This window comes from Abramis brama, assembly GCF_963993115.1.
Source record: "Abramis brama genome assembly, chromosome: 9".
In the NCBI taxonomy this organism is placed as follows: domain Eukaryota; kingdom Metazoa; phylum Chordata; class Actinopteri; order Cypriniformes; family Leuciscidae; genus Abramis; species Abramis brama.
The window spans coordinates 24,153,747-24,442,104 of record NC_139971.1 but is presented as its reverse complement, the minus strand read 5'-3'; the positions used below and the strand labels follow the sequence as shown (position 1 = coordinate 24,442,104).

The 288,358-nt window shown below is 38.2% G+C and overlaps 4 protein-coding genes and 2 long non-coding RNA genes across 9 annotated transcripts in view; 4 read left to right on the top strand and 2 right to left on the bottom strand.

The window, feature by feature from the left end:
* Positions 1-91,290: 91,290 nt before the first annotated feature.
* On the bottom strand, positions 91,291-92,637 carry LOC311089554. The gene is made up of 4 exons (XR_014607709.1): positions 92,527-92,637; positions 91,890-91,964; positions 91,665-91,760; positions 91,291-91,576 (listed from the first exon to the last, which is right to left on the bottom strand). It is a non-coding gene; the product is annotated as an uncharacterized lncRNA (long non-coding RNA).
* Positions 92,638-95,358: 2,721 nt separating this feature from the next.
* fam168a (family with sequence similarity 168 member A) lies at positions 95,359-150,668 on the top strand. Of its 3 annotated transcripts, XM_084123561.1 has the most exons (9): positions 95,359-95,673; positions 118,519-118,641; positions 129,137-129,228; positions 134,755-134,835; positions 139,459-139,584; positions 142,859-143,001; positions 145,894-146,068; positions 147,101-147,231; positions 147,329-150,668. In XM_084123561.1, exons 2-8 carry the CDS (start codon positions 118,571-118,573, stop codon positions 147,211-147,213), a joined length of 801 nt encoding a protein of 266 aa, XP_083979687.1. In that variant the 5' UTR covers positions 95,359-95,673; positions 118,519-118,570; the 3' UTR covers positions 147,214-147,231; positions 147,329-150,668. The 3 variants fall into 3 exon arrangements, with proteins under 3 accessions (XP_083979687.1, XP_083979688.1, XP_083979689.1); XM_084123562.1 differs by lacking the exon at positions 118,519-118,641; XM_084123563.1 differs by lacking the exon at positions 139,459-139,584 and having other exon boundaries at positions 95,536-95,673; positions 147,329-148,113.
* A 6,026-nt stretch (positions 150,669-156,694) lies between these two features.
* LOC311090028 lies at positions 156,695-158,140 on the bottom strand. The gene is made up of 3 exons (XR_014607820.1): positions 158,004-158,140; positions 157,775-157,877; positions 156,695-157,212 (listed from the first exon to the last, which is right to left on the bottom strand). It is a non-coding gene; the product is annotated as an uncharacterized lncRNA (long non-coding RNA).
* A 6,056-nt stretch (positions 158,141-164,196) lies between these two features.
* p2ry6 (pyrimidinergic receptor P2Y6) lies at positions 164,197-187,085 on the top strand. The gene is made up of 2 exons (XM_084123933.1): positions 164,197-164,319; positions 183,179-187,085. Exon 2 carries the CDS (start codon positions 183,202-183,204, stop codon positions 184,177-184,179), a length of 978 nt encoding a protein of 325 aa, XP_083980059.1. The 5' UTR covers positions 164,197-164,319; positions 183,179-183,201; the 3' UTR covers positions 184,180-187,085.
* A 1,956-nt stretch (positions 187,086-189,041) lies between these two features.
* Positions 189,042-276,458, top strand: arhgef17 (Rho guanine nucleotide exchange factor (GEF) 17). 2 transcript variants are annotated; one of them, XM_084124281.1, is made up of 21 exons: positions 189,042-190,034; positions 190,315-193,808; positions 252,218-252,295; positions 254,974-255,156; positions 258,447-258,563; positions 259,484-259,576; positions 260,527-260,703; positions 262,210-262,260; positions 262,353-262,462; positions 263,297-263,382; positions 263,589-263,707; positions 263,905-264,112; positions 265,569-265,830; positions 267,097-267,332; positions 267,690-267,930; positions 270,407-270,493; positions 270,582-270,649; positions 270,741-270,889; positions 271,937-272,111; positions 272,496-272,768; positions 273,879-276,458. In XM_084124281.1, exons 1-21 carry the CDS (start codon positions 189,500-189,502, stop codon positions 274,073-274,075), a joined length of 6,939 nt encoding a protein of 2,312 aa, XP_083980407.1. In that variant the 5' UTR covers positions 189,042-189,499; the 3' UTR covers positions 274,076-276,458. The 2 variants fall into 2 exon arrangements, with proteins under 2 accessions (XP_083980407.1, XP_083980406.1); XM_084124280.1 differs by having other exon boundaries at positions 260,527-260,712.
* Positions 276,459-279,885: 3,427 nt separating this feature from the next.
* relt (RELT TNF receptor) overlaps positions 279,886-288,358 on the top strand; it is a 34,779-nt gene continuing 26,306 nt past the window's right edge. The window contains exon 1 of the mRNA XM_084123559.1: positions 279,886-280,023. The gene's annotated coding sequence lies outside the window, so the exon portion shown is untranslated. The remainder of the gene's footprint in view (positions 280,024-288,358) is intronic.

Genomic DNA, 288,358 nt, shown 5'->3' with positions numbered 1-288,358 from the left:
TCAACTCAGGGCGGCATCCTGCCGACTACGCCACTTGTCACAGGTCGGGGTGGAGCGCCAGCGGGCCGCCCACCCCTCCGCCCGCGTGCCGCCCCTGAGGAGCTGACCGTGGACACAAAGGAGGCAGACACAGAATTAAAAATAAATATTCTTTATTAAATAATAAAAACAATATAAAGTCCCTTCCACATCCTCTTTTCTTCGGGAGCAGGTTCTTCCAGCATCAGCAGGCTCTTCCAGCATCAGCCGGCTCTTCACTAGCCTCAGGCTCTTCCAGCATTAGCAGGCCCTTCCGGCATTAGCCGGTTCTTCACTAGCCTCCGGCAGAGAGTGGAAGATACATGTAACTCACAGCGTTAGCAGATTCTTCAAGCGTTAGCAGGGTCTTCACTGGACTCAGGCAGAGAGAGGAATGAATACATGTAACTCACAGCGTTAGCAGGGTCTTCAAGCGTTAGCAGGTTCTTCACTGGACTCAGGCAGAGAACGGATACATGTAACTCACAGCATTAGCAGGTTCTTCAAGCGTTAGCAGGGTCTTCACTGGACTCAGGCAGAGAGAGAAATGGATACGTGTAACTCACAGCATTAGCAAGTTCTTCACTGGACTCAGGCAGAGAGAGGAATGAATACATGTAACTCACAGCATTAGCAGGTTCTTCACTGGACTCAGACAGAGAGAGGAATAGACACGTGTAACTCACAGCATTAGCAGGCTCTTCACTGGACTCAGACAGAGGGAGGAATGGACACGTGTAACTCACAGCATTAGCAGGCTCTTCAAGCATTAGCAGGCTCTTCACTGGACTCAGACAGAGGGAGGAATGGACAGCTGTGATTGCGAGTGAACAGCAGAAATAATTCCCACACTCACATTTCCACCACACACTGTAAGGTTTCACTCGTGCTCATTTCCACAATAAAACTGCAATTCAACAGACTCAGTGTACCAAGGCTTCCGCCCGCAATCCAGCCGAAGTTTTCTCTGGCTCTCTCATCTGTCTCTCTCATCTGTCTCTCTCGTCCTCTCTCTCCCGCGGCCTCCCGCCGCGACCGCGGCCACGGCCGCTCACGTGCTGCGCGTCTCACCTCTCATTCTCGTCGTGTCCCCCTCTGCTCGTGCCTCTCTCTCCCGCGGCCTCCCGCCGCGACCGCGGCCACGGCCGCTCACGTGCTGCCCCCTCTCTCTCACAACCCCCGCGGGGAAGAACCACCCTCACTTTCTCTTCCTCTGACTTTTTATACTCTCATGAGCTAGTGTGGCCCCATTCAAACGCTCAGCGCAAATTACCCACACCTGCTGTCAATCCGCCACTAGGTTACCATAGCGACAGGCACTCACCCAGGCTTTGGGACGGTGTTTCGCTTCCCAAATCTCAGCGGGGACATTTCTCTAACAGGGATAGTCCCGGGCTTATTTGTCACCCCGTGACATACCCCCCCACCAATCCGCTCCAGTCCCTGGAGCGGGACGCCGAAGAAAAGGGAAGAGAAAAACAAAAAAGAAACAAAACAAAAATAAACAACAAAAAAAAAAAAAGGAAAAAAAAACTGGTCGCCATACCTTCGGCCCACGGTTGCTCAACTCAGGGCGGCATCCTGCCGACTACGCCACTTGTCACAGGTCGGGGTGGAGCGCCAGCGGGCCGCCCACCCCTCCGCCCGCGTGCCGCCCCTGAGGAGCTGACCGTGGACACAAAGGAGGCAGACACAGAATTAAAAATAAATATTCTTTATTAAATAATAAAAACAATATAAAGTCCCTTCCACATCCTCTTTTCTTCGGGAGCAGGTTCTTCCAGCATCAGCAGGCTCTTCCAGCATCAGCCGGCTCTTCACTAGCCTCAGGCTCTTCCAGCATTAGCAGGCCCTTCCGGCATTAGCCGGTTCTTCACTAGCCTCCGGCAGAGAGTGGAAGATACATGTAACTCACAGCGTTAGCAGATTCTTCAAGCGTTAGCAGGGTCTTCACTGGACTCAGGCAGAGAGAGGAATGAATACATGTAACTCACAGCGTTAGCAGGGTCTTCAAGCGTTAGCAGGTTCTTCACTGGACTCAGGCAGAGAACGGATACATGTAACTCACAGCATTAGCAGGTTCTTCAAGCGTTAGCAGGGTCTTCACTGGACTCAGGCAGAGAGAGAAATGGATACGTGTAACTCACAGCATTAGCAAGTTCTTCACTGGACTCAGGCAGAGAGAGGAATGAATACATGTAACTCACAGCATTAGCAGGTTCTTCACTGGACTCAGACAGAGAGAGGAATAGACACGTGTAACTCACAGCATTAGCAGGCTCTTCACTGGACTCAGACAGAGGGAGGAATGGACACGTGTAACTCACAGCATTAGCAGGCTCTTCAAGCATTAGCAGGCTCTTCACTGGACTCAGACAGAGGGAGGAATGGACAGCTGTGATTGCGAGTGAACAGCAGAAATAATTCCCACACTCACATTTCCACCACACACTGTAAGGTTTCACTCGTGCTCATTTCCACAATAAAACTGCAATTCAACAGACTCAGTGTACCAAGGCTTCCGCCCGCAATCCAGCCGAAGTTTTCTCTGGCTCTCTCATCTGTCTCTCTCATCTGTCTCTCTCGTCCTCTCTCTCCCGCGGCCTCCCGCCGCGACCGCGGCCACGGCCGCTCACGTGCTGCGCGTCTCACCTCTCATTCTCGTCGTGTCCCCCTCTGCTCGTGCCTCTCTCTCCCGCGGCCTCCCGCCGCGACCGCGGCCACGGCCGCTCACGTGCTGCCCCCTCTCTCTCACAACCCCCGCGGGGAAGAACCACCCTCACTTTCTCTTCCTCTGACTTTTTATACTCTCATGAGCTAGTGTGGCCCCATTCAAACGCTCAGCGCAAATTACCCACACCTGCTGTCAATCCGCCACTAGGTTACCATAGCGACAGGCACTCACCCAGGCTTTGGGACGGTGTTTCGCTTCCCAAATCTCAGCGGGGACATTTCTCTAACAGGGATAGTCCCGGGCTTATTTGTCACCCCGTGACAGTAGGAAGCCATTCCCTATTTTGGAACTTCCATCCCCTTTTGGAGTTCCCACCCTGCAGCTACACCCTTCTCAACAAAGTGACCGACGGTTGCAAATCCATTTGTTCTTCGTGTCAGAAGTAGCGCAGGCACATCAGTTTACTATTGGGGATTTTGCGTCCTGTGTAGACAGGGTATTAGCTAAACTGAAACATTAGAAATATAAAGAACTTACCGAATTTAGTACTTAGTACGAATTTAGTTCCATCACTGGTATTCTTGATTTTTACAAACGACCCATCCATTTTTTATTTTTTTTATGTCTTTGTTCGAATTGCAGCAAATCTGCCGTAACCGTTAGCCAATGATTAGCTGGGAGAATAGTCAAATTGCCCCCTCTAGTGGATGACTAATGATTTGCTAGCAAGATCTCACATTCAAAGCTGTTTCGCTCAAGTGTATACTTCTGAATTAACAGGTGCTCACGCCCCCCTTAACGGGTGCTGGTTGAAAACCTCTGCAGTAAGACACCAGAGATACCGGTTGTCTTCAGGCCCTGTTAAACCATGTAAATAATTGTTATAGTAAAGTATTATTTTATAGTAGTAGGCTATTTCATTTATTTCCTTATGCAATGTTAGCGAAGGATGCTTTAAGACTCTAGAAAGACAGAGCTACATTACTTTATTTGTCATTGCATGGCATTATCATTCTTATTTCAAATGAGCAATAAAAATCCTGTTTTTCATTTTGTTTTTCATTTTCAGTTGTTAAACTAAAACTATTAAAAGAGTTATCAGTAACTGAAATAAAGCTGAAATACAATAAAATAAAATATTAGATTAGTTAGTTGCTTGTCTGATCTGTCTCAGCTGCTGCCTGAACCCAAACAAACAGATGAACTAGAAGAACTAACAAGCACTATGAGCACCATTCTCTCTAGAACATTGGATGTTGTGTTTCGCTTCCCAAATCTCAGCGGGGACATTTCTCTAACAGGGATAGTCCCGGGCTTATTTGTCACCCCGTGACATACCCCCCCACCAATCCGCTCCAGTCCCTGGAGCGGGACGCCGAAGAAAAGGGAAGAGAAAAACAAAAAAGAAACAAAACAAAAATAAACAACAAAAAAAAAAAAAGGAAAAAAAAACTGGTCGCCATACCTTCGGCCCACGGTTGCTCAACTCAGGGCGGCATCCTGCCGACTACGCCACTTGTCACAGGTCGGGGTGGAGCGCCAGCGGGCCGCCCACCCCTCCGCCCGCGTGCCGCCCCTGAGGAGCTGACCGTGGACACAAAGGAGGCAGACACAGAATTAAAAATAAATATTCTTTATTAAATAATAAAAACAATATAAAGTCCCTTCCACATCCTCTTTTCTTCGGGAGCAGGTTCTTCCAGCATCAGCAGGCTCTTCCAGCATCAGCCGGCTCTTCACTAGCCTCAGGCTCTTCCAGCATTAGCAGGCCCTTCCGGCATTAGCCGGTTCTTCACTAGCCTCCGGCAGAGAGTGGAAGATACATGTAACTCACAGCGTTAGCAGATTCTTCAAGCGTTAGCAGGGTCTTCACTGGACTCAGGCAGAGAGAGGAATGAATACATGTAACTCACAGCGTTAGCAGGGTCTTCAAGCGTTAGCAGGTTCTTCACTGGACTCAGGCAGAGAACGGATACATGTAACTCACAGCATTAGCAGGTTCTTCAAGCGTTAGCAGGGTCTTCACTGGACTCAGGCAGAGAGAGAAATGGATACGTGTAACTCACAGCATTAGCAAGTTCTTCACTGGACTCAGGCAGAGAGAGGAATGAATACATGTAACTCACAGCATTAGCAGGTTCTTCACTGGACTCAGACAGAGAGAGGAATAGACACGTGTAACTCACAGCATTAGCAGGCTCTTCACTGGACTCAGACAGAGGGAGGAATGGACACGTGTAACTCACAGCATTAGCAGGCTCTTCAAGCATTAGCAGGCTCTTCACTGGACTCAGACAGAGGGAGGAATGGACAGCTGTGATTGCGAGTGAACAGCAGAAATAATTCCCACACTCACATTTCCACCACACACTGTAAGGTTTCACTCGTGCTCATTTCCACAATAAAACTGCAATTCAACAGACTCAGTGTACCAAGGCTTCCGCCCGCAATCCAGCCGAAGTTTTCTCTGGCTCTCTCATCTGTCTCTCTCATCTGTCTCTCTCGTCCTCTCTCTCCCGCGGCCTCCCGCCGCGACCGCGGCCACGGCCGCTCACGTGCTGCGCGTCTCACCTCTCATTCTCGTCGTGTCCCCCTCTGCTCGTGCCTCTCTCTCCCGCGGCCTCCCGCCGCGACCGCGGCCACGGCCGCTCACGTGCTGCCCCCTCTCTCTCACAACCCCCGCGGGGAAGAACCACCCTCACTTTCTCTTCCTCTGACTTTTTATACTCTCATGAGCTAGTGTGGCCCCATTCAAACGCTCAGCGCAAATTACCCACACCTGCTGTCAATCCGCCACTAGGTTACCATAGCGACAGGCACTCACCCAGGCTTTGGGACGGTGTTTCGCTTCCCAAATCTCAGCGGGGACATTTCTCTAACAGGGATAGTCCCGGGCTTATTTGTCACCCCGTGACATACCCCCCCACCAATCCGCTCCAGTCCCTGGAGCGGGACGCCGAAGAAAAGGGAAGAGAAAAACAAAAAAGAAACAAAACAAAAATAAACAACAAAAAAAAAAAAAGGAAAAAAAAACTGGTCGCCATACCTTCGGCCCACGGTTGCTCAACTCAGGGCGGCATCCTGCCGACTACGCCACTTGTCACAGGTCGGGGTGGAGCGCCAGCGGGCCGCCCACCCCTCCGCCCGCGTGCCGCCCCTGAGGAGCTGACCGTGGACACAAAGGAGGCAGACACAGAATTAAAAATAAATATTCTTTATTAAATAATAAAAACAATATAAAGTCCCTTCCACATCCTCTTTTCTTCGGGAGCAGGTTCTTCCAGCATCAGCAGGCTCTTCCAGCATCAGCCGGCTCTTCACTAGCCTCAGGCTCTTCCAGCATTAGCAGGCCCTTCCGGCATTAGCCGGTTCTTCACTAGCCTCCGGCAGAGAGTGGAAGATACATGTAACTCACAGCGTTAGCAGATTCTTCAAGCGTTAGCAGGGTCTTCACTGGACTCAGGCAGAGAGAGGAATGAATACATGTAACTCACAGCGTTAGCAGGGTCTTCAAGCGTTAGCAGGTTCTTCACTGGACTCAGGCAGAGAACGGATACATGTAACTCACAGCATTAGCAGGTTCTTCAAGCGTTAGCAGGGTCTTCACTGGACTCAGGCAGAGAGAGAAATGGATACGTGTAACTCACAGCATTAGCAAGTTCTTCACTGGACTCAGGCAGAGAGAGGAATGAATACATGTAACTCACAGCATTAGCAGGTTCTTCACTGGACTCAGACAGAGAGAGGAATAGACACGTGTAACTCACAGCATTAGCAGGCTCTTCACTGGACTCAGACAGAGGGAGGAATGGACACGTGTAACTCACAGCATTAGCAGGCTCTTCAAGCATTAGCAGGCTCTTCACTGGACTCAGACAGAGGGAGGAATGGACAGCTGTGATTGCGAGTGAACAGCAGAAATAATTCCCACACTCACATTTCCACCACACACTGTAAGGTTTCACTCGTGCTCATTTCCACAATAAAACTGCAATTCAACAGACTCAGTGTACCAAGGCTTCCGCCCGCAATCCAGCCGAAGTTTTCTCTGGCTCTCTCATCTGTCTCTCTCATCTGTCTCTCTCGTCCTCTCTCTCCCGCGGCCTCCCGCCGCGACCGCGGCCACGGCCGCTCACGTGCTGCGCGTCTCACCTCTCATTCTCGTCGTGTCCCCCTCTGCTCGTGCCTCTCTCTCCCGCGGCCTCCCGCCGCGACCGCGGCCACGGCCGCTCACGTGCTGCCCCCTCTCTCTCACAACCCCCGCGGGGAAGAACCACCCTCACTTTCTCTTCCTCTGACTTTTTATACTCTCATGAGCTAGTGTGGCCCCATTCAAACGCTCAGCGCAAATTACCCACACCTGCTGTCAATCCGCCACTAGGTTACCATAGCGACAGGCACTCACCCAGGCTTTGGGACGGTGTTTCGCTTCCCAAATCTCAGCGGGGACATTTCTCTAACAGGGATAGTCCCGGGCTTATTTGTCACCCCGTGACAGTAGGAAGCCATTCCCTATTTTGGAACTTCCATCCCCTTTTGGAGTTCCCACCCTGCAGCTACACCCTTCTCAACAAAGTGACCGACGGTTGCAAATCCATTTGTTCTTCGTGTCAGAAGTAGCGCAGGCACATCAGTTTACTATTGGGGATTTTGCGTCCTGTGTAGACAGGGTATTAGCTAAACTGAAACATTAGAAATATAAAGAACTTACCGAATTTAGTACTTAGTACGAATTTAGTTCCATCACTGGTATTCTTGATTTTTACAAACGACCCATCCATTTTTTATTTTTTTTATGTCTTTGTTCGAATTGCAGCAAATCTGCCGTAACCGTTAGCCAATGATTAGCTGGGAGAATAGTCAAATTGCCCCCTCTAGTGGATGACTAATGATTTGCTAGCAAGATCTCACATTCAAAGCTGTTTCGCTCAAGTGTATACTTCTGAATTAACAGGTGCTCACGCCCCCCTTAACGGGTGCTGGTTGAAAACCTCTGCAGTAAGACACCAGAGATACCGGTTGTCTTCAGGCCCTGTTAAACCATGTAAATAATTGTTATAGTAAAGTATTATTTTATAGTAGTAGGCTATTTCATTTATTTCCTTATGCAATGTTAGCGAAGGATGCTTTAAGACTCTAGAAAGACAGAGCTACATTACTTTATTTGTCATTGCATGGCATTATCATTCTTATTTCAAATGAGCAATAAAAATCCTGTTTTTCATTTTGTTTTTCATTTTCAGTTGTTAAACTAAAACTATTAAAAGAGTTATCAGTAACTGAAATAAAGCTGAAATACAATAAAATAAAATATTAGATTAGTTAGTTGCTTGTCTGATCTGTCTCAGCTGCTGCCTGAACCCAAACAAACAGATGAACTAGAAGAACTAACAAGCACTATGAGCACCATTCTCTCTAGAACATTGGATGTTGTTGCACCCGTTAGATTAAAAAAGGTCACAGAGAAAATTAAAGCACCATGGTACAATAATACTACGCATGTTCTAAAGAGAGAAACCCGTAATTTAGAGCGTAAATGGAAACAAACTAATTTAGAGGTCTTTAGAATCGCGTGGAAAGACAGTATGTCACGTTATAAAAAGGCCCTAAAAGCGGCCAGGGCTGAGCATCTCCGCAAACTAATAGAAAACAACCAAAACAATCCTAGGTTTTTATTTAACACCGTGGCTAGACTAACAAATAAACAGACGTCACCCGAACAAAATATCCTGTTACAGTTTAGTAGTAATGATTTCATGAACTTCTTCACTGAGAAAATAGAAAACATCAGAACCACAATTGTAAACGTTCAATCCTCAATCGCACCTTATAATTCAGCCTCAATTTTCCCCCCGCAAGAACAATTACAGTGCTTAACAACTATAGAACAAAAAGAGTTAAATAAACTTATCACTTCATCTAAAACAACAACATGTTTATTAGATCCTATACCAACTAAAATACTTAAGGAAGTGTTACCTGTAGTGGAAGAGCCTCTCCTCAATATTATTAACTCGTCTTTATCTTTAGGTCATGTTCCAAGAACATTTAAACTGGCAGTTATAAAACCTCTCATTAAGAAACCACAATTAGACCCGCATAATCTAGCAAATTATAGACCCATTTCAAATCTACCTTTTATGTCTAAAATACTAGAAAAAGTTGTGTCCACTCAACTGGGCTCTTTCTTGCAAGAAAATGATATCTATGAAAAGTTTCAGTCAGGATTCAGGCCGCATCATAGCACTGAAACTGCGCTCGTTAAAATCACAAATGATTTACTCTTAGCTTCTGACCAAGGCTGCATCTCAATACTAGTTTTACTCGATCTAAGTGCTGCGTTTGATATAGATCATACAATACTCTTAGATCGACTACAAAATTATACTGGTGTTCAAGGACAAGCATTAAGCTGGTTTAGATCATACTTATCAGACCGCTACCATTTTGTCTATTTAAATGGAGAAAAATCGATCATAATTCCAGTAAACTATGGAGTGCCGCAGGGATCTGTGTTGGGCCCTCTGTTATTCTCAATATATATGCTGCCACTTGGAAATATTATAAGGAAACATGGAATTAGTTTCCATTGTTATGCTGATGACACTCAAATATATATTTCATCACGGCCGGATGAAAACGCTAAATTATCCAAATTGACAGAGTGTGTTAAAGATATAAAAGATTGGATGACGCGTAATTTTCTATTATTAAATCCAGACAAGACAGAGGTAATACTTATCGGTTCAAAAAACCGCCCACAAAACCTCTCACAATACAACTTTGACATCATAGGATGTCCTGTTACTTTATCCTCTACAGTAAAAGACCTGGGTGTTATACTCGATTGTAACCTGTCTTTTGAAAATCATATTTCGTATGTTACAAAAACAGCCTTTTTCCACCTTAGAAACATTGCTAAGCTACGTAATATGCTATCAGTTTCTGATGCAGAAAAGTTAGTTCATGCATTCATGACCTCGAGACTAGATTACTGTAATGCTTTATTAGCCGGTTGTCCTGCATCCTCAATAAACAAGCTACAGTTAGTCCAAAATGCAGCCGCTAGAGTTCTTACTAGATCAAGAAAATATGATCATATAACACCGATTTTATCATCACTACATTGGCTACCTATAAAGTTCCGTATTAATTATAAGGTATTGCTACTGACTTATAAAGCCCTAAACGGCTTAGCTCCAGTCTATTTAGCGGATCGTCTATCACCCTATAATCCATCGCGCTCTTTAAGATCAATAAATTCAAGGCTTTTGGTCATACCTAGGATATCCAGATCAACCAAAGGAGGGAGAGCATTTTCACATTTGGCTCCAAAACTCTGGAATAGTCTTCCTGATACTGTTCGTTGCTCGGACTCACTCTCCCAGTTTAAAACTAGATTAAAGACGCATCTTTTCAGCCAGGCATTCATATAATATTGTTAATCTCACAGTTTCAAACTACAATCCGGCCTCTAGTTCATAAATGCCAGAGGAGAACTGGCCCCCGACTGAGCCTGGGTTCTCCCAAGGTTTTTTTTTTTTCTCCATTAGGTCACTTGATGGAGTTTTTCGGTTCCTTGCCACTGTTGCCTTTGGCTTGCTCAGTTGGGGATATTTTGGGGATATTTAATTTTATTCTATCAATCAATAAATTCCACTAGAAACAAACTTTGTTGTATTATTTTATTTTAATACTGTGAAGCTGCTTTGATACAATCTGTATTGTGAAAAGCGCTATACAAATATACTTGATTAACAAAATATTATTAATTAATTAAAGGAACTGTATGTAAGATTGTGGCCAAAACTGGTACTGCAATCACTTTCAAATTACTGTAGAGCAGTGTATCCCCTCCCCCTCCCCCTGACTAGAGGTTGCCAGATAGGCTGCAGGATCCAGCAGGAACGTAGGCTGACACGTTTGTAGCTGCAGCTGTGGTAACTAGAGCAGAGCTGGCAACCCGGATGCTGAAACACAACTGACTTTGTGATTGGTAGATAGGTGGAGGGTGGGGCATCAGGCCAAAACACAACATGACAACATCAACATCAGTTGAGGGCTGCAACTATCACTTTTAAATAACAATATCCTGGCCGGACTACTGTTGTCAGTGATATAAGTATTTGAAATTAACATGATTTCTTAATGTCTAGTGACATATCAGAGCCATTTTATGATTAACTGAAATACATTTCTTACATACAGCTCCTTTAATTAATTAATTAATTAATTATGTCTATGTATTTAGTATTTTTATTTAAGTTTAAGTTCCCTTTAAAATGTACTCAAGTCAAAAGCAAAGTCAAAGTAAAAAGATTCAAATGCACAATACATGAAATTACAACAACCAACTACTTTACATTTACTAGTACTAACCTGGGATGGTTGAAAAGAGTCAACCTCAAGTCTCTGTGATATTCTCGGGCCCTTCCTATGTAAGTCTGTGGAATTGTGCACCTATTTTATTATCTACCAGGTGAAAACTGCAAGTTTAATCAGAAATAACAGCACACCATACCTCAACAAGACACATGATTAGAGGAATCACTCATGTCTGTAGTGCTACATGTAAAATGTACACGTCAAACGCGAAGTCAAAGTAAACAGGTTCAATGTATAAACAAACACAATTACAACACAGAAACCACCACCCAAAGGACAAGCAACTATTTTAGACACGCATTAACCCAAAAGGTGAGCTGTGTCCTTGTAATTGTTTCAAGTATTTATTAAAAAATAATAATCATTTATAACTTGCAACCATGTTGTATGTGGACTAAATAAGTGAGCAAGATCCTCAATTTTGTATTTTCAAAAGAGTAGTATATTAATGCAAGCCATATTCTGCCATGCTGTACCGTTCACAAACACACTGGTTTCCTTCAATTTATGAGTGAACAGCTCTCTATTCTACTGACTCATTGCTGCTGAATACCAAACTACCCCAGGGTTTTCAACCTCTGGTTAATATCACATGGGCTCGTGTTGGTATTTCTAGATACATGCTTCTTTCAGCTCCATGATTCTTATGAATTTTGATATTTTGTATTATTGACAAATGAGGAGGTTGAGAACAGAAGGAATGAGGGAAAGATACCTTGCAGTGCAGCACTGTAATATTCAAAGTTGCTCCTACAGAGTCAAAGCGAGAGCAGAAATCAAAAGGTCTCGAATCCTCGTAGAGCAACATCACCCCCCTCAGGCGTTCAGTGCTATTGCAGGAAGACGCGCCCCTCTTTCAGATGATGTAACCCACTGTGATGAATAATGAAATGTGTCACACTCTATCAAACTTTCTTCTCTCTCCTTCAACTCTTTTATCTGTATTTCAGGACTGTGGGTGGGTCATTCATGTTATGTAGTACATTTTACACTGAAAATTAACAAAGTTGTGTTGAAATTTCAGGAATAATGTCTTCTGAATTATAACTTCATCATTTACACCATGTCAAGATAATTAACAGAATACCAAACAGAATTTAAAATAAAGAGCTAAAGTTAGTGAGAGACTGACAGTTCAATAACATGAGAATGTCAAATTAAGTTAATGAAGCATATTAATTGGAGGAGGGGGGGGATTAAGAGACACCTGGAAAATGTATTAATAAATTGCCAGTTTTTAACATTAGAGACAGCACCTAGAGACCTAACAAAAATGGCAACATCTGCTCAAATAAAAGTAATTAACTAATATGATTAATATTTTATATTTTATCTAAATGGATTTAGATGCATGTGATAGGGATGCGAAAATGTACTGCATAATGGGAATGACATTTCTTGAGATTAACATCAAGGAAAAAGTCCATGGAGGACCAAATGCTTAGAACTAAACATTCATATTTAACAACTAAAGGGAGATAAATATGATTTATAATATTTATAATTTATAAAGATAAAGTAGACTAAAATGTGCTAACTAAAACATCATGTTTGGGATGGAGAATGTAGAAAAACAGAGAAATGCTTATAGTATATTATAGTAAAATTATTGCTTAGTATATTATAGTACAAATAATAAGATTGCCTTATAATTCTGACAATATAAATGTTAAACTAAAATGTTATGAGGTATATGTTTGAGGTCATATTTAGAATGCTAAGCAAATTACAGTTGTGACTTTAATTCTTGTTAGATGTTTGCTCATGATCTTACTAAAGGAATCCTGTTTCTTATAGTCATCTGTTCTGTATGGACTGCTTTTTTTAGGACATTAATGTGAAAGTATGCAAAAATGTTCCCTTTGAGAAGTGGGCTTCACATCTTTAATGGTTATTTGAGCTTAACGCAAAAGCAATGGATAATCAACAGCAGCATGCACTATTCGGCTAAAGGAGTCGATTTAGAAAGATGAAATTGCACTTGGGAGGTTATTGTGAAGATGTCTAATTTAGTCTATAGTTTCTGCTCTGCGTTGTGTTGTGTTGATGACCTCAGCAGATGCTTTGGTCTTTAGTCAGCCAAATACTTTATAAACAATCCTTTCCTGGTGCTTACACTGGAATTTGAAACCTTTAAAAGTTAAAATAGGGGGTTAAAATAGTTATGCTCAAAGTCAAGATTCAAAACACATCACATTGTGATTTTGAAAAGAGTTTATAAGAAAGTATAAATTGTATGAGGAAAGGATAAATTGACAATCTAGGAAAAGACCACCAAGGACAAGGCTGCCAGTGCTCAACTTGGAGCAAAGATTACCGAATGTAATTTCATTAACTCCTGTTTGTTCCAGTGAAAGCAAAAGCAGTAAAATAACCTTGAAAAGTCCTGGAGGGGATTTACTCAAGAGGAGCGAGTGTGTTTTAAAGATGCAGTAAGTGGTGAGATTCATTCCACATTATAAATGTTAATTAGCACATCGTTAAATAAGAACCATTCACTCATATGTGGAAAGAGCAGGAACACAATGGCACTTCCTGAAATATGACGCTACTTTGAGCAGCCTGTCTGCGGTTAACATTCAAATTAAACATTTTACAGCACTGGAGAAAGGTAACAAAAAACGTATAGATCACTACATAAACCAGGTTTGGTGATGATAACATTACACGCTGCTCTAGAGATGCCGCTACATTACATTATGAAACTGAGATCTTGCATTTAAATCTGATTGGATGAGCCATGTTCAGACATGACAGAACATCAATTGAAGTCTATATTATTGCATATATTAAGTTGATCTCAAGTTGCTTGGCATCCATTAAAAGCTCACCATTACTTTAAATGCTTGCTACATTACAATATAACACAATATAATATTTTTATTTATAAAGCACTGTAAAAACAGCCAAGGCTGACCAAAGTGCTGAACAGAAATGAATAAAAATAAGAAAATAGAAAAATCAAAACTACCAAAATTAAAAAGCACACAACAATAGTAATACAAAAATCAAACCTATGGTCAAGGAGTATTGAAAGCCAGAGAGAATAAATGTCTTTAGAATAGACAGATGACGACAGAGATGTGACGTCGAAGTCATTAGTAAACATTGCAAGATGCCTATGGATGAATACCAGTTGTTTGAAACGGCTTTGGCCGCTACAATGAACGAGTTAGACTTGGCTTTTTCTCTAAAAGAGGAACAGAAGACGCCGCTTGAATCATTCCTTTGCAAGAAGGACGTTTTTGCTGTTTTGCCGACCGGATACGGTAAGAGTCTAATCTACCAGATAGCTCCGCTGGTAGCGTATGGGGTTTATTGTTGTGATTGGTCGTAGTGTTATCCAATTGTGTGCAGTGAGATTTTCAAATGCATGCTTGGTGTCGCCCCTCGAGCTGGGCGATTTTCATTAGTCGACGCCAGACTAGGCATGTGCCGGTATCAAATTTTCATGCTGCGATTAATTGATTGAGCTTTTATCACGGTATACGGTATTATCACAATATTTTAATTGCTCAAGAGAAACAGATGGATTGGGGGGGGGGATGTAGAAAAAACAACAACTTGCATCACAATAGGTGTAATTGTGATTGTCAAAACATTTGGTAATAAACAGAATTTTACACAATTTTCACGATTTCAATTCAATTCTTGGGATTTGATTTCAATCTTGATTCAATATTGACTCGGTAGGCTACAGTATATAGCCTACATGTTAATTTTTCTCAAGAAAAAATACATCTCACATAATGCTGTAAACATACAGAGAGCCCTGTCAGCTGGTATTATTAAAGGTAAAAAATTAACAAATTAAATTAAATAGAATTTGGTTTTCATTATAATAAAAATTGACACAAGTAAAAATATAATACAAATGTAATATAGTGCACATATTTAGCAAAATACTCTCTATAGCTTTTTTTTCTAGTCAACTAACATGTTGGTCATTAAATGGCTTTCCTGAGGTAAATGTAACATTCTGTGGCATAATTGTTCACCTGCAGTTTTATTGACCTCTTTCCGTGGTTGAAAAACACTGATTGATCGATATTATGTATGAGGCTTAAATACCTTTCGGTAAGTTGTACTGTATCTTTAAATAAAAAGTAACAGATGATCGGTTTACTTGAACTGAGGCGCTACAGCGATCGGTCACGTCACATTTACAAGCACCAAAACGGTATTTAATTGTCTGAATTTCGTAATAAAATGGACAGAACATGAGAACTGAGAATTGTTTTCATATCAAAAGTAACCTGCTCTGTCTAGTCTGTCGGTCTCGGTGTCCTCTTTGCTCCGTGATTTTTCTGTGCATGAGAAAATGGATGTGTGGCGCGAGAGCGTGTGAAAAGTGTAAATTGCGCGAGTCTCACGCTGAATGCGTAGAGTTGACAGCACTGCTTTTAGAAGGGGGATAAATCGTCGGCAGCGTTCCTCCTTCCGCCGTGCTTCTTCTCCATGTGAGGATTGTTTACATTAGACTAGAGTGCGCGCTGCGCCGCATGCACACGTGCTTCTACATGTGGGGATTGTTTACATCAGAGTGCGCACGTGTTTCGCGCAGCATATACGCAGTGTTTGTTTAAGCGGTTGATGGAAAATAAGTTAATGCGCCTTCTATAAATATAAATTCTGATCTATTATTTTTCACGGTATTTTGAAGTGCCCGCGATAACAATATCGTGCATATTCATTACCGCGATTTATCGCATTACCGAATACCGGCACATGTCTACGCCAGACCATTAATCTTTTAGATTTAGGTCTGGATTTCCAGGCTAATAGGATAGCGCTACAACCAACCAGAGCAACGAAGAAGGTGACGTAGTCACGGAAATGAGTCCATGGGGGAGTGTTCCGCGTATGGTGTATGTTCTTTGTTCTTTTCTCAAAGAAAAGCTTAACTCCAAGTCTTCCAGAATCGCGGCCAAAGCCGATTCAAAAGACCGCTGTTCGCCAGCAGCAGCCATCTTCTTTGTTTTTAAGTAGCAGGGAATTGACGCGGAACCGTCGCAACCATAGACAGTATATAAACTGGACACAGCGACCCCATAGGTTTCAACGGAGAGAAGTTGAAGCACATTAGAAGCAGTCACTTCCTGATTGCCGAGCGTACTGCGCAGACTCAAACTGAGCTTGACGACGTGGATGTGACGTGAGCAGCCTGCCTGACAGTTGTAAGTTTTCTAGTAGCCGTGCCAAGCGAAATCGGAACCATTCCCTTCCGAATCTCGCAGAGACGGAGAGTGTGAGTAGGAGCTGTCCATGAGCTAGGAGCAGGAGCAACGTCATGACTCTCTATGGGCTTCTCCCTTTACTTTATCGGACTTTATGCCTCCACGTCCCCCCGATTGATTGCGAGCTTCTCTTCCTGTCTCTACGGTAATTTCCAGAGAGTCGCGTGGTTATGACGCAATCGTTAGCCTACTTTTACAAAAACTGCTTCTACGGGGCCATAACGTAAGATACAAGGTAATGGAGCCTTTTATACATTGTCGTGTTTCTTTAGAAATAAACAATGGACAAATGGAGTCTTTAAACGCCTCAGATGTAAAGTTATTCGCTGTCAAAGTGACGCGAAAATGAATGGGAGTCAATGGGATGCTAACAGCAGGTGAAGGCTTGTTAGCCAATGGCGGCTCCCGGGGGTACCTTCAAAATAATATGAAACCCTGACCGCCTGGTCTCAACTCTGCCGCCATTATGTTAAGCCCGCCCACCGACTCTATACACGATGTGATTGGCCTGACTAGAGTTTGATTTTTCCAGCTTGCAAGCCAACGGAGTTGCTAGATGACCCTGGCTGCAAATTACATTTGCTGCCGCTAGGGTGCGTCTATATTTCTAGGCTACTATTTATCAAATTTTAGGTTGTGATCAAACAGAACGCCCAGATTTCTAGTGCAACGAGTTTCAAATTGGGCAAGAGAACCACGGTCAGCATCAACTACACAGTTTTACACACTTTGTATTTCTAACACCACCTATTAATTGTGGTTAAAATCTTATTGTTGTTATGAGATATTAGTAAAGAAGCAAGTAATAATATTAGTGCAAGATAATTAAATCATTTAAGTCGTTTTTTTTTTTTTTTATAATAATTAAAAGAAAAAAATGCAACCCAAAAATGATTTTCTTGCATCACATACCAAACCTCCATCTAAATCGGGGATGAGCTGATTCCAATTACCCTCTTCTGGATGAATAATGTATAGAGATCTTACCATCTCAGCAAACTCTACAGAGGAGAAGAAGGGGCAGCCCTCCATTATCCTCCTCATAAATCCATCACTTCATGCCTTTCTGTCTCAGTCTATTTCGCTGTCAGTCTCTCCTCCATTTCCCTTTTTAGCTTTTTAGAAGAATAATGATTATTATTGTCTGCTTTGGAACTTTTCATGTCTGTCTGCCTGCCTCCCCCCAGCTCTTTATATCATATGTGCTCTGCCTGAAAGTATATTATCAATTACTTTGGTCTCCCTCTCCATTCTCACGACAAAGGGATATTCTTTTTATGTATTTTGCGAGCTTGTTTGCCTTTTGTGTGACTATGAAACTCTTGCATGCACCAGACAGGTCATTGGCGGGGCTTCTGATGATAAGTCTCATGAAAAGTGTAATATTTGCCGAACGGTTTTGAGATTATTTGAGATCAAAAAAACTTTCCCTTTCATACATAACCAAATAATGAACTATACATGCATAATGGAAATTCACAGAAGTTGAGTTCCCATGAATGTTTCAGGAGAACCATCGGAGAGCTCTCTGGTGGAAACTTCACACTGTCACAAAGGAGAAGAATCGTGATCAATCATTCATTCATCTCTCAGACATGCCAACCAAAGAAAAGCACTGCAATTCCACAGTCACCAAGGACTACAACTCACATCTCTCTCTGGAAATTACTTGTTGTCTTAGAGACAATAATACAACTCATTTTAATTCAATATTTACCAAGCCAAATATAAGTGAACATGCTTCAGCCAAACATAGATATAATCTTAAAGTCTCATCCGTTTCTGACTGTGTGTGTGTGTGTGTGTGTGTGTGTGTGTCCTTTAAGGCTTGTTAGTAAATGGCCACTGTTATGATTAGTTCCTTTTCCTTTTTAAAACCTTTTCCATATAAAATAATTTACAGAAAAAGCATTATGAAATCGTTTACTTTACTTGAGATGTAGCTGCTGTCAGATCCAATACGCTACAGCTACAGATTTAAGTGCGTGGTCAGAAACTGAACGTGCATCAGTATAATGTAACCGGTGTAGACAGCGTCAGTGATTATAAGGGTTCTATTAGCTTTTAGGGTGACACGATGCTTGCATCCAGTGTAGGCAAGTGTCAGCCGATAAGCGTCTCAATGTCAGTGGGCGGGGCCTATGTTGTTATGATGTAGGCCTAAAACTGTTTGTCGATATTTGCCTGTGTGACATCACAAATCCCTCAGGATCCAAGCATGACATTTTTGGAGCTTAAAAAATTTATGAGGAGGATGTTTAACTTTTAAGCAATGAAACTTGCAGGATGTTTTAATGCTACAAAGACCTCTTAAATGTCTGAAGATGAAGGTAAATTTGATTTCTCACTTCACACGTCTGACCCGAGTAGATAAAACCAGAGAAAATTAACGGAAACAAAGTGAACAAACATACTTAAAACCCTCAGCCAATTAGTTCCTTTTTTTCCCCTTTTTTTTTTTTTTTAAAGAAGAAGAATTTAGTCTAATTAAAAATATTATATTTAACCCAGTATTTGCACATTCTATATGCTTTATTGCTTATATAAGACCACATGGTTATCTTAGCAACATAATAAAGTCAAACTCTTCTGAAATCAATTGCAAGTCAAGGCTCTGTGTGCCACAACAGAAGGTTGTTTTCTACCCACCTGAGATATTGATATTGCCATGATCACTCTACTTTTGCACAAACATACCTATTCACAGATGCATTAACAGGAATAATTCTCTGGGTTTATCAGGCAGGTTGATCTATGCCTGTCAAAAAGCGGTGGAACTGATTGGCTGAGGGATTTAAGGATGTTTGTGTGCTTCGTTTCTGTTTATTTTCTCTGGTTTTATCTACTCAGGGTCAGAGTAATTCCTTTAGCAAGGTCTCCAAACTCCATAATCTCCTCGAAGATATACTGCCAACACAAGGTCAAAGCTCACATACAAAACCCTGGGGACGGGATGCATATAAATGAGAAAATCCACAGACTGACAGAATACATCATGCTTTCATTGGTAAAAAGTTATTGGATGACAGATAAGACACCTGAAGTCCACTTATAACGTCAGTCAAAGTTTCAAAATCATAATGGTGTCATAATGTACTTAAGTTAAACAGCCTATACTGTGCCTTTAAGACTTCTGTAGTGCACAGTGCATTTCATTCATGAACAGGGTCAGTATTAAAGCCCCACTAGCTTGGAATTCCGTTTTGGCCAAACAACGACCCCTAGAGTCGCTGTGGACTACTTGTATTTAACGTCACTGTCGTAAATACCACTCACGCAGAGCAGTCTTCACTCACGACCTGATCCCCTCCCCCCTGTTCAGTCGGAAGGAAGCTGTAACGAGTGGAAATAAGGTGTGTCCCCTTTAAGAGCTGCGCGCGCCCTGTTTAACTGACTCGGCACAGTCTGTATTGTATGTGCGCCTCGAACGTAAGCGGGTTGTTTCTGTTTGATGCTCATTCTTGTCCTATTTTTGTCTATCAAGTAATGCTGTGGACGGTAGAACGTGTGACAGACAGTTGCACGAGTTCGATTGGGGAATAACAACGCGTTACAAATCGTCGGACATCGAACAAGCACAGCTAGCCTCCGAAGATGTCTAAGTTACTAATCCATCAACAAGAGCGCCAGGTGCTTTTTAGCTCACAGTCACACCAACGAGTGAAAGCTTGTCCGAGTGATATACAATATAAGCAATATACTTACAAGTCCAACAGCATGTGAGGACGTGTTGGGGGAAGTGAGGTAGCCTATGCCGTAAAGCAGTCGAATTTTGTAGTTCTTTTTGTGCTCTGGTTACTACCCGAACCCCGAAGTTTAAAAGTACGATTAAAAACGATACAGACCCCGTCAGGCTATGGCAGACGTGTCATTCAACCTATTGTAAGTCGATGTACCATCACAAGAGTCTTGGAAATATATTATGAAGGTTGAAAAGTTACTAGTGCTGCTTTAAATACTGAATAGGAGCTGATTGGTAAATGTAGTCAGTTAACGTTATGCTTCTGGTTCAAATGTCATAATCTTGATGATTTCTGAATAAGCTATTTTTTGTGCAGCTTAGCTATAGCTAAACGGTTTTGGATTGTGAACGAGTATAATCAAACTATTACAAAAGAGCAAGAAAAACAGTCAAAAACATTACAGGCAAAAACTGTTTTTTCATTCACTTGTCAATTTTGAGATTTTGCAGTTTTTGGGGGGTTTTTTTCAGATTGTTGGAAAGAAAACATCAAAAATATCTGTAGCTCTTTATCTAATTGCGTCTGTAGATTTCAATTACAGACTAGTACATATTTTTAAAGGCTGTTTTTTCCTGCACTGAACCAGAAATCTCTACTCACTTCAGCATCCACATACTCCAAACTTTAGTTTTATTCCTATCTAGGCTATATTCTGAAGGTTTTTCACAAGCGACAACAGTGTATAGGTAACGTTAGGGCCTAACCAGTTCTAACGCAATGGCAAAAGTTTGAGCAAAACATGCAAACTGTTCTGTCGTTGGCTGCACAGACGAGCACAAAACACTAATTGAACCAAAAATGTCACCGCTGTCTTTTAAAATGACCTCAGGGAACTCTGTCAACTTGTGTAAAAGTTAAACATGAGGTATGCAAGTTGATGATATCAATGAATCAACTCCACAATAACTACATAACTGTATCCACCAGGGACGTGCGGTCAGGGTAGGCAGTGCCTCACCAAAGGAAATGTTGATATTACATTTATTAATTCCAAGAACTTTATTAATTCACCACATTATGATTTATTTTATTCCAAATATTAATTTTTGTAACAAAAATTCTCAGGAATACACATAATATACTAATTTTGCCATTGTTTGCTCCTAAAACCATTGTTTCATGCAGGAAATTCAAGGCCATGGCCATTGAGGCAGAGGTTAGCAGTGCCTCTTTGGTCCATAGAACGTAGTTTACGTAGGTTTGCGCATGCGCAGTCAGTTCTCATGCTGTCTTGAATTATCAACATTGAGGCAGAGACCGAGCTTGCTTCATGTCACGTGATCCACTCACTCTCACTCAATCCGCGCTTCCCGATCTAGCGGCGCCTAGCGTTGGCTGTCAGTCAACAGGCCCGGGGTGGGTAATGGGGAGAATTCCCGGTGGGCCGCTTCACTTTTGGGCCGGTCGAAGATTTTTTTTCTTCACATTTCACGTTAGTTACATTAGGCTACACACGTTCCGCATTCTGACACCGCAGCGCGCAGCCTCTGCATAGGTTGTACCATGTGAGGGAGTTCTCCCCTCCCCTCCTATAGAGTTGGTTGGGTCCATAGCCCGTCTTTTCCAAAACGTTTTCTCAGGTAACTACCGCGGCACCGCCGGCGCCTACCGATAGCTGGGCCGGCCCGGTAGCTATGCGTCAGGGAGGATGGATGGGAGGAAGAGGCCAGGAGGTATGGAAGCTTGTTTCCGCCACAGAATAAAACATTTTAAAAGATAATTGCGACTTTTTATCTCACAATGAATTCTGTCATTATTTCTCAGAATTGCGTGAAATAAAGTCGCAATTGCGTGTTATAAAGTCAGAATTGCGAGATATAAAGTCAGAATTGCGTGAAATAAAGTCGCAATTGCATGTTATAAAGTCAGAATTGCAAGTTATAAAGTCAGAATTGTGTGAAATAAAGTCGCAATTGCTTCTTATAAAGTCTAAGTGAATTATTATTTAACCTTTACATTATTTGTTGAACCATGGCATTAATACAAACTACACAATAGTGACTAGGCTGCTTGTCGGTTCGCTGACACCGCGCCGCCTCCCTCTTACTGTGTCCCGCACAAAACATTTGTTTGTTGTATAAGTCATAAGATAGATGTGTCCATTAATTTGATTATTAGATTTGATTGTGCATTAGCCTCACATATGACTGACTTTGCTGTATGCAGGCAGCGATGTGATGATGCCTGATATGAACTTGGGTTGCTACATTAACTGAATGAATATATGCCACATTGATAGGTCACAGCCTACCCATGACAAGATTTCACCGCACGTTACTGGTATCCACTAACCATTCAGAAACGTCCAGGTGCATCTAAAAGTTGCAACCTCTTCCTGAGTCTCTCAGGTGCACTCACTCACTCAGCTACTGGTTATTTCTGAGATTTTGGTAAGATTCGCGTGTTTTGTTATTGCGGTTATCCGAAGCTGGTGTGAAGGATCGGCCGTCTTGCGTCTTCTGAACGGGGGCGGGGCGCAGCAGCTCATTTGCATTTAAAGACACACAAACCAAAACGGCGCATTTTTTGCTCATACCCAAAAAAAAAAGAGCAAATTTGACAAGCTATAATAAATTATCTGGGGAGTTTTGAGCTGAAATTTCACAGACACATTCTGGGGATACCTTAAATTTATATTACATCTTGTGAAAAGGGGCATAATTTGTCAACTTTAATGTAATCAATCAACTGGGGAAGTTGATATTAGTTCCGTTTTGAAGTCTAGAAACGGATGAGACTTTAAGAATATATCCATGTTTGGCTGAAGCATGTTCACTTATATTTGGCTTGGTAAATATCTATTAGTTATTTTTTTAACCTATCTACCTGGGGTGTCTTCCGTTTAACATTTAAAATAATGTTCTTATTTTACATTTTCATATTTCCTTATTTTAAGTTATCTATATATCATACTTATGTGCCCTCTAGAAGCTTACTGTCACATTCCTCAGTCACTAGACCAGTCACCTCAGCAAACTACATTTCCCATCATCCTCTCTGGCTACCACCTGTTATTCACACTCAACAATCACCACACCTGTCTGCTATCAGCCTCTTCAGTTCCTCCATAAAAGCAATCACCAAACACACATCTTGGTCTGGTCTCATCATTCTACACTGAATCTACCATGTGGGAAAGTCATTGCTGTCTCCAGCCACTTTTCTAAAGTGTTACCAAAAAAAAATAAAAATGTATTGGGCCGCTATGCCTTTAGGGCAAGAGCTTTCTCCATTCTTCATGATTATCAAAGTGCCGCCTGAAAGATAAGACATGATGACCTGCCATCTCTGTTACCATCACAGTAACATATAGTAAGTATATAAGACATTGTTCACAGCAGATATCTATTGATCTAACACCACAGCCTTTGAGGAACTGGGGATTACAAGTTGTGTTTGGTCTGCAACCAGTGATTGATTTTCATTCCCCTTCCCATAACACCTCAAGAGAGAAAATATCATATGTCCTTTTGCTGTCTTTTGCAGAATCACAGTGGTCACTGCTGAATTTCATCTGTCAGAGAGCAGCCAATTTTGCTTTCCACAGTCCAATTGTCCACTGGAGCGTGAGTTTCCCCTCAACAATATCTTCAAAGGTGCCGTTCTTAGAAATAATACTGTACCTGTGACCACATGTTAAGTCTGTATATGCAGTGAGTAAACAGCAGCTCATTAAATACAATTATACAATATTAATTTCTGATCATTCCTCTTTAGATAACTTTTTAATTGTGGGAAGCAAGCCATTCTGCAATATTCTCCTTTACTCCAAAGCATGACTTTCACAATCAAAGTAGCTCACTAATCCCAGCAGTTAAAAAGGCTTCCCACACAATGACAGTCTCTTTCTTCCTCCATGCTTTACTGTGGTAGAGATGCATTTTATTATGTTTCTTGCCAGATTTTTGTAGACACCAGTCTGGAGCATCACCATGTAACTCATATTTCATTGTGATTCATCACTCCACACACAACTTCCCATATTATGCCAAAAAAAAAACTCATTTTGTCTTTGTTCTTCTCAGACAGCAATGGCTTTTTAGCCACTACAAGTAGTGTATTTGTGTAAATCTTACTAATTTCTAGACCAATAATTTGTGGTTAAGACAATTAAAAGCTTAGTTGTAGCCAATTTTGGCTTGGCCCTTTTTTTTGTACCGTCACACACCATATTTAAACAAACTCTTGAATGTGAATGGATTTGATTTAAGAGCTGCTCTGAAGAAGAGCAAAAATAAAGAAACATTCTGCCTTTTGATAAAGCCATCATAAAACCATCCTCAACATTACTTTCTCATGTCAAAACAGATAGTGTACTTGAGTGTTCAGACTGTTCCCTTTTAGCCTGACGTTGTCATACTCAGATTCTAGTCTAGCAAGTTCTAGTAACATTCCTTGACAGTTTTCAGCATCCCTCCACTCACTCTTGGCTTGTTCTTCCACAGCCTGGAATACAGGGGGAGTACTTTGTCTCTCCTCGGAAAGCACGCCAAATATGCATTTATTCGGACTTATTTGTAAGTGTGAACTCGTGAAATCTCAATTCTCCAGCGGCAGTCATCTTTGTTGTAAACGAATTCAACCCAAGCGCTCTTTGGTGACGTGGATGATTACGTTACTGTTGATCATCTGTCCATCATCGTTTAAAGCCCGCCCTGACAATTTGATTGGTCCAAACAGCTTTTGTTCGGGCATAATAGCGCCACAACGGATCAAGTCCAGACCGAACTTCCCGACCTAAAAAATTTGTGGGCGGGGCTAAATTCGGCTGGCATCCAGGCTAGTTCCCTGTATGCACGTGTGCCAAAAAAAATTATGTATATGTGTTTGTGTGTGTGTTTTTATCTTTTATGGCTTTACATGCACTGTCATAAGAATCACTGTTGTATCACAAGCAGCTTTTGATTAACAGAATGTGTGAAATGGATGTTTTTGTTTTTTTTTGTTTTTTGTAGTTCTCTGTGAGAGGCACAGTTTAAGAACATATGACAGTAAAGAGTTTCAATCTCAAGACAGAGTCAAGATGGCAAAAAAGGAAAAAAAAAAGTAAATAGAGAGATTTAATCTAAACAAATTTCGGATTTACCAAAATCGGATGTCCTGAACTTTTAGATTGTGATCTTGGTTTGGTACACTGCCCAGACTGATGTATAACAGTGAAAATGTATGTTTAACTTTTGTAGAGCATAACAAATTGGCCATAATGAGATAATATTGTATTACTACACTCTATTAGGGATGTCAATTTCTGGTAATTTGGTATCAAAATGAAAGCATCTCCATAATGATGGGGGGGGGGAGCCTTCCAAGATGCATTCAATCTTCAGAAGGTGATTTGAGATATGTAATGTAATTTATTACAGACCTGAATAATTACTTGAGAACTTGAAGCAATTAAAGGTCCATTTACTGAAGAGTGCTTGAAGGCTACATTATTTTTTTCTGTTAAGAGATTTTAAAATGACTGTATTTAGTAGAATGTTACTTTTACAGTGCGTGCATAATTATTAGGCAAGTGGATATTCTGATCATATATCTTTTCCAAGCACATGTTTCCAGTTCCAAACCACATTAAACTTACTAATTAGTATAATAATTTTCAGGTGATGTGTAATTAGTAATGATCCCTCATTACTAATTACACATCACCTGAAAATTTATTATGATTAGGTGTGGCTTAAAGTTAGCCTGGAAATCCAGACCTAAATCTAAAATATTATCTAATATGTTTTATATTATCTATATAAAATATCTTAATTCCAATAAAGTGCAAAAACTATAATTTTCCTTGTTTGAATGAAGATATTTTACCTTAATTTTACGGTTTTTGTTTGGCAGCCGTAGCTGCCAGTCATTTGACCGTTTTTTTATGATTATTTTTTTACAGTGTAAAACTTTTATTTTATGGATTTTTCCAAGATTATAATGACCAAACACCTTTAATAAAGTTATGGCACTAAAAGTTCTACTGAGAAACACTGTTATTTTACAGGTATTTCCTAAATTATTACAATCAAACACCTTTAATAAAGTGATGGCACTAAAAGTTCTACTGAGAAACACTGTTATTTAACAGATCTTTCCTAAATTATAACGATCAAACACATTCAATAAATTGTCAAGACGTGCTCGAGAATGTAAGAAAACAGTTTTATTTTAGAAGACAAAAACTGTATAAAACTGATTAAAATCATCTCAAACTTTAATTTGCAGCACTTGTGTTTACATATAATTGAATAGTATTTAAACAATGTAAACTTGTAATCTAAATAAAATGGAATTATTCAGACCCCTGGGGGTCACATAGTTCTGCATAGTTCTGATATTAAATATGATATGCTCTTTACATTCAGAATCCTTATTCCTTACTATACAAGTTTATTAATAAGTTAAATCAAAACATACAACAAAAGTGTACCAGAAGTGACAGATACAGCAAATAAACAGCAATCCAGCAAACGGCCAGTAATCAGCTTGGTGCATCAGGGAAGAAAAAAAAAGGACACACTATGATTCTCTCAAAATGATTTCAATTATTTTTGTTTCCTTTAAACAAGCTTAATACATTTTTATTTAAATTGTCTGTTTGTCTTCTGATTTGTCTGGTATCTAAAACTTATGTCCGATTGAAAAATGTGCATCACCAAAAGAAGGAACATGTAGATTCACAACAATGGACATTCTTTTCCAGAGGTATCATTGCAAGGTAAACGCCTAAAATGCCAATTTGTATTATAAAATAAAACCAACAATATTTGTATTTACTGGAGGTGTTTTCAGACTGCTGTGATATGGGTAATGAGGGTCTTTCTCTCATCCTCCAGGGAATTAAATATATTATGTGTGTTTAAAAAAAAAAAAAAGGTATATTCTCATTGTGTGAGATTATTAAAGTACTTGAGATAGTTCACCCAAAAATGAAAATTCTGTCATCATTTACTCACCATCATGTCTTTTCAAACCATGCATTAAAATTAGATATTTTTGAAGAATGTTGGCAACCAAAAAATGCATAAAGGTTTAGAACAACATGAGGATAAATTAGTAAATTATTTGGGAGAATTTTCTTGTTTGCCTGACTGTGAACTATCCCTTCAGTTCATGTGTGCCAAACTCCTGGAGGGCCAGTGTCCTGCAGAGTGTAGCTCCAAACTGTTTCTGGTTATCCTGAGGATCTTGATTAGCTGGTTCAGGTCAGTTTAATTAGGGTTTGAGCTAAAATCTGCATGACAGTGGGCAAATTCCAATCAAAAGTGAGCATCCCTATGCCCTGGGTTTTTTTTAATATATGCTTAGTAAGGGGCCGTTTACACGACTCAGTTTCCAACTAAAATCGTCTCGGTCTAAACTACTGAAATGTGAATCTGTGAAAACGGTAAAGGCATGCATATGCGTATTATGTGTTTAGTCTATAGGCATGCGTGTGAATACGAATGTGCACAGGCGTGTAGTCTTTCTTTACATAGTGGCATCACCAGTTACTTTGTGGCATGGAGAAAACAGCGATTTAGACGTTTTCGCCGATCTGTGCGAACGGGAATCGTTTTAATAACATTGTCATCTGTACAAAGAAAAAACTTTTCTGTTTTTAGTACATCGTTGTTGTGTAAAGTACCTAAGTTTGTGTGTTCTTGACGTCTTTGAACCCTGCAGGTAGTTACATTTAACATATCTAAACGTATTAATAGTTTTACCTATGGAAATTATTTAAACCTTATATGAAATGTATGATGAAAATGTGTGTAATATAGCAAACCCAAACAAACAACTCAAATTATTCTGTTAAATTGAACTCTTCCACCATATCTAGTTTTAAAATGAATCACGGGGACTTGTCATCCTAGGTCACATTACCATAAATATAAAATAAAATTACTATAAGATAAAATTACTTCAGTTAATTTACCATCGCATGTACCCTTTGCTAACGCATTTGTGGAAGGGGATTCTCCCCTCATTTACTCTCCCTTATGCCGTCCGAAAGGTATATGATTTTCTTTCTTCAGATGAACACAAATTTTAGAAAAAATAAACTAGACTTTTAGAAAAATTATCCATCTCTTGTGTTCGTGTGTCGAATAATGCAAGTGAATAGACAACAAAATGCTGAAGTTCGAAATGGTCCAAACACACATCCTGACAATAATCCAAGAGCATTGTAAAGCTCACATAAGTGCAGAAAACTTCCTGTGTGAACAACACAGCAGCTGTTTGTAGGCTGTATGTAGTTTCTGGAGCATGCACTTGCATTATATTGGCTTACAATAATGGATAATTTTTCAAAAAATCTCTGTGGAAAGAAAGTCAGATATACATCTGGGATGGCACGAGGGAGAAAAAAAGAGATAACTTTTTTTGTTTTATATACTGCAGTGGATACTTACTACTGAATGATGGGCTTGTTTCTCTGTTGGTGCCTGTTCTGCTCCGTAAACATTGTTCCAATGCTTGATCTAAAAAATATATTTAAAAAAAAGTTAAAAAGTGTGTTAATTATTACCTGTGTGTTAACAGACTATTGATCTGGGTGACAAAGGACCATTTTTTAATGTGTTCCTTAAGTGTTATATAAATCTGGAGAACCCTTACTAACATCAACCATAGTTTTGCTACCAAATAGTAATAAAGTATTGTAATCAATCCACCATAAAAACATGGTTTCTAAACTTTTACTATAATAAAAACCATGGTTAATTTAGCAAAGGACCCTGGGAACATGTCCTAAAAAGAACAGCTCATCCAAAAAATAGAGTTCTCTCATTATTTACTCCATGTTGTTCCAAAACTGTATGAATTTATTTTGTAGAACCTTAATTAAGATATCTTGAGAAATGCCTTCACTGTTTGTTTTTTTTTCTCCATACAATGGGTTCCAATGTTGTTTTATTCCCAACATTCTTGTGTTTCACAGAAGTAAGTCATACAGGTTTGAAAATACTTTCATTTTGAAAGGACATTTATTTTTGGGTCAGCTAGGCCTGTAAACTCAAGAAGATAGGTAAAATATTGTCTGGAGGGTTTGAACCAGTGTGCCTTTGAGCAGACTTTACATGTTCTCTCTCTATTTCACGTGTATTTTAATATAACAATACTCACCGCATGTGAAGATCATGTGGCTGGATCATATTTATTCCCAATATTCCTGGATCATGAGGGAAACACACACTATACACAGCAATATTAGCTATTTGTATTTACTTACTAACAGAGGCATTTGCGAAAGCTTGCAAAATTTTACTCACAAACTCCAAAATTATTTATGTTTATAATATATACTTATTATGATGACTGATCGGTAACGTTAGGCCTATATCCCACGATCAACATGATTCAAAAGCCTAGTTTGCATATTCTTCTAGAGTCAAATAGTGTGGTTCGAGTTCCTCTGTCTAAAGAGACAATGTTCTCAGTCATTGTAAAGCTCCTATGCTGAGTTTTTTTCTTTTCAAAAACTATAACGTTAAGTTAACGTTAGCTGACAATATTTACACATGCTAGCAACACATAACATTAGCCTAATACATTGAAACGTACTAATATCGATATTGCTCTAATCGCGTTTAGATTCTCAATTTAACACACTATATTTTGATGTAGCAGAATTGTTTTTATAAAATAAAAAGTTATTTACCTTCCGCAGATTGCAATATGTCCGTTACACGTTGTTAATGCGTTGTCCATATTCCTTGTTCTTCATTAACATCCCGCAACTCGCTCAAAATAAAAATGTAGCAGTCCGATGTAAAAAATCCATGTTTTAAACAATATAAAAGCCACAGAACCGAATAGGCTAGTACTGAAGATCCAGAGCAGCAGCACACACACCCACTCGCTCCAACAGACGGATATTCAATTCAAACTTGACCTGTAAAAGGCGCGCATAGTTGTCATTGGCCAGATTCCTGGATGACAGTCAGAATAACCAATCATGTTCAAAACAACTCGGAGAGCCAGCCAATAGTGTGGTGTAACATTGCAATCACAAGAAAAGATGACATTTTTTAAAAGAAAAAATAGGAAAAAAATATACACGTGCTATTTATTTAGTTGTATTTGTAGGCTGGCTGTTATATTTATTCAATTGGTTAAATTGTGTTTTCATTGCAGTGCATGATTAAAAATTTAACTTACAATAACTTATATACCATATATAACAACATATATTTACCACTGCTCTGCTAAACAGCAGTTTAACAGAGCAAACAGATTATAGGCTATATTAAACAGAACAAACACTGCATATGTATTCATATAAAATTCTGTATGTAGACCTATATGAAAAACTAATGGATTGGTATACTCTGGCTGACATTGGAGTTACATCCATGTGACCCATAATGACCCTTTTGCACTTTAACAAATTATTGACCTTTCCTTTAGAAACACTCTTATGCCTAATAATGTCTTGCTTTTCACCCTGTGTGGCACTGTTACACAACCTGTTGGTTTAGGGTTAATCCTCTGTCCAACGCAACACTTTGCTAACATTGGCATAATTCTATACAAGTTACAACATATACCCCGGGTTTCACTGGCAAGGCTTAAGCCTGTAGTCCCAGACTAAAATGCACGTTTGAGCTGTTTTACCTGAAAGCAACTTGCACTAACTTATCTTAAAATATGTCAGTGTCATTGTTTTGTCTCAAGATGCACACCAGTAATGTGAAACCGGGGCTGGGTTAGAAATTAAGGGTTAAGGTTAACCCTAATTCTAACCCTAACCCTTGTCTACAGACTTTTATTTAACAGCATGGATACTCCGTTTAGCGTTGATACAGGACAAAGAACTTCTCACTGAGACAGTCTGTAATGTAATTTTGCAAAGAGTGTTTGTATGGACTGTCCCTAAGCTAGAGCTATTGGTGGATTCAAGTCATGTCATAAAGATCGTATTTACGAGTTGAACGCACATGAACGCCATGACAAAGATGAAAATATGAGTAGGAAGCTCAGAATTTTATTTAACCCTGATATTGAAGTGAGAAACATTGAGGAATACCACAATACTTAAAGCAGTGACATTGTCAGGCTTTTCTATTTACAATGAAGTAAGCTAATGCCTGCACAAAATATGAGCATTATAATATAACAATATAATATGTAATGGCTTCATAAATTAATTTTAAAAATATATATATAAAACCTCATGAATACAAACTTCCCAGGAGGACCTAAACACACCACATGTTCCATCATGAACCCTGTTGGCCTGCTGTCTGACCAGCAAGATCAATTTAACAATAATTGTGCAGTTTGCTTGCATTAAATTTGTATCCAGAATTACAGAGTTAAAATGTAAAAATACACTTGGATATAAACCTTTAATATAATGAGCTACATATTTAATTACATTAAATAACAGAAAAATACTCAAAAAAATTTAGAGTTATTCTCTGTAAAATTAGGGGTTTTTTTTACAGTGTACCAGATGCCAGGTTCTCAGAGAATTTGCTAAGGTAAAGAAAGCTGAAACACGACCCCCACTTAACAAAAATCACAAGCTGAAGCATCAAGATTGGGTCAAGAAATACATGAAGGGTGGTGGTGGTTGCATCAGCTATTGATCGAGAACAAATCAAGACTAATTGACTAATTCTATGGATGGGTGGCTCGTGAAAGTAATTGAAAAGTAGGGTGGCTATTGGCCACTGAATATTTTGAAAGGACAAATATATTATTTTATTTTTGTATTTTGTTTTCTATTTTTGTATTTGTTTAAATGTTCTTGTTTACTAATTGTTTTACACTGAGATAAATGAGGAAATACTTTTATAATCTAATTGCCTAATTGTGCGCACAAATATTTGAGAAAGTTGTTGTTCCCCTGAGAGAGAGAAATCTAACTTTTTGTTTTAAACATGACATTTTTAAAAAATAAAATAAAGTTTGGGACTTAACTTAACGTTGTATCTATTCAACAGTAAAATGAATCATTAAAAACATTACTTGCATAATGATTATGCACACAGTATAAATGTGATATCAGAAATGGCAACTCAACCATAATGACAAACAACCTGCAAGGGTACAAACATGACTTTTTGAAACGGATGAATCACTGTTGCACATTTTATGGTCTTTGCAGTGACATGACCAACCAGCAGCATAGCTTATTTCATTATTTATTAATTAGATAAGTATACTTTACAGTGAAGCCGGAAAACAAGATTCATTTTTTTAATCATTTGATCTGTGTGTTGGGGCCAACTTACAAACAACCACATTTTCATCATGAGAGAGAGGGAGGGAGAGAGAGAGGGGGCGATTATGTATTCCAGTGAGGGGTTTAATGAAGTTACTTTCAAGTATAGGAAAACAGGAGCTGTGTGCAAATTATGTTCCCACAAAACTACAGAAGAGCCAGTTAATGGAGTCAGGTATTATATAATTCTTGCACACAGGTCATATCTGGAGGAATCAAATTTTCCTTGATGTTTTCAGATAAAAGAGCTTGATTGACTCTGGCAACATACTGTAACTTTCAAAACTTAAAACGTCCTTCCCATTCCAAAAATATTATTTATTCAAACTAAACTTCGGCAATTATGCCTAACAGAAAGTTGGCCTGTCCAATCACAGAGAGACGGTCTGTTTTATTCTAAGCCCTGGGCTGCGTTCCAGTCCACTTTTAGACACGCACTTGCGAACTTCCCTAAGCACTTCCCCTCGGGGGAATCCCTGCCGCCATTTTGAAGTGCGTTCCACTTCGTGAAGTGGACGAGGGAAGTTTATATGGACAGACCCTCGTTCCCTCGATTTTGACCGAGGGAGCGAGTCTACTTCATATGTACACTTCAGGTACCTATATGTCCCACAATGCAGTACGATTGTGACGTCACCACATATCTCGTCTAATCACCACCACAACAAACAACTCTGATATATTAATTATATATTTTTAAATTTAAAACAGCCCAAACACGCCTATATACATTTGGATGCTGCATTGAACAAATTCTTAAAGGGAAAAAATTTAAATAATAAATAAACTCCATAGCTGATTCCAAGTGATCAAGGGCTTAGGACATTCCAATTCAGCCCGCCGCAGTTTCCGCCAGTAGTGGGCACTCGTGCAACGTAAGCAATGACGTACATCCGAGTGAACGAGACGGAGGGAAGTTAGCGAGTGAAGGGCATTACAATTTTGGACTGGAACGCAGCACAAGAGAGAGGGTGAAAATTGCCTTTAAAAAATGTATTTCATTTTTATTTTGTATAATTATATAATAATAATGATAATAATAATAATAAATACAATTAATAAAAATAACACATCAAATATTAAAATAATGAATAAAAACAATATTGTTTGCCAACCGTGTTATTCTTCTTCAGAAATTTTATATATTGAATACTTCCTGAAAATATTTATTTAAAAGCATGAAGCAAAGTTGCCTACAACAGAATACACACCTCGCTAAACTACTCAAGTTTATCATGACGTGGTCTTGGGCACACAGCTAAATACAACGTGATCTCCACTTGAGGGCACTCCTCCCTGGATCATTGTCATTCTAACATGGACTACATTTCCCAGAACTCACTACCCGGTCTCATTATCCCTGATTGTTCACAGCTGTTTCTCATTAGATTGTCAGGCCCTACATATATAAGACTGGTCCATTCAGTCACTCTTTGCGATGTCTTGTATGTGTCTACACTGCAGCTCTGAGCACATTTGCCCCAGCTGTCATGGCTGCCACGCCAGAGTCTCCAGACGTCAAGGATGCCACGCCAGAGTGTCCAGCCCATGAGTCCACTTCAGAGCCCACTCCTGCTCCAGAGCTCAGCCATGTGTTTCATCTTCCTGTCTGCCCTGATGTGACCACAGAGGTCGTCACAGAGTGTCCTGTCTGTCCTAATGTGACCACGGAGTCATCCCTGAGTTTCATGTCTGCCTTGATGCTATGCTACATCACAATCACCAGCCAGAGTGCCTCCCTGTTGTTGTCATTCTAACATGGACTACATTTCCCAGAACTCACTGCCCAGTCTCACAATCTCAGTTCTCAGCTGTTTTTCATTACATTGTCCCTCACTGCCTTTTATAAGCCTTGTTTATTCAGTCACTCTTTGCGAAGACTTGTATGTGTCTACACTGCATCTCTGAGTACACTTGCTCTGGTTTTCCGCATCTCATGGTCTGGATATTTGCCTGGTTTATTGGACTACCCTGTTTTGCCTGTGTTTCCTGCTCAGTTTATTTGTACTGCTTGCCTTAGTCTTGACCCTCTGCATGTTTTTATACTACGATTCTGGATAACCCCTTAATAAAGACTGTTTGGATCCTCAACCCTGTGTCAGAGCAGTTTCATGACACTATGGCTCCATCCGAAAACTGATAAATGCTGCCTTTGGATGACTCATTCCAAGGTCGTGAGGCAACAAGGCACGTCCGAATGCAATGTTAGTTTCGCTTCCTGTCTCCTGAGATGACTTCATCTGATCGATTTTTGAAGGCAGCATAGATGTCTCCTTTAATATCTCACAATCCTGTGCTCAACATTCTGTGATAGTTGAGCTAGAAAAATAAAGATAGCGTCTGAAAGTTGCGACCAGTCGTCATTTTGTGTAAATGTTCATTTTTGATCAACGTTTTCCACATATGTTGTCATTTCTAGCGAGAAATTACTATTGTAGTCATTAAAATATTCACTTAGTTTTCACCAAAGCTTGCTCTATTTTGCTGTAGATCATTAAACCGTTATGCAGCCTCAGAAGTATGTCCGAAATCAGTTTTGTGAGGTACCTTCGTGCGCAAACGCTGCCTGCAAAGCCATTGCCTGATAGGGCAGCGAGGCAACAAGTCAGCTGCCTAATTTTTTGGCTTTTTTGAGCTTTTTAGAGAAAAACATCTGCAGAATTTTCAATTATGTGAAGATGATGACCATAGGGGAGTTCGCTTTTAAAGGTGGTATCAGCGATTTCAGGCCCAAACATAAATGTTCACATTCATCTAATCTTACCTAACGATCCGCTAGCTGCCCGCCCCATAAGCATGCCGTCAAAAAAACGCATCTCTGTAGGCAGCCTAGGCTCTGAGATCTGCACACAAAAACAGTTGTTTTCACCCGGTTTAGCCAAACACTCAAAACCAAAATAAATAGTGTTCCAACCAATCACCAACAGGGGCGGGTGTTGTGAGGTTTTGCGCTCGTGCACGGCTGCCTATGACGGCTGCACACAAAAACCTTGCAACACCCGCCCCTGTCGGTGATTGGTTGGAACACTATTTATTTTGGTTTTGAGTGTTTGGCTAAACCGGGTGAAAACAACTGTTTTTGTGTGCAGATCTCAGAGCCTAGGCTGCCTACAGAGACGCGTTTTTTTTGACGGCATGCTTATGGGGCGGGCAGCTAGCGGATCGTTAGGTAAGATTAGATGAATGTGAACATTTATGTTTGGGCCTGAAATCGCTGATACCACCTTTAAAGAGCATGTCCTGAAGTCAATGGTAAGTTCTAGTAATTTCTATGACACGTTTACAGCCCTTATTATATATGTATATAAGATCAAACACTAGTGTTGATTACTATGCAGTGCCAGTTTTTGTACAGTTTTTGTAACTTAAAGTTGAGGTTATCTTTTTACTCTGAGTAAACTTACCCGGGTATGTCTCACAACCTGCATTCTGGAATACCAACCTGGATAGTCACTAATAGTGAAAGTTATGGGACTGTTCGTGTTTTTGTGCTGCCATGAGCTAATCATTGTTGTCAAGGGGCCTTTTTTTCATGTTTCCAGAGTGATCCGTCATATGACATTTACAGCTTAAGTGATTGGCTGAAAAAAAAAAAATGTGTTCCTAGAACTGAGTGCCCTGAGCAAAGATGGCTGCAAACCAGTGATGTTCTTCCAAGGAATCCTGTGCCAGCCAACTAATTGCCATAGAGATGAATGGTGGTGCTACTGGATGCCTCTCTCTCTAGGTATATTACACATTTTGGCTTATTTTTTTGGCTTGCAGTCAGCATGCAATCCAATTAGCCAGCTAAGCTAACATATATCAGGCAAATAACATATCACAATATTGAGCTGCACACTCATGTAGCAAGATGTTATAATCCTGAGACACCACATCTCTCCAATCTCCTTCCATCCCAATGAATGCCTTCATAGTCTTAAAGCACTGGTTTGGCTTAGTACAGCACATTTCTTCCACTTCTTTCTTGTTGTATTGTTTATTTGCATTCTTAATTTTATTTTGACTCTATTTTAGATTCCTATAGCAGGTTTTATTGCCAGAGCAAAATACATGCTGCCTCTCTTTTATCAGATCTATAATTTGTATGGCCTTTCAAGGCTTGTCATTGTTTGTAATAGAAACTTTCTAGATTGGAACAATTTTGTCCAAGATAGACCTGATAGTGGAAGTAAAAGCACTAAACTTTTAGCCTCAGGGTCAGTAACCTCATGAATGTAAGAAAAAAGTCATATTCATGAGAAGGCCCAATTGCCTATTTGTCTCAGGGGTTTAAGTTTGAGTTTAAGTTCCAGCAATGGAAAAACACGACAATTGGAGTAAAGAAGGGAACGTCATTCTTACCTTTTATAGTTACAAAAGTTAACTCAGAAAAAACATGATATCACAGTCAGCACTCAATGTGTAATGAGGACGCTCAATGCTAGAGCCTTCATGTAAACAGGTTACGTGCTGCGTTTGTCCATGCAGTCAGTAACACAGATAAGCAAATATGCAAATAAGGAATTTAACCCGGGGTTTAGAAATGTGCAGTGTGAAACTGCAATTTACGAATACCCAGGATTAATTGTTAACCCCGGGTATGGTATAAGAAGTGTGAAACGTGAATAAAGATAACCGAGGAAGGATTCCGTTTAACCCGGGGGTTTAGAATGACCCAGGGTTAACTATTGAAGCTATTAAGTGAGAAAAGCCCTTAAGTGAGTCAGTCGCTTTTGTGTGATGTTGTTACAGATATACAGTGCAACTCCTCCTCCCCCGCTGCCCCACGCCGATACAGTGTATATCCTGGAGTTGAATCTGGAATATCTATACTTGGCCAGATCTCTGACACTGCAATAACGGCTAAATGGACGATATTGACAATATTATATATTAATATTGGATGAATAAAGTTCTTCCCAGCTTTCTTACCCCTAGGGCAGGATCTGAGTCATAAAATTCCATTGAGCTGTAGTATGGACTTGACTTCCGAGGCCAAAGGTGACACAATTTTCTCAACCTTGAAAATAAAATTACTCATAAATCCAAGTTGTACCATTGTTTGCAAAAAGGTTCTTAAATGACTTAAAAGACGATGTTATTAAACAGCTAATAATGTGTTGCTAATGTTACACAAACCATGTTTCTGTCAGACAACTGCCTTCTAAAAATCAGTAGCCTATCCTTAGAAATGCTTTGAACAACTCAGAACATCAGTGGAGAAAGGCATATAGTTCATCATAACATAGTAATATACATCATATACATGTAATTCACCCGCTATTTTGCTAAATCTACCGATTTTTCATATCAGCAGAAAAAATAGCGGGATAATCTGTCTTCTCTTCAGACTCCCTTGCTTCACGGTATAGTAATGATATGCTAAAGCCCGCCTGCAAGTTGACGTGATTGGTTACAAGGTAGTTTGTGATGTAAGAAACACCAGCGATTTCAAACCGCATTTTTGAGACTATCTTTAGATCACTGCATGTTTTAAAGAGAAAATATACTCAGCAATGGTGTTGACATGAATTTGCACATGGTTTGACTTAAACAACATTAAAAACTTGACTTTCACCTCAGGGGAATTTTAAAATTAAGGTTGGAATCCAATATTAAGGAGTAATCCGCATTTTCTAGAATCCAGCCAAAATCACCTGGAAGTTGATTCCAGTCCACACATATTCACACATATCGAAGTCACCATCCACACATATACTTGCTCCCAAATTAAACATGTTGTCACTCAAATATGTAGCTTGAACATGCATTTCCATGCTATACTAAGTTAAAGGTGATTAAAAAGCAGAAAAAAGCAAGCTACCAAAACAGCTCAAGTTCATGCGGCTGCCCTTAGGAGTGCCACCTATCTAATATAGTGGATTAAGTGCAGGAAATTTTTAGGGGGAAAAGGATCAAAACACAACAGAGTTCAGATTCACACCACATGAGAGCCACGTTTATTAAGGAACCAGCTTTGGTTTGTATAAAATGGTTAACTTGTGTTATTTGTCATTTCTTTTCAAAGTTCCATTTAATATCCATGCACTAATATTATTGAGCTTAGTTTACTGTTTGAAGTAACCAAACAAACATTTCATCTGTAATAATTCAGAAATCACATCTCTAATGATCACATCTCTAATAATCTCTAATGATGCACAGGATCAGTGGGCAATTAAAATCTCACTCATTACAGCGGAGCAAACTCACCTCTGAAGCAGAAGTAATGAGGAATGAAAAGATACTATATTATGTTATTTTTGACCCCCCACATCACTTTGATGTTTTAAAATCAGCATGACAGGAGAGTTCATGTAGCTTCAAATGGAGCACTTTTCAACATCACAGATGTTCTGTTTGTTCTATTTTCTGACTATCCTCTATTAGCAATCATTTTGAGCGTGGACACCCAAACCGCATGCTAAAATCCTATCCAGACACTTTGAACCACGTTAATCGTGTGGGAGATTTGAATGCATGCCTTCATAACTTCATAACAAACAAACCAGAAGCACTGTAATATCAGCAGTGACTGACAAAAGTTTCACACAAATGTTTATACACAAAATTGGACTAAATTCTTTTTTTTATTTTAGGTTTAATTCACAACACATTGAGAGTAATGCAATTTTGAAAACACTACTTCAACTCAAAATCACAAGCTTGAGACTGATTGGCTGAATTTGTAATTTCTGAAAATTTAGAATATGCATTCAGAATGCACATTTGAGATGTTTCATGTCCTTTTTCCCTTTTAACCTACAAGTTTACAAACATAAATATGAATGATTCTACAATAACTCAAATGAGAAAACGTCTAGACTTCTACCACTTTGGCAACAGTATTTATTCTTCCTTAAATTTCAGAGTTTTAAATAATAAAAAAAATACATCCGTTATTTGGCAACATTTTAGCATTTATTCATTACATTTCAGAGTTTTAAATCATTAAAAATGCATCTTTATTTTGAATAACCAATAAATGATTAATGTGATGTGACTAGTAAACTCACTAACAGTAACACCAAAGACAACAACATGACCAAATGACAAAAAGGTCATTTCACTTAGGTAATTTGTTAGAGCATTCATATTCTAGAAATATTTACACAAATATTGTTTTATATTTGTGAAAATAATTCACAAACTGAATTATTCATTTTTTCAGTATTTTGAAAAGTCAAAATACTGACTTTACCAACTTTTCGTATGACAGGGAAATGCTATGTCTAGCAATATTTATGCTGAAATCCACTAAAACATAAATGCAACTTCAATGCAATAAAGTATCTACAACATTCCTCAAATGTAGAACAAGCAATCAGAGCAGACATAACGTGATATTGAAACTGTAATGAGAGATAATGCATCGAGAAAGCATATGCTTGTTTACCAGACGCATTCTAAAATCTGCAATTATTGTGCATTTATGTTTTTAAAAGACCTGCGAGGATCAACAGCATTGCTGGTAGACAGAAAATGGTAAAAATGTAATTGGAACTTCCCCATAATAAGCTACTCCAGCTGTCTCGCATCAGATAAAATGTTGGAGAAAATTACGAGGCAGATGGCAAAGCTGAATTTGAAGAATGCAGAATTTAATTTGCATAATGCTCTTTTTAGAGAAAATTACAAAAACAATTCTATGTAGTTGACCTTGATAGGGTTTTTTTCTCTCCCCATTTTCATCTTACATAGCTCTAAACATCAGGGAATACAAATCAGGACAGATTCAGTAACCTGTACCAGCACTTAAAAGTAAAAGTGACTACAAAGACTTTATATTGAAACTCTGAAGTCATTATAACTGTAAGTGCCATTGGCATTAGTAAAGCGAATTTCTGTCAACTTGAATTTCAAGCCATACTAAAGATGCCAGACTATAGAACCATGTGAAAAGTGAAAGCTAATTACATTATTAATAAATATGCTAAAGTGGTGTGACCCTAACTTGAACTGAATGTTAGAATAAGAGGCTGATACGAAACCCAGCATCACTGGGCAAATTTAACTTCCCAGACCTTGATATGTGCTATGGTTTCAGCAGCCTGCATACCTTTGTGTGCCTTGTACAATGCCTTTGGGCAACCAGCACACAGAACAGTCAGCTATCTGAGGGAAAACCTGAAAACCAAAGCAGATGTTCTGACAGTGGAAAGACATTACAGCTCTAAACTATGCAGTTGTGCATGTGTTTGTGAGTGTGTGGCCAAGTGGTGTAGATTTGCTTGCAGCTGTTTGGTGTCCTATATGACTTTTAAGCATTAGAGAGACATGTTTTGTTTTTTTGTTGTTGTTGTGATAACTATTAGATATGATTATAATTTTAAGTTAACCTACCATGGAAAGTAGATGGTTTCAATTTCATCAGATGAGTTTAAAACAATTAAAATTAATTGCATTGAAACCTCACTCAGTTTCCCCAGTTTTTACACAGATTAATTAAGCTCAAACCATTCAACACTTTTATTGAAGTTAATTTAAGAAATAAATCCTTAACACAAATGATACTGCAAAAAATGATTTTCTTCCTTAGTATTTCTGTCTTGTTTTCCAGTACAAATGGGGGGTGGGGTGGGGGGGTAATTTTGATGTGAACAAGGTTCCGATAAAGCTCTTCTTTTCATAAACAGTTTTTTTTTATTATTATGGATGCTTATTTTCAAGCATAACTTTTCTCCACACAAATCTGTGATTTGGAACAACAAATATATTACATTTAAAAATAAATCTTTATTTTACAGAAACTGGTACAATAACGGTATAATTTTGGTCAGACAGTTATTTAAGAATAATGGACATCTCTTTAATTACTGTGAATTCCTTAGTCATTATAAGATCCCTGTAACTACTAAAGAGTTTGTAGTAGTATTTGATGCCATTCCTCGTGGTCTTATTCAACTTTTATCAGGCAATATATATTCTGAGTCTATCCCATTATATAATCATTTAAGTATTAATGGTGTGAAAATTATAGATAGAAAATTTTATAACTTTTATATAAAAAAAATTATGTAAAACTACATTATTGTAACGTCAACGGGTGGATGAAGAAGAAGATACAAAATACTTTGGAAATAAATATAAAGGCAAAATCCAAACAAACACGAAACAGTGTGCAAGTGCACAAACAGAGTGCTAACTACACAAACAGCACAAATAATAACCAGCAATGAAAAGGAGTGAGAGGGGAACTTAAATACACAGATAATGACAAAGACAACAGGTGACGGTGATGATGATGATGGTGATGAGGAGCAGGTGCAGGTGATGATGACAGAGGATTCTGGGAAGTGTAGTGAAGACACAGACAATGAAGGCGGTGAATGTGACATAGCTCCCCCCTCCCGCTAGGCACGACCCGCGCCGGGGGTAGGCATCCTGGAGTCCGTGACGGGAAGGTGGACCGGATGCAGTTGGACGGACTCCAGGATGGTCCAGGCGGTGACCTCCCTTCGGTTGGTCGAGGAAGAGAAGACTGAGCAGGAGACCACCCCTCAGGCGGTCCAGGCGGAGCAGGCTGGTCAGGGGACCATGGCGGTGCAGGCTGAGGAGGTGGCCATGGTGAAGCAGGCTGAGGAGGTGGCCACGGCGGAGAGGACTTATTGCCCCCCCAAAAAATTTTCTTGGGGAGGTTAACGGGCTTACCCCTCATTTACACTGAATACGTCTGCGGCGCATTACGGCTGCGACACGGTTTTATTCCGTCCTCCACGCGGTGCCAACTCACACCGGGAGCATATCAGAAGCGGAGCGACTGGATGCGTGAGACCACGTGATTTGCCTGTCCGATGTGTTTTTCTGATTTTGTGGTTTCTAGTACCATGGGTAAGTTGGCTAAATGTTTGTTTTGTCCGGTGTAATTGTGTTTATTGTTATGTTTTTAGCTATGTCCTACTTTGTTGCGCTGTTGCCGGCATAGTTAATACACTTAAATGTCCACCATAGTGTAAAAAAAATAAAAATAAAAATAAATGTACATATTTATGTGCTTAATAAAAAATACCCTGCAATTTTACTTTTTTTATACTAAACTATATTTTACTAAAAGTCTAAATTGGGAAAACTAATTTTGTACTTAATTCACTTTAATTGTGGGGAAGTAGTGCTGAGGTCCAACTAAAGATATACTAAGTTATACGTATATTTGATTGTGCTATACTTTAGGTACATTTTAAATATTTTGCATTTAAAGATATACTATACAATCCTTATTAATAGAGAAATTAAATTAAATAATATATTTTTGAAATGAAATATTAAAATATTGATTTGGTTTAAGGCGTAATATTAAGAAATGTGCATTTTGCAATAAAGAAATGCTCCAAATAAAGGTTAATTATTATTTTAAGTGATATGTCAATAAATATGGATTTGAAGTATACAATGAAGTTAAAGGAGAACTTGGTAACTTTTTTAACTTAATAAAACTGTCTAGAAATCATTTGGATGGTTAAACAACCTGTTCTGGTGATACTGGTGACTTTCCCCGCTCCCCCCAGCGTTCCCAGGCGGAAAACCAACCTTGCAACTTGGGGACTACCGTCCCGGCAAAATAGAAATTGGAAGTCTCGTGAGAAGCGGGAACGAGAACGAGAACGAGCGCGAAACACGAATCGCTTTACGGCAATTCAACATAAACACACACGCATGTATGATGTATTACCAGATTACCCACCTCGGTAGACAAAGCTCCACACGATTCAGTTGGCTTGCTCCGATCAAAACAAACGCACATGAGCAGCGGTAGAGAGGGGGAGGAGGCCGCCGCAAGTGAGTTTTTTACGACCGTGTTGTGACATATACGCCCCCCCACAGCTGTAGGGGGAGCTCGTGGATAAAACATGCGACAACAAAAGGGAAAATCAGCGAAGAAGTGACTAGAGTTCCCTAGAGTTGCCGAGTTCTCCTTTAATGTATTTTAAATAGATTTTTTGGTATAGTTTTTTTTACTAGGGTAGCAAGGAACGACAAGGATAAAATATTTGTTGCCAGGGACGTCGTTATAGGCCTATTTTAGGGGGGCTGAAGCTACCCCAAAATGTTCCTAAGCCCCCCTAAATGATAATAAGAACAACAATAACAATTCGGTTTATCAATAACCGTATCCTCATTTATATTTAGACGCAACAAATTATATATATCCAGCTACAAAAAATAGCCGAAAAGTCGGAAGTTGGAGAGCTGGCAACTCTCACGCATTCACCGTGAGACTCGCGCAATTGACACTTTTCACACGCTCTCACGCCACCCATCCATTTTCTCACGCACAGAAAAATCGCGAAGCAAAGAGGACACGGAGACCAACAGACTAGACAGAGCAGGTTACTTTATGATATAAAAGAATCTCAACTCTCAGATTCTGTCAATTTTATTACGAAATTCAAACAATTAATACCGTTTTGGCGCTTGTAAATGTTACGTGACAGATCCCTAGCGCACGTGAACCGATCATCTCTAATAGTAAAAAAACACGAACACTGTTGAAAGATACAGTAGTAGGCTACAACTTACCGAAATGTATATTCCTCATAGGCCTACATAATATCGATCAATCAGTGTTTTTTATCAGCGTGAAGAGGTCAAGCTGGAGAACAATATGTTACATTTACCTCAGGAAAGCCATTAATGAACATAATATAGGAAATAGCACGTAGCCTAGCTGGCAAGAAAAAAAGTATTTTGCTAAATATGTGTTCTATATTACATAGGCCTATTTATTATATTTTTACTTATATCATTAAATAAAGTTGTTATTATAATAAAAAACATTATATTTAATTTGAGTTATTTTTAACCTTAAATAATACTACCATCTGATAGGGCTGTCTATGTTTACAACATTAGGTGAGTTGTTTTTTTCTTGAGAAAAATTAACGCCTAGTAGCCTACCTAATATTTATCCAAATGAGTCAATCAAATCACAATAATTTAATTGAATTGAAATAATAAAAAAGTGTAGCTTACCAGAAATTGTACCATGCACCATAACATTAACATATCATTTTACACTTGAACCTTAAACCTGAAATGGGCACTTTTTGTGACAGCAACATTTTTGATCAAAGATGTGGCTTAACTTCAGAATTTGAACTAAAATCAGTATTCTTACGATTGCTCTGAACATTTCTGACTAAGTTCAACAAACATTAAATTACTTATTCATAAACTTAAAAAAAATAATTAATAAAAATTGAGACTAGGGTAACAGGGTTGAAGATGGTAACGGGGTTGAAGAGACAAATACAGCGACATATATACATGGTTGTTTTTTTACTCAAATTCACTGTAAGATTTTCTATAAACGCAAGTTACAAATACCCTGGGGGCTAAGCCCCCCCTGTCCTCCAAACCTAGTGACGTCCCTGTTTGTTGCTGTGTTTTCGTCCTTTAAAATGCATCCTCAATTATCTCATATCTATATTTCACATACAGTGCCTGTGAGCAGGAGGAGGACACTGACATTTGTTCTCCTACTTGAAAGAATACAGAGGGGCAGAAGGAGAAGGAAACGGTGTTGGGTGCATCCTCTCAACCAGCGAAGGAGACAACAAGGTGATTTTTATCATCTTGTGGCTGAACTGAGGCTGGACAGCCAACGCCATCATCTGTACTTTAGGATGAGTGCAGAGCAGATGGATGAACTTCTGCCCATCATTGGCCCTGAACTGACCAGACAATCAACCAATTACAGAGCTGCCATAGAACCCAAGCAGAGACTGGCTGTTGGATTGAGGTAAGATCATAATGTCATAGACAACAAACTGCTGACCACAAACTCAAGAAAGTTTTTTTATATACCAAATTCTCAGACAAGTATTTTTTTATTATTAATAAACATCAAATAAACATTAAACTTTTTTAAAACAGGAAAAGTAACAATAAGCAATAAACAATAAAACAATTTTTTACAAACAACTGAAACTCAACAAAAACAAGTAGCTATTTACAATTGAGACTGTACTGGCTACATGTCTCTGTAGTAAGACCCCTCATTGCTCTCGTCTTCCCATTGTGTACCCTGTGGAGGGAAGGTAATAGTCTGAAATCCTGATGGCCTGGAGATGTGAGTGGAGTGCCCTCTAACATCCTGAGTGAGGGGATGCCAACCAGCTGCATGTTGTGGGGGACAGTTTGGTGGTGTTGGGCTTTTTCTAGGTTGTGTAGGGTAGTCAAGATCTCTATTTTGGCTTGTTGCCTCCTGTCCTTATCCAATCTGTGCAACATTGGCACAAGGCTTAGTGCAAAGTGGTACGCTTCATCTAGTTCAGCATCTGGCATGTGTGGTTTTGGAATAGGATCTTGAAGTAAGGACATCAGCCTCTCCCCAATGTCTGTGGTCTGTGTTCTGTGGCTCCTTCTTTTTTCTTGTGTAGCACGTACCACTACTGGTGAGGATGCCCGCTCCCTAGGGCTACGGGACCTAGAGGGCCTTTGCCTCTCCTCTGAGGTTGTTGGTGCAGCAAGTGATTGGGCCGGAGATGCAGATATGGACCTCTGTATGGCAATACCAGGGGTACCGGATCATTCATCTGTACCCAATGATGACAGTGGGGAAGCAGATCTTGCACTGTGGTCCACATAGACTGTTTGCAGGGTCAAGTTGCTTTTCGAACTGTATAAAAAGCAACAGCAAAAACAAAATAATTAAGTTGTTTTGAGAAAGCCAACATACTTTATCTATCTATCTATCTATCTATCTATCTATAACTTTAAGCTTTTAAAACTTTTTCAAACTTTCTGGCTAGGCTTTTTCAAGCCAACTTAAAGTTTGTCTACTAACTTTACCCATCTAATTAGTCATTGCAATTTCTTTATGCCATGCAAAAAAATTCCATAGGAACGTTATAAATTTAAGTTATACTTTCTTACCACCTTTTTAATAATAATTGAAAAATTACACTGTTGCTTTAGTCAACAATATTTTATCACTGTTAAATTTAATGTAAATTACATGTTTGAAATTTATACAGACCTTCTTGGCTGTAAGTGGGGCAAAAGGAAGGACATTATCTCTGAATATTTCCAGTCCTTTTGACTTCCACCTGCTGATCCACTAGGCAGATTCTTATTTTTTTCTGTTTTTCACAAAAGCATCTGCGTTTACATGCAGGATCCATTTTGGAAAACAGTCTCGACTAATCGAGCCACAAACGCCATGCTACGTTAGATTTCACAAACGTAATTCCTATTGACCAGAGCTCACTTAGCACGGCGTTCGTGGCTCGATTAGTCGAGACTGTTTTCCAAGATGGATCCTGCATGTAAACGCATAATGTACTGTCTTTATAAAGTATCTTCTTATTAAACTGTCTGTACACTTACACAGTTCTCAATGCTTCGGTTTGTATGTAAGGACCCTCATTATGTTACCGTGTTAGTGTGAGGCTATTTTGAGCCTTGTTAGTGGTATTAACTAGCGATTTATTTTTACTTACTCTATGCCCCATATACTAGTGTTATGAGCTAATATGTTTTTAAAGATTAAACTCTATACATTCGATTTTCATGAAAACGCATCGCAGGGAACGATCGACTCGGTAACCATGTGTTAATTACCCCTAGGTTCATTTTTCACTGGAGTTGTCCTTTAAGGTTCCGATTCATTCAAGTGGGGGACTTCGGAAGAACCTGCGATGGTGGTGTGTACGCCAGTTCGGATTTGGGGAGGGGAATGGAGACCAACACATTGCATGTGCCACCCAGTACCTCTCTACCTGGTGCTGCCCACCTGGGTGATGTGCCATTCATCATGGTTGGTGACGCAGCTTTCCAACTCAAACCATTCTTGATGAGACCATACCCTGGAGCAAACCTCAGTTACAAAAAGAGGATTTTCAACTACAGACTTTCAAGAGCAAGGATGGTGGTTGAAAATGCCTTTGGCATTCTGTCCTCCAGGTGGAGAATATTTCTTAACAGAATCAACCTGCAACCAAAAAATGTTGACACACTTGTGATGGCTGCATGCATCCTTCACAATTTCCTGCTTGTCCCCAGCGAAAACCAGAGTTTGCTGGATGAGGCAGAGCAGATGGGGAGACACATGGCACCAGTAAGAAACATGGGAGGAAACAGGGTGTCAACAGAGGCCTGTAATGTGAGGGAGGTCTTCTGCACCTACTTTACCTCTCCTGAAGGCAGTGTGTCATGGCAGAACAGGATGGTGTGATCAAAAAGCATGACTTCAAAGCTTATTGAAGTATCATGCTAGGATTGTAAAAAGCTGATAAGTGATTATGATCCCAAAAGACAAGTATGCTGTATTGGTAAAAATGTGTTTTGGCCAAAAAATAAAAAAATAAAGTTTTTGTTTGAGAACTTTGGTGTGTTAAACTATCAATTCCATTGAAAAGAGGTAATGTCACTCCCAGCAAATTCACATTAGCATTTGAAAAGCTCGAGAGTGCAAGTCCAAGCACCTTCCCAACAGTACTGTATCTGAACAGCATTTACACAGGTCAGTAGGCTACGTATATAGGCTCCTGTAATAACATTAGTGAAGTTCTTCTATAGTAACATAATTTTAAAACATATAGGTAAGTAACAAAATGTTAAAATCAGATTTGTTTTTACATTAAACTAGGCCTACCTGAAAAACCTCATAGCCTACATAGGTCTATGTACTTGTACTAATATCTCATAGGTCCTGTCCTGTGTAATGCAAAGTTACTTGACATTTTAATTGGTTTTCAAGATGCATAAATACTCAATGGTTATATAGGCTATTTTTCAAAATCATGTAGTAGGAAGATAATTAGGAGGTTATTGTATTCACCTTCCACTCCTAAAACTTGTGCAATCAAACTCCATGCCTTGTCCTTTTTGGAATTGTCCTTGTAAAAAGGATTTGTGGTGTCATATAACACTGTGTGTTTTTCAACTTCCAGAATGAATCTCTCGTCGTCCATTTCTTGTCTCCTACCAAGGATATATTGCCAATATAGGCTACATGCAATACGTTTGGGAGTCTGCACAGGGTGTTTATTTTGAAATTGACAGGGTTTTTTGACTTTTATTTTTTTTTTTCGGTGCGATTTGGACGCGCGTCCGTCAGAAATAGACTAGGCGCCTATATTTAGCAAAGCGGGGCGGAGAGCCGCTTCCGGGAAGCTTCTGAAATGCGCCGCGTCGCGGCCGGTGTAAACACAAGCATTGACTAGAATGGGCGCGATCAGCTCCGGTAGCCGTGTCGCAGCCGTAATGCGCCGCAGACGTGTTCAGTGTAAATGAGGGGTTAGGCTCCGGGTAGGAGAAGTCCAGCGGCAATGGCGTGTCAGGGCTGGACGAGACCAGCGGCGAGGGCAGGTCAGGACTGGACAGGACCAGCGGCGAAGACGGGTCAGGACTGGACTGGACCAGCGGCGAAGGCGGGTCCGTACTGGACTGGACCAGCGGCGAAGGCGGCTCTGGGCTGGACAGGACCAGCGGCGAAGAGGGCTTTGAGATGGGCAGGACCAGCGGCGAAGAGGACTTTGAGCTGGGCAGGACCAGCAACGAAGAGGGCTTTGAACTGGGCAGGACCAGCGATGAAGAGGGCGTTGAGCTGGACGGGACCAGCGGCGAAGAGGGCTCTGAGCTGGACGGGACCAGCAGCGAAGAGGGCTCTGAGCTGGACGGAACCAGCGGCGAAGAGGGTTCTGAGCTGGACGGGACCAGCGGCGAAGAGGGTTCTGAGCTGGACGGGACCAGCGGGGAAGAGGGCTCTGAGCTGGACGGGACCAGCGGTGAAGGCTCTGTGCTGGGCAGGACCAGCGGCGAAGAGGGCTTTGAGCTGGGCAGGATCAGCGGCGAAGAGGGCTTTGAGCTGGGCTGGACCAGCTGTGAAAAGGGCTTTGAACTGGATGGAACCAGCAGCGAAGGGAGCTTCAAGCTCGGCGGGATAAAAGAAAACAAAAGCTCTGCGGGCATGACGCTGTCAGTCTCTAGCTCGGCAGGCATGACGCTCACTGTCTCAGGGGCGGCGGGCATGACGCATACTGCCTTGGGCTCGGCAGGTCTGGCGTGAAGTGCGGGCTCGGCTGGACTGGCGTGAAGTGCAGGCTCGGCTGAACTATGGATGAGGATGGATGGCGTGGCGAAGATGGCTGGAGATGGTGGCGTTCCGGACCGGGACGCAACACTCACCAGACACCGGAACACAGTCTCTCTCCAAGATAGACCGGTGGTGTCTGGGAGGTCGAGGGGACGAATGTGATCCCGATCCGGAACAGGGTGCTGAGGGTTTCATCCTCCAGGGAACTGCTGAGGGCGAGATGAAAAAACTTTCTGGAGATGTCCAGGATATCGTGGTTCCCCTGAGCCAGGTTGATGAACTGGATGCGTTCCTCCATATTTGTGGCTGGTTATTCTGTAACGTCAACGGGTGGATGAAGAAGACAAAGGTCAAGCGAAGATACAAAATACTCAATATTTATTTCCAAAGGCAAAATCCAAACAAACACGAAACAGTGTGCAAGTGCACAAACAGAGTGCTAACTACACAAACAGCACAAATAATAACCAGCAATGAAAAGGAGTGAGAGGGGAACTTAAATATACAGATAATGACAAAAACAACAGGTGACGGTGATGATGATGATGATGAGGGTGATGAGGAGCAGGTGCAGGTGATGATGACAGAGGATTCTGGGAAATGTAGTGAAGACACAGACGATGAAGAAGGTGGTGAATGTGACAATTATTGCCAAAATGCAAACCTTTTTGGAACTCGATATATAACAAGATTGATTGGAAAGAGGTCACCCAGTAAATACTGTCTAACCAATAAAGTTAAAGAAGTTACATATAAAGTTATTCATTTGATTTAACAAAGTGAGACAAGTAGTCTCAAGATTAGAGACATGGAGACTAAATGCGGCTTTTGTAATTTAGAAGAAGAATCCATAAAACATTTTTTTTTTTAATGTGTATTTACCCAATTGTTTTGGATTGATATTGAACATGTAGGTAATATTTAAATTTATAAATATTGTATAAATTTATACAATTTATAATATTGAACATTTGAAATTTAATGAATTGAAATGTTTTTATGGCTGAATTTTATAGACATGTATTTTCAAACAGCTGTTTCTTTGTTCTGAATTCTTAGACTGCAAATATACAGTTTTAAAAAATACAAACAAATTCAAAACACGAAAAATTCAGATCGTACAGAAAGTAGGTCACAGGTCATCCACAGGGAAGTGTAGAGTGTCTCAGAAAAGTCAAACGGGAGCATTTTGGCCGATTACAGAGCTGCATTGCAGTTTTCTGGCGCAAACGTGGTGGTGGTTCAAGAGAATCCGTGTATCGTTCGTTCAGTTTTTTTTTGGTTTAATATTAGGAGTAGAAAAATGAGAAAACAGCTTGAATATTAGATTTCTAATATTCTAATAATAGTCCTCCGCTGCTGCAGTTGTACGGATTCTTAACGTGTTTAGGCCTATTGCAACTACATTTCATCTTTTTCTCATCAAACAACCAGACTAATGAATGGCTCGACACAACCCGTACCGAAGAGCCTAGACAGGACTTTCTTCTGTGTATCAGCAGTTCTCAAGTGCCAGGGGGTCCGTGAAAATAATTTGCTATACACATAAGCAAAATATCAGAGGAGGAAGAGTGCTTTCCTGAACAGCAGCACGATATTCATTTTATACAATTAGTTCCAAATAGCCTATCGTTGCACATCTTCAGTGTCCATGGCCTGAAAACTTTCCAGCAGTTTAGCAGCCTGAGATGCTCTCTGAAGCGCAGACAGGAGCCAAAACATTATATGTATCTTGTCCAAAAACCTGCTTGAGCTTTTTAAACTATTATTTATTTTATTATAATGTATTGATTGAAAAACTGACTTTAGATGTTGAATATTAAAATTCAGCTTTCCAACGAAAATCAGCGCTGATTAAGAAATAAACAGGGGGTGCAGGTTAAGATTTTATGAATTTGTATGGGCTGCTGGTGGGGCTTGAGACTATATATGTCATTTTGTGTTTCTGTGGGGGAAAAAAACTAACTAACTAATTTTGCGTCTGAAAGGGAAACTCCTACAAATGCATCCAATAAGGTCAGCTGCAAAATTAACCCCGTCCACGCCCTAATCTTTAGTAAAGACAGTAGTTTTTTCAACGCCAAAAGGCCCAGGGGGTGTGTCCCCTGCTATAGTGAAATATTATTTTTATATTAAATATTATTCACTATTTTTTTTATGTACTTAAAATAGTGAATCAGTTGTATTATATACCCATATATTGTGGAAAATAGGAATTATGTTGTTACAATGCTATCCTTTGGCTTAGTGTGTGAATTTAATCAGCCCAGTGACAGCAGATGAAAATTATCTGTTTATAGGCTATAACACCAATGCTCATTAATGTGTGTTGTCATTGACAAATAAATAAATACACACTTTATATATATATATAGATAGATAGATAGATAGATAGATAGATAGATAGATAGATAGATAGATAGATATGTCGTGTGGAAGGAACAGACATAATCATTTAATGCTGACCAGATTTAATGAGTGATTCTTAAAGAAAATCGAAAGCCAAACTTCTTTGACCATTTCAATATGAGGGGTCCAAATTGAAAATGATTATTGTCCCAGATTAAATGATTAAAGTGGTTAATAATTTCTAAATCTAAATAAAATTGAGAGATAAGAGGGTCTAACGCTCTTTTCCGGGTCAAACCTGGGCTGAAGGCTGCTCTGAGTTCTCTGGTTCAGTTGTGAAGTGGTTATCCAAAGGGCTTGATGGCTGTAGCTCCTCAGTTTAAGATTCTGCTGCATCTTGTTGTCAATTTCCACACATAGTTTTTGTGGAGGCGTCTGACATAAACCTACATTGTCCTGTTGAGGGAACAGATACATGTATAATCGTACAATGCAGGGCAGGTTTAATGAGTGCTTCTTAGACTAAATCTAAAGGTGTATTTTTTTATCATTTTGAAATATAAAACGATTTTAAAGGAACCGTATGTAAGAAATGTATTTCAATTAATCATAAAATGGCCCTGATATGTCACTAGACATTAGGAAATCATGTTCATTTCAAATACTTATATCACTGACAACAGTAGTCCGGCCAGGATATTGTCAATTAAAAGTGAAGTTGCAGCCCTCAACTGATGTTGATGTTGTCATGTTGTGTTTTGGCCTGATGCGCCACCCTCCACCTATCTACTAATCACGAAGTCAGTAGTGTTTCAGCATCCGGGTTGCCAGCTCTGCTCTAGTTACCACAGCTTCAGCTACAAACGTGCCGGATAAAAAATGTCTAACGTTAGCTAAATGAATAGCTGTATCTTTGATATCTGTTACATAGTGACTTAGGCTTGTGCTTGTACTTACGTTAATGACAGATACCTACCGTTACAAGTTAGACTAACAGCTACTGTTCTAACAATGTACTGTCACATACAAGCGTACATCTTTACGATTATTTTGCGATACATAATTACTTGCATAATAACATCTCTCATGAAGCATAAACATAATTAACAGAAAAAAAACTTACTGTGTAGGACTCGTCACTTGCCATAGCAGCCTACGTTCCTGCTGGATCCTGCAGCCTAGCTGGCAACCTCGAGTCAGGGGGGAGGGGGAGGGGATACATCGCTCTAGTCTACAGTAATTTGAAAGTGATTGCAGTACCAGTTTTGGCCACAATCTTACATACGGTTCCTTTAAATAAAGGACCTTGAAAACATAGTAGCATAGTTAAAGGCAATGTTTTCTTTTTTGAATAAATCTTAAAATTAGTAAAAACAAGAGATCGAAGGAACTTACAGAAGCTTCAGTGCTCCTTAGGCACACCCTCTCACTCCAACTGGGCATGGGTACTCCCTGGGGAGAACCGGGAGGTTGCTGTGGGGAACGCGGTGGAACAAGTGTTCTGGAGGGCACACGTGCATCCTGTGTGGATCTGGAGAACACATGTGCACCCTGTGTGGATCTGGAGGACACACGTGCACCCTGTGTGGATCTGGAGGACACATGTGCATCCTGTGTGGATCTGGAGGACACGTGCATCATTTGTGGATCTGGAGGTATTTTATTTACCGGTCTTTTACACTATTGCTGAATAGGCTAATAATAAAATGTGTATTTTACAACGATGTGACCAGCGCGTGTGTTTCTCTCTCACAGAGGTGGACAGTAACAAAGTACATTTACTTGAGTACTGTACTTGAGTACACTTTTAGGAGTATCTGTACTTTTCTTGAGTATTATTTTTTCTGGAAACTTTTTACTTTAAATTCACTACATTTGAAAGACAAATATCATACTTTTTTACTCCACTACATTTCTGTCAAGGTCCTTGAGTAGAAAGTAGTAACGTCAGTCAGGGGATGATTTTGGTTGCAGGGGTTGCACTTTGGTTGGAAATGAAAGTCGGATTGACATAAGAAGTCGGGTTCTGACGTCAAGCCAAGGTCAAACCGATTTTCATTTTCAACAACAATACGTCTGTCCGACATTGGAGATTAACCTCAATCTGACGTTGGATTATGACATCAACCTGATTTTTATTTTCAACGTTGGGTTTGGTCTTCTAAATGAGAATTTTGGCATTGTTTTTGAGCACACTAGCTTATAGATAACAGTAAGGCTAACATATTCATACTAAAAGCCAAAAAACTTTAAATGGGGCACTATTTGAGGGAACCATTGTGGACATTATTGAGTGCACTTATTCAATCTCACATTCAATCCCACTACTGGAACTGTGTTCTAGAAATAAATGTGATATTAATATGAGGGTAGACAGGCAGGCAGGCACACTGTAAAAAATTTGCTGTAGTTTTGCAGCTGTTTGCCAGTAACTTACTGTAGATTTAAATCGATGTTATTTACTGGCAACAGTTTGCTCAAAGTTAAATTAACATTAAACATTAACAAGTCTTTGTCTTTACAGAATAAAACTATAAAATAACAACCTAATGCAAAGCATTCTGAGAACCAGAAATCTTCGTCAACCTTTTTCTGTTTTTTCCTTCAGATTTTGGCTCCCAGAATGCTTTGCATGAGGCTGTTATTTTAGTTTTATTCTGTAAAGATAAAGACTACAGTTAATGTTTAATGTTCATTTAACTTTGAACAAACTGTTGCCAGTAAATAACATCAATTTAAATCTACAGTAAGTTACTGGCAAGTAGCTGCCAATAATACTGTAATTTCTACAGATTTTTTTAACAATGCAGGCATAGATTCAGAGGCATAAAGTACTGTAGTATTACATTACTAAGTATTACATACAACAACAATAAAACAATGTATTGACATTTACTTTTTACTTTAGATACTAAAGTACTTTTAAAAAATGAATACTTCTGTACTTTTACTTAAGTAAAAATCGGTTCTTACAACTTGTATATTAATATTTTACAAAAATACTTGACCAGTAGTATCTGTACTTTCACTCAAGTAAGGAAGTTGTGTACTTTGTCCACCTCTGCCTTACATGACCCGGTGTGACTTACACTCAGATGCATGCGATATTATACTCAATATTAATGAAATAAATACATTTAATGTCAGAGAATGCACAAGCGCAGTATTTTAATATCCCTGATAGTCAGTCTGATGACAGTTCATGCATGAACGTTAGGCCTATTATAGCCTATACCCAACCGAGTCAATGCATTATTCTTTCTTTTTTGTAGCCTATTGTTTAAAATATTTAATTTACTACTAATTATATTGATTTATATCTTATTTATTATTATTTTTTAACTTAATTATCATTTCATAATTCATAGTCATTTAGGCTACCCTTCAGACCCTACCCTGCTACCCCCACAAAGTGAATGTGAATGTATTTTAATCGATGAAACTACAAAGCTGGCATGGAGGTATAAATAATTACAAAAAAACAACAACAAGTAATTCTGATTGTTATTGTTGTTAATATTATTTTAAGTAAGTAACATGTAAGATAAAAGGAGTTTTATCACTACGTGTGACGAAGCCGTTTCTGCGACAGCTCCAGCTCTCCGACGCACAGTGTATACATCAGCGTCCGAATTCACTCACTTCATTTCGTTCACTCCTTGCAGATTTAGTGCACTCAAATGCAATAGCCTACACTATATAGGGATTAGTGAACGAGTGAACGGAACGAGTTTCGGACACAGCTTATAAGTCTTATTGTACAAGAGTTTTGACCCCTTCATTGAAAGTCTGAGACTTTGATTAGTTTTGATTGTATGTTTAACGAAAATCGTAAATCGGATCAGTTAGAAAAGCTATAGCACACCGCAGAGTCAGAACAGGTCTGAGGTCTGACTTGAGTTTGGTGATTGTAGATAGAAAGCCTAGGAGGAGATACTGTTTAAACTGTTTAAACTTTTTTGTTTTTTTTCTAATAATAATAATAATCAAGCCAACATAAGCAAACGGAAGAGTGAGGTGAACATCAGCATTTCAGTTTGAGCTGACATTGTTGTGACATTTCAGCTGGGCTGTGAATCACAAAATCATCCACTAAGCTTTATGAATTTATTGAATCGGTTCCATGTTTGACAGTACGAGATGCTAAAACTGACCCCTTAAATTTGACCTTGAAGGAATATTCTGGTTTTGACATTCTGACTTGATCATGCTGTTGATTTTTCCACAGAATATTTCAACATGTCCTTCGACTTGAAGTTTGTGGAACTCAACTCAATGTAAATAGTGCTTTAAGGACAGTTACATCATGCCTCTTACTGGTATTCTTGCACGGATACCAGTCAATGATACCCTGGCTAAGCATTTTGCTTCCGTGTGGGATCAAGTGATCCACACTTCTCTCTCTGAAGATGATGTTATTCACTAGCTGGCAAATAATAGAATACCTCCCCTGAGTATTGGGCAAGTTAATGCTAGACTTCAAACGGCCAAAACGCATAAAAAGTTTTCTGTTTTTAGTTGAAAACGGTGACGTGTATACAGCCCCTCAGAAGCGTTGTTGTTATGTATTCCCTGGTTTTGTGTTTCTTGTGTTTTTGTTATGTGGTCTCTTAGTTTGCATTTTACCCTGGTTCTGATCCTGTTTCTGGTCCTGTGTGCCAGTTTTGTAGTACTTTGTAGTTTTATTATTTGATTAGTTTCCTGGTCTTGTTAGTCTATTACCCTGTGTATATATAAGCCCTTGTGTTCCTGTGTTCATTGTCCGGTCTTTTCCTTTGGTGGATGTTATTATTATTTTATTTTTTTGCCCTTTATTTAACCAGATAAAACTTTCTGAGATTAAAAAATCTCTTTTACAGAAGTGGCATGGCCACGACGAGCAGCACAACATTATCAAAAAAAAGAAAAGAAAAAATAAATAAAAGAAAATCACCATGACATTAAAACATATCATCAAAACAATGAAAAACATTTACACATTTTTTCTTCCTTTAACAGCTCACTAAGCAATTTTTTTTAAAATATTCATTGACACCAGGCAGGGTCTGCAATTTCAGGTCATTTGGTAAAAAGTTCCAATCACTGGGCCCGCATACCGAAAAGCTTGTTTTCCAAATTCAGTTCGGACGAGTGGAACTAAGAGGTTATACAAATCCTGTGAGCACAAAGAATAAACTCCAACAGGGTTGTGTTGGGTAAGAGAGCAAAGATATGGAGGCAATAGATCCAAAATTGATTTATAAATAAACAGGTACCAACGTTTACATACGCGTATTGATAATGATGTCCAACGTTAAGACGTTATGTCGTTGGTCTCAGTCCTGCTCCCTGGTTTTCCTTTTTTTTTTCTTGTGTTTGGTTTATTTTGTTTGTTTGTTAATATCCTAATAAATTCCTCTGCACGTGGATCCTGCCTTCACTCGTCTCTGAGAGCTCATTGTAACAATCGTGCTGGAATTGCTTCTGCTAACAGCAAATCCCACCGCCTTTGATTTTATTGACCATTTCATTCACTTTGACATTGAGCACTGAAGCAGATAATCCAAAAAAAAAAAAAGACTTTTAAAACTTTTTGTCATCCTAACAACAAATAGTTGCATAATGGAGTATAGCGGAGCAGCATCATCGATAATATCAAATATTGGGGTAACAGTTTGGCCATCTTTTTCATATTTTTCAACCTTTTTCAATTTTTATCAATTTGGCCACCAACTTCGTAAAGCTGGGTCAGTCTCACTAACCGTCAATGGTTTAAATGTGGACTTTCAAACAAAATTAAAGAATTTGGGGGTGATTTTTGATGCAAATCTAACATTTGGGCCTCATGTCCAAAATACTTTTAAAACTTCTTTCTTCCATCTTATAAATATTGCCAGATTACGTCCAATGCTGCCTTTCCTTGTTGCTGAGAGGTTGATTAACTTTTTTGTATTTTCCCGTATTTATTATTGTAATGCCTTGTTAGCTAGAGTGTCAAAAGCTACCTTAAAGGGATACTTCACCGTTTTTTCATATTAAACTATGTTATTCCCTTAATTAAGACGAGCTGATACATACCTCTCTCGTCTCAGTGCATGCACTCAATCGCTCTAGCGCGCGGCGACACTTTGATAGCACTTAGCTTAGCCCAGTTCATTCATTAGGGTCCAAACAGAGATGAAGTTAGAAGCGACCAAACACCTCCACGTTTTTCAGGAGTGACTTCTTACTGCGCCGAGTCGAAGTGCTCCCAAGTGCTATTCCGCCATACATTATAGTTATCCTTTTTACCCGCTTAGAAAAGCGCCACGTTTTATTTTGTGTCACCATACTTGGTCGTGTAACTACTCGTGTAACTGTATTTAAATAGGGAAAACGTGGAGGTGTTCGGTCACTTCTAACTTCATCTCTGTTTGGTACCTAATGAATGAACTGGGCTAAGCTAAGTGCTATCAAAGTGTCGCCGCACACCAGAGCGATTGAGTGCACGCACTGAGACGAGAGAGGTATGTATCAACTCGTCTTAGTTAAGGGAATAACATAGTTTAATATGAAAAAACAGTGAAGTATCCCTTTAAACAAATTGCAGGTATAGTGCAAAACTCGGCTGCTAGAATCCTTACTAGAACTAGGATAAGAGATCACATTACTCCCATTTTAGAGTCTAACTAATTTTTAGGGTGGCTTTTAGTTGAAAATTTGTATAAATATTTCATCGTGTATTATTTTATAAGGTTATTTTGTTGCTTTAATTTTATATTGTGGATTATTTTATATGGTGTATTCTTGTTGTTTTATTTGTTTCTGTAAAGTGCTTTGAGAGGTGCTATAGAAAATAAAATAAAAAATAAAGGTTATTATCTTATTATTGGGCTCTGTGCAGTGAACAGTAGCTAGCCTCTGCTAGTGTTGTGTTCTAAATGCAGAAAACAGCTGACTGCTGAGTGTCAAAATCAGACAGATAGATTTACTCTTTGGATATGATAAAGACTACATACTAGTGCAATGAAGAAATGTGCTTGTGTAGCATCATTTTCCCAGGTGGTGAGTGCATGAAACCGCTGTTTTCTGAACTCTGTTGGTCTCTCACTCTCTCCCCCACCGGCTCCATTCATCCTCACTCCAGCAGAGAAGTGCAGACTTAGCAGGACACTCCATCTGAAAGTTCTCTCCTTAATAAACAGAAAGCTGAGACTCGGTTTACCCAATTCCCCATTTGTAACAGAAATGGCAGTGCACACTGAGAGGAACAATACTCTTTGATATCATGACTAGAACATCAACTGAAAGGTCCTTCTCATCAATCTCCAAAAAAAGAGCAACTAAAGTTGCAGTGTTTTCTTCCAGGTACTTATGAGATCACCACCTCCATGTTTTCTCTCTGTGTAATGACTTCTCTCAGGACAATGAAGATACTGTGGCTAAATTTGGCTTCTCTTATGAGAGCTTAATCTCATTCTATACACACAGCATTCAGTCATTTACGGGAGTGATGTTTATTGTACAACACAGTTCATTCCCCAAAAATGTTGGTAGTGTTTATTCACTGAAAATCCCTCTGCTGTAGCTCTCAAATCAAACATGGAAATTTAATTCGAAGTGTAAACATTGTTATTGAAAGAATGTAAATGCACACTGAAAGCAGAGGGTGAAGTCTGCATATTAAAAATGCAAAACATTAAGATACATTGAAAGTTGAGGAAAGTAAAATGAATCTACAGGAAGTTCTCTGTATTATAGCTGTGACTGTGGTTGCTGTCTGCTATGAATACAAATGGAAACAGTTGGAAAGCTCAGGGGAAGACATATCCACCGAGCTTTGCTTCAAAGTCACATCAAACTGTGTGTGTGTGTGTGTGTGTGTGAGTGTGTGTGAGTGTGTGAGTGTGGCCTGGTAAACCTTACATTATGGGGACAAGATGTTCCCACAACGATGGCAATATCCGAAATCCTTGTCCTTGTGGGGACATTTTTGGTTCCCATGAGAAAAACAGCTTATAATCATAAAATTCTGTCTATCTATCTATCTATCTATCTATCTATCTATCTATCTATCTGTATATCTATCTGTATATCTGTCTGTCTGTCTGTAAGGGTCCATTAACCTTCAAACTTCAAAGGCTTTTTGAGGTATTTTTTTTTAAATCTGACAAACATGTTTGTCAAGCCGTCATTCTAATGTGCCTTTAGCTAAAAATGAGTTACATATGAATGCATTAAATTTATTTTCAACTATTTCAAATCCAATTAGCAATTGGACATTCTGTTTGCTGCCTAAAATTAAACTCAGCTACGGTATTTTCAATTCAATTCTGAACTGTGCACAACCCATGCGTATTTTAGACACCCCAACCGTAAATCTCCCTGTGAGATAAACAGCAGGTTTCAGTGTTATTTTTTTGACTTTGTCAAGAACTTTTGCTCTGAAAAGATTTTTTTTTCCTCTTTGATTTCCTCCATTCTTCTCTTCTCTGTGGCCCTTTGATTAGAGGTCAGTGGCGAGGTGTTCATAGAGATGTGCTTAAGAGCTCTGGTGCTGAACATAATAGGCTGTTAATGGATAGACAGACGCAAGTCCAAGGCACGGCGGCTTCATGCAAAACCCCTTGTATCAATCAGCGGGTGTTTGTGTTTTCTGTTTCATCTTTAATGAAGCCAAACTGGAAGCCCTCATCGCTGCCGCCTCTTTAGCGCCGGTGCTTTTGTGAGACCCCAGAGGTCACCGTGGCGGTATAATGAGAGAGCGTCTGCATTTAGAAGTCAGAGTAAAAGTACCTTATTCACTTTAATTTAACTGATCTGTCTTCATCAGACAATACAGTTTGACTGACGTCTGGAGGTTCAGCGGCGGTACTGCAGGGGATTTTATTGTCACTCTCACATTAAAATGCATTAAGTAAAATTAAAATGTAATGCCCAGGTATATGAATCTACACATTATTAATGTTTGTAAGGGTATAACATCAGAAAAAATCACTATAGTCAACCATTTGTCAGGCAAAAACGCCCCAACAAACCAATTAAGTAAACAAAACAAAGATTAGTGGAGTACTTTTTACAAGAAAATACTATTTCAGTTTTCCATACCTATATCAGTTAATAGATATTGCTCTTGTTTAGAGTAAAACTTGCTTACAAGCCATAATGATGCTGAATTTGTAAGTTAATTGTTTTTTGTTTTTTTCAGTGAATTGTTCTCCTACACATGCATCTGCAATAAGGTCAACAAAAATAACAGTGCCTGCGCCTTTTCAGTGCTAATATTTCACTGCCTTTAATGCCAAAAGAGGGTTTGTGCCAGTGAAAGCTGTAAGTAAATCTGGCCCTTAGTTGGTAAGGATGGTTGAACAAAGACATCTTGCTGGTTTATGTCTTGCTCAACATTCGCTGGTCACCTTCTTTTTGGAGGGTAACAGCAGGTCTCATCGAGTTAAAACACTCACCACTACCAGTAATGATGCAGTAATAATACGACATTCACTTTTTCAGCTGTTTGAAATTTTTTGCCTCAAGGCATTCGGATACTTTATTTGATGCAAAACACTCAGATGGTAAATGTTTGCTTGTCCTTGGCAAAACAGTCGTTGACCGGAGTTACCTCTCCATGGTGCAATTTGGAACCACGAACACGGCTCTGACAACAAACAGACAACTCAACTATTTTCTGACAAGAGTCTCTCTGAAATATGTTCTTGTCTTCTTGATGGCTGTCATGTGTTGTCCTTGTTCCTGCCAAACGTACATCTCAAGACTGTTGCTCTCTCTCTCTGTCTGTCTCGCTCTCTGTCCCGTTTTAACTCGGCGGTGTTCGACTGCTACAGAATCAAGGCTCTCCGGGCTTGTTGTAGGACTTTTTAGAAGTCATACGAGATTGTAGCGTCTCTTGAGGCCTACCAACATCAACGCTAAGCCCTCAGGTTCTTCATTCAAAGTCACATCAGTATCTCTGTGGGACCTGGAAGGGAAAAAAAGAAGAAATACAAAGGAAAAAGTCAGTCCCTGATTTTCTTTTCTCACTCTATGCAGAATTACAAACAAAATAAGATCAAACACTTTGCAATATCTGAGGGTTTGAAACCAGACGTGTAGAGACGCAACAATGAGCTGGACTACACATATCAGGATGCCTTCATGATGTTTATGAGAATAGAAGTTGATCTATTCATGAAGTTTTACTCACTTTGTTGACTTCAGGTTACCTCAAAACACTAGTGTGTATGAATGAGTATGTGATGTCTAAGATAGAAATATGTAACTGCTCTAGAATAGAGTGCTGCTGGATTGAGTCCTAAAACTTGGAAACTGCACTTCCGGGTCTGTTGTCCTGAGGTCAATTGGCTTTTGGTTATACAAGGATCTATCACGGGAAAGAGAACAGCGGAGGCAAAAGCAAGTTAACTGGTTCTTTAATGTGCAAACAGAAACCAGACTCAAAACACGAACGAACTCAAAGCTCACATAAAGATCACAGGAAATGTCTCTATGGTAAATAGAAGATCACTGGAACAGTCTCAGAGAAAGGATGAAGATCACGGCACAGGCGGTTGGCAGCGCAGGCTTGCAGAAGGCTACTCGGTCAGTGCGTGAAGTCAGATGAGTGAAGTGCAGACCCCGAAGTGAAGATGCTGGAACGACGACTGGAACTGCTACAGATAACTCCCCACATGAAGACAGGAACTGAAGCACGGAAACACGAGGAGGAACTGAACGGCACAGGGAAACATCCACAAACAACGATCTGACAAACACAAGACGCAAGAGGTGAGTATAAATAGGCACTAGTAATTCGAATCAGCTGGCGCTGATTCTCCCGGAGTATTCAGCGACCACGCCCACACACACACTCATGCAAACACACACTCATGCAAACACACATAAACACAGCGCAAGGAAGAGTCAATGAATTCATCAACCGTGACAGTATCCCTCCCCCTAGGAGTGCCTCCTGGCGCTCCCAGGAGAACCTACCTGTTGATTGTAATCATCAATAAGGGACTGATCCAGGATGTCCCTAGCAGGAACCCAACTTCTCTCCTCCGGACCGTAACCTTCCCAGTCCACCAGATACTGAAATCCGCGTCCCCTCCATCTCGAGTCCAGAATACGATTTACCGAATACGTTGGTTCCCCATCTACGAGTCGCGACGGTGGAGGAACCGGGGCCGGCGGATTAATGGGAGAATAAAATACGGGTTTTAATTTGAACACGTGGAACACAGGATGAATTCTCCTGTACGCAGGATGAAGTTTGAGTCGGACTGTCACCGGACTAATGACTTTGGTGACAGGAAACGGGCCAATGAATTTAGGAGCTAACTTGTTAGAAACGGAGCGGAGCGGAATATTCTTGGAACCGTGTATTCACACTTTGGAACCGACGACGTATACGGGAGGTCTTGACCAGTGGCGATCGGCCTTAACCTTGGTGCGCGCCCCCACCTGGAGCAGAGTCTCACGGGCTCTGGTCCATGTGCGGTGGCACCTCTGGACGAAGGCGTGAGCAGAGGGGACCACGACTTCGGATTCCAGGCTAGGAAAAATTGGTGGCTGGTACCTTAAACTACACTCAAACAGAGATAGGCCCGTAGATGACACTGGTAACGAGTTGTGTGCGTACTCCACCATAGAAAGTTGCTGGCTCCAGGAGGAAGGATTCTTAGACACCACACATCGCAACATTCTCTCCAAATCTTGGTTGGCTCTCTCAGTTTGGCCATTGCTCTGGGGGTGGTAACCCGAGGACAGACTGACAGTGGCCCCCAGTAATTTTCAAAACTCCTGCCAAAATTTGGACACAAATTGGGGCCCCCTGTCAGAGACCACGTGCGTTGGGAGGCCATGTAAGCGAAAGACGTGATCAATGACAGTCACCGCTGTCTCCTTGGCAGAGGGTAATTTAGGCAAGGGAATAAAGTGAGCCGCCTTCGAGAACCAGTCCACTACGGTCAAAACAACCATCTTGCCTTGGGAGGGCGGGAGGGCGGGAGGGCGGTAATAAAATCTAGCGCTATGTGGGACCAGGGTCTCGAAGGGACAGACAGCGGTTGGAGTAACCCATCTGGGGGTCGATTGGAAGTCTTACCAGTGGCGCAAATCGAGCAAGCCAAAACAAAATCTCGAATGTTGCGAGCCATCAAAGGCCACCAGAATCGTTGCTTGACCAAAAAGTTGGTACGGTTTACTCCTGGGTGACACGCCACGTTAGAACAATGACCCCATCGAATAACGTCAGACCGTAATCCCTCCAGCACAAACAACCGATTCGGTGGGCAACCGGGCGGAGGCGTTACCCCTTCTAAGGCTGTCTTGACCTTCGATTCGACCTCCCATGTGAGTGTGGAGATGAATAGAGTCTCGGGTAAAATGCACTCGGGAGTAGACAGGCATTCGGATTGATCAAAAATAAGAGATAAAGAATCGGGTTTGATGTTTTTGGAACCCGGGCGGTACGAAAGAGAAAAATCAAAACGACCGAAAAAAAGTGCCCACCGAGCCTGCCTGGAGTTGAGTCTTTTAGCAGATTGAATGTATTCCAGGTTCTTGTGGTCAGTCCAGATGATAAAATGTACCCCCGACCCTTCTAACCAATTTCGCTATTCTTCCAACGCTAACTTGACCACCAACAACTCTCTGTTACCAATGTCATAGTTACGTTCGGTAGGTGATAAACGGTGAGAGAAAAACCTGCAAGGGTGCATGTTATCGTTTGTGGAAGAGCGTTGGGAGAGCACTGCACCTACCCCCACCTCTGACGCGTCGAACTCCACCACGAACTGACGTGATGGATCAGGGGCTATCAGAATGGGAGCTGAAACGAAGCGGCTCTTCAGGTTAGCGAATACAGCCTCGGCTGTATCGGACCACCTGAACGTCATTCTGGGGGAGGTCAAGGCCGTCAGAGGAGCGGCTAGTTGGCTGAAGTTACGAATGAAACATCTGTAAAAATTGGCAAACCCCAGAAACCTCTGTAGGGCCTTACGGGAATCTGGACTTGGCCAATCCACCACAGCCTTAACCTTGTCAGGATCCATACGCACTCCCTTAGACGAGATGATGTAACCTAGGAAAGGGACAGACTGTGCATGAAAAGCGCATTTCTCCGCCTTGACAAAAAGCCCATTCTCTAGCAACCTCTGAAGCACTCGTCTGACGTGCTGAATGTGTTCCTGGAGAGACGAAGAAAAAATCAATATGTCATCCAGGTAGACATATATGAACTGGTCTACCATGTCTCTCAGCACGTCATTGACGAGTGCCTGGAAAACCGCTGGGGAGTTGGAAAGACCGAATGGCATGACCAAATATTCAAAGTGCCCCCTGGGGGTGTTAAACGCGGTTTTCCATTCATCCCCCTTCCTGATGCGGACCAAATGATAAGCATTACATGAATCCAATTTTGTGAAGACCAAGGCTCCCTGCAACCGCTCGAATGCTGAAGACAATCAACGGCAAAGGATAGGTATTCTTTACCGTGATGTTGTTCAGCCCTCAGTAATCAATACACGGTCGCAGGGAACCGTCCTTCTTCCCCACAAAAAAGAACCCCGCCCCCGCAGGTGAAGAGGAAGGACGGATGAACTTGGATGCCAGAGAATCAGAAATTTATTTCTCCATGGCCTCCCTCTCAGGAACAGACAGAGAGTATAACTTGCCCTTAGGCGGAGACGTACCTGGCAGAAGATCTATAGCACAGTCATAGGGACGATGCAGAGGAAGAGAAGCAGCTCTGGACTTACTGAACACTTCCTTCAGGTCGAGGTACTCTGCAGGCACGTTTGACAAATTCACCAGCTCCTCCTGCAACACAGAACGGGACAAAGACGAACCAGCAGACATTAAACAAGATGCATAACACTGAGTGCTCCAGGCAGAAACGGAATTATGTCCCCAGTCAACCCTGGGATTATGCTGCACGAGCCAGGGATGACCGAGGACAATGGGAATGTGAGGGGAGTCCAGTAGAAGAAAAGAAAGTTCCTCAGAATGGTTGCCAGAAGTGATAAGTGTCAGTTGAGTGGTGGTGAATGATATGGTGGACAGCTCTTGACCATTGAGTGCGTTGACTGAAATCTTGTTGGTGAGTGGTATGGTGGGTATTTGAAGTTTGCGTGCCAGAGACCAGTCCATAAAATTACCTTCGGCCCCTGAGTCGAGCAGGGCTTGGCAGTGATGAGACAGAGTTGCCCATTGCAATCTCACCGGGAGGAGGGTGGAAGATGGTTTCTGGATGGAGACCTGCTCTATCAGTAACCAATGAGCTTGCTGCTCAACTTTCAAATAACTGGTCAGCATTTGCTGTAGCAGTTCCAGTGTGCTTTCAGAAATCCTCCACGTTCCCCAGCTCCACGTGTATAGATCTGCTACGGGTAATTCATGTATGCTATATTGTACAGAAGCAGTATGTCTTACTTGCTCACAGCAGTGTGTTGTGTATGTAATGGCAGTAGCAAGTCCCGTATTTGCTCTGCTGCAGCAGCAGCAATAAAAGCAGCAGCAGCAGTGTAGCAGATCTATTCCGCCAAGAACAAACACATCAACATTGTCATATCCATTACCGTGCCAAACACAGGTTTGTCATGACAGAAATATCTTAATTTATTTTCCTTCTGCAAGTAAATGCATGCTGATTTAAGAATTTGTAAATATTTGCAGTCGAAAACAGGGCAAAAATACCAAGTAAGAAAATATTTAAATTTTTTAAGCCAAATTAGTCTTGTGGATCCATGAGCCGACCTGAAACAAACTGATCTGATTGTCACTTGCTAAATGAAAGTGCAGACAGTCAGTTGTAAAGATTGTATCAAACTAATTTCTGGACACTTTTGTGAGGAGCATGTCATCTTAGTAGGAATGAAAATGATACTGTTCACCGGCTGCTTCAACTAGTTCTTTTGATCTTGCTGTTTCATTAATTACTTTTGTCAGACGCAGCAGCGGTGCGGAGTATGTTGCGCTTTACCTCCTCAGATGAGGGTTGGCACATTAACACTTTTGATTAGCATACTGCAGTGTCCTCTGCTCTCCACACCTGTTTTGCATTCATTCACCTGTTAAACACGGTTCTGCTCAGTGTTGTTTGTGTTAGGATGATGAGTGAAGGGTTTTGGCACCTTGTCATGTCTGACTTCACCAGACCTTGTTATGAATACATCAGAAAACTTCAGGGGTGCTCACTTCTGCAAGAGAATCGTGTTCTTTCTGTTTTCAGGGAGAGAAGAGGTGGAACTAACCACTCGAACATAATAACTTATATCTTTATTAGTGCTTATCTTAAAGGGATGGTTCACCCAAAAATGGAAATTGTCATCATTTATTCACCGTCAAGTTGTTCCAAACCTGTAGGAATTTCTTTCTTCTGCTGAACACAAAAGAATATATTTTAAAGAAAATGGGTAACCAAACTGCTGATGGGCCGCATTGATTTGTATGGAAAGAAATTACTATGGAAGTCAATGGGGCCCATCAACTGTTTGGTTACCGACATTCTACAAAAAATATTGTTTTGTCACATAATTTTCATTTTTGGCTGAACTATCCCTTTAATTACAGGTTGAACAGGTCATACCAGCTTACCATTTTCAGTACCATGGTTTTGGATATTTAGCAAAATACCACAGTGTTTTTGGAAATGCTTGGAGCTCCATGGTAGGCAGGCACATGTGAAATCCGTTTACCATGGTATTTGCATTAATTTATTCAATTTTTTTTTTTTTTTTTTTTTTTTGAGTGATACTGATTAATAAAGTTCCATAGTATCACCATCTGATACTGTCTCTGAATCACTTCTGTTATACTTTGTTTTAAGTGGCTAGCTACTGTTTACTGCACAGGCCCCAATAATAAGATAATAACCTTTGTTTGTTTATTTATTTATTTTTATTTTCTATAGCGCCTTTAACTGTACATCTCAAAGCACTTTACAGAAACAAATAAAACAACAAGAATACACCATATAAAATAATCCACAATTTAAATTAAAGCAATAAAATAACCATATAAAATAATGCACAATGAGAAATTTATACAAATTTTCAACTAAAAGCTCCCCTAAAAATGAGTTTTAAAGGTGCATTGCGCAACATTTCATGTTAAAAATACCCGTTTTTCTAACCCATACATGCTTAAACAATTGCCTGATGGGCTGAATGAGCCCTTCTCTGATCACTGCGATTGCCTCTATAATCCTGTACAGTAAAATAAATTCGGGACGGGATTCGGGACGGAATTTGAGACTAGGCGTGACGTCATGCGCGTTCACGCTCACCTGGTAATGTCTGGCAGGAGGTTTGTGTATTCGCCGCCATTCTCCGTATCAGCGAAGACAACTCGAGCGACAAAACTTTAGTCAACTTTCGACAAAAGTAGAAGATGGATTCAAAGAGACCGGCTTGTAGTTCATTCCAAACCCCAACGCAAACTCCACGTAAGACAAAGAAAAGAAAACTTTTGTCTAGTGCCACAGGCGTTGGAATAAGACGAGAGTCAACATCGGGAAGGTTTTTAAAATGGAGAGATCTCCGGTCTGCACACACCAGGAAGCGCCCGCGCCCTCAGATCACTTGGACGTGGCTGTGTACAAAAGGTAAAAACTATATAAATACTGTTCGTTGGAATCTCCGGTCTGCTCTAGGGCTCAAACGGAATCATCAGTTGGCGTTTTTTTTGATAAAACGGTAAGATATAGTACAGTCTCTAATGTCTGATACGGCAAATCTATGACAACAAATTATGTAATAATCTATGAATATTACCTTGAGACATTTGAGTGTTCTTTGTTGACCAACTGTGTATGGTATGATTATTATTTTGAGCTTTTACAAAGTAATAACAAAGTAATAACTTATATTGTTCATAAACGTGTTTCCATAATAATACAATCATAAGTGGATACAGTAAACACATAAAATAGTTCAACATGGAGATAGATGGAAACAAAAACCGAAGTTTTCTACTACCCCCGTTTTCCCCTCACACATAAGTGTGTAATTTACTCAAATGCCTTTCCTTTCACATATTTAAAATGACTTGCAGATTTATAACTTTACCTCTGAAGACATTATGACTGTAAACAAAAGATTTGTGCGGCTGATGCTCCTTTGGTTATGAACAGCTCGTGCTCGTGCAAGCGTGCGTGTGCGTGTGGTCCATGAGCGTGCACACCTCTGGTTGCAGTTTCGCTTGTCGCCAGAGGGGGCATAGTTCTGGAAAAACTCAGAGACTTGCGCAATGCACCTTTAAGGTAAGATTTTAAAAAAATAATAATAATCAAAAATCACCCCCAAATTCTTCAATTTTGTTTGAAAGTCCACATTTAAACCATCAACGGTTAGTGAGACTGACCCAGCTTTAGGAAGTTGGTGGCCAAATTGAAATAAATTGAAAAAGGTTGAAAAAGATGGCCAAATTGTCACCCCAATATTTAATATTATTGATGATGCTGCTCCACTACACTCCATTATGCAACTGTTTGTTGTTAGGATGACAAAAAAATTTAAAAGTCTTTTTCTTTTTTTTTTGATTATCTGCTTCAGTGCTCAGTGTCAAAGTGAATGAAATGGTCAATAAAATCAAAGGCGGTGGGATTTGCTGTTAGCAGAAGCAATTCCAGCACGATTGTTACAATGAGCTCTCAGAGACGAGTGAAGGCAGGATCCACGTGCAGAGGAATTTATTAGGATATTAACAAACAAACAAAATAAACCAAACACAAGAAAATCAGAAAAACCAGGGAGCAGGACTGAGACCAACGACATAGCGTCTTAACGTTGGACATCATTATCAATACGCGTATGTAAACGTTGGTACCTGTTTATTTATAAATCAATTTTGGATCTATGCCTCTGTAATGATTTATATCTGTGTTCCTCTGTCCTGTCCCGTGTTCATCAGTTCCCTGTTATGTTGATTAGTCTCCCCAGGTGTTTCTGATTAGCCACGCCCCCTTGTTATCTTGTTTAGCTTGTCTGTGTATTTAAGTCCTGTGTTTAGTTCAGTCTTGGTCAGTTCTTGTTTATTGTTGCACCATTGCGGTTGTTCTGTCCCCCGAGTCTTAGTCCTGAGTTTGTGCTTGTATATGTTAAATTTTGAGGTTATTTAATAAAAGACTACTGCACGTGGATCCTGCTTCCTCCTCTGCTTCAACCAAAGATTTAACAGCCTCCATATCTTTGCTCTCTTACCCAACACAACCCTGTTGGAGTTTATTCTTTGCGCTCACAGGATTTGTATAACCTCTTAGTTCCACTCGTCCGAACTGAATTTGGAAAACAAGCTTTTCGGTATGCGGGCCCAGTGATTGGAACTTTTTACCAAATGACCTGAAATTGCAGACCCTGCCTGGTGTCAATGAATATTTTAAAAAAAATTGCTTAGTGAGCTGTTAAAAGAAGAAAAAATGTGTAAATGTTTTTAATTGTTTTGATGATATGTTTTAATGTCATGGTGATTTTCTTTCTTTTCGTTTTTTTTTTTTTTTCGTTCTTTTTTTTGATAATGTTGTGCTGCTCGTCTTGGCCATGTCACTTCTGTAAAAAAGATTTTTTTAATCTCAGATAGTTTCATCTGGTTAAATAAAGGGCTTTGGTTTTGAAAGTGCTTTATAAATAAAAGTTGAGTTGAGTTGAGTAAATAAAGGGCAAAAAAAAAATATATAATAATAATAATAATAATAATAATAATATTAATAACATCCACCAAAGGAAAAGACCGGACAATGAACACAGGAACACAAGGGCTTATATATACACAGGGTAATAGACTAACAAGACCAGGAAACTAATCAAATAATAAAACTACAAAGTACTACAAAACTGGCACACAGGGCCAGAAACAGGAACAGAACCAGGGTAAAATGCAAACTAAGAGACCACATAACAAAAACACAAGAAACACAAAACCAGGGAATACATAACAACAACGCTTCTGAGGGGCTGTATACACGTCACCGTTTTCAACTAAAAACAGAAAACTTTTTATGCGTTTTGGCCGTTTGAAGTCTAGCATTAACTTGCCCAATACTCAGGGGAGGTATTCTATTATTTGCCAGCTAGTGAATAACATCATCTTCAGAGAGAGAAGTGTGGATCACTTGATCCCACACGGAAGCAAAATGCTTAGCCAGGGTATCATTGACTGGTATCCGTGCAAGAATACCAGTAAGAGGCATGATGTAACTGTCCTTAAAGCACTATTTACATTGAGTTGAGTTCCACAAACTTCAAGTCGAAGGACATGTTGAAATATTCTGTGGAAAAATCAACAGCATGATCAAGTCAGAATGTCAAAACCAGAATATTCCTTCAAGGTCAAATTTAAGGGGTCAGTTTTAGCATCTCGTACTGTCAAACATGGAACCGATTCAATAAATTCATAAAGCTTAGTGGATGATTTTGTGATTCACAGCCCAGCTGAAATGTCACAACAATGTCAGCTCAAACTGAAATGCTGATGTTCACCTCACTCTTCCGTTTGCTTATGTTGGCTTGATTATTATTATTATTAGAAAAAAAAAAAAAAAAACAGTTTAAACAGTATCTCCTCCTACGGCTTTCTATCTACAATCACCAAACTCAAGTCAGACCTCAGACCTGTTCTGACTCTGCGGTGTGCTATAGCTTTTCTAACTGATCCGATTTACGATTTTCGTTAAACATACAATCAAAACTAATCAAAGTCTCAGACTTTCAATGAAGGGGTCAAAACTCTTGTACAATAAGACTTATAAGCTGTGTCCGAAACTCGTTCCGTTCACTAGTTCACTAATCCCTATATAGTTTAGGCTATTGCATTTGAGTGCACTAAATCTGCAAGGAGTGAACGAAATGAAGTGAGTGAATTCGGACGCTGATGTATATACACTGTGCGTCGGAGAGCTGAAGCTGTCGCAGAAACGGCTTCGTCACACGTAGTGATAAAACTCCTTTTATCTTACGTTACTTACTTTATAAAATAATATGGTAACGCTTTAGATTACAGCCTGGAAAGTACACTGTAAAAATAAAAGGTGCCTGGAGGAACCTTTTGGGGTTCTTCACTTTGCCACACCGGCGGAACCGTCTGTAGATCCTCTAGGCACCCTTTAAAAAGGGGCGGTTCTCTGAGGAACCACACAGGTTTCCTGAGGAACTCTTATATAAGGCACTGTGTGGAACCACTTTGGGTGCCTCCAGGAACCAAATTTCATTTTTTTAAATATTTAATTTCATGTTGTTACTTCTATTATAATAAACAAATTAAACCAAATACAAAATAAGAATTGTTTATTACATATTTTATATTCATTTTTATACATACACTTCCATTTACCATGGGAAAAAAAGCTAGTAATAGATTAATATCAATGAATACACACAAAAAAAATTGTATAATACACAAGTAACAGGAATAATCAACCATGTGTATACAATAGGCTACACAAAGAAAAGACATCTCAACAAAATGCATGGAAAACACATTTTCCATGTAATAAATCAATGTAAAAAAAAAAAAAATATTTGACTAATTAAAAATGTCCATCTTCACTTAATTTTAAAACGTGTTTCAGTCCGCTTAAGTCTGACGTCACTGTTTCCAAGTCCAAAAGCTCTATCAGATGCCAAAAACAAACAGTGTTAATATGCACTCATTGTGCTGTAATATTCCTGAAAATTATGATCTTAACCTTTATCTCTATTCCAAAATCTCATGGTTAGTTATTCAGCTATTTTGAATCATAAAATGTTGAAGTCTGGGATGCCGTTAGACTGGAGACTGTAATGTACACTATGGCTTTTGAAAAGCTTAAATGTGTGACTTGAATCAACAGTGTTCATAAATGGTTGTTGAGTATTCTCAATATCTAGAAACAAGATAGAGGAAGTATAGAGGCTTCGACCCGGAAACAGTATTCCTTATGTCACAACAAGCAAAAAACATTTTCCATTTTAACAGAGTTAAGGTGCAGTAAAATGATCTGTTGTTCTGTGAATGTTCACTGGTGAATTCAGTCATTTCAATAAGAATCCACACGATCAGCAATTTTGTGTGGTTCTTCATACATTACATCGCTACACTGCTGACTAGGCCTGTCACGATAACAAATTTTGCTGGACGATAAATTGTCCAAGAAATTATTGCGATAAACGATAATATTGTCGTTCGAGACCATTTTCATCTAATATAATGATAATGGTATACTAATGCAGGTACACCTTTTCAAAGATCTATAAACTTTTATTTCTTAAGAATATTAAACATTGAAAACGGAAAAACATTTTAAATATCCACAAAAAATTAACAAAACAACCAAAAACAATAAAAGCAATGGACTCTCAGTGTCTGTTAACAAAAAAATTCACTTGAATAAATACCAAAAACAATAAATAAAATGGATGTAAACAAAATTGCACTTCAAAAAATATTAAACATTAGGCTCAGACATAAATAGTGATACATTCCATAACAGGCAAAACTGCCAGTTAGGACCTTTGTAAACAAATAAAAAAAAGCCTCAACAGGATACCACAGCATTTTGCACTGTCCTCCTGTTATTTTGTCGACTAAACGCCCGAGTGATTGTGTAATTTACTGTCGGGAAGACGGAGACGCACTTTATTGCGTGTATATGCTATGCACTGAAAATACTTGGTTAGGATTAGGGGTGAGGAGTGCGTGCGTATTACACGCCATAAAGTGCGTATCATATGCACGCAAAAACTATTTTTGGCGTATAAATGGCACGAGAAATAACATTCGTGGTATACGCATTTTCATGAGATCGAGCTCGCTGTCGCGTTTGGCTTTGAAACCAATTCCATCTTTTTTTTTTTTTTTTTCTCCAACTCACAACTAGCGTCTTTTCTCTCTCCCGGCAGTCACCGCAAGCAGTCCCGCCGGCGCTTTCCCATACAAAGACCATGTGACTGACAAGCGCCACGGCGTCGCCTCCCCAAAAAGACCATGCAACTGACAAGAGAGTTCACTAAGGAACTGAGAGTGGTCATCCAGAGAGAGAGACGAGGAAAACAAACAAGCATGCAAATGGAATTATCGCGGCCGGAAAAATTATCGAGCTCATTTTTTTTTATCGTGCGATTAATTGATTTATTGACTATCGCGACAGGCCTACTGCTGACAATGGTCAATGGACCTTTTAGCCTGTGTAATTTCACAAAATTCACAAATGTGACGCACCTTTACTCGCTGCAACATAAAATGCAATCAATTATAAAATCTTCACAAGGGACATGTGAGGTACTTAAAGAGTTAGAAAAGTGAAAAGGTGCATCAGGTTAGTAATGTTATTAAAGTGATAGTTAAATAATTTCCTCGGCCTTGTGACGTTCCAAACCTGTTTGACTTTCTGTCTGTGGAAACCAAAAGCAGATCTCAGGCATAATGCAACCCCAGTCACCGTTCGCTTTCACTGCATGAAACACAAGCAGAAAAAAATTGTGTAATTCATTCATGAAACCATTCTTATGTACACTTGTCTAGTTCAATTCAATGCAACAATTTATGTAAAAATGGTTAAGCTCCAAAAATGTCCCAGAAAAGATCCTAAAAATAATGAATGAGTTCACAACTCATGTGTTATGGGTTGTGTTGTAAGTCTTATGAAGCCATATAATAGCTTTTTCCTTCCTTTTTTTTTTGTGTAGAAAAAGACCAAACTTGAAGTTATAATTCAGGGTTCAAATGTCTTATATTCAAATTCATATGATTACGGTATAGCCTATAAAAAATGCATAGCATTATTGGCTCCAAACCTGTGATATTATTTTTCTGAGTAACATGAATGAGATTTGAGAGCATGAGGGAAGATTTTCAGAGAATAACTGATTAAAAAACACAAGTACACAGTCAAACAATACAATTTCACACAGAGAAAGTTCATAGTAATAAAGTAGCCTACTTGCATGTGGTGCAGGTAACTTACTGTAATTCAATGTTGCCACTGAAATGTTCAGATTATTTTAGAAATTTAAGTTACTGGTTATTCTGGGGAAACAAAAGAACAAAGCTGATTATTCACAACATAATATTTATTGACCAGTAAATGGCTTTAAAATTGTATTTGAAAGAATGAGGGCACCTGTTAAAGTTAGGCTAAACAAAAACAGACCAAATAGCTCAAAAAAAAGCTATATTAACTTGCTTTTGTTATTCATAACAAACGCCAATGCTAAATTAGTTAGGCTATATCAGCAATTTGAAGACACTGTTGTACAGAATATGTTGAATTGAATGACTAAATCAATCTAAGACAATAAGTCAATCATTTCAGAGAATGTCTAATAGGAAGAGAATTGGCACTCTCTGCTTACTTCCGGTTTCTGGACTGGCTGCAGTAACACGTCTCTGTCCATGCGGGGGCGCTCGCAGGCGAGTGCAGAATGAATGGAGGTCTATGGCGAAAAACCCTCAAAATCCACTTTTCTCAGGATATAATTTTTTGTCTAGTAATTTGAATGTTGTATTCGAAAGGAGATGCAAAGAAATTACACATTGCTGGGTGTTAGATTTTTTAGAGTCACTTATTTGGTTTAAAAAGTCTTTTAAAATTTCAATGACAGAATGCTAGCGTGTTATGGGCAACAACAACTCAACTTGTAAGAAATCGAAAAGAAATAAGTACTCGTTCATTCAACTTTCGACCTATAACACATGTTGAACTTGCAAAACCTACAATAAAATCTGAGATTTCTCAACGGCAATCGGGTGAAAGAGACACATTTAGCCGTCTAGCCCCATAGACTCCCATTCAGTCTGCACTCGCCCGCGATCACCTCCAGTGGAATTCTAATGGAACTGCAACCAAGATCGATACAATGGGGCTAATAGGAAGTGCCAAGGCTCTCCGTAGACGGGCTCTGATCATTTCCATTTGTTCGTTAGTTAGCATCGCGGCTAAAACCTTCATACCAGATACTGTGCAATAAACGAGTGGTAAACACTGTAAAAACGTAGTAATGTATAATAAATTTAGCTTATATATGTGTATGTGTTTGAATATATAGTAAGTAGACTCTGTATTTATATTTATTTGGCGAGTTTACAAACCTTGTAATGGAGAGCCGAACAAACGGCGGAAGCTGCTGCAGGCTTTGATGAGAGGAGCCGTTACTTTTAAACGGGATGACGATCAGCTGAGCTTTGTTGCGCGCGAGCATCAAGGGACGACAGCAGTTTCGTGACACAATAAAACCTTTCTCCTCCGGGTTCTTCTTCTTCAAATAATAATTTATGAAGAAGTAGGTAAAAAATATTATTTTATTACTATTATTTATTCAATAATAATTAATGAATTCTTATTATTAATATTATTATTATTTAGTGTTGTTTTTTAAGGTTTAAATTAATCAATAAAATAGGCCTATACTAAATAAATGTAAGCTACCCAGGTGAAAAAGACGTAGGCCACTGTTAAATGTATTAAAAATGCATTAAAGTAGGCTATATTTGTATAGGCCTACTAGAAAACACTCAAGTACATTTTTAATAGTAGGCCTACTTCTTTTTCACCTGGGTATGTATACTGAATCAAACTTAAGTAGCCTATAATAATAATAATAGGATAATAATAATCTCATTCTGGCCTCACTGAACCATTGGGTTCCTCCAGATGCTGGCTTTAACATAAGAGATCTTCCAGGAACCACTTAAATGTTAAGAATTGTTGTTCTTCCAATAACCCTTTTATTGCATTCAAGTTCCTCTATTTTCCCCCAAAGCACTTCGAGGTCTCATAGTAATGAAAAGGTGACTCCAGAACCTCTGAACTAAATATAAAGTGCTTAAAGGATCCCATAAGTTCCAGCAAGAACCTCAAAGATTGTCAATGCTCCTCCAGTAACTCTACTAGGAGAAAGATCTTAGAGGCACCTAAATTACATTTTGAAGTTCCTTGAGTATCCAACAGGATATTTGAGGCTCCTTTAGTTTTTACAGTGTACTGTGTAATTAAGACGAATTTACAGCGTAACTTTCGGGAATTATAGTGTACCTATATAGTACTTGCATGTAAATATAAGGGAACAATATGTAAAGTTTGGGGAATAAAGGGGTAACAACCAGGAGAATTAAAAAAGGTAACACTTTATTTTGATGGTCCCTTTTGAACATGCTGTTGACTATAAGTAACTTTGCAACTATATGTCAACCAACTTTCATTGGAGTATAAGTAGACTGTCTGCTTAATATCTGCAAACACTTTATTGTGATGGTTCTCCAACAGACACTCTACTGACTATAAGTAATTTTGCAACTACATATCAACTTAATGTAACCCTAACCCTACCAGTCTATTAATACTTAACTAACACAGAGTTAGTAGACATGTAGGTGCAGCGTTACTTAAAGGGGCCATCAAAATAAAGTGAAACCTTAAAAAATGACTGTAAGTATTATAGAACTAAGGGGTACTTATTTTACTATTATGATACAACAATCTTACATTTGGGAGCAATTTAGCGAGAACATACACTGCATACCTTTTTGTAATAACGGTGTACCAATACATACTGTAATAAAAATGACAGGGTACATATCTATGCATTTATACAGTAATCTTTTTAAGAAAAGTGCACTGAAAACTAAAACAATTGCAACTTTTGCTTAAATATTGGGTAAAGATACTATTGTTTCATGTAGTGGTGCTTGTTACCCGCTTGTTCCATGCGTTACAGGGTAAGTGGTGCTTGTTACCCTCTTGTTTCGTGTAGTTACAGGTTAAGTGTGACATTGCGGGCCGTAAATTAAAGTGGTGCATGTTACCCTCTTGTTTCATGTAATTACAGGGTAAGTACAATAAAAATACATACAAATCTAATATCACTGATTCGGAAACCTTTATTTGAAAAACAACTTATTACAGTTGGTCTGAATAGATAGTCTACAGTTTAAAAAGTTTAAAATATTGTAATTTTTCTTACAAACAACTATCGTTTCACTTCAGAAGATAGGCCACCTGATCCATCCATTGGGGTTGTATGGATTACTACAGTTATTGCAGTATGTGCTGTTTGATGCTCCAACTTTTAGGAACACAATATATATTATATGTATTCCCAGGGATGTATTTTAATTTTTTTTTTAAAACCTTTTTGTGTTAATCTAAAGAAGGAAAGTTGTATACATCTCGGATAGCATGAGGGTAAAAGATTAGTAAATGGTGAGGATGTATTTCTGGGTGTACTGCATTTTCTTTTAATACATAATGCAGAATAGCAAGAGACATGATTTCTTCTTCAGATTCATCACTGGAAAGAAAGAAAAAGAAGAGGAAAAAAAGGAAGAAGCCAAGCAAGAGAAAAAAGGGGGGACAAAATGCTACTTTCTGTCAAGACTTAATTGTTGATTTAAAAAAGCAGTTTTAAACGAAAAAGAAGTATTGTAAATCTGTTTTGAATTAAGTTGTTTTCAAATAAAGGTTTCTGAATCAGTAATATAAGATTGTGTATGTATTATTATTGTACTTACCCTGTAACTACATGGAACAAGAGGGTAATGAGCACTACTACATGCAACAATAGTATCTTTCCCCAATATTTAAGCAAAAGTTGCAATTGTTTTAGTTTTCAGTGCACTTTTCTTAAAAAGATTACTGTATAAATGCATAGATATGTACCCTGTAATTTTTATTACAGTATGTATTGGTACACCGTTAATACAAAAAGGTATGCAGTGTATGTTCTCGCTAAATTGCTCCCAAATGTAAGATTGTTTTATCATAATAGTAAAATAAGTACCCCTTAGTTCTATAATACTTACAGTATAAATATTTTTTTTTTATTCTCCTGGTTGTTAATAAAACGCTTTGATCAGGAAACAAAACATTTGATCAGCTCATCACTGAACTCAGACTGCTCGTTAAAGACTGTGGCTACACTAATCCAGAGGAGATGGTGAGAGACAGTGTCGTTTTCGGCATTTATTCCCCAAATATTCGAGAGAAATTACTCAGAGTGCTGAATTAACTTTAGAAAAAGCAATCAACACTGCCAGATTGCATGAGATTTTGCACAGGCTCGAATGAGAAGTATGGGCACCGGCAGCACAAATGCAGATCAGGAGCAACAAGTGCATGCGATAGGAAAGCATGCAAAAATCAGGAAAAACTCAAAAACAGTGTACATACAGAACGGCTCCATACATGTGGATACTGTGGGAAAGAACACAAAAGGAGAGAGACATGTCCAGCAAATGGAAAGCAGTGTGCTAAATGTGGAAAGTGGAATAATTTCGCAAATGTTTGCAAGTCTAAATCAAAATCTGTGCACTAAGTGAAAACAAACCTGAAGATGGATTCCAAGATGCGAGTAGTGAATTCTTTATTGACTCTGTCACAAGTGCAAACACATTCACTTCATCAGAGCAAGCTTTTGCTGAAGTTAAAATAAAAGAATATGGCTCACCGTTTAAATTCAAACTTGACACGGGTGCTCAGGTTAATGTAATACCTGAAAGAGATTTTTTTTTTAAATGCAACAAAGACAAAGATGCAGCCTACTCACAAAAAGCTCACAGGATATGGTGAACAGTCATTGTCAGTTAAAGGCACATGCCAACTGCACTTCAAATAAAAAGAGAATGCCATGCCACTAGACTTCTTTATTGTGGACACCCAGTCACCACCTGTGCTTAGATTAAAAGCATGTTTAGACTTAGACATGATTAAGCTGATGCTGTCTGTATCCTCCTCGGAGAGAGATTCTGAGTCGATTATAGATGAATTTGCTGATGTGTTTAAAGGCATTGATCTGTTTCCTGGAGAATGCAACATTCAGCTGGACCCAACAGCCACGCCAGTCATTCACCCACAGAGGAGAGTTCCTTTCGCCCTGCGAGACCGGCTGAAAGAGGAGCTGGACTCCATGGAGGAGCAATGTCTCCTTGTGAAAGAGACAGAGCCGACAGATTGGGTAAATGCCTGGTGTGTTGTTGAGAAGCCCAAAACTGGCAAGCTGAGAGTCTGTATGGGTCTACGAGATCTTAATAAGGCTATAAAGCGGCCACACTATCCTCTGCTTACATTAGATGACACCACACCAAAGTTGGCAGGAGCCCGTTACTTCATAGTAATGAGTGAGTTCACATAGTGTAACAGCGCAACGCTTCTGGGTTGTAAGTCAGAAAGTAGGCTCACTCGTATTGGTTGCATCTGAGTGAACTCACTCAGAGGCCCACACTGAAGAAAATGAATAGTTGAATAAAGTCGTTATTTTTGGGGGGGTTTGCGCACAAAAAGTATTCTCATCACTTCATAAACTTATGGTTGAGCCACTGTAGTCACTTGGACTATTTTAAACATTGTCTTTACTAACTTTCTGGGCCGGCAAGTTTCAATTAAAGAGAAGCCTATGGAGGAGTGATACAGCTCTCAGATTTAATCAAAAATATCTTATTTTGTGTTCCGAAGATGAACGATAGTTTTACGGGGTTGGAACAACATGAGGATGAGTCATTACTGACAGAATTTTCATTTTTGGGTGAACTAACCCTTTAAGAATTTGCACAGTAGTCAGATTGTGTTCATTGACACAGTATGTCAAGCTTTCAAAGAAAGAGGATGTAATATTCAAGTTGTTTGAATATAAGTTTGTAGTTCCTGCATATATGCTCTAGGGGGCAGTGGGTGAACAAGTTAATGTGAGGCAGTGTATGCCAGAGGATACAGAAATAAAACGAGCCCCACATGTGTTAAAGCTGATCCGAGACTCTATCATCTTTTTCCAAATAATACAGACTGAGACAGCAAACACTGTGTAGCGTATGGATCAAATCACGATGACTTGCTCATTCTAAGATTCAGAAAGTTCTAACCTATTGACTCATTGCATGTAAATCACAGCTTAGCGCCAATGAGTCTGAATCGAATTGCTCCCTTTGACACGTTTGTGGCCTGGTGGAAATTTAACAGAACCACCTCCAAACTCCGTCGTGAGCTTCAAACAGATCGTAATTAGTTCAACTCCCCTTTCTCGGCAAGCAAGAAGTCCAGGTGGTAGGAAGAGCCCTCTCCGAGATGCCCAATACACATACACAAACATTCTTTGCATCTAACTCAGAATATAAGTAATTCCAAAATGATATATTTGTATATGATATATTCCTGTATGCATGTATGTTTCCCCCCTCATATGGCCTAGTTATGACTTTCTAGTTGTGGTAGTTGAACTCTAAGTGCTTATTTTAAAGAATAAGAATGCATCTCTACGTTTGTATCTTCCGGACATATCGATCTTGGTACCGAATTAAACCTCTCGGTTTGCCTAAGCTAAATATATATAGTAGGTTACCATAAAATGTATTATACTATGTTTACCATCTTTTGGAGTAAGAAATGACGAATTCTAACACCGCCATAAACCATGCAAATTAGGCTGTCAAGAGGAGACAAAGAAACTCTCTCCCGCTCAAAATTTCTGAATTCTATTGGTCGGTTCACCCAGTCAGGTGTGGGCTAAGTTTCCCTTAAAGGATAATGACGCCCTCTTCAAGCTCTCTCTTCAAGCTTTTCGTTTTTCTTCAAGTTTGTCTTCTCTAAGTTCGTTTTGTGTTTCTGTTTTCTTAGCTTTTTGTATTAGTCGTATCTCTGTCTTCTCTTGTCTTAGTCTCGTGCTCATTCATTTCTACCTATGAGTGAAATGGACTTAGCCTGAATCTCTGGCAAATCTGCTTACAAGTAAACTGTTTGAACTTCCCGTGAACGACACGCGCTCGGAAGAACCGAAAGAACGCTTCAAACTAACGGACACACCAAGGACGGACACTCACACACACGCATTCTTGCTCAGCAACAAAGATCCATGCAAGAATTATTTTTATCGAGATTTAAATGCGTGATTTGATTCTTTGCTGGCTCTCAAAGGTTAACTGTCTGTGATATTTTGCCATTCTGTGATCTGCTCTTTCTTCCTTTATTTACTTTCGTTATTCTGTTTATATATTCTTTGTTAAATATAGTTTTCATTTATTAAAAAACCCATTATACGCTGGATTGTCTCTGTCTGCTGCTCATCGAACAAAGCCTCTTAAATGTGTGATCTTAAGCTACAAGCTTTATATTGTTGATTAGCCTACAAGTAAGTAATCTTATGGAATAGGAAAGTTATTCTTCATGACCAGAGGAATAGCCTTTCTTGAGAGTTGATAAGAAGATCGTATCTGGTCGGTTCGGTGGACGAACGGATTAATTGAATCTATAGCCTATCTGTATATTTATAATTGATTATAATTCGTTGTGGTTAATTATCTATAGAGACACAAATATACGGGCTATATATTCCCTTTTGGGGTGATTTAAAATGTGTAGGTAATAATTGTACCAGTATGATTAATTATTAATTATTAATTATATATTCCCCTCATTTTAGTTGATTCGCTACAACTGACGGTTTTCGGTGGGCGCGCATCGGATGTTTGCATTCATGAAACTTTCTTTCCCTGCAAATGTCGTTATACATAAATCACAAAACAGTTCATGTTTGATTTATCCAAATGACACATGGCCTGAGTGGATGATCAGCAATCAAGAGCAGGCAACAGCATGCATCTCTCTCTTCCGTCAGTTAACGTTAGTAATACATGACTCGTTTACCTTTTTTGCCACTGACATATCCGACCGAACTACAAACTTTCCACTGATGTCTGTGAAAAAGGGATGCACTCAACAAGCTTGCAGCTGTGCCACGGGCTCAATCCACTGTGCATTTTTCGCTTAGCTTGCGACCACAACTGTAGGCGTTACTATTTCGTTTAATATTCCACAAATTAGATACATTTTTTTCATAGACAGCTTTTTTTATTTCCATTATACTCTGTTGTCTGTGTTTCTTTGTCTGGACACTAGTGATTATATGACACTGAAGCTTCAAAGCGCATATCGAGTCTGCAACGCAATTTCTCATGAAGCGCCGTTCCAGAGCGCTTATTGTTTTCAGAGAAACACGTGATCAACAAAAAACGAAGCCTCACTTTGGCCGTGTTCGAAACCGCATACTTAATTTCAATAAGTAGGCTACTTACTTAACGAGTGCTAAAAGAGTAGGTAGCCTACTGGGTGCTTCTCAATATCCCTCCTCGTCTCCTCGCTCCTCCAACCTCCATCCTATGACCCGGAAACCGATCGAGCTCAGCCATCTTGAAGGACATCTCAGTTCTCTAATTGCACCGCGAGGAGTCGAGGAGTGAGAAGGCTTGCTGAGGAGTCGTGAGCGAGGATACACAGGTGTATCCTATGCGGAAGAGTTTTATCAACTAAAACGTGACACACGTATAAATTCTCCTCCCCCTTCACATCGGTCACAATATTTTAATTTATACTTTACCTTTGCAGTTTATATAAACCACACATCTCACATATTTCAACAGGGTATCTTGCTTTATTATTTATTATTATGAATTTCTTAAATAAACAAACGACAACAACATAAGGGCAGATCCTTTGAGCGCTGCTGATGACGCGGTGAAGTGACGCTAGAGTAATCAAGTATTCCAATGTATAAAAAAAGCTTTCATTCGATTCCTCCGTCCTCGTTTTCTTTCCTTGCGTCCTTCCCTCGCATCCTACAGGGGCTGGAGCTGAGACGCGAGGAAAGGAAGCGAGGAAAAGAAAACGAGGATGCACAAATAAGAAATGAGAAGCCCCCACTATCTCTTTCAGTATGAATGTGATCCAGGGGGACAGGGTTTCATAAAATATTGAAGCTTCCTGCTGTTAGCATTCCATTGACTCCCATTTATTTTGGCGTCACTTTGACAGCGAATAACTTTACATCTGAGGCGTTTAAAGACTCCATTTGTCCATTATTTATTTCTAAAGAAACACGAAAATGTATAAAATGCTCCATTACCTTGTATCTTACGTTATGGCCCCGTAGATGCAGTTTTTGTAAAAATAGGCTAACGATTGCGTCATAACCACGCGACTCTCTGTCGCACAGTAGAGAGATTACCATATGGACAGGAGGAGAAGCTCGCGCGCAATCGGGGGGACGTGGAGGCAAAATGACAAAGTAATTAATCATAATACTTAGCAAAAGTTGCTCCTGCTCCTAGCTCATGGACACCTCCTACTCACACTCTCCGTCTCTGCAAGTTTCGGAAGGGAATGATTCAGATTTCTCTTGGCACAGCTACTAGAAGACAGACGGGTTGCTCACGTCACATCTACGTCGTCAAGCTCAGTTTGAGTCTGCGCAGTACGCTTAGCCATCAGGAAGTGAGTGCTTCTAATTGACTTCACTTGTCTCCGTTGAATCCAATGGGGTCGCTGTGTCCAGTTTATATACTGTCTGATGTGATCCGACATCAGCCATGTTGGCGTTATCACAAGCGCAACAAGAACGACACGTTTAATTCATCTATCTGTAAATATCTTGATACTGATGAAACTTTCTCATTTTGTGGTCTTGAAGAAACAGCTGCCCATTTATTTTGTGAAATAAAAACCCTACTAATGTGACCCCCAGTTTTATCCTTATAACGATATAATTTTTTATTAAGAAACCCCAAAATTGTCATATCTTGAATATGTTGTTAATTTCTTTATTTTATATCCAAAAAATTTCACCCACAAGCAAAAGTGGCTTAAATCTCCTTTGTTTTCCTTTTTCTTGTTGAATTTTTCTCTCGTTTCATCCCTCAGGCTTATAACAAAAAATGCATTTTTTTATGTATTATGAAGAACTATTTAAAGATATTTAGCCTTGTCATTGTTTTTCCTGTGTATAAAATCTCATATTATGATGTAGTACACAAACCAATGATCTTTGTTTTTTCTTTTTGCCATTATGATTGTTCATTGTTATAGATACAACTATGGTATATCTTGTAACTATAAGTTCTGCAATAAAAATTTACATGAGCGACAAGTGCAATAACACTTCATAACATCAGTAACTCGACAGCCCTACCTAGAATGGTTCTCTTACGAGAGTCCTCTCGTACTGCGTTTTTATCAAAACGCTACGGGAAAAGTCTCTTTTCACGAAATACTGAAGCAAAAAATTATCCTTAATTTTCATACATGTAAAGCGCGTTGCAGCAGTAGTCAACTATGGCGAGACGGCTTGCTCGCTCATTGGCTGCTCTGCGGCAACTGCATAAGCCTATCGAGCGAGGCCTGAGGTGACGTCAGGCCAATGAGGGCGCTTCGCGCCCTCCTTGCCATTTCCCGCCGAGACGGGTGTGGCTAACCTCTATAAAAGGAGCTCGAAAAGGCTGATTCACTTGATTTTCATCTCTTCAGCGAAGCGCACGCATCGCTGGATCACGAGGAAGCAAGCGTCGTCTGAGGCAAGCACTTCAGCGGGATGAGCCACTTGAAGCCGCTGGCCTACGCCGCCTTCTACAGCCGTACCTGCTGCGCTTTCCGACGCATATCCTTTCATTATCCTTTTACTGTTCTTGTGTGTGTGTGTGTGTGTTCGCCTTGCGACACTCACCCCCTAAAAGAGCTGCGTCTTTTTAAAGATGCCTTCATGCGGCTCGTGCCGAGCCCCACTCACCGAGGGAGACCGCCATGTCATCTGCGTCTCCTGTTTGGGTGAGGACCATGCAGCGCTCGCGCTCGCTGACGGCGGCTGCCCTCACTGCGAGCTTTTGCCTATGGTGACTCTGCGGACTCGCCTGGCATTCTTCTCAGAGCCTGCATTCCCCGCCGCGCTGCCGCGCCGTAAAAAGCGCCGCTCGCAGCGGGTCCCGGAACCCGCTCCAGCCCGACTAAGCTCGCCGGTTTGCCCGCCTGCTTCACCGGCTTCTCCCGAATCACTTCCTGATGCTCAGCGCCCACAGTCTGCCGCCGCTTCATCACAGGAAGTCGGTTCCGAGGCCGCGTCGGGGGAAAAGGATTCCTGCTCTCTGCTAGCTTCAGGCAGCGAGGACTGGGCGAGCTCCGAGGATCTCGCGCCTGCTGCCCGCAAGCCCACTACGAGAGCCAACATTGAGAGAGAGCTCATGCGAGTACTCGCGCTGGCCGCGGCGAGCCTCGGCCTCGAGTGGTCTGCTCCGGAGCTCCCCTCTCGCACCCGGCTGGATGGTAGCTTCCTCCCTGGTGAGCGCACTTCTCCGGATTCAAAGCCCGCTCCTTTTCTTCCTGAGCTGCATGAAGAAGTTGCGAAGGCCTGGAACGCGCCCTTCTCTGCGCGAACGCGCTCGTCTGTGTCACCAGCATTTTCCTCCCTGGATAATGCGAAAGACCGAGGCTACCTTTCACTTCCGCCGGTGGAACAGGCGATAGCAACCCACCTTTGCCCGCCCTCTGCTGGACGGCGGACTAAACCGGTGTTGCCTTCAAAAGCCTGCCGCATGACGTCGACGCTGCTCGCGCGAATTTTCTCCGCCGCTGGGCAGGCCGCGTCAGCGCTACACACCATGGCTACACTGCAGATATTTCAGGGTGATCTCCTCCGTAAGTTGGACGAGATGGGACCTGAGGCTATCTGCATCGCGGATTTGAGGAGCGCTTCTGATCTAACACTCCGCGCTACCAAGTCTGCTGCACAAGCCATGGGAAAGTGTATGGCTTCCGCCACTGTTGCTGAGAGGCATCTATGGCTGACGCTCACGGAGATGGCTGATTCCGAGCGCAACGCGTTTCTCGACGCCCCGCTGTCTTCCGCTGGCCTTTTCGGTTCTTCTCTCTCCGAGTTCGTGGAGAGATTTACTGAAGCCCAGAAAGCGTCTCAAGCCTTCAAGCACTTCCTCCCGAAGCGCTCTGGTTCTGCAGCGGGTCGTGAAAAACAGACTCCGCGGAGCTCTCAGCCTCAGCCCCCGCCTTCGGCCGCATCCTCACAGCAGCGACAGCAGCGCAGCTCCGGGCCCCGCTCTCGCTCTACCAGCCGACGCCCCACTCCGCGCGGGCCGCGATCGAGGATTGTGGTGAAGCCGGAAGCCCCGAAGAAGTCCTAGCTCGCGTAGGAAAGCGCAGGTGTGTGAGTCCCGCTGCGGCCGGTCTCTCACCCAAGCGCGCCGCTGTTTCAGTCCCAAGACTTGCGACTGTTCCAGCGTTTTCTGCAAGATGCAAGCCTGCTCAGCCGCCCGCTTGCCTGCACACAAAAGCCGTTTTTACGGCTACCCAGATATATCCCGAAAAGAGTGTATTTTCTGGTGTCCCGGCCACGGCCGATGGTGCTATAAGTGTAGTGTCGATGCCCACTCCTCAGTGCCCATCTCTACACACAAGCACAGCCCTACACTTAGGGCTCGCGCACATAAAATCGACTCAGGTCGATTGCGCTTCCAACATAGTGAAAGTGCCCGCACAAACACTATGTCTCACAGGCCACAGGCTCTCTGTAAAAACGAGACCTGTGCGCGCTCGCTCTGCTCAGTCAGACAGTGCGCCCAAAGCAGTGAATGTGCCCGCTTCCCGCCCACATTTACTCGCAGACATGAGTCCCACGGGACCCGCTCAGCCCTCCCTCACTCAGTCAAGCGCTGTAGTAAGGTCGAGGACGAGCGCTCTGCCCGCTGTAATAAGCGCGCCCCCCGCCTCGAATGCCACAGGCATAATGCCTACGTTATTGCGCCCCGAAGCGCCTCTGTCGCACGGCGAGCAGAGCGCGCTTCGCATCCAGCCCTTAGCCAGCCATGCAGAAGCATGGGCAGCGCTTCCAGGGGTTTCGGACTGGGTGCTAGGCATTATAGAGAGAGGCTTCTCGCTACAGTTTTGTCGACGCCCTCCCCGCTTCACAGCGCGCGTCCAGACTACGGTGGTTTCAGAAGTAGCACACCTACTTCGCGCCGAAATATCAAAACTGATAAGCAAAGGGGCGATAGAGCGTGTTCCCCGAGCTCAAAGCGAAGGGGGGCTATACAGCAGATACTTTCTAGTCCCCAAAAAGGACGGCGGTATCAGACCCATTCTGGATCTAAGACGGCTAAACAGAGTATTAGTGAAACGCAGTTTCAAAATGCTCACGACCAGCAAAATTCTCGCGCATGTTCGCCGAGAAGACTGGTTCATGTCGATAGATCTGAAGGACGCGTATTTTCAAATACAGATAGCGTCACATCACAGGCGATACTTGAGATTCGCCTTCGAGGGTCAGACATACCAGTATACAGTCCTGCCTTTCGGCTTGTCCCTGGCACCTCGTACATTTACGAAATGCATGGACGCAGCGCTCGCTCCTCTCAGACTCAGAGGCATGCGAGTGCTGAACTATTTGGACGACTGGTTGATCCTAGCTCAATCACGATCTCAGCTCGTGGAGCACAGAACCATTTTACTCGATCACCTCGAGAATCTTGGTATCACGGTCAATTGGGCGAAGAGTTCACTGAACCCCAGTCAAACGATTTCGTTTCTGGGTATCGTTCTGGACTCGCAGTCTATGACGGCACATTCAGCGCGCGGCGAAGTCTTTCCGCCGCGGCGCTTTCACCCCGCTCAGGAAGTTTCAAAGGATGCTGGGTCTCATGGCCTCAGCATCATCAGTTCTCCAGCTGGGCTTGCTCCGCATGCGCCCGCTGCAGTTCTGGTTGAAAGCGCGAGTAACGCGCGGAGCGTGGGTGTCCGGCCGGTTACGCCTCAAGATCAATCAAAGCTGTGTGACAGCCCTGATACCTTGGTTGGCGGACGGCTGGTACCAATCAGGTGTAAGCCTGGGGACTTCCTCGAGAGTGAGGATGGTGTCGACAGATGCATCCACCTCGGGATGGGGAGCGCTGCTCGAGGGCAGACCGTTCTTCGGCCTGTGGTCGGAACGAGAAAAGCTCCAACACATCAACTGCCTGGAAATGCTGGCAGTGCACAATGCGCTGACGCGTTTTTGTCCCCATATCAAGGACCAACACGTCGTAGTCCGTTCGGACAACACGGCCGTGGTGTCCTATATAAATCGCCAGGGCGGTCTGAAATCCACATCCCTGTACAGGCTGGCGAAACGCCTCCTAATATGGGCTCAGCACAATTTGCGCTCGCTGAGAGCAGTGCATGTGCCTGGGCTCCAGAATGTGGGCCCAGACAGACTGTCCAGGAACAACATTCCCCTGGGCGAATGGTCTCTACACCCACAAACAGTCCGGCTGTTGTGGGAGAGATTCGGCAGAGCGGAGGTGGACCTATTCGCGTCCCGCGAAAACGCTCATTGCCCCGTGTTCTTTTCCAAGAGCGACAGCGCGCTGTCCCAGATGTGGCCGCGCTGCCCGTTATACGCTTTCCCCCCCGTCTCCCTCCTGCCACAGGTGTTAGAGCGGGTCAGGGAAACAGAATGCCCAGTGCTGCTTGTAGCACCGTTCTGGAGGAACCAAACATGGTTTCCAGTCCTGATGCAGCTAGCAGACTTCGCTCCATGGCCAGTGCCATTGAGGAGAGATCTCCTCTCGCAGGCCGGGGGCTCGATTTGGCACCCACACCCAGAGCTGTGGTCCCTTCATGCGTGGGCGCTCAACGGATATCCGTTGACCTCGCAGAGGGAGTGATAAATACCATCACTCAGGCCAGAGCGCCGTCGACTCGGCGGCTTTATGCCTCAAAGTGGTCGGTTTTCTCCGGCTGGTGTACAGCTCAGAGCCTATCACCTCTTGATTGTGAGGTGACGGAGGTTCTCTCCTTCCTACAGGAGCTGTTGGATAAGGGCAGATCCCCTTCCACGCTCAAAGTTTATGTGGCGGCTATTACAGCGTTCTCCGGAACAAAGCTGGGTCAGTCACTAGGAAGGAACGATTTAGTCATCCGCTTCCTCAGGGGAGCTAGGAGGCTGAATCCACCCAGACCTCCTTCAGTTCCTATGTGGGACCTTTCTACAGTCTTGACGGCCATGAAAGGTGCCCCTTTCGAGCCTATCCAATCTATTAGCCTCAAACATTTGTCTTTCAAAACAGTGTTTTTGATGGCTCTCGCTTCGGTGAAGCGCATAGGCGACCTGCACGCGCTCTCCGTGAGCCCAGCGTGCTTAGAGTTTGGACCTAATGACTCTAAAGTCATACTCAAACCTAAGCATGGCTATGTGCCAAAGTCCCTCAACACGCCGTTTCGGGCTCAGGTTATCTCCCTGTCTGCCCTGCCGGGGTCAAGTGAGGAAGGGGACTCAAGTTTTCTTTGCCCTGTTAGGGCTTTAAGAGCTTACGTGTCCCGCTCCGCTGTCTTCAGACAGACTGAGCAGCTTTTTGTCTCGTTCAGTGGACGTTCCAAGGGAATGGCTGTTTCGAAACAGAGCTTATCCAGATGGATAGTTGACGCCATAGCGCTGGCTTATACTGTCAAGGGCATTCAGTGCCTGTTGGGAGTCAGAGCGCACTCCACGAGGGGCGTTGCCTCCTCGTGGGCTTGGTCCAGCGGGATTTCCTTACAGGATATATGTACGGCGGCAGGCTGGGCCTCGCCGTCTACATTTATCAGGTTTTACAACCTAGAAGTTCCCGCCTTGCAGGCTAAGCTACTATCGGTGTAGTCGATTCAGCTGTCTAACTAGAACACTGAAATCGCATGCGCAACGCGCTACCGACTGTCTTATGGGCAGAATTGTGTAAGACCCACATTTCCCACATTCAGTTCAGGTTCCCCACCCTGTCTATGTGATGTCATATTCGCGTCTGCTGGCGCGACCATATAAGGACGGAGGGAATCCCCTCTTGTCTCTAGACTCTCTCTGTGAGGTCATGTTTACGTCTGCGGACGTTACAGTTTAGGGAATTAAGGTCCCCCATCCCTTAATCCCGGATTCTTTGTGAGTCTATCTGGTGATTATGCACTGTACATCTGGCTTAGCTTCCAGTGATCGGTGTTTTTATCCCAGCACGCACGGCGTTTTACAAGGGGTTCCCGTAGCGTTTTGATAAAAACGCAGTACGAGAGGACTCTCGTAAGAGAACGTACTCGGTTACTAACGTAACCTCGGTTCTCTCTAGAAGAGGGAACGAGTACTGCGTTCTCTGCCGTGCGTACGGTTCACTCTGGTTCGCTTCGGCTATGAAAATCAAGTGAATCAGCCTTTTCGAGCTCCTTTTATAGAGGTTAGCCACACCCGTCTCGGCGGGAAATGGCAAGGAGGGCGCGAAGCGCCCTCATTGGCCTGACGTCACCTCAGGCCTCGCTCGATAGGCTTATGCAGTTGCCGCAGAGCAGCCAATGAGCGAGCAAGCCGTCTCGCCATAGTTAACTACTGCTGCAACGCGCTTTACATGTATGAAAATTAAGGATAATTTTTTGCTTCAGTATTTCGTGAAAAGAGACTTTTCCCGTAGCGTTTTGATAAAAACGCAGTACTCGTTCCCTCTTCTAGAGAGAACCGAGGTTACGTTAGTAACCGAGTACGTTTTCCACAGCGTTTGTAATGTCTGCACAAAGGAGACGGGCAGCTGCTCGAAGATCTCACCTTTGGAGAAAACTGCTGATTTTATACTCAAAAAATGTAAGTATCACTCCTTAAAAATTAATATTACCTCAGAATGAATTGCATTGTTAGCCCACCCCAAAACTTAAACAAAATAAATGCTGACCAATACTTAATTATATTACTTTTTTATACTGAAAATGATTTAATTTAATAAAACAAGCAAAATGTAATGTTTTGTCATATGATATAGCTATGCATGAATACACACTAGATAAATGCAGTGAAACATCTAAATTTTCAGTCAAGCAATGAATTAATGCATACATTAAATAATTATATTTTATATACTGACAACAATAAGAAACATGAATACATTAGTAAAAGAACAAATAAAAGTAACCATCACAATAAACAAATAAGTCAACAACACAAGAAACTTTATTCAAACTACAAGCATGTATTTACAGGCGCTGAACCCCAAATCCTACTGCCATCTCAACACAGCGGTTCCCATTCTGTGGCTTTATTTTGAATCAGCTGACCACCAGAGGTGAGCCGTGCCGAAGGTTGTTGCGTCCTGCGCTGTGCTTCACAATCTGAGGCAATAAGGGCCGGTGGAGTGATGGAGGGTCTCATCCATGGCACCATTTCCAGGATTCAGCTCCTCATCCTCAGTGCTCACACCAGTCTGCAGACATTTCAGATCCTACAAAAATGCACAAACATTATACAAAAGCAGTCATTTTAACAGCACAATATCATTTGATTGCTGTATTAAAAGTAACAAAAATTACCTTAATTTATATTTTAGTAAAATCCCTAAAACCTTTTTTTTTTTTTTAAATGCCACCATCAACTTCCCTTGCATCCTCTGCTCCATCACAAAAGATCTGCAGCAAATGCAGAGAAATCAAGAATCAGAAAAGTGTTGTAATCTCTGTTTGAAATTACAATAATTAAAATAAACTACAACTTAATATTTAAATAGATTTTGTTATCCATTTCTGTAGTATACTCACTCAAAGCCTTTGATGGCAACATTCAGCTTCATGAGCCACTCTCCACTGGATAAACACACATCTGTTCATCTGTCCCTGTAACATCCAGACAAGATTCACGTTACCTCTGTGATTTATGAGCTCAATACTACATTTACATGTTGAGGTTGTTGCTGATGTGTTAACTCACTTTTCATCCAACATAATTGTTCCTCAATTTATCAACAGTACTAAGGGACAAATAAAATATAGAACTTATGTTTAGTTACTTTATAGATTTGTTTATTTACCTACTTACAGCACATTTGTCAAATGTAAACAGTGTTGACAACAGTGAATTATCCTACATAATAGCACACATTCATCACTCAGATGTCTATTTCTTGTTGTGAAGAGCTCATCTGCAATACTTATAGAATATTTTCCTTTCAGATGTAAATAGACATTTAAAATAAGCGTCTTTAAGATGTATATGGTTTATGTAAATCCACTTTAGAGACGTACATGTACTTACTGGAGCTCCCCTGTTAGCTATAATAAAATGTTTTTACAGCAAAATCACAACTACTATACTGTGTAACTACTTTACACCTTCAACAGTTCACACTACAGTTGCTCAACACATACAATTTTAACACAAGGAACCGTGTTTACTCACATTTGAAAACACCCGCGTCGGTGATCTCCACGATGTTCGATTATGACGTATACCTCTCCCGTGGCCTCCTGGGATAGAATATCCATCGGACGACCACTCGAAAATCTGGCCGGAAGTAGTAGGCCATCCGGGAACTTCTCGCCTACTCTTTTATGAATACTAAGGATTCATACACTTATTCGCTCGCCTAACTGCTTTCCCCCTACTATAGGGAAGTATGCGGTTTCGAACGCAGCCCACTACTCTACAGGTTTATGGAAGTTTCCATATACTAAATATTTTTTAGATATAAATAAGCCTATAGCCTGTTACATGATCATATATTCTGCCATATAAACAGCATATAAACCATAAAATAATTAGACCACCATTTACTTGCATCAAGCAACTCTGTTGGTATTTTTAGTAGGCTATAGGCTATTAATATAATTGTTACATTTAATGTATTGCTACACTTTAATATATGAATTATATTATCAGAAAACTGAACATTTAGCGTTGGCTTGTATTTGTGCTTAATGAATAAAACAACGGCGCTGCGCACTCGGGTTTATGGCTGCTATAAATTTGACCTGCCACAAGATGGCGCTGTTTTCGACTCTCTTGATGTTTCGAATCTTTTCCCGGAACAATCGGGAAAGCCTCAGTGCTTCAGGAGGCTTCATTTGCCCATCCTTGCTGGACACAAACACTGTGTACACGCTGCATGGTATCAGTTGTTGGTATCAGAACATTTTTACGAGCACGGAATGACAACTGACAGAGAACAAGTGAAACACAAGGGCTATTTATACACAGGGGCAAACAAGATGACAAGTAACAAAACACACCTGGGGAAGACTAATCAACATGGAAAACTACAAACATGGCCACAGGAACAAGACACAGGAATGAACACAGAACAAAAGGAACATAAAATTCCAAAACAGGCACAACACCGGGATTGTGATTAAAGATGATAAATAATAAACAAACAGCTGTCTAAAAGATAAGAGACACTTTATATAATAGAAAATACTTTTTGTAATAGAACATACAAATATAATTCTTACTTATATAATATATTAGTAAGTATCATTTGCAGAATTGCAGTACCCTTAACCTTAAAAGGTGATACTGTAGTTTGTGTTCTTTAGTTTGAACCTTGCTGGTTTAATAGGCCTACAAAGTGTTTGGTTTCCTGTCCTGATAGCTTTAACTAATTTGCCTTTTATGGACACACAATTATGGACATGGCTGTTTTTTTTTTTTGTTTTTTTTTACATTTCTATAGTAGGCTACCATGGAAATACCATGGTATGGGAAAAATTATTAATGAGACTGATTTATGTGCCATGTACACAATGGGGCTCCAAGATACTTTCAAGAAGCATGGGAACTACCATGATATTTTAGGAAGTGGTGAAACAGTTATTTGTAGCCTCGATCTGCTTTGAAAACATTGACTCTAACAAGAGACTCTAATCCAAATGTCCTGTATTTGTAAGAGCTCTCACTGTAAATTCATAAGACTGTCTGTCAGTCTGTTCATTGTCAGAGGAGGGCGCTGTTGAGTTTCTTATCTCATAATATCTCATACAAAAAAAAATTGTAATCATTAAATAAAAATAAAACAAATTATCATGAAATAACATGTATTACGGTGATATCATGTTTAAACCATGATGGAAATAACATTGTGCTCTTTGCAGTAGCCATCTGTGTAATATGTTATGTAGGCTATACTACATAATTAGGCATGCCATATGACAAACCTAGACCATGTCACAAAATAGGCTATTATTCAGTATTTAAGTTCCTTTTTGTAAAGGAATTTATGTAATATACATTGGATATACGTTTAAAATAATCTCTCAAGAGCACAAAAGAAAAAGCGATACAGATGAAACGTGATCTTAGCTATATCATGTTCGAAACACAAGGTGGCATTGTTGTTCTTTCCCAGCTAACCGAGCTGAATTATCCGGTTCACCGGGAAATCATGGCCATTCAGAATGATCCTAAGATTTATTCGTTACCCTACTTGTTGAAATATGAGACTAGTTTACATATTTTCCGTTTCAATTGCACGAGTAGCCTGTAAAACCACTTTCTTCCCTTTCTCTAGAGTTTAATTACAGACACTAGAGGGCGCGCGAACTAAAAAAAAATTCAATATTATATTATATTATATTATATTATATTATATTATATTATATTATGTTGTTTGTTGTTTTTATTATTATTATTTTATAATTATCTTTATAAATAATTTATATAAATGTGTATAATTTTATATTATGCATGATTTAAGGGAAAAATAACAACTGTAAGATCAATTGTAAAAGTATAGAATTGGGTTCTATGCATTATTCTTTTAATAGGCTGCCTGAGAAAAATACGTTACAAATACATTTTCGTCACTATCAACTCGCGTTTTTCTTTTTCTTTTTTTCTTTTTTCTTTTTTCTTTTTTGATGATTTATGATATATTTCTATATATGATCAATAAAAATATGTATTTGTATTATTATTATCATTGTTGATGTTTTTGTTAATGATGATATAAATATTTAAATAACATTGATGTGTGTGCAATAAAAGCCCTACATTTCCTGCTTAAAATACACCCAAAAAAAAGAAAAAAAAAAGAAATGCGTACATGGGGGGGGGAAAGTGCGTACATAAATTGGCGCATTTTTCTGACTTTCGCTTAGGCTGTTTTCACATAGACAACACACACATGAATGTTCATGCATATGGATTGTTAGAGCATCATTTAGTATGGTTTATTTCCATGCACACGCATGCATTCGTATTTGGCCATATTGGATGATTTTTGCTCGTGCATGTGGCGAATGGATGGTGCACTGAGTGACTGGTGCGTTCAGTCGTGCGTCAGACACAGAGGTCCTCCCCTTGTGTTTCCATGTAGCTGCCCCCCTCTCTCTCTGGCTCTCTTTCTATCCCCCTCCCTTCTTCTCTTCTCTTCTGGCATCCCCCATCCCCCATCGCTTTATGTGCTTCCATACAGCCTGAAAAATCAACCGGAGGAGGAAACCTTCACACTCGCGGAGAATAGACTGACCCTCAGCAACCCAGAGAAGATCGCTCTAAACCGGGATCACAGACTGGATCAGGGAGACCTATTTAAACCCTCGCATACCGGTAAGTAACATTTTATGTAGTTTGATTTCCAAAGTAGTGTAGTGATTTTCAAAGTCCAGAAACACCATCCAACCACCATTAGAGCTTCACCACCATCAAACAGCAGCAATGCTTTTCTCCTGCCAATGTGTGTTAGTGATGGTGAGGCTCTTTCTAAAACTGTCTGATGGCGATTGAAGAGAAAACAAATGCACTCGCTTCACCTATTCGAGTTTAGAATATCGGTTAAAGCCGTTTTCCGGACGGATCCATGAATGAGATGGATTTTTTCATGCTGACTTTGTTCATTCCCTTGTCATGCATTTGGACATTCCATAGAGCTGAGACACAGAGACACTCAAAATGGTGTCTGGAGGAGTTTGGGGCCTTTAAACACACAAGAGATCAAATCATAAACGCTGTTATGAGGAAACACGAAGCGCGATCAAAAAATCAGACGTATCAATGTAACAGCGATTATGACGCAATAAAGATCTTTTGTTGTTCAGCGTTACATTGTAACGTGCATTCAAGCGCCTGTGCTACTTTCTCTCTTTTTTGTTGTTGCATTGATTCACGATGCTTTCTGTTTTATGCCATTATCATTTTTTTTATTATTATTTGGCGTATTTTTATCATTGCATTCCTGGTTGATTGATACAAAGGAAAACAGCACATTGGTCCGTATTGAATACAAGTCAGTGTGTTTTTGGACATAATTCATGACCATTTCTGCGCATGTTTATGAAATTAATTTCATATTTACAGCCATTCATAGCCAGTATGTGGGTACTTTGTGTTTTAGTAAGGGAATTCAAAACAATATTAACTCCATCAGTTGATATAACAATGGATGACATTTTACATTGCAGTCCATGTTACATATTGATAATTAATAAACATTCAAATGTTTATTATTGTGCCTAAATCAAGAAATAAAACATAATTGGAGCCTTACATGTAAAAATAATCACTATTGGCTGTTCTTATTATTATTGATTACAATAATAATAATGGTATGGTTCTAGCTCTAACCAAAATGAACACAGACGATGTAATGTGAGGTTACCCAACAAAAATGTTAAGTGTTCAGAATCCAAAGGCCAGAAAGCTGATGTTTATTCAAATCTGTGACGATGCTCTGAATCGGTGATGCTTGGATCATTGCAGACGGCCTACTCGTCATGTGCTCTCCAATCCACCATTCAAGCAATAAAAGTGTCAATTGCTTTTCTGATGGAATGTCTTAACGTTACAGTGGCTGAACAGACACCGAAAACGCTTTGTTTGTTTTCATTGATAGGTTTATTATCAGCTCGAAATTCAATTTGTATAGAAAAGCTTGCCATCGACTGAGAGTTATAAAAGGTTTATGTATTGTGCTGCAAGTATGCTGAAGCATGTGGGGTTTTGTCATTATTAAAGGATTTATTGTAGTCGTTTGTAGGAGTGACAGGTGCTGGAATGCAAGAATTGGGAGGGGGTGGGGGTAAACGTAAAGGCAATTTAATCAAAAATGACTTACATTAATAAGATCATTTACTAATATATATAATAATATTTATATATAAAAATAGTACATGTTTATGTCTAGGAAATGCACAGCTGACAAAAAGCACTGAGCTTGAGTTCAGATGCCGATAAAATTAACTTTTATTAACAATAGTAACATGCAAAAACCCTGATTTTTATTAAAAAATAAATAAATATTCTACTCCTATTAAATGTAGGCTACCATTGTTCTTCTATGGACTCATACTGAACTGACCAACAGTCAGTCATATAAAAATATATAATTGTGTGTATATATATATATATATATATATATATATATATATATATATATATGCTCCTCTGCCGCCATCTACTGGTTATAGTAGTAATTTCATGTCTTTTTTTTATTTTTAAATAAAAGTGTTTGTTTGCCACCAAGTGTTAGTTTTCCTGCAAATGTTGACAATGTTGGAAGGTTGAACAAATCATGTTTTTGGTCATCACATTAAAAAAATAACATTAAAATTGGATAATATTTAGAGCACTTTGAAGTGCTGGAAAAAGTGTAAAGCACTTGAAAAGTGCTTGAATTTGACTCTCAAAAGGTTGTACGAACACTGAAATGAATAATGGAAAAACATTATTTCTGCCACAATATCATGATTACAGTAATATCGTCACTACATTAAATCCATGGTAACTGTTGTTGATTTGTGGACTTAAAAGCTTTCTATAACTTGTTTAAGCACAACGCTTCCTGGTTTCCATGTCGCTGTTTGATCTGATATCTATGGTTTATAATTATAACAGAGAATTTTGCATAGAATTTGAACACTTCTCACTTGATCTCGCAGTGATGCTATTGATTCTACTGCGAATTCAAGTGCTTTCTCACTGGATCTCCCGGCGCTGTGTAGTTGCGTGATCGAGATCGGCCCGCAAGTAAAGCCTGAGCTGTGTTCGAAATCGCCCCCTAACCCTCATTCACTATTCCCTATATTACCCCACTAATAGTCCACTTAAAGAAGTGAGTGAAAACGAGAGAGTGAAGTTAGAAACTGAATGTGCTGGAAGGGCTGCCGCTTTTGCGTCGTTTTTGCTTGCTGTTTAATAATAATTTTACGCTCAGCAAACTGGCAGTTCCAGTAGTAGGATGAAAAGATTAATGGAAACTAGCATATATAAACCTAAATTTAACAATTTAATAATCAATTAAAAAGAAATTTATATGATATTACTCTGTAATCACATTGGACCAGTGGTTTGGAAAATAAATGAATGGATGATTCAGCTGCAGGCGCCATCTTCTGGCGAGATGTGGGAATTAATTTGTTGTGACCCTCACAGTGCATTATGGGTATTCTTTAGCCATTGAGTGTGCATTGGTTGCGCACTCGTTATTCTGGTGCATTGTGGGATTGAATGAGTATGGTTTTGGAAAGAACTACAAATGGCTGACCCCTTAAATAGTGCCCTAAAGGTATAGAGGGTTATTTCAGACAAAGCTCTGGTTTAAACTCGCTGCGTCCGCAGGAGCGCGAAGGTGTGCATGGCCAAAATGACGTAACCGTGGTGTGGGCAGTCGCGCGAGACCCCATTTCACGTGGTGGTGTGCACTGTGCAAAGCATTTTTTTGTAACTTGTCCGCGCAGCTCCACTTCTAAAGATGTAAGGCTTCAAGGTGATTATGGCCGAGCAGGAAATATGCCTTTTTTAAATAAAAATAAAGGGCAATGTTTAATAAAAATGTTCATGAAATTAAATGAAAATATTTAAGAGATTGTTGTTTAATTTAGTTTTAGGCTATACATATGTTCTCATATCCATATATTTGGTTCTAATGTCACAACTTCTCACAAGTAATCATCTCAGAGTTTACTGAGTTTTACACGATTCATTGGTTCTTTTGTAGCATGGGTGTGGTGAAGTGTAATAAAAATAAACATCATCACGTGTGTACCTTACTTCTCACTGCTGCTTCCTGATGGTTTTAGAGGACATTTACTATGAGTAAGAATAGAATTGAGCAACGGTGAGCACGTCAAGTTTAAACGCCTCGTCCGTTTGCGGTCCACTTTCGTTTCGGTTGCTGTTTCTCATATGTAACAGATATGGCAGCTCTTATCAGCTCTTACCGGCAGGAAAAAATGTTGCAAAATGTGACCATTAGGTCGCAATCTGGAGCCCTCTAATTTTGATAGGGATCACCTATCACCTACCTAACTGTGCTCATGTACTTGTACTCATTAAAATGCTCCGATACCAAAAACCAACACAATGCAGTGTGTGTACAGTGTTTGTGTGCAGACAAAGAAACACTGACAACAGAGCAAACAGAGAGCTTAATGGATATATCAGAGAAAGATGTCTATGAACTTATGAAGTAATTGTATCAAATTATAATACTGCACAAATATTTATGCCTATAAGCTGCTGTGTGCGAACTGATAAGCGAAACACACGGATTGGTTTGAGCGCACAATAGCACAGATGTTTGAGCTTGTCGAGCACATCCCTGGAAAGTTTGTAGCTCGGTCGGATAGGTCAATAGCAAAGAAATTAAAATGGAACATATTACTATACTAACTTAAACTGACGGTAAAGAGAGAGCACTTTTGTTGCATGCTCATGATTGCTGATCGCTCACTCTGCACATGCGTCATTTTATGGATTAAATCTAAATCGTATAAGTGAAAACATTAAATGTTACGTGATTTATGTGTAAGAAGTAGTTCCCTACATTATTGCAGGAAACCATCATATGATTACTGTGCCGGTGCAGTGAAGCACATTTTGAATATCCGCTTTGCTATTAAATTAAATTAAATTAAAGATAAATATGATAGCAATAGAATGAACAGTAAAAGTAACAGAAGCTTATACAATACATTTTAACGGGCATAATTAAGCATGAAAATAACTGAAGGAAATATCTATTTGCTAAACTAATTAAGCCAACTAATATGATTCATATTCTTTTGGTTTCTCTACCCAATATTTAAAAAAAATTACAAATGTTATGAAAATACAGGTATCGGAAATCGTATCGGCGAGTATCAAAAATGAAAGTATTGGGCTCGTCCTGAAAAAAAGTGGTATCAGCGGATCCCTACTTTTTAATGTTTTTTTTTATTTACTATGAAAAATTACCACTTAGCAACTCAGCAAGATTATTTACTTTTAAAAAAAGTTAATTTTAACTTTTAAAAAAAGTAAATAACCACCTAGCAACGTGCTAAAACACACTCAGAACACCTTAGAAACTGGCAACTACCGATAACGCATTGTGCGCTGCACATTTTCTTCAGAATAGTTAACGTAAAATTACCAGTTGAGGATTAATGGTTTGGATTTAGCAATCCTGATTATTTTATATAAAGAATCATGGCTGTATAAGGAAAGTATACGCATTGAAAAGTAGAGATGCTTCTGTGTATAGAGTGTAGCACATTTTGGTGTTTATTAGTGTCATAGTGTTTGTCTTCTTTAATTATGGCCTGGAGAACTGTAGTGTAGATGGCACTCAAGGTGTACGATTTAGGGCTGCACGATATGTTGTTTTTGTATCGAAATTGCAATGTGCACCTCCATGATAGTCACATCGCGGATTGTGCGATGTCAAGTATAGGGATCGGAGTTGTTCTGTGATCCATACAGACCATGCCCCATGGTTCGAAACGCGCATGGCTCTCTGATTAATTGTTTAATAAAGATCATCATAGAGCGAATGCTTATCATTTGCACGTATTTTAAGTCTTGTAGATTTAAACATTCAAGCGATTTTAAACCATTCAAGCACAAGAAGACGCGAAAGAGAAGTCAATTCGGACCGTGCGCGCTGTTTACTGTGCACACACATTCTTTTCCGTGTGTATTTGTGCTTGAACGGACACATACAAGCAAAATTATGTTAAAAGGTTAGTTCACCCAAAAATGAAAATTAGGTCATTAATTACTCGCCCTCATGTCGTTCCAAACCGGTAAGACCTTTGTTCATCTTCAGAACACAATTGAATATAGTTTTGATGAAATCGGAGAGCTCTCTGACCCCTCCGTAGACAGCAATATAATAACCACTTTCAAGGCCCAGAATGGTAGTAAAGACATCATTAAAATAGTCCATGTGACTACTGTGGTTCAACCTTAATTTTATGAAGCAACGAGAATATTTTTTGTGTGCAAAAATAACAACTTCAACAATTTCTTCTCGTCTGTGTCAGTCTCCTACACTGTTTACGTTCTACGTCAGAATGCCGGATCACCATTGGCCAGCTCCTGCGTCAGCATCACACGCATGCATCATGGTTCTCTCGTGAACAGCGTCGGCCAATGGTGAGATTCATAAAAGTAAGGCTGAACCACTGTAGTCACATGGACTATTTTAATGATGTCTTTACTACCTTTTTGGGCCTTGAAAGTGGTCATTTAATTGCTGTCTGTGGAGGGGTCAGAGAGCTCTCTCCAATTTCATCAAAAATATCTTAAATTGTGTTCAAAAAATGAACGAAGGTCTTTCGGGTTTGGAACGACATGAGGGTGAGTAATTCATTTTTGGGTGAACTGATCCTCGTAAACACAGTCGCTTATGGCTTACATGAATACAATTGAGAAAGAAAACAGATGCGTATCATTATATTGGATCTGTGAGGTCTTAGGCAGCAGCAGATATTTTAAGCTGCTGTCATTTTGTGTCATTAATGTTAATCAAACAACAAAATACAAAGAGAAAATCACTTTTTAAAGCTTTAACAAAGATTAATTCAATTTAATTCATACAGTGAAGACCATGCGTTTTTACATTTGATTATTCAATTTCTGTACCTAAAACTGTTAAGACTTAACTGGAAAACATAAAGCAGTTTATTTCATGTATATCTTTTTTCTATTGTATTTATCTATGCTTGTAATTTGTTTAGCATTTTCTATGCATATTCACTCCCCTAAAAAAAAACAACCTCACCAATTATTCTAGAATGATTAATTATTTCCAAATAAGAGCTATTCAAGTTGTTTTCATATTGCAATATTTATTACAGAAAAACAAAATATTGCAATGTCGATTTTTTTTCCCCAATATCGTGCAGCCCTAGTACGATCTCGACAAAACTCACTGCTACGTTTCCCTTGAACAACTTCTAGACTTTTCGAGAACATCTTATTTATCTGCACTCTCAGTGCTCAGTAATTGGGCTGCTGATATTTCCCACGAGTGTTGAAAAATCTGCAGTTTGCCACAAACATTACAGTGCAAGTCTGTGGCAACGTGTTAATTGTCACAGCACTTGTCTGTGCACTTCTGCAGTAATGCGTCTTTTATGAGACTCCTTTTTCATCGGATATGGTTTTATTTTTGAGTGGAAAAATTGATGGATGTTTTTTGATGAACGTCTTGTGTGTGAGCCAAATCCACAGTGAAATGAGAGGATTATGATCGACGGCACCTCTCAGCTGTGTGTTAGCTTATACATTCACTGCAGTAGTGCTTATAGGCCTCAGATTAACCACACACACACACACCCTGAGGGGATGTTGGTTTCCCTTGATAAACAAGAGCAGAAAATGTTCAGAGATTGTGCCTTGTGGCTACAAGGAAATCCCATTAGATATGTGATTCCGCTTCAAGGTATCTGTCTCCTCATGAGATCATCTAACAGTAACATGCAAATATAATATAATGATGTATAATTGAACATGAGTATCTTGTGATTTGGAAAACAAACCTTCAATGGTCATAATGAATTTTTTTGTGCAGTTTGTGAATACGGAATTGATTGCAAATTACATTGCGAACATTGTAGTTAGTAATGTAACCTATTACATTACACATTTCAGGTAATATAATCTGACTACTTTTTGATTACTTTTTACCTAATTTATCCTGTAAAATCTTGTACAATATTGAGGTCATTGTACTATAAAACTCAAAACTTCCTCATGAGTCCAAAAACAGCTTTTAACATTAACGTTAACCAAAACATTATTATGAGACCTTATTCTAAAGTGTTACCGTATGTTTTTCAGGTTTTCGCAAATGCCATCAACCTCAACCTTGTGAACAACACGACTCAGAGATTAGAATCAGAGCAAAATGTGTTTAAGAGGATAATAACCAGCTAGTGAAAGCAGGACTTTACTAGAGTTAGTAAGATTATCCTTACTAAGTCCATATAATTCTACTTTCTTTGTTGCTAATTTTCATGCTCTTTGGTTAAAGATTTAGAAGAGGTAGCTGAATGTATCTTTGACTTTTAAAGGTTTAAAAGCCTAATTAATGTTCCTTTTTAGGAATTAGTAAGAAATTAGACCAAAATTTGATCACAAAGTGGCATTAATATGTATTATGTTGATGTTAGTGAGTGTGTGTGCTTGGCATGATGCTGACGCTAATTGTTAGCATTGTGGAGAACTTATGCATGCTGTGTGAGAAGTGGTGAACAAACGTCTTCTAAACATCATCCGAGTGGCGTGTAGGCTGAGACGGTTCTGGATGGGCGTATTTTTGGACTTTCTGTGGGCAGACACTGAAATCACTGCCTTGCTGAATTTCTCTGTGGGAAAAATGAAACTCCTACTGGTTTTGTCACACCAAACACATTAAAATGGAAAAAGATTAGTCTCCTTTTCAAGGGAGTAAACAAAGGAGTCTCTCGCTGTGCGGCTCTTTTGAAAAGCTACTGTAATTGAGCTACTATAAATTACAGATCATAAACACATACGTACACATATGCTCACAGCCACCCAAATACTCATTCAAGTCTATTTCAAGACATCTCACAGCTGTGACATGTGTAACACGTGGTTTAGGAGCGTTTAAAGTAAGTATAATGAAGGTTATGTAGTAGTTATTTACAGCACCGCAGGTTGAGTAAGGAGCCAGGGATAGTTCGCCCAAAAATGTACATTTTGTCATCTTTTACACACCTGTATGAGTTTATCTCTTCTGTTGAACACAAAAGACGATATTTTAAAGAATGTTGGTAACCCATTGACACTATGGAAGTCAATGGGTGCCGTCAACTGTCTGGCCGTGCAGAGAGTTTTTCAAGGGCAGGGGCTCAAATGTAAAAAAGAGACATCTATCACTAAAGGTGCATCTCAATCAGCTCCCTATAGCTTCCTAGGTCGTGAATCAGTATATTAATTCCGGCACTAGTTAGGAAAGTAAGGACCCTGGCTCACTACACATTGGGACACTGATGACTCTATTTCCAGCGACATAACGTCCTCATTGTACATCATCACTAATGGTATTTATGAACAACAGCTGAACTGATATCTTTCTGACATTGTTTTAATGCTATTTAAAGTACATTTTAATAACTACTTTGCTTGTTACATATTTGTGCAACATTTTAGTGGTAAATGAATTATAAATGTTAGCTAGATTATGTTCATTATCTGTCTAGCTATGTATGTTTATGTTGAAATAGAACAGGGACCTTTTTGGGAGCGAAAGTTTCAGTGTACTGGAAGGATTTTTCGATTGAGACAGCCCTTGAATTGGCCAACTCCCTGATCAGTGCCCTGACTACTCAACTAGGGAGCTGATTGAGATGCACCCTATATGGAGTATTGTTTTGTTACTACTGTAATTATATTAATAGGCAAGATACTCTCTCTCTCTTTGTAAACTAGACTGTGTAATCACAATTATGACTATGGGACTACTGATGTAAACTTGTTGTATTTTATATGTACAATAAGCAGAAAAATTGCAATAATTAAGGTCAGAAAACATGGAGCTTGCAGTGTAAGAATGCCAGTCTGTCAGTCAAGTCTGAAACAAGAAACAACGTGTTATGTCAACGACTTCTAATAGTCTGATGACAGATAAAAACAGTCAAACCAACATGCAGATTGTCGCTGTTTATAGATTAGATTGTATTCAGGGGAGTGATAATATGTCTCCCCTCCCCCCTCCATCACTCATATCTGCTCACTATCGCCCTCTCAGCAGGACTGTAGACCCTCGGGCAGTGTGCGCACATACACACAGTCTCGCCTTCAGGTCTGACCAGATGGCAGACAGTTTTCATGTCCAACAGCTGCCCGTCAGATCATCTGAAAGTGTGATTGTTTCTGATATCCATTGATAAGATGAAGGAAATTATAGCTGCGTTTATCCTCTGTGTGTGTGTGTGTGTGGTCCTGGTAAACCCTATGTTGTGGGGACCGAATTCTTCCACAAAGATAGCACGTTTTTGACCTTGTGGGGACATAAGTGGGGAAAACCACTTATAAATCATACAATGGGTAGGTTTAGGGGTAGGGGATAGAATATTGTTTGTACAGTATACAAATCATTATGTCTATGGACAGTCCCTATAAAATATGGAAACCCAACGTGTGTGTGTCTGTGTCTGGGGGGGGTATGGTCTCCGCCAGCTGCTGGTTTCTGTCCATTGTCACAATTTGCACAGAAATCTTGCTGAACCAACACATTTAGGTAAATGTGGACTTTGAGTAGAAAGTGACTCGGTTCGTGTGTGTTTGGATGCTGTATAGGCTGCCAAACATAATTTAATGTCACACAAGTACTGAGCATGTTCAGCACGAACTCCCTCACACATAACCTCTGAAGAATGCAGCGGCATGACGAAAGACTGTATGACAGACAAAGGACAGAGAACGTGAATGAATGCATATGTTTGCAATGGAATAATTAGCAACCTATGCAACCTATAACCTATGTACTGGGTTCTGCTTGTTTTATTTTTTTTTTAAAAGAGTAATAATTTTGAAAATGTTTGCATTTTGAATCCATTATTTTGTGATCTGAACTAATTGCGGTTGTCTGGAATGGAATACTCCTACTAAATTTTGCCTATTATTTTGTTGAAAAATAGTATGTAAATCAGTACTAACTATTCAATGATAGTCAACAATGGCATGGTTACTAAATTTACTTCCTGAATCCTATTATGTAAAAATGTATTAGCAGTCCAATTTGAATTTAAGAAAATCTCTATATGGTATGAGTAGTTTCAAAGTCAATGAGTTGATGTTAAAAATCATATGTATGGTATGGTATAGTACATTGCATTATGGGATGCAGCAGATGTAGTGGGTCATTTAGGTAAACTGCCATTCAAAAGTCTGGATTAAGCAAGAAATTAATACTTTTATTTAGCATGGATGCATTAAGGATGCCCCTGATCAATCCGAACACTCTTAAATATTACTGTTTTACTGTATTTTTGATGTATTTAGTATAAGAGAATTATTTCAAAAACATTTAAAAAAATCTTACCACTCCCATACTTGTACGTCTGCATCATTTTCATACATAAAGAAAATTCACATAACGTGTGCAATATGCACAATGCATACTACAAAAATAGTATGCTGTGAGTAGTAGGTCCTGTCAAGCCCATTCAAGAAAACAATTCTCTCCTTTTTTTCCATGGAGGAAGAAAATGTCAAGGTGAAGAAAGGAGAGAGGCTGGAAAATGCACCTCTTGTGGTGCCGTCATTTGTGGCGCTGTGCGTGTATGTCGGGGGGTAAATGGATGGAGAAAGCGGCGACAGAAGAACCCGGGGTTTGAATACTGACGGGGCATCTCAGCACACCATGTTGGTTTTGAGGCAATTGTTTGCTGGATAATGTCCTATACAAAATGGAGGTTGTGCCTCGGTGAAAGGCAGGATTTGAGGCAGAATAGACCTTTTTAGAATCAGAGAGGACAAGCTCTTGCAGGGCAGTTAAAACAATGGCGTTTTTTGGGAGGGGGCACTCCCCTTCAAGCCCTGTTCTCATTCAGGTCCCATTAGGGAGCCGCTGGGAGGGGAAGGGCCTATTGTGTGACTGTTGTTTTTGAATAGCTAATTAAGCTTCTAATAAGTGTTTTTTTTATGAAGTCAGTGTGAGATTAAGGCTCGAAGGGCTTCCCTTGGGTTTCCAGATGGCTCAGGTGAAATCTTTTCTCTGCTCCTGCACCTGTAAGCCTGTAACAAATTACTAGCATTAACTGCAGCTGTGTCAGAAGTTTTCTCTTGTGCAAATCAAAAGTTAGTGCTTGACCCAGTTAGAGAAACATTCAGTATCACTTAAAGGGATAGTTGACAAAATGCACTCCCCCTCATATCATTCCAAACTTGTATGGCTTATTTTCTATTGTGGAAAACAAAAGTATGCTAAAGTTTGGGGTTTTGTTTAGTTTTATATATATATATAAATAAATAAATATATATATATATATATATATAAATATAAATATAAATTAATACTTTTACTCAGCAAGGATGCATTCAATTGTTCAAGAGTGTCAGTAAAGATATTTATGTTACAAAAGATTTCTATTTCGAATTTAAAAATAAAAAAAACAACGAATCTTGATTCTTCCTGAAGAAAATAATGTATCGGTTTCCTCAAAAAAATTAAGCAGCACAACATTTTCATCATTGATAGTAATAGGAAATGTTTCTTGAGCAGCAAATCAGCATATTAGAAATATTTCTGAAGGAACATGGGACGCTGAAGACTGAAATAATGATGCTGAAAATTCTGCTTTGCATCACAGGAATAAAGTATATTTCAAAATATATTCAAATATAAAACTGTTGTAACAATATTACTGATTTTAATGTATTTTTGATCAAATAAATGCACCCTTGGTGAGCATAAAAGACTTCTTTCATTTTCAAAACACATTTTTTTTTTACCAATCTCAAACTTTTGAGGTAGTCTCAATACCAAAAATGTGTATATGGAGCTTACTGGTAAGTTTTATTTTAAACCTAAATATTCCTTTTAATGCGGATGCACTGCAATTTCATCTACCGAACATTTCCGGCCGAAACACTTATTTTAAATATGCACTGTATTACATATTCATTACATGTTTGCTTAACCTGTTAGTGATGTCTTTGTTACTTAACGTATGTTTGAATAAATCTGTCATGAAAACAAGTTATTACAGTTTACTGCCATATAAATGTTCATATTTCACCAACAAATTAGAGTATAAACATTTCTGTTATTAAAAGGTTGATATAACCTGCCTTATGTGCAATTTAAATGTTTGTACAACTCAGTTTTAGCTATTTGAGTGTTGATTTATAAATTACTTTGAATTATTAATTTATTATTTATTTTTGTTTTCATTTTTTTTTTAGCCAAGTGCTTCCTGAAGCTTCGGTTTCAGCCCAGAATGTTCATTTCGGTACATCCCTACCTTTTCATTTTTGAATAACACCACCAAAATGATGTGGGTGTAAATTCACTGAAATTTATACTGTTAAGTGATACACAACATGTTCGTTGTTATAGTGTCCTGCTATAAATATGAGAAACAGATATAAAAAAAATCCCACTTATAGTCTGTATTAGAGCTGACATGTAGATGAATCGTAGTAAATCTTCTGAAACCAGAAAGCATGTGCAGGAATGCAGTATTTATAGACTGTGTGCGTGGATACGCATGTGTCCTTCGCTTTCTATGAACGTTTTTATGTGTGTGAAGCCCAATTACGTTCTCAGCTGTTGACGTGCTGCTTCTACTACCAAATTATATGACAGAAACTCGCATGTGATTGGGCACCGGCGAATGAGTAGCTTTCTCTTTGTCTGTCCTACTGTTTCTCTCATTATTACTCTTGGGAATAGAGAACCTGTTCTTGTTCAAAACTTGGAATTGGAATCGGAATTATTAACGATTCCTTTCCCTCTTTGTCCATCTCTCAGCATCCTGCAGTTTGAAACTGTAATGTTACTGTAAATCACAGTAATTACTCTCACACTGATATTATAGACCTTGGCAAGTGCACAAAAAAAAGGAAGAGAGGGGGATGGGAAGGAGAGACGCTCTGGGTTACTGCTATGAATTTACGGTGGTTCAGCAGCAGGCAGCTCGGGAAATGAGATGGGCTTTGTTAAACACAAGACTGTCTGGGAGGACTTTCATACATTCAGGTCGTGGTTGAATGTCAGGTAGTTCATTCCTTCATTCAATGCTGCAGTCGACGAGATGTACCACAAATGAATGGGTTTCATTGAATAACGTTTAGATGGTCCGGCTGTAAAATCAGTTTAAGTGTCTATACGGGATTACTTTATGCATTTGAAAACATAGCCTAATTTGTGAGCTCTGTTATTTGGCCAAGCAGTCATCTAGTGATAGACTAATAAATTGGCCAGGTTAATCGGTTTAAGCCGTTTTGAGATGATCTGACACACCCTGCTATATTATGTAAGGGATAATGTGCATCCAGCCGGTTGTTATCGCAAAATAAACCCTGACATTCGCGTTGGGGTCTTGCATCACTCTAAAGGGGTTTATTCTGCGATAACAACCGGCTGGATGTACATTATTCCGCTTGATTACATGGCTATTTGCCACATAAGTAAATAATTAGAAATTAAATATTGATCTGAGTCGAAATATTTTATTAGCTCTTTAAATGCAAAGCTTCCGCAGAGAAAGCAGTTGCAAGCGGAAAGTTAGGCGGATAGACTAGACGGATACGGTTTACAGTCATACCACTTATTACACAGCATTTCACCACATAAATAATTATGGGGATATTGAGATAAATATATTTGAGATGAAACTGTTTTAACATCATACCTGTTTGTTATAACACAATCCATTACAGTGTACAAAACAATCGTCGCAAAATGGCAGCAGTTGCGTTTAAATGAAACAAGAGTGCGAGTCCGCGTTACTAGATGACATAATTAAATAACTGTACACAAAATATTGTTTTGAGTTTTACATTTTTATAAGCTCTCAAAACTTGCACGGGAATCTATTGTTTCAATCTCTCTTGTGACTCATAGTATTGGTCTGATTATTGTTTTTTACTAATAATATAAATTTATAAAGAATATATAAATAAAAAAACTTATACACACATAATTCGATTTACATTAAATAATATATTATATAGCATAATAAATAATTATTAATTGTAATTCATACAAGAATCTGAAGGACAGAAAGTATTACAGTATATAGATATATGATGGTATTGGCACAGCCCTACTACATGTCAGTTCACAAATCTATTGAGTGTATTGTTAGCGGAGTTTTTAACTGTTTTGGAACAGATATGGGCAGGCTAAACCGGCACAGTTATAGACTAATAAAAAAGGTCAAATATATCAGCCGATATGTTCTAAGGTGCATGATGGTCTTTGTGTTTGTGTGAATGTGTCTGTCTTTGACAGTAGCCCATGACACCAGGGTATGTGTGTGTGTGTGCGCACTGCGGTACAGGTTAGCTTGTCTTTCTCCAACTGTTTGCACAGCTCACACAGCTGGACCTCACAGCAGAGACTGTTTTGTCCCCACAGCATGCCCACTGGCATACACACTCGCACAGAAACACAGCAGCTCTTTGAGCTCTTATTATCTAAATAATTCAGATGCCCCTGTGCTTTACGGGTTCCTCTCACACCCTGTGTGTGTCTTTGTGCACAGAAAACCCTCTTTTCTCTCATCCCACTATGAGTTTCTGCGACAGAATAAAACAATTTAAAAGATAATTGCAACTTTTTATCTTACAATTCTCTAGACTCGCAATTGCAGGTTTATATCACGCAATTTGGAAACAAAGCTTCCATACAATGAGGAATGAATGGGAGGAAAAGACACTGATGTACTCTTTATTTCACTTTGTCTGTGTTTTGTTGGTCTACATGCGTTCATGCCATCAGATCATTCACATTATGTCTGAACAAAGAATTATAGGAATCAAATAGATTTTCACATTTCATTTTTCTAATGTGGTGTGGTGTTTGCACATACATCCATTGTATGTGGTCACTAGGATGTTTTAGGTGGTTGCTACGGTATTCCTAGATAAACAGACATTAGATGCATTCATTTTGTAGGCTCTTTACTAAAATGTCACTGTTTTTCTGAGTATGTGTGGGTCTTTTAGTCCTGTGTCCTCACACACCACACCACTTGATAACAGTAAAACCGGTCAAATCATTGTGTTAGGTTCAGGAATCAATCAGGGATACTCCATCCCTCTGGTTTGGCCCTTGGGCTGTTCTGTGCTGCTTGCAGCAGCCATCATTAATTCAGTGTGTTTTTGCTGTTGAGCAGACGAGAAGAAAGATGTGTTCGCCTCAGGGCCAATCCACATAACCTGGAGGAACCGTTTTACCTTGATATTAACTCGCAGGTTCAGATGCTCGAGTCTGTTAGATTGACTAGTTTTGCATGAAGAGATCGGTTCATGTGTGTATGCAGTAGGAATGCAGCAATGTTGTCATTTTGGCAAGTGCAGAAAAAAAATTGGCTTATGTTTTTGTGGTGGCCAGTGTGTTAAATGGTATTTTTGAGGATTTGTCATGGAAATAAGAATGCTCACAACAGGTATTGGATGTGTTCGTATGTGGCTTGAGTATTTTTTATCACCAAAATACCTGCCAGAGAACCATGTGTTCCTATAATCCATCCGCTGACTTAAATATGGCATTTAGTTTGAAAATTCATTGATATTATTCATACATGAACTGTAAAAATATGTCCGGTTTAGCTTACTGTGACATATGTATACTGTACTGGTGTAATTGTGAATTATAGTCATGATATGGTGTATACAATGTTAATCGACCTTCTGCATTTAAAGCCACTTTGTCAGGGAGTTTGTGTTTAATAATAGAGTTAAAGGAATAGTTCACTTAAAAATGAAAATTCTGTCATCATTTCCTCACCCTCAAGTTGTTTCAAACCTGTATGAATTTCTTTCATCTGCTGAACACAAAAGAAGATATTTTGAAGAATTTCGGTAACCAGACAGTTGACTATTCCTTTGAGTTCAGCAGAAGAAAGAAATTCATTCAGGTTTGAAACAACTTGAGGGCGAGTAAAAGATGACAGAATTTTCATTTTTAAATGAACTATGCCCTTAAACTTTAACTAGATTTAATTTGACCTGAATGAAAATGAGCCATTGAGAGGCATACGTTCATTATGTTGTGCCGTCATGAAAGACATTTTTGAAAGAAATTAATATTTTTATTCAGCATTTAAATTGATCTATTCATCAACGAATACTGAAAAAAGCAGTCTTCAACATTGATAATAATAATAAATGTTCCTTGAGCAGCAAATTACTGAGATAGTCACAGGAAAACACTTCCTTGCTGCAGGAAGCTGGTTAGTGGTGTGTCCCAATGTCACTGACATCATCGTCATCGTAGGGTCACTGCGGGGTCAAAGTGCTGAGTGTGTGTAGTATGCGTGTCCTTAGATTTACCCTAACTGCACAGTCAGCAGGGAAAACCTCCACCGGACTGAACTGCTGTCTAATGCGTTTTGAAAGACACAAGCACCACCAGAGTGAATCTCACAAAATGTTCAGGGAATATTTTACCCCAAAATCAAAAGGAAAAATAGTCAATTATATTTTGCATTAAGAAAATTAAGCCTATTTTTAAGAGCATTAAGATGTATCAGTTGTGGCATTTTTTTTCATGAAAATTAAGCACATTTTGTTCATTACTGATGCTTTTCTTTTAAATTTGATTTTAATTCTTAATATTTTTAATGGTCCCAATAATTGTGTGATTTTATCGAAAAACTATTATTATTAATTGAATTATTATTTGTTTAATGAGAATTTGGTGATGTTCATGGTCCTAAAAATAGATCTAATTTAAAATAGAAAAAATAGACATTATTATTATTATTATTATTATTATTATTATTATTATTATTATTATTATTGTTATTACCACCATTTGTAGTTAAATATGACTTAGGCATTCTTGACAGGATTTGTTACATTTGAAATAAAAATAAATAAATGAATAATCAAATGCACCTGCCAATTGGGAAGATTTACCAACCATAAGTATTTCTTACCGACCATTAAACTGTTTTTACATTATGTTATTAAAAACTATATTTTTGCCATAATGAAATTATTTCATAATGAATTATTTAGGTAATATTTAGCTCTTTTTGGACCCTGAAATATTCAGTAGAATGTATTTTAAAGATATGATTTACTTTCTTTCGATTCAGGCTGTGCTCGCACGGTTTGTTAATGGGGAATCATAAAATCAAATCCAGATTCACATCATCCTGAATGTTGTATCAAGAGCCAAATGAGGTGAATGTAATGGCGCTCAGCTTAATTTTGCGTCTGGATTTCCCCTCATTTTGTTTCCTGTCTCCTGATGCTGCAGGGCAAATATAATGAGCACTAAGCAATGCACCTTTCAACAACGTGTTATAAAGAGCAGCGTGTTACATAACTGCAACATAACTGCCAAACTCTGTGTTCTGCATGAGAGAGAAGGAGAGGAGTGAGAGCTCAAGGGCACTGCAGTGTGTTCAGATTCACCCTGATAAAAAAAGGAGGGAGAAAAAAAAGAGTTATACATAGAGATTGAGGAAAAAGGGGGGGAGGGACGGAAAGGAGGAGGAAAGACGCTGGAATGGAGGAGGTATTGATTTGGTTAGAGAGAGGACGGGGGAGATCATGAAAATCAGTCGCAAGGAGAAGGCAAGCGAGGAGAGATGGCAATCATACGTAACAATTCTGCTTTCTTAAAGCACCCCTGTAGTCAATAATTGTATCCATTAAAACTCATCTTTGATCACCAAAATTACATAATTAAAAGTTTTTTCCTTTCTAAAAAATTCTTCATGCCTTAAAATAGCTTGAATGTAACACTACACCCATGTCTCATTTAGTACATGCGGTTCTATGAATATGCAAATTAGCCCCGCCAGCTCAAAGATTCACTCGTTGACATTCACACACTGACGTGCTTGGTTAGTTTGTGATGTCAGAAACACCAGCGATGTCAAACCCCCCCCTTTTTTTTTTTTTTTTTTACAGTCTATGGTCAAACTACATTTTTGAGACTGTCTTTGGTTCACTAAAGTTTTAAAGAGAAAATACTCAGCAATGGTGTTGATTTGTGAATTTGCACATGGTTTGTCTCAAAGCATATTGAAAACACCACATAGACATACAAACAACATTCAAGAGCTTGAATTATACCACAGTGGACTTTAACGGATTTTAAGGATTTTGTTCTCTTCGACTCTCTCTTATTCGCAAATGTTCTATGCGATATTCCAATTCCAAAGTTAAATTCACAACTTTGGATGGAAACATAGCTTGTGTTGTCGCCTCGCATCAGCTGCGTCTGGGCCAAAAAGCTGCACTTGAACACACCGCAAAGACTACAGCTGACTGCCAACTAGCATGTGTGTTCTGTGCCTGCGTGTAAGGAAATGACTGCATAAATCAGCAGGTATCAATAGTCTATTTTCGTCATTCAAAAAAGAAAACCAAAACTAGGACTACATATATACAACCCGTAAACAAAGCAGCGCTTGCTTACCATTTTTGAATCATGCTGATCACTTTCTTCATTCCAGCCGGCTCATGTTGTTATGAAAATATTGGAATGCTCAGGTAAGATGACGTCAAATTAGAACCAGCCTTCTAACTGTGCCATCATGACTACTTTGCTCGCTTTTATCACTTACGCTTTTATTCTCATGCACTGGCTGACGCCGATTCAACACGCTGAATCGGGCGAACTCCCGCCGACATGAGGCCGACTAGAGGCGACCCAACCTGTATGAGTTTCTTTCTTGTGTGGAACATAAAAGAAGATATTTTGAAGAATGTTGGTAACCAAACAGTTTTTGGTCCCCATTGACTTCAATGGGGACCAGCAACTGTTTGGTTACCAGCATTCTTCAAAAGATCTTTTATGTTCCACACAAGAAAGAAACTCATACAGGTTTGGAACCTCATAAAGGTGAGTAAATGATGGAAAAATGTTGATTTTTTTTTTTTTTTTTTTTTTGGGTGAACTATCCCTTTAAACCAGCCCTGTATTAGAAGTCAGCCATTTTCCTGCACATATCTTCCCTCGTGAACGACTCTTCGGGGACGGGCAGTCTGGTGTGTTTAATGCTGGTTAGTTACTCGAGTGTGCACTAAGAACCCCATTCTCCACCCTTGATGAGCCACTGTGCGTGTTTGGCTTGTAGAAGAGCACATAAAGCAGTGAATAATACCTGTTCGGGATAATGAGTGCTCTTCAATGTGTTCTGCCTTGTATTTTGCTCTGCATTTTGGTCATTGAGACATAAAAAAGGTTCTTTTGTGTCTGTGTGTGCGTTTCAGTTAATTATTTCAAAAAGAGTTGCTGCTATTGAGGGTTGTGTGTTGTATTTATTCTGTTTTTTACATTCCAGAAGAGATGGGCGAAATATTAATATCATACAAATAAAAAAAACATCCTTGAATATTTATATAATCATTTTTATGTGGTAAAAAGCATATCTTTGTTATATGATCACATGTAAATGTTTGTCAGCGTTACAATCATTGAAGAGCTGGAAATATCAAGGAATCTGAAAGTTTGTGTATTTCAGTATCATTATAGTATTTATTAATATTTTGAATTAGTTTTTATTTTATATTTTCCATTTGCATTGTGATTTTAGTTTTAGTATTTTTTTATAATAGTTTTTATTAGTCTTTGTTTTTTATGTCTACTTAGTTTTTGTTCATTTTATCACAGTTTTAGTATATTTTTATTTATTTCAGTTTTTTTTTTTTATTATTAATTTTATTAATGTTATTTTTTAAATGTTGGAGTTTTAGTTAACAATAATATGCATTTTCCTAGGTATGATCTACTATGTTATGAAAATATTGAACTGACTTGATATTATTCTTTGAGTAAAAATTAGCCAGAAAAAAAAAAATAAAAAAAAAATAAAAATATATATATATATATATATATATATATATATATATATATATATATATATTAGTTTGATTCATACTTGAAATACAAATGGAAGTCTGCTGCAGAAATCTCCATAAAATGATTTGTAAAAATCCTTATAAATGCAAAAAGGTCATGCAAATTCATTGGTAAAAAATTGTAGCATCCCTGATTTGTGCCTCTATGGCACAAGAATCATAGAAGAGGTGTTGTCTAGTCTTTAATTTCCCATCGGTCAGTGTGATGATTTTTGATAAGATAAAGAATCAGTGAATCCGAGGCAGTCAGTTATATCACGTCTGAACATGTTCTGAATACACGCATACAATTTTAGTAGATTTCTCCGTTACATCTGTGTGGCAGTTTGATATCCTTCATTATGCCATCAATCATACGTCCTACTGAGGAAGATATTAGTGCAGAGAGAGAGAGAGAGAGAGAGGTGGTTGTGTACTGGTGTGAGGGGCACCTTCATCCACGAACAGCTCAAGGTGATCTTGTCACGGCCTGATTAATGACTCACAGTCTGCAGAACACAAGCAGCTCAGAGCAGCCTCTGCACATAAAAAAGAAGATGCACGTGCAAAGTACAGCCAAACCTGCTTTACATCACTTTCAATTGTCCATTTAAGACCAGTGACATTAACCTGAGGTGAGGGCAAGCATGGTTGCATAATACCTTCACTAGAGGGCACTATAGGATTATTTAATGAAGTCATATATAGGGTTAAAAACCTGCATGCATGATTGTGACCTGGATGCACTTCATAATTGCATTACATTTCAATAAAGAAATTACAAAATAAAGTATAAAGTCGGCAACACCTAAGCTCCAAAATTATCAAAAATATTTATTTTCAAGACAACTATCGCATAGCGTATGTAACGTTTCGAGCACGCAGGCTCTTCATCAGACAAATAAATATTTGTCATTTCAATAAAGAAATTATCATTTCAATAAAGAAATTACAAGCATCTACAATACACCATATGTTAATGTGCAGCAAATGTGCCATTTTAGCTGTTTATTGATATTTTGTCGCTCTTTACACTTTCTTATCTCTTAGCGGTAAACACTCTAGGATATAAATTAGTGAGATATGTTTACTTGCCAGGATGTAGACTTCATATGTTAAAATTGTCAATTAGGAAGCAAACAATGCATTTACTATGCATGCATTGACATTGATTCTGTGTGCTTTCAGGCGCATCCAAGAAAAGTATAGAAATATTTCAATTCTTTTTGATGTATTTGTTTTTTGTCATCATGCTACTGACCAGATACAATTTTATTTGGGTAAGATGCAAAGTGCTACTATAACATGTGAAATGAAAAAATGTTAGGCATTAATGGCAGTGGTTTGCTTTTCAAAATGGTTTGTAAGCACATTTTTATGCATGTTTCTTCTTTATTTTTTCAAAGAAATCTCTACATTGCTCAGTTAACTTTTCAGTTAGTTAAAACCATTATTGGTGATGTAGAATTAAAATACTCATTGTTATTAACCTATTTTATCGTTTTGTCTAAACATCACTTTTTTTTTCTTTTCTTGTTGGAGTAATCTTATTTGTAAAAAATTGTTATACTGTAATCACATGAGAAAAGGTCATGTAAATTCATTGGCGAAAAAAATTAGCATCCTCTGGCCTCCATTGCACATGAATCATGTTTAATGTGTTGGCATGGTATTCTTTAATTTATCATCATTATAATGATATATTACTCTATAAATGCTCATCACTTGTTATTACTGTTTTTTTTTTAAGATTTATTTTTGGCGATTTTTGCCTTGATAGGATAGTATAGAGTGGGCAAGAAGCAAGGTGGGAGAGAGAGGGGGACAGGATCAGAAAAGGTCTGCGAGCTGGGACTCGGACTCAGGTCGTCTGAAGCGCAATGGCGCTATCTGTCGCGTTGCCCACGAGGCTATTGGTGCCGACTTAGTTATTACATTTAAAGGGACATTGTACCCAAAAATGTAAAGCTATTTTGAGCAATTTCATAAAAAAAAAAGTCAATGGACTCAAAATATCTTCTTTCATTTTCCGCAAAAGAAAAACATTCATACTAGTTTGGAGTGTGAGTAAATGATGATGAACGATCCCTTTAAGCACATTTATTTAAGTAGTGAAAATGACCTATGTGCTTGTCCTTAATATAGAATAATGTGAAATGGAGATGATATTCCTCGTTTTTCCTACACACTAACCCTTTTAAAGTGTGTGGGAATGAAATAAGCATCTAATTAAAGGAAGTGATATTAAGTGGGCTTGACTGCATTTTAACTCACATCTACATGCACACGAGAACACTGCTCCAAGCCAGCGCTGTTTGTCCCTGACGCACCGTTATTCACCCCCATACTGATCTGTCCATCAGTGTGTGAAGGTGTGTGATTTGATTTCTGCTGCTTGTCAGTGTCTCTCTCTCTCTCTCTCTCTCTCTCTCTCTCTCTATCTCTCTCTCTCTCTCTCTCTCTCTCTCTATCTATCTCTCTCTCTCTCTCTCTCTCTGTCCACTGCTTTGCTTGCTTTGTGTTGCTTTGCTGTGTTTTGCTTTGCTCTGCTGTGCTTGTGCTTGATGGTTTGCCTTTTAATCATATCCTGCTCTCGTTTTTGTTTGTTTCCTTCTTTTTTGTCATTTCCAGATTTGCATATCCATTCTTCCTACCTCCTTCATTTGCCTTTCCTTCACTGAGAATGGCAAGCGGGCATTCCACTGACAAATTCAGTTTTCTGTACCCAACAGACACCAGTCAGAACGTTAAGAGGTCAGTCTAGTGCTCAGCACCTTCCACCGTGTGTGTGTGTGTGTGTGTGTGTGTTTGGGTCGAAGTTGATGTACTGTTCACCCTGATGTATGTACGTTTCCAGCTGTTCTGACCTACATACTGGCCAGGCTATGTCATGTTTCTCTCCTCTAGGGTTTGTTTGACCTTGATTTGTTTAGTCTCAGAGCAGCACACAGTTTTCACCTGCTCATTTCTATTTTTGTACCTCTGATCAAGCTTATTAAAGGGGTCATCGAATGCAAAATTCACTTTTAAATGGAGTTTGCTTATAAATGCGTCTTTGCAGTGTGTGGACACAACCACCATATAATGGAAAAAAATCCATTCACTTCTTGATTTTTTTTTTTATCCTCAAAAAGCCTAAACACGCTCTATAATCAAGCCGTTTGGATTTTCTGAGCAATATGACATCATATTGCTCATGCTCCGCCCACGACCACTGATGGACTGTCCCGTATTAGCATATTTCTGCCCTCAGCCATTTGTATACTGTCAGCCAAGGCAGCACTTTACGTGTCTTGCGTCAACACGCCCCATGGAAGAGAGGGGTGGGGTGAGCAGTTGCTCATTATCATTTAAAGAGATATGCACAGAAATGAGTCGCTGTGAACAGAGCTGTTTTTGAGGAGGTAAAAAGGGTGTTGTTTTACACAACCATTGAGGGATTTTAACCAAAGCATGTTACAAACTTGGAACTTGGAAAATGAGCATCCGATGACCCCTTTAAAGACAACATGACATTTCATTCACAACCCTTTTTACTTTTATATTGATGATGTGATGGATTTTAGGCACATCTTTTTGTTATTTGTTTGATTTAAGTGATTGGATTGTGAAAAATGGCCATTCCTTTTTTATATTTATATTCCTGTGATGCAAATCTGAATTTTCAGCATAATTACAGCATAATTACTCCAGTATTATTATCCAGTGATGACACAATGATGTCACATGGTCCTTCAGAAATTATTCTAATATGCCGATTTGCTGCTCAAGAAACATTTCTTATTATTATCAATGTTGAAAACGGTTGTGCTGTTTAATATTTCTGTGGAAACCGTGATACATTTTTTCAGGAATTTTTGATGAATAGAAAATTCAAAATATTAGCGTTTATTTTTACATAAAAATCTTTTGTAACATTAAAAATGTCTTCTGAATGCCCCAAGATATGCTGTCAATTTTCTAAACTTTTGAGAACCCAGCCAGTATAATCACAATGAAAGAATCCAAACTACAATATTTAACATATACATACATAATATATATATATATACACATACAGTGCAATGCATAAGTTAATACACCCATGCTAAAGTTGACTAAAAAGAGGAATAAAAAATCATATTTTGGAAATTGAACTTAATGCCTTAATTAAAAAAATTAGGAAAAATCCAACCTTTTAGGACACCAATTTTCTTTGTGAATGAATAATGTATCGTAAATAAATAAATGTTCTTCCTTAAAATACATGGTGCATAAGTGTGTACACCCCTATGTTAAATTCCCATAGAGGCAGGCAGATTTTTATTTTTAAGTAATTTTTTTTTTATTAATTTTTAGGATACTATGCATCCTGATAAAGTTCCCTTGGCCTTTGGAATTAAAATAGCCCCACATCATCACATAGCATTCACCATACCTAGAGATTGGCATGGGGTACTTTCCATAAGATCATCTCTCAATGCAAATCAAACTAGCTTTTAGGCTAACTGTTATAAAACCATGCCAATCTCTAGGTATGGTGAATGCTATGTGATGATGTGGGGCTATTTTAATTCCAAAGGCCAAGGGAACTTTATCAGGATGCATAGTATCCTAAAAATTAATTTAAAAAAAATACTTAAAAATAAAAATCTGCCTGCCTCTATGGGAATTTAACATAGGGGTGTACACACTTATGCACCATGTATTTTAAGGAAGAACATTTATTTATTTACGATACATTATTCATTCACAAAGAAAATTGGTGTCCTAAAAGGTTGGATTTTTCCTAATTTTTTAAATTAAGGCATTAAGTTCAATTTCCAAAATATGATTTTTTATTCCTCTTTTTAGTCAACTTTAGCATGGGTGTATTAACTTATGCATTGCACTGTATATATGAACCTCACAACGATTTGCTGCCGACCGCATTTTTCGATTGATATTTGCATACATTTGAGAACTGCCCAACCTTTTGACACTCTCCGGTCCACTGTCAATCCCACAATGCACCATGCAAGCGTGAAGCTCAACTTCCATAGGAATGGATTGAAAATACTTGCTCTGCGCTAGTGTGCAATCACCTAGTCAACCAAATTTTAATTATTCAGTTAGTTGCAGAAGAATAAAACTTCCACAGGAAGTGGCGAAGTCACGCAGTCCGCGACAGACAGATCTTTAACACTTCTGGTCCATTTGGTAATTGCAGTATGTCGGCCAGGAATTCCATATGTTCACCTATCATTCACCGACCTCAAATATGGCTTATCATTTGAAACACGCAAGTAGTAGCCTAACGTTTGCAGCTTAATGTGGTCGCTGGCTCTAATATTGACCTAGATAAATGCGTGCTATTATTTGGCGCAAATCCAAGAACTCAAAGAATTTAAAATGCTCCATCATTTTTGGTCATACAGATAGGAATAATACATCATTCTAAACTAGTCTACTTTTATATGTTTACGCTCATAACAACAACAACAAAACTTGTGCTTCTGTAAAATAAAGAAAACAAACAGGATGCACTTTTTACTGTCTTGGTCTCCGTGTGAACTTCTGGAGCGCGTCACAAAAATTAAACAAAACTCATGCTCATACGAGTGCATACTTGCCTCACATATTCTATATGTCTGAAGATTGAAATGTCTACTTTTAAAATGAACCGATTTAAATTCGATACGTGCATTTCTCATGCATTTCTATGCGTGCCCGTCCACTATGCTGTGGAGATTCACAACTTCACCTTTGCAGCCGACACTGACTCAGAAAACACTAGTTTACCAATAAATTATTAAAATGTTTGGTAAGTCTCCTTGCTGTTTTTTACGGCATAGTCAAATAACGGTCAAAAATCCCAGTGTGCTGCGGCAAGTGTCATTTGTGTGCTTGACCACCATTATTTATATTTTAAAGGCAGCATATTATGGTTTAATAGGCTATTTATCTATGTAGAACGATGTTAGCAATGTTACATATTCTTCTCAGCCTTCTCACAAGTCATGAGAGACCATGTGTTACAATGACTTTACAGTAGTAAAGGGATCTTGTTAAGCACAACAAGTGCACCTGCATGTGTGGTGAACATGGTAAAATCACTGTAATGCTTCTCATGACTTGTTGCTTTTATAAAAGACTATTAGATTTTTTTTTCTGCAGTTTGCCAAATTATTTTTACGTCTCTAATGCATTTTACATGCTGATAAAATCTTTAGGATAATTTAAATGCTGCATCAAGCTCCTTTGATCTTTCATACTTGTGTTTATGAGGGTGTCATCTTCTCGCTCTGATGGGCACATTCCCCTCTGACATATCCACTCTCCCACACACACACACACACACACACACACATGCTCGTGACACACACAACACCACGATACATATGAACACCTGCTAACAGCTCCATGCTCACACGGCCTTCTCCCATTTCCGTCGTGTGTGGCCGTGGTGTGAGGGGAAGTTCTGACGCATAATCCTCCCCTATTCATGTCTTTCCCCCCTGACTGACTGACTGATAATGGCATCGAGTGTTCATGTGAGATCAGACACACACACATGCACAATAAGGGAGGGTAACACACTCATACACTCACATACTCACACCCAGTTTGCCGTAAGGATTAGATTAACCTCAGTCTCGTCCCAGACAATCAGTAGTTCAGTTTTACAATGGAAACGTCCCCCTACTGCTGTTTTTCTCATTTTTAAACTTGTTTCTTGTTCTAGTTGAAGCCTTGGTGAATATCCATCACTTTAGACTTTAAGGATGCAAAAAAAAAGGATATGATGTCACAGTCAAGGGCTTCTGTTTTCAATATATAATAAATTGCATGATACATAATAAATGATAACAAATGTAAATGTTCTTATTTACCATCTACTATCCTGCTTCACTTCTTAAAGTTTTCTTTTAAACGTGTTTTGATGCAAAATGAGGGCTAATGGTAGCACATTTGGTGGCACTAATGGTTTCACCAAATGTGAACTTTAGTGCACAGTGAAAGACAAAGGTTTTCACATATACTTTTGTAAAATACAGTCTGCTGTATTTTGGATGGCTACAAGTAAATGCAACACAAAGTGTAGTATGACCACCACTTTATCTTTGAATGTTATTAGATATTTAAAGGACGTAGAATATGGAAATAGCTTGAACAAGAAAATATTCATTTTTAATTATTGATAAAATATCAATCACGCTACTGTTCAAAATTTTTTTTGTTTGTTAGTTTTTTTGCTTTTTATTCAAAGAATCCTGAAAAAACTTATCACAGTTTCCACAAAAATATTTAGCAGCACAACATTTCAACATTGATGATAAGAAATGTTTCTTGAGCAGCAAATCGCCTCGGTTCCCTGAAGAGGGAACGAGATGCTGCATCAATTGACACTGTGGGAACACTCTGCGTGATTGCGTCATGAAGCATGAGTGAAATCAGTCCAATGGTGTGACAAGACGTCAGAGGCGGGTGACGTCATCAACCAGGAAACTATAAACCCTGCCCATACTGTGTAACGCTAGCTTCTAATAGGATGAAACAAGCAAGTCGCTAACAGGCATTCAGTAAGTATGGCAGGGCAACACAGCGTCTCATTCCCTCTTTAGGGAACCAAGGTTGCATTCGGAACCGAGGCGTTCCATTTCAAGGGAACTCGTGCTGCGTCGATTGACGCTGTGGGAACGCCTATACCCACGCCGCCACAATGACCAGTGTCTTTCTAGTGTGAATCAAGAAAGCACTAGGATGAGAGCACCTGAGCCCCAGGTGTGGAGCCCAAGTCTAGGACGTAAAACCTCATGAATGTGTGTGGTGAGGACCAGCCTGTCGCATCACAAACATCTTGAAGTGAAATTCCTGAAACTAGAGCCTTAGAGGCAGCCATACTCTTAGTTGAATGGGCCCGCACTGCTAAAGGGGTAGGCAGTCCGGCCAATTCATAAGCACGAGAGATAGCCCCGACTATCCATTTGCTCATTCTCTGCTCTTTCTCTGGGGACCCTTTATTGGGAGGTCCAAAACACACAAACAGTTGTTCTGATCTATGCCACAGGGAAGCTCTGTGGACATAGGCATCCAATGCCCTAACTGGACAAAGCAGATTATTTCTTTTCTGGTCGGAATCCTGGAATGGAGCAGGACAGAAGGCCTGCAGGACAATAGATCTGGCCACATTAGTGGGAACTTTAGGAATGTACCCCGGTCTAGGGAGAAGGAACGCCTTTACTATGTCGGACGCAAAATCTAAGCACGAAAGGGAAACAGAGAACTCTTGTAAATCTATTATTTTAAGAGAAGTGAGAGCCAGGAGGAACGACATCTTGAGTCAGAAACTTCAGAACCTCCTCAATAGGCTCAAAGGGAGCCAGGGATAGGCCTTGGAGCACCACGGCCAAATCCCATGCCGGTACCCTAGTGTGTACTGCAGGCAACAGCCTCAAAGTGCCACGGAGGAAACGTGTTGCCAAGGGGTCTCTCCCTAAAAACATACCAAGTAAGGGATATTCAGCTATGGCCGCCACGTACACCTTTTAAGTGGACGGAGATAACTGGAGCAAATCGCTCTTGCAGGAACTCCAGCACTGTACCAACAGGGCAGTTAACTGGGTCCAGCTGACGACCACTGTACCAAGAAGTGAACACCCTCCACTTCAGGGCATACAGTTTCCTTGTGGAGAGAGCTCTGGAGTGAAGAATGGTCTCAACAACCTCAGTTGAGAGACCAGCATCTATAAGCTGGGCCCCCTCAGAGCCCAAGCCCACAGCTTCCACAGTTCTAGGCGGGGTTGAAGTATTGAGCCCCCTGCTTGGGACAGAAGGTCCCTCCTGACCGGAATCTCCCAAGGAGATCCGTCAAGGAGAGACACTAGATACGACAACCACACTGCCCGGCCACCGCGGGGCGATCAAGGTGATACGAATCTTGTCCCTGAATCCCTGGGAGCGATGCGTGCTGGAGAGAAACGTGCTTGCATAGTGATCGAATCCCATACCACGCCTAGAAAAGTGGTTCTCTGTTTCACACATCTCAGGAGGGATTTTGGTCCATTCCTCTTTACAGATCCTCTCTAAATCCTTTACAACTCTAAGTTTCAGCTCCCTCCACAGATTTTCTATAGGATTAAGGCCTGGAGACTGGCTAGGCCACTCCAAAACCTTAATATGCTTCTTCTTGAGCCACTCCTTTGTTGCCTAGGCGGTATGTTTTGACTGTAGGGATGGTGTTCTTGGGGTCATAGTCAGCATTTCTTTTCCTCCAAACACGACGAGTTGAGTTGATACCAAATAACTCAATTTGGGTCTCATCTGACCACAGCACTTCCTCCCAAGCCTTCTCTAAATCATTAGATGTTCATTGGCAAACTTCAGACGGGCCTGTACATGAGCCTTCTTGAGCAGGGGGACCTTGCGGGTGCTGCAGGATTTCAATCCATTGCGGCATAGTGTGTTACCAATTGTTTTCTTGGTGACTGTAGTCCCAACTGCCTTGAGATCATTAACAAGCTTCTCCCGTGTAGTTCTGGGCTGATCCTTCACCTTTCTCATGATCATCCGTACCCCATGAGGCGAGATCTTGCATGGAGCTCCAGACCCAGGGCGATTTAATGGTTATTTTGTATATCGTCCATTTCCGAATAATGGCACCAACAGTTGTCTCCTTCTCACCAAGCTTCTTGCTGATGGTCTTGTAGCCCATTCCAGCCTTGTGCAGGTCTACAATCTGGTCCCTGACGTTTGACAGCTCTTTGGTCTTGCCCATAGTGGTGGAGAGGATAGAATGGAAGATACAGATTCTGTGGACAGGTTTCTTTTATACACATGAGCTGACATTAGGAGTACTTTCTTAAAGTGGCAGGACTAATCTGTGTTCCACATGGGCACATAGCCAATCTGTGGGAGGCAGAATTCTTGCTGGTTGGTAGGGGATCAAATACTTATTTCACTCGATCAAATGCTAATCAATTTACAACCTTTGTATAATATATAATAATATCCTGTCTCTATCAGTTAAAATAAACCTACCATAAAAATGATAGACCCTTCATATCTTTCTCAGTGGGTGAACTTACAAAATCAGCAGGGGATCAAATAATTATTTCCCCACTATATATATATATATATATATATATATATATATATATCAGATCTCATATAGGATGCGTTTGGTTAAAGGTCCCATGGCATGAAAATTTCACTTTATTAGTTCCTTCATCCGAGCCTCTGAAAAAAATGTGGGTTATGTGAATTTCTGATGTGTAATTGTTCAAGTTCAGACAGATAATCTTTCTCTCAAAATCGTTCAATACTGTTTATGCATCAGTAAATCAAGCCAGTGACTAAAATATCAACTTCACATCGTTTCTCTTAGTAGGATGAAAATAATCTTATTTAAACTGTGATTTAAAATATATACAGAAAGTGATCAAAGAACAATCCCTTTCCAATCGCCCAAGCTGTGAATCACACAGCACGAGTTTATCTGGACACTTGCCAAAACTCGTTATGAAATCAATGACGCTGTTACACTGCACAACGAAGCTCTTACTGTTTTTTCATCATGTTTGCATTGGTGAAAGCATTAGTGAGAGTGCAGAAACTGCGTTGCAATGATAAGATCTTTATTCACGCGATCAACAGACTGTCATCTGCTCAATGCTCATCACTGCAACCTTTTATGTGATGGGAATAGATCTAAATACTTTAAAAACTTCTCACGATTTGTTAATCTCGATAGCTGTAATAGTAAAAATGTATAATAGCTGTAATAATAAAAGTTTTCGAGAGAGTCCCACATGTAATGCTAGCTATTTCATATGCAAGCATGTCGGCCAATCTCAGCAGTGAGTGTTTACACTGAAGTCTCACAGCAGACACGCCCCTTCAAACAGAGCATTCAAATCAGAGGCTAAAATCAGGCTAGGAAAAATGCCTTTTATTTCTAAATTATGAATTTTTTTGATCTAAAAAACATAATAACATTATAAGGGCACCCCAGGAAACATTATAAAATAATAAAATAATCCATGCCATGGGACCTTTAAGTTAACGTGGTAGTAAAGAGATTCAGTTTACCAATGATCATTCAGTGCACGTAGCTCAAACAGTAATGCACAACATTAATAACTACAATTGGGACTGTCATATACATAACATAACGAGAACACTATTGTAATAAATCATTGTGAATTCTTTGGGTTTAGTTGCCGTGTTTCAGTGCGTTGTTACGGGAAGAGCGCATGTGTATCCACAACAAGAGTTACACATTCTGACTAGCACGTAACTTAGTTCAAGTTCACTTGTGCATTTCCATCATTTTATGCAGATATAAGCTGAAATATGATTCTGTTGTATAAATATCTGATTAATCTCATATAGGATGCGTTTGGTTGTTAACCCGCTAACAAAACGATTTATTTTTCCATTGTTCATTCAGCTCTTCATCTTCAGCACACGCAACTCAAAAAGCAATGCTGTTTTAAAAAAAAAGTGATATTAATTTAAGATGTTTCTTTTTCAAAAACATTGATGCATTATTAATTTTTATTTTCGTATTATTTTCATCAACGATATGGTTTAATTGAAATAATTGTATTATTGTCCGTGCAGAGGCCATTTCATTTTATTTATCCATGGCCCATGCATTTTGATTCTTTATACGCAAGTAATGTTGTCCAATGACTTGTTTGCATTATTTAGGCATTATTTTATTTATTTGTAAGACAATAAATTAAAAAACTTTAATAAAGAAAGTTGGCCGTAGGAGTGTAAAATTCATTTTAAAACTTACACTGGTTCAAATTATATACTGTATAGTTTTGATTAGTGCTTGGGACATGGCATTTAATGGTAAGACTTTTTTTTCAGGCTTAGATTTATTGGCCAATATATGGTTTATTGGCATTCAAATATAAAGAATTATCTATTAACTCTAATACCATTACAAAAGTAACCGAAACATGTAAAAAGCCACAGCCAAACATATGTGAAGATTGACTTTACAGCATCTACTGAAACGTGGTCTTAAAATAGCCAAGTCTTTTCACACTGTGCTTACCCCCGGTCATTCTTAATCCCACTTTTAAAGGAACGTAAAGGAACGTTTCACACTTGTAATTTAGAAGCAGGGTTAACACCGCTTTTTACCCAGGGTTAAGAAACCCTCCTCCTTATATCCACGTGCTTTCATATGTACTACTGTACACCCAAAGCACTTTACAATCATGTTGAGGTTTCCTCAACCACCACCAGTGTGCAGCATCCACTTGGAAGATGCGACTGCAGCCACAGTACATTGGCGCCAGTGCGCTCACCACACACCAGCTGTGGAGAGGAGAGAGAGTAATAGAGCCAATTCAATGGATGGGGATTGGCAAGGGCCATTGGATGGAATATGGCCAGGACACCGGGGTTACACCCTTACTCTTTACGAGAAGTGCCATGGGACCACTGAGAGTCAGGACCTCGGTTTAACGTCTCATCCGAAGGACGGGGCTCTTTGACAGTATAGTGTCCCCATCACTTTACTGGGGCATTAGGACCCACACAGACCACAGGGTGAGCACTCCCTTCTGGCCTCACTAACACCTCTTCAAGCAGCAACCTAGTTTTTCCAGGAGTCTCCCATCTAGGTACTAACCAGGCTCAACCCTGCTTAGCTTCAGTGGGCAACCAGTCTTGGGCTACAGGGTGATATGGCTGCTGGTTTGAATATGAAAAATGTCAAATGACGATAGAACACACGGCAATTGGTGTGAAGAAGAGACCATTTCATTCTTACAGTCGGTCAGTGCTATAGCCTTTATGTAAACAGGTCACATGCTGCGTTCATCCAGTCAGTGAGACTGGCAAAGCAAATATGCAAATACGTATGTTAACCCTAGGTTTAGGAATGTAAAGTGTGAAACTTCATCTTGTGAATGCCCACGATTAATTGTCAACTCCGGGTATATTATTAACAGTGTGAAACGTGAAGCAAGATAACCCAGGATTCCATTTACCCGGCGTTTAGAATGACCCAGGGTTAACCATTTCAAGTGTGAAAAGCCCTTTTATGTAATTCTTCAAAAAAAGGTAAAAAAGACCACTGAAAAAGTATGTATGGTGAGACTGTAGAGCCTAGAGAATTTGAGACTTGTGCTTGTGTGTGTGTGTGTGTGTTATGTTTTATCATAATTTTGGTTTGTTTAGGCAGATAATAGTGTTGCAAAAGTTCATACCCGTCAAAACAACACTGGCGTAACTCATATGCTGTCTCTGTCTATCTGTTTTTCAGTAAGAACAGGCTGTCTTCCACCATGAACCCGGTGTACAGCCCAGTGCAACCGGGAACCCCGTACGGAAACCCGAAGAATATGGCATACACAGGTATGTAATGAGACAATCACACGTATTTAAAATTACAACATGCTTTATTAATAAATGTCTGTGATCTTACTCTATACAACTCAAAACATATATCAATAGTTAAAGGTGCAGTAAGTGATTTCTGGGAAATGCTGTTGAAAGTGGATCGGACAGAGCACAATGAAACGCTTGTAGCAAATCAGCAGCAGGGGACGTGTCCACTCATGATGGGGGAGGAGAGAGAGTGAGCAAGAGGGAGATTTAAAGAAAGACTCTAGAAAGAGAAGTGGCTGAGAGACATTACAAAAGAGAAGAGGTTAGAAGAATTTCACTGGAAAAAGAAGGGTTATGATCAGCCAAGAGCTGTAGGACCTCTAGCTTTCTAGCGCTGGAGAGGCCTAAGTGGGAAGGTCTGAAAATGAACACCAAGGTTGCCTTGTTTTCTGCTCCATACATTGGCTTTGCGATGTTTCACAGAACCAAGATATGCTATTGTTGTAAGGGTAGCTGTAGTTACAGGGCGGTTTTGAGTGTCATTGTTTGTCTGGAGCTGGTGTGCTTCGCTTCAGCTATGATAAAGAGATATCCACTCTTTTATTGCATGCAATTTGGAGGCAGAGCAATTTCAATTATCAACAGTGTTTCTTCAAAATCCCTTACTGCACCTTTAAGGTGCAAATTCTGTTTCTTGTTGTCTGTAGAGGGATTGATCACCCGAAAATAAAAATGTTGTCATCGTTAAGCTGCAGACCTGACTACAGCGTCTGTCTGTGATGTGCAGGAATGGGTGTGCATTAATGCATACTTCACCTCTCACTTCTGTTCCGTGTTGACGTGCGTTTATGCATGTAGAGCCATGAGCGCCGTGTCACTCATGGCAGGTGTTTGTCTGCTGCCATGGCAACCGTAGGCTCATATTTGATGTGCTCTTATTGAAGGGATTCTCTGGGTCAATAGAGACGGTTTACACACCAACATCTACCCCCCTTTCTCACTTACGATTCAAGTGTCAGTTTTATTTAAGAACATTCCTTAGGAGAAATGAAAAGAGACAGTTGTTTACGGACAGTGAGAGTATTGAGCTGTAATATGAATGTGAAAAGCAACTAATAGCATATAGCATATAATTTAATGAGAAATTTGTTCATATTGAGATGTCTGACTTTGGTATCTAGGCAAATTTGAGCACAGTCTGAGACATTGTTCAAAAACTCAACAAAAAAATATGAGATATAGCATATGAGATTAGCGGGGAGAATTTTCACTGTTGGAAAATCCATCTTAAGCTGGTAGTTTTATTTTGGATCATGGTAGCAGCCTGGTCTGAGCTGGTCATTAGCTGGCCAGGGTAGTCTTCCATCCAGGATTGAATTTCTTAATTTGAATCAAACCAGATGTATAATTTTATAATAATGAAGTAGAATCAAAATGTAATGAAATTCAGTACAATTTAAATAACTGCTGTACGAGTAGTTTTACTGCAAAACATGTAATTTCTAACTATAACTAAACCTGTAATCTCTTAAAGGTCCCGTTCTTCGTGATCCCATGTTTCAAACTTTAGTTGGTGTGTAATGTTGTTGTTAGAGTATAAATAATATCTGTAAAATTATAAAGCTCAAAGTTCAATGCCAAGCGAGATATTTTATTTAACAGAATTCGCCTACATCGAACGGCCCGTTTGGACTACATCCCTCTACTTCCTTCTTTAATGACGTCAGTAGAACCGTTTTTTGACTAACCTCCGCCCACAGGAATGCTCCCTCAACTCTACTGAAATTCGTACTTGCGCACTTCTTATAACTTACTGTGTTTACTCAGCTCTTACGGTGATTTTCTGAAGTAAAACTGACGCTTCATCTTTTGTGTGATGTACAATAAACTTTATTAAACTCAGTATATGTTTTATCATCATTCGGACCTGATCCGAAACAGCAGACTTGTAGGCTATTAATAAATAATGGATACATACAAGCAGATGACAAATACGTTATAATAACCGTAATTAAACTACTAAACTATACCTTTTCCATCTCTATACAGCACTCTGACTCTGTAGGCATTATTGTCCGACTCGAAATGAACACCATTACTGAGAGTTTCTGATATTATCATCATTCCGTGAGATGAAATTGTCCTGAGAGACTGAGCGCGAGCTCATGAAGCTCCGCCCCCTGGGTCGTCCAGCAGCAGTTCATTTGCATTTAAAGGGCACACACTAAAACAGCGCGTTTTTCTGAGCCCCAAAAAATGACAATTTAAACATGCTGTAAAAAATGAGTATTTTGAGCTGAAACTTCACATACACACTCTGGGGACATCAGAGACTTATTTTACATCTTGTGAAAAGGGGCATAATACGGGACCTTTAATATATGGGATAGATTCAATTTAGAAGTTGTATATCAGGTTTATTTATCTTTTGAATATTAATATTATAATCCTGATTATTGGTTATATTGCATTTATAAAAAATGCATAAATTAATATAATATATATATTTTTTAAAATTGCATATTATCTTTGCAATTATCTTTATATTTGCATATATCTAATTTCTTTATAAGTTGTTATTATTATTATCATTTATATTACATTTATAAATGAATATTTATTACTAGTAGAAATAGTAGTTGTTGTAGTATCTCATTGTTGTCTAGGAGAAATCATCGATATATTAAAGAGGTCTCATTTGTGATCACTGGGAATGAGCATAGTTCACAGACCTTATATTTACCTGATATATAAAATAAAGTGACTTCCAGTGAGAGAGATTCTCCATATAAGACAAGACACACATCACACAGTTCATTGGACACATGATTGTGACATTATTATAGTACAAGCGGTTCTGCATGTATCTTGTAAATGCAGGAATGAACTGAAGTGAATGAAAGATGAAATGAAATGTTGAAGTCCCATTTTAAAGAGAGTTGCCTGTCAGTGCAGATGTAAGTGGAGAGAGCGTTGTTTGTATCAGAGGCTGCAACACTTGTAATCAGATTGTGTCTTTGTGAGCACTGCTTAACGGATGGATGACTTTTCAGGTCATTTCAGTGGAGAGATGGAGGGAGAAAATGTATAGGACGCTCTGTACTTGCAGATAAAGAGTTAAACTTCTGGTGTCTTCAGACAAATATCACCATATCTTAAGATACTGTTTGGTGTAGCTTGGAAGGCTTTAAAAAGTGAATTGTGTAATTTAAAATACTTTGACTTTCAGCTAGCTGAATGATAGCACTATATTTAAGCCATTTTCTAAGTTGGTTTCCCTGAAAAGTGTGGTGCTTTCAAAATATTGTTTGGGCAACAAAATTTTTATTTCCGTTTTCCTGCTGCAAGTGATGCCGAAATTAGAGGTCGACCGATAGTGGATTTTACAGATAATGATAACTAGGTTGGACCATGCTGGCTGATAACTGATTAACCGATTAAGTTTATAAAATGGATACTGAATACAGATTTAAACTCCAAGTAATCTAGTGCTGTAAACTTTATTAATAAAATAAAAAAAACAGTGCTGAACCTTAAAAAAAATGTACTGTACATATTTAATGAAATAAATATTAAAGGGATAGTTCGCCCAAAAATGAAAATTCTGTCATCATTTACTCACCCTCAAGTTGTTTCAAACCTGTATGAATTTCTTTGTTCTGCTGAACACAAAAGAAGATATTTTGAAAAATGTCGGTAACCAAACAGTTGATGGACCCCATTGACTTCCATAGTATTTTTTTTCCTACTATGGAAGTCAATGGGGTCCATCAACTGTTTGGTTACCGACATTTTTCAAAATATCTTCTTTTGTGTTCAGCAGAACAAAGAAATTCATACAGGTTTGAAACAACTTGAGGGTGAGTAAATGATGACAGAATTTTCATTTTTTGGCGAACTATCCCTTTAATACATTAATTATAACTTGATCATTCATGTTAGTAATGATAGAACTTTAAAATGTTTTAGTAAATCTTAAGGATCAATACTACTATGACGTTTATTAACCTTAGTTAATGTTACAGATGGACTCTTATTGTAAAGTGTTACCATTTTATATAAATCCATTCCAAACAGTCTCTTTCTTTGCTTTTTATTATTGGGATAGAAATACTTTGGCAAGTCAATTAGAACTTTAGAAAAATATAGCCTGAGCATTCTTCTAAATATCTCCTTTTATGTACAAATAGACGTATACTGTATGTGTGTGAGTAGATGATGACAATTCTGTCATCATCTACGGGTGAACGGTTCCTTTACCAAACACATGATCAAGCAGGCCCTCACATGCTCACTCTTTCGGCAGTATTTCTCCTGCATCCTCCACTCCAGTGTTGATATAATCCATCCCTTGCAGTGAGCTGTCCAGGATACTCCCTTCCCATGATGCCCTGTACGTCTGACAGCTCGAGCTGTTCAGTATGGAGCGATGCATTGGGTTTCACACTCATCCGACTGTGTCTTATTGAGACAGACATGTCGTAATGGATGCCATCTGTGCTCATCCTGTTCAATAAAGAGCTCACCTCGCTCTCTCTCCCTCTCTTTGTCCTTTCCTATGATAGCACAGGTTACAGAGATTTGATTTGGATCAGTATATCTGGAAATAGTAACAGCCTTTTTGTTTATAAAAATGGATCTGCACTTGCTTTCGTTAATTTATGTTCTGGTGATTCTCTCTCTCTCACAAAAAAAAGAAAGAAAACATGTTACTTTTCTAATCTATTGTATTGCTGAGTGAAACAGGATATTCAACTTGAAAAGGTTGGACAGGACTTGATTTTATCCAATTGGAAATGGATTGATCTGTAAAAAAAAAAAAAAAAAAAAAGTGGGCTTTCAATGTGAGAATATAGCCAGATTATGTTCTAAACTAAAGCCTATACATTATCCAAAGCACAACAAGAAGAGAAGCTCACACACACAATAGAAACATATTTCTTATATAAAAAAAATATATACTTTATTTGAGGCCAAATGCAAAGACAACATTTTTGAATCAATGCTACAATTTGAATCCTGAAGAAGAAATCACAGTTACCACAGAAATATTAACCAGCAGAACTTTTTTTTAACATTAATAATAATAAGAAATGTTCCTTGAGCATCAAATCATCATATTAGAATGCTTTCTGAAGGATCATGTGACACTGTAGACTGGAGTAATGATGCTGAAAATTCAGCTTTGATCACAGGAATAAATTACATTTTAAAATATATTCAAATTGAAAACGGCTATTTTAAATTGTAGTAATATTCCACAATATTACTGTTTTTTACTGTATTATTTGATCAAATAAATGCAGCTTTTGTCTGCACAAGAGATTATTTTTTTTTATTTTTTTGCAGACTCCATACTTTGTTTACAAAATATCATTTAATAATAAAAATAGTTTATCTTGTTTATTAGAAATTGTTTATATGTTGGTAAGTCTGACACATCGGCTCTGTAATGCGTGTAATTGACCAGTGCAGATCAATTCAATTAATTGCTAATGTTGATTTTATGTCTTAGTGTCATTTCTAAACTGTTGTTTCTCTGCATGTGTACAGGCTATCCCGGAGGTTATCCTACGACTGCCCCGACCTACACAGCCAACCTTTATCAGACAGGTAGCCCAGGATACCCACCAGGTATGTACACTCTCCAAACTTTCCAGTGAATATGGCATAATACACACTTACATTAGCAAAATATATGAGACGTTAGTGATCCATTAACACCAATGAAACACATGCAGTATTCACAAACACATACTGATGCCTAATACTGTCTAGCCTCATTTTGATGATGCTGGCCTTTAACTTAACTATTAAACAACATATTACTGTTATATAGTGCTGGTTCCAACTAGTGACATAAAGCTCTGACTCAATATATACAATAAATCTTCATAATGATTAGAAAAGTGGCTTTATTTGTGTTCATATAACAGTGCACCTCGAAAGCTTCTGATGTATGAGGTCGCTAATTGTGTTTTGTCCAGTAATGAGCTGTTCCCTGAAATGATTTTGGTCAATAAATCTGTTTCCGTCTTGATCTGGCAAGTTGTTTACGAATGATATTTAGAAAAAAATTTGAAACTGTTTTTAGTTGTACATCTGCATGATGTGAGTGTGAAATTCAGTCTCGAGAGAAACCAGACGCAGTGAGGATGAGTCATGTGAAGAAGGTTGGCTTAGTGCAGATAATTTCCCACTAGTCTTTTGTTAACAGGCTTGTTTGAGTCAGCTATGTGTGACTCAACTTGTAGCATGATGTTTTTGTAAAAAAAAAAAATTGATTTGTGCTGTAAGCAGACATTTTTGGATCACATTTTAGATCAGGATGTAAATGGTGCACTAGTGGAGTTGGTTTGTGAGGTCTGTGATATGATCAATATGATCGCCCTGAACTGATATCATTTTTGTAAGATTTCCTCGGTAATGTCAGGATATGGCATGCCACATGCCACTCATACATTCTTACATGCTTAAACAGGCTGTTTCTTAGATCAGAGATCAAGTTGACATTTTGCTGTTATATATTCATATTTTTATGTTTGATCTATTTACTGGCTTGCTTATATATATATGATATCAGAAAATGGTAGTTTTGGTTGACCAGCACTACTTTCACACAATGTGTCACACTTTCTCCATAAGTTTCTGTGGTTTTCACCCAATATCTTCATGAAAAGCATGTGGACCTCAAAGATTTCTGCAATATCCTTTTGTCTTTAAAAATATGCTACAAAAATAGTCTGTGTGGTAAGACGTGCATTTAGACCAGTGGTTATCAAATGCTAAATGCAAAGAATAAAAATATAACTAAATGGTATCTGAGCAAGTTGGGATAGAAAATGATCTGCTTTTAAAATTCCTGTAAATTTTGGGTTACACTTTATTTTAAGGTGTTCGTGTTAGTGTAATTATACATTTAAGTATTGAGTAATAATAATTAACTACCTCTTCTTACTACAGGGTTAGGGTTAGGAATAGGCGTTAGTTGTGTGTAATTATGCATAATTTACAGTTATTACTACAGTAACTACATGTAACGTGTAACAAGGACACTGTCAAATAGTGTAAAATCTCCAATAAAATACTATAATGTCTTCATCATTTGGTAAAAGGTATTTAAATTAGACAGATGCTAAATGGACAGATCAAAAATGATTTGTGCCGACTACAGTGTTTTATGGAGCTGCACGATTAATCGTTAAAAGATTGCGATCTCATTACTAAATGACAACGATTCATCTATGTCTATTAAACCTTTGACGATCACACCAGAACATTCAAATCTGCGCTGCCGCTGAGCCAGAGAGAGCAGTTGTCATGTAGGCCTATAGGTATAAACAGCTTCTTTTCATCCACACAGTATTGATATTTCTTTTACAAATATTCAGAAGTTCTGGGATAAAAGTTTATAGTTCGTATATAAACACTGATGTCTACGGAAGCGATCAAAATAGAGCAAATCCATTTGAAAGCAACTTGTCCCTTCAAATATCATTCAAAAATCATTACACCAGTAGGTGGCGACAAGTGACTTATAAATGTATGTCATTGTAAATAATGTAAATGTTAGCTGTAGTACTTTACCTTTAGTTCATATCTTATTCTTTACAATACAGTGCAATTTTTTTTTTCTGGCCCTTTTTTCTCTCTCCATTTCTTGAACTTTATTTTTATACATTTCATATGACATAAAAGTAAAAATAATAAAAGTGTCAGTGTTTCAGTAGTCATGACTAGCTTAGCAATATTTTATGTATTTTAATTTATTCTAATAATTACAAAATATTCTCATTTTCAAGTTGTTTTTCAAGTCGTTCAATTTCTAATAAAGGTTAGCACTATTTTACATTGATTGGAAAGTTCATATTATTGATTTTTAGCTTTTTCTTATTATTCATTTATATTATTGATTTTAACTATCATCGATTAATCGGTTACCGGCCATATTTTCCAATTATAGTTTATAGTATCGACAAAATCGATTAACAATGCCATTTGAAAGTTGATTCCTGTCACTTTTTTGCTTTCTCCATTTCCTGTACATTATTTATATATTTCACATGACAATAAAATTAAAAATAAGAAAAGTCTCAGTAGTGATAAAGCTTGGCTATTTTTTTATGTATTTTAATAGTTGTAAAATATTCTCATAGTTAAGTCATTCTTAATTTTCTAATAAGTTTCAAAACTATTTTACATTTAAGTGAAATGTTTTCGTTCAAATTATTGCGATTATCTGCGATTAATCTGTTTTCAGCCATATTTTCCAATCGATATCGCCCTAATCCACTATTTGTAAACCTCTACATTTTATATGAAATGTGTGGATATTTCACACTATTCTTCCTACAGTATCATACTTTCATCATTATCATAAGTATCACAGTTATCATAAGAATTATCTGAATCCCATAAAGCCTTCATGCATGCATAAAACGCAGCACTGAACCGCTGCAGTGATGTCATGTGTGAGGCGTCTATGCGGCACTGATGCCATTGTGTGATTCCAGCAGTCTCTCTTTCTCTTTGTCCCTCTGTGCTCTCTTGTTGAGTAACATTTCATGGCTTTGCACCATCACCCCCTTGTGGCTCTGAAAGGATTGCTCCATTTGGAAGGACGACATGCAATTAAATACTTTTTAATCATTTTGTTGATGCGTTTATCTGACGTAACTTGCAGTAATATTATTACAGGGACAATCCTTCTGGAGTAATCCAGGAAGTTGTGGCTTTCTTAAAGGCAATAGTTCATCAGACATGCTTAGATATTTAACCTCTATGCCAACACATACAATCATTATGGATTAGCATCCTGCTATATTACTAATGCTTTTGTTTGCTTTATAAATAGCATGAACGGTATGCAGTTTTTTGTATGTACAGAATCCACACTTGACCTACTACATTTGCCAAAATGTACAGCATACAGTACATTTGTAGCACACTGCATAATATCTGACAATGCAATGCGCTTAAGCTTCTATTTCTAGCGTAATGAATGAAAGTTACCAACCATGATTTTATTTTAATATGTCCCTCTAGATTCATTTTTTTAAGAGACGTTTTACACAAATCTGGATTGCACTTTTTTTACACAGAGTTTTCCAATCTCTTCTATTATGCGATTTGTCACTTAAAGGAATAGTTCACTTAACAATGAAAATTCTGTCATCATTTACTCACCCTCAAGTTGTTTCAAACCTGTATGAATTTCTTTCTTCTGCTGAACACAAAGGAAGATATTTTGAAGAATGTCTGTAACCAGACAGTTGGTGGATCCCATTGACTTCCATAGAAGGACAAACAAATACTATCAACTTGGTTACCGACATTCTTCAAAATATCTTTTTTTTTGTGTTCAGCAGAAGAAAGAAATTCATTCAGGTTTGAAACAACTTGAGGGTGAGTAAATTATGACATATTTTTCATTTTTAAAGTGAACTATTCCTTTAAGATTTTACTGCCAAATACATAAAATGGAAGTAATTATGGAAAATAATCATTAATATCTAAGCTGAAAATATGATACCACTCACGTGAAACAACACGTTTATCATTGAATAATGCCTATTGTTTTATATAGGCCTACTGTTTTTTATAAAATATTAGGCAGTATATATGCATACTCCATATTATTCTGTAAGCAGTAACCTAGTATTTTAATTTTGAATATATCCATTGAGTGGGATGCATTGATTTTCACTGCTGTTCAGTTTAATGGGAATTGAACCATCCAGCTTTCAATTGCAAGCCCAGAGTGTTTATTTACAATACATTTGCATTTTACATTTATTTTAGCAAACGCTTTTATCCTAAATGACTCACAAATTAGGAACTGTGCAAGCAATTTCACAGGCAACTGGCTGCGTAAAGACATTTTAGTAGTTAATGGTTTTCAATTTTGTAGTTTCATTCATGAATAGAAAATCTTTTTTAACCATTTTTTTTTTTTTTTTTTTGTAGTTTCTGTTTTGAATTTTGACATTTTTTTAATTCTACTTTGACGTGCATGTGTTACTTTTGGAAAGTGAAAGCAATTAAATAATTTTGAAATCAATGCTTTCAATGGTAGATCTGTATATCTTTTGGGGGGTTTTTTTAGTAGTATTTTTATTTCTGGAAGCCTACCTTTGCGGTCTGTTAATACAAGGATCCATAGGGACAGTGAGAGGAGGAGAGGCCAGTCAGGGTACCGATGTGGCGACAGTCGTGACGCATGTGTAACCCTTCTTGTGTTGTGTTTGTTTGGGACAGTGCTGCTGGTGAAGCAGGCCTGGCCCCAGACGGCATCTGCTCCGGGGCCCGGAGAAGGCTCCTATGACCTGGCCGTGGACGCTGGCTCAGAGAGCAGGCAGTACCAGGCCTCATCTACAGCATTCAGTAAATATGATTACTATACTCTACTGTAACTGCTGTGTGTTCCCCTGTTACTCTATAACACACAAACACGCACCCTTTCACATAAGCCTCGTTCAGACAGTCAGTCTAAATCTGATTTTTGTGCACATCCGATTGGAATCTGATATTTAGCAAGTGCGAACGAAAAAAAAAAAGAAAAAAAGAAAATTAAATGCTTTTTTACAAATCCGTTTTGAGCTACATTCATATGTGGTTTGAAATTTCTGGAAATCGGTTTAAGTCTGACCTCCCCAATCGGATTTTGCGTGGTTTGTCACTTTCTCACGCCACGGAAAACGGAAACAACGTTGTTATAGGAAACATGCTGAAAGTTGCTGCTGAAACAAGGTTGTGTTGTTGCGTCAAGCGGAAAATGATAATACAATGGTGACATGTTTTGAGATCGGTGGAGACGACAGCACGGAATGAAGCCGCTCATACCAGCCTCCTACTTTTCTGCCTCTGCCGTACTGGACACATTGTCAGTTTCATATAAATAAGAAACGTTGCTGCTGTTGTTGTTGTTGTTGTTTTTGGCGCTCGCTCACCAATGCAACGTCATTGCCAAAGAAACCAATAACGGAAAACATAAGAGTGCCACTGGACACACAAATTGGATCTGAACAGTTATGGTATACAGTGTAGACAGTCAATAATTTAGATCAGATTCCAATCAGATACACAAATAATCGGATTTGGACTGACAGTGTGAACATAGCTATAGAGTAGAGGTCTGCATTCCCGCGGCTGTCCCGCGGGACCCGACCAGATATGTTGCGCCGCGGGATTAAATTTCCGACTAAAAAACGGTAGCGGTCGGTTACTCTGGTGTAATTTGAACGGGAGCGGTCGGTCATTCAATATCACGTTCCCGACGCCGACGTTCTTTAAGAACAGCATATCTTCGCTTTACCTAATCTTAATCTTATCGACCTGCCCTACATATTGTTCGGTTAAGGCCTACATATTTTGCTTAATGACATGTCATATTTTCTTTCTTTCTCTGACACTTTTCCTGTGTTGACAGCAAAATGTTACGAATTTTGATAATAGGCTACGAATAAAAATAATAGCCTACACTTCTTTTTTTTTTTCGCTGCAACATTTTTTTCCCCTACTGTCTGCAGCAAAATGTTAAATTTTGTATATTGACAAGGCGAATAAAAAAATAAAAAATAATTTGTGCAGACTACATTTTTATTTTCTCTGTGAAAATGTAGGCCTACATGTGAAATTCTGGGAGATCTATATTAAGCGGGATGGTCGGGTCGGGAAGAAAATTATTCTAAGCAGACAGCGGGTGAACAAATAGTGTATATATAGCGGGAACGGGTGGGTGCGGGATATAACCCCAGCGGGAGCGGGCGGGAGCGGGACTTAAAAAACAGTCCCGCGCAGACCTCTACTATAGAGTCCCATACTGCCTATAAAGAACACTTGCTCTCATTGTTCTGTTTCCCCAGAGCACACACATATATTGATCGCACTGTTCTAAAACCTAGTGAGCTGCACTGCTGTATACTGCCTACATAGGCAACTACCTACTAAAGCCGGGGACACACTTAACGACTATAAGTAAGGCCGATTATGAATGTAATTTGATACTTACGAGTCACGACTGATCATGCCCAAACGCACAGAGTCAGAGACAGTTGCGTTCAGTCGGTGTTCACAGTTGGTGTTTAAAATCTGATGCAGTCGTTGGAAACAGTCTATAGGTGTGTTCAGTTCAGTCTTAGAATGTTTCAGCTAGTCGTTAAGTGTGTCTCCGGCTTAAGGCAGCATCCTAAGTGAAATGGAACCTTTTTTTATCACTTTTTTTTCTATTTATTTTAAAATATTTTTATTTGATCAGGACATTTATTTCTTCCACATTTTGTTTTCTGATCCACGTGAATTCCGTAAATCCAGTATTTTGATTATTTTGATTATTATTATTCAAAATAATTATTGTAATTTTTTATTTATTCAATTTCACAGTACAATAGAATTATTGTACTAGTAATATACTTCTGTATTGACTGAATTAATGTTATAATTTAAATAATAATGAAATATTCCAAGGTTTTCTTTTTTGTCCTTTATTGATCACATGGCAGTTTTATATCTATTTTGATTTGGATTTATAACGCTCTACATAGGCAGCAACTGACATAAAGTGCTCTGGAGACTCGATTTCAGTCAAATTTGACAGTAGCATATAAAATTAATTTTAAAAGATTTCTCTCGCCTTCTCTTCGCTTGGATTATTTTTCACAATGCATTCTGGGATTGTCCTCAATGCAGAGGATATATTAATTTGGTCAAAAATGTGTTATTTTAGTGTTGTTGTGATACTATTATAGTTTTTATGAATATTTTGATAATTTTAAAGTTTGTTATATTGTTTTTTTATCATTTGTATTAGTTGTTTAGTTTTTTGTCTATATGGTTTCTATAAATATAAAAACTGTCTATATATTTTATGTATGTGTGTGTGTATATATATACATATATATAATGTCAATTAAAGTTTATAGTTTTAGTTAACTATAATAACCCTGAAATGCAACATATTTTCTTTGTTTAAGCCTTTGTGTCAGAATGTGCCTATGATTTCTTAAAATGCTGTCTTGGTGAAATCTCACATTGCATACTGGAGACACACTGTCTGAGATCTAAGGTTTCATTCTCACCGTAGACAGCTGAGCTTTTTGGAGTTGAGATTGCATAAAATTGTGTTGTGGGATTGAATTAGACAGGATTGGCTAAGCTAGACTAAAGACAGTTGAATCTGGTGTGTTGCATCAATGTGTGTACTTCAGATGTGAAGTAATGACTGATAGCATGTCTTTGGTATGTAGGGAATCTTTTGGTGTGTTGTGTAACTAATAACGCCTAAAGCAATGTATTCTTTATTTAAAAGACTTCCGTTTGGGCAGCTGAATTCACATTCTTGTGCTTTTTGTTACTACTTTGTTGTCTACAATCCTCCAATAAATCGCTAGCAATTGAAAAGCCTAACAGATGGTGTGTGTGTGGAAAAAGAGAAAGTGTCGGTGTGTGTGCTTGGTTGTTTAATGTGTGATATCTCTGATTTGAAAGGGTGTGTGAGTGTTTGCACTTCTTATGTGCTTTAGTTTAGTTTGGCGCACAAGATTTTGGAAATCCAACCAGAGCACATGGATGTGTGTGAAGGAATATTTTTTTATTATATTCGATTGTTGTGTACTTAATGCCTACTGGACCTAACAATCACTTTCCGTCTCTGTTTCAGGATACACTGCAGGAACGCCTTATAAGGTCCCCCCTAATCAGACCAATGGAGCCCCTCCTCCCTATTCCCCGTCCCCTAACCCCTACCAGACGGCCATGTACCCTATTAGAAGTGCCTATCCCCAGCAGAACCTCTATGCTCAGGTAAGACCTTATTCTATACTGTGAATATTGTGAAGCTGCTTTGAAACAATTGAGTAAAGCACTAAAAAAAAATAAAGATGATGACTAACCAAGCTGGAATAACACCATAATCCATGATAAGTATGATGTTTTGTGGTGTTTTGAATAATTAGTTGTCTAGAGAGAAATCAAACTTGGCCCTTCTTATCTTATTCTGCATTGTTTATCAGGGAAAAAAAAGGTTTTGTATTTTAATATAATAACTTGCTTGATCTGAAATGAATTTTTAGGTGACATCACCTATGTTAGCCCATAGCTATTCAAGTATTGTTAAAGGTTACTTTTGTCAGTAATGCTGCATTTTTAACATCTTTCCAATAGTTAATGCATTGGTTAAATTACTGCAACAAAGATTACAGCACTAATAGCAAATATGATAGACGCAAATAACAGTGAGATCGATTCTCCGTTAATAAAATAATAATTTCCCCTCCGTTTTACCTCAAATACTTGACTATGTAGGACTATGGTGGAACCATATTGTTATTTGAAATACTTTTGAATGCATAAATTCCATTTTATGAATATGGTTATCATTCAGTACAGTTAGTATTTCAGTATTATTTATATTCTGTTATAGTATTTATTAATATTTTGAATTAGCTTTTATTTTTATGTTTTTAGTTTTCATTTTAATTTTAGTTCATTTTGTTAGGTGCTTCTGTAATTTTGAATATTTCTGCCGTAGTTCTTGTTTCTTAATATTTCTATTTAATATTCTATTCTAGTTAGTTGCCAAGGTAACTTTTCTCTAATATTTATATTTTATTTTATTTCAGCTTTATTTCAATTACCGAAAAGTTTTTTAATAATTTCAATGTAGATAACAACAACACGGATTCAGTATTGTAGTAAATTAGGGATGCACTGATACTGCTCTCATGTATTCAAGATGCTCGTACTCATTAAAATGCTCAGATACCAAAAACCGATAACAAACCGTGTTTGTGTCAAGACTAAGAAACAATGACAACAGAGCAGAATGGAGATATCAGAGAAGGATGTCTATAAAGTAGGCTAAATGTATAATTAATTTGAGAAAGAAAACGCGTGTGTAACAGAATGTTGGATAAGTGCAGCTCTTAAAGTGACAGCAGCCTAATAAACATACTTTGTCTTTGTTCATCTAACAACAAAAGACAAAGAGAAAACCACTCACTGCTCTTGACTGAATAACTTCTGTAACTTTGATAAGGATTATTCTATATTTCAATTATACAGTGAAAACTAGGGATGCACCGATACCACTTTTTCCAGAACGAGTCCGATACGATGCTTTTTATTTTTAGTACTTGCCGATACCGAGTACCGATACCAAGTTACAAAGTTTTTGAATTTATGTTATATTATTGGGCAGAGAAAACAAAAGAATATGAATCGAATTATTTGGCTTAGCCAATAGATATTTCCTTCAGTTATTTTCATGCCTAATTATGCCTTTTAAAATGTATTGTAGGAGCTACTGTCTTATTTTATCTTTAATTTAATAGCACAGTGAATATTTAAAGCTGCTCCAGCAGGGCTCAACCAGTCAGAGCAGCGAGTGGTTTTCTCTGTCATTTGTTGTTATATTAACAATGAGGACAAAGACAGCTAAAGGTTTTTTAGGCTGCTGTCACTTTAAGAGCATAATTTATCCAACATACTGTTTTCTTTTCAACTGTTTACGTTCACTTAAGACATAACCGACTATGTTTCACAAGGATACTATACAGGCATTTTGACATAATTTTGTGTGAATTTCTCCGGTAAAGCACAAAAAGACATGAAAGAGAACTCGGTTTAATAGACTATTCCTACGCTGTCTGAGAGGCAACATTCTGGCCGCGAGCTTTGGATGTTTGCACACAGAAAACCTTTTGAAAACGTCCTGTAATTTACTGTACCTTAATAAGTAAGGATTAGGGGTGCACGATAAATCAAAATGAAACCGCACGTGATTTGGCAAAGGCTGTGATTTATTTTATGCGCAGCTTGTCAGTGCAGCATGGCTCTGTGATGCTGAAAGGCAGAGGGCGCTCTCACACAGACACTCCAAATATTCCTCGCCACAGAAGTAGACAACTCATGTCATTCCAGGAAATCCCTATGGGCATCATACTGTCGCTGTATCTGAATAAATAGAAGATTAAAACGCTTTGATTTTTTTTTTAATGTTGTCTTTTGTTGGACAAGAGGTTCAAAAATGCTTCTCATGTTTGGAAAGATGTGTGGCGTGTGTTGCTTTCGGATGGAGCTGCATTTACTACTGCCGTCCGTCACTGACAAGCTGCACATAAAAAATAATCGCAGCCTTGGCGATTTCATAATCGCAATAAACCAAATCGGTTTAAGCACAATTTCATGTCATTTGCGATTAATCGTGCAGCCCTAGTAAGGAATAATTGATGACGGGCCTTTGAATTATTCAAAAAATACACACCCGAGGTGGTAATGCGGCCACGACGCAAAGCGGAAAAATAATGCACACCTCGGGTGAAATACTGCCCTGTAGGAATATCTATTTGCTAAACGAATTAAGCCAACTAAAATGATTCATATTATTTTGGTTTCTCTACCTAATATTTAAAAAAATTACCAATGCAATGAATATACAGGTATCAGTACACGGTCTTGGCAAGTACCAAAAATGTAGGTATCAGACTCGTTCTGAAAAAAGTGGTATTGGTGCATCCCTATAATAAAGTAACCTGTTATTAGAATCTGATACAATCACTATACCACTGCACCACCACAGTATTAGAATATGATCCCATAACACCCACTATGCAATACAATGGATCACCCCTTACACGTTTTGAACATACAACCTTTTAGCTTCTTGTAACTAATGCATTATAATCATCTTCTCAGGGTGCTTATTACACGCAGCCAGTGTACGCCGCCCAGCCTCATGTAATTCACCACACCACCGTGGTCCAGCCCAACAGCATCCCCTCCGCCATCTACCCCGCTCCTGTACCTGCGCCCCGCTCCAACGGTGTGGCCATGGGCATGGTGGCCGGAACAACGATGGCCATGTCTGCCGGTAAAAAGCTCAAAATTGATAATATTGTTGATGCTAAGAAATTATTCTGTATGCTCCAATCAACTGTATGAAATGTAAGAAGATGACCTACCTAGGTCTGGGGCGAGTGTGTTAAATAATTTTATTCACATTATTTTTCCATAACAAATTATTTAAATAAACGCGTTAAATCAATATATATGAGAGAGAGAGCGAGAGTATGCGGTTTTATGAATATGCAAATTAGCCCCGCCTCCACTCACTCGCACCAGCTCAGAGATCCACTCGTTGACATTCACACATTGACGTGATTGGTTAGTTTGTGACATCAGAAACACCAGCGATTTCAGTTGACCATCTTCATTTCACTGCAGTTTTAAGGAGAAAATACTCAACAGGATTCTCTAGAATACTCTAGGATTACATGAAGAAACAGAAAAAACTGAGGCAGACTAAATCCAGAAGAACTGCGGCAAGATCTCTAAGATCCTTGAAGAAACCTTCCTGCAAAGCTAGCTGAAAATCTATGTGCAAGTGTACCTATGACAAAAGCTGTTTTAAACACAAGGGTGCTCAACCAAATATTTATTTGATTTAGTAAATAGGAGTTAATTGATAAATAAAATCTATTTATGAGATTATTTTTGAAAGCATCCTCACTTTTCAGCATTTTTACACAAGTGCCTAAAACTTTTCACAGTACTGTAGCTTTGCAGGAAGATTTCTTCAAGCGTCTTGGAGACGTTCCCGCAGTTCTTCTGGATTTAGTCTGTCTCAGTTTTTTCTGTTTCTTCATGTAATCACAGACGGACTCGGCGATGGTGAGATCAGATATCCGTGTGGAGCACCGGCTGTTGTCAGACAAAAATCTCACTGGATTATTACAATTAATGACGAAAGGAATTTTTGGAAATGTTAACTGATATTTCCTACTGACATACTACGGGAAAGGATATAAATAACTGACTTAAAACCATTTTTAGGGGGTGAAAACACTAACATGCCTAAGACTTTTCCACAGTAACAGTCCATATAATAACTGTTATATTACAGGAACCTTGCTGACCACCCCTCAGCACACTCAGATCGGAGGACACCCCGTCACCGTGCCAACGTACCGACCCCAAGGAACTCCTGGGTACAGCTATGTGCCACCTCACTGGTAGAGCCCACCTGCCAATCATGTGAGTTCCCGCCCACACGACACCCAACCAGTGAAATGCAATCACTGACAACTTCTCGTTTTCTCTCTCTCTCTCTCTCTCTCTCTCTTCATTGCAGATCTGGAGTCAAACATTGTATGCAACTACTCAAGTCTTACATCGGCACTCTGTGCTCAACAAGGAGGTGCCACGTCTGTTTGCAAGAACAAAAGAGAAAAAAGTGCAAGGGTCACTTTATGCATTCTTACGTGTTTTTGTAAAAGCTGCTTTTTTATCTTTTTTATTTAATTTTAATTTTTTTTTCTTTCTTCTCATTTTTTGGGATGACGTTCTTGCATTAGGTTATTTTAATTCTTCATTGTTCCATAGTTACTTCTGTCAGAACTCCAGAATGATTTCAACCAATCACGCCTCTTCAAACGATTTGTCTTTGTGTTCAGTATAAACGCTGGTGTGTAGGAATGTACCGACGCAATATCAGCAACTCTTCGGATCATAATCATTCAATTATGCTGCCAAATTTTATAACCTTTAGATATTAGCACAGGGTTCATTTTTTTTTATTTTTATTTTTTTTATTATTATTTATTTACAGCGGTGTTTCATTTCAGCTTTCTCCGTTCTCTCACAGAACGCTCTGGAATCATTGATTTTTTTTTTTTTTAAGGAAATTTTATTTCATCTGATTCAATTCTCCCTCATTTCATTCTATCATCGATAACAAGGGTGTCTTCCAGCTTGTAGCCGTTCATGTAGATTTGTAAGGAATATATCATTAGTAGGGCAGTGCAAACGTGGTTTAACCTTCATTAGGATAATGAGTACATACAGTAATCTTAGTTATTCACTAAATAGAGAACGTTTGAGTGAGCTGGTTACTTTATTAGCTTATGTGTCAGGATAGCGTAAGCTTCTAAACTATAACGTGTATATTCGATTTATATAAACGTGCGCGCATGGGTGCTCTCGCAGGGAATGCAGCGGCACGCGAGCATGCGCTCACGTGCGAACCCATTCGCGGAGAATATTGAGGAAAAAAAAACTATCAGTGGCACTTAGCTGGAGCCTCTGGGTGCGATGTCATCCCGTTGGCATTGTACTTGATCAAAGCGTGTGCCAACTTTGAGGCCAGACAGGACGGACGCTACTCTGACAGAACAATTAGAACCGCATCCAGGATTCAAAGGGACTTTATCACATCGAAAATAGCACTGAAATCAAAAAAAAAAGGAAAAAAGGAAGGGAAGGCGTTCCGGCATTAATCTCCAATCAGCTCCGGGTTAAGAGTGGGTCTAACCCCTGGTCCTCTGTGAATTCTTGGGCCTTTAGGCCTATAGTTGCACAGATTTTAGGCATAGAAACGGAGTTGTTCAATGCAATAATAAGAACGGCCTGCTTGAATGGCTTTTAATTGTAATTTACAGCATTTTTAGACAGAGAGAGAGAATTTTGATTTCCTATCCCAAGGCCTCGTCTGTATCCATGAATAGTGTACTCAGAAGTGACATATCAAGTATTCTATGAAATGTTATCATACTGAAGCATTGCACATTGACAAATAGACATAACGTAATAACCAATTATACGGTACACTCTCATATTTAATGATGTAGTTAAGGAAATCAAGCATTTACTCTGCAAATCGTTAGTCTTGGTAATGTCTCTGGAAGTGATATTATTGTCAGTACAGAACAGTATCACTCTCTTTTGTTATTTGTTTGGCTGATCAACCACTATTTCGATATATAGTACACTCAAAGTGGGAAGAACCGATTCTCTGATCTTATGTGAAAGTAATAACGTCTAGTAATGCATGTGTCATGCGGGTGAATGCAGTATAGTGTAATCAGATGGAAACTATGCCTTTGCAAAGCATGGTTGCATCATGTTGAATCACAGCTTATGGATTGCTTTTAATAATACATTTACTTTACAGCACATTCCCTTCGGTGTTTTAAGTAAAGGGAGAGAGTGAGGGCGCAGAGTGTCTGAATCCCATTGAAAACATAGGGAAAAAATATTTCACATAAATAAAAATGAAGCCAATTTTTTTGCATTTTTATGTTTTGCTTTATTTTCAAAACAATTATCCTGTACTTTTATTATTATTATTGTTGTTTAATTCTCAATAGTGATTCTCATTAGAATCTCTGCAATATTGTAATTTTACTTCATGAAAGTTTTAAATCAACCAAGATGGCTAAATAAATATGATCATGATTCATAAATTGTAATGAAAATAATAATAAAAATAGGCTTCATTTTCTTTACGCAAAATAACTAGACAAGTTATTTACGAAGTATGTGAGATTCATCTGAAAATTACTGTAACTTCATTGCATTATATACTACAGTATAATCATTTGCCTTTAATGAGAGCAAATCTTATTTGGCTAAAGCAAGTCAAGAGGCCTTTGGTATATGTAATATTTGTGTAATGATGCATTTTTTTAATTTTTTTATTGGCATGATGTCATCAATAAGTAATGCAAATTATTCAAACTGGGCTCATTGGTTGATTATTAGATGAATTCACAGCACATTCACATACTATGTTTCTCTGTAGCCGTTTTGATGACATATGATGTCATTTTCATGCCCTCTCTGCCCTACTCTTTCCTCTTTTTTTTTCAGCTAATCTTATACAGTATTATATCAAGCAGTGAACTATATTTCCTTTGTCTTTTCATAAGTTTGCATCACAAGACTTGATCGATGCAACTAATCGCTGTAGTCGACATATTAAACATTGATCCGTCAGACCTCTGAACTCTAGGACTAGAGTGACCTTTTACACTGCAAATGAATAAAGGGTCGATTCAGAATGAGAGGACGTTACCATCCACTCTGACATGTAATTTAGGCGCTTTTTACGTAAGTGTTATTTAAAGTTTTAATTAATGATTGATGTTCATTTTTCTTAAATAGAAGATCTTTATAGTTGATCTGGAGTGGAGTGATGCAGTCCATGTGGTTGAAAGGCATTTCAGAGCACAAGTCTTTAAAGGGTTTCCTCTTCATCTACATGCCTTTCCCTTATCTGTCTTTCTCTTCTTCTTCTTGTAATGACGGGAGGGACAGAGTTCAGCAATCTGCTGCTACACTCAAGGTAAAAATCAAGGTTCTTTATTGGCATATAGTTTCATGAAGAACCTTTAACATCCATGGAACCTTTCCATTGTACAAAAGGTTCTTTACAGTGGGGAAAAAAAAAAAAGATTATTCAAACCTCATTTTGGCACCTTTATTTTTGAGTGTGTATGATTAAAATGGTGGCAAATTCTTACTGAACTATTTGTGAAAATTGGATAAGAGCAAAGCTGTCTTAGTTACTGGGATGTACAACATTTTAACACTGGGTCATGGTGAATTTAAAGGGCTAGATCATCCAAAAAGGAAAGCAGTGTGAACATTCTGCAAAAAAAAAAAAAAAAAAACATAATAACAAAAAATAATAACAGAACTTTTATTTTTGGGTGATTTATTCCTTTAATCCTGAACAGAACGTTGTTGTTTTTTTTCTTCAATATCAGTACTCCAATATTTTCCCACTCACCACACATTATACATTTTGATGTATTTCTCCCATTTTAAAATCTGTTTTCTGTGTGGAATCAGGTGTGTTTTTTTTTTTTCTGAATCAGTCGTAAACGGAGTCATTTTCACTCGGCGTGATGTGGACTAGGCTTCAATTTTCTTTCTTTTTTTTTTTTTTCTTTTTTTTTTCATGTTTCGAGCGTATTGAGAACATGTGATGTCGATATTGCAAACCCATGCACTCTTCTGTTCTTTGGTTTCAGGGCATCGATCAAAGGATTGTTAACTAGCGCCCGTGATGCATGCAACGGGTTATTAGCTCTAGTGAAGTCAGTGTCACGTCACCAGTATGTAAAGGTATTTCTAAAGTAATTGTGGCACTGGTTTCACACTCTTGCTGAAAACCTGTGATATGTACCATAGGCTTTGACGCAAACATACAAGAGGTTGCTATTTCACGCTACTGTTTAGGAAATTGGCTATTAATGTTTGACCCATATGGAGAATAAGACTTTGTTGTTTGCATTCTAAATGTAAAGCAAAAAGGGGAAAGTCTTCCAGAATTGATCTCCCTTCAGTGAGTGTTAAAGAGTCCTTGCCCCCATAGTATGCATTACGCATGACAGCACGGTTCTGGCACCATCGAGGTTCTGGCAGGTCCGAGCGCGTTTTCGCCAGTGCCGTCCAGGCCGTGCTGTATACCGTTTGAGCAAGGAGACCCGCATCAGGCTTGTGAAATGAAGTGTAAAACTGTTTTTATTATTTTGGTTTTTTTTTATTGTTTTGTTTTTGTTTTTGAAGATCAGTTAGTGATCTCTGTGACATAATTAAGCCAAGTTTGTAATTGTATAATATTTACTGTAAGATGTAGAACATTCAATAACTATTAAAATCTTTCCAAAAATCTTTCCATTGTTTTTTCAACACACATTTACACATAATATCATGATAATGGATTGTAGGTTCTTTTTTGGTCCAGTCAATACATGTAACCCTTAAACGCATACTTTGGGTCTTTAGTGGCCCGGGACGTCATTCACTACCCTCCTCCTCATTCAGTTTTTAAAGTTAGACATCAATCTATTATTCCTCAATCAATTAATTATAAACAATATACCAAGACATTTTTTTTATAAAATTATAAAAGAATGCCTGTTTTCCCATTCATTTAAAAAAAAAAAATTGTATATGGTAGCTAATGACCTGAGGTGTGTAACAGTGTAAGTATATTTTTTTTCTGCACAACAGTAATTGAATGGTTGATGACTGAACAAGTGTAATTCACGTTTATTCCACAAGGTGGCAATGTCTGTTACACAATGATGAAGTGAAATTTCACTCATAGTTACCGCATGCAGAAAACAAAAGAATAGGAAGTATCATCAGCAAAACTTGAAATAGCTCAGCGATTTACTGCAGAGCAAGTACTGAACGCTATCAAATATTTGTGTCACTGTCACTTGATGATGAATCTGGTGAAGAAGCTGTCAGCGATCAAAATACTGATTTTGAAGATGTTGAAAATGGTAGTTTTGAGAATATGATTGCGAATATGAGCCAGATGTACATCTTTACATGTACATCAGATGAGCCAGACAGTACATGTTGAATGTACTGAGACATGAGCTCTGATGAGAACAGGGATGATTGTACAAAACATCTGCTCAAACTGCACCCTTCCAAGCTCCAAAAGGTAACAAAATATGCTTTATTTTATTCTTCTGTAATTGTTAGCCTACTCTAATATCATATCATGAGAGTTTTTTTAAATTTTTTATTTAGTTTTATTTTCATTTTAATTAATTTTATAAACAAAATTCACTTAATTGCTTATTTTGATGAAATTTTATGAATTAAACAGCTCACAGACATAACTAGAAGCCAAATGAAATAACCCATTAAACACAAAAGTATTATGAAATCCTTTAAGATATTTCTTCTTACACAGAAGCTTTTTTTGCATAAAGGATTCTTTAAAACTGAGTTAAAGGGATAGTTCACCCCAAAATGAAAAATCTGTCATCATTTACTCACCCTCACTTTGTTCCAACTCCATTGAGGGTGAGTAAATAACATAATTTAAATTTTTGGACGAACTATTAGGGTCAAAGAATGCCTGGGAACCCTTAAAAGGTTATATCTGACAGAACCCTTTAAGATTCTATATAGAACCTTTTCTTCTAAAACTTAACATTTTATCATTGCACAGGCAAAACCAGTCTGATATGATGATCAGTAGGCTGATTTTTAGAGGTTTTCCAGCTGGTCAGGTGGAGACACGTTCACGTTCAAGCTCAAACCGGCGCGCAACGTTTTGCGGTTTCCAGGTTGAACGACATGTTTTGGTGTCCAACGGGTTTGAGATACGTTTTCTCTTGTTTGGTAGCCTGGAAATCCAGACCTAAATCTAAAAGATTAATGGTCTGGCGTCAACTAATGAAAATCGTCCAGCTCGAGGGGTGGCACCAAGCATGCATTTGAAAATCTCACTGCACGCAATTGGATAACACTACGATCAATCACAACAAGCCCCATATGCTTAGCTACCAGTGGAGCTAACTGGTAGATTAGACTCTTGCCTTATCCGGTCGGCAAAACAGCAAAAATGCCCTTGATGATATGTAACATCTAACGTATTTTGCAGTATTAAACACGTATTTATACCGATTTCATCAGGCTCCGAAAATTCATCAAAAAGAACACAAAGAATGGCCTTCTCAGCTGCCATAGTTGCAACTCTTGCGTCATCAGAACAGCTTGTTCAACGCACCACGTTTCCGTTTAAAAAAACGTTTTGCAACTTTTCGGGGCTGAACTACCCTGGTTACGTAATTCCATGAAATCATTTCTCTAAACCGCTGCTGCCAACAAAATAATGTTAATCATTCTTAAAAACAAGAATGTGTCTTTTGTAATGAACCCTCTTACGAAATGTGGATGGATCTGTTCAAACTGTTTTTTCTTCTGCATTTGGAGAGAGAGGATGCACGCGTTGCAGCATGTATGGCTCTGTGTCTCCTACATTCCCAAAGACTTTCAGTGGCAGTAGAGAACATCAGAAGATGTAGTTTTTTTTAGGAAGTGTTTATGTGGTGCTTTATTATGTACTATTGTACACCCAAAGCACTTTACAATCATATCAGGGGTCTTGTCTCACTCATCACCAGTGTGCAGTGTAGGCCTACTTGTGTCTCCGCTGACGTTGTGATTTTTGGATCACACGTCATTTAAAGGTGATCAATCTTTTTAAGATTGGTGATTGATATCGTTAACTTGTAGAGCCTCTTCTTTATTATCAGCACAAGGAATGTATTAACAAAATATAAACAAGAATAACGTAACACAACTACTAAATGAATGCCATGAATGATAAAGGAATAAAGTGCATAAGACGCATAAAATACAAGTGTGGCTATGGAAGAGTTACGTTATCTTAAGGAGAGATAAACTGTTGTTTCTCTGAAACAAATAAAGTAAAGAACCTTATGCATCAAACAAACAAAAGATTATTTGTTATTAAATAGGATCAGTTTTATTACATCTAAAGTGAATTAGAAAATCATAACCATGCCAAGGTCTCTGGAAAGAGGTTTGGTTAAGTGATATTTATGTTCCACGTGGTCGAGTGAGCAGTACGATGGCGGTGACGTCTTCCACTGGTTGTGCTGGGTGACAATACAGTGGGGAAAGGAGCTGGAATCTGTATCAACAGGCTTGACATGAAGCTTTGTGGGATGTCGATCTCCTGGAGCACCAAAAGGGTCCTAAAATCTGGAATTCGCAGATGAGGCCATGAAGTAGGTGCAGAAGGTCCTAACAATCTGGATCTGGAACACACATACAAAGGTACCTTTGAGTGATGGTTCGCTCTCCTGAGCTTAACCACGTTGCAAATGTCTCTGTATATCTTACGCCTCTCTGGGCCAGACATTCAGAACTTGGCTAATCCGCTTTTGTCTTACAGGACAGACTCAGAACGAGAATTTATATGTTAATGTCTCTCTGGATGAACCAGAGTCCCAGAACAAGGAGTGTCTGTTGAAAGTGTACTTTTATCCCTTTCCGATGAGGAGGAGATTGCAATTTGCCGCTTCTCCATTCCAGTGTTGTGATTGCCTGCTGGCATCAGAGGACACACACACTCACACACACACAGTGTGGCCCTCCCTTCTTGCCCCTGTGGAAGTCTTTAAAGTGTCTTTAAAGTTGTACCAATGCATTTCTCACTTTCCAACCTACTACCAGAATATCTGGCAATATTCTAAACAAATTAAGTCCAAACAAGATGGAAAAAGATTTAACTGTCATGCATTCGTTCATTTGTACATTTACAGCTCAATTTGTGCAAGATGTTGCACAAAAAATAGCTGTTACAGAGAATACTTATTCCTCGGTTTCCAAACATGGATCATAGTGGCCACTGCTGCTACATCCGGAGGTCCTGAGGAATTTTTATGGTGGTCACAGGCCAAAACCTTAGGAATTAGTCTCTAGATGGGTTAAAGGCAGAAACTGCATGTGGACCAATGAGAAGTCCTGTCCTTCCTGGGATTGGTTTCAGAGGTGGTCTTCTTGTCCTCTTAAGAGGTTTCTGGCTGTTTTCCTAGCATCTTTATCTGATGGTGTTGGACAGTTTGTTTGTGTTAGTCCACCAAGATCCAATCAAAATGTAGCAAACCTTTGTCCACTGTTACGAATAGAGAGATGGATAGATAAACTTGGCCCTGGAAACTTGGCTTCTACCTGCACTCGCCACACACCAGACAAGAAGTGAGAGAGAATTATAGAGCCAGTTCAATCGAGAGGGATTATTAGGAGGCCATGATTGATAAGGGCCAATGGAGGGAATTTGCCCAGAACACCAGGGTTACACCCCCTACTCTTTATAAGAAATGCCATGGAGTCAGGACCTTGGTTTAACTTCTCATCCGAAGGATGGTGCTTGTTAAAGTATAGCGTCCACATTACTATACTAGGACATTAGGACTCACGCAGACCACAGAGTGAGCACTCCCTTCTGGTCTAAATAACATCTCTTCCTAGTTTTTCCAGGAGTCTCCCATCCAGGTACTGACCAGGCTCAACCCTGCTTATCTTCAGTGGGCAACCAGTCTTGGGCTACAGGGTAAAATAGCTGCAGCGTGCTCACAGACTACTAAAATATGTAATGGTGGTTGGGAACAACTGATTCCAACTAATACGGTCACACCTCAAAGTAATAACAGCTTTTTTTTCACCTTTATAAATGATTTTCAAATAGAATATTTCTTGTATCTGTCAGGAATGGATACTGACTTTAACAGTTTAATGTAATAATCTTCATTGCATATTTTAAGGACTCAAAAGTCACATTTTGATGTAACAAGTGTCACAGTTGATCTCAACTTTAAAGCCATGATGAAATAATATAGTGTTTTGTTTAGCTACCAGTGATGGACTTAACATCTGTCATTCTTGTTAACTTGTAACTAGAGATTAAATGAGATGTAAAGACAGCATAAGGAAAATACGATTTCCTTGAAAATTTCACACCGGCAGAAAGATAACTTTATTAAGTAGCCTATATACTGAATCGTCACACTGTAAAAAATAAAAAGTTGAGTAAACTTAAAAAAGTGAAGCAACCAGCTGCAAAGCATTTTTGAGTTTACTCAACTTCAGTGGTCGAAGTTCATCCAACTACCAGTCCAACTCAAAGAAACGAGTAAGCACAACTACAGAGGTCCTGAAGTTCAGTAAACTCAAAAAAGCTTTGCAGCTGGTTGCTTCACTTTTTTAAGTTGATTCAATTTTTTACTTTTTTAAGTTGATTCAACTTTTTTACTTTTTTAAGTTGATTCAACTTTTTCAAATATCTCACCCAGATACTTGTATAGCCTTCACATTAAGAATCCAAATGCAGGGAGTAAACCATACTGTAAATACAACACAATACAAAAGACATTGCTATCATTACAGAACTTATTTATTGACAAATATTCTGCAAAACAACACATTTTCTATTTGCATTAGGTACACATATTTAAAAAAAGACAATGCACAAAATTAGAGTACAAACTGGAATAAATAAATGCTCAACCTTACAATTATCCATATGGATTGCAGCTACTTGGACAATCTTTTGAAGGACTATGCAAAAAAAAAAAAAATCAGCCTTGCGGAGCACTTTAGGTCAAGATAAATAAATGTTTTTTTTCTAAACAAACTAAACAATTTTTTTCTTAACCAGTTACTACTGGTGTATTTTAATGCTTTAGAATAGTTAACATTGGGGCCATAAATCAAGCCAAAGAGGAGAGTAACAACTGTGGCAAAGGTCTTGCACATTATCTGGCCCAAACTGCTCTTATAGTACTACAGAGAGGCACCTTATATTTGGGTTTGAGTGGATAGTGGCAACATCATCTTCAACGATAGTTAAGGTCCTCATCTTCTCCCCTTGTGAATGTCTTCTGGCTCTGTGTCCTGCAGTAGAAAATAAATCAGCATAAAATTAGGGTCAATTAGGGTCATTTTTTTCAATTAGGGTATTAAGGCACACATTCTGTTCATCACCCAAAACTGGTCATATTGCATCAGTGAAGATTGGTTTAAATCACTAGAGTCACATGGATTACTTTCATGCTGCCTTTTCTTGTTTATATCTCCTATATTCATATTCTTTCATATTATATTAATTTTATTTACTCTGCTATTGCTACATTACTGTTTAACCTTATGATTGTGCACTGTATTGTTTTAACAGGTTAGATATCAGAGGGAATGTCTCCGGACAGTGTTGTGAAGCAGTAATTTTCCACTGTCTTTGCTTTGGTAAAATAACAACTTGTTGAATTTGTGCTATCAGATGAAGTCAAACTGATCACTGAGAAAGTTTCAACTACAATTATTTAATAAAGTAATTTTTACCATGACTTTGTCTGTTGATGATAAGTTTTGTATATCACACAAAACCTATCTCTTAACAGTATCTGGTAAATAGGTGAAATATATCAGGTGTGAGTGTATATGCTGATGATCTTCTTACCAGGCAAGTCTTCAGGATGTTTCCAGACTTTTCCCTCATAAACAAAGGCAGACCTTTAAGAGTTGTAGACTTTCTTTGAGGAAGCACATTGGAGTTTCTGTGTCTGAAAGACAGAAAAACAAATACGGAACAAGTTATATACAAAGTGAAGCATGGGAATTACCTTGAAAAAGAGATGGCACCATTCAGCCTTTAACCAGAGAGATATGATCACATGCAAAATAATTACTTGATGATCAAGTGAGGATCTTCATCTCCACCACTTGCTCTGTACAACTAGATGTGTATTCATTTAACTAAGAGAAAAAGGTGCTCTTCGGATCAGTTTGTGTGATACTGTAATATTCAGCAGAGAGCAGAGACCCTGAAAAAAGGAAAAAAAAAAACATTGTTGAAACAGTAAGAAACATTAAGTAAATTCAGTTCAACTCACCTGATCTTTTAAAAAATAAAGGCCACTGTTTTAGCACATCCAAGGATCTTGTCACTGTACTGATGTTCTTTAGTCTAAAAAGGACAAATACAACAGAACAAAGATACATAATTTTATTAAACAAAATCAGTTACAGTAGGTTAATTTAACATGTAGCAAAAATAATACAGAAAATGAATAATCAAATGTGAAAAATAATCAATGCATAGTTTTCACTGTATTTATTAAATATTACAGATATTAAAGATACAAAAGTTATTATAAGAGCAGTGAGTGATTTTGTCTTTTGTTAATTGATTAACATTAAGGATACACAATATTTTTATCCTATTCACTTTAAAACATACCGCACACATACTACCCATTCTATTATTTGATATGCAAAGCTAACATTATTTTTAACATAACACATTAGTTTTGCATAGGCTTCTATTATTAAATTTTTCCTCTAAATTGTATTGTATTTAATTATATTGCACTGTAGAATGACTGAGCCTCAACCTAAGCATGTACAAATTGTAACTGGAATTTGTATACGTGACAAATAAACTTGAAATTAAATTGAACGGACTGCGGTCACTTTAAGAGCTCATGGATCTAATACTAAAACATCTAACGTTAGGTTTCACCAAATTGGTTATGTTCACTTAAGACATTGCCGACTGTGTTTACTTGAATACTTTTTTTGTTTTGTTTTTTGTTATTGACATAATTGTATGTGTATGTCATTATTAAATCGCAATACGCCACGAAAGATAGCTGAATTCGCACTCAGATTCTGTCCGAGTCCGAGAGAAGCGGCTTTCTGTCTCTCAATCAGTGCAAGCACCGCATTTAAGTCTTTATTCACGACTTACTGAGCTTAACATTTTTAACATCTTTTAAACACCATGCACGTCCTTGTCCTTTTTCAAGCATGTTTCCTCACTCTAACGTTAGTCTGGGTAACGTTAGCACGTTAAGTAGCAATGTGCTACGTGGATAATCTCTAACAATAGAAACTTATCGTCACCACGAAATATATCTTTTAACATAATACTATATTTTATCAACATATGTGTGCAATTTATAGCCTATTTTCATTCATAAAGCTTAAAGAAAACTTACCGCAATCAGATGAAATCCAGTCCCTTCGATAGTGTGGTTGGAGGAGGAAACCCCAAGTAACGTACAGCGAGACAGACTGCGCATGCGCGATGACGGGAAGTTAAACGTTCGAACTATGAAATCAAAATATTAAGTTTTCTCAACTTAATTGTTTGTGTTCATTGGACAAAATAGTAGTGCACTTGCAGTTAAATAGTTTTTATAAGTAAACTCAACATTGCAGTAAAAAATTTGCCCACTCAACTTAAAATTTTAAACTGAGTTAACAATTTGCAAGTTGGATTTTTTACAGTGCACTATAACTTGTTGTGTTTGAACAAATGTAGTGCATTATAATTGCCCTGTTACAGTTGACCTCTGGTCTAAATCAAACCATTCTTCAGAGAGAAGAGTGAGTTTCTCAGAGAGAATGCTGTGTTTCTTTTCATCTGTAGTTCTTTTCTTGGAAAGTTGTATTGGGTACTATTGAATCTGTCCCAAACACACCATTAGAGGTCATTACATTTAGAAAGGAGGTAATGTTCATTTGTGTTGTGTGTGTCCATTTCCTCCCCTAATTTCCCCAGTGCTGCCAGCTGTATGTTCCCCACAATCCAATTTACTACATTAATTAGTATTAGTACATGTGTGCAGAATTGAACAGCCGTTCTGCTGGGGTCTCTCATCAGCGGGGGTTTATAAAGTCAAACCTGACACCGGATATTAAATAGAGATGATGGGGAGATGGATTTCATAATTATGTACCAACTTCCATTGAGTCTCGGGCCGTTCAGCTTGAGGTTTCAGAGGCTCCTGGCAATTCAAGACCACGAGGCACTGGCCCGGTCTGTAATCCAGCCCTTCTGTTGATGGAAATGTCTGTTGGATCTTAACTGAAACTCAATTAGGTCTGATGCCATGAAGAACCTGAACTTCTGCATCCCACTCAACATGAGCCGTTACTGCACATGCTCCAACAAGTTCCACGCTGAGCATGTGATGCATTCCCCAGTTTCCATTCCCAGTCTTTTCTCGCTACTATGACAAAAGTGGAAAAAAGAAAAGAAAATGAGCCCAGGTGTGGATTCAGCTATACAAAATAAAGGAAATGAATGTCTACTAAACAGAACAAAAAGATTCAGTGGGGTTCTATGTAGAACTCTAGGGTTCTTGACTCGTTTTTAAATAACCTTTTGTGCCAAAAAGATTCTACGGTAAGAAGAAATTGAATTTTTAATTGAATTAATTAAAACTAAACCCATAAAATGATTACATGATGGGAACCCCTAAGAGCTTAAATGAAGCGCCTGGCAGAACCCTCAGAACCCTCTATATAGAACTTTTTCTTTTAAGTGTAATGTAGGCAGATCAGTCTATTACTAATATCAGTTCTACTAATATTTTATGCAAATCAAATGCTAGCACAGATCTGCAACTTGCATCAAATAGTCAGTCAAAGCCTCTCACTGAAGACCAGCAGACTGATGTTGTACTTATAAGGCTGGAGCCAAGCTGTCTGGGCCCAGAAAGGGCTTCTCTCTGAGAACATGAAGGAATAAGATTAATTAAATGCATATAATTAAACTCTTCTGTGTTTCACACTCAACATATGTCTTTTTGCCCAGGGTAAAGCAAGGAAAACAACACCTTACCCCAACAAGGCAACATAATGGATGGCACTCATCTATTCATGGTGGAGGTGGAAAAACAAGTTGTTTATGACCCGCAGGGTTTCTTTTATAAAGATTCAAATGCAAAAGAAAAGGCATGAGAGTCAGCTGTTTTTGTCAACTGTTAGTTTTAATTTGAAATGTTTGTGAACATAAGAAAAGTACATGTCTGCTGACATCATTAAAGGTTATTGTGATACTAATGGTTTTAGCATTCAAGTATTAATAAATTCCTGCTTGGTCTTTGGCACTGTCCCTGCGTTTTTAAAGCATGCAGTTGTCTAGCCGTTGCTTAAAAAGCCCAATGCTGATGTGAAGTGATTGAATAATTATCGTCCTATTTCAAAATTGCCATTTCTTTCAAAGGTAATGGAAAAGGTTGTCCTATCACAGTTACTTCCTTTTTTAAAAGAACTAGAAAGTATTTTCTTCTAGATAAAGTGAGCTCTAATGAATCTGGAACGTTGTGTTCAGAGGCCACTGCTCAAGAAAGCATGCTAATTTCAGTTAGTTCAGCCAAAAATTAAAAGTATCCTATAATTTGCTTATCAAGCTATCCCAGGTGTATATGACTTTCTTCTTTCAGCCAACCACAATCTGACTTATTTTTTTTTTAAATATCCTGGCTCTTCCAAGCTTTATAATGGGACTGAATGGTACCTTAGATATTGAAGCCCAAAAAAGCGCATCCATCCATCATAAAAGTAATCCATACGGCTCCAGGGCCTTCTGAAGCGAAGCAATGTGTTTTTGTAAGAAAAATATCCATATTTATAACTTTATAATCTATAATCACTGGCTTCTGGTAATGGCCGTACGCAAGTCGAGTTCCGGCTGAATAGTGACCTCTAACCCGACGCATGACGTATTGACCAACGCGGAACCGCAGAGGATGGAGCAAGACAAAACACCAGTTTTAAATTAGAAGTCTAAAACGAGAATTTTTAAAGAGAAATCTCAGAGGATGTCAATATAAGAGAAAAGGAGCTTGAGTTTGTTGCCCAGTCCATCATCCCGAATAGACGCAAGAGGTGTCTACTCTCACCTAAGCTTACGCTTATGCATCGGGTCTCACTGTTCCGGTCTCACAGTGGTCTCCTTTAAAGTTTCAGGAGAGACTTCAACAACATCACACACTGTGCTCAGATTTTTCTCCTTAGCTAGGTACTCTGGAGCTCTCATATTTTAGTCTCCTCTAAAGTTTAGAGAGATCTTTCTCAACAACTTTCCAAAAAGTCAAGTGCTTGACATGCACTAAATGAATTTTTTATTTTTTTTTAACTATATTAAATACATGTATACAATATATACAAAACTGACTTACAGAAGTCTTACTACAGGAACTACAGGATGCTAACCCTGGAGCATTCCTTGTTGAAAGACACCTTTAGTTTAGGAGACAAATCTGAGCACAGTGTGTGATGTTGTTGAGATCTCTTCTGAAACTTTATAGAGGAGACAAATGTGAGACCACCAGAGTCTTTAGTGTAAGAGAACAATTTCAGCACAGTGTGTGATGTTGTTGAGATCTTTTCTGAAACTTTAAAGGAGACAATTGTGAGAGTTTTAGAGTTTTGTCTAAGGAGACAAGTGTGAGAAGCAGGAGACTGAAGCATATGTTTTCATTTAATGTTAAAGTAATCTCATTTCTGTCTAGGAGAAACATTTGAGATGTTAAAGAGATTTCTTTCTTTTTTTTCTATCTGGGTATGGTCAAGGAAGGAATAAAAGAAGATTTTAACTGTTGCTCTGGTCTCTTTTTCTTGGGCACTCTTTGGCTCTTATTTTCCTCTGGGTCCCTTCCTTGCCTCCTCATGTCTTTGTTTCTTCTTATTGGGGACTTTGTTCTTCCTCTCTACCTGAGCTCTCCCTTCAATCTCTCCTTCTCTCTGCTCACTTTATCCATTTAACTATCTCTCGGGTAACAATTTGGGTACAATTAACTGTATGTTTCATCATCTCATACATTTTGTAACTATTTCAAGTATAACCATAACCAAATACTGTTATTAAACCATTTCAATTTTGATTTTGATTCAGTATTAACTTTGAAGTGCCCCCAGGAAAGTGTTTCTCTCCAAGCTTCTTTAAAATTGTTCATGGAATGTCATGTCTGATACTAAAAATCAAGGAAATACAAGCACGCCATTTTACTTTTACTTTAAAATGTATTTTTAAGACATCTTTTTTACCATATAGTTTTATAAAACAATATAAAAACAATATCATTCCTAATGAAACATTTTGTTTAATAGGTTCATTCGAATCTGCACGTATCCAAAACCTATTCCAGCTAAACCGAGGATTACTGGATCCATTTCCTTAAAATAAATGTGACACCATGACCCAGCTTCTGAATAATATTTGCTCCAGTTCACTGGAAATTATAGAATGACATTTTCATAAACACTAGAGACTCTTGCCGTCTTCTTTTGCCAAGTATTGTCTACACTTGCCAATTTTATTTTTTCATACTTTCGGAGCAACATAATTTGCTTCAATTTGCTTCATAATTTGCTGATTTTGATTAAAAAATGAAGTATAAAATATACAGGTGGTAAGAGGAGTATATTTATCCTATACACTTGTTATGCAGTAAGAAATACAGTGTAATTGATGGCATTTAGTGACTCTAGTGTTGATTTAAGGACATCTCTGAGTATTGTATTAGATTTTACCCAAGTATTGTAATGCCTGTGGTTATGCCTTAACTTGTCTTAACTCCCGTTCACTTGTTCAACCTTGTGTGTGTGTGTGTGTGTGCGTGTGTGTGTGTGTGTGTGTGTGTGTGTGTGTGTGTAAACAGAAAACAGAAGCCACCTGCCTGAAGGGCCAAATCATTTACAAAAGAATAATTTGTTGACTGATAGTTTGTTTGTTGATATCAATGGTTGATTATGTCCACACACACACACACACACACACACACACACACACACACACACACACACATTTAGCTACACAAATTTTCAGAAATTCTTTCAAATTCTGTTTTCAGTTTCCAAAACATTTTATTTGGTGTTTTACACACAATTACATAAAAAAGTTAAGCTCTATAGACAGCATTTGTGACGTCCATTACCATGAATGAATGAATGAATTCTGTAGCGCTCAACGTCTTTCAGCAAATCAGATAAGCCAAATGGGCTGGACGTAAAGTTACGTGATTAATATTAATGAGACGGGGGCGTTAACGATGACGCGCAAGTCCAAAAAGCAGAAGAGTGCAGTGCAGAATTTTTAGTTTTTCACTTTTCTTCGACTGTCTGACTCTGAGGAGATTCACTTTTGCTTCGCATACAGAGTTTTTATTTACCGATGATCAAGACGGAAATAACTAAAGAGTGGATGCAAAGGTAAGTTTAGGAAGCAATTAAAATTCGTTTACACTTTGTTTTTAACGATATTTGTAATCCATTGGCATGAAATGAGCATTTTAATTACACACATCAGCTTCTTATTCTGGGCATGCATGGTGATATTTAGCTATTTATGCATGCAGATACTAATTAATGTTAGTTCCTAATCCAGGTTTTATTATATGCTAGATATAAAAACATGTGTCTGTCTTAGTGTTACAAAATTAACATAGAAATAACAAATAAGTATAAAACAGTTGCGCATAAAAGAAACAGGTTTTAATTACTATAACAAACCATTACAATAGGTCTACCCATAACTAGTTATAATTACCAGCGCATGTTACCTATTCAGATTTTATATTCATAGGTCGGATTTTATATAATGTTAAAATGAAAAACTAATTCCATGTAAAAAATGTTCTGGATAAAAATATTTAGCTTTTTTTGTCATAGATTTTAGGTTAAATCCTTTTATATTCAAATTTTAACTATTGGCTGTGAAATCCATTTATTGATCGATTGATTTAGTAAATAACTTATTGATTGGTTTACAGTTTCAGCTTCACACCATCTGTCACATTTATTTATTTTGTCCAGTTAGTACAGTAATGCAGTGTCATATCACTGTTTGTAAAAATGATCATTCTGATAAATATTAACATCTGTATATATTAACAGCTCTGTGGAAGTATGATGCAGGATTCCACTATAAGCCATTGTTTGCAGTGTGGATTCCAGTAGATTAGTGATGCTTCATTGAATGGATTCTGTGTTTCTTTTATGCACATGGACAGACACTGATGTCTCATTAGGGGAAATAACATCATGGTGTGGGTAGAATTGTGTGTATGTGTGTAGAAAATAAAACATTGCAAGAGATTGTTGATCCAGATCAGAATCTTCAATAGCCTCCTTTTTATATAGTCTATACTTTGACCTTCTTAAATTTATAGCTACGACAGCCAGTGGTGCCAAGGGCAGTTTGTATCCTCAACAGAGAGAAAATACAAGCCAATCTCTAGGAAAGATAAAAGAGAACCATGTCCCACTCAGAAACATGACTTTCCTTGTCAAAAGTGTTCCACGGACATTTGTTTGTTGCAGTTTTGCCGTGGGGAAATGTCACCACTTAATGTTGCTTGCAAGCAAACCCATGCTTTAGTGTGCTATTTTTGCACCTGACTGAGTATGATAAATGCTTGCAAGGTGAACAACCCTCTTACCAGTTGGCTATATCTGCTTCTATTTTAATGGCCACACATGGACACTATGTCACTTGTTTATGTTGTATAACCAGGGATCAAAGTGTTTGAGTTGATTTGTAGTCATTGTCATTGCATGGAATTGCAAAATGAATGGGTCAAATACATTTTCAAGACTTGACAGGATATTTTTCCATTTTTCATTGCAACGGTTGTTTTGTTTGTTTAGCAAGTCTACTTGTAACACAAGCTTTGTGACAAGGTTCACAGAAAAAAAGGTGTGGACGAGGGTGTTCGGAAAATAATAAATGCCTTGAACATGAAAATGAAACCACACTGCTCTCTTTCTTTAATAAGTCAGAAATCTGTCTGAAATTTGCATAAGAGCTTATGATATGAAGTAGCAGCTAAATTGAGACTTGTTGTCTCAGGTTGCTGCTCTCTGGTTCTCAAACGTTCTGTTACCACCCCTGGAGATACAGTATTTGCACACAAGTGTCACAAGAATACATGTACTCACAGTTAAACAGAACCTCATATACAGCGCTCTTAACACAAATGAGTCCTGATTGGGGTCTCTCACAGAGAGTACATGGATCTAGCCACCAGACTGTCAGCTTACTGTGTTTGCCAAAATCAACAGCCATAACTACCACTCCCTCTCCGTTCTGCACCTTGAAGCTGTACCGTCTCAGTCAACATTGTTACGTTATGGAGTTTAGATTCATGTCATAATCTACCATAATTATGACAAACTCCAGCTGCGTTCTTGGACTTGCTGTCTATTTTTGACCATGAAGGCTTCATGCAAGGACTCAAATGACCCTGGGGCATGTTTTATGTAAACACCTCTTTTTTTTTTTTTTGCTAATGAAAATGCAACCACATTATCTTTGGGGTAGAGATTTGCTAAATTATGATCTTTTAATCTACAATTTTTGCCTGGCAGACAAAAGAAGTCATTCAGACTTGGTATCGGTGCTTTTGATTTATGTCCCGTCGTGACTTATCAGTCGTTACGTGTGTTGTGTAGTGGACTGACTGGGTTAGGTTTGTGCTCCTCTTTGACTGTCAAAGACTAGAATCTGCTCTCCAGTCGATGGAAACAATCTTTATGTGTGTTAAGTCTTAAAGGAGGTGATTTTCTTTTTTTGTTATGCTTGTTGAAAGTCATCAGCGTGTTCACGTACGCTGTGCAGACAGAGCAAGAATGGCAGGCAAGCAGCAACAACCTCACTTTCCTTCTGAACTGACAACAAGCACTGGCAAAGGATCTACGATCTATATATCTTCATCAGAGCCAAGCAGACTCTCATTGTGGAAACCCTATCATGCAAGAAATATTATTACACACTGACAAGTTTTTCTAACTAAACAAACCGAAAACTTGCTGCATCTAATTCTGTTTTTAAGAATTTGTTTATGTTTGGTATTGTAGTGTTACTCACTGTACTATACAGTTTTCTCACCGGTGAATGACACATGATGTATTGCAGTAACGTTGTCTCCGGTGTTCTTGGCTGAGCGCATTCATGCGATTTGCAGGGAGGGTGGGACATACGCTTTTACTGCTCTCAGACTTAAGTTAGCATTTTCCCAGATGTCCAACAGAACCTTTAAGTCCTAAGTCTTAGAACGTTTCAGCTAGTTGTTAAGTGTGTCCCCAGCTTTAGCTCAGTAAGAAACACCCTGGCAACCACATAGAACATTGTGACAGCGCCCTGCAATAACCCAAAACACCTCCGGATGTCACATAACAACACCCTAGCAACCACTTAGAACACTCTGGAAACTGCATAGCAACACCCTGGCAACTACCCACACTATACCGTGGCAACCGTATAGCAACACCCTATCAACCACCTAGAATACTCTGAGAGCAGCATAGCAATGCCCTGGCAACCACCCACAACACCCTAGCAATTGCATAGCCACACAATGGCAACACCCTGGCAACTGCATAAAGACACCCAAGCAACCACCTAGAACACTATATCAGCCGCATAGTGGTGCCCTGGCAATCACTCACAACATCCTACCAACCGCATAGCAACACCCTAGCAACCACCTAGTGCATATCAGCAACCGCAAAGCAACACGATCCACAACCAATCCACATTTTCCTAATAAGGAGATCTGATTATTATTGGAATCATTATTGAAGAAACTGCAGTATTTAAAAATGCAGAGTTTTTTTTGAGTGTTCATGGGTAAAATAAACACAATAAGATACAAAAAGATACAAAACTTATACAATATTAATATAATATATCACATAAATATGAGAAAACTTAAACTAAAATTGTGTTGCCTAAAAAAACATGACAGAAAACCAATGTGCTTGTATTTGAAACATTCCTCTTTTCGAGAACTCAGTGTTTTAGCTCAATCCCACCCGAGGCCGGTTTTCTGAATAGTCGGATGTGTGTTGCTGAACCTGTCTAGACAAATCCAGCATGCTGCTTTCATTCCATCTGCCTATGAGATGAATGAATAAGACCTGATGAGGATCAGTGAGGTGACCTGGGGTGCAGGGCTCGACTGAAGATTATGAGGTCAATCAGGCACTTTAGCAACAGTTACTCAAGATGGACTATCTTTGCAATCACTCATACTATTGAAAGGATCTCTGGATTAAAGGCATCTGCTAAATACCTTGCAGGTATTACTACTGGGCAGACATACACGCACACACACACCCACACATGTGGACTTAGACAAAGAGACATTCTTGTGAAACAGAATGTCTCATGTCTGTTGCACAACACTTCTTCATAAGGTTGTCAGACTCAGTGATGAAATAGAAGAACTTTAAGTGTTCACTGCAGTGATTATTTTACTAATCATAGTTTAGACCAGCTTGTGAAAATTCACATTTACTGATGCCATTTCCTGCAGTAATGTGCATTGCTGATATAACTGGAAATTAAAGCTTTTACTTGAATGTGCATGAACTGGAAATCAGTGAATGCAGCGAGATTTTGTGAAAGTTTCTGCATGTGTACCACTACATAAAACTACAGTTAAAGTGCAGATGAAACATAAGAACACGTTCATTGTGAATGGCCCCTAAAAACTACGTTAGACAGATTGATAAAATCGTATGTAAAACTGAATGCTGTATGCCAGTGATGTAGACTTGTTTGATGATATGAAAATAACATAATATTTTGTCTTCTAAAGTCAGTTATCTTTTCATTGCTTTTATCTGCCTTCATTTGGGGACTTTTCTCAGGAAATATTGAAAATAATTAATTTAATAATTCATTTAAGTATTAAATTATTGTAGCATCTTTTCAATTCAAATTTGTAATCGATTGAAGTGTAACATCATGATATTAATCTATTTTTTGCATTTGTTATAGCATTTATTTACCAAGGATTCAGATTAATATTGTAATTTTAATCTCTATTCATTTTTGTTTTGATTTAGATTAGAATCTGGTGAGAGAACTTTGATAGGATCAAATTTAATTAAACTTTTAAACATTTGCGACATGGATTTCAGTAGTTTCAGAAGCTTATGTGAATGGCTTTTCAGCATGGACAAGTTCTCTTTAAATAACAAATAAAATTATAATTTGGACATAAAAGCCCACAAAACCTTGTGAATGGAGACTTTGAGGAGTATTTTATCACCGTTGAATTCTTTGCATTCTTTGATAGGGCACCTCATTTGAATATGAATCAACTCATTCAAAATGGGAACTGAAAGGAGTAAAAGAGGAATTTGAACACTTTCTTTTCCTGTCTTTAGCAAGCGTGTCACATGATCAGCAGGACTCTACTAATAGTAATACTAGTAATACTAATATTTTTATTGTTTTATGTAACTCAATGTAAACTACATTTTCCATTACAGTGTATGATGTATGAACGGTTCAAGAGTTCTACATTTAGCATGTATTTTAACATACTAAGTAAAAACAGGTTTTTGCCCCTGATAATAAGTTTACAGTAAAATAGATTATCAGAAATAAATGAAATGTCATCAGGATGGGGACAACCAGTGGCTCATTGGGTCTAAATAATGGCTCATTTAAGCTGTTTCTGTGAATAATTATGTTTAGTAGGCTTCATTTTTGATTTTATGGACATTTTGGTACAACATGGCCTGGTTTCACAGACAGGGCTTAGATTAAGCCAAGATTAGGCCTTAGTTTAATTAGGACATTTAAGTAGCTTTTATAAACGTGCATTACTGGTGTGCATCTTGAGACAAAACAATGGCACTGAAGATATTCCAGTTAGGGTGACCACCATCAAACAAACCAAATGTGGGCTGATTATAAGTTTGTGTGGGACAATGTGGGACATGTTACCAACACTAAAACGTAACCTGAAACTGTTATATAATGTCTATCTAACTTAATAAAGACATTTGTATTCTGCCTTTCAGCTGATAAAAATACTTTGTTCTTTAGTCCCTTCCAGAAAACACCATTACATCACAATGTAACATAACATGTCTTTATTTTACATGTCATTTAAATTCAACACTGAGCCCAAAGGCAGCAGGCATCATGCAGATAACTATTTTTGAAACAGTTCAGACAAAGTGCAACTAAAATCCAACAAAATCAACAATGAACAAATTAAATATAAAACAACATGAAATTAGATCATTGACAGTCTTATATATTAAGAATATATTAAACCCAAAACTCATATTTTTAGAAAGGATGTGAAGTAAAACAACCACAGCAGGCGGTGCTTTGATTTCATTTTTTTAATTAAAATTTTAATTGACCGAGTTATCCATTTGTTTTCTGACAGGGAACACATGGAACGAATCACCGGTCCACATTTTGATTGACAGCCGTCACAACCTACTAGTGACCGTGTTTACTCTTTTCTTTTTCTTTCTTTTTTTACTCTTTTCTTTTTCTGGTACATCTCACCTATGCCAAGCCTCTGGTTCCTTGAGCTGCTGTCAAGTTTCCACCATTGCCATAGAGCCTGGAGTTGTCTCATCCCTGACCAGCCTGTTATTCTGCCCTATTGTTTGGACTGTTCCTGCCTGTGTTTTGTCTTTGTTAATAAATATCACTCCCTGCTCATTCTGCGCCTGGGTCATCCCTTCTCTGAATCCTGACAATTCCCGCACCTCGTGTTTTTCAAAGCAAAAACGTTCTGTGTGAATGGCCCCTTACTGAGCAGCTTATGCACACAGCACCAGAATTTTAAACCCAAACACTTACGTATATGATGTCCTCAACATCCCAACATCTTTTCTCACGTCTGTCTGTTAAACATCTTTACACAAAAAACCCACTCCACTGCTTGTCAAGTAATGCTTTCCTGCCCTAAATTTTCCTAACTACATAATGCATTTTTATTAATGACATCAAGTATGATTATAATTCTAAGCTTCTCATGTGAATTTACAACTAGGCTAGTCATATGGGAAAATGTTGTCTATAAATCCAGTCTTGTTTGTACCATCTGAGTTGTGTCTTAACATGCAGTGTTATCCAACACCAGAGAATATAGAGTAAAATATAGCCATGTAGACGGCCTGAGTGCTCTAACTCGGCAGGACGATTAATGAACTTGCCCAGTGGCTCCTGAGAGTCTGACAAACAGTTAGTTCCGTTACTTCCTGCATGAATCCTGCAACATTATTGAATGTTTTTACTCTAATTGGGTTTGAACGAGCTATAATTTTACTCTAATTAGTTTTTTACCTACTATATTTGGACTATACAAATGTGTTTTGCATGCACACAGAGAATCAGGGCTGGCGCTATACAGTCAAGATGAATGTGAAAATAGATTTTAATGATGAAATAGACTCTTAAAAAAAAAAAAAAAACGCATATGATAAGTGCATAGGCTTTCTTGGCTACTTTCTAGGCTACTATAGCAAAATTTTAGTTAAGTACAGTCTGTTTTGTCACATTTGACACAAACTTCCCGCACCACGAAAAATGCAGCTAAATAGGCTAAAGGCATGATGATTTTTTTTTTTTCATGTTTAGAGGGCTAGTTAGTTGATTATTTCACTGTATTGTTATTATTTGTCACTGGTTGCAGTTTAGGCTGTTATAACTCACCATGAAATTATGCATCTGTTAAACGGGTCTCAATAAGTGTGTTACGTGTTAGTGAAGCGGTCAATAAGCAGGTTTCATAGTAAAGTAAACACGGTTAATTACTTTTGGTGGTGGTACATGTCTGGATTCATGGTAAAACCGCTGAAATTGTGGAACTAGGACTTATTTATATATTATGGTCTAAAATGTGTTTATTTCATGGATATGGAGTAAATTTTTTGAATGTGTTAGCCCAGGCAATTTTCCTTTTTGTTTTATGTAATGTTATTCAGTACTCTGCCATTTGTATTTGCTCAGTAGTTTTTAGATTAATAATTGTGGTAGCAACATACGGGTCGACAAATATGTGAATGGGCCACATTTGTTATTCTAGCTGGGGATACTTTGAGCTACATCATCGCCCCCTTTCTTTACTTCATATACCCCCTTTTCAGTGCTCCGTTGGCGTGGGTGTTTGGAACTCTTCTATTGTGCTACTGAAAATAATTTACCAGTGTCATTTAAGGATCTATTTATTTTCAGTTCTCTAGGAACACAGCAGTGAGATACCTTTGCTTAAGTCACCTTCTTTTCTCCTGGGAAAGACTCCAATAATGTCTCCTATGATTTCAGAAGAGATATTAGCAATACCTCAAACTGTGCCAACATTCAAATGTCAGAGATTTCAATATGAACTATGAATTCAACATCAAATGGTTGTTTCATTTGTGTCTATTTTAATTACTCCCAACTGAAATATATGAGAAACATACTGAGACTATAGTGGATAGTGGACAGGTAATGACGGGGAGGGATCAAAATATGAATTTATTGATTTTGATGTTTGGCTCCATTTTGATCAATTTGGGGTAAATTGTGGGAATGAAGTGTTTGTCCACCATTTTTAATGACCCATAAAACAAAATGTAATTTATGAAATAATATAAATGAAATAATAATATAATATAATATAATATAATATATAAGGGATAATGTTCAGTTAAGTTATTTTAAGACTATTATTGGCTGACTGTACATTATCCCAGTGTAAAGGATCCACTGGAAGCAAGTGCAAATGAGGAGGCAAGTGTAAATGAGAACCCAATAGGCCGGGAGCCAGGTCCACTCCTCAGGATGTTTTTGCTACCTTTTTTTCACTATTATTTCCTATTATCTTATACCTTGGGCCATCACAAGTTGATAATGAGCACCCCCAACTCGGCCCCGTTTGGTCTCAGGGGCCAAAAAACACCCTTTTTGGGAAAAGCTTTTGGCGGAATGATGTAATTGTGAATATAAAGGTACTGCAGCTACATAAATGGCCATATAACCCTAAAATTTTGCATGGTGTATCCTGACACATAGGGGAAACTAGCCGAAAAAGATTCTGGGCATTGCTGCCTTTTTTCTGTCAAATATCACCCTCAACATACCCCAAAAGACTAAAAAATGGCTGTCCGCCTGACAAATTGTCATCAAAAGTGATAATTTTCAAGCATTTTATTATATATATTCACTGCCTTAAATGTACATGAAAAACTTCCCAAGTTTATAAGCTTCAATTTAAGTCCAAGATGACCTTTCTATCTAGAGGATTATAGCTGGTATAACCAAAGTTCTCCACTGTACCTCAAATCGGAGAAAACTGTACTTTCAAGCATTACCATTCCTTATGGGTTCCATAAGTCCACAAAGTCCTCGCAACACATGGAATAAAGATGACTCTAGTGTGTAGTCTGTTATCAAAAAAACAAACTTCAATAGAGTAAACGTTAGTAACCTTCTGTACAGGTAAACATTCTTTACAGCCAAATGGCGAAACTAAAATACAGCTCAAACATAAAATAGAAAACATTTATTTGGTTCTTAGATCTTTTTGCTGCTTATCCATGCTGTACTTTGACGACTGGTCATGTTAGTGTGTTGTATTAGTGTAGAATATAAACTCTTAATCATCATTTTCCTCATCTTCATCTATATTTGTATGGATTTCATCAGTTTTTGGAGCCAAGCACTTCGATGTGTTTTACATACCTTCAAGGAGATTGTGAAACTGAGCGAGCTTCTTCTTCTTCGGACCTCTCCACACTGGTCCGGGTGACAGCACAGCAGCGTGAGCGGTCTTTTTTCTCTCTCTTTCTTTTCTTTTTGCTTTTGTTTTGACTTGAGCAAACAAAAGCTGTTCTCACAGCTGGTAAGGTGCACTTGAGAGCACTCAAAGGCAACGTGGTCGAGAACTTTGCCCAGCAGAAACGGGCTGAAAAGCAGACTGAGACCATCAAGCACATCCTGCCGCGGCGGTCAGCTGTTGCCTCCACCCCATTGCCTGCAGCCCCTCAGTCTGCTCGTCGCCGGGGCGGCCTTCTGTGTCTGCCCTCGCTCCCGCGCCGCAGCAGCAGCCTCCACCTAAGCGGAGCCAAGGAGCCAGTCGCAGGCAGGCCTCCCCCACCCGTCCAGGCCCCTGCCAAGCAGGGCGGTAAAGCCAAGAGCAAGCAGCCCTAGGACGGGCGACCCGGAGATGGATCGGGCCATTCACTCTACTACAGTGAGAGCAGCCGATGCCCATGTCTTGCGAGCAGAGATCGCAGTCCTACTAGGACGCGATAGAGCCAGTCCCTCCAGCCGATATAAGGTCAGGGCACTACAGTCCCTACTTTATTGTACCCAAGAAATGTGGTGGGTTCAAAATGCTCATGCAGAAACGCATTTTCGAATGCATCCGTCCCCAAGATTGGTTTGCAGCGATCGACCTGAAGGACGCGCACTTTCATGTCTTGATTCTTCCTCGACACAGGCCATTTCTGCACTTTGCGTTCGAGGGTCGAGCATATCAGTACAAGGTCCTGCCCTTCAGGCTGTCCCTGTCTCCCCGTGTCTTCACAAAAGTCACGGAGGGGACCCTTGTTTCCATGAGAGAACAGGGCGTGCACATCCTGAACTATTTCGACGACTGACTCATATTAGCACACTCTCGAGATCAGTTATGCGAACACAGGGACCTCGTGCTCAGGCACCTCAGCCAGTTGCGTCTTCCGGCCAATTGGGAGAAGAGCAAACTCGCCCCCATGCAGAGGATCTCTTTTCTTGGTATGGAGTTGGATTCGGTCGCACAGACAGCACGCCTCACAGAGCAAACGCGCTCAGTCAGTGCTGAACTGCTTGAACACCTTCAAAGGTAGGACACTGTGCAAAGTCAGGGAGGACGAGGAGCAGGTCCTTCTGGTGGCCCCCTATTGGCCCACCCGGACCTGGTTCCCAGAAATCATGCTCCTCGTGACAGTCCCTCCCATTCCTCTGAGGAAGGATCTTCTGACTCAGAGACAGGGCACCCTATGGCACCTGCGTCCGGACCTCTGGAAACTCAATCTCTGGTTCTAGGTGACTTACCCCCAGAGGTACTTAACACCATCACTTCTGCACGGACGCCGTCCACCAGACGTGTGCCTTGAAGTGGAACCTGTTCGTCAAGTGGTTTTCTTCTCGCCGAGAGGACCCCCGAAGATGTTCAATAGGGTCCGTGCTTTCCTTTTTGCAGCAAGGGTTGGAGCGAAGGCTGTCTCTATCCACCCTCAAAGTACATGCTGCTGCCAGGGGGCCTGCAAGCATTTTCGGTCGACGAATCGTGCCTAGAGTTCGGGCTGGGTGACAACCATGTTGTACTGAGACCCGGCCTGGCTATGTGCCCAAGGTTCCTACCACTCCCTTCAGAGATCAGGTGTTAGGCTGGGTTCCATATGTGTATACTTCCATGGCTGCTTCTAATCGAAACCCTGTGTCTTTCCCTTGGGCTAAGTTACCCAATATTCATATGCAGTACAACCTTCGGGCTAGTCCATATGTATTTTTCCACATAACTCCCTTGAAGAAAGTGACTTCCGCAGCGTTCCCCTTCCATAGAATGGGCACGCTTTCCCAGTGTTATCCAATAATCTCACTGTATGGGTTATCATGGAACAACAGTGATAGATACGCTCTGTGTAAGCCCTTTCCTATCGTCCGTCCAGGCAAGAAGGGGTACAGGCTTACACCGGGTGCTGGATGGGGTGCAGCAGCTGTGGCGCTTTGGTAGGGATTCCTATCAGTCGGTCAAGACATACGTCGAGAGTGACCGACCGATAAGGGAACGTCTTGGTTACATATGGTAACCCTCGTTCCCTGAGAGAAGGAACGGAGACGTACATCCCATCATCACATGTGCTGCTGCCCACGGGGGCGGCCAGCTTACCAGGCTTGGCTCCTCAGCAAAAAAGGAGCTCACCTCGCACCTGCTGCTCATTATATACCTGCGCTGCGAGGCTTAACAGTTGATGCAAATGACTGCATGCCAATGTGTATTGGCTCATTTCAGTTTTACTCAAAGTAGATTGGCCTCTCTAGCGAGATTCCTATCAGTCGGTCACGACGTACGTCTCCGTTCCCTCCCTCAGGGAACGAGGGTTACCATATGTTACCAAGACGTTTCACCATTTGGCTGTAAACAATGTTTACCTGTACAGAAGGTTACTAACGTTTACTCTATTGAAGGTTGGCTTTTTGATAACAGACAGCACACTAGGGTCATCTTTATTCCTTGTGTTGTGAGGACTTTGTGGACTTTAATAAATCTCACATTTGGCTAATTGATTTTGTGTGAATGTACCCTATGTTGCACCCTGACCCCAGTCCACCTAGGGCAGGGCTATTCAATTGGCAGCCTGTGGGCCACATACGGCCCGCCAATCATCTCTATCTGTCCCAAAGGCACTCCAACCTCCCTCCGCCTCTTTTCCTGGTGGTGTGGCTACATTTGGTTAGATATGCGAGTGGCCATAGTGGCGCGTGCAGCTGTACGTCTATACGCACTGTGCATACCATGAACGCTCCGACTAACCTGAGAAAAGTTTTCAGTCTGAATATTTCACCAATTATTATGTGTGTCCCGTATTTCTGTCGACTGAACCAGCGATACCAGTCATTTGTGAATGGTGCGAATATTTTGTTCGATCTTTGGTTCAATTATTTCCTTTACATGAATTGGCTAAATGCGCTTGCATTATTATCTGTCACTGAATCATCTGAAGCTGTTTCTCGGTCAGTAACAACAAATATAGAACAAATAGCGCTGTTTTCAGTTTAGTTTCAGTTCAACTCGCAGTTTAGTTTACTTTGAACTACGCAGCACCGCCCAGTGGATAACGGAACGCAAGCTTAAAGGAGTTGCATTTACTCCCGGTTCTGGGGCCTCATTTATAAACGTTGCGTACGCACAAAAGAAGGCATACGCCGCTCTCTACGCAATAATTGGTATTAATAAAAAGCAAACTTGACGGGAAAATGTGCGGTCCTTCACGCAAACTCTGACCCAGGCGTACGCACAAAAACGGGTGAAATGAGAAATGGCGACACCGTCGGCAGATGGAAGAAACGTGAAAGTGTGTGAAACTGTAGAGCGTTGTGTAAAAGAAATGGCAATACTGCTTCTCATAAATAACATGAAGACTTCACAAAGCAAGTCTTACAATTAACAGCCTACACGAACACCTGTTTGATCGATCTGCAGTGTAAAACAAACAAAATCAAACGAAGATTACAACAGAAATGCAAATTAACACATATTTTCATGTATATTTGCAATAATATTAGCATGTTATGCAATTCATCCTCATAACACATCTGTAGCTTGTCAGATGCAATCAAATGGATGGTAATAAAATGCCATGATGCCATCACAATGCGTAATGACGCACAATGGCTGATCTTGCGCTTCACACTTGCGCGTGAGTGAAGTTATGTTTCTTGGTTTTCCTCTGTGTTTGCCATGATTTCGCAATCGATGAATATTAACTTGTGGGCGTTTCACGACTATTTATGGGCAACTATGGGCGTGACATGAAGCCGCAAAAGCTGCGCTACATTTAGAATTGATTGTGATTTATTAAGGGAAAACTGCGTAGAATGTGCGTGCATGCGCACGGTTTTATAAATTCATTTTGTGTATAGTTTTTACCTGTGTTTAGGCATTTTGTTATACAGTGGTAGTGAGTGAGTAACCACGTATGGTTTTACCTGTGGCTATCATGTCTCACTGTCAGAATATTTTCATTTAAGCCTATAATAATTATAAATAAAATAATTCTTACCAATAGCTATGATCTTATGAATTCATATTTTTGTACATAGCTGTAAATAAGTTATTTATTAAATACTCATAAATCTGCATACTGTTGGGTACCACATTTCCAAGTAAATACAATACTTTTTTTAGGTTTACTTTAGCTTATTTATTGATACTGTTATGTTTCAATAAGTCATAAATAATGTTTCAATAAATAAGCTAAACCCACCGGCCCTCCTCAACATTTCGATTTAATAATCCGGCCCTTGAATGAAGCTAATTGAATAGCCCTGACCTAGGGGCATAACATTGCTCACTTTTCATGCAATTCATTTCATATAGTATAGCTCATAAGTCAAGTCTCAACTCTTGTTTAAGACATTGTTCATATGCAAAAAATATGCTTAATCCAATATGGAATGGTAATGCTTGAAATTTCTGTTTTCTCCGATTTGAGGTACAGTGGAGAACTTTGGTTATACCAGCTATAATCCTCTAGATAGAAAGGTCATCTTGGACTTAAATTGAAGCTTATAAACTTGGGAAGTTTTTCATGTACATGTGAGGCAGTGATATATATAATAAAATGCTTGAAAATGATCACTTTTGATGACAATTTGTCAGGCGGACAGCCATTTTTTAGTCTTTTGGGGTATGTTGAGGGTGATATTTGACAGAAAAAAGGCAGCAATGCCCAGAATCTTTTTTCTGCTAGTTTCCCCTATGTGTCAGGATACACCATGCAAAATTTTAGGGTTATATGGCCATTTATGTAGCTGCAGTACCTTTATATTCACAATTACATCATTCCGCCAAAAGCTTTTCCCCAAAAAGGGTGTTTTTTGGCCCCTGAGACCAAACGGGGCCGAGTTGGGGGTGGTCATTATCAACTTGTGATGGCCCAAGGTATAAGATAATAGGAAATAATAGTGAAAAAAAGGTAGCAAAAAACATCCTGAGGAGTGGACCTGGCTCCCGGCCTAAAGTGCAGTCCAAGCAAAACCAAACATGAAACAAAAACATGGCATGGCATGGCATGAAAACTCAAAAACATGAACATGAAAAGGACTCACAACAGTGGTTTACAGGAAACAATATTTGACAAAGACACATGGCAAACATGAGGGCTTAAATACACACAAGACTAATGACTAGACAAGGGACACCTGTGAACAATGAAACAAACAAATGACAACATGACAGTGTTGTAGTCGAGTCACCAATGTCGAGTCCGAGTCGAGTCTCGAGTCCCCAGTGTTCGAGTCCAAGTCCGAGTCACCAAAGAAGAGTACGAGTCGAGTCCGAGTCGAGTCACCATTACCTGAGTTTGAGTCCGAGTCGAGTTTCGAGTCCCCAGTGTTCGAGTCCGAGTCGAGTCATCAAGGTTGAGTCTGTGTTATATTTCAAGATCTTACATTTCTCCACTCTGGCACCCTTTAAAGAGCTGATATAATTGTAAAAGAGGGTCTACATTAAACAAAAATGACACCGCTGTGTTAACAAATAAAACTTTTGATTTCAATAATGTAGGCCTAGGCTATTAGTTGCCTAAATGTTGAAATAAACTTTAACAATGCTGTAGAAGTGCAGTTTATTAATAGTAAATGTTAACTAATGTAGTTAACTAGAGTTTAATAAATGGAACATTATTGTAAAGTGTTACAGATTTGTTATACACCGATTCAGACGTCTCGTGAATTTATTGTTGGACAGATGGACAGTTGTTTTAACCATTCCATTAAAGTGAGTCGGTTCAAAGGAGTCATTAGTTGGCGAATCGGACGTGTCATTAATGGACGTGTAGCCTACGACACGCGTTGTGTGTGATTATCTCGGCAGTTTAAGACATCGCACAAGATTTGTGTCAACACAGAAAACATTTCATCACTGGATAGTTTTTTTTTTTTTTTTTCGTTTATTGAAATTGTTGTTTATGTCAGCTGAATGTGTGGAACGCTTTTCAGAGAAGATAAGGCAATTTAGAACAATTCACACCCCGCGGTAATTGAGGAGAAAAAAAATCTCCGAATGCTCCATGTGAAACTTCATTCTTTCGACCTTTTACTATCGTGTCTTGATTTTGATTAATATGCGCGAGGGAGAGGGAGGAAGACAGCGCTCGTGTTGTTTGAAGATGGTGAGTGCGCGCGCGGCCGGGGCTTTCTCTCTGCTCGTTCTATGCGGGGAAAAAAGAGATCCCGGCCGGTCTTGGAGCCCGAAACAGCAAAAGTGTAACATCTTAAATCAAAATTTTATAACCTATTTGGTCAGAACTTCATCCAACGTCATTCATTTGATGAATGCTCAAGTCCGATTTTATATATCCTCGAGTACGAGTCCAAGCACGAGTCATTAGTCCGCGAGTCCAAGTCAAGTCACGAGTCCAGAGAATAGAGTCTCGAGTCGGACTCGAGTCCAGAGAATAGGGACTCGAGTCGGACTCGAGTCCGAGTACAGGACTCGAGTACTCCATCACTGCAACATGACACATCAGACAAGGGAACACATGGCAGGATCACATGACTTACAAGGGATCACATGACAGACAAGTATGACAAGAGCAAACCCAAAAACAAAACCATGACACCCGGGGCCTGTTTCAGAAAGGAGGTTAAGTGAAAACTCTGAGTATGTTAACCCTGAAATGAGGGAAACTCTGAGTTTTCTGTTTCAGAATGGGAGTATGTTAAACCTGAGAAAGCAGGGTAAGTCAAGCCTGTTTCAGAAAGAGAGGTAACTTATACTCCGAGTCAGTTACCATGGTAACTTACTCTGTGAACCTAACCTGGTCGGGAGCAGGTTTTCTTCAGTAAACCCAGAGTTTCTTTCGGTCTCCTCCCCTTTTTAAAGTGGAAGTGGTGTTTAAACACCTAATTCATTCTTTCAGTACATTTTTATTAATAAAACTAATCTTTTATTAATAAATAAAATATTGCTATTTTTTTATTTCTTTTTAAATAAGATGAAGTCTATATAACTCCTTAACTGGCAACTGAAAACACAGTAGTAGATTACAGTTACATAATGTAGTTCTAAACAAATTCTACAGAATTAAACTGTGGCATTTACTGGAAATCACTGAACTGTTAATCTGTGCAACAGAAGTTGATGGACCGTCCTCCTGCTGTTCTTCCACACTCTGGGGGCGCGGGGAGAGATAAGAATACCCGTTTATACTTAGATTTAAACTTAGATTCTATAGGCTACTCCACATAAAAATGTGACAAAATGTGAATGTGTAGATTGTTTGATGTGTAGACACATAATATTAACATTACCTCTGTAGGCCTCTCTGTGGCAGCAGAAACTCTTTATCCCCATGTGATGAGCATTTGGTTGAGTACACTTTATAACACTATTTGTCATAATTTCTGGTGTATTGAGTAGGCTACTTACAACTGCCTGGGGTTCTGTTGGGACAGGAGGCTCCAAAAGACAGATATTACCATCAGAATCTATTGGGACCAACAAAAATCCTAACCCAAAGTAAAATAAATGGAAATATCAAAAATAGCCTATATCAAAAATAACACATATGTAAACCTCTTACATTTTATGAAGGCCCTTGGATCTTTGGGACTGGCTCTGAAGTCCGTCCAGGAATTCCCTCAGCCAAAAATGCTGCTGCACTGCTAGACACTGGATGCTTTAGTTATTTAATATGTCACATGTTTGTAAAGTCAGGTAGCCTACACCCATACTATGCTCAAGCCTTACTTGACTGAATTATGTTTTTATATTTAAATTTCAGCTGCTGCTATGTTCTTTTAATGCCTGCAGGATTGCACCTACATGAAAATTAAAATTAGGTTGAATAACATACTGTTCTTCCAGTTTCACCTCTGATATTATAACAGTTGGATAAGTTACTTGTATTACTAACTACAAATGACATCTTCAACAGTGTAATTAGATTAATGTAATAATGACTATCTTTAGAAATTATTGGTCTACTTATTACTAATTACTAAATCCCATGTCAACCTTAAACACTTGAACAATACAAGGAGAGACAAGAAACTGCACTTTTAATGCTTTCAAATAAACAATATACAATTGCATGAATTATTCTTGAATTGACCAAAGTGTGTAGAGGGAGAAGGTTACATTAAAAATATAACTTTTAAAAATGTATGTTAAATAGCCTATACAGAATTGCTCTATAGTCTAATACAATTACATCAGATTTAACTTTAAATTACAGAAGAATTAAGAGTAATCCCTTTAATTAAACTACAGTATTTAGATTACTTGGTAATTAATTACACCCATCACTGTATAACAGTAATTAAAATGTGAAGAAATATGAAGACCTCTTTTTGTCTGGCGCTGTTGCAATGGTGACTCATAATATCTGTGCTCCATTGATAATGGCTTTTTATAGTTGTGGTGCACGTGCTTAACTCAGAGTCAGTCAACTCAGAGTTGATTGAACTAACTAATTTCAGCTGTTCTGAAACCAAAACTCAGAGTTTCCCATCTCAGGGTAAGTCAACTCAGAGTTCAAGTTTTAACTCAGAGTTGGTTGAACCTCCTTACTGAAACAGGCCCCCGGTTATCACATGCATATTCACTAAATAAATAAATATGCGGCCAGTTTCGGTAAGTGGTGTCATATACAACTAAAACCCGCAATAAAAAACACCAAGAAAACTCTAGCATTGTTGGCCAAAACAGAATGAAGTATTCCAGAGAGCTGTGTAATAAAACAGTTATTTTAAATTAAATTAAATTAAATATACCTAAAAGCAAGCACCAACCACCTAGCAATGCTCTGAAAGCACCCAGAAAATGTATTGTTGAAGTATCACTGAGTATCACTTGTATTAGTATCACTGAGATTATATTGTTTATTAATATTTTGAATTATTTTGAATTTTATATTTTATATTTTCCAGTTTAATTTTAGCTTTATTTAACGTTTTAGAAATTTTGTTGTGAGTTTGTCATTTTTGTACATTTTTTATTTTTATGTCTATGTAGTTTTTATTAATTTATTTCAATTTTAGTTATTTTAGTACATCAAGGTAAACCAAATGAAAATGAGAAATGAAGAGTTCAGATGCAAAAACCTCTAAGTGTCATCTGAAATTTTCTTCTAGAATGATCATTTTTGTAAAGCTTGTATATTTAAGTTAAGTAATTTCACTTAAATGACAATTAATAGGTAATTTGCATTGCCATTTAAGTGAAATTATTGAACTTAAATATACGAGCTTGATAAAAATTATCATTCTAGAAGAAAATTTCAGATGGCACTTAGAGGCTTTTGCATCTGAACTCTTCAAATATTGTCTTGGCAACAAGCTGAAATAAAATAAGTTTAAGTTGTTTTAATATTTTATTTAATTTCAGATGACATTTATTTTTCAGTAACAATTTTTTTTATAGTTTTAGTTTCAATTAACTATAATAACCCTTCCGTACAGTCAACCACTCATCATAAAAAGTAAAAATCTAGTATCTAATAATTATTATCCATGTATGACTACACTGACTCCTGAACATTTCTGTTTTTTCAGAATGTGAGGCAATATCAATTAAGATGGAATCTCTTAACCATTCCACCTCCACTTTGCCTTCCTGCACCTACAAAGAGGAGTTCAAGCGCTACCTCCTCCCGTCCGTCTACAGCCTGGTCTTCATCTTTGGACTGCCGCTCAATTTCATCATCATCCTGCGGATCTGGGGCTCACGGCGCACACTGACGCGGACCAAGATCTACATGCTGAATCTAGCCGTGGCGGACTTTCTGTACGTCTGTTCCCTTCCTCTTCTCATATACAACTACGCCAGCAAGGACTACTGGCCGTTCGGCGACTTCACCTGCCGTCTGGTTCGCTTTCAGTTCTACAGCAACCTTCACGGAAGCATCTTCTTCCTCACCTGCATCAGCTTCCAGCGCTACATGGGCATCTGCCATCCGATGACGCTGTGGCCTAAACAGGGCGGGCGCAGGCTGGCGTGGTTGTTCTGCGCTGGCGTTTGGGTGGCCGTCGTTTTGCTCTGCGCTCCCACGTTTGAGTTCGCCGCCACCGGCATCCAGCGCAACCGCACGGTGTGCTACGACCTGAGCGTTCCCCTTCGTTCAACAGAATACTTCCCGTACGGCATCACCCTGACCTGCCTGGGCTTCGTCGTGCCCTTTCTGGTGATCGTGGTGCTGTACTGCAAAATGGCGCGGGTTCTCTGGCAGGTCGGCGAAGCCAGAGAAGTCTCGGCCGCGGAGAAGAAGAATAAAGCCATCAGGATGATCATCATTGTAACGCTGGTGTTCGCCATCAGCTTTTTGCCGTTCCACGTGACAAAGACGCTCTACCTGCTAGTGAGGACTTTTCCCACGGCCCCCTGCGAACTGAGGAACCTGCTGGCTGTGGTGTACAAAAGCACCAGACCTTTTGCCAGCATGAACAGTGTTTTGGACCCCATTCTGTTCTACTTCACCCAGCCGCAGTACAGGCGCAGCACCAGAAGCCTGCTGCTCAAAATCACCTCACTGAAAGACAAGACTGCCAAAATCTGACTGGAACACGCCTGGTTTTGTCTAATATTACTGTATATTAAAGGTTTAGTTCACACAAAAATTAAAATTATGTCATTAATTACTCACCCTCATGTCGTTCCAAATACGTAAGACTTTTGTTCATATTCCAAACTCAAATGAAGTTCAATTTAATGAAATCTGAGAGCTTTCTGTCCCTCCATTGACAGCCTATGCAACTACCACTTTCAATTCCCAGAAAGGTACAGTAGTAAAGATGTCACATCATTAAAGTAATCCATATGACTCCTGTGGTTTCACCTCAATTTTATGAAGTGACGCGAGTGCTTTGTGTGTGCAAAAAAACATAATTTACCACTTTATTTACAAAATATTAATCTCCAACGCACGTTCATGACAGCACCACGTTGTATGTGTGTTGTGTTGATGCGAGAGCAGGCGTTGTTGCGTGAATGTGTGTCGGAGATTATTATTTTGTAAATAAACTGGTAAATCATGTTTTTTTGCGCAAAAAAAGCACTCACGTCGCTTCATAAAATTGAGTTTAAAGCACTGAGAGTTTAGAGTCACATGAATTAGTTTTATGATGTCTTTACTACCTTTCTAGTACTTGAAAGTGGTGGTTGCATAGGCTGTCAATGGAGGGACAGAAAACACTCAGATTTTATTAAAAAGATTTTCATTTGAGTTCAGAATATGAACACAATTCTTACAGGTTTGGAGCGACATGAGGGTGAGTAATTAATGACAGGATTTTAATTTTTGGGTGTCAAATACAGTCAAATACATTGTTTTTTCATGCACTGGACTTTTGAGACTTTATGCTATTTTGCTTCCATAACTTGTCTTCTTTCAGACTAGTCAAAAGAACATCCAAAATACACATTTAAGTGTTTAATTTATTACACTTTAGATATCTTTAAAAGCTTTGAGTTTTTTTCACCTGCACTCAACCAGAAATCTCCACTTCAGCAGCTTTACACACTCCAAACTTTAGTTTTATTCCTTTCTATATTACTTTCTATATTAGTTTGTTCATATATCATTTGCCTGAATTATAAAATATTGTATTCTTAAAAACATGATGACATTTTATTTTTCAGACTTTTGGCAGTATGTTCTGATTTATGGACTGATAAAAAAGAGATATCCAAAATCTCCTTTGTAAAAACCTAAAATTAATCAATCATTTTAAATCTGGCTTCATCCAGTGTTCAGATTTTGGTTCTGGAAATGTACACGAATTAGTGCATTTAAAAAAAATACGGCATTGTTTGCATATTTAAACAACATTTCAGAAAACTTGTAATGGAAAATGTCATATCTGTATGTAGTGTGATTAATTACCTGTTGTATGGTGATATCTATTAGTTAAAAAAATATTGCACATATTTACATGTGCTGTCTTGCTTTTTAATATTTATATACAAAACGTACAAAGCATTTAGGATCTCTGCTGTGAAAGTAGTATGTAATGGCTGAAGGAAGTGACCCTTTTGATCGATTCAGTGTTACAAAAAATAATTTATGAAGATTGAAACTATCGTGCATCACCCTATGGACATTTGCATTTGCTTTGAGTTCGAGAACAGCTCACCAAAGCATGGCAGATGACTAGTGGAGCTGTGAGCTCGTATCTGAGGGGTTTGAACCCTGTGAATGGCAGCTGAATGAGAGGACTAGTTTGGCTGATCCAGTCAATATCAGCTGATCTCTCCTTACATGTGAAAAAGGTGGTGCATTTTATTAACATGTTATGATGGCAATAGGAAATAAGAAAAGATACAATTGCCGACATAAGACTAATAGAGCTGAGAAATAAGAAATGTTTCTAATCCAAGGGGATTTAGAGTGCAACTTAATTTTTTTTTTTAATGAAGTTACATTAGTGGTGAAAGTATGAACTTTTTATTTTATTTTAATATGAAAGAAGAGGAAATCACACATTCTTTATTCATATTAATTACATTTTATTTATATATTTTTGTAATATATAATTATGTTTTATGACTTGTACGTGTGTGTGTGTGTGTGTGTGTGTGTGTGTGTGTGTGTGTGTGTGTGTTTATAAAAAAATATGAAGCAGCACAACTGTTTTCAACATTGATCAATATAAAAAAAGCTTTGACATTACAGGAAAAAAATATATAACTTTTTTATGTTTTCACTGTATTTTGATCAAAATAAATGCAGCCTATGTCTATACAGTATGCATGATATATAGGTGCGAGGTATCTCTTTTGAAACAGTGATATGTGGAATTATGGATGAGATATAGAGATGAATAGAAGCATTTGGAATGGATAGAATAACACCATCTGTTTAACATACTACATCTGCTGCACATTATCTAACGGAAAGTCATTATCAGATGTTTGATGGTTTAATAACACGTTGTACAGCTCAACATCCTTAAGTGACGTCTTGTCCTACAAGAGAAGGATCTAGTGTTAACAACAACATAGTGCCTGATTCAGGAACAGAGCTGTGCTGCTGTTCTGTCATTGTGTTTTCATGAACAGGGCAGTTTAATCACAGATATAGACAAGTTTTATTTAAAACTTCAGCTTGACCAAAATCTACAAAACCTTATAAATACCATCAAGAAAAAAAGCAATGCACCAGCACAGTATATTTGAATGTGTTTCAGTCATTTGGCCAGTATTATGTATGTGATTTTATTTTTTATTTTTGATGAATTTTGTCTTGTCTATTCAATCTACTGTATATATCTGATGGGCAAATAAGAAACTTTTCCTTCAATGTGCACGAATACGAAGCTAAATAAAATAGTTTTATGTTCGGAGTGGAATACTAACATACTGCATACTACACTGCAATCACTGTATACTATATCCTGTGGTTTCATTTGAATTGTTTGTGAAACATTATGCATTAATTTGTGGTGATAAACATTTCAAACAGAAGTATCCTATACATGACCGTTCCATGTTGCATATTTGATTCATCAAGTGGCATTCAGTTATCATTAAATAAAAAATAAAAAATAATTATTTTGTTATTTTTATTCATTTTTAATCCTGAAAAAAAAAGTGCTAGTAGAATCAAATAATGAGTAAAGAAATGACTGGCTGATATTATTTCAGGTTCATCATACTAGAAGTGGAAGGTCAAGTAGGGGATTTTGGATACGTTAGCACAGTATGCTCTGGTTGTACACAGTATTTTTGCAAATGTAGCAGATCATGTATATTCCATGCATACAAACAATTTGCATACACTATACATAATAGTGCAGAGATAGTAGTATTGTATGCTATTTTTAACGTATAGGCTAGTGCTACATAGTTAACTAATGTGCAACTTCAACTTACTTTGAAGCAACAAGCATTTGTGTCTCAGGCATTATGAAGGACCAGTATAGGTGGTATAGATTACCTATGAAAAAGTTTTTGTTAATAAAGCAGATGTGATGTTTGCACATTAAACTGGTATTTTGCTTCCTGCTTCAGTATAAATGGTCAATCATTATTTGAGCATTTACAGAGAGAAAGAATTTAAAGTAATGAAATGAACATGCAACTTTGGGGCAAAATTCATCACTGTCCATATAATGATGAATACATATGTTGCTGTTATCCAAATGTACTTAAAGCAAAGTCATTACATCTGTGTCTATATTGTAGTATATGAATACAATATATGAAATGAACATGCAACTTTGGGGTAAAATAATATACAATATATGAAATGAACATGCAACTTTGGGGCAAAATTCATCACTGTCCATATAATAATGAATACATATGTCACTGTTATCCAAATGTAGCCTACTTAAAGCAAAGTCATTACATCTGTGTCTATATTGTAGTATATGAATACAATATATTTTTCAAGCAAGTACAGTAGTTATTGAATGCTTGTTGTCAATGTGCAAATAAAATGTCCGACAATTAATGTTTGTTTTTGCTTTTGATTTATATCAAACACTATTTCTCTAAATAATTTGGTAATCTCAAGATGTAAGTGTAATATTAAATTAAGCTATTAAAATATATGTCCTAAATGTTGTAAATTGAAATTCATGAGGTCTTTCTGAATGAATGTGTTACTGAAACGTGTTATGTGAAATTTTGATTTGTGAAATAAATTTAATTGACAAAAGTGACAAATAATTTACAATATTTTATTATCTTAAAGGGATAGTTCACCCAAAAATGAAAATGATGTCATCATTTACTCACCCTTAAGTTGTAAAATTTCTTTCTTATGCTGAACACAAAAGGGGATATGTTGAAGAATGTCAGTAACCAAACAGTTGATGAGCCCCATTTACCATCTTCTAAATATCTTATTTTGTGTTCAACAGAAGAAAGAAATTCATACAGGTTTGGAACATCATGACAGAATTTTCATTTTGGGGTAAAATATCCCTTTAAGCAATGACATTCATTCAGGCAATTGTGTAAACAAGAATGTGGCCACTAGAGTGCACTCTAGTCATGCAGATAAAAGGCAAGATAGACGAAAAAGAAAGAGAGAGAGGGAGATAGAAAAGAACCCTTCGAAACAAAGGACTGCAAAAGTTTTTACTGTAAAGCTAGTTCTGCATACAAACATAGCTTTTGGTGAAAAAGGCAATAACTAGATTTATCTGTCTCAGCCTCCCCAAAGCTGAGCAAAGAAACTGAAGATGATCATTTGTTCAACAGTTTCCCACTGTGCATTTACGAACTGAAGCCTAATGTCAGCATTATCTTCTCTCTCACATCAGAAAGAGGAAAAGCTGGATCCCCCCTCATTTTCCCCAGGGGTCTCTCTCTCTAACCCCGACCTCATGTTTTAGTCCCGCCCCCAATCCAAGCAACTATCTGCATGTAAAAAGCCACAAGTCACGGAAACCCTTAATTGTGCCTAAAAAAGGCTGAGCGCACTTAGTCAAGCTTAAAATAAAGGATGTGTATGAAGAAAGACAGTCGGCCAAGGAAATGGGATTTACCTTGGAAAAAGTACATTATTCAAGCGTTTCTCTAGAGTTTATTGGGCTGAAACACTTGGGAATTTTTTGCTCAAACTTTGAGCTCTTTCCAAATGCATGTATGGACACTAAGGGAGGCAAACATGCGCAAAGGTCTTGGGATATAACTCTGTTTTCTTAAACAATCTCATCTGTTGTTCCTGAAGTTTTTTTTTTTTTTTTTTTTTTTGTCCTCCTCTCCGGAAAACACTGCCAAGCAACTTTTGTGGTTAATGGGGGCATTGTAAGTTGTTTTCAGGGGGGTAAAGGCAACCACGGATAAAGAAGGGAAAGAGAAGTGCGGACTATTTATCAATGAACTGAGAGAAAGCAAGAAGGACAAGTGGGAGGACAGGCATCGCAATGGCTGAAAGGGAAAGCGAGAGAAAAGCGCCTGTCTGTAGAAGCGTCTCTTTCAAAAAGTTGGATAGCTGGAGCGCAAAGAAGCGCAGATCATTTGGAGAGGACTTGGATAGGTGCGGTGCCCTTCCCCCAGACGCTGTAGAGCACAGCGCGCAGCCATCACAAGCGACGCACGCTGTTTCTGTATCCAGAAAAGTTTCCAAAATCTCAGCGGCCAGCCTCTCAACCGCAGACCTCAAGAAAGCGTCTCATGGAATATATCCATCGGTTCGTGAGCTCTCTGAAAAGTTCAGTTTGAGCACAGCCGGGACACAGAGCTCATTAGTCAACACTGGAAGCGTTAAAAACACAATAAGTGCCGACGATTCGTCTTTGAACGAGAGTGGCTGCTTATCCAAAGAGTTTTCGGAGTCTGTGAAAGAGAAACTCAAAGACACTAACAAATGTTGCTCTGCTCAAGAGTCTGTGTCAGAATCGGATTCGGACAGAGCAGATAAACACAGGCTCAGGAAGACTGTGGGTGGCACAAATACAGGTAAGATGCATTGTTTTGAAGTCATTGGTTCTTATTTTACCTATTAGGGCTTAACATATCGTCAACCATAAACAAAGACATTTACTATAACACGAATGCTCAAACTTAAGTACTGATCTGGTTTGTACTTAAAACTTGCCGTTGTGTACTGTATATCGTTGACTGTTATATGACAGATTGCCAGTGATTTTTCTGCATTTGAATGGCTGCTTGATGAATACATGTAAATGCATTTAAACTATCATACTGTGAGTTAAAAACACAATGTTTTTTGTCTTAGGGAGCCCAACATGCAAATCTCGTCGTGGCTATCACCCTTCCTATGGAGAGACTATTCATGTTGATGCAAACTGGCCAAGCGTTACTAAGATTAGAGAACTATTTGGCGATGGACGCAGAAAACAACATAGGTCAACTTCAGATGCTGATGACTTGAAATCTGCCTGTCAACACCTCCAGCATTTTGATGCTAAAGAGGGCATTTCAACTCCAGACAAAAGTGACAAACAGTTCCCCCACCAGCCAAGGGGAGCCTGGCAAGACACAAACAGCTCTCATCATGACAGCAGTGAATTGTATGTGGACTATTCAATCCCTGACTTCCATAATTTAAGTGCTAAAAGCAATTCTTGTGAGTTTTTGAATTGTGATTCTACACCTGCTCCCCCACCACACAGTAGAACGACTGCTTTGCCCCTCAGGTCTCACCGTTGGCAGCTGCAGGAGCAGAGACAGAGGGCAGAGCAGCCACAGCCACCGGATAGCTCGCATTCCACACATAACTCTTCCCAACCACAGACAGGGCCCTCCGTAGAACTAGCCGGTGCTCGGGGAAGACTGAGCTCTGGAGAAGAAGACGAGGAGTTAAGTGGATGGACAGTCGGTAACTTCCCTCAAAACAAGCATGGTACTAGGGCTAAATTGAGAGGAAGGTCCTCTGGCAGTGAGGAGGACAGCCCTGCAGCACTAACTCAACACAACAGGGACGTAAGACGGCGCTCACTACGGAAAAAGAAGAAAAGCAGTTGCAGCAGGGACAATGAGGAGTCAGATGACAGTGACAACCAGCCTGTAATGATGGAGCCGTATGATTCTCAGACGGTGGGCCGCAGGATTGAGGGTTTCCGTTCTAGAGGTTGTTATTCGGGCATGTCATGGGCACGAGACAATCCACCTCAACGGTCTCATATGACTAAGGACAGTTTTAGGCACCTATATAGAAATTTTGAGGGGTCAGTCGGAACTAGCCCTGTCCCTCAGGTGTCACGGGTTTCAAAAGTCACCATACCCTCGTTTATATCCAGTCCGTTGGGGTCAAAAAATAGTAGCAGGTATTCTAGCACAGAGACATTAAAAGAAGAGGATAAGCCAACCAACATCCACAGCTTCAGCAGGGCATCATTAGCGGTTATGAGTAAAACATACCATGGCAATGCCACTATGTACCGCTCACCTAGTTTTGGACATGGAGATAACTTTTCTCGTGGCCCAGTTCGAGTTCGCCCTAAGCTTGTGCCCAGCCTGATCCCAGCAGACTGTAAAACAGGCAGTTCAGAAAACAGAGTATTCTGCCACTCCTTAAATAATGAGAAAGACAGGAACAGGATCTCTATGTCCAACCCTGACATTGCCTCAGAAACTCTGTCGCTTCTTAGCTACCTTAAGACTGATCTGTCTGAGTTAAGAATGAGAAAAAAAGGACAAGATGATGAGGACAATCTGAACTCTGATCAAGGCGCTTCTGTGTACAGAATGGGCTCCAGGACAAATCGGCCGCACCATGGACGCCCTTCACTGAAGGATCTCACTGCTACTTTGAGGAGGGCAAAGTCGTTCACTTACTCTGAGAAGCCAGTAGGACAGCAATATTGTAGCGGGCCAAGTTTGAGGAGTTCTTCCGAGCAACGGCTAGACTCTGAAGGCAGTGGTGAGCAGGTGGTGATTGCTGACAGGGAGGTGGAGAGTGATGACGGCAGAAGTACCTATGGTTACGAAGAAACAATGCCGACCCCTCTACAAGACCGCTATGTACAGGAAGCCAGACAAGTAATAAGAGACATTTGTCAAATGAGTGAAAGTAAGGATGATGATGATGAGGAAGAAGACCATTTCAAGACAAAAAGCAGTGACACTAAAATAGACACTGTAAAAGAAAATAAGGCAAAACAGGAGGTGAAGAGACTTGAACACCCTGTTTTTACTGGGTGTAAGGAAGGGGAGGCTGATGGAAAAAGTGAAAAATGTTTACAGAAGGGAAATTCAGAGGAGAACATGTTCTGTGATAAGTCATTGGATGAACTCTCTGGTCATGAATCTAGCCTGACAGATGAAGGAATTGTCACAGAGCCAGAGGTTGGCTCATATGGGGGGCTGCCCTGCAGTAAAGACTTGCTGGGTCAGACTCTCACCATTTGGAATCAGTCAGGGTTGTACGAAGAGCAGTCGCCTGATACAACACCAGAGGAATCTCTTTCATCTCAGGTTCTGTCTGTTAGGACAGAGCATGAGGGAGTAGCCACAGGAGGAGACATTAGCAGCTGTAAAAATGTAAACCAGGGGGCCTTAGAGGCTCCGTCTACTCCTAGCGCTATTCGCAGGCGAAGGAAATTTTCCTCAGCTGGAAACAATGGTTCAGAGTCCAGCAATGGCAGTAACGGAGAGTCGAACGGTGAGTCTGCATACCGCTCCTTGAGTGATCCCATGCCTCATAGACGTTGTTCAGTTGCAGAGGATGGCGGAAAGAGCTTCTCCATGGACAGCAACCTGCTCGGTTCACTCTCTCTAAACTCCAAGGTGGGTGGTGTGGAGTCCTCTGCCGCAGACCTTTCTGAATATACAGGCAGTGCCGCCAGTGACCTTTCCGTGTGTAGTGACAGCCTGAAAGATTACAGTACTGTGATTCAGAGCATTGTTTGTGAACCTGGTGCAATGGACAATCTTATTGATGAGAAAGCAAATGGCAAGGCTGTGAAGAAAAAGAGCTTTAGCGACCCCAGTAGACGTGGAGAATTGGTGGATACAGTCCTAGAATTTCAAAAGCATCCCAGCGAGCCAATTAGTGAACAAGAACAATCCATACCACCTTCTAGCAGTGAGCCTATCTTATCTGAGCAAAGAGATGAGCTATGGGCACTGAACAGTGAACAACGACAACTTTATTGTCCAACCAGAAGGTCTCGTTCTCAGTCTGAGCATGTTTTGCCCTCCCACCTTGGTCATAATGGAGAAACAAAAGCAGCAGGGGAGACCTCCTTTCCTTTTGATCCTAAGCTAGCTCAGGTTTTGTCTCCTCGCATCACTCGCAGAAGCCCCAAAAAACGCACAAACCGCTTTACCCATCAGGTGTCTTGTGATGACGGGGATCAGTTAGATGAACAAGGCGAAGAGCAGTCCTCCACATCCACCCTCCCCCAGCTTCCAACCTCAAAGGTCAGACCCAAACATGTGCGTCATGCCAGTGAACCTGCCACATTTGTGCCTATCATTCCTTCACATGCCCACGTATCCCAGGATCTCCAGAGGTCTAGCCAGGAGTCTTTACCGCCCAACAAAATAGTCCCGGGGGAGGACACCCCATCATTGGAGGACGTAACTGAGCAATACATCTTGGCCCTGAACTCTCCAGAGTCCCCTGCGGAGACCTCAGCAGCCACTGGTGGGGTTATTCTGGAGGGCACTACTTCCACACCTTTAGATCCCACCACTGAGCCAAAACTGGAGAGGAAGTCCAGTGAGGAACTTTCCACTGTCCCTCTGAAGGCCAAACCAAGAGTGGTGAGTGATGTTCTATTCTCTATTTTGGGTATTTAAATGTCTTTTAATTGTTTGTTTATGGCTAGTTATGACGTACGTTCTTGCAGATGTGTATATCTATAAAAACACAGCAAAGATGGTTGATTGGAAGTAGTTTTTTTTAACTTTCTAATTGTTTCTATCTGATGAAACATATATATATTGTGAGCAAAGCAAGTCAATGTGTTTTTGCATGGTTTTTAATTTTATGAGACCTTTATTCTGTTGTGTTGGGCTGAGTTAGATTAAGGATAAAACTCATATATCACTCAGTCTGAAAAGATGAATATTTCAAGGCCTTTGGCTTGAGTGGGCATGTGTGTGCAAAATCATGTATTTATTTGTGTACTGTTTGACATGTTGTTACCTCAGGTTGTAGTGCAGTCTGTGCAGCTGAATTTACTGTTCCTGACTTTGATGAAAAGAGCAAAATGATGTTTCTTAGAAATATGAAGGGCATATTTTTCCCCCCTGCAGGTTCTTCTGGAATCATGTTGTTGTTCTTTTACTTAGCCTACCTTCGTTTTGGTCCAGTGCCTGCAGTGTGTTTGTGCACTGTGTGTGCATCTGTGTGTGTGTGTGTGTGTTTCTCCCTCTGTCTGCTGCAAATTCCTTTGTTTCCTTGACTCTATGAAAAGTCATAATATTCTGGCATTCTACACATATTTTGAAAGGAATACTTTACCCTCTTATGTATTTATATAATGTTTTATCTGTTCTTTTGAAGGTTAAAACAGCTGAAATTAACCTTCAAAAAAGGCTTGTGTTACCAAACTGACCTTAGGGAGAAATGCCATTCAAATACATCATATTTAAGAGCGTTGTGCTTGGTAGTGTATGGTCGAGGGTTGTGATGTTTTCCGAAGTCTTGCAAACTCTTAGTGATGGATTATTTCTCTGTATGACTTGGTAAGCCCTCTGTAGCACGGTTGGTCTGTCTTAGACACTGGGTTTGGTCATAGTTTTCCTCAGTCCACCTTTTATGGTGCTGTATTTTCCTGAGATTTCGTCTGTGCCAGCTTGTCCTTTCAGTATTGTGGTCCACTTAGGGCCGTGTTTGGAGCGGCCTGATATTGGATGATTATATAAAGGGATGAGTTTGAGTAACATTCTGTTGGCCTCTATAGTTCCCAAATTCCTTTTCTTTTCTTTTTTATCTTTTTTTTTTTCTTGCAAGGGTCATTATGAAGTGCACAGTGGGGAAATGTTTGTATGGCCTTTTCATTCAGCCAGGATTATGCAGTCTAATTTGAGTCCATCATTGACAGAGGCTTGGAGACTTGCACACGCTTTTCACTCTGTTCTCAGGCACTCGCGCACACACATTCGTATTGCGGCTAATGATAACACAAAGTGTAAATAGAGCTAAATGTTCCTCCTCTTAAGCTCCAGGCACATTTCCAGAGACTAATGCCTGCTTTATGACATGTATAGGGCTGTTTGATGTTTCTTTCATGTTTTTTCTCCATCATTTTTGAACAGTGTCCAAAAGATTTTGTCTGCAGCACATGCCATTTGTATATGAATATAGAGGCCTCAGAAAGTATTTGTACACTTAAGCCACAGTTAAATATGGATGAGTGTCATTGCATTATATAACTAAATATCAAAGCAAATGCTTATCTTTCCTTTTAAGAAATGCCACTAAGTTTGGTATGTAGTCATTTAATTCAGTGACATTCAATCTCTGGCATTCAAAGTGTCCAAATACGTTTTGGGGCAAATGGATTGCATTTTCTTTCAGTTTATTTAAAGTAAACTTATAAGTTGTTATTTCCATATGTTTGGAGTTATTTTCTGTGATTTGGGTTATCATGTAATCACTAACCACAGTATAATGGTTGTTGTTAGGTAAAAGTTGAGGCCGTGATAATTATCTTGACTGCATCACTGTACTTGTTCTTCAGCGAAAGAGGAGAGTACGGACATCTGACACTAGTGGGTTAATGAATATTGAGGCTTGGAGTGCTTCAGAACATAAACACAGGGTGTTTATTACAGGGGCTGCAGTGTGTGTGTGTGTGTGTGTGTGTGTGTGTGTGTGTAGAGAGAGCTTGTCTGTGTGAGACGGGTTAGCCAAGCATTCCCTGAGGTTGTGATGATCAGAAACTGTAAACACACCCCTGAAAAAAGAAGGAAAAACACATGTGGACAGGCTGTGGATGGGAAAACGCCCTCGGATTGAGCTCTTTGTGAGTAACCTGTGAAGATGTCTCAATGCTGCGGTAATGTGAAACGGATAGAGGAGGGTGAACACATTGTGCTCAGCTGTACAAAGACAAGCAAAAGATCTGAGATAAAAGAACGTAACAAAAGCACAGCCTGCTAAATAACCCCCATGTATATCACAAATGTGTGAGTGTTTGTGTTCATAAAGTCATACTGACAAAAAAAAATCGAATTAAGTTTCTGATGCTCTTGAATAAACTGAAAAAGAACTTCAAGGAAGCATTTGTGGCATTTGGTTGATTATCACAGGTTTTTCTTTTTCCTCAGTTAAGTTTTAAAAAACAATAATATTAATTGGAGTTACATTAATGCACTTCTATGTGGTATTTTAGAGGGTTTATAAGGAGACATGAAGTGTGTGTTTTTGTAAAGCACTTGAATTTAATTATTGAGTTAAAAATCCTTAAAGTCATCTAAATTGTCCATTTTTGAGATGAGACTACCTTTCTAGTTGTATGAGCATCTGGTTATGCATTAATGATGTAATACCATTGGCTGGCTTTTACTCCATGTAAATAGTAATTTTCGTGACATTGAAGTTGAAGGATTGGATATATGCATAAAGTAAGCGATTCTATCAAATTAGTTTCATGTTAACACATGTTTTTTGAGGCTATATTTTTAAATCAGTGCATATTGTAATGTTGCTTCCAGTGCAGTGCCTTGCCCCATTGTTTTTCATTGTAATTGCCTGTAAACACAATTTTATATTTCAAATACAACTGATGGAAAAGGCTTGCTTGTTTCAGAAGAGATCTCAACAAAGTCTCAAACTGTACTCTGTTTGCCAAAAAACAAAGTCTGCAGTCAAAAGTCACTGATCTTAATATGATCTCAAATAATCTGATTGGCTATCAACATTTATTTAATAGCTCTATGACTTCAGCATAAGCTGGTCTGCAGGTCTTAACTGGTTTAAGGGGTGTGTGTGTGTGTGTGTTTGTGTTTTTTAGCAGGAAGGGTAGGGACACAGTTTTAGTGTGTGTGTCTCTGCTCCTTTATCAGCGCCTGTGCCGAGTGATCCTGCGCAGACAGGAAGCTGGGGAACAGAAACAGGAAGTTGTTGTGGTTACTAATATGTTTGATGAGCTGCAGAGGCTGGAATGTGCCGCTCTGCTCGGGAGACTGTTTGGAAACAAAGTGCCAGGCGTGAGACAGTGCACACACACACACACACACACACACACCAGACGACTGTGCTGTGTTTGCATGACTTGTCAGAGCTTTGATGCTGTTCTGGCTGTAACTGCTGCTCAGTGTCTTTAGCTGGATTAAAGGCTCAGTTAAAATGAGTGCATGTGTTTGCTGTCTGCCTTCGATTGAACTGTTGTCTCAGAGGGGGGACACAGTCATGTCTGTGCCGTTCCTTCTAACCGAGAGTAATTTCCTGTGTGTTCACTTCACTCAGACACTTGTGTGTCAGTGTGTTTTAATGTAATGCCTGGATGTCTTGGAGATGTCTGTAGATTTTCTCACCCTTAAACTTGCTTACACTGTCCCTGCTGCTATTGTGAACGATTCATGTGTTCATGCGTCTGCTGAAGAATAAAAACAGCTTTACTAGGCTAAGCTGGTTTACTGGTTAAAGACTGGTTAAAAGGACCGTTGACTGATTTCAAAGGTGTTTTTGACACTTTTTAGCAGCTCAGGCTGGAAGATTGCAAACCATTTTAAAGGGATAGTTCACCCAAAAAATTTAATTCTGTCATAATTTACTCACCCTCAAGTTGTTCCAAAGCTGTATGAATTTCTTTCTTCTGCTGAACACAAAAAAAAGATATTTTGAAGAATGTGTATTGTGTAACCAAACAGTTGATTGGCCCCGTTCAAATTCATTTAGTTGCCAAAGCCATTATATATAACATTTTCTTTCACCTCTTCTCTGTTCCGGCTGTTGTGTTCATGGCCGTTTTGCAGTAGTGAAGGAAAAGAAGGCCACATTCCTGGTGCCTGTTTAAATGAAAACAACAGGAAAACAACTAGACCCCGTTTTCTCTTCTCCTCTATTTTCCTGTGCTCTTTTGCTCGCTTCATTTACATTCAATCAGTCCTTTATTTTCTCCCTCCTTTCATTTCCAAGTATCACTTTTCTTTTCTTTTCTTTTCTTTTTTTTTTTTTACAGCCTTCCTGTCATCCATTACTCCCACTGTTCCTCCCTGTCAGAGTACCTGATATCAGGGCTGAATCTCTTTTCTGGAAGAATGACAAAAATGACTTCATCCCTCCACAATGTTCCTCAGCTCCTGAGCTGTCTGCATATGGCTTTCAGAGGAGGGAGAGAGAGACATTAACAGGATGAGCCGCTTTAATGGACAGATAACATACTTTCCTTCAGAATAGGACAATCATTATAAAGGTTCAAGGAATATTGTACTACTGTTTGTATAGTGTTATTTTAGTTTTTTTTATTAATATTTTGAATTATTTTTTTTATAGAGTCATTTCATAGGCTATGTGTATATTATGTCCCATCCCCCACACACATTTCGATGCACAGTACTTTTTGGACCACTACCCATAATTCCACAAGAGCAGAAGCATTCACACAGGGGACACGACCCCATGAGACATCAGGGCTGTGTTGTGTCGGGTGATCATTGTGACCTGGACTCGACTTCTTCTGCTATCTGTTATCAGGAGTATTGTTTCCATTCCCTCTAACTTGGTTTTATCCATTGGGATTTGATTTGGATTGCACTGATGCCCAGTATGTAGTTCTTTCCTTAATGCATTTACACATTCATGATCTGATTAATCATGGTCCTACTATTTTTATTACTTATATTTAGATGTAAACCCCTATCCATCATCAGATGAGGCTTCTTCTGGTGTTTTCTACTGTTGGTGGTCTCTGTAAGCATGAGGGTGCTCGCATTTACAGTTAAACTCAAGCGTTCTGTCATGCAGATGAGGGTAAAATACTGCCAGGATCAAATCTCACACCAGATTAGTTGAACTTGGGAAACGTCAAAGTGATTGGAGATGTAGGTGGTTTGTCAGTATGAGGGCTCACCAATCAGAACCAGTATTTTTTTTCTTCATTTCTATAATCCGACCACCCATATCTCCATCTTAGGCTTCTTTTCTTTTTTTTCCCCCCCTCCTGATCAGTTTTGTTTTGCTCTAAACTGAGGTCTGGGACTCAATTCTTCAGCATCAGTGTGATAGACGCTCGAGAATGCGTGTTACACTTATTTTACAAGTGTTTTAAAATTCCTCATGTTGCCCCCTCTCGAATTGAAACTGTTTTAAGAGGTCACTTGTCATTCAGTCGACACTTATCCACTCTTACTTCCAGTAAAAGAAACGCAGGAGCTTTCCGTCAGGAGCAAAATGATGCTCAAGGCCTCATGATAATCAAACAGGTGGTTTATCTCCGAATCCTTTGTGTAACCACTGCGTGAATTCAGACCTTTGTTATTTGAGAATTACACCATGTCTACACTGGACGCGACAAAGCGACCGTTGTAAAACCATTGTCCTTCCTATGAAAAGTATTGCAAGTGCTTGGTATACAGCAGGGGTGTCAAACTCAGTGCCTGGAGGGCCACAACCCTGCAGAGTTTAGCTCCAACCCTAATTAAACACACCTGATCCAGCTAATCAAGGTCTTCAGGATTACTAGAAACTTCCAGGCAGGTGTTTTTGGAGCTGGTTGGAGCTAAACTCTGCAGGACAGTGGCCCTCCAGGAACTGAGTTTGACACCCCTGGTATACAGCATAAATAGGAGGCATCAGTTTACTTCCGACTATTTGTCGTGTCACACCACATCCAGTGTAGACAGCATCACTGATTATAATGGGTTCTATTGTCTTTTGTCGCATCGCACCGCTCACATCCGCTGTAGACACGGTGTTATTAGTGGTTTTCTCTTGCGTTTCTCTTGAGTTTTTCTTCAAAAGGTTATTTAAGGTTTTAAATATATTTTATTGTTTTATTTTAATGGTTTCAGTTTTACTAAATCTGGACTAAGAAGAGTTTTATTTCACCTCTCTCTCTCGCTGAAGAGAATCAAAAATAAAGTTTTGTCATTTTATTCTTATAAATAAAATGACACGCATTAATGTGACTTAGACAGACTACTTTTAGACTAACTTATTGTTCATTATTATGCATTATTTTGCTATTTTAACTTCAAAGTGCGAGTAGTTTGAAAATGTAAAAAGCAGCAAATGGGCTTGTCGTGTGTGTTTGTGTGTTTTGTTATGAGTGGTAGGCTGTGTAAGACAGCTCCAGTATGAGAACAGGGTCACAGAATGATGCAGTTCACCCTTTCCCATGGTACATCTGGCACAGCTCCAGTGTTTGTGTGTTGATTTGTTTATCTTCCATGTAAGCCTTCTGCATTGCACTGATTTATTGAGATGAACTCAAGGCATGGAATTGAAGAGAAATGGAGAGAGGAACAAGAAAAGGAAAAGGCAATTGTAGCTGCCATGGTGTTTGTTTGCTGAGAGTATCACTCTTAAAGTTTGCCCACATTTATTGTTGTTCGACAAATTTGAAAAACATTGCTCCATATTTATTTATTTATTTATTTATAAATTATTTGATTTGAAACAAATAATAAAGTTAGTTAAAATATGCATAGTGCTGAGCAACCATTCATCATGGTTAATCACATCCAAAAGAAAAGTTTGTTTACATAATGTGTGTGAGTAATGTGTATAATTATTTTTTATATATAAATACATACATATGCATGTATATATTTAAGAAATATTTGCATGTATATATGTGTGTGTATATATATATATATATATATATATATATATAAACATATATATATATATATAAAAACATAAGTATTTTATATGTAAATAACATTTTTTTATTAAATATATACATGCATATGTATTTATATATACAAATTAATTATACACAGTACACACACATATATTATGTAAACATGAACTTTTATTTTGGATGTGATTAATCACGATTAATCGTTGCCCAGCACTAATACACACACACACACACACACACACACACACACACACACACACACACACACACACACATACATATATATACATACATACATATACATGCATACATACACAGTTTTATTATTATTGCAATTATTATTATTTTATTTATTTATAATGTATAATTATTTTATAGCTTTTAAATAAATGTAAAAATATTTTATTAATAATAATAAAAGACTCTTTACCCACAATACTTTTATAGTGATGTTTAACTGTTCAGATGACCAAATATTATTTTAAACGATTGACTTTATGGGTGATTTTTGCCTGTATACATGATGCTAGAGTGTTGGGTGTTTACTAGGGTGTTCTCATTGATTCCTAGGGTGCCCTGAGTCATATTTAGGTGGTTTTAAAAAGAGTCCTGCACCCACACGACTCTGGTCTGGATATTCTGGTCTCGAAATATGGTTCAAGCCCTTATTTCAGTTTAGGGTCTGTGGGATTCATTGTCTAGCAGGTGGAAATAATCCAGTAACTAAGTAAAGTAACAGCTTTCCACAACAAGCTGCATGGTTTAAGGTATCTTTTTTGTCCGTAAGCATGCCAAAATGTCATACTTGGGGTTAGAGGTTTAGAACAAACCCTCAATCTGAAGTATAAGCACTAATAATAGTGATGTTTGCTTTAACAAGCGCTACTAATTATTATCGTTATGTCATTATATCAGCTTTCTTCTTTCTTTGTCCCTAGTGTTTTATACTCTGTCAGTTATAACTTTGCTTTCTCTGTCTCTCATTACGATGGTACCACCCTCTGTAATTACAGTGTTCTGTTTGCTTATGCGGGAGAGAATGGTTTCTCCACTTTCTGGGGTTCTCTAAAGAATCACTGCTGCCCGTCTAATTTATTTCTTGTCATTGGACTTCTGTGTGTGCGGTTATTAAAAAAGCATATTTGTCTGTCATCTTGGGGAACAAAGACAAAAGGCATGATTTATGACTGTGCTATTTGGATTTTGTGTATTTCAATCCGCTATCTTCTCCATGTTGTGGTTCTTTTCCCTTTTTATAAACCCGGAATGCTGCAGCTGTGTGTGTGATGTGGGTAAGACATCCATATTTCATTCTTTTCCACTTTGGATCAGTGTTCTCCACAAGTTTGGACAACATGGAAAAGAACCACCTCTTTTGCATAAATTCTATTTAGAAAATCACAAATGTCTTTGTGGAATCTTCAGGAATGGAGCAGTGTTTTTGTTTTAGAAACTGAGTTAGTTTACCTTGATCAATTTCAGTTTTAGATGAATTTGATGTAACTTGGGAATTTGACTCTTGTATAACTTTTGGATTTCTTGTGGATTTATCTTGATTTTTACACATCAACAAGGTGGTATTTACATCTTACATTTACATCTGCCATTCAAAAGTTTGAGGTCAGTAAGAATTGTTTGAGAAATTATAGCTTTTATTCAGCAAGGACGCATTAAATTTATCAAAAGTGTCTGAAAAGACATTTATAATGTTAAGGAAGATCCTTATTCCAAATAAATGCTGTTATTTTGAACTTTCTATTCATCAAAGAAAATGTATCTTGGTTTCCACAAAAATATTCATCAGCACAACTGTTTACAACATTGATCTTAAAAATGAATGAGCAGCAAATCAGCATATTAGAATGGTTTATGAATGATTGATGTGTGATGCTGAAAATTCTGCTTTTAATTACAGAATTATTTACATTGCAAGATCATTCCATGTCAAATCAACCAAATTTCAGAAACTTCCCAGACTCAAATTTTGATTTTGTTAATATTTTTGAAGAAAGGCCAACATAAATGAAGAAGAAAGTCAAAATATTAAATGTCATGGATGTATATTTACTGAGTAATCCACTATTTCGTAGAGGGGGGTCAAATGACAGTTATCATGTGAGATTTGGAGCCAAATTACGGGGGGGTAAAAATGACATTAGAAAGATGGCATCATCATCTTTTTATTTTTACACAAAGATTAGTAGGTCTATTAGTAAAATCTGTTGAATTTAGCAATCTTTGCTGCATTAAATGCCAATGGTGACAGTTCAAAAAAGGTGGAAAAGCACTTCTTGTGTTGTTTTGCCCCACGTTTGCATGCCTGTAACTCAAGAAGTATTAAATATATCTTAATATCCTTTTAGATTCTGGTTCTTAACAAACATTTCTTTAGGTATCTTAATTTTAAAGGCCCAATATGGTTCAATCCCAGAGATATGGGGATCGTAATGCGGTTCCATGAGTAAATTGTTTAGTTGTACACATTTTTAGTGGTCGAAAACCAAATGTGGGTCACTTTGCACACAGCGGATACTTTTTCCTTTCAAAGTGAAATATCTGAAGATCAAATAATGTTGAGACTAGAAATGTTTCTCGTTTTTTTTTTTTTTTTTTATCAACATAATTGCATATAATATACCTGTCTGAGTGCCATGAATGTTCTTTTTCCAAAGTTTGCATGCCTGTAAGATTTATCAATATAATTTTAGATTCTAGTTCAAACTTTTCTTTTGAAATCTTCATTTTCAAGGCCCTAGATGGTTCAATCCCATTGATATGGGGATCTCAGTGCGGTTCCATGTTGAATTTGTTTTATTTTTTACTTTAAAGGGGAATGTCTGAAGAATAAATAATGTTGAAACTAGAATTTGAATCTTGTTTCCCTCTATCAAAACAATTGCATACAACACACCCCTCTGAGTGTCAAAAAATACAAAGAAATGGTCAAGTTGAGGCACCTTAACTTGCTCTCAAAAGTGTATTTATAATAATAAATATACAAGCTACCAAGAGTTCAAATACACAGTATTGTAACTAAATGATACCGTTTTGACATCGCAATATCTCTGGGATTTAACCATTTAGGACCTTAAAAATGAAGATTCCAAAAGAAAAGTTTATTAAGAATTAGAATTTAGAAGGATATTAAGATATTTTTAATATTTTTAAAGTTACAGGCACGCAAACTTTGGAAAAACAATGTCTATGGCACAGGTATATTCTATTCAATTGTGTTGACAGAAAAGGAAACGAGATACATTATTTGTTCTTCAGATATTCCTCTTTGAAAGAAAAAAAAGTGACCCACATTTGTTTTTTGACCACTGAAAATGTGGACAATTTACTCATGGAACCGCATTAAGATCTCCATATCTCTGGGATTCAACCATATTAGGCCCTTAAAATGAAAATACCAAAAAGAAAAGTTTAGGAAAGATGGCAGCATAATTTTGCTTAAGTCATTTTTACCCCCCGGTAATTTGGCTAAATATACATCCATGACATTTAATATTTTGGATTTCTTCTTCAGTTATGTATTTCTTTCACCAGAAATAAAATGATGAAAAGCCGAGGACCTCTGGTTGAGTTCACACGGAATGACCCTGCAGTCTTCGTTAGCATAAGAGACTAAAACAAAAATCTTACCGAACTCAAACGTTTGAATGGAAGTGCATATATTGTATATTTATTTGTCTGTAAATAAATGGCAGTTATGATTCATTCTGAGTGTGACGGAGTTGACGGTACAATGAAACCCGTCCTCGTCCTTCAAAAGCGTTTCCTCATTGGCGTCCGAGCCCACTTGCTGTCCCTCACGGACAATGCATGTACTGTAGCAGGCCAGGGCATAACTGAGCATGTAGGCTCCGGGGCCTTCAGAATGTGGGTGGACCGGAGCGGCGGTCCCTCTCTGACTGACACATTTACATGCATACTGACTCGGTCTTGGCAGGACAACATGGGCACATCTCAAGATCAAACTCGTAGACTGTGTGCCAATTTTAAGGAGAACGATCGAGACTTCTGCGCCTGCTCTCTCTCTCACTCTTTGTTCGGCTTTAATGGCGTCGGTGAGGCGGTTTAGAGGGGCTTCACGTTTCTATGGTGATGGCAGGAAAGACTACAAGACCTCAAGTCCCGCCTCCAGGAAGAAGGTTCTGGAAAAGGGTAAAGACTTCAAAAATCAGGCAGGTTTTTCTCATGGTTTGCATTCAAACATTGTTTTATTATCATTATTATTATTATTATAGTCTGAACATTATCTATTGAGAAAATAGAGCTTGTCAGAGTTAATTTACTGTCCTCTGCGTTGCCAATGGTGCCATTTTGGGAAGAGACTACTTGTTTGAATGACCAATGGAAGATGGAGGAAGTGTTTTGGAAGTAATAATGTAGTACTTTTGCAGGTTTGTTTGGTATCGCTTCACCTTTCATTTTGATGAAGTTTAATGTATGATCAGCTTTCGTTCCTTTTAATTGTTTGATTTCATGAGATAACCGTCAAGCTAGTAGTTTTGTTTAGACTACTTCTCACATGAGTTGGTTATACTGTATGCTTTCAACAGGCCATAATAACGGGAGTAACTGCAAGGATAACGTCACATGCTTGGAACTTTAGCATGATTGGAGGCTAACGTAACACTTCAGGAACTGTTAACGTTGCTGTGGTATAATTATCTGTGTTTGAGTTTCACGACGCGTTAAGGGTGGTCCGGAGCTGAATTTGCGCAGCTTTTTAAAGTGATGTTTGACAGTCCTGAAATAGCCATTCGGTTTGTTTTTCCTTTTTCAGACTCTGCTCTTTCTCCAATATTAGAACCTTAATATAGACAAAGAATGCCAGCAAAAATGTTTCTAAATCAGACATGCACACGATTAAAGAGCTGGATTTTGGTGCTTGGCTGGCTGGCAGAGATTGGGCCAGGGCCAGGACCCCTCGTTGGTCGCCCCTCCTCTGAGGTTTACTCAGTCAGATGAATGCCTGGAAATTGGGTAGTTTGAAGGTTGTGTTCCCAATGCTTATCTGATCAGTTTCAGTAGAATAAATTCCAATATTATTACTTCCCTCACTTGTAAAAAAAAAAATGTGCGTGTGTATATGTGTGCGTGTATGTATATCTAGCAAAATTGGGAGGTGGATGTAATTAATATCTTAATGGTCCCCTTTCTTATTTTACATTTTGAGGTTTAAATAACCTTGACTAGTTCTTGACAGGTTTACAGATTCACACAAGAGTGTAAAGAATGCTTAAAAGAGTTGGACATGAGGATTTGCAAAATCGCAAATCTCATTTATACATTTGTGTGTGTGAGTGAGTGCGCATGTCGAGAGAGGTGAACCATATGTCCTCTGGCTGGACTCTCGGGGTCCCACGTCTTCAGCACGACCCGCAGATCAGCCTTCATCAATCATAATAGCCCCAATTACCCTCCTAATGATGATTGTGATAATGGTAATGACCGCTGATTCCAGAGTCTTCGGAACGCAGGAGAGGAAACAGAAGAAGACAGGTGGTCGGAAGCCAGGAAGTGCACAAATGTTTCGTACAAAGAGAAAAAAGCGCAGTTGAGATGACTGCTGGAGGACACTTGGAAAATCATGCCATTATGTCAAGATTGACCTCCTATGAATGAGGAGTCTGTGCCGGTAGAGCAGGTAATAGAAGCCTGAGTTTGGGATTACAGGGTGTGTGTGTGCGTCTGTTCAAGAGCACAAATAACTTCAGAGTTACTCCGGGTTCATCCCGGAGGAGGATTTTATAGCTCAAATGTTGATTCTACATATCTCACGAGATTCAATGCAGTTCTCAGTTATGTTTGGTTGAAGTATTAACTTTATCTGGCATGTTTGTTTTTATACGGTAAGAGAATTGAGCTAAAAAAAAATGTAGAGAGCAACTTTTAACAATTTCTGATGAGGAGTTCATACTGAGATGCATAATTTGGTGTCTTGACAAATTTGAGCAGATTCAGATTAAAATGTGAAAAATCTCAGTTTTGTGCTCCAATTTTTTGCTTAAGCTTTTTATTCTCTCTTTCTTTCTATTTATTTATTTAAAACATATAGCCTATTTCAGGATTTTTTTGCAGTGTGATTAGCATATTTTTACATGTATAGTATTTTTATTGTATTTCAGTAAAAATACTGTTACACAATTATTTTAGTTATAATACTTTAATTACCTTACACAGTATTAGTAATATTTCATTGGGGTTTTTATTTTTTCATTACAATAATGATAATGAGATGTGTTTTGTATGTTGCATGAGAATTGGCAGAATTAATTAACTGTCTTAAAAATTATTTTCATAATGCACCAAATCAAAATGGTCCTATTTACTTTTTTTTTTTATTATGGGCTGAAAAAACAACCTTGGTCTGTTCTTGAGAGGTTTAGAGATTATTTTCTTCTTCAGAAATAGTGGAACGGACACAGCTGCAATAACATGTTTTCTCTTTTTTTGCAGCAGCTTTTCCCCCCATTTTTTTCACCCCTTTCACATCTTAAAGTGTTCACTCTTGTCTTATTTAAAGCTTGCGAGTTAAGTCTCCTGTTGGGTTGTGTAAGAAAGCTCAATGTCAAGTACATTCTCTTGTACATGTCGCATAGGATCTCAAATTTAGTGTCTCTGGGAATGAAAATAAATGGCGATCTTGTCACCGTTTAACCTTTTTCTCGGATACTTGTTCAACATGACTGTTTTTCTGGCAGCAGAAAGATGGAATATTAGATGACATCAGCATTCAGCTCTTCTAGTTGTAACAGGAGACGAGGTTATTGGCCATTAAATTTAAATTTACATTTTTATCAGCATTTTTCTTTGCTCTTCTGCAGCTGAATCCTTGTTTTATAGCTTTTGATTGGCATAACGCCATCACATCCAGAATTTGTACATTCCTAGTAATGTTTTTCTCGGGATCTTGTGTATGAATAGGAAGTTAGTTGAGTTTGGCGCAAGCCTCCAGATGGGAACGGCAAAGTTACTGCCACCACCAGCAGCCTCTTCCTCCCCCTCATCGGAGGAACTATCCCGTCCATTTATCTCGACCTATTTTTATCCTTCGGGCCTGTTGTGTTGTCAGGCCTACATCTGGTTCTCATTCGTAGTTCCCATTCCATAAAAGACAAAGTTGCATTTAGCGAAGAGACTGCAACAATATTTTTTTTCCCACTCTCTCCTCGCTCTTTTATTCACACATTCACTCCTACTTTTCTTTTTGGGATTCAAAAGTCAGTTTACAGGACTGATAAACTACGGATGCAAATGTGTCACCTTTAGGCAGAAATCACTGTTTTGATTCCAAAATATAATGTGCGTTTGGAAATGCAACATGCGTAAGCCGTCTTCCCAAATAAAAGCTCTATGGTTTAATGTTTAACAGCAAAGAAATTCAAACAGCCAGGGATATTTAAATATACAATATATTGTAATTTTACTGTTGTTCTGTAAAATAAAATATTATTCTAAATAGATTTCTTTATTTTGCAGAACAATAGTATTTTTGCTATAGTAATATTTCTTTATTGGCTTAATTTTTATAATGTGCAACCTTTGAGAATGCTAGATTATAAAAGTGCAATTGTTCATTATTTGTTCGTGTTAGTTTACAGTGCATTAACTAATGTTAACAGACAACTTTTGATTTTAAAAATGCATTAGTAAATGTTGAAATGACCTACTATTAACTAAGATTAACAAATGGTGTAGATGTATTGTTCATTGTTTGTTCATGTTAACTAATGTAGTTAACTATGTTAACAGATAAAATCGTATGTTTGTAGTGTTATTAGTGTTGGGTAAGTTACTCTAAAAAAGTCATTAATTACTAGCTACTAATTATATTTTCAACAGTGTAATTAGATTACTGTACTAATTACTCTCTATTTAAAAATTAAAAAAATAATTTTGATTGCATTACTTATTACTAATTACTTTTTTAAAATCCCATATCAACCTTGACCAGTTGAACAATACAAAGGAAACGGCTCTTTTAATTCTTTCAAATAAATAATATAAAATTGCATAAATTATTCTTGAACTGAAGTGTTTCAAAGGAGAAGGCTACATTAAAAACGTACATTTTAACATTAGACGTAAAATTTTCATGTTACATCCATTATTGTTTAATATAGAATTGTTCGATAGTGTATATGATGCAAATACATCAGAAGTAACTAATTAAATTATAGATACAATTCAAGAGTAATCCCATTACTTTTTTCAGGGCAAAAGTAATTAAATGACAGTATTTAAAGACTAAATCCCCGTTCACACGATACCATTCATTTCAATGGGGAGCGGGCGATTTCCGGCGACACGCGCGACAGCGACCGTTGGCGACCGGATGGGGCGTGTCTGGCGACACGACAAAGTTGAGATCTGTTTAACTTTATGCAAATGAAGAGCGACTTTCGGGAGCGACAACCAATACGAGTGAAGTCAGTGGGGCGGGCGTGATCCGTCACTCTTCAGTGCCGAGTCCAACCAAGGCAAGAAGAATGAGCAGCTCATTTTAGTAGTCAGAAACTGTCCTATAATGTATGATATGTCTCCGTGTACATACGGTGGTACTTGCCGTACTGACTCCAAGTCTGAATGCTTTCGTGAACCCAGATAGACCGGAATTTGCCCGTTTGCTGCAGTTAAATAGCCGCGATGGCAAAGAGCACTCGCTGTTTCTCGTTCATCTTTAATATTATGCATTTTATGTACTGATTCCATTTATATTTAGACTTTTCCTTCCAAAATGTTTGTTTGTAACGGCAAGAAAACGGATTGTTCTACAACATGGAGTAACATCCGTGAATGTCACTCACAAACATTACTAGGCAACCACCCAGTAGTGGGAACGCCTACTAGCGACCGCACCGCACAGTAGCACCTCACTGCAGTACACGAGATCCAGGGGGCGGAGTTGGATCCAGATCTAAGGGGTGGAGATTGGTAGGTTTAGGTATATGTAAGGTGGGAGGAATTGGATCTGGATCCAACTCCTCCCCCTGGATTTCGTGTTCTGCAGTGAGGACCATCTCGCACCACCAGCCACTGGCGACATGCAGCGACAAAGTCGCTTGTAGTGTGAACGCAGCTTAAGTAATGCATTACACCAACACTGAGTGTTACCAAATTTTCTTCCTGGGGGACCAAAATATGTTTTAGTCATACAGGTCTGGAACAACGAATTTTCGTTTTCAGTGAATTATCTGTTTAAGATCACTTGATTTGTCAAACCAAACTCGAGCACCACAGAAATGGCTCTAAAATGAAATGCTTTCACATGGACTCATTTGCAGGGCATAATTTGACTCTTTGAAATTTTGACTCCTTTTGATCTTGCTTTTATTCACCGCAGTGACACGAGTCCCCTAAAATCCCTCCTTTCATAATGCTATAGATTGTTGTTTTGGAGCACGCAACAACCACCTGACCCAGTAATCCCAGCGAGCTGCGCTTATATGTGTGTGAAGGCCGGATTTCAGGTCAGCGTTTGCATTCCTGCTTGCGGCCAGTCAGCAGCCCCTGACTCTACTTGAGCTTTGACCTTTCACCCCTGTTGGTTACCACAGGTAGAGGTATTTACCACCTCTGAGTTTGAGAGGTGAGGAGGTACAAGCGTCAAACAGACTTAACTCACCAAGGGCCAAAGGTAAACTAGTGACCCTTGACCCATCAGTATAAACAGAAATACTGTATATGTGAATGTTGACACATTTGTCAACATACATGCAGATTTTGCTGTCTTTTTTTCTTTTCTTTTTTTTCTTCAATATCTAGTAACACTAAGTAATTCTGGACTGCATCAGTGGTCTAAAAAACTGCACGCATGGTTTCATTTCAGTAGAATATACACAAGGATTAGTGTTTAACCGTGTACAGGTTCACACGTGTTTTAATGGGCCCTACAGTTTCTGCTTTGTTGTGTAAAAGGAGAATGGTCATATATCTCTCACACACCCTGGACGACCTTCCATATAAACGGGGTCAATAATTGGATCCATTCGGCAGGTTGAGTGGAGGTCACTGGGCTAAAACAGCGAGCCATGAGGCTCTCGATCTCTCTTGCTCTCTCACCTTGTCTCTCTCACTTCCTTTTGTTGTGACAGAAAGAAGTCTCTTATGCTCACCAAGGCTGCATTGATTTGATCAAAAATACACAGAAATACTGTGAAATATTATTGCGATTTCAAGCAACTGTTTTATATATATATATTTTTTTTAAATGTAATGTATTCCTGTCATGCAAAGCTGAATTTTCAGCATCATTAATCCTATCTTCAGTGTCACATGATCTTTTAGAAATCATTCTAATATGCTGATTTGCTTCTCAAGAATTTTTTTTTTTATTATTATCAATGTTGAAAACAGTTGCGCTGCTTCATATTTTCATATTCCGTGATATATTTTATTTTTTTAGGATTGTTTGATGTATAGAAAATCCAAAAGAGCAGCATTTATTTGAAATATAAATCTTTTTTAAAACGTCTTTACAAATGTCTTTTATAAATGTCTTTACTTAAATTTTTGACCAATTTAATGCATCCTTGCTGAATAAAAGTATTCATTTCTATAAAAAGAAACCTTTTTGTCAAAATTGTCTTGGACTGTGATCTGTCCAATATTGCTGTCAAATCGATTAATCGCGCTAAAGTTTGTTTACACCTAATATATATGTGTGTGAATATATTCTAATTTTTTATATTCTATATATATTCTATATATAATATATTAACTTTTGCTTTTAATTGTGTTCCTTTTTTTATTTATATGACACTTTATTATTGTTTAATACATTTTTTTCTTTATTTGTTTTATTTATTTAACATTTTCTAGCTGAATATCGAGTTGCCATATCAAAAACTGCCACATTTAACTTGTTCCTTTTCTGTCTCTTTCTGCTTTCCGTCACTTTCCCAACAATCTAAATTTACAACTTGTACACATTGTAGACATTGTTTTGTTTTTTGTGCCTGGTTGCAGCTCTTTTATAAGTTGTAACATTGTGCTCCTTGTGAAAGGGACAGTATTAACATCTAGCGTTGCGCTTTTGTATTCTGTAAATCTCTGTCCCTCCTCAGCAGTGTGGGATTGAGAGCTGATGTACAGATACGGGACTCCTGCGGTCTCCTCCTCCGCTTGTTTATTCCCCCTGTTGTCATAGCAATGACAGGCCGCAGTTGAAGACTCGAGAGGGAACGGAGCATTTTTTCATAGGGACTCATGTCCATCTATATATAGTGGTATGGCCATGGGAATAATGTTCACTTGCAACATGAAAAACAAACAGTCATCTCAGTCTCTCTCTCTCTCTCTCTCTCTCTCTCTCTCTCTCTCTCTCTCTCTCTCGCTCTCTCTCTCTCTCTCGCTCTCTCTCTCTCTCTCTCTCTCTCTCTCTCTCTCTCTCTCTCTCTCTCTCTCTCTCTCTCTCTCTCTCTCTCTCTCTCTCTCTCTCTCTCTCTCTCTCTCTCTCTCTCTCTCTCTCTGACTGTGAGAACGAAAGAGCAGAAGAGTTTGTTAATGAAAAAAACGAGGGACAGGAAGGGAGAGACCGATAGATGCGACATAAGAGGGTGTGTGGGGATGTCAGGAGATAAAAATGTATCCTTGTTTGTTTGGTTGATTCAGCACTGATGATTGACTTGATAATGTTCTCCTTTCTCAAATGTTTAACATGCACAATGTCTAAGTATATGTTGAGTATTGAAGTATAAAAATAGAGTTTTCCAAAGCCATTTATCAATTAATCTGCAAAGTTCAGTTGTAACCGCTTTCGTGATTTTGTTTATATATATAATTTTTTTTTAATTTAATTTTGATTTAAAATTGTATGTATTGGTTTCAATATTATATTTTATTTTTTATTATTCTTTGGGTGAGGGCAACCATAGTTTAACTGGACTATGTTTTTATCTAACAGTGTTTTTTAAGGAAATTTTTGTTTTACTATTTTCTTATGTAAAGATGTCTTTGTGTGGTAATCATAGTTCACACAACACAGTTATGCTGCAGTTAACTATGATGTTAACTACATGATACCATAGTTATTATATGGTTAGCATAATATTTACATGGTAAAACTTTACACTTGATAAAAATGGACCATGATAACCACAGTTAGTCCACCATACAACAAAAGAGCATTTGCACACAGAGCCGTGAGTGTGAGTGTGAGTGTGAGTGAGCGATTTTGACCGCACGCGATCCCGGCATTCATTTTGTACCTGGATTCCTGCATTTCATTCCAGCTCCTTGGGACGGAGCCAAGACCTTCTGGGAACGGGGTGGGGGTGATACAATCATCCCCCTGCTTTAAATGGAGAATATTATGTACTCTTATGTTAATGGCCAGTGGATCTGTTGAGGTCTGGTGCATCGGGGGGAACGGCGCAGGCCAAGGCTGGTCAAACCGATGCCAGGTTGGGTCTGTAGGGGAGAGAGGGAGTCTTTTGAGTCGTCTGAGACGGGAGATGGAGGGGGAGGGACTTTGATCTAATCACACTCCGGGAGCAGCCGTCTCTGGGCCGGAGCCCGCATGGATCACAGTTAGAGAGAAGCCTGCCATATTAGGAGAGAGAGAGAGAGAGAGAGAGAGAGAGAGAGAGAGAGAGAGAGAGAGAGAGAGTGAGTGCATGGTTTCTCTTGTGTGGTTGATCGCTGTCCCTCTTCTTCTGCTCTTCTTCTAGTTCTACAGATTTTCAGTTTTTCAATAAAGTGCTTTATTGGCATGACAAATGCTTGTACTTTTGTACTGTCAGTACAACTGCACACCAATTTAATAGTTCTAAAATAACATACCTGTAGTTTGAACACATTATACTGTTTTTCTGTTCTCATGATCTCAATTTTTTTTTAAACAAATAGTACTTTTCCATGGAATACGACATGACCTTCTATATTTGCCAAATTTTGTATCCCACAATGCAGTGCGCTCAATTTGATCCGTTTCAAGTGTGACTAATCAATTCACATCAGCTGTGATTATAAACATCTGCTTCTTGATTAATTTGATTGAACTGCCAAAACTAGACTATCCTTGCTCAATTAAACTTGCTCATGTGAGATCAGTACCTCTGTTTAAGATGTTGCATTTTGAATACTGTTTGATGTACTGAAAAATAGTTGGCTGTATACAGTAATATATACTGTCATTCAGTCTCTAATTCTGTCACTGTTTGTGTTTGTTGTAACTATGTATACACTCACCGGACACTTTATTAGGTAAACCCGTTCAACTGCTCATTAACGCAAAATCAGCCAATCACATGGCAGCAACTCAATGCATTAGGCATGTAGTGATGGTCAAGACGATCTGCTGAAGTTCAAACTGAGCATCAGAATGAGGAAGAAAGGGGATTTAAGTGTTTTTGAACGTTGCATGGTTGTTGGTGCCGGACGGGTTGGTCTGAGTATTTCAGAAACTGATGATCTACTGGGATTTTACATGCACAAGCATCTCTAGGGTTTACAGAGAATAGTCAGATAAACAGAAAATATTCAGCAAGTGGCAGTTTTGTGGGTGAAAATGCCTTGTTGAGGTCAGAGGAGGATGGTCAGACTGGTTCGAGCTGATAGAAAGGCAACAGTAACTCAAATTGCCACTCGATACAACCAAGGTTTGCAGAAGAGCATCTCTGAACGCACAACACGTCCACCCTTGAAGCAGACAGACTACAGCAACTGAAGAACACACCAGTAACACTGAGGCTACAGTTCACATGGGCTCACTGAAATTGGACAATAAAAGATTGGAAAAAACATTGACTGGTTTGATGAGTCTCGATTTTCTGCTGCAACATTCAGATGGTAGAGTCATAATTTGGCGTAAACAACATGAAAGCATGGATCCATCCTACCAATATCAACAGTTCAGGCCTGGTGGTGGGGTAATGGCCTGAGTATTGTTGCCGACCATGTCCATCCCTTTATGACCAAATAATCTCAAACTGGTTTCTTGAACATGACAATGAGTTGACTATACTAAATGGCCTCCAGAGTCACCAGATCTCAACCCAATATAGCACCTTTTGGAGGTGCTGGAAAGAGAGAGTCGCATCATGGTTGTGCAACCGACAAATCTGCAGCATCTGTGTGATGCTATCATGCTAATATGGACCAAAATCTGGGGAGGAATGTTTCCAGCACCTTGTTGAATCTATGCCACAAAAAACTAAGGCAATTCTGAAGGCAAAAGGGGGTCCAACCAGTACTAAGAAAACCTAATAAAGTGGCCGGTGAGTGTATGTGGGTTTGTGTTGCTGTAGTCTTACAGTGAGAGAGATTTCATTAGTAGCATTTTCCACTAATCCTGTAGATTAGCATTAATCCAGCTCATTAAGAGAACAAAATGTGTTTATAAACACTTAATATGCAAGTCAAAAGATTACCCTCTCATTTGTTTCCTTTTATTCTGCAAGGATGCATTAAGTTAATCTAAAGTTGTTGCTGTTGTTTTGAACTTTCTATTCTTCCAGTAATCCTGGGGAAAAAATCTTTACACAAAAATATAAAGCAGCACAACTTTTTTCAACATTAATAATAATAAATGTTTCTTGAGCATCAGATCAGCATATTAGAATGATTTCTGAAAGATCATGTGACACTGAAGACTGGAGTAATGATGTTGAAAATTCAGCTTAGCATCACAGGATTAAATTGTTTTAAAATATATTCAAATAGAAATACATTTAAAATTTTCACAATCTTTCTGTTTTTACTGTATTTTTTTTATCAAAAACCTTGGACAACATAAGAGACTCTCTCAAAAACATACAAAAAAAAAAAATTCAGACTAAACTTTTGAACAGTATTCTGTATCTATCTGTAATTGGCATGCATTTTGACTATCAACAAAGTTTGTGGCCAAGAGCCACGCATTGACACAGGAAGAGATTATTTTAGTAATCTGTCATCCAGACATAATATGTAATGATTATCCTAAAAGATTTGATGCTGCTAACCTGACAATCTTGGCAAATCCAGTTATGATGAGTTCTTTCTCAAAAGTGCTTGCCTTGTACAGAAACATTTGTTTCCAAGCGGACTGATAAAACCTGTGCTGATGACTCATGAAGTTGTGTAAAGCCTGCCAATCAGATTAGACCTTGTCAGATAGATATAGTTCTCATCAGACGGTCAGCATGTTTGTCTGTCTTTGTGTCCGTCTGCCCATTTTGTGTCTGGTGCATTTTTTCAACCTCCTGCTTGCTCTCACTCAGGTCCTCTGGAAACAACAAGTATTTTTATTTGAAGGCTACATCCCATACAACCTCATATCGCTGAGCAAAAACAAAACTATTTTATCAGAAGAAGGCCTTTATGAAATCATTGTGCCGCTGAAGTATTCACAGGAACCGCTAACAATAATGACAGTGTTACTGATAGCGTTCAGTTTGCTGTTTTGTGCGTGTTGTTTTTTAGAACAGGATTGAAATCTAATGTTATGTGTAGTTATGAATCTAGACATGATGTCAGACGTGTCATGAGTCAATTTGCCGTGTCACTCATGCAGGGGTCCGATGATGTCATACTGCAGTGATGTCATTAGACAGCTTTATGTGTGCGAAGGAGCAGAGCTCCGCTAAATGAGACGAACAGCTCTCAGCACGCCTCGGCCGAAAGCTCAATGAGGCCATATATTTATTTAAAGACATTACATTACAGGTTTTTAGGGGTTCTGTGCTTTATTAGGTTTACATTGAACTTAGAGGCCTCGTTTTTAGAGCCCTGCAGCAAAAACACTCACTGACCCACGCGAACAGAGCCCAGTTTCTCTGTACGGTCCTGACCTGAGGAGATGTTTTATCACGTGCAGGGTTTAACTATAAGGATATGTTGACAGAACTGTCACTTGCTCTATCTGTCAAACTTAGAGTGTGTGTGTGTGTGTGTGTGTGTGTGTGTTCGTCTACATGCCTTTCAAACTTGGTTTTCTGTAATACTGTATATTGAATGTTGTTCTTGAGGTTTCAGCTTATTTTCATATTTGAAGCCAAGGTAACCTTGCTGGCTAAATTAGGTATGCTGAAAATGATAAACAAATTTCTGCATGCAATTGTTTTCCAGCAAAGTTTTAGTTTATGATTTCAGAAGTTTCACAGAGCTATACAATGGAAGCAACACAAAGCTATTCGGTGTTTTGTTTTTTTGTAATGAAAGCAGTAACATGTAAAGAAAATGTGTATGTAGCCTATATAGATTAAATAAGCAAATTAAGTGTATATAAATTAAAAAGTTAAAATATTAAAATATATATAAGAAACATTTCAAGAAAATGTGCATCAAATTTGATATATTTATATATAAATTATATATAAAAAAATTATGTGTACAGTATGTGCAGTTTTACATTTTGCTTTATATATACAGTATATATATAGAATTGAAAGTGGGGGGGAAATCACATTATAAAATAAATGTTTTTCTCCAAAACACGTTGCCCACAATTATTCATACCCTTTTATTAAATACCTTTTTGCAATCTCCTTTTGCCAAGATAACTGCTCTGAGTCGTCTTCTATAATGCCTGATGAGTTTGGAGAACACCTGACAAGAGATCAGAGACCATTCCTCCATACAGAATCTCTCCAGATCCTTCGTTCCTTCATACAGAATCTCTCCAGATCCTTCAGATTCCCAGATCCATGTTGGTGCTTCTTCTCTTCAGTTCACTCCACTCATCAGGTCAGGGAACTGGGATGGTAATGGCAGAAGCTTCATTTTGTGCTCCCTAACACATTTTTGTGTTGATTTTGATGTTTGTTTTGGACCGTTGTCCTGATGGAAGATCCAACCACGGCCCATTATAAGATTTCTAGCAGAAGGCATCAGGTTGTGATTTTTTTATCTGTTGATATTTGATAGAATCCCCAATGCCATGTATCTGAACAAGAAGTCCAGGACCTCCAGCAGAAAAATATGCCCACAACATTAAAGATCCAATGGTATATTAAATTGTACACGTGGGGTACTTTTTATCCTTGTGTGCACCAAACCCATCTAGCGTGATTGCTGCCAAAAAGCTCTTTTTTTATTTTCATCTGACCACAGAACCCTGTGCAGTTTGAAGTTCAGTCGTGTCTGACAACTGAATATGCTTGAGATAATTTTTGGAGGAGCGAGGAGCATTTTTCTTGCAAACCTCCTAAACAACATGTGGTGATGTAGGTTTTTTTTTTTTTTTTAATAGGCTTTCTGACCCCAAGACTCAAGTAATCTCTGCAATTCTCCATCTGTGATCCATGGAGAGTCTTTGGCCACTCAAACTTTCCTCCTCACCGTGCATTAAGACAATATAGACACACGTCCTCTTCTTGGCAGATTCATAACATCTTTAGTTGATTATAACTTCTTAATTATTGCCCTGATGGTCAAAATGGGGATTTTCAATTCTTTAGCTATTTTCTTACAGCCACTCTCCATTTTGTGATGCTCAACAATCTTTTGCTGCACATCAGAGCTATATTCTTTGGTTTTACTCATTGTGATGGATGAGTAAGGGAATTTGGCCTTTGTGCTTCCTCATATTTAAACTCCTGTGAAACAAGAAGTCATAGCTGGACAATTTCATGTTCCTAGTCACCCTGGTGTGCTAAATAAAGGTAAAAATGAATGGGAATATACTTCAGAGATATTTTAGGGGTATGAATAATTGTGGCCAACGTGTTTTGGAGAAAAACATTTATTTCATAATGTGATTTCCCCCCCACTTTCAATTATTTTACTTCAATAAAAGGTTAGATTTTTGCCAATTTTTTGAATGAAAGATCAAAAGGATAAACGATGAAGATTTATTTTTTACAGACATTTTTGATCATATTTACCAGGGGTATGATTAATTCTGAGCACGACTGTATATGTGTGTATATATATGTGTGTGTGTGTGTTTATATATATATATATACAATATAATTGTATTATATTGTATATAATACAATATATATTTAAAGTATTTTCAGGACAGTTGTAAATAAAAAAATAACATGAATTCTGTATGATCTTATTTTGTAAAAATAATCAACATTTTGCAGATTCTGCTTTTCACCAAGACTATACAGTATAAAAGGAAAATTTCACTCAATATTTGTGTGTGTGTGTCTGTATGTAGTTTTGTACTTAATGTTGTTAGCAGCGCCTATGTTTGCCTGTCGTTACGTCATATGACGCGTTCTCTGGAAAAGGGCGGTTTTTTGGAGCCTAGCTTAGAATAGGTATACTTTTTTCTTAATTTCTGCCCGTGGGTGTTGTAAAACATATGTATTCTTATGTATGTCTTTTTAAATTGACATTTTCATACAAGATTCTGTATAAATTAAGTTATACAATTAAATTGAAAGATGGCCTTTAACTACATAGGGTCAAACTACTATTGCAGTCGATTGTGAATGTTAGAAGAGTCTCTCATGCGTTTTATGTGTCGCATACTGTTAATGAAGTATTCCCTACAGCGTTTCTGATCAGTCTCTCGTGAGGTTAAATTTCTACTAAAGATAGAAGCGAGTGAGTGGAGAATAAGTGGCCAGTTGTATGTTCTGGATTGTGTTGTCTTGCAGTTGGTCTTGAGTTTAATAAAGCAAGTTCAGGTTAATGTTCACTGATGTAAGGTACTGTAGGTCAGTAGGGGGTTTGTTCATTAGTTTTAAGCTCTTGCGGTTTGGTTTGGGCCGAGTGGGGTCTTGAAAACAGCGCTGATGGAATTTAATGAACTTTAAAACCGAGACGAGACAAAGCTTGATCTCAGGAATCCCACATTCGTCATGGGGAGGGAATGTACATCACGTACAAATGTTTGACATATTCAGATGACAGAACGGTAAATAATTTAACATAAGAAACCTGATATTATCTGAAAAAGCTTCATCCTGAGGTGTTTCTTTCAAGCTTCATTTCTTTGATGTCGTCTCTACCTCTTCTCGTTTTCTCTCTCTCACTCGATCATTGTCATCCCTTTAATCAGTAAAGAATAGGTAAACTCAACCCTTCTCTCTCATGCACGAAAAAGCTATTCAGTAACAAAGCCCCAGATGGATTCTGGGAAGGCAACAGCCTGTTTTGGCCCGATATCAGTGAGTAAATGATGTCATTAATCATGGCAGTGCAGTAAAAAACTTTGATTATTACTTTCTGAATTCTATTCATAAACAGGATGTTGGGAGCGTGGCTCTGACTACCTAGTGAGCTACCTTGCTGTCTACTTCCCTTCCTTTCTTAGGCAGCATCGTGTGTGACAAGGAACCTCATAAATGACTGATCTTGAATGCTCAACATGGGTGGCATCATAGAAATGAAGCTTCTGACGTGAAAATGAATTGATTGCAATGGAGTTTGGTGTTACAAGGATGTGATTTTTCTGTATTTATACAGGTTTTCGAGTTTTCACACAATTTTGTGAATTGCGTAAATTCAAAGGAAACGCACCAACCATTTTATCAAATTTGTTATGAGAATCATTAATAACTCTGTTGTCAACAAAAAAAGCTTTAAGGTCTCCTAGTAGTTTTCAGACAAAATAAAAATCCATAAATAGACATCCATAAATATTAGTGAGTTGTTGTTATTACTATTACTATTATTATTATTAAATACACTTTTTATTTTACAGTACAATAATATTATTGGAATTTATTTAAATAAATAAATAATTAAGAATATTATTAAATAATAATTTTTATTTTACAGTATATTTTTTTGCAATGGTAATATTTCTTTATTGATTAGATTTTTATCATTTAAATAAAAATATAATTTTGTATAATACAAAATATGATTGTCGTTGTTTTTATTATTATTATTAAATACTCATTTTTACTTTACAGTATAATGTTTTTATTGCAGTTGTAATATTTATTTATTGATTTAATTTTTATAATTTAAATATAAATATTATTTTGTATAATAATAATAAAAAATATAATAATTGTTGTTGTTTTTGTTATGTTGTTGTTGCCAGTGTTAGCATATTGCACAGAACACAAATATTGTGTGAAATTGTGTTAATTCATTTGATCAAAATTTCTACCTTTTAAAGAAGCTTTCACGTGGTGTATGCCTTAAAATGCTCCCTCTGTAGGCAGCTCACTAGAGTTTGTAACAGAGCCTCTGTGTGTGTATGTGTACAAGAAAAATAACTATTGCTGTAAATCAGATGTGTTATTAGCCGTTACTGATGACAGTTGTGTGGAAATGACTTTCTTCGGGTCAGCCGGAACGCTTTCTGAGCTTCCTAGCGTCTCCGGTTTGGCACTTTTCACCGTTGACCTTCTCCCAGCGGTTCAGATCTGTCATCAGAAGCTTTTGTTTGGACACTCTCAGCGTGAATGACGGCCCTTTGGTCCGGCTCCATAGGATATTGTGGTTTTTAGGGGCTTCTGTGTGTTTGTCTTTTTCCTCATAGGTGCTAGGGCCACTTTTGATGCTTTTTTTCCACTAAGCTCTGTCTTCTTCTCTCAATCTCTGGCTTATCTGTTCCTTCTCGCTATATTCCTTTTGTTTTTGAAGTGTCTGTTGGCATATCGCTTTGAACAGGTTTGAGATATTAAAGAAGATAGAGCGCTATGATGGAACGCTAGATTTATCTGAACTGACCGGGGGTGTTTACATGCTTGCCTCCTTCCTTCTCTCATTCCTGCTGCTACTTTGATCAAAAGTTACTCATTTGCAAGGCTGTTTTCATATTCTAGGAGGAGTGGACAATGAAACAGCCACTTTCAGCACTCTCATGATTGGATGAGACTTGTTCAAAGTCCTAAAATGTATTTTGTTGTTATTAAATTTAATCATTTAAATGACTAAAAGTCCTTTTTTATTCCATTGATATTGCTGCATAAAAATTATCAGGGAATCCATGACCTAATAAAGCATAGCCTATACGTTGAATCAGGGCCGGATTAAGAATTCAGAGGCCCCTGGGCACAATATTGTCTTGTAGCCCCCCCCCAGGCAGGCCAAATGTAGTTTGTCCAAGGACATTTTAATTTGGCATTAACAGTTTTACTGACTTAAAAGGAACTTTGTTGTACTATGCTGGAGTAAAGTTCATAAATGATCGTTCTTTCCCATAGGATTTTGTAAAACTATGTTGGGTGGACCTCTGTCCCTCTAGGGGGGTTCTGGGGCATGCTCCCCCACAAGAACATTTTGTACATTTTAAGGTTAAATGCATCAATCTGGTGCACATTGAGAGCTCAAAATTAAGAGCTGTAACTGGCTGCAACCCATGAACTGTGCACATTGAACAAAGAAAAAGCATTGACTTGTACCTGGACATTAAAGAGGGCTCAAATATCTTTTTAGTTATGATATAGAATTTCAGTCTACATTACATTATCACTGGTGTTTTAGGATGCCAAACAATTATTATAATAATATAATAATGATTTATATAATTATTCCTATGACGTAAAATCCATATAGCCTATAAATGTACTGTATAAATCAAAATGAATATTTTAAAAGTAGATTTTAAATTGCACTATAGTATAGGAAAATGAGCTTTTATTTTGAAAAAAACACCAGATCACCATGATGATCGCGTGAGCAAATTGCGCACTTTTCTTTAAATCACGCAGCACAAACAGAATGTATATATAGGCTACTTAATTAATGTATTGTGCTGTCTAAAGGCACAAAGCCATATCACGGTTTCGATTTTAGTTTGTTGGCAAAATATAACGCTAGAGACTTTTATGCTAGGCTATAAATTTTACATCTCATATGTGTTGAGAAAAAGGAGAAGAGCGAGTTCGGCAAAAGGTGGATTCGAACTCGGGTCGAACGCTTCAAAAGCTACTTTCAAGCACCGTTTCAAGATATTTAGTGGCGGGCATCTTTTTGCCAAAAAGACAGATATACGCTCCGTTATCGGAAATGTAAAAAAAGAAGGATTTTTTTTTTCTTCCACTTGCTTGGGCCCCATAATGCCCATTGGATAATCCGGCTCTGGGTGCCCCCCATTGGCTGGTGTCCCAGGGCACTCGCCCAATCCCGTCTATGGATAATCCGGCCCTGCCTTGAATGCAATGTAAGTCGCTTTTTTCCCCGTTCAATGCGGTCTTGTGGCTGTCAGAGCAGAAACAAAAGCTGTTGCTCTCCGTATGTTTTTGTTTTCTTCAGGCGCGTTCATATGTAAATTGTGCGAGCTTATTTCATCCATTAGATCGCGAGATCTGAAAAGTACATTTACCCACCCATAGACCCTCCCCTCGAAGAAATCAGGACAGAAGTGGTTGAAAGTGGACAAAAGTGATGGATTTAAACACCCGGTGTAAAACGGGAATGTGTCTCCCTCGTCTACTTGTGATCTGATCAACCAAAACTTATCTTAATACCAGGTGTAAACGGGGCCTAAAAGCCTGTCACAGCCTGTACGCTGTAACTTAGTCCCCTTTCACGTCTTATTGCGCTAAAACTGTCAAATACACACAAGGTTTACTGAAACACTGTCGTTTTTATATTAATTGAATGTAAACAGTTCGAAAGTCTATCAGTAGATTAGATCCGTGCTTTCGGTCTTAAAGTGACAGCAGCCTAATAAACCTGCTGCTCTCACTACTGTTAATCAAAGAGAAAATCACTTACTGTGTGGGAAATCATGGTAACACTTTATTTCAATAGTCCACTTTAGACATTCTACTAGCTATAAGTAACTTTGCAACTGCATGTCGACTAACTGTCATTGGAGGATTAGTAGATTGTCTGCTTAATATTTGTTAACACTTTATTTTGTTGGTTCCCCAACAGACATTCTACTGACTATAAGTAACTTGGCAACTACAAGTCAACTTATTCTATTAACCCGAACCCTAACACCTAACCATAACCTACCAGTCTACTGACAGTCTACTACAGTCTACAAATACTCTAATGACAGTTAGTTGACATGTAGTTGAAAAGTTACTTATAGTTAGTAGAATATCTAAAGTGGACTATTGAAATAAAGTGTAACCGAAATGATTAGACCATTATCCCTGAGGAAGCTCTATTATATAGAAATGTTTCACAAAAACAAAACGTTTAAATGGTACTGTATATGTGAATGCGGCATGTAAGGTAGCTTGTGTGTGTGTTTGTGGTTGTACATGTGGTATGCATGGATACTGCACAGTAATCTCAACAGGTATGTGAGTAAATTCTTAGCAGCTGGAGTTTTGTGATGGAAAAACCTGTGCAAGCACTCAGATATCTGCGCACAAAGGTGCTGACGAGCATTTTCAGATACATTTTTTTCACTTGGAAATCTTTTGGCAGCACTAAAACAGGAAAGTTTGTAGCCCACAGCAGTATGACAGAATTCCAGTTTCTGTGACAACCAGCGCTGCAGTGGTCATGCATGGACTATGAGCAAAAGCCAATGAACCTTAGCCTCTATCTCTCTCTGTCTCTCACTTCCTGTCACTCCTTTGTTCATATTTCTTCAGTGGATGCCTAATTTTTACTATTTTTATGACAGAAATGATGTATAATTTAAGGGATAGTCCATTTAAAATGGAAATTCCATCATCACTTATTAACCCACTTGCCATTTCAAATGCATATGACTGTTTGGAAACACACTGCTCCTCATATAAAGCTTTAAGTTGAAGATATGGCTTCAGAAGATTTACTTTCACTTCTTTTTTGATGCTTTTTGGAGCTTTACAACTGGTCTCTGTATGCTTTTGTTGTATGGAGAAGAGAACATTTGGTGAATTTGTCCTTCACAAAAGAAGGAAACACATACAGGTTTGGAGTGACATGAGGTTGATGATGGCAGAACTTTAATTTTTGGATGAATTATTCCTTTAAGGGCGATCTTCTTGCGTTCAAAGCCTCTGGCCATCTATTTTAACCAGAATATTCTTTTATTGTTGAATTAATCATGTTCTGTGCCTTGTGGAAGGGTCTGATTTATTATCTGCTCTCCATTTGCTCATCATATTTAATGCATTACTTCACATTATCTTTCATTTCCCTTTTTAACATGCTTTTTTTGCTATCCTATCTATGGACTCCAAAACCACTGTCTCTTGGTCCACAGTTACTTTTGAAGTCAACATGAAATCAAAATGGACTATTTTGTTTACTTAATTGTTAACATTTTACAATAAGGTTAATTAGTTAACATTAGTTAACTACATTAGTTAAGGTGAACTAACAATAAACAACAGTATAAACAACGCAATATTACAAGTTCATGTTAGTTAATGCATTAACTAATGTTATACTACAGGGATGTTGAATGCTTGAATCTGATTGGTTGACGAACGTTCTAAGGTGTGCAAACATTTTCAGGGAAACGCATGGCTAAAGTAGTTTCTTAATTCATGTCTTATTGTGGACAGTTTATTTAATTCATAAAATGATTATCATCTTAATCTTTTATCATAAAGCAAATAGGTATGACGTCAGAACCCGGAAGACTAGTTCGCCTCTGGTTCCTTCGAGGTTTTCCTATGGGGTTTTATAATGGGATTTTTCAATTTATGAGTAAAATAAAGCCTGTGGTAAACATAACTTTACGATACTTTGACATTTTGTTCTACAATGTACACTGCACACACTCACACCCCAAGCTGTCCTAATTCATTATTAAAAACGTACGTTTATTGTAAGTAATGCCGCCTTTCTAAAACCTTGCAGCATTTTTATGCAGGTTAATGTAAGGTTACAGAAATAATACAAATGATATACATAAAGTCACCATTGGGATGTGTGGAGATGTTCTGGAGGATAAATTTGACCTTCAACCTCCATGTCCCATTCAAAAAGCCTCCCCAAAAGAGTAGATCCCCACAATTCACTGCAAACATTCACATTCAGCTGGGATGAAACACCCACTTAAAAGAGAAATGGCTCGTGAATGTGTTTCATGTTGAGTTTAAATGAAACCGTGCTTTGTGTGAATGCATGCTTGTGGTGTGTGTAGTTGTCAGTGTTTCTCTTGACATCATGGTGCACCTTGTTTATAACTATTTGCTTTGATCAGTTTCTCTCTCGCTCTCGTTTTTCATTCCAGTCAATCTTACAACGCATTCTTTAAAAGAAGTCTTTATAAGGTCTTGCTTTGTCCCATGCTGCGGTAACAGACAGATTTATTGTTGTTCTAGAGCAAAAACCACTGCGGTTCAGTAAGAGTATATGAATGCAACATTTTCTGCATGAAATATTGAGTCGTTTTCTCACGTTTGTAGTGACGTTGTCCCTTTGAAACTGTACCTGCAAGCACAGATAGTCCTTTCACTTTATCTACCATCAGAATGCTTTTGTTAGCCCAACAGCTTTGTGGTTTGAATATTCAAAGCGTCAGTCTGACCGCAACCATCTTGATATAAACACGAGCCGGTCGTGTTAGGTGTGGACTGGTCGTGCCGTTAGCTCAGATGACAGTGAGCCGTTTGTTCAGAGTATGCTCTTTATTCCTCTGACAAACTAAAGAAGAGATATAGGGAAAACAATTGGTTTGATGTCAGTGTTACATTAAAGTTACTTCAAAACTGTAGCCCTTTATTTGTTTATTTTTAATCATTTGTATATTATTTTACCTATATTTATTTTAAATTAGTATTTTACATTATTATTTACAATGATAATTTTATTATTATTTCTATGGTTATTTTATTATGTAATTTTTAAATTATTTAAATTCTCTATTAATTATATGTATTTATATTTCATTTAAATTAGTATTAAATTACTATTTATTTGTTTATTTAATTATTTATTTTAGCAGTTTATCAGCTACAGATACAACTATAAAGACACCATTATTAATGCAATGCGATCGATGGTTTTGGCCAAAATTCTATCTCAATTTGCATTTCAATAGTTTTCAAGATGGTTGATGTTGCATGAATATAATTGATTAAAAATTGAATGAAATGTATTGATAGAAAGGAATCAATCTAGATAATTTATCCTTACACATGCTATGGATTTTTGTGCTTAATAGAATATTGGGTCATTCCATGTCAACTCAACCTGAGGCTAAAAATTTAGATTTTGATTTAAAACAAAATAATTAAAAAAAATACTGGTGAAAGAAATGCATAAATGAAGAAGAAAGCCAAAATATTAAATGTCATGGATGTATATTTACTGAGTATAATCCACTATTTTGTGGAGAGTGACAATTGACAATTCTCACCTGAGATTTGGAGCCAACTTCCAGGGGGGTAAAAATGACTTCAGAAAGATGGCAGCATTTTATTTTTACTCAGAGACTGGTAGGTCTGTTAGTAAAATCTGTTTACTTTAACAATTTTTGTTGCATTATATGCCAACAGTGACAAAAAATTGGGGAAAAGCACTTGTGTTTTTTGCCCAAAGTTTGCCTGCCTGTAGCTTGAGAATAATTAAAGATCTCTTAATATCCTTTTAGATTCTGGTTCTTAACATACCTTCTTTTGGTATCTTTCATTTTTCAAGAGATATGGGGATTTCAATTTGGCTCTAAGTGTAAATCGGAAAAATTGTACAAATTGTCTATAAATATCATTTTAGATTATTTTCATAGAAGTCACTTCATAAACAAATAAATACAATTTTATAAATACACTTTTGAGAGCAATTTAATGTGCTTCAACCTGACCATTTCAGTGGACTTTTGGACTATTGAAAGTGGGTAAAATTCAACAATTTGGACATGGAGTTGCATTGGGATCCCCATATCTACAGGATTAAATAGGGCCTTGAAATTTAAGATTTCAAAATAAAAGTTTAAGGACCAGAATCTAAAATCATATTGAGATCTTTAATACGTTTAGAGTTAAACACATGCAAACTTTGGACAAAGAATGTGATCTGAGCCATTTTAAATTTAAAGAGTGATTTTTGCCAGTGTTTTTCAATGGCAGGATTTATGGGGCCGGAGCTTTGGTGTGTTTGTAATTCGCCTGCTGATCCTTTAAAATCTCACAAGAAGATTTCATTGGGTTTGAATGGAAGAAAGACTCTTTCCTACTCCATTCAGTTCTTGTTTTTGTTCTCTTTCACACTCTCATTTCATTTATCTCTCTCTTACTACCAAACCTCTTCATTTCCCCCGTAAACTGGGTCATGCTGGTGGTAAGATGTGAAATGAGCTCATATTGGCTTTCATAAACCCAGAATCTGCACTTGGATTGTTGTGTGTAATGCACCTGTAGTGTCAGTCAGAGCTGTTTCCAAGCAGTTTAGGCTTTTTCATGCCATTACGCCACTTTTTTTCATAATTAACTTGTGCGGTAACAAACCATATATATATGTCTGTCTGTCTGTCGTTCTTTCCATCCGTCTATCTATCTATGTCTACCTCCTAAACTTCATTATTTCAGAATGATCATCAGTAGTGTTCCTACAGCATCCAAATAAGATGTTAAAACAAAAGTTGATAAAAAAAAAATTTTTTTAGGGAGGTTCATATAATCTCTCTGGACACATGAAACAAATGGGTGAAGTACTGCCATTAAAGTCAACAGGCTCTTATGTCAGGCTTCACTTCATGTAATTTCTTCTTTTTTCTATATTAACTCGACCCATCTGGGCTGGAGTGAGCGGATCAAAACTCTGATTAAAGCATGAAATAAACGTTGAACTTAATGGGGAATACAATGACAGACGTGACCAAATAGGGACAAATACAATTACAATCACTGTTAAAGTAAGCCTTAACAATTCTCCATTCACTTAAACATTTTTTTCTACATAAGAAAGAAACACACAGAGGTTTGGATGATGACAGGATGTTTATTTCAGAGTGAAATACTCATTGCATAATCTACACAAACTCAGACAATACTAAACTTGGCTCCCAGCTTCAATGTTACTAACAAAATGTTGAACTGGCATTAAAATCAGAGCCTGACTATGAAGACAAACTACACCAAACATTCAAACCATCCTCTTTTATTTCCAAAATGTCTGATTCAAGGCAAAGCCAGAGAGATATTCATCTGTATAATAGTCGGGCAAAGAAGTCGCTGCTCTATTAAGTTAAACTCTGAGCCGGAAATTCCTCCTCTCTCTCTCTCTCTCTCTCTCTCTCTCTCTCTCTCTCTCTCTCTCTCTCTCTCTCTCTCTCTCGCTCTCTCTCTCTCGCTCTCCTCCAGCTCTCCTCCTCCACCTCCTTATGAGAAACGCGGCTCTATTTTTGGGACCTGGATGCATATCGGGGAATATGGAGGGAATGTGGTCTTGTTGTTTTTCCTCTGCATTCTTTTCATCATCACGAAGTACACAGGAAACCAAACGTGCTGTTCTCATAAACACGCTCAATCATACACACTGTCTCTCTTAGTTTTTTTTTTTCTGTAACACTTGACAACAAGATGAAAAACTTAGTCAAGACAAACTCTATGTTGGCTTAAGAAAGCCTGACCAGAAGTCTGAATTAGTTTTGATAGATAGATGGATGGAACGACAGACAGACAGATGGATGGATGGATGGATGGATGGAATGTCAGAGAGATGGATGGATGGATGGATGGATGGATGGATGGATGGATGGATGGATGGATGGACAGACAGATGGATGGATGGAATGACAGATAGATGGATGGATGGAATGACAGATAGATGGATGGATGGATGGATGGATGGATGATGGAATGACAGGTGGATGGATGGATGGAATGACAGGCAGACAAATGAATGGATGGAATGACAGACAGACAAAAGGATGGATAGAATGGCAGACAGACACAAATAGATGGATGTTATGGAATGACAGGGAGACAGATGGATGGAATAATAGAGCGACCGACAGACAGATAGATAGATAGACGGATGGATGGAAAGAACAACAGACAGACAGACAGATGACAGACAAATGGTTTGTTACCACACAAGTTAATTATGAAAAAAAGTGGGTAATGGTAGCCTGGAAATCCAGACCTAAATCTAAAAGATTAATGGTCTGGCGTCGACTAATGAAAATCGTCCAGCTCGAGGGGTGGCACCAAGCATGCATTTGAAAATCTCACTGCACGCAATTGACCCTTCGCTAAGCCACGCCCGAAAACCGCCACAGGCCAATCGTGGCTTAGCAACCGTAACTAGGCGCGGGAGGTCTGGCAAGCTTTCAAGCGAGAGGGAAACATGCCGCGTTGTGCGTATGGATTGTGCAAATCTGATACCCGGTATCCTAAAATTTTGGACGGAGTGGTGGATTTTGTTCCCTTCCCGAAACCTAAAACCCAAGGGGAGAAATGCCGGGCGTCATCTTCATTTATATAGCGCTTTTAACAATGTAGATTGTTCCAAAGCAGCTTTACATTGATAATAGGAAATTAAAAGTAAAGTGTTTTGGCTTTATAGCAGCTCTAGAATAAAGTTATTGTCCAGCTCGTGGATCAAGCAGTGTGATTAAAGGCAAGACGGAGGCTCACTGACATAACTTAACGTTACTTAAAAATATATTTCAGCATTTTGTTAATCGACGGCCAAACTAGTAACGTTACCCCAATCCGATCGCGACTCTCCCGGTGTTAGTTCTAGTAAAAGTAAAAGGTAGTTAGTAAAAGGAGGGAACATCAGGGGGCTTGCCGGAGATCTCCAAGGAAAAGTTTGGTATGCAAACTTAATCAGTTCATAACAGTAGTCACTATGTGACCCACGACGTGTGAGCAGTAACGTTAGCCTGGCGCACTACAAATATAAGCGGGAGAATGTTATCATTGCAAAGTGGTCAGGCTAATGTCGTGTTTATTCCACGATACATATGGATAAGCTGTTTGATTTATAAATATTAGAATATTTTCACATTTCACTTACCCTGCTGGGCATGCACATAGCTGTTCCTCAAATTTGTGTGTTTCCCATTTGAATGGTCAGCGTATGAGGCGCTGCTGCTTGCGCTGAGACCTAACGTTATAGACTTTAGCTTCAATTTTGATGAAATTATTCTCTAATCATTTGCATATTATGTCGTGGATATAGCCCTCGAATGCATACTGCAGTCTTGTTCTCTCAAATTTTCACCTGTTCGCTAAAAATTACTAATTATCTCCTGAGGAATGCCTGAAACCAGTGCATACATACTGTAATAGACGTGCCAGGCGCAAAAGCTTGACAGGCGTAGCAACAGTAACTAAGGAGGGCGGGGCTTAGCGAAGGGTCAATTGGATAACACTACGACCAATCACAACAAGTTATCGCTTAGCTAATAGCTACCAGTGGAGCTAACTGGTAGATTAGACTCTTACCATATCCGGTCGGCAAAACAGCAAAAACGCCCTTCTTGCAAAGGAACGATTCTGTTCCTCGCCGTCTTCTGTTCCTCTTTTAGAGAAAAAGTCTAAATCTTTCATTGTAGCGGCCAAAGACGTTTCAAACAACTGGTGTTCATCCATAGCCATCTTGCAATATTTACTAATGACTTTGACGTCGCAGCACTGTCGTCATCTGTTTAGCTCGCCTCTGGCCCGCCTATATCAGATAACCCGATGTGATTGGTGCAGCTCAGATAGAGGGGCATATTTAATGAGCATCATTACTCGACACCAGAGTAACTCGCTGAGGAAATTCAACTTGTGCTCTCGCGAGAACTCTGGATTACCAGGGTAGCGTAATGGCATGAAAAAGCCTAAACTGCTTGGAAAAAGCTCTGACTGACACTACAGGTGCATTACACACAACAATCCAAGTGCAGATTCTGGGTTTATGAAAGCCAATATGAGCTCATTTCACATCTTACCACCAGCATGACCCAGTTTATGGGGGAAATGAAGAGTAATGATTCAGGTTTGGTAGTAAGAGAGAGATGAACGAAATGAGAAAAGAAAACTTCAGTGCCATGTATTGCGACTGATTCTATTTTTTTGTACTGTAAATGATCATACCATGGTACTTTTAAATAAACTACCAAAGATTTTTGATGCTTTTGAAATATTATCATGCTTATGCTCTCAAAGTATGCATCTATTTGATCAAAATTACAGTAAAAATAGTAACAATGTGAAATATTATTACAATTTAAAATAACTGTCGTCTATTTGAATATATTTTGAAATGTAATTTATTTCTGTGATTGCAAAGCTGAATAAAAGTATTAATATATATATATATATATATATATATATATATATATATATATATATATATATATATATATATATATATATATATATTTATATATTTATATATATATTTATATATTTATATATATATATTTTTTTAATTATTATTATTTTTTAATCTTACTGACCCCAAACTTAATTAATATACTAGTATTTATTTTTCAAAGATACCATGGGATTTTATTAAAAAAAGCACGGTTTTACAATGATAAGAGAACATTTACCATGGATTTTTGGACTTGTAGCATGGCAGTACCATGGTATTCGGAAGTGTTATGTAAATACCATGTTACATGATCGAAGGCAGTACCATAATATGACCATCTGAGACCATCACTATAACATGATACCAACACACTCTGTTTCACATGGCCATTAAGTGATGATATCAGATGGAAATACTTTTTGAAAATATGATAGTACTAAATGATTACCATATTCATGGCTTTAAGTACTTATAATAAATAATATCAGGATATTACGTGAGATTCTATATAATATTTCTATGGACTCTTTATCAGCTTCTGCTATGATAGCATGAACACGTCATCCGTCCATGACCCAAAAATATCAAGTAGCATGAAGTTGTTTCCCATGATATCATATGGCTCATCTCTCTGAATCCTCAACACACATTTCCGCAGCAGCGTCTGACCTGCCACACTGCTTTTCTCCCTCACAGACGCAAACAATAGCTCCTTTCAGCCGCGTGATACAGTAGGCCTAACGCTCACAGTTTCTCTGCCTGCGTCCAGATTCATGTTTACAAATGGAGCAACAGAGCTGGTCACTACTCACTGCAAACAGTTGCCATCCAGATGTTGTGAAAATGGAAGTGTGCTGGAATGATCTTTTATTGTGTTGATTTGCACTTGAGCGTTTTGCACTTGAGCTCACTGGCACCCCCTGCTGGCGGGATAGTCTGTTATTCTACGCTCTGTAGCATTTCATTGTCCGAATTACACTCTCTCTTTATTGACTGTATGTTGTAGTGATTTCATGCAACAAATTACTTTCAAATTTTTAGATCTACATGTTTTTTTCATATAATGATCTCACTTCCACAACAATACCCCTAATCATTTTATTTTATTTTTTTAGTGGTGTCACTATTGCCATTGTTTAAACTTATTATTAAACTAAATACTCATCCGGTATCCATTTTATCATCGCTCAAATCTTGTCTTGTTATGCTGAGGTTTTCTTCAAAACATGTAAAAGTCTTGTCTATTCCTGCAGTCATCACTCATTTGTAATCTGCAGGTTATGTGTGATACATCTTCAAGTTGTGTCTCTTATCCACCATTTTCTCTCTCTCTCTCTGTGTGTGTGTGTGTGTGTGTGTGTGTGTGTGTGTGTGTGTGTGTGTGTGTGTGTGTGTGTGTGTGTTGATGGACGTTCTGAAAAACAGCAGGTGGGCAGGCAAAGTGCAGTTAATAGTTGTTATGCTTGAGTGTGTCTTCATTATGAGCGTGTTGAGTGTCATTGTGCACTCACCCACATTATACCCATCTCTCTCTCTTACACACACACACACACACACACACACACACACACATTTGCACATGCTTTTTACAGGGTCTCTCCATAGATGTAATGGTTTTTATACTGTACAAACTTTATCTTCTGTCCCCTTATACCCCTAAACCTACCCATCACAGAAAACTTTTGGCATTTGTTGAATTAAAAAAAAACACATTTTATTTACAAGGTTATATTTACAAGCCATTTGGTTTACAAGGACTCAGGAAGTATTTACGATGTAATTCCCATGTCATTATAAACATTTGTGTCCTCATAAACCATATATACAAGAACACACACACAAACACACGTTGGGTTTTCATGTTTTATGGGGACTGTCCATAGATATAATGATTTTTATACTGTACAAACTGTATATTACCCCTACCCCTAAATAATTTTTCCCCCATAATGTAGTGCATACCTGAAACAAACACACACACACACACAGTCAAGTTGTCCTTTGGTCTGCCCTCATCCGTCATCTGTTCATATATTATTTTCTTTCCCTTCAGTTGGCTGCGTATTTTTCAATGAAATCCTATCAGAATTCTCTTTAGGAGTCTGTAATATTAACATTTAATTTTTTCTGCAAGTTTTTAGTTAGCTAGTTAGTTAGTTAGTTAGTTAGTTAGTTAGTTAGTTAGTTAGTTAGTTTTGCTAAACCCTTCTTAAGAGTCTGTAATTTTCTCATTAAAGATGCTTTTAGTTTAATTTTATTATTTAATTATTTTTTTTATTTTTCCAAAAAATCTGAACTCCCTTTAGGGATGTGTAATTTTCACATTAAAGGTGTTGTAAGTTTTTTTTAAATATTATTATTAAAGGGGCTATGTGTAGGTTTTTACTTAAAAAAATCTTTAAGATAGAGTTTTCATTTGTACATGTATGAGCCAACCATGATGTAATAAAAAGAATGACACCTTGACGGTCCACCACGGTTGCCTCTATCAGCCTGTAGGCTCAATTGTGTGTGGAGGAGTCGGGCCCGAATCGGCGCGAAAATTCACAAAATGTGAGGTCATGCGCGTTCTCGTCTACTTGGGCTTACATCCGTACGGCACGGCAGCCATTATTAGTAAGCAGCGGCAATCGGTAGTGTTTTCAAATGGTGTTTTCTTACCTCAAACATTATGCTGGTGAATCTCGATGAGCCGTCAGTGGTTGCTGCGGCAACCCTGGTTGATGTGGTCGTGCTTGTACGAGCGTGTGCGCACCGAAAACGAGCATGAGACTGGCTGCAGTTCCTCTAACGGCCACTGGTGTCAGTAACTGTTAGAAATTTCAGAACCTACGCAATGCTCCTTTAAATCAAATCAAATCAAATCAAGTATATTTGTATAGCGCTTTTCACAATACAGATTGTATCAAAGCAGCTTCACAGTATTAAATTAAAATAAAATAATACAACAAGTACTTTTTAAGTAATTTATTTTATTTTTTATTACTAAGCATCAGCTGAACAAGTAAATTGCCAATTTAAGAGATTGCCACATTAAAGGTACAATATGTAAGAATTTTGTATCAAAATATCCAAAAACCACTTGCACAGTGTTATATATTTCTTTCAGTTGTGTACTTCCATTATCCGAAATGTTTCCAAGAATTTGTAAATTCAGAGAAATTCACAATTCACAAACCTGTGCCCGTCCCTGTTTACCTGTCGCCTGTCAATGACGTAATATCCGCGTTATCCCTGGTTTCCAGGGCATAGTAACCATGGCAACAGACTTTTTATTTTATTTTATTTTTTTATTAATTTTTTTGGAGGGCAGGTTTTGAAGGGACAACATGGTTGAAGTTCCAGCAGAATGATGGAATTTAGTGTCTAAAATAGAAAAGGTTAATGTCAAAAAGAGTTTGCACTTTTTAAGTGTATCTTGTGCTCATGTTCTGTATACTTGCCCTGTTTGAGTTTGTCTTTTGAAAGTCTCGCTACTGTAAAGCTCCACACAGCAGAGGAAAAACCATCTGAGAGCACAGTTCTAGTGATTTATTTGAGTTTGTGTTTACTTTAACAGGTGAGAATGAGACTTAAATGCAGTCAGGGAATTTTATTGCTGTATTATCTTTGGTTTGAGGGCCCAAAATTTAGGTCACCGCTGGATGAGCTGATTGCTAAAAGCATTTCTCTATTGTGTTTGAATTTATTGCCTGCTATTTATTGAAGATAATCTGTCCTTGCTGTCTTCTTTCATTAATACATTAATTTTCTTGTCCTCGGTGCATGTGGAAAAGCAATGAACAGCTTCCGAAAGGGTTTTATAAAGCGGCCTCATTCAGAGATGACTGCAGAAAATGTCATTTTTAGAATGTAAATCAATGGGTTCAATTGATGAATGCGATTAAAATAAATGAGGTGTTTGCGTTGAACAGATATCTGGGTCAGGGATTGTCAGCAGATTCGAAACACCTTACTGGTTTGATCATTGAGATCCCCCATTGCTGCCATGCAACCCTGTCAAAAAGAAGATTTACAGTAAGTGCATCATGTTTCAGAACAGTGGCAACTTGGTTTCCATGGAGATGCTTGTTTTATAAGGCACTGATTAGAGTGTTAATAAAATTTTGTCAATTAATGAGTAAGACCTACACTGCCAATCAAAATTTGAGGGTCAAGAAATTAGCTTTATTTTGCAAGGATGCATCAAATTACTAGCCTAGAAATCTAGACGCACCCTAGCGGCAGCAAAATGTATTTTGCAGCCAGGGCAGTCTAGCAACTCTCCATTGACTTTCGAGCTGCAAAAACCTAAATTGTGTCAGGCCAATCACGTCGTGTATAGAGTAGGCGGGGCGGGCTTAACATAATGACGACAGAGTTGCGACGGTTCCCTGCTACTTGAAAACAAAGAATGGCTGCTGCTGCTGGCGAACATCTTTCGAATCGGCTTTGTCCGCGACTCTGGAGGACTTGGAGTTAAGTTTTTCTTTGAGAAAAGAGCATAGAATAGCACTTAAGTCATTCTTAAAAAAAGGAAGATGTGTTCGTAGTTTTGCCGGCCAGATATGGCAAAAGTTGAATCTATCAACTAGCTCCGCTGTTGGGAAAACGCTCTGGTTGGTTGAAGCGCTGTCCTATTGCGTGCAGAGGGAATTTGAAAGACAGCCGTTTATCCCGCCCCTCGGATTGAGCCGTGTCTATGGTGAGTTGCCAGACCTAACATCTTGATGTAGGTCTGGCTTGCCAGGCTATCAAATTACGTCTACATTGTTACAAAATAAATTCTTATTTCAAATAAATGCTGCTCTTTCGAACTTTCTATTCATCACAGAATCTTAAAATATGTATCATGGTTTCCACAAAAATATTAAGCAGCGCAACTCTTTTCAACATTGATAATAATAAGAAATGTTTCTTGAGCAGCAAATCAGTAGATTAGAATGATTTCTGAAGACGGGAGTAATCATGCTAAAAATCAAATAAATGTATATACAGTTGCTAGAGTGTTTATATGTGTGTGTGTATATATATATAATAGAGAGAGAGAGAGAGAGAGAGAGAGAGAGAGATATTAGAGGTTTATTCAAATCACTGTGTATGAGTATAGTGATGCTTGGATTTAACAAACACCACTAATAAATCTAAACAGCGTGATCACACACACATTCATCATTCTACCTCTCTTGGCCTTATGAGGTTTGATGGCATTCATCCCAGCATTTACGTTTTAAGATCTATTTTTATTCTAGCACTGAATGTTTCCAGCAGAATTACGGGCTGGATGTGGGTTCTCTTGTCCGATCTTCAATTGAGCAGTTGAACTGAAGAAAATGTTTTTCATCTGCCGTAAGGTCATTGGAAATGTGCAGGTTTCATGCTGAATTGTATTTTTCTGCCTTTTGATGTTTTGGTTTATAGTCAAAATCCTTTTTATTCCCTCTTTCTGACTCATGTTTCACTCTCTTGCTTACATTTCAGTAGTCCGGCTGCTTTGCGTTTTTCTGAAGAACTTTTTTCCAGGCTGTGATCTGTCTGATTTAGCATTCCCTGTCGACTCCGACCGCAGCAGATTGTTTCATTCTGGTGAGAGAGATAGAGAGATAGAGAGAGACAGATATTAGAGGAAGAACACATCTGTCATGCTGCTAGAGGTACCGTGAAAATCAGTGCAGTCATGAATTGTGCTCGAATGTCAGAGAGGTCAAAGAGTTCAGTACTAACCGGGAACTGCAGGAAATGTGCTCCACTGCAGTGCTTTTTTTAAGTCTATCATTTATCAGAAGTGTCATTTTAGTATTATTTAGATATTTTTATTATTATAACTCATTCACTAAAATGTTATGGTAATACCATGTTTTTGTCCATTTACCATAATAATACCATGTTTTTGGGACATTTACCATAGTCATACCATGCTTTTTTGGATATTAACCCTGGTAATCCAACATCCTGTATTATAATTTTAGTTTTACTACAATGAACAAAAAAATAAGATTTTTTTAGTAGTTTTAGTTAACAATAATAAGACTGCTTTTCCGGTTTGGTCTTAAAGGGATAGTTCACGCAAAATGAAAATTTTGTCATCCCTTTATGACAACCAGAATCAGAAACCATCAACTTGTTCCTCAACAGATTGGCTATGTCCTATTGCAACACCAGCATTCAGCAGAGGATCAGACATGTTGTCTGTGAAGGGGCGTCTGGACCAGACACAAATATCTACAAGAAAACTAACAGATACGAACACGCAGATTAACCTTCTGGAATAAAATGAAAACAAGCATTCCAGTGTAAGACTTGTTGAATGCAAATTAGCAGACACTTCAGGCGATAGAGAAATGTGTTAGCGCCTTTTAGCGGTTGGGTGGATGACACATAACAGATTATCTTGTTTTTCATTGACTCAAGTCTCAGTTTCTTTATATTCCCCCGTCAGTAGTGCCACAGACTCTCAAGTCGAGGATCTTTCATAAGGATATTCAAAACCAAGTAAGCCGCATGTCTGAACTGTATTGTTTGAGTATCTTAGATGCATTTAAATAATAAATGCTGTCTAGGTAGGCAGCTCAATAGCTTTTGAAACACATCCTGTGAAACACCACTACTGTGGTGTTACACTGGTTCAGTGATTTAAATGGTAATACAGAGGTTCTGAATGAATCCCATGTTCATGTACAATGGTATTTACATGGTTTGAAATCGCTGGTGTCAACATGTGATCGTCAACGAGTGGATCTCTGAGCTGGTGTGAGTGAGTGGAAACAGGGTTAATTTGCATGTTCATAGAGCCGCGTATACTAAATGAGGCAAGGGTTTAGAGTTACATTCAAGCTATTCTAGGGCATGAAGAAATTATGTAATTTTGGTGAAAATACCTCATAAAAGATTATATTACACAATGTAGATCTCTGTTGAGTTCAGTCAGCTACTGGTTTGTAACATCCCTGTAAATGTCCGTTGAAAGAAACGGCTTAGAGAGAACTTAATTCTTAGGTAATTGGTCAAGCATGGGCGTATGCGCACCACAAAAGCTTTGGCTCTTTCACAGTAAAGATGTGGAGGATGTAAGTGGAGCAGTTGTGTTTCTTTTCAGGTGATCGCTTTCGTTGTTCTGTCAAGGGTGATGAAAGTGGCTCTCTCCACGTCAATAATGCATCTGCGCACATGCACTTGCTGCTAATGGCTTCCACCGTCCCAAAAATGTGCTGAAAAACCTCTCAGCTTAAAAATAACCCTGCAGGGGATTTAAATGTGAAGAATGGAGGAAGAAAGAGAGAGAAAGTGAGAATCTGGTACTGATTAGAAAGAGAAATGTTGTGTATATTTGGGAAATGTTTTTTAAAAGTTGTAGAAAGTAGGCCTATATCTTGTTCAGTTGTTGTTTGTTCAGTTGTTCATTAATATTCACTAAAATGCATTTAGTAATACTATGTTTTATGACATTTACTCTGGGATTACCATGTTTTCGGACATTTACTATGGTAATATCATGTTTTTTGGACATTTACCATGGCAATGCAATGTTTTTGGATATTATCCTTAGTAATACCATGTTTTTTGGACATTTACCCTGGTAATACCATATTTTGTATATTTACCATGGTAAAATGATACATTTGAATTATTGCTATCATATATTAACATTGAAATATATATAAATATCAATTATAATCTTTTTGCTTTCTTTCTTCATGTCTATGAGTGTAATCATAGTGCTGTAAACTGTATGGAGAGTCTATCTGTCAGTAACTGAAGTTCCCGCCTCCTTGTTGCCATGGAGACAAAGCCACACCTCTAAGTTCCCATCCTCACCAGGCTGAGCCAATCCAATTATCCATTGTGGGATCGGTCATGGATTGGTCAGGTCTGTGAGCGGTGCTCTGAGCTCGGCTGCTCGGTGCTGTTGGTGAGCTGCGTTCAGCTGGTGCCTGTCTGCTGCCTTTCATTACACACTGATCTCTTTCTGCAGTCTCTCTGTTTACTGTCTCTCTCTGTCATCGGCTCTACCTGCCTCAGAAGGCGAAACCAACAACACTGCACAAAGTTTTAAATGGGGATGAAGCACATTCGCCCTCCAACTTTGGATTTTTACAGTTTTGGATTTAAACCTGAGTTCTTTTTTTGCAAAGTATTTCTTATGGAAGGGTTCTGACTCTCTAGCGCCTGTTGCTGCATTTCTCCTGGTGGAGGTGATCGAGCTGTCGGGTTGGGGGGCTTGGGGTGGGGGTGTCGATCGCAGTCACCTGCGGGGCGAGGGATTCGTGTCGCATGCTGCAGATGGTACGGACCCTCGCCCAGTTCACCATCGCCTTGGAGGAGATGCAGGAGGGTAGAGAGAGCCCCAGTGATGATGGAGGCGGAGGGGCGGGCGAAGAGGTGGATAGGTCCGTCGCTGTCGAGCCCAATGGAAACAGGGTTGGGGGAGGCGTGGGCGCCCCTCAGACCAATGCTGAGGTACGACCCTTACGGAAGAGACCACTGATCATTGTTGTAGTCTAAACCTGTTGTCGTGTTTGTTTGGGTTTGTTGTTTTCATTGTGAGAAAGCATCTACGTTTCTGACACTTTATCGTCAAGGTCTTTTACTCCTTTACCCCCTGTTTACTCATCTTTCCTTCTCTTATATTGCCTTTTTCATTTTTGTTTCTCTTAAGACTGTCAGTAGATAGATAGATAGATAGATAGATAGATAGATAGATAGATAGATAGATAGATAGATAGATAGATAGATACGGACAGGTCGGTGGGTGGATGGATGGATGGATGGATGGATGGATGGATGGATGGATGGATGGATGGATGGACAGGCAGACAGGTTGGATGATGGATGTACAGACGGATAAATGGATGGATGGATGGACAGACAGGTCGATGCAAGGATGGATGGATGGATGGATGGATGGATGGATGAACAGACAGGTTGATGGGTGCATGGATAGATAGATAGATAGATAGACAGACAGACAGACAGACAGACAGACAGACAGAAAGAAAGAAAGAAAGAAAGAAAGAAAGAAAGATAGACAGACAGACAGGTCGGTGGGTGGTGGATAGATTTTCTTTCTTCCACTCTAGTTTTTTTTCAGTGTTTTGTCGTCTGTAGGTTCATGTCTCTCTGTTTCTGTCTCTCTCTCTATCTCTATCTCTCTCACTCTATCTATCGCTCTCTTGCAGCAGGTTATCCTCCTCTCACCCTTAATAGAATTAGAGCGACTAAAAAGGCTGGTTGAATCATGAGATTAGGCAGAGAGACCACCGTCGTCTTCTGCTCTGTACCTGCACACGTGTGTGTGTGTGTGTGTGTGTGTGTGTGTGTGTTAAACCCTCCTCCCTCCCTCACTCCATTGACATGACCGAGCTGAGAGGAGCGTCTTTGGATTATGTCCAGACACTGAGGGGATTTATCTGTCTGCAGTGACCCTGTGGGCGTCTGTCTTAAGACTGTCTTACACCTCGCAAATGGCACATAAACAGGTTCATCGCTGACTGGTGTGTCTGCGAGATGATTGGTTCATTTTTTTGGTTCCACTGCAGCCAGTAACGTTTGTTTTTCCAGACTTGTGGCATTCTGCAATTACAAACTAACCTCATGTTCTTGTATATTAACGCTGTTTTTACTTTCCGTCTCCTCTTCTTTTCTTTATGCTCATTTTTGGCTTTGTTTTAGTCTGCTATGCTCTTTCTCAGTGTGTTTATTGCTTGTGAATGTTCTACTCCAGACAGAAATAGCCAACTGGCTGTGATCCCATGACCTGTTTTTGTAAAGGCCAGGCAGAGCTGGCATTGAGCGTGTGGTACCGACATGGATGGTGTGCTTGCCTGTGCAACTACTCTCTACTATAGTTGGTTATTAGTATGTTGCTAGATGGTTTCTATCTGCTTGCGAGGGTTTTCTTGATGGTCAAATGTCTGATATTTAGTCCCTCCTGAAATGTAAGTTTGGGAATTTTTTTTCACCTAGTTATCTTTTGCCAGATGAAATGTAAAAGTCTGATTGCTTAGAAATGCAATGGCACCCAAGCCACACAATATGAGGGATCATTCGTGTCCGTTAGCAGAGACAGTATGTGAATCATTGGGCTTTATTTCATGTATTGCTTGAGATTTGCCCCCATTTCTTTGAGATAAAAAAAGACAGAATGGGCCCTATACACCCAGTGCAATCGCAAGTGTTTTTGTTAGTTTTTGCAATGTGCATACACTTTGTCCTGTAGATGGTCTGCTTGTACGCTTTAACTTCGTGCATGAGCAGATCCGTTTCCTCGCTAGAGAAGCGTTCAGTTTTTCTGCTTGCAAATTCGTAAATAGTGAATCCGCTATGGCGCAAGCGCAACTTGCTTTTAAATGGAATGAGGGATGAGACTCTGGTTGATTTATTGCACGTTACGCCCAAAACACACCCATTACTTATTAAGAGAATAGGGACAACTCTTTTAGACCATGCGCCGGGTGCACCGACCATTTTTCCCGTTGTTAAACTAGCAAAAGTGGATTTGGATACGCCCTAAGTGCACTTGCGCCATGCGCTTTAGACCATGCGCTTAGGTCATTAAAATAGGGCCCTATATCTGTCTTATGAGTACAGTTGCAATATTGTGAGATTTTCATTGTTTTGGTCTCTTGAAAATAGCCATGGGCTGAGGAAATGCATATCTTATTTCATTGCTTAGTTTAATTGTTTATTCATGTACAGTTAGATGGGGTTTTTTCTCTCTTGCTTGTTTTGAAAATTTGTTTTGATCAATATTGCAAATGGAAAGTGATCAGACTACGTCAACCTGACACGCATGGCTTTTGCTGGAGTCATTGTCATAGTTGCATAACCTTTTTGAAGAAGCTCTCCAGGACTCCAATTTTTTTATCTGAAAGCCAGTCAATGAAGACCTTTTGCTGGGGAAGAACTAGAGAAGAACCGGGGGAAGGATTGAGAGGAGAGAGGGAAGAGCTGGCTTTGTGAAAGTGTTGAAAGGCTGTGTGATTTCAGCTCTTGTGATCGCAGGGAATGACGACAGTAGAAATCATCTATGGTGTGGAGGGGGCTGAGAACTGATGTCTGGTGCTAGGCAACTAGCTTAGTGCATTTTCAAAGCAATGTTCTGTTTTCTCTCTCTCTCTCCTGCATTTCTGCCAGGGATGTGCAAGACTGCATATTTTTAATAAAATTGTTGGACAAGTTGGGGGATTTTCTGAATTACTAGTTGAGATGCGTGGGTCTCGAGTGTGTTTTTAAAACTTTTTTAAGACTTGTCTTGTTTTGCAGACTCAACTATATTGCTTGTCATTTGTTGGATGACTTGAAATTCAAAAATGTATTTAATAATATTGTTTTAATATATGTTAAATTTTATATATATATATATATATATATATATATATATATACAGTGCAATGCATAAGTGAATACACCCATGCTAAAGTTGACTAAAAAGAGGAATAAAAAATCATATTTTGGAAATTGAACTTAATGCCTTAATTTAAAAAATTAGGAAAAATCCAACCTTTAAGGACACCAATTGTCTTTGTGAATGAATAATGTATCGTAAATAAATAAATGTTCTTCCTTAAAATACATGGTGCATAAGTGAGTACACCCCTATGTTAAATTCCCATAGAGGCAGGCATATTTTTATTTTTAAGTATTTGTAAAAAAAATTTTTTAGGATACTATGCATCCTGATAAAGTTCCCTTGGCCTTTGGAATTAAAATAGCCCCACATCATCACATAGCCTTCACCATACCTAGAGATTGGCATGGGGTACTTTCCATAAGATCATCTCTCAATGCAAATCAAACTAGCTTTTAGGCTAACTGAAATAAAATCATGCCAATCTCTAGGTATGGTGAATGCTATGTGATGATGTGGGGCTATTTTAATTCCAAAGGCCAAGGGAACTTTATCAGGATGCATAGTATCCTTAAAAAAAATTAAAAAAAATACTTAAAAATAAAAATCTGCCTGCCTCTATGGGAATTTAACATAGGGGTGTACACACTTATGCACCATGTATTTTAAGGAAGAACATTTATTTATTTACGATACATTATTCATTCACAAAGAAAATTGGTGTCCTTAAAGGTTGGATTTTTCCTAATTTTTTAAATTAAGGCATTAAGTTCAATTTCCAAAATATGATTTTTTATTCCTCTTTTTAGTCAACTTTAGCATGGGTGTATTCACTTATGCATTGCACTGTATATATTAATAATACATAATATTTATATTTATAAATTATTATATAACTAAAATACAATTTATTTCTACACAATACTTTATTTTTATCTTTACCTTTTTTTATTTGTGAAGAATCATGAATTTATTAATTCATTTAAAAGAATCAGCACATGAGAAAAAAAAATCCCTTTTTTCATGATTTTTTTTCATGAATGAACACATCCACTGTAAAAAAAAAAAAAAAAAATTGTTGGTTTACCTTAAAGGTCCCATATTTTCAAAACTGAAATTTTCTGGCTTTTTTCATATAACAGAGGTCTAGGGGCTTTGTAACTACCATATAAGTTTCAAAACAGTCAATCCACAGACAAATGCACACAGCCTGCATAAAGTAGCTGTGCCTTTTCACAAGCCGTTGTGACTTCCGTAAAAAAATGTGACATCAGAACTACTCAGTCACCGCCTTCATCACCACCCCAAACACTGCCCACCGTCCCTCCCTCCTTTTGCCCAACCACAGACAACATCGCGTCCCTCCATCGTTGGGTCCGACCTCAAATTCGCAAGCCGTAAATAAACTTCTAACACCTTTTATGTACATTATAGTTTGTAAACGGATATGCAACACTTACTAAGTTGATGCTGACGTGTTGTTTTGTACAGTCTATGGTTGCCACAAGCTTTGATAGAATATCAGCTGGAAACAAGACAAAATATGTTGTTTGTTTTCCTAAGTTACAGACACTGGTGTATGGTATGTTGTTTTTATTGAGTTAAAGACAGTGAGATTGAGTTCACTAAGTCTCTGTGTCTTATGTTTTGCTGAGTTTGTTTACAGACAGTTTAAATTAATGTTAACGTTAAATCTGCATGCAGCAACGCTGAAAGTAAAAAAAAAAACGCGCTTTTGTAAACACGTTTGAGGAGGTGGTTGGTTGTCTCCTGTCGTTGCCGATTCGGGGTCTGAGTCCGCCTCTAACATACAAGGCCGGATAACATTTCCCTCAGCAATGTCCATCATTACAGGTGTTTTATTTACCTTACTTCTGAGCATCACCTAGCCACAGCAGGCTCCAGCGTACATGACCCTAGTTACCTGTGGTTGGCCTGGCCGTACGTCACTCAGAAGAGAGGCTCATGAATATTAATTAGACAGGCCAAAATCGACCTGTTCTTAGCAGAGCTCCTGAAAAAGGATCTGTAAAAATATGAGATGGTTTTTGGTACTTATACCGCAAATATATATTCTTAAAGTTACAATATGTAAGATTTTTGCAATAAAATATTCAAAAATCACTTGCACAGTGTGATATATTTCCTGCAGTTGTGTACTTAAAATATCCCAAAAGTTCCCAAAGATTTTTAATTTCTGAGAAATTCCAATTTCAAATAATGGCTCGTCCCTGTCGCCCTGTCCCACTTGTCTCCTGTCAATGATGTAATATCTGCGTTATCCCTGGTTTCCCCTCGTACTGCCATAGTAACCATGGCAACAGACGTGGACAACTGTGTTACATCTAGCGGCACGCTCACGCTGTTGTTTCGTTCAAACATTATGGACCATGGCAAGCAGACTTTGGGACAAAAGGAGAACTAAAACAAGGATCAATATCAGCGTGGCGTTTTCAAGACGCCGAGAGCTCCACATCCGCGACTAAGTTGTAAATGTAGAGGTGAGAAAATGTACATAAAACTAATCAATGTTACATAGCTCAACATGATGAAATCATAGAATATGATCAGTATGTTATTCTAATGTTGATATATCTCTCTCATTAGCAATCACGACCTGCTTCATACCACAGTCATGTTAAAAACATCAATGTATTCACTCATCCATAAAACATTTTTAGATCCTTCGGCATGATGGCAAGTTCCATAATTCCGCTAATGCGTCATCAACATACGCCTTTGTTATTGTAAGAGGTTAGCGACCCCTAGCGACTTTAAGGACATCAATATCTAAAATAAAACTCCAGAGGGGTGTACAATATGGGATCTTTAAAGTAAGCTACCTGCTTGCCTTAATTTTAAGTTCATTGAAATGTGAGTTTATAACAATGAAGGAGATTGGTTTAATCAACAGAAACTCAAAATATTATGTTATCTGAACCACATTTTCTAAGTTGATTTGACAAAAGAAAAAAAGTTGTGCTAAATCATGAAAATATATTTTTTACAGTGTGGTCACAGACTGCATGTTTATTTGTCAAATTTTTTGTATTCAGATGTTTAATCATTCATTCAGTTCAGTATTTTACTTGTGTAAAATATACTTTTTGGGTATAATATTTTAGGTATGCAACATATTTGTTTTATGTAAATTAAATTTTTTTGGTATCTTTTTTTTTTTTTTTTTTTTTTTGTGATACTTTCAGGGATTGCAAGAAAAACTACTATATGACAACTAGTTTTTAGCTTTGATTCAATTATATCATAATAAGTAGTCAATAGAGCAGATGCTTTAACCCTATCCTAAAGGGCACAATGATTATACCTCATGTACCAAATAAAATCAGCAAGCTTTGATTACTAGCTATGCTTTAACTAGTATGCCACAGCACCTGTACCTGTAGCAAGCTGACCAGAACACCTACAGCACCTGCTTGAACTGCATCCAGCAGACAAATTCCCATGTAACGCTTGAACGTTCTCCGCCCTTCTTTCATGATTAACCGTGCAGAATTTTCTCGTTGTGACTAGCGACCGGTAAGCGTTTTTGATCAGATCAAAGGGAGGTTGATTTGATTGGCGATGGGGGATCAAATGACAGATTCCACCTGCTCTACTCGAGATGCGGTAAACTGTGTTCTTTTTTATCGAATGCCACGACGGTTGGCAGAAATAGCATGTTTAACTACAGTGCACGTTATATCTCAGGCCTCTAGCAGAGCGAGCTTTAGAAGGAAATGAGATCTTCAAATAACTCAAACACACTCTGCTAATAAAAACCAATCAAACGCTACAGCCAGAACCTCAAACAGCCGTTTACCTCTGCACTATGATCTCATTACCTTGATGAGTGTAAATCAAAGTCACACATGGGTATTTCTATTTAGATAAAATGGATGGATGTTTTCAGATCTGTAGAGCATTTTGGGGAGGTTTAAATTGAATACTATACTGAAGCAGTGGCCTAATGGTTAGAACATTTACTCCAGCACAGCCGTGGTGCTCATGTGGGCAAAACAGGTTTGAATATCTCACACTGCCTTGCTTTCATTCATGTAAAATTACTGTAAATACTCTGTCAAGTCAGACTGCTGTCCGTGAATAAATGATTTTTAAAAAAGCCCTAAGTCAGTTCTGGTGTAGTTGATTAGTCACCATTCTACTTGGAATAAAGTTTAAGGGTTTTTTCGTGGTTTAGTTTACTTCCATAAACATTTTTGGTGTAGTGAGCGGTCACACAGTAAACAGGAAATTCTTATTTTGATTGGATGTGTGTGTTTATCAGTGTGTGTGCAAGTGGTTTAGTTTTTAGTTTAGTTTAGTTTGTGTTTTATTTTTATTGTGAATCTGTTAAGGGGTAATTATATAAAACAAATCACATTTTATTTGAAAATTAAACATTTTATCAAACTTTGATAATTGCCTTAATCTTTTAAACAGCTGAGAAGATGATGATCAAGCTACATGTTTTAAAAATCACATTTATAATATATATATAAGCATATGAGTCAAATTGGACGACTTCAGGGACTCATCTCAAGATCACTCATTTAATAGTTCATCTATTGCCAAAATTATGAAAAAAGAACAGTCCAGAAAATAAAATAGGCCTAATGAAATAAAAAATGAAAATATTAAAATCATTGATGCGAGACTCAGAAAATGTAGTTTGTGTATAAAATGTCCGTCAAAACCAACACGTTGAACGATCTTAACTAACCCAGTGAAGTTTTACAATTGGATTGGTGTTTATTCTCTTTAGCATGCAGTCTGAAGTATTTCACTCAGTTCCCTGATTATTCCGTTTCAATTTCAGTGAGTGAAGAACAAAACTCTGTTGAGATTAGAAAACATGAACATTTTTTATAATGATTTGATGGTCTCTCAAAGCGTAAAATGCATGGATAGTAGCAAAAAAATATGAATCCATAGTAAAGTTTCAATAATGTGAATGTGACCCTAATACACATTAGTGACCCTAATCTTGAAATATGTTCATTTTCTTGGCTCTTGAAATGTGGTCATTGCTTTTGTGTTTTTTACTCCATCTCATGTTTATGCAGCACAACATGTCCCACACATGAGCTGCCATGGACATTTGCTTATTAGAGTTTTTTTTTTTTTTTTTGCCCCAGTGAGCTTCATGTTCTCCTGCTCTGCGCGACCTGGTCTTTCCAAGAAATGCATTTGGATGTTCCTGGATTCATAATGTGATTTTATTATAATAAAGCTGCCCTATAATGCATCAGGAGAACAGCTATGGGACGGGTGCACAAGGCACCTTTTGACATTATGTAAGCCAAATGGCAAGAATGTCCGGGTTTTGTTGATGTTTAAATGAATTAGATTCGTGCAGTTAAAAACCGTGTGTCTGTTACTGTTGTGACCAGTGTAATCACATTAAGATTATTTGAGGCATAAATAAAATGTTTAATGGTCTTTTTGTCTGTTCATGAGATTATTGTAGCATATGCATGTAGTTCTACTGAAAGAAGATTTCATAAGATTTCAAACTCTAATTTGCCAAAACTTTCACCAAAACTTTTTGTCTTTTTGTTTTGTGTTTTTCATTTTTAGTGTAGATCTAGTTAGTTTTGATTTCCATCAAATGGTTTTATTTCATTTACATTTATGTACAACTCTGTAAAAAATAATGTTTGTTTAACTTCAAAAAGTAAGTTAGCTGATTTAGTTAATTGAAATAAAAAAATTAAGTTAATACATTGGAGATTGAATCAAAATAAACTCAAAATATTATGTTATCTGAACCACATTAATTATTAAGTTTACTTGACAAAAGAAAAAAAAAAGTTGTGATGAAATCATGAAAATATTTATTTATTTTTTACAGTGAATCACCAGTTTAATTCTGTAAGTTTAGTTTGTGTAGTTTGTAAACAGTAACAGGATGGTACTTGCAAAGGCAAGTTCATGGGTTCGATTGTAAATGTTTTTATTCATATTTTAGTCTCATTTATAGTATATGTTTAGCTTTTTTCATCTCAATATTAGTTTTAATAGAGTAACCTTTCCAAAATCCTCTGTGCATTCCTGTGCATGTGACTGAATGTCACGCCGTGTCTTTCTCATCAGGGCATTTCAGAAATACTCTTTTGGGACGTCTTTAACGGCTGCCACACATGCTGTTGGAGCTGCTGGGCACATTTCTGGCCCCCTGATGAGACTCCAGAGAGCATTTTCGGTCTAAATGCAGTTTAAATGCGTTTTTATTACCAATTTTTATTTAGGACCAAGTTCAGGCAAAGGCTCAATAATCTCTTAAAATACCTTGCAGCGTATACCGATCTCCCTGTCCATGTGCTCGCCCTGCGTGTGGCAGTTTGATTTGTCTTGAGGGGAAAGGTAACTAGATTCTGTGTCGGCCTGCTTGAGGAACTAAACAGCAGGTCAGCAGGTTTGTTTAGCGCAGTTTAGAGCCGGACGTGTCGACCAAGACAGCATGCTGGTTAGTGTCTGTCAAACCGGCTGCTCTATATGAGAGAAAAATGAACTGGATGGCATGAGCATAAATCTGACATACAAGCACACATGTTTCTTTCTTTTTTTCTTTCTTTCTGTAACACCTTGTAAGCCATATAAATAAATGATTTTAGTTTAGATTATTAATACTTATTAATACAGTATTAATACTGTGTGTTTTGTGGTGGTTGTTCACGAGTCCCTTGTTTGTCCTGAGTCAATGTTCTTCAGAAAAATCCTCCAGATCCTGCACAGTTTTCCAGCATCTTCTGCAAGTTTGAACCATTTCCACAGTAGTGACTGTATGATTTTGAGATCCATCTTTTCACACTAAATTCATTATTTTGTAAACATCTGTTATGTGAAACAGCTTATTTGGGAAAGTGCTAAATAAAAAATATCATGCCATTTTTATGATCCCTCTTACTTTGTAAAAAAAAAAAAAAAAAGTGCTGTCAAATCGATTAATCGTGATTAATCGCATCTACCATAAGAGTTTGTGTTTTCATAATATGTGTACAAATATGTATATATAAATATATGATTAAAGTTATATATATTGTATTTATGTGTCTGTGTATATATTATGTAAACACAAACTCTTATGTTAGATGCGATTAATCGCAATTAATCAATTTGACAGCACTAAAAAAAAAAAAAAACATTTAGCAGATTCTGCAAAGGGTGTGTAAACTTTTGAGCACAACTCCATCTTCTCTCCTGTGCACATCTTTTGTCTCTTGCATGTTATTTCATTCAGAATGAACAAACACATTTTTGGGATTGATTTTTGTAATGACCTTTTTGTGGGATGTTACTGACATTCTTTCAGAAATAAACTCTTCTGAACTTGTAAGAGTGCTTCTGTAAACAGATGGAGTCTGTGTTCCCAGGAACCAGTTTAAAACAAAGTTTGACTATTTGGAGGAATCCTAAAACATTCGTTCTCCTTCAGCCCGCTTCATGGTATACGTGACTTTGTGCGGCATTCGCTGCACGTGACTTCCTTTTCCAATTACATCCATGTCACACTGCGTGTTTGAGCTAGGCATTTCAGAACAGATCTGTAACGCAGGACTCCGGATGCTGGCTAACAAACTTAACCATGAAAGAACAGCACACCCTGTCCATTATCAGTTTTTCTCTCTCACTCAGATGTGTTTGTTGTGTAGTGTCGGTCAGGACTGATTCACAGGGTTAGTGAAGGTTATCTTCTCAGAGATGGAAACATACACATATTTGGCTCAGTGGCTGACACAGACTAGTAAACAGGAAACTCTTGTTATTTTGAGCACTTCATTATAAATTGTTTCCTTTACACCACCGAAATACCATAATGCATTCTTGACTGCTGTGAAATCATAATGAGTATTAGATGTTTATGTTCCTTAAGAAAATGTGAGTAAATACTGAGTAAAAGCACCATTACAGTGCTGTGAATGGTTACCAGGGTGTTTCTAAGAGGTTGCTTAAGTGTTCTGATAGTGTTTTTACCAGGTTGCTATGTGCTAACTAGGGTGTTCTGGGTGGTTGCTAGGTAGTTTGTTCTACCCCAAGTGAAAATAGTTGATCTGATATTTTGTTCTCTTGGGCGATGTTCACACTGTCAGTCCAAATCCGATTATTTGTGTATCTGACTGGAATCTCTAAATGAATCACTGTCCACACAGTGTAGGCCTATCACAGCTGTTCAGATCTGATTTGCGTGTCCCGTGGCGCTCTTTTATTTTCTGGAATATCTGCATTTCTGTGGTTTCTAGGCCTATTTACAACATGACAATATGTAGCCGCCACACTGGAACTACTACGTCTTCTGTTCTGTCGTCTCCGCCGATCTTAAAACATGTCTCAGTTATATTGTCTTTTTCTGCTCGTCCGGCACTTTGCAACAACAGCCTTGTTTCTGCGACGACTTTCAGCATGTTTCCTAAAACAGCGTCTGACATGTTTACGTTTTACGTGGCGTGAGAAAGTGACATAAATCACGCAAAATCCGATTAGAGCGGTCAGACTGAAACAGATTTCCAGAAATGCTATTTAAACAGGATTTCAAACCACATATGTAAGTAGCTCAAAACGGATGTGTAAAATCTCATTTGATGATTTTCTTTTTTGACTTTCATACTTGCACCTGCTATGATCGGATTCTAATCGGATATTCACAAAAAATCGGATTTTAGCTGACAGTCTGAACGTACGTAGCCTAAAGTAACAGCAGATCTCTCCTTATCAAGACACGTGATTTGAGGAATCTTTCATGCAATGCAAAGTTTTTGATACTTTAAATGTTAGAGGTTTTAAAAAGTAACTTTGAAAAGTGGCAAACACCTCTAATAAATGGACTAATTGTAGTATTTTGGTCAAAACTGTGGTTACTATTGTTTTTAAGGGCGTTGAAGTTTTGTGTAGGCCTGTACTTGAGTCTCCAGGATTGTGTCTATACAATATGTATTTGTCGTAGATATTTATTTATTTATCTTAATTTGTATTTATTTGCCTTTGTTTATATTTATTTGATTAAAAATGTATTTCAAAATTATTGTTTGTAATATGTAAATGTGTTTTATGTGACGTAATTGACATATTTCTCTCTACAGGATATGAGAAGACATGTGATGATGACTTTACTGGACACAGAACAATCTTACGTTGACGCTCTTCGCACACTCACACAGGTATGAAACGCACACACATTCATGTAGCTGTCTAAATGAATAACATAGACTCCTATTAGTCTTATTAAACTAATAATAATGACTACAGGCTGTTTTTTTTACAAATTAGGACATATTCAAAGGAAGGTTTATCATTTTAACTCACTACTGGGGACAGTTTTTGTGGAGAGTAAATGCACATACATAATCAACACATCAAACGTAATGGCCAAACCAAGTATGTTGCATAACATTTATCATAAAAATGAAAAAAGCACTGTATCATAAAGGGTTTGCTATTTGTTTTTATACATCAACCTTTTAATATTATTCTTAATATCATAAATCGTTTGCAGACCTTGAGTAAATCAGAACAGAACAACCGAAACATGATGTTACTGTAAGAACGAGAGCGGAAGCTGCATACTGAGTATAATAAGCAAAAGAGAGAAACAAATCATCATCTTTTCCAATCTCTCCTGACTCATAACAACCTATTCCAGCAGCTGCATCCGTTGCCCTGGCAACAAGGTGAGCGAGCAGCGGGCAACGCACCTCCAAAATGGCCCCCATTACTGAGCAATTCTCACCAGCATTTATGCTCTCATTCTGTGTTAAAGGAAACGGTTTATCTTTGTGGGTAAATGATTGCGTTCCAGTCAACATCATTACGTGTAAACGGTGTGCAGCGGGTCAGCCGTGGTTGGCTGAGCAAACAATGAGAGAGACGCACAAGCACAAGTTTATCACCTTAAAGTGTTGATGGGGAGATCTAGAGAAAGGTGTGGAGAGGTGCATGATGGACGGATGACAGATGAGAGCGGTTTATCACGGCAACAGCGTGTCTCCGGGCACGTTTTAGGGCGTTTGAGGTGCTGAAAGAGCTCTGGCCAGATGTGCGCTAGTCAAAACATCTGACCTGAGACAAACACTCTGTGTTGGTATGGGGTTTTTTTGGAGACGTACTATCGTATTAACATGCTTTTTTGGAATTGGTAATTCCAAGGTATTTTTGAAGTACGATGTGAATACCATAGTATATGATGTTACCATCTTATACATCACTGTACCATGGTAACACAACAGTCCTTTTTTTGTATGTTTATGTAAGGGATATTTGGTTTTGGTTAGGTATTTTTTTTCCAATTCCAATTCTGCTTATCGATTCCAGTAAGGTAAAAGCATTTTAAAGACAAGTAAACAGAAATAAAATAAGAACAAATAAACAAATTAGCAATAGCACAAAAAAAAAAAAAATACAACTGAAGAAAGTTCAGGTACAGAAATTGTAATCAAATGTAAAATAACACTGCATAGTGTTCTTTTTATAAATAAAACTTTGATTATTCCTTATTAAAGTTACAAAAGTTATTCAGTCAAGATCAGTGAGTGATTTTATTTTTCTTTTGTTCTTTAATTAACGTTAATTACAGGTTTATTAGGCTGCTGTCGCTTTAAGGGCTCATGCAGGATCCAATATACTGTTACACATGCATTTTCTATCTCAACTGTTTATGTTCACTTAAGACAAAACTGACTGTGTTTACGAGAATATTTTGACATAGTTTTGTGTGTATTTGTGCGTTTAAGCACAAGAAGACATGTACAATAACTCACTTCAGTATCGCGCACTAAATGAGAGGCGGCTGTGTGCGCAAAGAAAGCAGCGTGCCGCACGAGTGCCGAATTGAGTTCTCTTTCGCGTTTTCTTGCTCTTGAAAATGGTTTGCAATCACATTAAAATGCACACGCATGAATCGAAGGTTTAATTTTATGGTCCGATTCCTGACCTTAAGTGTCCGATTCCAAAATTGGAATTTTCGATCCCCAACCAAATTGGTAAGTTTTTTAAAAGTCAAATTGGACCCTACTTACACATTTCTGGTATTATTTCATTGTCATTTAGGTTATAATTATAATTGTAGTCTGAATATTAAATTTTTATTATTTTATGATATAAAAAAATTCTGACAAAGATGATGTAAATAAATATACAAATGATACATGGAGGTAAAAGTGAAATAAACAGAAGATTATGTGCACTAAGAATAAAGAAAAATCTATACATATTTCTATCTTTTTTAATGTTCTGTTACCCATTAATACATAATTTTATGGAAGTAAAATGGGTTGCAAATGACAATTAATGTTGACTAATTCAAATGAATAAATAAATGAGATACAAGTTTGGTTTTAAAAAATCCTTGTTTTGTTACAGTAAAGACAGAGGAGCAGAATGTTTATCTGCATTTCATATGACACAGTTTACATCCCAAAGGGGGAGTCAGGCATTTCCTATAATCAAAGTCTGTCCCAGACCACCACATGCAGACACAAAAACATGCATTCATTCTGTCATTGTATATTCCTTTATCATTTTTGATGCATATACCTTCATATTTATTTATGCATATTCATTATTTTTGCATATTCCTTTATATTTATTCATGCATATTCATTATAATTGCATTCTTTTATATTTATTATTGCATATCCAGTTCATGGTCTAAGTATGTCAAACACGTTAACACAGTTTAGTGGTTTTAACTAGACAGCATTTTTAAATTCAGCGATTAATGCCGTAATGCACTGTGATGGAAATTGGATTGCATTTTATTCAGTACTAAAAAGTAAAAATTGTTCCATGTAGATAAAACTGTTGATTTCCTGTTGGTTTCTCTCTGTTGTTGTGGTCTCAGGGCTACATGAAGCCCCTCAAGCACCCGGAGAACTCCCCGCTCTGTGACCCGTCCCTGGTAGACGAGATGTTTTACCAGATCCCTGAGATTCTAGAACATCATGAGCAGTTCCTGGAGCAGGTGCTGGACTGTGTCAACCAGTGGCATGACAAACAGACTATCGGACATGTGCTCATTCAATCGGTGAGAACCTAATCACAGTTTTATTACTATTTGCACCGTATTGTATGTGAGAATAGCGTCCCAAATCAAAGTAGATTATGTTGAAAATACTACACCAGAAATTATTATAATGGTAAACATTTTTAGACGGATTTTTGTAATATAGATCTGTGTATGAGGATGACTAATGCTGTGTCCCGATTTACATACTATCTGTCCCAAGTAGTATGCAGAATTAGAATGAGTGTTCCCTGAATTAAATTGTATTGATAAATAATTGAATGCTAATATAGGGGCCCTATGGTTTCCGCGATGAATTTGGCAAAATTTGGATGAATAAATGAAAAGTAGGGTCGTGAACTTAATCAAATGATGATATGACCTCTGTGAATATTAAAGCACAAAAAGACTGATATTGAAATATGATGTCTGCATGTTCTCCAGAGTTCACTTTACCAGTTAAACGCCCAGTGAAATGCATACTTTAAGTGACTAGTAGAAGTGTGCAGCCAAGGATTTTTTATTTATTTTTTTGGTTTATAACATTGTTTGCTTAAACGTCCCATGTAATTTTACTGCCGTTTAGACCTGTCAAATTTAGTTTTTTTTCTCTGGTTCAGAAATAGCTTATGAACAAATTGGTAAATTTGGCTATAGTCAAAAGATTAACATTCACATTAACAGCATGTCTTATTTTGATGATTTCCTTCATCTTCTGTGATTGGCCTCTCACATTAGCGTTACTAACACATAAGGTTCAGTTAGCCAGTGATCCGCTCAGAGAGTGTGTGAACACCAGGCTGGAGCCACTCAGTCCCGGTCGTCTGCTCTCAGAAGGTACTGACAGAAGTGTTGACATCTAGCAGGTGTTTGTTTTCCATACTAAAGGGATGACGTGCAGGTTGTAGGCTTATTAGTTGACATGGTTGCCATATTGTCTCAACCCACCGGTCTTACTTAGGGTCTATGCTGTCGTGATGCTGGTGCCGTTCTGTCTCTCAGACACATATACACACACACACACACAATTTCTCCTGCTGCTAGGTCTTCGTCTCATCCTAAGTGCCATCTCTGAAAGTTTTTTTCATGTTATTTTGAAAGAAATTAATAATTTTATTCAGCAAGGATGCATTCAATTGATCAAATGTGACAGTAAAGACATTTATACAATTACAAAAGATTTCTATTTCAAATAAATGATTCTTTTGAGGCCATAAAACCCATCCTGAATATCTTTTTGCAAGAGTTTTGAGAACTGAACTGTAGCCTAGAATTTTTGCTTCGAAACGATGTGAAAATCATCCTGCCCACTCATTCACATAAAACAGTATATTGATTGACTGATTTAAAAGACATGTAAGACATTGTCATTTGTAAGACATGTTTTGTGTTAGAAATGTCATACTGTGAGGAGGCGTGAATGATCATGAATATTTATGCATTTCACACCTGGAAAGAAAATGACCCTTTCCACTAATGGCCCTATCAGGTGAATGGGACTGTGAGGGAACTACGTGAAAGAATGTTTTTTTATTGTTTGAATTTTATTTACTATACAACATTATCAATATATATATGACAAAAAAGCACATTATTGAGCACACTGATCTAAACACAGACACTTTTGTGCCATTCCTGAAACAGGAATTGGTCAGATTTTTCTGGTTAAAATTTCGATTTGTGATTTAAAATTCACAAAAAGTACTATTTATATTTGCCTTGGTGAGCATAAGAGACTTCTTTCAAAAACATAAAAAATCTTACCAACCCCAACTTTGGAACTGTAGTTTACTGTACTTTCCCACCACTTTTAGTGCATTGTGTAATTATGCTAATTGGGATGCAGCCTAACGTTTGTTCAGAATAAGGTGAAGGTCTGTTCTCTCTGTAGGAATGCTAAGTGTCTCAGTGTGGGGCTTTAATCTGTCTGACCCTCTGCCCCGGTTTGGAGAAATACCGCCTCACGACTGCTAGGTACACGTTGTTTAGACATTCCTGTCAGATTCACGTTCGCACATCAAATGCAGGATTTATATGGGCTCTGACTAAATTAGTCGCAAACTGACAATCTCAGATAGTTTAGACACCACAATTCTGTTTTGTGGGATTTTTAAGGCTTTAGGGCTGTACTGAACCCTGTGCATGTAAGTCTCAGGCCTGGTGTAAATGGTTGTCTCAGACAGGGCTTAGATAAATTAGGACATTTAAGTAGCTTTTATAAACATAAAAACATTACTGCTGTGCATCTTGAGACAAAACAATGGTACTGACATATTTTAAGATATACCAGTGCATGTTGCTTTGAGTTAAATCAGCTCAAACTTGCATTTTAGTCTGGGACTAGGCTTAAGCCTGGTCTGTCTCCTAAGCTCATGCCTTTAAGCTCATGTTTTTTAAGGTTCTCATTCATTTTCTTCATAGGAACTTAAAAAAAATTCTTCAATATCAAGCTTAAGATGCATCATAACTTTACAAAGAAAAAAAGTCTGTGGAAAAAAAGCTTAAAAAACAAATCAGAACTCCTTTGTAACCATAGCAACATGCTAAGAGTCACCCACAACAACCTAGCATTGTGACGGTAACTATTTGCGCTATAAGAATGGGCCATTATCTTGTTTTATTAGTTTTATTAGATATCATACAACCCAAGTCCCATGCGAAAGTCAAGAACAAAAACAAAACATGAAACTAAAGGTCATGCACCTTATTTGATAAACGAAAATATCAAATGATTTAATTACATTATTATATTCATGTGCACTTTAATGTTCAGTAAAACTGCAAACCAGACTCAAGGAAACCCGAGCATCAGTTGGCTGTACATAAAGTTTGAAATAGTTTTTATTTATGTAAAAAAAAAAAAAATCAAAGTGTGAAAATGAAAGCCTCTATGGAACAGACACTGTGCAGATAATGTCAGCGTGTTCTTCAGGGCTCGTAAAACAGGACCTCTGTTTATGGTGGGTGTAAATTGTCCTCCTGTGGCTTTAGAGTTAAACATTACAGAAGTCACACGCTGCCAGTGAGCTGTCTTTCCTCGCGACAAGCTAAGGAGATTTATTTGAGGACTGTCTGTCCACACACACCATCCATCCACAAAGATAACTACTCAGAGTTGTCCTCACTATCAGATAGGAAGTCATTTTAGTAACAAGCGTATCAAAAAGCACTATACTGTTTTTTTGTTGTTGTTGTTTTTTTAAAATATGGTTTTAATGCTGTGTGTCAAGCAATGATTAGCAGGCTAGGGGTGATGTATTTAAAGGTGCACAGTACAGTGTTGATCAATAATGATTCCACTTTCTCCTCAGTTTTCCAAAGAGATCCTCGCCAATATTTATTCAGCATACATCGACAACTTCATGAACGCCAAAGACGCAGTGAGAATTGCAAAGGAAGCCAAGCCAGCTTTCCTAAAGTTTCTAGAGGTACATTACGGCTTTGTGTGTGTGTGTGTGTGTGTGCGTGCGTGTGCGTGTGTGTGTGTGTGTGTGTGTGTGTGTGTGTGTGTGTGTGTGTGTGTGTGTGTGTGTGTGTGTGTGTGTGTGTGTGTGTGTGTGTGTGTGTGTGTGTAAAAATAATTCTACACTACAATTATCCCCTCAAGAGGCTGTTTGGCAGCTCTTGGACATTATATGGCCATTTGGCACAGCTAAACTTTAAATATATGGATTTTGTCATTGTGCAAACTATGACCTGTTAAAACAGAGAAAGAAAGGTTTCATTTTCTGTATTTGTGTTGGACTTTTAATGTCTTTAACTGGAGATGAGGGTAAACCAGTGTTATTTTAGTATTATTTCTATGCTATTATATTTATGAATGTTTTGAAATAGCTTTTTATTTTTTTATATATATTTTTTCATTTCCATTTTTTTTTTAAGTTTTAGTTTTAATAATTTTAGTGCTTAAAAATATTTATTTCAGTTAGTTGCCTTGAAAACATTTCTAATTTTTAAGTTTTGAAGTGTAAGTTTTTTTCCATCTAATATTTATATTTATTTATATTTCAGCCTCATTTTAATTAATAAAAAATATTTTAAATAGTTTTAGTTAACAATAATACATTTAACTGGGTTAAAAAAAATGATGTAAATTCCCTAGTTTCAAATGCATATTTATCTTTATCAGTTGAATCATAACATGTTTGAGGTGTTTTTGAACTCAGCTGTTCGAAGATTACTGCCCTCTAATGGTTACTCTGCAAACTGAACCTAAACGAAGTTATCTAGTAAAGCATGGTTGGATAAACTGTACACATGAAGTTGAAATCAAGATAAAGTATGGTAGTACTTCTAAACTTTTTGTTTGTGTTCCATTTCTCTGTTATTCTATCTCTTTCCTCCTCAGCAAAGCATGCGTGAGAATAAGGAGAAACAAGCTCTGGGTGATCTGATGATAAAGCCAGTGCAGCGGATCCCACGATACGAGCTGCTAGTTAAGGTGACACTAACCATCCCCTTTTTATTTTGACCATTTTGTGTCTGTTAGTTTTTATTTAGAAGTTTTCTTTTCATGTATTGTTGCTTGTTTAGAACACATTAGGTAGGGCTGAACGATGAATTGAAATAAAATCGAAATTACAATGTGTCTAGTACATTATCGAAGGGCCTTGGTTTGCAGTAAATGCATCTTCTTACTTCAAAACGTTTATTTGGGAATACAACATGCACTATCCATTTCAGCAAATATGTTAATGAGAAGCATTTCTAAACCTAAATTTGGCAGATTTCCACCAAAATAAAAGCTCAATGGTTTAATTTAGAAATTAAGTTAAGAAATTAAATTAATATTTAATAATAAACGTTATTATTGTTATTTTATAGTCAAATTGATAAATGGCAATAAAAGGATTTGTTTTTATGGCCAAATTGTGCAGTTTTTCAAACAAGCACAGCAAACAAAAATTGCATTTTTAATCACTATCACAATTTTAATCAAAAACTTTGCAGTTTTCCCAAATCATTCAGCCCTGACATCAGGTATGTTTGTGTGTGCTTACAGCTTAGCTACGTCATATTTATTTACCCATCTTTACTGTTAATCTTAAGGACAAAAATGCTAACATTCAATGCTATTTTACAGTCCTTTTCCGCATGTACATACTAGGTACTTATTATAGCAATTACAATAACTGGGTTATAACTAGGTACTATCCCTGAACCGACACCTAAACCAAACCATGTCGTTACCTTATATTACCAGTACTTTCTTGGGTAACTACACTGTAATTACACTGTAAGCACACGTACTGTAAAATAAAGTGTAACCGTTATCAATATCTAGGACTGAAACGTCATCCATGCATTTCATGTGTATTTTATTTTTAGTTACGTTTCCTGTTGTTTTGGTAGTTTAGGTTTTAAATGACACATTCTGTTTGTGGGCTTCAGGATCTTCTGAAACACACTCCCGAGGATCACCCGGACTACCTGTTTCTGCTGGAAGCCCAGAAGAACATCAAGCGACTGGCCGAGAGGATCAACAAGGGCAGACGGAGCGCGGAGGAGCTGGAGAAAGAGACGCGTGTCATGCAGGAGATCGAAGCGCACATTGAGGGCGTGGAGCATGTGAGAGACGTATAAATCAGCCTTACTTTTTATTCTTATTTTTATTTATGCATCTTTAATGATTCTTTTTTAAATCCCTGTTATGTAAATTATCCATATTTCATGCCCAGTATGTATGAAATGCGCATGAAAGAGGCTGTAAAAAATAAACTTGCCTCCCCTTACCTAATCCACTAGTTAATTGTTGCTTGAACTAGTCGACCTTACATTTTTGCTTGCAAACGCTATTTCACGTTGACTAAATATGTGCGATTGATTACAGTAGTTTGACGGCTAGTTTATATGAAAGCTTTTTTCGCCACAGAATACAAAAATAAATGATTGTGACCTTTTTTTAATATACACTGCATTTATACATTGCACATACATTGTAATATACAATGCAAGGCTGCATTTATTTGATAAAAAATATAACAACAAAAAAAAAAAACAGTAATATTCTTGAATATTATGACATTTTAAAATAACTGTTTTCTATGTGAATATATTTTGAAATGTAATTTGTTCCTGTGATCAAAGCTGAATTTTCAGCATCATTACTCCAGTCTTCAGTGTCACACGATCCTTCAGAAATCATTCTAATTTGATGATTTGATGCTCAAAAACATGTATTATCATTATCAGTGTTGGAAACAGTTATGTAATTTTTTTTTGTCATGATTCTTTGATGAATAGAAACTTCAAAGGAACAGCATTTATTTGAAATATAGTCTTTTGTAACATTATACATGTCTTTGCTGTCACTTTTGATCAATTTAATTCATCCTTGATGAATAAAAGTATTGATTTCTTTTATTTCTTTCCCCCAAAAATAAAATAAAAATTCTTACTGACCCCAAATCATCAAACCATCATATTAGAATGATTTCTGAAGGATCATGTGACACTGAAGACTGGAGTAATGATGCTGGAAATTCAGCTTTGATCACAGGAACAAATTACACTTTACTATATTCACATCATTCACATATTTCACAATATTACATTTTATTTATTTATTTTGTATTTTTAATCAAATAAATGCAGCCTTGGGTGAGCAGAAGAGACTTCTTTTAAAAACATTAAAAATCTTACCGATCCAAAACTTTTGACCGGTAGTGTATATCACAATTCTACGAAAAAACGTCAGAATTGCCAGGTTTATATATTGCGATTCTGACATTGTTTTCTCAGAATTGTGATATATAAACTTGCAATTGCGAGAAAAATATCAATTGTGTTGTGAGCTGACTTTATTTATTTCTTAGAATTGCAACTTTATCTCAATTGTGCCTTTATATCTCACAATTCTGAAAATTAAATTCAGAATTGCGAGTTTATATCTCAAAATTCTGGGACATAAAGTTAGAATTCCAAGATATAAACTCACAATTATAGAAAAAAGTCTGAATTGTGAGAGAAAAAGTCACAATTAGCTTTTTTATTTTTTTATTCTGTGGCGGAAATAAGCTTCAAGAAGTATGTTTGCCCTTTGGTGGTACGTAATAATGTTTTTTTTCCTGTCAGATCCTTAATCCGCAGAGGAAGTTCCTGAGACAAGAGATGGTGGTGGAATCGGTGAGCACAGATAAGCTCTTCATACAAGAAATAAGAACATTTTTTACCATAATGATGAGCTTTCTAAACTCCTGTGCTTCTCTTTACTGTAGAAAACGGTGGGCGGTAAGAAGGACCGATCTCTCTTTCTGTTCAGTGATCTGCTCATCTGCACCACGCTGAAGAGGAAGTCTGGATCTCTTCGCAGGAGCTCCATGAGTTTGTGAGTTCTGATGCTCATTTGCAGCTTTCTTTTAATAGTCCATAGATGTGAGGAGGTCCTGGGAAAACTGATGTTTGGTTTAGAAACCCCAGAGTCCCCTGAGCACTTCTGCTCTGCAGTCCAAAGCCAATGCAGTTTATCTCCGAATAACACTGCACCCTAGTGGACGGTCAGGAAAACAGCACCGATATAGTCTGTAACATATCTCATTTAGCAGATGCTTTAAAGGGGACCTATTATGTTAATTTTGTTTTTTGGGTTTACAAGAATGGGTTTTCATGCTTGAATGTTCAAAAAACACATTATATTTAACATATTTGACATTGTTGCAGAACCCAGTCTGTCAGTAACACTCTGTTTAGTTCATGTCTCTATGAACTCCTTCTGAAAAGCATAGTGTGCTCTAATTAGTTGACTGGACCAGTGTGTTGTGTGATTGGTCAACCACTTTGAGCGTGTTTGGGAGAGGTCACGTCCCTTACCATAACGGCATCGTCCTTTTTTTGTGTGTGTGTTTGCGGGAATAATTTAAAGGTAGTTGCGAAGAAGCTAGCAATAGCAAGTTAGCTTTGAAAACATAAGCCCTCTAAAGCCACTTCTCCTCCAAAACACATGATGCGCACAGCAGAATCAGCAAAGCATCTTACCTCATGTCTCAAAGAACATAACATTGTAATAATAATGGACGTAAATAATGAAGTGTCTTGTAAATGTTTCAGTGGGGATCTTTCATGATTAACCCTTGTGGCATTTGAATCACCAACCTTTCAGATGCAAGACTAGATCTTTAAATATCCTCGACTGATGATTATCATCTCTCTGCCACTCTTTCAGATATTCCGCTGCTAGTGTCATTGACACCTCGAGTAAATATAAGTTCCTGTGGAAACTGCCCATAGAAGATGTGGAGGTGGTTAAAGGTAGCGTTATTATCACACACAATCAGTATGACACGATGTTTACCATGTTTGGGTTTTTGCTCTTTTTTTTCTTTTTTTTACATGCTCTTAAAATGGAAATTCATTCATTCATACATTCATTATTTTGCCCCTTTTGTTAGGCTACTTTCTTTTCGATACTTAGTTTGACTTTATTTTATTGACTCAATGTCATTTTATCATCACAGGTTCTAATCAAGCCACTAACAGAGAAAATATCCAGAAAACCATCAGTCGTCTGGATGAAGATCTCAGCACGCTTGGACAAATAAGCAAGCTGTCAGAAACACTCAGTTTCCCCCATCAGGTCTGTCAAGCTTTAGTCTATAAAACACCTCATATTAATTTGTTGTTGTATTGCTGTTGCTATAAAGTGTTGGTCACTTGGTAGAAACTTAGACTCATTAACATACTGTAGCGTTTTTACATGCAGTATGTGCCTCTTCTCTCCCACTCAGAAGAATGAGTGAAATATTCTGAACTGCTTTTCTCTGTCTGTGTCAGAGTTTGGATGATGTGATAAAGGATCTGATGGCGTCAGTGCACCGGGAGCTGGCGGAGAAACAGTCTCTGGCTTTCAGCATGACGTTACTACCCACTAAACTAGAGCTGACCACCGCTTCAGCCGAGACCACCTTCATCTTTGAGTTCAGCAGCCCTGATGCCCGCAGTAACTTTGAGCAGGCGTTTGAGGAGGCCAAGAAGAAGCTCGGTAAATAGTCTACCACCAGCAATTTACATCTAATTATTACTTTCCTAAAAAAAAGGAGGGGGATTATAATTTTCTGTTATGAACTTGGTGCAAACATTTAGCACAAGACAGACTAGTAAAAATGACAATATAAATGTATATAGAGAGAGAGATTTTATACACACACACACACACACACACACACACACACATATATATATATATTATATTATATTATATTATATTATATTATAAACAGTATCCACTCTCTCTCTCTCTCTCTCTCTCTCTCTCTCTCTCTCTCTCTCTCTCTCTCTCTATATATATATATATATATATATAAAACTGTGTTATTTTAGTATTTATATTATAGAATAATTTTGTTTACGTTTTAGTTATTGTGATTTTGACATTTTTATTAGTTTACTTACTGAAATATACAAGTCTAAGTTAAAATACTAAAATTACTAATTTAGTCATTTAGAATAATTTAGACTTATTAATTTCAGTTAATTGCCAAGGCAACATTTCACATTTTATCTATCTATCTATCTATCTATCTATCTATCTATCTATCTATCTATCTATCTATCTATCTATCTATCTATCTATATATATATATATATATATATATATATATATATATATATATATATATATATATATATGCAAAGCTCAATAAATAGTATGTATTCATGCAAAATCCTAAACATACTGCATATATTAATGTATAGCCAGCACAAATTGTATATATTCAGTGAAAATGCCAATAATTACTACACTATATTCTTTACAAAGCCTGAGAAATACGATCTACAGTAGTGGCCAAAAGTGATGTCTGGGGTGATATTTTAATTTTTTTATGATCCTACAAGTTCAATTAAACAATCAAAATATGAGGAAAATATTTTATGTTTATTAAATATTTTAAATGTGAAGGAAAAACAAAACACTAAACTTGGTTAAAGGTATACTACTAATAATACAATTATAATGCAAAAAGATAATAATAGAAGGTATTTATCTGTCGAAATTATCTGGCAAAGAAAAAGCATAGAAAAACTAAAATACATTTGACTACAACATAATCAGTTATTAATGTTTCGTTTATTATTACTTATTTTCTTTGTATGACATTATGGCCAAAAATGATGTCTGCACAATTCGCCATGTTTCATTGTGTTATCACAAATAAAACAATTGACTCCAAGCACAACTATGCAATATGCTTACAAAATCTTTAACAAATTTTTAATAATATTTAAATAAAGGGTGAACATCACATTTGGCCACTACTGTATATTCATGGCAAAAAAAACAAATACTGCATATATTCATGAGAAGGCCAATAAATACTTGATATATTTATGAAACATACTTCATACTATCCCAACAAATATGGTGTATATATTAATGAAAAAGCCAATAAATGCTATATATTCATGACAAGTCCTACATATTGTACGTATTCATCCAGCCATGAACAAAGACCAGTGGGACCCCGAGTTCCTGAAGGCCATTCCCATCATGAAGACCCGCAGCGGGATGCAGTTTTCCTGCGCCTCCCCCAGCCACAGCTGTCCAGAGAACACATATGAGGTGTGGGTGTGTAACAGCGACGGGTACGTGGGTCAGGTGTGTCTGCTGAACATCCGAGATGAGCCCACGGTGGAGGCCTGCATCGCCGTCTGCTCCGCTCGCATTATCTGCATCGCCGCCGTGCCGGGCCTGAAGAGCAGGTGAGTCCCGACGGCCCTAAACGCACCTGTTTGTGCGGCAGAGTCAGGACAGATTCTCCTGTTAAAGACTAATAATAGATGCCCTGTGTTGATGAGCACCATGAGACTATTATGTTAGAATCCCCATACAGATAGGACATGCTCACACTGCTAATGAGAACATTCTAGGTTATTTTCAACCTAAAGTGAATGTTCTTCATGTGTGGCATGATCATTCCAACATCCTTCAGTATGTAAATGAACAGTACAGTTCTCCACTAGTCCTACCTATTAAAGGTGCTGTAAAAGCATAGAAATACCATAATGTTTAAATTTAGGAAAATGTTAAGTTCAAATACTTGTTTCTCCAAAAAAAAAAACAATGCTACAGCCAGTTATTCTACTTCGAAATGTGCATTATGTGTCGGAATGTCTGTTTTTGTTTTGGTCTGCGTGATCCCGCCCGCTGTCAATTTACCCAATAGTATTTCGACACCCCAGTTGATGGAAAACACAGCGTATTGCAGCCATGGAAGCCAGCAAATGAACTGGGTCAGAGATCGCAGATTCTACCCGTCCCAAAAAGCCTCGCCAATTAAAACGTTCTAAACGTATACATTAGCTAATCAGCTTACAGTGTAAGGCTTGTCACTTTCCATTGTCAGTTGCACGCCTGTCTTAATCTGGCAACTCGTGTGAACATCAAGTTAGGAGGAAGAACAACTCTCTCTGATATTTTGAATTTGGACTGCAGTACCCATTTCAACCACTAGCTGTCCATATTACACACTGCACCTTTAAGGATGGTAGACAGTTTTGTAGCTAAAATAACAAAACATTTTACTAAAACATTCGGTTTCACTTTATTTTGATGGTCCCTTTAACACATTCTGTTGACTATAAGTAACGTTGCACCTACATGTCTCTCATTAGAGTGTTAGTAGAGTATTAGTAGACTGATAGGGTTAGGGTTTGAATAAGTTGACATGTAGTTGCAAAGTTTCTTATAGTCAATGGAATGTCTGTTGGGGACCATCACAATATAGAGTTAGCAGATATTAAGCAGACAGTCTACTAATACTCTAATGAGAGTTATCTGACATGTAGTTGCAAAGTTACTTATAGTCAACGGAATGTTCAAAAGGGACCATTAAAATAAAGTGTTACCAAACATTCATATGTATATATGAATATGCCTTTTAAGACAGGTTTGCCTCTGTTCATCTAATGCATTTTTCTACACATATATGCAGTTTGCATGTGCAAAAATGTCCGTTCTGTCTGCAGAGAACGTGTCGGTCATTCCACCCCCTCCGCCCCATCAAATCCAACGCCGTCTACACAACCCCAGCTTCATATCTGCATCTCTGGCTCGTCCCTGGAGCTCAGCGAGCCCCCCGTAGTGCCCGCAGCAGAGCTTGTGCCTTTCGACAGCGATGACACCGATGATGAAGACTCTCCCAGCCCTTCATCGACACTGCAGAGTCAAGCCTCCCATTCCACCATCTCATCCACCTTCGGCAGTGAGTTAAAGCACATTTACAGTCTCTAAAATCAAATACTACCTGACAGAAGTTTGGAATAATTAAGTCTCTTATGCTCACCAAGGCTTTTATTTGATCAGTAATATTGTGAAAAATGATTACAGTTTAAAAGAAGTTAATAAAATGTATTTTATTCCTTTTGACAGAGCTGAATTTTCAGCATCATTACTCTTCAGTGTGCCGATTTGCTTATTTGACTTAATAGAGACTTCTTTCATAAACATTAATTATTCTAATCTTTTAAAAGGCGGAGTACCTTACACTCACCCTCATGTCACTCAAAACACGTTTATTTTGCAATTTGTGTCTTATTAATGATGTTTTTTTTCCTCTCAGATGATGAGGCAGTCGTTTCAAAGGACATAGCCACAGAGACCACCAGCTCCGAGGAGGAACAAGAGTTTCCCGTCCCCAACTCATTCGGGGCCCCTCGGCTCAGTGCGGACAGTCCCGTGGACGGCCGAGCCATGCGCCGGTCCAGTCGAGGGTCCTTCACCCGTGCCAGCCTGGAGGACCTGCTGAGCATCGACCCAGAGGCGTACCAGAGCTCCGTCTGGCTCGGGACCGAGGACGGCTGGTGGGTCATTGCATGACTGCGGATTTACGAAAATAATACACTGTAAAAAATGATATGATCAGTAAGTTATGACAACATGTGTTTTTACATTGCTTTAATCAAAATAAGGTAAGCAATTTTCAACTTTGTTTATAAGTTGTACAAGATTCAACTAATTTATTAGTAAGTTAAGTCAGTTTAATGTAATTTAGGTTGAAATGACTTTAACATCCAAGTTGATTGTACTTAAAAAGGTAAGGTTTAATTTACAGTGTACACTTAACCTTTATAATGTGGCGTAGTGTGGTACTTAATTTGGCTATTTTAGCATTATTTATACTGTTATAGTATTTTTGTAATTAGCTTTTGTTTGTTTTATATTTAGATATTTCATTTTATGTCATTTTGAAAAAAATATTTCTATTTAGCTTAAATTTATATTTATTTCAGTTTTAATTTTTTTTTTTCAACTTCAACTTATTCATATCAGTTAGTTGCCAAGGCAACATTTCTAATTTTTAAGTTTTTTTAAAGTTTAAGTTTAGGTTTTATGAGAATAAATGACACTTAACTTGATGTAGGGCGGTAGCCTTTTAAACAAATTTTAAATAGGTTGCGATCCTATTGTTGGTTATTATTAATATTTTCACTGCACACTTGGCCATGATTATATCAGCCTAAATAAAAGCAATTATTTTCGCTAAAGATTTTTTCTTTGAAAATAGAAAGTCATAACACCTAAAAAACAAGATAATTTCATGTTAACTTTTAAGTTAAGTATTATAATAATTTTCATTAAGTCTTTACCAAACCCTATATAATGCTCAACTTATCATTCAGATAAACGTATAATATATCAAGTCGTTTTCATTACGATTCTGATTATTTCAATGGAAAATTAATGATCTGTTTTATATAACGTGATTTGTTAAAGTAATTATTATAAGTGTTTAAACTTGTGTTTAGACTGCATTTTAAACCCACGGGCCTAATTAGAAGTTGAACGGGAGTAGCACTCAATGATGTAAGCACATTCCCCTGCTGTTCCTTCTGTTTGGGGTTTAATTCTCACCTCAGGTGATCCTGATCTGACTACAGTTCCACCCCTTTGACGCGTTCCCAGAGAGACACACATTATCTCATGCTCAAACCTGCCCATGTCCTCAGTGCATCCTGTCACTTTCCATCCAGTCATTTACTCTCTCTCTCTCTCTCTCTCTCTCTCTCTCTCCTTCACACTAGCAGGTGTGAAGTGTTTGTTCATGCCTCAATGCCAGTCGACAGTCAAAACAAACAGAACACAATAAGATGTCTTAAGGAGCATTTTACTTGATTCCTGTCTATATAATGCATTTTAAGTAAGGAAAAGTTGACGACGGGCTGTTGAATTATTAGAAAATAATGCACACCTGAGGTAGTAATGTTACATTTTGGGTGTGCATTATTTTCCAATATTTTCTAATTCAACAGCCCGAGTTACATGTCTATAGCTCAACTTTTCTTTATGAGAACATGCAACTGATTTATGTCTTTAACTACATATTGTAAATAATTACACTTTAATGAGCCTTAAGTACACATAACAAAGTCCATTGTGAGTGAGCTGAAAGTGTGAATGTCCGAATGGGCCAGTTCATTTTCAGAAAAGTTTCTTTAGCAGCAAATCAGCATATTAGAATGATTTCTGAAGCAGTCTTGGGTGTATAATTCATTACGAAATAATTGAATTACTTTTCCCTTGTAAAAGAAAAAAAGTAAGGGATTACTCCTATTTTTGTGTAATTTAATTACAGTTACTTCTGATGTAATTGCATTAAATACTGTATAGACTATAGAACAGTTTTATATAAAACGATTGTGGATTTAACATCAAAATTTTACATCTAATGTTAAAATGTATGTTTTTAATGTAACCTTCTCCCTTTAAAAAACTTTGTCCAGTTCAAGAATAATTGATGGCATATACTATTTATTTGAAAGAATTCAAATAACCGTTTTCATTTCTATCCTAACTGGTTGATATAGGATTAAGAAAGTAATTAGTAATGCAATACTTTTTAGACAAATTTTTAGACTAATAACAACTAATTAGTACAATAATCTTTGTAATTATGTAATTAGTAGCAAGTAATTACCTTTTTAGAGTAACTTTTCTGAAGGATCATGTGACAATGAAGCCTAGAGTAATGATGTTGAAAATTCAGCTTTGCATCACAGGAACAAATTACACTTTTAAATATATCCAAACAGAAAACAGTCAATTTAATTGGTAATAATATTTCACATTATTAATGTTTTTTTTCTGTGTTTTGGATCAAATAAATGTGGCCTTGGTGAGAATAGGAGACTTTTTTTTCCAAAAAACATTAAAACAATCTTAACTTTTGAATGATAGTGTAACTTAAGTTTGTGATTACCAGTAAACAAATAAGACAAAAAGTCATTTTTCATAAGCATAATAATGTAATCATGAATGTCTCACTGTTTTTTTTTTCAGTATCCATGTGTACCAGTCCTCAGACAACATCAGAAACAGGAAGAACAGTATGAAGATGCAACATTCTGCTTCTATCCTATGTATTCTGTAAGCAGCCGCTTGACTCATTGATCTGTTGCCATGTTAACTTAACCAGCATCGGCATCGAACCTCAACATCTTTGTTTTATTTCCAGGTATTTTGACAACAAGGTGTTTGTGTCTCTGGCAAACGGGGAGGTGATTGTTTATCAGAGGGAAGCAGGTGAGCACAGATTCATAAAAAATATATATATATTCATTTTGAACATTTTGAGTGATTTACAAAAAGTCTCTGTCTTCTTTTTGCATAACAGGAAGTTTCTGGGATCCTCAGAGTTCTCAAACGCTGTGTCTGGGCTCTCCAAGCGGACCCGTGACCAAAATGGTTCCTGTGGCGGGAAAACTGTGGTGTGGCTGTCAGAACCGGGTCCTTATTGTCAACACCGGCTCTTTAACACAAGAGGTCAGACCCAAACTACGTGCGGACGACATCTGGAAGGAGACTTTTTGATTTAAAAGACAGTTCATATTCAGTAATATTATCGATTCAGCTGCATTGACACCATCAGATGAGAACAACATTTTAATTGAATTGAGATGGATGACACTAACTTTGCAACATTAGCCATGCTTCCATCCAGCTATTTTTATGCGACTTTTGGGATACTAAAAACCCTGGATGGAAACGCCAAGATGTGCAAAAATTATAAAAATGCGATCAATTGAAAAGTACACATGCGCATAAACTAAGATGGAAACACATTTACCAAAACATTTATGATGTATGAAGAAAGACCCACAGTGGCTTTCCCGATGGTGGCAACTTCCATTTTTATTACAGATATTTTGGGCCAATTTTTCTTTGCTTTCGGTGCTTTATTAGCAAATGTTTTATGCGATATTCCAATCTTGCACATAACTTTATATGGAAATTAAGCTGAATAATGACACTATTATTTTAAGAGCTGCTTTACAGCTTAAATTGACTTTGTTTCATTACTGATGAATTTTACAACATTAACAATGTCATTTTCCTGTTTTTTTTATTTTATGTGAAGCAACTTTGAAACAATCTGTCTTGCAAAAAGCGCTTTATAAATCAATTTGACTTGACTATTGACATCAGCAGATTAAACATTTAGCTAACACTTTAGTTTAGGGTCCAATTCTTACTATTAACTAGTTGCTTATTAGCATGCATATGACTAGGATATTGGCTGTTTATTAATACTTATAAAGCACATATTAATGCCTTATTCTACATGACCATATTCTACATCCCTTAATCTAAACTTAACTATGTTATTAGTTATTAACTATTAACTTTATTAACTAGTTATTAACTATTAACTAAACTTACTACCTTACTAACTCTCAATAAACAGTAATTAGGAGTTTATTGAGAAAAAAGTCATAGCTAATGGTTAGTTGGACCCTAAGCTAAAGAGTGACCATCACCTTTTGCAATTTTCACTTTCTGTCTCATTGTATATTTTAATTTCTTCTTCAGCACTCGTTCCAAGTGGGTCAGGACAGCGGGCGCTGTGTGACCAGTATGGTGAGCTACGGCAAAGGCGTATGGATTGCTTTACAGGGCAGTGCTCATGTGCGACTGTACCACGCTTCCTCATACGAGAGCCTCACGGAGGTCGACGTGGCACCAGCCGTGCACAAGATGCTTGCAGGTATTGTTAAGTCTGCATTTATTCATGATTTTCACCTGCTGCATGTTAAAACAAGGGGGGGGAATCAGTAACACTTTATTTCGATAGCCTGCTTTAGACATTCTGCTAACTATAGGTAACTTTGCAACTACTTAGCAGACATTAGAGTATTAGTAGACTGTCTGATTAATATCTGCTAATACTTTATTTTGATGCTCCTCAACAGACATTCTACTGATTATGCAAATACATGTCAACTTATTCTACTAACCCTAACCTAAATCTACTAATACTCAATGAGAGTTAGTTGACGTAGTTGCAAAGTTCCTCATAGTTAGTAGAATGTTTTGTTTAAGAGCTGATTGTATTATACTTTGCAGAATAAAATAAAGCCCTTTCTTTTAGGGTCTGATGCCATTATCCGGCAGCACAAAGCAGCCTGTTTGCGGATCACCGCTCTTCTGGCATGTAAGGACCTGCTGTGGATTGGCACCAGTGCAGGGGTGGTCCTGACTCTGGCTATCCCGCCAGTGTCCTCCAGCACTGGGCCGGGCACTCTGCGTGCCCCCCTCCTCCCCATGGGCTCCGCTCATGGCCACACGGGACACGTCCGCTTCCTCACGTGCATAGAGCTGCCCGAGGGCTTTGACGTCAACTTCCCACCGACGTCGGAATCAGGTTTGTTTCTCACAGCCTATTGCAGTCTGGGTAATATTGACAGAGGATCTGGCAACAAAACAGCATTACAGCAATACAGAGACATTGATCTGTTTTGTGTGTTTTTTTTTGTCTACAACCTGAAATTCAGAGTGTTAAGAGTTCAGTGACTTAATCTGTTCTAGTTGGTGTCCATAATGTGTTGTCATTTTATCAATTGTTATACAATTATTATTTTTTGAGCAGTATATTTAAAAAATTGACCATATTATACTGCCATATGATATACATAAGAACAATAATACTAATGATATGACATACTTAACAATTACATACTTACCATTATCATAATCATGTGTTTGTGTTTTATGAATGGGGAAACACTCCAACAATGACATGGGGAACCACCAATTGCAGGATTGTTGGAGTGTTTCCCCATTCATAAAACACAAACACATGATTATGATAATGGTAATTAAATCAATATTTTAAGATAGATATTTATTTTATTTTATAAATGTTATGGTATTCATTAAACCCCAAAACATGGTTAATAATAATTAAATAAATAATTTAAGATATATATATACATATATAGAGCGGTATATATATATTTATTTATTTATTTTTTCATTTTAGGAATGTCATGGTATTCATGAAACACGCAATTATGGCCCTGCAAAATTGTCATATTAAATTTTTATTTTATTTTATTTCGCTCAAATAACAAACTGGCTAAAACACACGTTAGACAATTTGCTTGATTTATTGAAACGCAGAACTTTCTTTTTCTACAGTTGCAGTGTTGACCGTTCCCAATTTTAATTTTTAACAGGTAGACTGCGATAATCATGAACCTAATTACACCTGCTATTCACATCCATCTCAACTGGTCAGAGATAAAAAACGTCACTCAAACCATCACATTTGTAGTATAAACGCTAATGGGTCTTAATGCATCCCGCACAACAAAAAAGGACTGCATACTTACCTGTCAATCAACCATTGAGTTTTGAGTGTTTTAAACTTGCCTGGTTTGACTAGTACTTATAAACGGATGCATCCAAGATGGATGTTAACATAGCATCAAATGATGAATGAATATGTGTGTTTTACTGACTTTTCTTACAGTGAACTCTGAGAGCAGCAGTGGAGGCTTGCAGAGACGAGACTCAGCCCGACGGCGCGCTTCCACCCTCCTGCCCGTCAAATCCAACCTGCTGGTCATCAGCGGCGGCGACGGCTATGAAGACTTTAGACTGACCAATAGCAGCGAGACGGTGGGGCGGGACGACAGCACCAACCACTTACTGCTGTGGCGCGTGTAATGGAAGCCCCGCCCCCCACAAACCAAGCCGCTGGACTGGCCCACGCACTTCCCCCCGAAACCCCGCCCCTTCCTGTCCTCTGATGCATTGTGTACAAGCGTGTAACACGTCAACAAATGGGGTGTTTGTTTTCCGTTACGTTGTGTTACGTGTCATTTTGTTTCTTGGTGTGAAATTTTGATCTCGCTTGCCATGTGGTGTTTCCTGTGAGCGCTTTTGAATGTTGTGTTGAAACTTTAGACGCAGCTTTAAAAGCGGACAGAGAAGAAAAAGTGATTGTAAAAACCATAGCAGAGAAGATAATCAGAGAGGAACAGGTGAAGTAAAAAAGGAATAGACAGAATTGTTCGGTTGTTGGATAGAGAGCGGGTTTGAACGCATCGCACGAGGCAGGAAGGATTGTGGGTAATGTGTGGATGGACAACAGGGGAAAGACGAGTTTTTTCATCCTTCACTTTGTTAGAGGACAGTCCGCACACTTTTATGGTCAACTACTGGTCTCAACAGACTGTGATTTGAATCGAGAATGAAGATGTTTTTGTTAAACCTCTCATCGGAACGAGATGAGAGTTAATCTTACGTAACCAATGTGCAATATAAGGCTAGAGTACCTACAAACTGCTATACCACACACACACACACACACACATACACACACACACACTTTACTACTCCAATAATCAACAAAATCACAGTCAGAGATATTACACATTATCACTTTATTATTTTGGTTATAACATCAATCTTATGTATAAAAAAAATAAGACCTTCACTATATTATGTAAAAGAGCAGCAATGACATTCCATTTATAGGTATTGTGACATAAATTCCTTTTGTACAGTATTTATGTTTTTTTCATTTTTAGTTGAGTCTTTTTTTATAGCACTTAATTTATAAATAAGGTAGTCTGGCATTTTCTCTACTGAAAGATTTTGACGCTCAACTCAAGTTGGGTCAGTGAGTTTGTGAGAGAGATTGATTCAATTTTTTCGAAACCTTATTTGAGTGACAAAACATCCAGGTCATATTTCACCCTAAAATCAAAAAGAAATCAAATAATAATTCTGCATAAAGAAAATGAGGCCCATCTTCAGGACCATTTCAGATTTTCTTTTTGCATTGTGTTATTTAAATCACAATTAATCACATTTCCCCCAAATGTTTTAAATTAAAAAAAAATAATAATAATAATAATCTCATTCACTTTACTGTAAATCATGTGCATTATTTTTAAGGCAATTATTTAAAATTAAATTTAGTACAACAAATACTATGGTATGTATTTTAAAATTACAATATTGATTTTTTTTTTTTTTTTTTGCATTATGGTCATTGGAATTTGGGGAAAATGTGACTGTCATAAAAATGATGTAAAAACATAGTTTATTTGAATATAGTTTGAATTATAAAATGGACATGTTCTTGACAGGCTCCATGAGATTCACCCATTGACAGCTTTGTAATTCCAGTGGTCGTTTTCATCATCCTGGTAATTCAGGAAAGGGAATTTTGTTGTTGCTAAAGACAGCCTTGATTTGACGAATAGAGTTTGGAGTCGATAGATAAACTCTGTGCTTGTTTTATGAGTGTGCATGTGTGTAGATTATGACACGTAGAATGAAGTCAGACGGGTTACAGCCCTTTAACTGCATGTGGCCGCTTATAAGAGACAATTAACTGCTAAACCGCTCTGCCTGCGCCGCCCGCGCCGCCCGCCATCAGGTGGGTCCACTTCCTGTTAAATGAGCAATTTCAGCTGCCTTAGTTTGCCTGGAAAGAACAGAGTCAGTCACAAACACACCCAAATACTCGCTCACCCGCATCCAAAATGTGCCGAAGGATGTGAAGTCAGACTTTTCCCAGACTGCATCACGCATGGGAACATTTCACTAGTTTGTTTTATTGATTGATCTGGGTACGGTATGAATGCTCGCAGGTAGAAATCGTCACGAAGATCCTCAGAGAATCATATTTTCATAAACCGAGTCTGCATTTTAAAGTTTTAATCAAATATCTAAATCAATCAGTGATGATCGTCGAGTCTTACTGTTGTAAGTGACCCTCTCAGCCCTTTCTAGTTAAAGACGTCATCCATGTTTATTGTATATATTGCCTTTCTCTGTACATAGTGCTCTCACGGTCCACGATTGTTCATATGAATCTAATGGCATATTTTTATAAGTATTTGTGTCTATTTCTTTTCCTCATTTGGCATGTGCCGTCTCATTTAAATTAAAACTATTACAGTATTTTAAAAGAAGAAAAGAAAAGCCGGTCCTTGTAACAGTTGTCATGCTTTTTTCTTTTTCTTTTTTTTCACACCGTTGTCCTATGATGTCACTGTGGGTTTCTTTGTAATTAAACATTTCACTGATGCCAGAATCTCGAGGCTTTGGTTAACTCATTTACAAACATGCTCACACATGACTCATATGAGTCAATGTCAGGAAGTTTTCAATGATTGTGAACTGGCACCTCCTTGGGAAAGGAAACAAAATACTCTTTTGAAAAGGTCTGTTTTTTTAATGAGATGAAAAATAGCAAGATCACTTTCATTTTTGTCTTCCGTGTTGTTATATTGGTGTGTAAATCCATTGAACATTAGGTTATGATTATGGTTATGATTCACACTCATTGCTTTTGTTAATCATTTCCTTTTGTGATTAATAAAAGCAGTGAGTAGTAAGTGTAAAATATGATTCAAGTGTAAATCATCACTTAGATTTGAATTGTGAATTCAGCCGAAAATGACATTGTATGATTTTGGATTGTTGGATAAGCCTAGAAGGAGCAGAGGAGAGATAGGCCTAAATCACCATTAGGACATTTCATGCTTTTAATATTTTTATATACACTGCTGTTAAAATCAGTAGTATAACAGTGATACTGTGAAATAATTATTACAATTACTCATTATTATTCATTACCCCAGTCTTCAGTGTCACATGATCCTTCAGAAATCATGCTGATTTGCTGCTCAAGAAACACTTATTATTAATATCAATGTTGAAAACAATTGTGCTGCTTCATATTTCTGATTTTTTTCAGAATTCTTTGAAAAATAGAAAGTTCAAAAGAACAGTTTATTTGAATCAGAAATCTGTTGTCACATTATAAATGTCTTTACTGTCACTTTTGATCAATTTAATCGAGCCTTGCTGAATAAAGGTATTAATTTCCTTTCTTTTTTAATCTAAATCAGCGCTTTTGTTGCTGGTGTGTCATCAGCACAGTGTTCTGAATGACTGTCCAACATTGACCCCAACTGAATGAAATGCACAAGACCAAGTCACGTCATCTCACTGCGAACTAGTTGTGCGAGAGCACAAAGAAAGCTTTATAAATGTCACGCAATGAACATTCAGTGCCTGATAATGCAGTTCATGGTTTGTGTGAGAGATCTGGTTTTATTCTGACGCACAATTCGGTGCAGTTGGCGTATAAGAAACCAAAGAATGATGGAGACTACATTAACTTTCTCTCTCCCTCCCCCTCTCTCTCTCTCAGGTTACAGAGTAACAGTGAAGAAACATTTAATTAAAGATTTAGAGCATTTTTAAGGTTTCTACAGAAGCATCAATTAAACTAAATGCACACAAAAGAGTTGAACAATCATGCACTTTATTTACCAGCGAGGAGGAACACCACAGTTAGGGCCGTATAGGCAATTATGGGACTGTGTAAGATAATGAAAACATGCGCACAAACACACACACACACACACAAACTGATGCTTTTATCCAGTTATATTTTTAGGGTTATTGTGCTGAGCGGATTCACTGTCTTTGCCATCTTGTTTATTCAATTAAACAGGCCGTTCTTTTGAAAAATCTGAACTGTGTTTTGCATTTGAAGTAGTTAAGAATTACAGTTACATTTTATTTCAATAGTTTGCTTTAGACATTCTACTACTAACCATAAGTAACCTTGCAAATACATGTCAACTAACTCTTATTAGAGTAGACTGTTAAGTTATAGGGTTAATAGAATAAGCTGACGTGCCAAGTAAGTCTGTAAAATGTCTGTTGTGGGACCATCAAAATAGTGTTAGTATTACGCAGGTAGTCTAATACTTTAATGAGTTGACATGTTGTTGCAAAGTTACTTATATGTCTAAAGTGGACCATTGATATAAAGTGTTACCAGTTATGTTTGATTATTATTGAATGGAAGCTGAAAAATATCAAATATAACATACTTTTGCTGTTTGTTTTAACTGGTTATGGTGTTTGAACCTGAAACTAATTACAAATGTTGTGTCAATTTAATCAAATGTGCAGTTACACTTTAAAGGCAGGTGTGCTTATGTACTTTATACATTCATTCCATACATTAGTGTTAAAATCGTAAATGCATACCTCAGGTCTTCAGTGGCCCGTGATGTCATTCTCTACCCTCCTCCTCATTCATTTTTTAAAGTTAGACATCAACCTTCTAGGTATTCCTCAATCAATTAATTATTGACTATATAACAAGAAAAAAGAATACAATTATTTGTTAAAAATGCCTGTTTTCCCATTATTTTTTTTATAAAAAATTTAATAGGGTCACTAATGACCCGAGGTGTGTAACAGTGCAAGTAATTTCTTTTTCTGCACAAAAATAATTGAATCTTTGATGACTGAATAAGTGTAATTCACGTTTTTTCCACAAGGTGGCAATGTCTGTTACACAATGATGAAGTGAAATTTCACTCATAGTTACCGCAGGCAGAAAACAAAAGAATAGGAAGTATCATCTGCAAAACTTGAAATGGCTCAGCGTTTTACTGCAGAGCAACACAGTCTCACTGTCACTTGATGGTGGATCTGGTGAAGAAGCTGTCAGCGATCAAAATACTGATTTTGAAGATGTTGAAAATGATAGTTTTGAGAATATGTTTGAGATCGCTAATATGAGCCGGATGCTGAATGTATTGGGAAATGAGCTCTTATGAGAACAGTGATGATGGTATAAAACATTTGCTCAAACTGAACCCTTCCAAGCTCCAAAATGTATCAAAATGTGCTTTATTTTATTCTTCTGTAGGCCTACTCTAATATCAGGAGGCCTATTGCAACAGGTAGAGATCCATTATTGGTCCGGGTCTCTAAAGACCCGAATATGTAATAATGATTGGTGAAACATTCTTGCCTTTAAGGGTTATTAATATCCACTTCATTGGATGGCTGCTCACATAACATTTTGGTGGCATGATTAGGTCGCTGCTTCTACATTTGATTCAGATTGCTAAATAAAATTGCTAGTAAACAAAATTTCCAATGCTAGATTTGCTTGTTTTTTTCTTCTTCTTATGGTTCATTGTACAGCAGAGGGACTCATCTGGAATGACAAACTAATAATGTGAGATTCTATTAAATTTGCCCTGCAGCAGAGTGCATTCCATGAGCACATAACACTGCTGGAGACACAGAAACATGCAAAACCAAAAGAGCAGAGTTTATGTAGACAATATTTAGATGAAATATAAGGAGATATGTTTACTTTTTGTCACAAATGTCACAAAAAGAGAAAAACGTTCCCCTTCTTTACTTCAATATTTTACTTGAGGAAACATGCTAAATGAATGTAATTTCATTATCAACATTTATTCGATACATGGTTCGAAATGAAATGAAATGGCCACTGTAGCAAGGTTAATAGGCTACCCTTTTAAATTAATTGAACTTTGTTCAAAATACATTCGCATACAGTATCTGAGTAGAGAGAGAGAGAGAGAGAGAGAGAGAGAGAGAGAGAGAGAGAGGGAGGTGCAGATCATATTACACACAGACAGTGTGTGACGTGTTATTCTCCGTTCTTCTCCGTCACTTGGTTCAAATGTTGGACCCCTCTTCTCATCTCTGCGGTTCTGTCTCTCTCTCTTTCTCTCTCTCTCTTTGTGTAATTATAGATTACACATTCGGCATATGATGATTATAGGACACTTATGAATTCAGTAAAACAGGTAAGATACAAACTTTATTCATTGTGCGTATAATAGTTTATTAACGGATGGGGACAGTTGCAGTGCGGATGCGGCATTTCTGCCGGGGTATTTTTAGAAGGCTAACTTATGAATTCGGTTGTGTGTCCTGTATTGTATAGCCTACTTCATACTCAGATACTGTACTGAGCTGTGCTACTGTATGTCGGTGTTTTTAGAGTTTAAGATATGACAAGTTTTGCCGATATCTCGTTCCGCATTGAAGACAATAGAATGTGTTGGGTTGAGTTTGCTAGTGTTTCGTGATGCTCTTACCGCGCTCGTTCACTTCAGGAACTGCAAAACAGTGTCTTTCTATTTAAATATTAACTGTTAACTGTAAAAGTGCTTCAAACGGGTTATTACTTTTTATTATTATCTGAATTACTCATTGTCAGACGCACTAAATATGATTTTAAAATGTCTAAGTTACAACGCTAAGACTTAACACTTTATAATAACTTTCATCAGTAGCCTAACATCAACAAATATTCTAACATTAAGCTTTATAATACTTAACAGATCTGATCATTTACCGGTATTGTGGTTTTACAGCAGCAGCAGCACTAGCATTAGCTGTAACTGTTACTGTAGTCACTAACGTTAGGTATTTTGGTCGAACTAGTTACCATGGTAAGTTATATTGTTGTAAGTACTGATCTGTTAAATATTATAATTAATATTTGTAATAAAATTCATTATGTGAACGTATTTATATGTGATTATAATAGCAAATGCATAAACTATCGTTTGAAAACAAATGAAAGCAATTTAATATTATGCACCAAAACGACATTGACATTGCAGCCAGGAACATTGTGTTTTACTGTATGCGGTGAACTTACCTTCAGTATTTATGGTGGTCTTTAAACATCTCATACCTGCTACAATGTCCATAGAATCTGATGTATGAGAGTAGAAAGAGGAACAGCATTTATTTGTTTTATGAAACGAAGCATAACAAAATAATTTATTGCCATAATTTACCTCCTGTGATAGTGTCATCCACTTCAGCTGTTTCAATTATTCAGGGATCATAAATTGTTCAGCTCTTTTCTAGTGAACTTGGTTAACTGAAGCGGCGAGCATGTTTAAATACATCTCATCATAACGTGTCGCCCACTGGGCAGCTACACACACACACACACACACACACACACACCTCTTCTGGCAACAGACTTTGGCACACACTGCACCAGCTGCGGTTTATACCAGCTGAAAACACATGTTTGTGCTGCATGCATAATTTATAGTCTGCACTATAAACAAAAATGCTGGGTTATAAAACATTGCACAACTCATGTGTCAGCCTATAGGAACATGTTGGATATATCCCAAAAAATCCCATTTAAAAAAAACGTTTAAGTTACAAGGCGCCACCCTTGTCGTTATAATTAACATCTTTTGTGAACCCTCCATGAATATTAAAGTGAATCGCAGCATTGGCACAGAGCCTGGATGTAACTGAAATCTCTTTGTAGTTCTAGGCTAGGGCCTACATCTTTTTTCCTCAAACACTCTTAAGAAGATTTTATTCTCACGTTTGAACTAAATGCACTAGTATTGCCGTGTTCAGCATTACCTGCTTTATGAGTCACGCAAATGCTTTAGTAACTTTAAGGCTCATAAAGCAGTTTGATTAAATGCATGGCTCTAATACAGCCGGTGTTTTAATGGGACAGGCCAACAGACTCACTCTGACATTGTAATATATTTGGCACATCTGATCTTAGATTTCAGCCTTAAAGGGTTAGTTCAACCAAAAATGAAAATTGTGTCATTAATTAGCCTACACTCATGTCATTCCAAACCTGTAAGACTTTCATTTATCTTCGGAACACAAATGAAGATATTTTTAATAAAATCTGAGCGATTTCTGTCTCTCCATTGACAGCTATATGCTACTACAACTTTGTCACTTCAGAAAGTTCATAAAGAGATCGTGACTAATCCATGTGAATTGAGTGGTTTAGTCCAAATTATCTGAGGAGACACGATCACTTTATATGATGAACAGATTTAATTTAGGCTTTTATTCACATTCATATTCATATTCAATTATTAGAAGAAAAAACAAAAACATTACTGGTTTGCATATCTGGGTAGATATTTTGACAAAACAATGGCACTGACATGTTTTTAGATATATGCCAGTGCAAGTTGCGTTCAGTTTAAACAGCTCAAACAGCTAGCCTGGGACTAGGCTTAAGCCTTGTCTGTGAAACCGGGGGTGGATTTTGTTTAATGGCAGTTTTCCTTAATAGAGCAAATAAACATTAAATTTTCTTGTTAAAAAAAAAAACGGAATCGGCCATGAAAAATCATGATCGGGGTCCGGGGATGTGTGATAAATTTGGCATATGTAACTGTGATTCAGTGCCAGAATGTCCGTGCATTTTTCCCATGCTTGCATACTTTTGTTTTGATAGAGTTCATTTGACCATCCTGATTCTGCTAGTGTGACTCTGCAGTCCAAACAAGAACCTTGCTAGGACTGTTATCTGTAATTGCCTATGCTCCTTTCTTGACCCGTACTGGAACGACAGCACCAATTCAGAGTTTTGAAGTGGGAGTTTGGTTGGCAGCTTTGACATTGGGCACGCTCCTCTGAAATTATGAAGCAAACGTCTGGGAAGAACCCAAACCCTCCATGGCTGGATGCAGGAATCAATGGCTTAATTAAAGCTTCATTATTTTTGTTGGTGGATCGTTTCACCAGAAACGAACCAAATTTACTGTATACTTTTCCCTCCCTGGCGTGCAGACATCTACCTGCGTTGGCTGGCGTGTCCGCGTTGACCTCTATGTGGTTTGGGCGCTGCTGGCGCACCGACCGCTCTGAACCTCAGATCAGCAGGGATTTACTGTGTCCCCGTGGGTTCTGCTGACTTTGCGAGCGCTACTACTGTGATACATTGAGTAGTATGAGTAAACATTGAAGAGAATAATCTCTATGTTACGTACAGGAGACGTTTAATTTAATTAATGGTAAAATGAATGTTCTTTAATGGCTTTTACAGGCTCTAAAGCGTTCCAAAACTCTTATGTAGGTACATATTACCATTTATTATGTTTTTAATTGTATCAATAAGAGTGTTTTTGGTAATATCATGTGTACCACTTCAGTTTGATGTCGCTCATAAATTACATAAATTCATTCAGAATCTAGGCTATATATAATTTGCATTTACCTTAAAGAGTACTAAAAATTCATTTGCATCTCTTGGCTGAAAAGGATTTTGAACATTTTTGCTTCAGTGAGTTGCTGACTCAAGAAACCCTTTGAGCAATTCAGTCTGACTTGTGAATGAATAATGGTAAATGGACTGCATTTATATAGCACTTTCACAGACCTATGGCCACCAAAGCACTTTACATTGCCTCACATTCACCCATTCATTCACCCATTCACTCACTCATTCACTCACCGACGGCAGTGTCAGCCATGCAAGGCGCCATCCAGCTCGTCGGGAGCAGCTGGGGTTAGGTGTCTTGCTCATGGACACCTCGACACTTGGTCAAGTGGAACCGGCCAACCGGGGATTGAACCACCAACCTTTCGGTTTGTAGACAACCTACATGAACCAATGAGCCACTGCTGCCCCGAATAAATCTTGGTTCAGTGAGGCAGTGAGTTTTTGATTCAAGAACTGCTCGATAAGTGATTCAGTCAGGTTTGTGAACAAAGCATTCTTGGTTCAGCGAGTTAGCCTAGTGGGTTGTGTCTAAGTCAGTTTTTTTCATGGCCTTCCCTCGGTATCTTCCCTCCGTCTCGTTCACTCGAATGTACGTCATTGCTTACGAGTGCCCACAACTTGCGTATCTCTTGAAATAGGTTTAAATGGAACGCCTAGCCTAAGCCCTTGATAACTGGCAATCCGCTATGGAGCTGATTCATTATTTACAGTTTTTTTCTCATGAATTTGTTTAGGTCTGTATATGATTGGGCTGTTGGAGAAAATTAGCCTACACAAAAATTACAATACAAGAAACTATGGCCCGGTTTCACAGACAGGGCTTAGATTAAGCCAGGTTTAGGCCTTAGTTCAATTAGGGCATTTAAGTGTGCCTTAGAAAAAAGAAAAAAAAAATATTACTGGTGTGCATCTTGAGACAAAACAATGGCACCGACATATTTTAAGATATTCCAGTGCAAGTTGCTTTCAGTTAAAATAGTTCAAACATGAGTTTTAGTCTGGGACTAAGCTTAAGCATTGTCTGTGAAACCGGGGGTGTAACTGTGTAAAAAAACAAAAAACAGTCAGCTTAAGGTAGCTATAAGTAATATGCAGTTAAATGTCAAAATACGTCCAATATCATACAGTAGATGTGTGTTGGGTGGGGGTAAATTAAAAGGTTAGGCTAGTTCACCCAAAAATGAAAATGATCCCATAATTTGCTCACCCTCAAGCCATGCTAGGTGTGCCAAACACAATTGGAGTTATATCAAAAAAAATATCCTGGCTCTTTCAGGCTTTATAATGGGAGTGAATAGATTTTGAAGCCCAAAAAAGTGCATCCATCCATCATAAAAGTAATCCATACAGCTCCAGGGGGTTAATAAAGGCCTTCTGAAGTGAAGCGATGCCATTTTGTAAGAAAAATATCCATATTTATAAATTTATAAACTATAATCACTGGCTTCTGGTAATGGCCGTACACGAGTCTAGTTCTGGTGGAAGAGTGACCTCTGACCTGTGATGTCACAATCGTGTTGCATTGTGGTCTATGGATCTGCCTGAATTGAGTACAGCTCCCTCAGTCAAAATCGAGGGGTCGAGGGTCTGTCCAAATAAACTTCACTCCCCGACTAGACGAAGTTGAACGCACTTCAAAATGGAAGCGGAGGTTCCCCCGGGGGATGTTAAGGGAAGTTTGCGAGTCTAAAAGGGGAATTTAACGCAGCACTGCTCTGAATTATTCAGTCGGATTTGTGAATGAATCATTCTTGGCTCAATAAGTCAGTGAGTTGTTGGCTTAAGAACTGCTTGAGCGATTCAGTGGGTGCTTCTCATTTCTTATTTGTGTATCCTCATTTCCTCTTAGCTCCACCCCCTATTCTCGCTCATGACTCCTCTGGAAGCTTCCTCACTCCTAATTCCTCGCCTCCTCGCGGTGCAGTTAGAGAATTGAGATGGCCTTCAAGATGGCTGAGTACGATCGGTTTCTGGCTCACAGGCTGGAAGACGGAGGAACAAGGAAACGAGGACCCAGTCTGACTTGTGAATGAATCATTTTTGGTTCAGTGAGTCAGTGGGTTGTTGATTTGAGATCTGCTCATAGCGATTCAGTCTGGCATCACTCTGCTCTCCATGTTGAGCTACAGGAATGTTAGCTTTTACACTAGCTGTGGCCACAAAGACCAACACAAAGGGAAAATGTTGCTATTCAGGATGTGATGATACAGCACTTGGTGCCGGGGCCACATTTGGACCTTTTCAGGGTGTCATTATAGGGCACAGGCGGACATGTGAATGGAAGTACCCCCTCCATCCGATGCTGGGCCACATGACCCTGGCCTACACCCTCCGAAAGGCCGGCATCCATTAATTAGCACTGGGCAGCGTGGGTAATGTGACATTCCTGCAGCAGAGGCTAATTACAGATTCAGAGAACAAGACACAGCCAGCAGAGTTGGGTGACCGACCCATTTTAAGGCAAAGGTTGTGACCTTCCTTATTCTAGACATTTGGCATCATTGGAAGAGTTAACTAAGACACATGTGCTTCTTTTGTTAACGAATATAATATGTAAATATATTCCATAAGAACTGTCTCTTCTCTGGCATATGGGTGCATTTAACATTCCAGTTTTACAGGACCGATGAGGTGGAATTCCTCTTTTAGGAACAGGAATTGTTCCACACTTTCATTAAGGAAGTGTTTCCCTTCTATTTAATTTCAAAACTGGTGAAATAAGCTTGTCTCCCTTCAGGTTTCTCCTTTTTCTTCTTGTTTTCCAGCAGGCGTTCCCTTGTGAAAGATAAGTAAACTAAGCACACTTTTAAAAAGAGTAGATAAAATCTTTAAAAAAGATTAGGAAAATAATAGTACTTGAAAAAATTATACTGAACATATTGTTTTCGAACACTTGCATGGTATTTGCTATTAAATGAAAATGAAATGAGATGAGCTTTTTGACTTAAGACTTAAATACATATAGGTGTATGTAATTTCATCATTGCTTCTATTGTTTTTGAAATATGGTTAAAGTGTACTGTCAAATGTACTGACGAACATTTATGATAAAATAAAGTTCAATGTAATTTCTCTTGAAACTTATGTATTTAAATATTTGTAACAATGACTCATTTGTAATGATTTTAAACATTAATTTACTACAGTTCAGTTCAGTACTACAGTTAAAAATGCTTTACATCAAAATAAGTGCATTTCAAAGCACAGCAAAAGATTATTAAAACATTATTTAAAATGTACTTAATTTGACATTACTACAAAGTTTTTTCTAATGATATTTTATTGTTACAAAAGTAGACTTTTATACTGTTAAAAAGTCACAAACTTACTCTAAGTACACTTAAGTGGACTTTTATTTCATTAATATTAATATATGCAAGTTTGCTCAGTCAATACAATGCAAACAGCCAAACCCTTGTGAAAAAGAAGTGAGATTAGGCTACTTCTTTTTCACAAGGTTTTGGCTGTTTGCTTTGTACAGTAATACCATCTCTCTCTTTTTTTCCAGATCAAGCCGTAAGAATCTCAGTTTTTAGCAATGTGGAATCACTTAACATATGGATTTCATCAATATTTATTTGCCAGAATGATCTCAGATATATTATTGTGTGCAGTGTTAGAAGTGTTTTCCTAATCAAGCATCTTACGATTTACTTCTTCCTTGTTTAAGTTTCCTTGAAATAGGAATATTAAACGATTTCCTTGTCTTTTTCTATTATAGATAGTGAAATGCTGCCTGAACACTGTGATAATATGCAAATAGACATTCAGTCTGTTCCAAAGTCCCTTACAGGTTGTGATGTCAGCCTGTCAATCAAACGAGTGGAATCCTACACTGATGACGTTCTTTCTCACTGTGTCGATTTACACGGTTGCCACCAGCTTGTGTTTACTGCAGTGAACGATAGTAGAAGTACATGCATTGTACTTTTCCACCAAGCTTTTTTTTTCTTGTGGATCAATTCGTTCGAGTCCCTGTGCTGCATTTTACATTCATTGCATAACTTTGCCATCGTATTCTTATAGTTATTGAGCCCTTAAGTTGCTTCAGTGTATTGTTTATATGGGTAGCTTCATTGTCAAAAATCGAAATTGTAGCTCTCCCAACACTGAGTAAACAACAAACAAAGCTAAATATAGACACAGTCTAATACTTATGACACAATCATGTATTTAATGGTGAAAACAGCTATCGTGATGCTATCTATAGCGGTTATGAATAGTCAAATCTCGTGTGCATGGGAGTAGATAATAGCCGTTTTGTAGGTATTTGTCCAGAATGATTGTTGGCAACTGTTATTTAGGTATGACATCAAGGGCCTTATTTTGAACAGGCAGATGTTTCATCTCAGAGAATAATTGGTTTTCCTCTGTTTTTCTCAGTAGAAACCACAGTAGAATGATGCACATGGCCCATAATTATGTTTGTGCATTAGTGACCTCGTCTTTTAACAGCTAACGGTCCACAACAAGAACAGGAGACCTGTTCCAAACAAGCAACAAAACACTTCACTTACCACTGCAGTCTCTTTAACACTGTTTAAAACTATGTTAAATCATTCTTACTGGTTTTTGACAAACAGTTCCGCCCCATGATGCCAATTCTGCAGATTCAAAAACATTTTGCTGTAACATTTTATGTTAAAACAATATGCGCGGTTTGCAGGGAATCTAATTGTATTGTTTTCATGTTTGCTGCACAGGGAAACAAAAGAATACATTTTGGCAATAACGCTATATGGCACCAGCATCACCAAATGAAATTACAAAAATAATGACTGTTTTCATACAGGTTTCCAGAACACATTTTTTGTCTTCCATTGGTGTGACGAACAGATAGTCCTGTCCAAATTTTTTCGATGCTGGCAGATCGAGATCCTCAAACAAACAGAGTGATGTTTTGATATCGTCACAGTGTTTACAGTTTCCCAGAGGATTCAACCAATGAATTGCTCCCTTATAGCTTCAGTGTTAATGGTGAATCAATTTGATTCACGATTCAGCATGAAAACCACAGTAGAATAATGCACATGGATCGTAATCCCTTGCTTTACTCTGCTCAGTATATCATAGCTCTAGATGTTCATACGCAACATAAAATGAAGCCCAAAACAGCTTTA

Excerpts from the sequence above, each read along its gene's own strand:
- arhgef17 (XM_084124280.1), top strand. The coding sequence starts at position 189,500 with ATGGCTGAAAGGGAAAGCGAGAGAAAAGCGCCTGTCTGTAGAAGCGTC. Across the intron at positions 190,035-190,314 it reads TGTGGGTGGCACAAATACAG|GGAGCCCAACATGCAAATCT; the intron begins GTAAGATGCATT and ends TTTTTGTCTTAG. Across the intron at positions 263,708-263,904 it reads CACTCAGTTTCCCCCATCAG|AGTTTGGATGATGTGATAAA; the intron begins GTCTGTCAAGCT and ends TGTCTGTGTCAG.
- fam168a (XM_084123561.1), top strand. The coding sequence starts at position 118,571 with ATGGCAAGCGGGCATTCCACTGACAAATTCAGTTTTCTGTACCCAACA. Across the intron at positions 118,642-129,136 it reads ACCAGTCAGAACGTTAAGAG|TAAGAACAGGCTGTCTTCCA; the intron begins GTCAGTCTAGTG and ends TCTGTTTTTCAG. Across the intron at positions 146,069-147,100 it reads AACGATGGCCATGTCTGCCG|GAACCTTGCTGACCACCCCT; the intron begins GTAAAAAGCTCA and ends GTTATATTACAG.
- p2ry6 (XM_084123933.1), top strand. The coding sequence starts at position 183,202 with ATGGAATCTCTTAACCATTCCACCTCCACTTTGCCTTCCTGCACCTAC.